The sequence below is a fragment of the Biomphalaria glabrata genome, chromosome 3, assembly GCF_947242115.1.
Source record: "Biomphalaria glabrata chromosome 3, xgBioGlab47.1, whole genome shotgun sequence".
NCBI lineage: Eukaryota > Metazoa > Mollusca > Gastropoda > Planorbidae > Biomphalaria > Biomphalaria glabrata.
The window spans coordinates 42578596-42847711 of NC_074713.1; the positions used below are offsets into that span (position 1 = coordinate 42578596).

At 35.9% G+C, this 269116-nt stretch overlaps 8 protein-coding genes and 2 long non-coding RNA genes across 23 annotated transcripts; 5 read left to right on the forward strand and 5 right to left on the reverse strand.

Moving 5' to 3' along the window:
• Positions 1–2016: 2016 nt before the first annotated feature.
• LOC106063747 (glutamate receptor 2-like) lies at positions 2017–40630 on the forward strand. Its single transcript, XM_056025187.1, has 11 exons — positions 2017–2337; positions 14609–14638; positions 19370–19573; positions 25901–26073; positions 28864–29045; positions 29847–30004; positions 34071–34157; positions 34644–34833; positions 37073–37263; positions 37680–37787; positions 37960–40630. The coding sequence occupies exons 1-11, from the start codon at positions 2269–2271 to the stop codon at positions 38050–38052; spliced, it is 1485 nt and encodes a 494-aa protein (XP_055881162.1). The 5' UTR covers positions 2017–2268; the 3' UTR covers positions 38053–40630.
• An 850-nt stretch (positions 40631–41480) lies between these two features.
• Positions 41481–64216, reverse strand: LOC106063746 (solute carrier family 46 member 3-like). Of its 6 annotated transcripts, XR_008776771.1 has the most exons (8): positions 61647–64211; positions 58789–58944; positions 57694–58580; positions 56274–56513; positions 55984–56067; positions 55361–55517; positions 52686–52886; positions 41481–51582 (listed from the first exon to the last, which is right to left on the reverse strand). XR_008776771.1 is itself a non-coding variant. In XM_056022169.1 (7 exons), exons 3-7 carry the CDS (start codon positions 58556–58558, stop codon positions 52787–52789), a joined length of 1446 nt encoding a protein of 481 aa, XP_055878144.1. In that variant the 5' UTR covers positions 58559–58580; positions 58789–58944; positions 61647–64216; the 3' UTR covers positions 41481–52786. The 6 variants fall into 6 exon arrangements, 5 of the variants coding, with proteins under 5 accessions (XP_055878144.1, XP_055878145.1, XP_055878146.1 ...); XM_056022169.1 differs by having other exon boundaries at positions 41481–52886; positions 61647–64216; XM_056022170.1 differs by having other exon boundaries at positions 41481–52886; positions 64108–64211.
• A 9119-nt stretch (positions 64217–73335) lies between these two features.
• On the forward strand, positions 73336–104137 carry LOC106063744 (phosphofurin acidic cluster sorting protein 2-like). Of its 5 annotated transcripts, XM_013222198.2 has the most exons (22): positions 73337–73487; positions 82482–82569; positions 83540–83629; positions 83777–83902; positions 84033–84186; positions 84787–84947; positions 85122–85181; positions 85627–85775; positions 86026–86089; positions 87513–87572; positions 93908–94111; positions 96039–96059; positions 97342–97553; positions 97743–97897; positions 99014–99124; positions 99352–99454; positions 99629–99671; positions 99899–99938; positions 100785–100932; positions 101328–101578; positions 102740–102847; positions 103780–104137. In XM_013222198.2, exons 1-22 carry the CDS (start codon positions 73363–73365, stop codon positions 103890–103892), a joined length of 2586 nt encoding a protein of 861 aa, XP_013077652.1. In that variant the 5' UTR covers positions 73337–73362; the 3' UTR covers positions 103893–104137. The 5 variants fall into 5 exon arrangements, with proteins under 5 accessions (XP_013077654.1, XP_013077652.1, XP_013077655.2 ...); XM_013222200.2 differs by lacking the exon at positions 96039–96059 and having other exon boundaries at positions 73336–73487; XM_013222201.2 differs by lacking the exons at positions 93908–94111; positions 96039–96059 and adding an exon at positions 92398–92424.
• A 9810-nt stretch (positions 104138–113947) lies between these two features.
• Positions 113948–122591, reverse strand: LOC106063743 (protein FAM50A-A-like). Of its 4 annotated transcripts, none has more exons than XM_013222196.2 (7): positions 122422–122591; positions 119266–119467; positions 118257–118396; positions 117177–117354; positions 115127–115196; positions 114881–114983; positions 113948–114485 (listed from the first exon to the last, which is right to left on the reverse strand). In XM_013222196.2, exons 2-7 carry the CDS (start codon positions 119456–119458, stop codon positions 114078–114080), a joined length of 1092 nt encoding a protein of 363 aa, XP_013077650.2. In that variant the 5' UTR covers positions 119459–119467; positions 122422–122591; the 3' UTR covers positions 113948–114077. The 4 variants fall into 4 exon arrangements, with proteins under 4 accessions (XP_013077650.2, XP_013077651.2, XP_013077649.2 ...); XM_013222197.2 differs by having other exon boundaries at positions 122414–122591; XM_013222195.2 differs by having other exon boundaries at positions 122418–122590.
• A 144-nt stretch (positions 122592–122735) lies between these two features.
• On the forward strand, positions 122736–127643 carry LOC106063757 (NADP-dependent oxidoreductase domain-containing protein 1-like). Its single transcript, XM_013222215.2, has 5 exons — positions 122736–122969; positions 123514–123707; positions 124275–124616; positions 125321–125531; positions 125633–127643. The coding sequence occupies exons 1-5, from the start codon at positions 122767–122769 to the stop codon at positions 125790–125792; spliced, it is 1110 nt and encodes a 369-aa protein (XP_013077669.2). The 5' UTR covers positions 122736–122766; the 3' UTR covers positions 125793–127643.
• A 3275-nt stretch (positions 127644–130918) lies between these two features.
• LOC106063740 (fermitin family homolog 2-like) lies at positions 130919–153917 on the reverse strand. The gene is made up of 13 exons (XM_056022178.1): positions 153798–153917; positions 152672–153137; positions 144458–144691; positions 142549–142766; positions 138874–139097; positions 138284–138386; positions 136192–136299; positions 135724–135911; positions 135405–135532; positions 134898–135004; positions 134357–134590; positions 133852–133998; positions 130919–132401 (listed from the first exon to the last, which is right to left on the reverse strand). The coding sequence occupies exons 2-13, from the start codon at positions 152820–152822 to the stop codon at positions 132108–132110; spliced, it is 2136 nt and encodes a 711-aa protein (XP_055878153.1). The 5' UTR covers positions 152823–153137; positions 153798–153917; the 3' UTR covers positions 130919–132107.
• Positions 153918–158221: 4304 nt separating this feature from the next.
• On the forward strand, positions 158222–161349 carry LOC129924893 (uncharacterized). The gene is made up of 3 exons (XR_008776772.1): positions 158222–159275; positions 159753–159862; positions 160709–161349. It is a non-coding gene; the product is annotated as an uncharacterized LOC129924893 (long non-coding RNA).
• LOC129924894 (uncharacterized) lies at positions 161144–163116 on the reverse strand. Its single transcript, XR_008776773.1, has 3 exons — positions 163063–163116; positions 161944–162011; positions 161144–161615 (listed from the first exon to the last, which is right to left on the reverse strand). It is a non-coding gene; the product is annotated as an uncharacterized LOC129924894 (long non-coding RNA).
• A 7650-nt stretch (positions 163117–170766) lies between these two features.
• LOC106063739 (tetratricopeptide repeat protein 8-like) lies at positions 170767–216270 on the reverse strand. Of its 2 annotated transcripts, none has more exons than XM_013222193.2 (11): positions 216093–216270; positions 214944–215128; positions 208275–208434; positions 207176–207310; positions 206303–206388; positions 205689–205887; positions 205368–205507; positions 202873–203047; positions 202141–202263; positions 181674–181757; positions 170767–171966 (listed from the first exon to the last, which is right to left on the reverse strand). In XM_013222193.2, exons 1-11 carry the CDS (start codon positions 216192–216194, stop codon positions 171850–171852), a joined length of 1506 nt encoding a protein of 501 aa, XP_013077647.2. In that variant the 5' UTR covers positions 216195–216270; the 3' UTR covers positions 170767–171849. The 2 variants fall into 2 exon arrangements, with proteins under 2 accessions (XP_013077647.2, XP_055878154.1); XM_056022179.1 differs by lacking the exon at positions 216093–216270 and adding an exon at positions 215784–215896.
• Positions 216271–231442: 15172 nt separating this feature from the next.
• LOC106063738 (cdc42 homolog) lies at positions 231443–240436 on the forward strand. The gene is made up of 3 exons (XM_013222191.2): positions 231443–231825; positions 237823–237881; positions 238598–240436. The coding sequence occupies exons 1-3, from the start codon at positions 231654–231656 to the stop codon at positions 238985–238987; spliced, it is 621 nt and encodes a 206-aa protein (XP_013077645.2). The 5' UTR covers positions 231443–231653; the 3' UTR covers positions 238988–240436.
• Positions 240437–269116: the final 28680 nt, after the last annotated feature.

The window sequence follows — 269116 nt, forward strand, 5'->3', positions numbered from 1 at the left end:
ACTCTTTAAGCCTGCACATCGCTAGCTTCAAGTTTACCGTGTGATTGTCTAAGAGCTGAGCCGAAGGCTCTTCGATCTCTAGATTTGGAAAACTGATTGAACAGGGGAAAAAAAACACAAAGCCTGTTTGAACAACCGTTCTGTCTGGAAGAGATCCGAGTCAATGTCTATGTAAAGCATTGCTAGTTCCGATATATCTGGCGCATGGGCTAGAATGCATGGCCGAAGGCCGAGGATACCCGGAACCTTCCATTTTCCTATGTTGTACCAAGCTAACCATGTAGGACACGCCATTAATGTAACGGTCACTTGAAGAAAGGTGCATGGATTATCGACAGGACCGAAGGAGCTCTCTTTCAACTCCGCTCCGTGCAATGGGTCCACTCTCGCGTACCCTTGGACACTCCCACGGGAGTTTTGTTTTGCTATTCATTTAGCCTAACCACTTCCTCTAGTGATCGTTTCCACACGAGCGCTATGTTGAGACAGAATAGCGTGCTCGCGTAAAAAAAAAAATATATTGCGGGAACTAGATCTAGCTATCAGTAGCAGCAAGGTAGACAACCTCGATCAATTCTATTAGCAGTGCCTGCGCTAACTAGTTATGTACCCTACATACCACAGAGTTGCCTGCGTCTAACACGCCTGCTCGTGGTACACTGGTACGCTAATGATATGATGCGGCGAAAGAAGAAATGGAACTTTAGCCATCACTGTCTTTGATGGATGCGGTGCTAAGACGCTGTAGGTCACACAATCCCCCACTTGATTTGATTAGCCACATCAGGAAGCAAGTCAAGGGACTAGATCTTGTCATTTATGTCATTAAATATGTTTAACCATGGAACTAGAAAAGTTCTATACTAGTTCCATGGTTTCCCAGTTATTTTCCTACCCGAGACCCTTTAATCGTCATCTTCAACTTATCTTGACTAGCTATCCGTTGTTATTCCTTTCATTGTCCTTTGTTTGCTTTGAGAATTCATCTAAAAGTTAGCATTAAAATAACTAGACAACTTTGCTGTCTAGATATCAAGTTTGATAAATATTAAGGAACTATTGATATGATACAAATAAACAGATCAGAAACATGGCCGGATTAATGTGAGAGCAAGCGGGGCTACGGTTACGAGGCCTCCACAAAAAAAAAGGCCTCCACAATTTTTCTGAATTTTGACAGGTCAGAAACATTTTTTTTTCTAAAAACATTTTTCTCGTGTTTACGACAGGCAATTAAAAAAAATGTCCTGATTAAGAAGTGTACGCTTGTAGCATGCTCGGAATAAGACTAAGTAATTACGTAAATAAGTAAATATTTCAGCGCGTTTACCAAGGGCCTTACCCTCCAGAAACTTAAAAACAATATTCACTTTTTAAAGTAAAATATGCAAATGAAATATTTTTATAAAAGGAAAGTGAGATTAAATGTACAAGAATTCTATTTCTTTCATCTAAAATATAACATGGTTTTAGATAGAAGTATTTGCATTGATAAGTGGATCTTTATTAAAGCATTGGAAAAAACTATAGGGGCCTCCACAGGCTTAAATCCGGCCCTGCACAGAACACTGAGTATCTTATTTAACAAACATACTAACAGACTCAAAAGTCAACATTCAGCACATTACAAACTAAAATTTTAGATATTGCAGACAGTAATGTTACTGTAATAGTGAACATTTATACATGTCTAGACGATTAGAACAAAAAGCACACAATTATAGTTATAGAAAGATTTAGCCAATGTTCATTCTAACAAACATAGTCAAAGTAAGGAATAGTCTTCCCACACGCTCTAATGACATTTCAATAACTCTAACTTTAATCCTGCCTGGTTTCGGCAAGAGAGCTCAATTTTGACTGGAGTGCCATCCAGGAACACTTCCCATAATTCCACTCACACATCGACTCCCCCTGGTGGTTTTACTCACCGCCAGGCATACTACCTGTCTTTACCTGTGCCTACTCCCTCTAGTACTCTCCCCATCTCTCTCTCTCTTTCTCTCTATTCCATTAAAAAAAAATTACAGAATATCCCTTGTGTACATGTTTCTACCCCAGTTCTTCATCTCGGAGAGCTCAGTGTCAGCGATGGATGTGTTGCCGCATGGCTGTGTATGTGTGTAAATGTGTACCTGTGATGTGCTTCCACTACGGACATCAGATCTGAAACATAAACACTATATTTAAAAAAGAGTTTCTACCAATCAAATAGAGTTATCTTAGATCTCGTACATCTGGGATTGTATTTATTTCCATTGCGCTATCATGTGGAGTCTACTCACACTGAGCTTAATCCTGCCAGGTCTGCTCGTGAGCCATGTCCCTCCGATACAGGTAAGTATGTCATTCAAGTAAAGTGTTCGTTAGGTGTGTGAGTCTTGTATTTTAATATGAATGCCAACTATTTGACAGGACGTAAGTGTCATCAGTTCCTACAGTCAGGGTCGATAATCAAGTTTCTGTTGTGTATGTATCTTAAATTATTTTTTTAGATGTACTATATTCTAAACACAAGTATGTAAAAAAACAACAACCTCAAAGCCTCCCTCCCTCTCTCTCTCTCTCTCTCTCTCTCTTTCTCCATTTGCTGTCTTATTTGTAAGTGTAGCTGAGCGAAACAAGTATTTGACACCCTCCGCTTAAATGGGCTGCGTTTATACAAAACTACATTTGTAAGGCATTAAGAATCTATATCATAAGTCCATAATTCTAACTATTAACTCTTTCTCCCCTGATTTAAAAGTTGATAAAGTTTCTGAAAGTCCGAACACCAACGGAATAAAACTCCCCTTTCCCCCCCCCCCCCCCCCCAGTGTTCACTGTAACCAATAAACTCAAAATTGATTTCAAACAAAAAACGTGTGGCCCTATCTCACTCATACACTATTGGAGATTTTCATGCATGGCGGACAATGTATACATAGATGTTTGGTGTATCCGGTGGTAAAGGAAGTGTTGGAGTTTTCTACAAGAAATCTGATCGTTTCTGTGCACTGTTAGCCGAATGTGTAACTGTCTACGTTTATAAGACAACAACATTTCACTAGGACATAAACATTACATCATAGACATACTATTATATCTAGACTGGAAACCGGAAACTAATTCTTATCCGCGATTGATCGATTCATGTACCTATATATAGAGATTTTTATGTACGTAACTCTTTTTTCAAGCTGTAAGGGAAGTCGCACCAAATCTTGGAAAATCAATCTTTTCTGTCTTAGAAAAGTCATGATTTTGTTTTTGGAATCTGCTATTAATCACAGAGCTATATATTCACGCAAATATATGAAACAAAGCCATTTCCTGTTAGTTTCCATTGAGATTCAAAATCCTAGATCGAAATAATTCATGTCTATTGATTTTAATGATCTTATATACATTTAAATAGATTGATTACATAGATCTTTCTAGATTATGTATCTAAAAATTATCTAGATCTACAAATTATGAGACGAGAGTACTCTTATTGTTTATGTTCAATTACTAGATCTAGATGCATTAGACTTTCACTCTAGGACTTCAAACTTTTTAAAAGCAAATCAACAACTAAGCAGAGTTAATAAAAGAAAGATGTCAGACAGTTTACAAAGCACAAAACACAAAAGATGTGCACCTGTACATTTCTGTGTCCACTCCTCTCCTACAGTTTCAAACAGGGGCGGACTGGGTATCAAAATCGGCCCGGGCATTACCATATAGACCGGCCCACAAATGGCATGTTATATATTTTCGGTTTGGGGTGTGTGTCTGATTTGAATTTTTTTTCTTTGGTCGCGACCAGACCGGCCCATTTGGTACCGGCCCACCGGGCATTTGCACGTTTGCCCATATAGCCAGTCCGCCCCTGGTTTCAAACCACTTTAGTGTTATAGCAGGTTCTAGCTAACATTCGTCCATGTCGACCATATGAATGGAATATGTTCAATTTGTGTGCGGTTCATAGTCCAGGTGACATCAACCGAACCAGTTCCTGTGGTCAGAACAGTAAAAGAGTAAAATTTGGCCAGCGAAATCGTTCACTCTCCCTTCTACCCCCAGTGTCTGAGAATCAAAAGCCACTTCGGACATTTCTGAAATTCCAGTGTAGGCCTCTAGCTCTCCTGAGTTTTAAAGCTGTGTTTTATACAGTTTTATTCATACATTTGTTTTAAGTTTTTCTAGCTCTGGGTCTATTCCTCTTAACCTTATTTTATGGTTTCACAGTACGCTCATGTACCGCTATCCGTAGAAGCTAATGAATGTGATATATCATGTACATTAATCTGCATTGATAAAAGGGAGACTATAGGCAAGGGAGATAATTGCGCTTTAATCTTCGGACAAAATAATGGGCAAATGTTGTATTTATTTCTTTACCTCAAGAGAAACATTCAGGTGTCATTCTGTAGTGATCGGAATATCGTTTCCACTTCCCAAACAAGTTCTTTCACCATTACAAATGAATGTCTACTGTAAAATGTCTGTATAATTTGTTACAAGCAGATGAGAGTCTTTTTAACCATACACCAAAACAGAGCGTCCCTGAGTCTAATGTCCACCTGACATTTCAAAGGGAATTAAAGGAACTTAGTGTCCCTGCTGGCCACATGAGTGACATGACACCCTCAATAACAGTCGGTCACAGAAACTGATGAGCTTTATTTTTCTGCTTCATAGAAGACCTTTACGTCTCAACATTGTTGACAGATTTCCAAATGATGGTGTCCTTTATCAAATCTCAACATTCATTGATGAATGTTGTGTGTGTGTTAAGAATACAACATCATTCCGAATGTGTTTCACTCCTTGCACCAGTAGAACTTCAGAGGAAGACAGACTGCTCTGTGCCAACCGCTTCTCAAAATAACTTGTAACATCCTCTGACAGAGATGGGAAATGAGGAGAGGGGAAATAACTCTCTAAAAGGTGGCAGGGATTAAACAAGAGTTATCAGATTGTTACTGATGAAATTAGTTAACAAGAGTGAGCTGGGTACAAATGAAAGGGATCTACTGTGTTGACAGTGAGAGAAGCGTTGTCTTCTGTATATTTGTATTTGATGATAGAAGTTATGCATGAAAACAGAAGGCTTTAACAGAGTAATTAGGACAAGAAATTATGTGAAGCATATCCTAAAACTTTGTTGTTGACTAATGCCGAAAGAGCGGAACTGCCAGTGAGTCCAGTGAACACATAATGGCAGGATGTTCAACCTTATCAGAATCTGCCTACCTAGGTCGCCATAACCAAGTTGCAAAATTAATACACCAACACCTGGCTTTGACACATAATTAATAAAGTATACTTCCGCCACACCAAAAAGCTAAACTCCTCCCACCTACGCCGTCTAAGGAGTATCCATAAGGTGCGTTGGTCCGACCACATACCAGACACAGAAATCTTAAAGCTGTCCAACCTGTATAATATCAATGCGACAGTAAAAAGGTCCCAACTTCGATGGGCGGGACATGTAGTCCGCATGCTAGACAATCGCCTTCCCAAACGACTTCTGTACGGGTAGTTGTGTGCAGGAAAGCGCTCCCAGGGAGGTCAATATAAGCGCTACAAAGACACTCTCAAGAGCTCCTTCAAGGAATGCGATATCGACATTCACGGCTGGGAAGCACTAGCTCTCGATCGCTCCTCGTGGCGTGAAGCTGTGAGTCTCGGAGTCTCAAGATTTGAAGCAAGAAGAGTGGCCAGGACGAAAGAGCGCCGAACCAACAAAAATCTGAGAGAAGAAGCAGGCCTATCTAACCCACACATGCCACATATGCGGCCGGCTTTTTAAAGCGAGGATTGGACTTAACAGTCATCCTCGAGTCCATAGGAAATGAGCTCATCTTGGACCGCGAAGGAGGAGCTATAATAAAGTAAGATACGCCACCTTACTACAAATTATAATGCATTCTAGTGGTCGGTATGAATACGTTATAGACTAGTTTACAGTTTGGTGGGTGTAATGGAAAAGACTTATTCCAGAGTTATCGTTTTCAGGCATCTATACCACTTACTATGAATGGTCCTTGCATGTTACTTTGGGTTAGGGTTAGGATTAGACACCACTTATGACACTTGCCTACTGCTTAGATCACCTCTGAGTAACTCCCAACAGAAAATGTCCATCCGAAGGCAATTTCTATTTCCTCGGCCATGCACTGGTGAAATCTGACTGAAGAGGACGCTACTCTTCCTGTTAATTAACAGAATGAAAGGCCCGCTGTCTTCATAAACTTTTTGAGTACGTCAGAGTTGCTTCCCGTTGGTGTGTTCAACTTGTGTTCATTAACATGAAAAGAAAGTCAGTAGATAATAGAATTATCTGTACAGACTCTGCTAGCAATGTCTAACCAGCCATCAGCCTTGTTTGTAACGCTGGTTTTTGTAGCTTGTAGCCTTCGAACTTTCAAGTCAGATTGTTTGAAAAACATTTTTTTTTTACTTTATTGTCTTTTTTTGTTTGAAGTTGACAAGCGAGCTGGTTCAGCCAGGTTCAATTTTTTAAAATAGTGTCTATTTCACACATCGGAGTTTTATTTTGATAGTTTTCAAGAGCAATTTCTACTCTAAAATGTATTTTATGTGTGTGTGTACGTGTATCTGTGTGTGTGTGTGTGTGTGTGTGTGGTAAGAGAGATTGAGATAGAGAGAGAAAGTGGGAGAGAGGGATCGAGAAGAGAGGGAGAGAGAATTGAAGAGAGTTAGATCAAAAGAAAGAATACAAAAAGGACAAAGCAGGACTATCCGGACAAACAATTTTAATGAACTTTTGCTGGTCAGTTCAAAATTAATTTCGAGGAACGAAGCAAAAAAAATAATAATTTCCCACTAAATCATTTCTAGTACACTCTTAAGTAGGCGAGTTGGCTGAGTGGTAACGCGCTTAGCTTCCGAGCCGGAGTGTCGCTGGTTCGAATCCTGGTGAAGACTGGCATTTTAATTTCTTTAGGGCGCCTCTGAGTTCACCCAGCTCTAATAAGTAGCTGACATTAGTTGGGGAATAGTAAAGGCGGTTGGTCGTTGTGTTGGCTACATGACACCCTCGTTAGCCGTGGGCCACAGAAAGCGTGATCTTTACACCGTCTGCCCTTTAGACTGCATGGTCTGAAAGTGGAACTTCATTACAAATTTAGTGCATACTGAGCCGTTGTTAGTTTACTTCAATAGTAACAGATAGGTCAAGCTAGTATTTAATAGATTGAACTTTAATACATTCTTTTGATATGGCGTGTAGGATTCAATAGAGTACATTGAAGAGCTGTTTCCCATGGATATCAGGACTAGAGTTTAGTCTTAGTGACAAGTCATTGAATTAATTTTTTTTAAAGTTGCCCCCCCCCCTTTTTTTTCAGACCTTGCGATCTATAGGGCAGATGATATAAAGGTCATCTGGATCTGTGGGCCACAGTTAAAGAAGGTGCCATATGGCCAGTATAATGACCAACCACCTTTACTTTTCCCAAACTAATGTCAGGTACCCATTAGAGCTTGCTGGACTCATTACGCCCAAGGATACCGAAATTTATAGTTACAGTATTCACCAGGAATCGAAACCGGAACCTTGAGTGTGGTAGCTGGGCGCTTTAACGCTCGGCCACATCGCCTTAAATTGAACATTGAGTTAATTTTAGACATATCTGTAATGTAAAAATACAAAACTTGGACTGGAACAAAAAAAATCTTTTTTAAAAGGATATTCATTAAGAAACATTTTCAAAGACTCGAAAAATTCGTTTTCAAAGTCTGGCGGTAACTTTGTTATTTAAAAGGTTTTTGTTGTGGATTATCTCTCTTGCAGTCGGTCAATTTATACGGTTATAGAACTTAGTAACTTTGAAATTGGGGAGGGGTAGCGCCACCACCAGGATGGAACAGTGGGCATCATGGGAAGAGTATCTAATTAGTTACTTTACTAAAACGAGACACTTGACTAGATTGACCTAAGAACACGCATAGGACGTAACCATCTTCGTTTTTGAAGTAACGTCTGCATTTTATAAGATAAGATAGAGAAGATAGAAATAACTAGCATCTGTAATATCAACATATATAGGCAAGTTCTTCCCCTTAGACGAGCCTTGTCTTTCTTTAAATGATCGCTATAGTTTGCTTGTATACATTTGCCTCCTAAAATAAAGTTCAATCAAAGAAGATTGCTTTCTAGAAAACCGAGACAAATAGACTTAGGTCAGGGCTGGTCAGGGATGGTCAAGGCTGGTCAAGGCTGGTATGGCAATACTTCAATGGTACAAAGACATCATTAAAAAGACTAATGTAAAAAAGCATCGTATATCGCTCAAACACAGCTCCCATTTCTTAAAGAACTTTTTCATGACAGAAGCCTTTCCAAAACACGTCAAACCTTTAAAGATAATCTGTGTCCATTTAGCTTCCCTTACATTCAGTCGGGGGGGGGGGGGATACAAGTTCTTTCGTCACCACCGAGCAGTAAATAAAATCCAAACTCATCGAGCGCTGGTTTTGTGTGTGTGGGGGGGGGTATGTGTGTGTGTGTGGTTATGGTATGTTTTTTTTGTATTTGCATCTATATCATTCTTGTTATAGTAGTGATTATTGCTATAGCAGTGATTATTGTTATAGTAGTGATTATTGCTATAGTAGTGATTATTGTTATAGTAGTGATTATTGTTATAGTAGTGATTATTGCTATAGTAGTGATTATTGTTATAGTAGTGATTATTGCTATAGTAGGGATTATTGCTATAGTAGTGATTATTGTTATAGTAGTGATTCTTGTTATAGTAGTGATTATTGCTATAGTAGTGATTATTGTTATAGTAGTGATTATTGCTATAGTAGTGATTATTGTTAGAGTAGTGATTATTGCTATAGTAGTGATTATTGTTATAGTAGTGATTATTGTTATAGTAGTGATTATTGCTATAGTAGTGATTATTGTTATAGTAGGGATGCGAAGGTCGACAATTGAAGTCGAACTGAATTTCCAGATGTTTCGATCAATAAAATTATCTTATCTTATATTTAATCAATTGCAAATTCTCTTCACTTCGGAACTGGAGTTTTAAAAAATTTGGTTTATAAGAAGTAGGTATGTGCGTATAGCGTGATGTAACAGAGCTAAATTAACAGAAAACATCAGTGTCTTGATAATATAGATTTTGTATAAATCGTAAACTGTATCTTACTTTTAGATTTACACGATGCCTAATTTTTCCATTTATTTGTTGTTGTTGTTGTTTAACGCTCTAGACTCTACATCTACCTGTGCAAGTCACATTTCAACTCTCTAATTACTCTAGAAGTAGATTTCCACATCCAGCGAGCCCCCCATAATGATGTTTAAAAAAAACTAAAAAAAAAAACAACATTCTTTTTTTTAATATATTTTGATTTAGACTAAAATTATATTTCTTTCTTTAAATTATAGCGAAGGGAAAGAAGGTTCAAGGAAATAGGAAGGGATTTCACTCTGCTGAAAAAGTAAAAAAAAACAATAAACATTCTAATTTTTTTTTTTTTTTATTAAAGCTTCATCTGTCTTCCAAGTTCGTTCTACTGATATAGTTTAACCATGGTTTAACAAACCCAACCTTTATTATTGAATTCTTTTAATTCACTGCCATTGTACTACAATACTACATTATTGTAAGCAAATTTAAATAATTTCCATATATAAAACGTTGAACAGTAGTAATCAAAACAACTAATACATTGCCAAAGATAGGGTAGGGATGTATAAATGTTTGTGAGACAAATAAATTATTAAAACCATTTTCTTAATCTAGTTCTTTATGAATTATGTAGAGTCTAGGTTTAAAGATTAGAGTTTACAATAATTTGATTACCAGACGTCCGTCAAACTGAGGACATATCCTCCTTTTAGGGGTCGCGTCTTCCGCTCTGCAGACATTGCCATAAAGTTGGAAAATGTCAGGCCGTCACTCAATTGCCTAAACCCACTAGCTCACTCGCCGAGTTTGTATTATTCTGTATACAATACCTAAAAGGCCAAGATATTGACATGAATGATGTTCACTTGGTTGATCAGCGATGCAGCATGAAATCATTGGCAAGAAACGACAGAACACAACACAGAAACACGACAGAACACAACACAGAAACATGACAGAACACAACACAGAAACACGACAGAACACAACACAGAAACACGACAGAACACAACACAGAAACATGACAGAACACAACACAGAAACACGACAGAACACAACACAGAAACACGACAGAACACAACACAGAAAGACGACAGAACACAACACAGAAACACGACAGAACACAACACAGAAACACGACAGAACACAACACAGAAACATGACAGAACACAACACAGAAACACGACAGAACACAACACAGAAACATGACAGAACACAACACAGAAACACGACAGAACACAACACAGAAACATGACAGAACACAACACAGAAACACGACAGAACACAACACAGAAACATGACAGAACACAACACAGAAACACGACAGAACACAACACAGAAACACGACAGAACACAACACAGAAACACGACAGAACACAACACAGAAACACGACAGAACACAACACAGAAAGACGACAGAACGCAACTCAGAAACACGACAGAACACAACACAGAAAGACGAACACAACACCGAAACTCGACAGAAAGACGACAGAACGCAACACAGAAACACGACAGAACACAACACAGAAACACGACAGGACACAACACAGAAAGACGACAGAACACAACACAGAAACACGACAGAACACAACACAGAAAGACGACAGAACGCAACTCAGAAACACGACAGAACACAACACAGAAAGACGACAGAACGCAACTCAGAAACACGACAGAACACAACACAGAAAGACGAACACAACACCGAAACTCGACAGAACGCAACACAGAAACACGACAGAAACTCAATAATTTTTTGACAACCTCCATCACCCATTTTTTTAAAGTGAATCTAAAGCTACTCAGAGCTCCTGATGTTCTGTACTTTGTACAAAGCTTATATCAATTAACTCTTTCTGTCTGGTACAAAAGTTTGAGCATGTTATTTCTCCCTCACCAATTCTCGAATCAAATTGAAACTTTGCACAATTATTCATTGGCGTAGACAAGACATGAATCAATTAATTAAAAACTTTACCAATTAGTCATTTAATGACTATTTAATATCAGCAATAGAAGAGTTTTATGATCAATTACAGGAAGTGGTCAATAAGGTCCCGAAAAAGGACATCCTTGTTGTACAAGGAGACTGGAATGCCAAAGTAGGAAGTGACTCCTATCAAACCTGGAAAGGCACTTGTGGAAAATACAGTAACCTCTCAACCAATGAACGAGGTCAAAGACTATTAGAATTTGCGAAATACAACAATCTCTTACTGGCTAACACACTAAGATGCCACAAAAATTCGCGTATAACCACATGGCACAGTCCGAACGGAGAGCACCACAACCAGATCGACTATATCATGGTGCAACAGCGTTTTAAGACAAGCATCCATACGGCTAAAACAAGAAGTTTTCCTGGAGCTGACATTGGAAGCGACCATGACCTAGTTATGATGACCCTTAAAGTACACCTAAAAAAGGTAACAAAACAAGGACCTACCAGGATAAAATTTGACTTGGACAAGCTGAAAGACCCCCAAGTAGCTGCCATATTCGAGGCACAAGTAGGAGGACGCTTTGCAGCCCTCAATATCTTGGACTCCAATGACCAAGATATCGATACGCAAGTCAATATGCTAAACACAGCAGTCACAGATACAGCCCTGGAAACATTAGGGAAGCTCCGCCCGCCCAAAAAAACCTGGGTAACAGAGGATATACTCCAACTCTGTGACAAGCGACGGGAGCTTAAAGGGAAAAAGCTGTCCGACCCAAAATATGTCCACGAATACAAAAGCGCCAACAAACGGATTAGAAAGGGAATGAAAGAAGCGAAGAAAAAGTGGATAGAGAATAAGTGTTAAGAAATTGAACAGGGACTTAACAGGAATGACAGTAAAAAAGCGTACCAATTAGTGAAGGACCTCACTACCTCAAAGTATTGAAGAACTAACACAGTACAAGACAAAAACAACAAATGCTTAGCCGAGGACAAAGATGTGTTGAAAAGATGGACGGAATACTGTTCAGAGTTGTATAACTTTGAAATCTCAGGAGATACAGAGATACTTAATGTCCCGGCAGTTTCCAACATCGACGACTATCCGATTCTTCGCTCAGAAGTAGCAGCAGCAATAAAAGCCCTGAAAAAGGGAAAATCGGCCGGAGTTGACAACATTCCTGGCGAACTTCTTCAGGCAGGAGGAGAAACTATGATAAACGCACTCTATATGATTTGCAACAAGATCTGGCAATCAGGAGATTGGCCCAAACCCTGGACCCAATCACTCATAATAACCCTTCCAAAGAAAGGCAACTTACAACTCTGTCAAAACTATCGCACCATCAGCCTCATAAGTCATCCCAGCAAAGTTCTGTTAAAAATTGTATTAAACCGGCTAAAACCGATAGCAGACAACACCATATCAGAAGAACAAGCAGGTTTTAGACAAGGTCGCAGCACAACAGAACAAATCCTAAACCTCAGAATACTCTGTGAGAAATATCTCCAACACCAAGAGAATCTTTTCCATGTCTTTATTGATTTCAAGAAAGCTTTTGATCGAGTATGGCACGGAGCACTCTGGGCGACAATGGAAAAGTACAACATCAATAAAAAACATAATCAAAGTTATCCAGAACCTCTACAAGGATGCCACCAGTACGGTGTACTTCAACAATAATATTGGGGACTAGTTCAAAACCACAGTTGGAGTAAGACAAGGCTGCCTACTGTCACCAACACTCTTCAATATCTTCCTTGAAAGGATAATGGAAGATGCCCTCGACGGCTATGAAGGTACTGTTAGCATTGGAGGAAGAAGAATTACTAACTTGCGCTTCGCAGATGACATTGATGGCCTAGCAGGGACAGAAGAAGAACTAGCTGACCTGGTGATGCGCATTGACAAGACTTCCGCAGCATATGGCATGCAAATAAATGCCGAAAAAACTCAAATTATGACCAATAGCCATCAGGGCTTTAAAAGAGGCTTCAGCATTGGAGGTGAAAAGCTATCTAGTGTTAACAGCTTCAAATACCTCGGAGCTATTGTCTCAGATGAGGGAACAAAACCTGAATTATTGACCCGAATAGCACAGTCCACAGCTGCCCTTTCAAAACTTAAAATAATATGGAAAGATAAGGGCTTAGCCCTCGGCACCAAAATCAGACTGATGCGCTCTCAGGTCATGGCCACATTTTTATATGCTTGCGAGTCGTGGACGTTAAATGCAGAGCTTGAGAGGAGGATCCTAGCAATGGAATTGAGATGCTACAGAAGGATCCTAGGCATCACATTCAAAGACCGCATCACAAACCAAGAATTCAGAGACAGGGTTACTGTTGCGATCGGAGCCCATGACGACATGCTAACTATTGTGAAAAGACGAAAGCTTAAAACCTTTGGCCACATTACAAGATCTACGGGGCTCGCAAAGACCTTCCTTCAGGGAACAGTGCCAGGAAAAGAAGAAGAGGCAGACAGAAAAAGCGATGGGAGGACAACATTAAAGAATGGACAGGCCTGCCATTGAGAGAGGCTCTAAATAAGGCCAAAAAAAAGGAGGAATGGAGAAAGACGGTCGACAAATCTTGCCTGGTGCGCCAACGGTCCAACAGACTAAGGGATAGGGAAAGGTAAAAGTAAGTAATATCAGCAAGGTAAATGAATCCCTCAGTATTTACAGATATGTTTAAAGATGTCGTGTCTGTCCTCTTGTTACCTACGTCACTATAAAAGGGAGGGGGTTGTCTTCATACACTTGGTCATTCTTGGCGTTTAAGAAAGTGACGTAGGCCCTATAATCGTATAATTGTGCAGCTCTATGACCAAAGCACGGCATAAATTGCTTTATAAATTTTTAGTGTAGTTTTTTTTTAAATTAATGTTTTTATGAGGCGAACAGGTGTCTGGAAGCTCTATCTATTTAAATATGTATATTGTATGGGTGCAAGTGTATTAACTCATTGGCAGCTTATGTTTAGAAGAATCTGAGGCTCAACTTTAACGTTTCGTCTAGAACTAAAGATTCAAGAACACAGTGAACACGCTGATAGGGTTGATATGTCTGACATTCTTTTTTTTTTTTTTTTTTTTGTTATCTCACATGTCATTCTGTAACAAACATTATGTGTGAGCTGGTTAAGAAAAGACGGGGGAGGGGGGGGGGGAATGCAGCATGTGTGTTTGGAATAGAAGTCAAGGGGAGGAACTGCTATCAAGACAAACATCATCACGTGGTTCAAAATGGTGTGTGATGTTGTTTTTTTAAAGAACACTTTTGTTTTTTGCCTTTATTGAAACAAAAAAAAATAATAAATATATTCCGTGTTTTTAACGTTTTGGTAACTTAGTGCATAATCCAACTGTTCAAATAGACATTTTATACATTCTATCTTACTCGCTTGACTTGCATGCCTTGAAAATTAATTATTTAAGACTCACTGACATAGATATTCCGTTGAAAGTTTTTGTCTTACTTTTTTTTCACCACCTTTATGCATTTTCTTCTTTCAGGGGAAGGAACTCGTGGTGTCGACACTTTTGGTGAGCATATTTTCTACCTGTTACATAGGCCAGTGAATAAACATGTCACGCCTCTATCCACTCTATCCCATTTAATTTGAGCATTTTTTTTACCTGTTACATAGGCCAGTGAGTAAACATGTCATGCTTTCATCACTTAACTCCCATCTATTGTGAGAATAGACAGTAGAAAATTAATGCTATTCTGAAGAAAGTTGTCAGCATCTCTTTATCCTTTGAAACTTTAGGATATTACCAGTGGCGTAGCAAGGTATCCGTGGGCCCGGGTTCAAGAATATCTTGTTGGGCCCCCTCCTCCAAATAAAACGAATGTAGTGTTTGACAGAACAATTGAATAATCTGAATGTATGGGTTATTAAACAAAAGACATTCCAATACTTTCTGCTCTATTTAACGTAAACTTGACTGCGCTGACAATTTTGTACTCAACAATAAGCAGAACAATTGTATCGAATGTTTCTAATTTCCCTCAAAGTGCTGCAGCTTCCAGGCGTTCTTTTCTTTTGAAGAACACAAAGTCATTTGAGTGATCAACTTTAGTAAATCAAAATATATGAATCTCATTTTCTTAGAGCATTCCTTGATGACCAGCTTGTGGGCAAAAGTATTTGAGTGTACTATAAGCTATGCTCTTCGTATTGGATTTAAAACGCGACCATCTTGAGATGCTGTGAGCAAAAATAAACATACCAAGTCCTAGAAATTTGCAACGTCTTGAACACAGCTGACGGAATCATTTAGGGCCAAGTTTAAGCCGTGCTTAGCACAGTGAAAATGAAAGAGAACAATGGTGTTGATTGGACCTCGGTATTTTGTCCAGAACTTCATTTGTGCGGCTTTGTTTTCCTGTCAAAATTCAATATTCATAACAATTTCAAATAAAGCCTGGTCAGCGGATTTTGTATAAATATAACGGTGTTAACTTTCTTTAAGAACTATGAACCAGATACTAAGCATTTGTCAGAGAAAGACGCTATTCCTGATTAATTTGGACATCTCTCTATCTTCTAGATCTTTGTTATAAAGCTGCACCCCAATTTGGTTTCGCCATCCGTTGTAGCAGAACAAACATATTCAACTTATACGAGACATATGAAACATAGGCCTACTATGGTGTTTAGTTTGCTTGCTAAATATTTAATGTTATTTTTTATATATTTTCTTTTTTGGATTTCATCTCCTTTTTTTTATTCTTTTCTAATGATTACATCACATTTTTTTACACAATACAAAGACAACAAAACAATTTGATGAAGACTTCCGAGTTTGACACTATTTCAAAGTATCTACTTTTTTGGCGAGGATACAAACGTTTTTGAATCACAACTGTTAAAATAGTTTGCTACTTATTTAACTAGGTTGAAAGTCACTTAACATTTCCAATATACCTTTTAGGATAATTAAAACGTTGATGTAACACATTTTAAATACAAAAAAATAAAGAAACTAATTGAGCTTTGAAAAAATTGAATAATTAGTAGCTGTGTCGAAATTTTTTATTCTGAGCATTAGGACTTAGTGTCATCCGTAAGTTCTCACGTGGGCCCCAACTAGTCAAGAGTCATGGGCCCAAGTGCAACGTACCCCTTTGCGTCATTGTTGCTACTGTGGGCCCCTCATGGTCGTGGTCCCGGGTTCATTGAACCCCTTCGCGCCATGGATGCTACGCCACTGGATATTACGTAACTGCTTAACGTGGGAAGGGGGTATACATTTTTTTAAATCATTTTTTTACGAGAGAGAGGGAGGGGTCCTGAAGATTTCTTACGTAACAAAAAATATTAAAATAAAATTTGAAAAAAAAAATTAGATCTATATTTTTTCGTTTTAACTCTCGTGTTCGTGTTTGTAACAGCGCCATCAGCCTCATGGGCGTAGCCAGGATTTTTTTCGGGGGGGGGGGGGAGGGGCGGAGTTGGGGGGGATTTTTTCTACCCCCCCCTCCCCCACTACGCCACCCCCCACCCTGAATATATATATATATATATATATATATATATATATATATATATATATATATATATATATATATATATATATATATATATATATATATATATATATATATATATATATGTGTGTTTGTATGGATGGATGTGTGTGTGTGTACGTAATTAATCTCTATTACATTCTGATCCTTCATTCTTTTGGAAGACGTTTATAGGTTCTTCCTGGAGTTAGTGAAAAATTTGCAGATTCCTCACCATTGCCAGTAAGGGGTCTGGGAGAGCGCTAAGAGCTCCCAGTGCATTATTCTGCTATCAAAAAGTTTTATTTCAAAAACCTAATGTGCTATTCTTACTGACTTAGACCCTCAAGCGCCGTTCGTTGGCAAGCTGTTTCCATAAAAATCTGTCACTGGCAACGTCTGAAGCCTCTTCCCACCTGCTCTGAGGACTTCTATGAAAGTGTGGCGCCAAGTTGTACGAGGATGTCATCGCAACTTTTATTATGCGTATTTCATTTTGTCGGAGAACATGTCCCGCAAACCTCATGCGACGCTCTGTCACAACCTTACTAAGGGGTCGACTCCCACTTCGGCATAGGATTTCCTTGATTAAGACCCGATCTCTATAACTGGCTCCTAAAATCCGTCTTAGCCATCTTTGTAGAGCCACATTTAGTGCTTTTCAATTTCGGCAGATGACTATACATTGCACTTTATTAATGGAACCCAGCCACTGGTAGACATGTGGTACAGTGGTAGACATGTGTAACTTCTCTTGACTACGATCTTGAAATTAGGTGACTAGTTTGCTTTACATGTTATATCGAAAAGGGAAGTTTTATCGTCAAAATCATCTGTTGGGGGGTTTTAAACTAAAATATATCTGGAGGTTTTTTTTTTATTCAAAACCACATTTAGTTACGGTCATAGAATTTGGTGACTGTTGTTTGCTTTAGAAATTATATTGAAGAAAGAGGCTTTCAACCTTAAAACGCTCTGTAGGGGTATTTTAAACTCAAAACTATCTTGAGGGGTTTTAAAGCCATCTGGAGAAGAGGGGTTAAACCTCAAAACCCCCATAGGCTTATCTACACTCAAAGAATTTTAGTGTGTAATTTGCTTTATTTTATATTGAAAAGTTTGTTTTTTTTACATCAAACCCTACTGAAGGGAAATTTAAACTCAAAACACCCAATAGGCTTGGCTACGCTCATAGCATTTTGATTGCGAATTTTTTTATATTTTTTTTATTTTGAAGATTTATTTTTTAACTTCAAACCCCGCTGGCGGGGGGTTTAAACTAAAAACCCATTTGGCTATGCTCATAGTATTTTGAGTGCGTAATTTGCATTTTTTTATATTGAAAAGGTATTTTTAGCTTCAAACCCAGCTGAAGAGGAATTTAAACTCAAAACCCCTTTGGCTACGCTTATACAATTTTTAGTGTGTAATTTGCTTTTTTATATTGAAGAGGGGTTTATCGTAAATTTTGGAAAGGGGTACAAAATCTTCCTTAGATGTGCTCTTGGAATTTGGGGATTGTCGTTTGCATTTTTTTTTTTGTTTTATAGAAGAAGGGGATTTAAATGCAAAACCCTCTGGTATGGGGTTTTAAACTCAAAACCCCTTGGTAATGGGTTTCAAATCCAGAATCCCCCTGGTAGGGAGTTTTAACTTAAAAACCTCCTGGTAGTGAGTTTTAAACTCAAAACCCTGGTAAGGGGTTTTAAACTTGAAACTCTCTGGTAGGGGTTTTCAAACTCAAAACCCCCTGATAGGGGGTTTTAAACTCAAAACCCCCATTAGCTGTGCTAGGGCAAGTGATGGTTTAGTATTAAAACTTCACCTTAAATAAACAAAATTAAAGCAAAAGATCAGTCACTTAACTTCGACCCCCCCCCTGGCTACGCCCATGATAATCAGCCTACATTATGTTTGGTAACACGCTTTATAAATTTAAAGTATCATTATTAACAGATACAGTGGTCCCTTGACTTTCGCGGGTCCGACTTTTACTGACCACTGTGTTGTGAAAGGATTTGCGTGGAGTATGAGTGTCCCCCTTAAGCTACGCCACTGCTCTGTACCTGTCCAGGGGTTGAATGGTTTAGCCTAGCGGGGATAACGTCAGGAATGCAGAACCACAACTGAACGTCTAGGCCTGTCGGTGTAGGTTGTGAGATAGAAACTTAGTAGTGAACAAAAATACTGCAGATTAATATTAAATAGAGCTCTATTAATATGTTACTTTGATTGAATGTTTGTTGTTCAATAACAATTTCATTGGTTGTCAAAAAAATATTAATGAAAAAAATATAACCCACGTTTATTTGTTTTTTTACACCACGGGTTTTCCAACGGTTTATTTACACTCAATGCTTGCAAGTCAACTTAAAACAAATGCATGACTGCCTTGACCCCTATTAGTGATTGAGTCGTGCGCAATGATCCGTTCTGCGCCCCGTTTGCTACGCCAATGGTACATTCACTAGTTTGGCTAATATCAGCTAACATCACTCCAAATAGTTCAAAGACCTTTTCACAACCTTTAAAATTAAAATGAAATTCCCATTTGAAACCTTGAATCCCGCAGAGCTAGTTGCACACTTAATGAATAAATGTTAGCCCTGCCAGGATCTAAAAGAAGTTGTGCTGGACACACTGACACACTAGTCAACAATGGACGTTAAAAACGTGTAAACTGCCAATCATCGGACACGACTAATTGACTTGACATAATTCTTTTCTAAATTATAATAAATGATAATGAAAAACATTGACAGATTTCACCATTCCTGAAGAAGATTGAGACAACGGAGAAAGGGAAGACTGTAGTTCGCTATGAGGGCTTCATCCATGACTTGTTGCAGAAAATCTTCAACATCACAGGCACACAGTTTATCTACGCTGTCCGACAAGACAAGCGCTATGGTCAGCAGCTGGAAAACGGCTCATGGGATGGATTAATCGGAGATGTCTTAAATAAGGTGACATAGTTTCTAGGAGATGTCTTAAATAAGGTGACATAGTTTCTAGAAGATGTCTTAAATAAGGTGACATAGTTTCTAAGAGATGTCTTAAATAAGGTGACGTAGTTTCTAAGAGATGTCTTAAATAAGGTGACGTAGTTTCTTGGAGATGTCTTAAATAAGGTGACGTAGTTTCTTGGAGATGTCTTAAATAAGGTGACGTAGTTTCTAAGAGATGTCTTAAATAAGGTGACGTAGTTTCTAAGAGATGTCTTAAATAAGGTGACGTAGTTTCTAAGAGATGTCTTAAATAAGGTGACGTAGTTTCTTGGAGATGTCTAAATAAGGTGACGTAGTTTTTAAGAGATGTCTAAATAAGGTGACATAGTTTCTAAGAGATGTCTTAAATAAGGTGACGTAGTTTCTAGAAGATGTCTTAAATAAGTTGACATAGTTTCTAGGAGATGTCTTAAATAAGGTGACGTAGTTTCTAAGAGATGTCTAAATAAGGTGACGTAGTTTTTAAGAGATGTCTAAATAAGGTGACATAGTTTCTAGAAGATGTCTAAATAAGGTGACGTAGTTTCTAAGAGATGTCTAAATAAGGTGACATAGTTTCTAGAAGATGTCTAAATAAGGTGACATAGTTTCTTGGAGATGTCTTAAATAAGGTGACATAGTTTCTTGGAGATGTCTTAAATAAGGTGACGTAGTTTCTTGGAGATGTCTTAAATAAGGTGACATAGTTTCTAGGAGATGTCTTAAATAAGTTGACGTAGTTTTTAAGAGATGTCTAAATAAGGTGACATAGTTTCTTGGAGATGTCTTAAATAAGGTGACATAGTTTCTTGGAGATGTCTTAAATAAGGTGGCGTAGTTTCTTGGAGCTGTCTAAATAAGGTGACGTAGTTTCTAGAAGATGTCTTAAATAAAGTGACGTAGTTTCTAGGAGATGTCTTACATAAAGTGACGTAGTTTCTTGGAGATGTCTTACATAAAGTGACGTAGTTTCTTGGACATGTCTTACATAAAGTGACGTAGTTTCTTGGACATGTCTTACATAACGTGACGTAGTTTCTTGGACATGTCTTACATAAAGTGACGTAGTTTCTTGGACATGTCTTACATAACGTGACGTAGTTTCTTGGACATGTCTTACATAAAGTGACGTAGTTTCTTGGACATGTCTTACATAACGTGACGTAGTTTCTTGGACATGTCTTACATAAAGTGACGTAGTTTCTAGGACATGTCTTACATAACGTGACGTAGTTTCTAGGAGATGTCTTACATAAAGTGACGTAGTTTCTAGGACATGTCTTACATAAAGTGACGTAGTTTCTTGGACATGTCTTACATAACGTGACGTAGTTTCTAGGACATGTCTTACATAAAGTGACGTAGTTTCTAGGAGATGTCTTACATAAAGTGACGTAGTTTCTTGGACATGTCTTACATAACGTGACGTAGTTTCTTGGAGATGTCTTACATAAAGTGACGTAGTTTCTAGGAGATGTCTTACATAACGTGACGTAGTTTCTTGGACATGTCTTACATAAAGTGCCGTAGTTTCTAGGAGATGTCTTACATAAAGTGACGTAGTTTCTTGGACATGTCTTACATAAAGTGACGTAGTTTCTAGGAGATGTCTTACATAAAGTGACGTAGTTTCTAGGAGATGTCTTACATAAAGTGACGTAGTTTCTAGGAGATGTCTTACATAAAGTGACGTAGTTTCTAGGAGATGTCTTACATAAAGTGACGTAGTTTCTAGGAGATGTCTTACATAAAGTGACGTAGTTTCTAGGAGATGTCTTACATAAAGTGACGTAGTTTCTAGGAGATGTCTTACATAAAGTGACGTAGTTTCTAGGAGATGTCTTACATAAAGTGACGTAGTTTCTAGGACATGTCTTACATAAAGTGACGTAGTTTCTTGGACATGTCTTACATAAAGTGACGTAGTTTCTAGGAGAGGTCTTACATAAAGTGACGTAGTTTCTTGGACATGTCTTACATAAAGTGACGTAGTTTCTAGGAGATGTCTTACATAAAGTGACGTAGTTTCTTGGAGATGTCTTACATAAAGTGACGTAGTTTCTAGGAGATGTCTTACATAACGTGACGTAGTTTCTTGGACATGTCTTACATAACGTGACGTAGTTTCTAAGAGATGTCTTACATAAAGTGACGTAGTTTCTTGGACATGTCTTAAATAAAGTGACGTAGTTTCTAGGACATGTCTTACATAAAGTGACGTAGTTTCTTGGACATGTCTTACATAAAGTCACGTATGGTAACTTCCTGGTTCTGATCCAAGTTTTAAAAGTTGTCATTATTTAAGTTTTGAAATTATGGTTTGGATTAAGATTTCATTCTCACATTTAATATGGATCTTTTTGTAAACAAAGTGTACCTGGCTCTTAATGTGTCGGCTATTCTTCATTTCATTTACAAAGCACTTCGTTTCTTTCTAAAAAAAAAAAAAAAAAAAAGAAAGATCTACAACTAACCTCATCACATCTAAAATACATTTCTTTCATTCTTTCATTCGTTTTATCATCATTGGAAAACCCAGACGAGTGCACCTCGGTAAAAACCCTACTTTAGCTTTATGACCTAGTCTAACTTTGCTATTCTTAATCTCGGGTTTTCCAATGTGATAAGCGGGTCTTCGTGTGTATATTGTTTTCTTTATTTCTGCATTATGTCATCTTTCTCGACCCCTTCAATCCAAAAATAAAACAAAATAACAAAGAGGTATTTATACTTTTTTGTTTCTACAACTGAAGTCCCTTGCGGACCTCATGATACTCTAAGGCAGTGGTCTTCAATCTTTTTTTGGTCTACCGCCCCCTTTTCGAATTTTTTCTTTAAAAAAATCCGCCAGCGCCCCCCTCTCAGAAAAAACAGTTATAAAGAAGCTTGAGAAGGCAAATTTGAACAAAATATCATCTATTTATTAATTTGTAGGCTGTCAATAACACTTATCCCGCTTGGGAGACGACCGCATGCCAAAGGCGATTGCTGTGAACCCCTTGGCCTATGACTGACGAGCTTTGAGGAGGACTGAGTTACAGAGGTGCCACCCTCCCCCTTGAGTGCTATAAAGTTTTATTCAGGCGCCATTTCGCTCTGGAAAGTACCTGGCAGCATTCTCTGGCAGCAGATAGCCTCTGAGAGAAACAGTTCGAGAGCTCTCACAAAAACTGCGGGACAAACATTTGAGACTCAAAGAAAAGCCATTATTGAAGACAGGCGCAAAAGACGGAAAGAAAACTTATATAGAACACCAGCATACAACGGCTTTGTCTGCATAAAATTTCGGGAAAATATGTAGGTCGCAGTTGTTTGCGTAGTTATGTGAAACACTGGACTCAGCCGTAATCTTCGAAATTGAAGGCAAAAAAGCTAATATTATCATTATACAAAAATTATGACAAATAATTTGCAGTTATTACACAAAAAAATTAATTGTAAAGACTTTCTTTCAAATCCTAAGAATAGTCTCCGTTTAAATTTTTAAATATTAGGACCTACTGTTTTTAGGTTTAATTGTAAATTTAGTTTTATTTTTTAATATAATTATTATTATTGATGAATTCACTACAAAAAGAAATTAAGCTAATGGGAACCTTGTGCCTCCTGCAGTCTGACAATATTAGAAATTTCAAGCTTTAAGTTAGCCAAGGCAAGGCGAAGGTCTCCTCTACTGGCTACACCCAGTCTATTCCTTGGCTTATTCATTAAGTTTGTTACGCACTAAATCTAGGTTAGCCATGTATGTTTACTGAAAAGCTAAAACATAATTCCAATTTCGACCAAAGTTTTGGAATTTTACTGAAACATTTAAATGCAGCCACATCTCTGTTGTGCCTCCAGTGGCGTAGCTAGGAATTTCCATCGTTTGGGGGCCAGGGGGCTTGATATGTTGCGTAATATTTGATTTAATTAATTTAAAAAGTACTAATCTGGGTCCCCGCTTTAAATGGGGGCCCGGGGGATTTTTAAATTTCCCCCCTCCCCCACACTAGCTACGCCACTGTGTGCCTCCTATGTTTACATTCTTTTTACTGAAGACATAGTTTTGTAAATCTATTTTTTCATGCAACTCAATTTGAACATCAGTAATAGATGTTTCATAATTGTCATTTATTTTTATTTGTTTAATTTTAGAAGCGAATCTTAATTTCTTCATAGAGCATTGTTATGTGAATTGCATAGATATCAGTGTCCTTGGGCAGTAATTCATTTGTCAACAAACAAGTTATGTGAGATTGTAAAACTCTTTAAAATAGATTTAATATCTCGATAAAAGAGAAAATGATATTATCAATAAAAGTCTATCTCTTTCCTATCAGTCGGAGGTTCGTTTCATTCATTTGCGTTAGATGCCTACCATGTAAAACATTTTTTTTAGCCTGCTTTAAGTCATCGCCAACCGTTGAATCTTCCCGTTTCTCAAAAAAAAAATGTATTTAAGAGCTTAAAAAAACGAGCCATAACAATTAACAAACCCCTTTCGAAATCCAGCGAACTTCAGTTTACAACAAGAGTCTAACTCCTTTTTCATCATTTGTTTCATAAAACTGTTGAAAGATGCGCTTATTTTCGGCATGGGTTTGTATTTTATTTACAGTTTTATAATTAGATTCAAGTAGAAATGAAATTGCGGGCTAAACTTTTCTTGTGTATCATAACTCACAATGTGAATAGTGAAAAGATTTGTTCTTTATTCTATATTACCTATGAACTATGAAGTCATTGTAGCGTCCAACCACTGATGGTTTCCTATATGTCCTCATAAGCTACATAACTAGACAATTTTGAAATAATATTTCATCTCTAACAGAAAAAAAGTCTTTTATGTTTTAAAATAAATTTAGTTTTAATCAATTTTTCAAAAATATCATAAAAAATTTTAAAAAGCTATGCATTTTTCTAAGCCGTTTTTTTGTTTTTAATATTGTTTTAATTGTAGATTTTTATAATTGTTCATGAATATTCTTAAATTATTTATGGATATCGCTATATGTTCGTGAAGCAGACTTGGTTTCATAACCTCATCTGAAAAGGCCATCAAAGTATAACTTACTTTTTTTCTAGTGGCAATTCACTAAATCTCAAGGAAATATTACATGACATACCAGTGAGTTTTCGTAACAACATTTTATGAATATTTTTTGTTTTTAAAAAGTTAAATTATTCTATTAAATGTTACCTTTAATGTTTTTTGCAATTAACATTTACATATGAATATATTAACCTATGTAGATAAAATAAACTCTAATCTAAAAGGCGTATTACCTACTTTGTTTTATCAAATCTTAAAAGTTTATACGCGCAAGGTCAAAGGACAATAAATACTCTCCAATCATAGCAAAAGAGTAAGAAATTAAAAATAGAAAATGGGATTCCCGAACTCAATTTCTAACGCTGTTTCTGTTCTTAAATTAGAAGCAAGTTAACTTTAATTTGTCTATATTTAGTTTCCCAGCTTTAATGTTGAAGAATTTTTAAATTTGTTTTGTTTCAGAGCACCTTTAGTTTCTTCTTTCCGCCTTTATGCCCAGCGCCCCCTTACCGCCCCATTTTGCGCCCAGCGCCCCCCTAACGCCCCTTTGGCTCTCAGCACCCGCCAAAATCTCGAAAACGCCCCCTAGGGAGCGATATCGCCCCAGTTGAAGACCACTGCTCTAAGGCAACTGAGAATGAGTTCATATAGCAGATTTATCTACTTGGTTGATGCCTTGGTTACGTGCGCACCGTAGTGTAAATGTGGAATGGTGTGAACGCGTGTTGAAAGGAGGGTAGAACCAAAATGGTGGAATCATAGACTTTAAATATAATATATAAGTCTATGGGAGGAATAAAAACAATATGAGTGTTTTCAGTGCTAATTAAAATTAAATTATTTATAAACTATGATTTTGTCGTTTTAGTTTTGTTAGTGAATAGTCTCATTATAGAATAAGACGTAACAGCATTAAACAATGAACATATAGGTCGAGCTGCGTCACTATTGGTCTAGCTGCGTCACTATTGGTTGAGGTGCGTCACTATTGGTCAAGCTGCGTCACTATTGGTCTAAATCATTTCTACATTTGCTTTTTGCCTTTTACTATTCTATTGTAGATTTTTGCTATTGGTTCTATTTACAGGCTGAAAATGTACTGTGACAATTATACAGCTGCTAAAATAATATTTTACTTTTGAAAATGCACTCCCTAATGTTTTAGTCCGTTTAATTGTTCTGTTTAAATGTTATTTTTTATTTTCTAACACATTCAGTGGAGAATTAACTAGCCCATGTTCAAAAATCGTTGTTCATGCCTGTCATTTCAGAAAGCAGACATAGCAGCAGCGCCCCTAACGGAGACATCCAAGCGTAGATCTGTGGTGGATTTCTCAACACCATTCATGTCATTTGGTCCAGTTATCATAATGAAGAGACCGACCAAGAAAGTCATGACCTTAGAGGAGAGACTTCAGAGATTATTTCAACCTTTATCAGACAGGTACTGAGCACATTGCGAATACACTAACCACATTGCGAATACACTAGCCATATTGCGAATACACTAGCTATATTGCGAATAGACTAACCATATTGCGAATACACTAACCATATTGCGAATACACTAGCCATATTGCGAATACACTAACCATATTGCGATGTGAGATTTGCCAAAATACAAAATGACCACACTTTAAAACGTTACTCGTAAATTTACTATTTTAATCAACTTTTTGTTTTTACAGAAGTCTCACTGGCTATGATATGTCTCGTTAATTTAGTCTCGTGAAGTTTGCCCACCCCACCACTGGGGAGGACTGGCTATGATATGTCTCGTTAATTTAGTCTCGTGAAGTTTGCCCACCCCACCCCTGGGGAGGACTGGCTATGATATGTCTCGTTAATTTAGTCTCGTGAAGTTTGCCCACCCCACCCCTGGGGAGGACTGGCTATGTGGGCAAACGGGCAAATGCCCGGTGGGCCGGTCTGGTCGCGACCAAAGAAAAAAAACTTCAATGCAGACAACTTTTAAAAAAAAAAGTGACAGCAGCAAGACACAAAGACACGTTTTCTTGTTGTTGTTGTTTTTTTGTTGTTTTTTTGTAATCCTTATTACAGTTAGTTTTGTTTGAAATTCAACAAGAGTATAAAAAAAAAACAAGGTTACAAAAGACAGTTTGTGTGGAAACACAAACTCAAAATCGGCCACCGAAGAGGTCCACCCAGGCAGGCTTCAATATTTTCAGAAAGAACATCCAAATGAAATTATATCAAAGACAAATGAGAGATAAGAATGGAGAAAGAAGGTTAACAGATCTTGTGTAGTGCCCCAACGGTCCCGCAGATCAAAGGATAGGTGTAAGTGAATGTAAAGTTAGATGTGAACCTGGCCTAACTAGTTCCCCTTTTAGACCTTGTGGTCTACAGGGCAGATGATGTAAAGTTAATCTGTTTTTGTAGCCTAGGGAAATCTTTTGAAAGAGGAGAACGATTAGAATACTTATGACCATGCCACTGATAACTCCTGACGACCATCTTTTATTTTATTTTTTAATCGCTCTTTCTTGACAATAGGCGCGTCATTTGTAGCCTTGAAGTAAGGTTTTATGTGTTTTCTAAGAAAGTCTGACTTCACCCATCCTCAGGATATCATGTCGGCTTTATACATTTTGCTTTAATTCTCTTTAAACATTAATGTCGCAAATTGTGTTATAGGACTTTATCGGTATTTATTTTGATATTTCTATCGATATTTCATTTCTACATGTATATGTAAATTTGTTTATTGATATTCACTTTAGATATCAACACTGGTATATTTATGTGAGCAAATTCACCTGTTTATACCATACTTCCGTCATGATGAGGTTTCTAGAGCCTTTAAAATTGACGGAGTGCTTGTTTGAAATAATCTTGTATGTAGGGTGTGACTCTCTCTCTCTCTCTCTCTCTCTCTCTCTCTCTCTCTCTGCCATTAGGCGTCGATCTGATCTAAATTTTCCCACCCCACTCTATATCACTGGCGTAGATAAACACAAAAACATTTTTTTACATGACCTCTATATTTATACATGTTACATTTTTATTGTTTTTGATGGCTTTTAATTTAATTCTTATGTAATGCGTTACACTTTTTGTCATGTAAATAAAAATGAATATATTAAATATTGCTTATTTCACGATTTTTACAATTACTATTTGTTAGATAAAATGATCAGATGATGAAATGCCAGGGGATGAATTTACCGGGGATGAAATGAGCAGGGGATAAAATGACCAGTGGATGAAGAAACCGGGATGAAGTGACCGGGTTGAAGTGACCGGGAACCATTGTAATATACCCTAGGGAAGTCGGCTTTTCCTGCATTCTGAGCTATAGAAATGCCTTCAGCTCTCACATTAATCATAGTAAAAAAAAGAAAGAGCTAGTAAAATTTATTTAAATAAGGATGGGAGCAATTAAGATCCTTGAAAAAAAACACCTTGGCAGCCTCCCTCCTTGTTGTCATGGTGAGTCCCACAGGTGGAGAAGCGCTGCATTAAGCCATTACAGCACATTAGAGTTTAGAGACATGTCATAACATAAAGGAAATGATTGCTGAATTAAGTCTTTCCGTCCCAAAGAGCAATCCAATGTCTAGTGGTATAAATCAATATGTTTGATAACTGTTCTTTAGTAAAGTACGGATGAACAATGCCAGTAGCAACATTACCAAAGTACTTTTCGGGAAAAGTTTTTGTTTTTTACAAAGCTTATATCAACTCACTCTGGTTAAAAGTGTGTACACGTTATTTCTCCCATAACCATTCTCGAATCAAGTTGAAACTTCGCACAATTATTCATGAACATAGACAACACATGAATCAATTTTAAAAATTATATAATTAATTACTGGTAATTGCTTTTTTTTTTGTTAAATAGCAACAAGGAAAACTAATACTTCAGTATTCACAGATATGGCTAACTTTGTTGGGTTTAGTCCCCTTCAATAATTAGTAACGCTATTTCTCCGTTATGCATTCACTGATCAAGTTGATACTTTAAACAATTATTTATTGTACCGGTAACTAACAAAACATGATTTGTGGTAATTAATTATTTTGCTTGATATCAAATAAGGGAAAATCTTGTACATTATTGGTAGCTATAGTTTTAAAGATTCAGTTCTTTCCCTTTAGATAAGCTTTATTGTTGTTGCTTTTTTTTTTAAGATTTTTTTTCTGGTCATAACATAAAATAAACTCACTAGAAATAAACCATAAACTATAGATCTATGTTTGTACTCCCCAGTGTCTGGCTGATGTCCGGCCTCGCCTGGCTAGTGACCAGCGTTGTCCTTTACGTCATCTGTCACTTCAACCCTTACGACTGGAGGCGACTGGCCAAAGATAGACAGGCGTCGCTTAGGGAGGGCGAATCCTTCACATGTCTCAATAGTTTCTTTTTCACAATGAGCACAGTCTTGTGGCAAGGTAAATTTCATGTAGTACTATGGAAAGGTAAAGTTCAAAGAGTCATAAAATTACTCAGAAAGACACAAAGATAAAGGCAATTTGTTTTCTTCCATACGCTAGGACAAATTCGTACACATTCTTGTTCTTCCCTAGTACCAATATTAGAGCATGGAATGGGTTGCCTGAATTAGTTGAGAACCAATGACTGATTACCATGTTCTATCACATTGACCCATGGATACGCGTAGGATGTAATTATCTTCTATTTTAAGTAACGAATGTAATGGTATAAGATCAGGCCCGGCCTTAGGCCTCTGCAGCCTATGCGGTCGCAGTGGGCCCCGCGCTTTCGTAGGCCCAGCGCTAATTCTAAGTATTAAATTAAATCATTATAACGTAAATAAATTAACAGGGTTTTCGCGACCTCCTGATTTTCCAGGGCCTCCAGGAAATCTCATGAAAAGGCAAAATATACGATAAAGTCCTGAATTTTTTTTAATTTATTCAAATTTCCTGAAGAATATACCAAATTGACATTTTGGGGTGCCAATAAATAAAAAGTGGCATTGCGAGCTTTCATTTGATAAGAATCTATTGCAAGGACGAAAGTAGGCCTATTTTCTAATTTAAAAAAAAAAAAATTTGCTTATCCCTACCCAGACTAGGCCCCGCGCGATCCGTTTCGCATAGGGCCCCGCAAATGCTAGGGCCAGCTCTGTATAAGATAAGATAGTCTTGTAGGCTAATTTGATGTCAATAAACATTTGTATTCAGTTTACTTGCATCGTACTCTAGTCATCCCTTCTCACCGTCTCCTAGGGTACACCAGGTCACCGAGGTCAGTGGGCGCCCGAGTTGTGGTCTGCTTCTGGTGGTTCTATGTCCTTATTTTCCTAGTAATGTACATCGCCAGTATGACCAACTACCTGAGAGTTGGACCAACGCCCGCAATCACAGAGACATACGCGCACATCCAGGTCAGACTTTTGATACGACTTATGTAAATAATACTTTCTCTTCAACTGTTCAAGTCAATAAGTAACCTACTTAATGATGAGTTCAATTGTTTAAATCAATAAGTAACCTATGTAATGATGAGTTCAATTGTTTAAATCAATAAGTAACCTACATAATGATGAGTTCAATTGTTTAAATCAATAAGTAACCTATGTAATGATAAGTTCAATTGTTTAAATCAATAAGTAACCTATGTAATGATGAGTTCAATTGTTTAAATCAATTAGTAACATATGTAATGATGAGTTCAATTGTTTAAATCAATTAGTAACCTATGTTATGATGAGTTCAATTGTTTAAATCAATAAGTAACCTATGTAATGATGAGTTCAAGTGTTTAAGTCAATTAGTAACCTACTTAATGATGAGTTCAATTGTTTAAATCAATAAGTAACCTATGTAATGATAAGTTCAAGTGTTTAAATCAATTAGTAACCTATGTAATGATAATTAGTAACCTATGTAATGATGAGTTCAATTGTTTAAATCAATAAGTAACCTATGTAATGATAAGTTCAAGTGTTTAAATCAATTAGTAACCTATGTAATGATGAGTTCAATTGTTTAAGTCAATTAGTAACCTATGTAATGATGAGTTCAATTGTTCAAATCAATAAGTAACCTATGTAATGATAAGTTCAATTGTTTAAATCAATAAGTAACCTATGTAATGATGAGTTCAATTGTTTAAATCAATTAGTAACCTATGTAATGATGAGTTCAATTGTTTAAGTCAATTAGTAACCTATGTAATGATGAGTTCAATTGTTCAAATCAATAAGTAACCTATGTAATGATGAGTTCAATTGTTTAAATCAATTAGTAACCTATGTAATGATGAGTTCAATTGTTTAAATCAATAAGTAACCTATGTAATGATAAGTTCAAGTGTTTAAATCAATTAGTAACCTATGTAATGATAATAAGTAACCTATGTAATGATGAGTTCAATTGTTTAAATCAATAAGTAACCTATGTAATGATAAGTTCAAGTGTTTAAATCAATTAGTAACCTATGTAATGATGAGTTCAATTGTTTAAGTCAATTAGTAACCTATGTAATGATGAGTTCAATTGTTCAAATCAATAAGTAACCTATGTAATGATGAGTTCAATTGTTTAAATCAATAAGTAACCTACTTAATGATGAGTTCAATTGTTTAAATCAATAAGTAACCTATGTAATGATGAGTTCAATTGTTTAAATCAATAAGTAACCTACTTAATGATGAGTTCAATTGTTTAAATCAATAAGTAACCTATGTAATGATGAGTTCAATTGTTCAAATCAATAAGTAACCTATGTAATGATGAGTTCCATTGTTCAAATCAATAAGTAACCTATGTAATGATGAGTTTAATTGTTTAAATCAATAAGTAACCTATGAAATGATAAGTTCAAGTGTTTAAATCAATTAGTAACCTATGTAATGATGAGTTCAATTGTTTAAATCAATTAGTAACCTATGTAATGATGAGTTCAATTGTTCAAATCAATAAGTAACCTATGCAATGATGAGTTCAATTGTTTAAATCAATAAGTAACCTATGTAATGATGAGTTCAATTGTTTAAATCAATTAGTAACCTATGTAATGATGAGTTCAAGTGTTTAAATCAATAAGTAACCTACATAATGATGAGTTCAATTGTTTAAATCAATAAGTAACCTATGTAATGATAAGTTCAATTGTTTAAATCAATAAGTAACCTATGTAATGATGAGTTTAATTGTTTAAATCAATTAGTAACCTATGTAATGATGAGTTCAATTTTTTAAATCAATTAGTAACCTATGTTATGATGAGTTCAATTGTTTAAATCAATAAGTAACCTATGTAATGATGAGTTCAAGTGTTTAAGTCAATTAGTAACCTAATTAATGATGAGTTCAATTGTTTAAATCAATAAGTAACCTATGTAATGATAAGTTCAAGTGTTTAAATCAATTAGTAACCTATGTAATGATAATTAGTAACCTATGTAATGATGAGTTCAATTGTTTAAATCAATAAGTAACCTATGTAATGATAAGTTCAAGTGTTTAAATCAATTAGTAACCTATGTAATGATGAGTTCAATTGTTTAAGTCAATTAGTAACCTATGTAATGATGAGTTCAATTGTTCAAATCAATAAGTAACCTATGTAATGATAAGTTTAATTGTTTAAATCAATAAGTAACCTATGTAATGATGAGTTCAATTGTTCAAATCAATTAGTAACCTATGTAATGATGAGTTCAATTGTTTAAATCAATTAGTAACCTATGTTATGATGAGTTCAATTGTTTAAATCAATAAGTAACCTATGTAATGATGAGTTCAAGTGTTTAAGTCAATTAGTAACCTACTTAATGATGAGTTCAATTGTTTAAATCAATAAGTAACCTATGTAATGATAAGTTCAAGTGTTTAAATCAATTAGTAACCTATGTAATGATAATTAGTAACCTATGTAATGATGAGTTCAATTGTTTAAATCAATAAGTAACCTATGTAATGATAAGTTCAAGTGTTTAAATCAATTAGTAACCTATGTAATGATGAGTTCAATTGTTTAAGTCAATTAGTAACCTATGTAATGATGAGTTCAATTGTTCAAATCAATAAGTAACCTATGTAATGATGAGTTCAAGTGTTTAAATCAATTAGTAACCTATGTAATGATGAGTTCAATTGTTCAAATCAATAAGTAACCTATGTAATGATGAGTTCAAGTGTTTAAATCAATAAGTAACCTACGTAATGATGAGTTCAACTGTTCAAATCAATAAGTAACCTATGTAATGATGAGTTCAACTGTTCAAATCAATAAGTAACCTATGTAATGATGAGTTCAATTGTTTAAGATAAGATCTATACTCTCTAGTATTCCATATGTCATTTGGTCTTTCAGCATTTAGCTTCAGATTTGTATTTGCGTTTACAGCTGAACTGCTACTTACTCTCTGAAGTTTCTCTGTGTAGTGAATCTATCACGTTGTTCTATTGACATATTTACAATTAACATAGAGCCATCCATGTCTAGTATAAGTTATTCTAGACTGTATAAGCCTAATGGCTATATGTGTTGGCTCTGTTAAGGTTTTTGGTCAAAGAGGGTTTTGTAATTTGGGTGAGTCGTGTATCCTTTGACCTCGGAGGCGAAGTACGAAAGAGGTTGGAACACTACCGATCTTTTGTGTGTGTGTGTGTGTAAATTCTGGATAATCTCCCCCAGTGGTTTGTTCGCGTGGTCCCTTTTTACTGCTTTACTGGTGCTGGTGGGTTCATGGTTTATGTCCTGATCAGGACTGTCTTTTTTTGTTGTTGTTATTCACAATTTTCTCTCATTGCTTAAAGCTGCATATAGGCCTATACGTATGTCAATTGTAAGCATCATTCATTGTTTTAGCAGTTAGCTTCTCATTGTTTTATTCAATTTTTAAAAAATGCGTGATGCTAATTAATTGATTAAATATGTTATTTTATTTCTCACGATCAAATATCAAAACTGTACAAATTTAGAGTTAGAGTTGGCCTCCTTCAGTCGTAGAGCGACTATAGGTCATCTTGAACACTTATTCATATGACTGTGGAGCCTTATTTTGGAGAGATACTCCCGTCCACAAATATTGCAGGTTAAAGTGGCTTGCGCTTTGGTGGTAGAGGAGCTGGCTACTTTTTCGCATGACACGCTTTTCTTCCAGAGCTTTGGCCCATGTTTTTTCGCTGTCCATAGCTTTCTTGGTCACTGTCTCTCTCCATCTAGTGCGGTCTAGGGCTATGTCTTCCCAATGGTCAATATCAATGTTCACTGATTTGAGGTCCCGTTTTATTACATTTATGTAACGGATGTGGGAGCGAGCAGTTTTTCTCGAGCCAGACGCGAGTTGCCGTAGAGAATGACTTTCGGGATGCAATTGTCCTCAATCCGGCGAACATGTCCAAGCCAACGCAGGCGGCGTTGTACAAATTCAATAGCAATAAAAATGTTGAGTTTGTTGTACATCTATACATGTATAAGTCTAATTTGTTTTTCACCAGACCATTGAAGATTTGGTGAATCAAGATGAGATGAACTACGGAGTCATCAGCAGCGGAGCTACCAGAGTTTTTTTCGCGGAATCTGAGGTAATAAACATTTATTTGCCTTTAAGCCAACATACAATAGCAATAGTAATAATAATAATAATTGGAGGTCTGGAGGCCATGAGCCAATGAAGGAGTGGAGGTCCGTAATAATATTTTCTAATTTAAAAAAAATCCATACATTTTCTCAATAATTTATTGACAACAAAGAAAATTATTGAATCAAAGTGTTGTATTTTATTGTTGTATTTCAAATAGAATCGATATTAAAATAAAACTAAATTATTGCGTTAACGAATTAAACGTTTGCAAACCTTTTCGACGAAAAGTCGAATCATGATTTACCTGAAATCTAGCTTACGGAGTAAAAAAATAAATTTGATATTTTTAAATGTCAATTTTGGGGGCCCTCAATTTCTTGTGGATTCCCAGGAGTAGTAGCTCTGCCTGCCCTTCCCCAAATCCGGCCCTGATAGTAATGATGACCTTTATATTGTTTTAACTTTCATTTTTTTTAAACTATTTTAGCTTGAGGTTTTCAAGAAGGCCAACGATAAAATGACAAAAAGTAACACTTTTGTGAACAGCTTGGAGTCTGGGATTGAGAGAGTTCGCAAATTAAAGAATTTCGCACTCATAGCAGAATCGGCGATGGCCAAGTATTATACGAAACAAAAGCCTTGTGACATCTATATGGTTGGAGACTTTACAACACTCGGTAACATGTTCTTGAAATGTCAGACTAAGTTAACTAGAAGCTAGATATAGAGATCAGTTGGTCCAACTAGCTCAGTCTTCAACAACCGTGTGCCCCCCCCCTTGAATCTCCTAAAAGTGTATTTTAAAATTTAAACCAATTATGCTGAGGAACAGTGACCAGTAAAATTACAAAAAGTACAATGTACGCAAAGTTAACAAACATGGCGACAGGATAGTCCATATACATTAAATGTTTAGATATCACTTTTGGCGCTCCCTACGCTTCGACGCCCAGGGGCTATCATCACGCCCTCTCCCCCCTCCTCAGTAGGCCACCGTCTCCCCAACACTATTTGCTTTAACCTCCGAAAATTGCTTATTGTTATCCAGCCCCCTCGAAACTAGTCCCGTGGCTCAATGTTATCCATGTGCAGCCACCTCGTAACTAGTCCCGTGGCTCAATGTTATCCAGCCACCTCGTAACTAGTCCCGTGGCTCAATGTTTTCCAGATTCCAGCCACCTCGTAACTAGCCCCGTGGCTCAATGTTATCCAGATTCCAGCCCCCTCGAAACTAGTTCCGTGGCTCAATGTTATCCAGCCACCTCGTAACTAGTCCCGTGGCTCAATGTTATCCAACCGCCTCGAAACTAGTCCCGTAGCTCAATGTTATCCATGTGCAGCCACCTCGTAACTAGCCCCGTGGCTCAATGTTATCCATGTGCAGCCACCTCGAAACTAGTCCCGTGGCTCAATGTTATCCATGTGCAGCCACCTCGAAACTAGTCCCGTGGCTCAATGTTATCCATGTGCAGCCACCTCGAAACTAGTCCCGTGGCTCAATGTTATCCATGTGCAGCCATCTCGAAACTAGTCCCGTGGCTCAATGTTATCCATGTGCAGCCATCTCGAAACTAGTCCCGTGGCTCAATGTTATCCATGTGCAGCCACCTCGAAACTAGTCCCGTGGCTCAATGTTATCCATGTGCAGCCACCTCGTAACTAGTCCCGTGGCTCAATGTTATCCATGTGCAGCCACCTCGTAACTAGTCCCGTGGCTCAATGTTATCCAGCCACCTTGTAACTAGTGCCCACAGTGCATATGAAGCCGCAGAGTTTCGATTCCATTGAACTCGATGATTTCTTGAGGTAATGTGGCCCTCAACGACCTTTTGTAATGTTATATCACCCCTAGGAACAAAAGGTTGGATACCACTGCATACATCTAGTACAGCTTAGGAAATGTACGGTTTTACTGGTTGAACTATACTGTAAAAACATGGCTAAAGTATTATTAACTGAAATATTTATATAGGCCATTATAGGCCTATATATATATATATGTGTGTGTGTGTGTGTGTATATATATATATATATGCGTGTATTTATGTGTATGTGTGTATATATATATGCGTGTATTTATGTGTGTGTGTGTGTATATATATATGCGTGTATTTATGTGTGTGTGTGTATATATATATGCGTGTATTTATGTGTATGTGTGTGTATATATATATGCGTGTATTTATGTGTGTGTGTGTATATATATATGCGTGTATTTATGTGTGTGTGTGTATATATATATGCGTGTATTTATGTGTATGTGTGTATATATATATGCGTGTATTTATGTGTGTGTGTGTGTATATATATATATGCGTGTATTTATGTGTGTGTGTGTGTGTGTATATATATGCGTGTATTTATGTATGTGTGTGTGTGTATATATATATGCGTGTATTTATGTGTGTGTGTGTGTATATATATATGCGTGTATTTATGTGTGTGTGTGTGTGTATATATATATATGCGTGTATTTATGTGTGTGTGTGTGTATATATATATATGCGTGTATTTATGTGTGTGTGTGTATATATATATATATGCGTGTATTTATGTGTGTGTGTGTGTATATATATATGCGTGTATTTATGTGTGTGTGTGTGTGTATATATATATATGCGTGTATTTATGTGTGTGTGTGTATATATATATGCGTGTATTTATGTGTGTGTGTGTGTGTGTATATATATATATATATATGCGTGTATTTATGTGTGTGTGTGTGTGTATATATATATGCGTGTATTTATGTGTGTGTGTGTATATATATATATATGCGTGTATTTATGTGTGTGTGTGTGTGTATATATATATATGCGTGTATTTATGTGTGTGTGTGTGTATATATATATGCGTGTATTTATGTGTGTGTGTATATATATATATATATATGCGTGTATTTATGTGTGCTCTAAGGTGTTTACTCCTTGGCCTTTCCGCTGAACTTCAATCAAACTCTGGTCAGAGAAATCAACATGGCCATTGTCAGAATGCGAGAGTCTGGTGGGCTGAAAGCACTTGAAGACAAATGGTTCTCCGGACAGTGCAAGGGCTTCCTTCTAGAGCAAGAGAGTAGTAGCAAGCTTCAGATCCCGCCATTTTACGAAGTGAGTTCTTTATTAGGTCATTATTCTTGTGAAGACTGTTAAAGGTTGGGGTTTTTTTTTTTTTCATTATCTCCCTTTAGCCTAAATTTAACAAATTTTTAATTTAAAAAAAAAAAAAGAAAGGGAAATAAAAAAAAAGTAGGCATTTGCTTTTTTTTTGGCCCATATGGATTTTCTCCCATTCTTCACATAAGTTATTTCTATGCAAAACAAATCACACCCACTTTTATACCTTTAATGGCTAGTGACTGGACTTCATTTTTTAATGTTACACACAGACAAAAAGAAATCGCACTCTATTCTCTTCATTAATCTTTGTTATAGGACATTGTTATTTAGTTTTTCAATGTTATGTATACTGTTATATATTTATATGATACTCAAAAATAAGATCTACAGAACAACTTTCTTTTTAGGTTGACCTTGGATCCTTTTCTGGAGCTCTGATTTTATTGGGACTTGGTCTGATATTAGGCAGCATAGTGACAGCTCTAGAGATTTGTTTATTCAAATTAGCTGAATCTGTAAGTTCACTCGTTATCAAATAAATATAAATTCATGAGTACAGAAAGTGTACTGGGGAGACCAGCAGGAAAAAGAAACTATACTTTAATACTTATTAAATTTATAAGAAAATGAACATGTTTCACTTATGTTATTGTCAAATTTGTTTATTTTTGTTTTTGAATTCTTTAGTCTGAGAAAGAGGAAGAAGAAAATCAAGAAAAACTGAACGAGCCAAAACATATTCCCCTGGCAGCTGACATGGAACCAATTACTGATGTCTGATTAGTTTCTTGCCTTAGAATTCTAGAGTATCTTTAAAGTATTTTTTTTTATGTTTAGAAGTCTTTACACTTAGCCTAACTATTTCATTTTGAATTAATTAATTTAATTAATTATTTTAAAAAGTGTTTTATTCTTTTTTTTCATTTCAATCACCAAAATAAATTCACTAAATGTTCTTTACTAAAATTATAAGCTATTACTTGTGACCAACACTAAAACAATCATTTATATGAGCTGCAATACATTTGTCAATTGTGTTTAGTGTACGTTATATTACAGAAAAAGAAAATTAAAGCTAATAATAGTTCTGGGTCTAAGTTTAATTTTTTTTTCTTTGTCATTGGTGTATGTATTAGTTGTCTGTGTGTGCATGTCCTTTTTTTTTGTCTTCCCTGCCATGATTTTCAAATCAAAGAAGTTCTATTTATTTTTTCACCTACTGTGTTTTAAGCACTCATTTATTTTTCTAAATACACATTGTACATTTGCCTGCTATTTCTGAATACTTCAAACTAAATGTCCAGTTTGTGTGAAATATTAACTATTGTGAAAAAAATATTTATCAAGTAATTTTTTTGGTTTAGAAATGGCAAATTTAAAATTAACAATCTTTTGTTCTTGTTTTTTTTTTCATCTTATCTAAAATGTAATTTTGAGAAGCTAATTGTTTACACTTAGAAAGTAGTGTGAGTGTTTTAAATTATTCTTGTACATAATTGTATGAGTATTTTAAGGTGTATATTACAATAGTCTAAGCCATTTGCCAGTGTGTCTGTGTGTGTGCGTGTATGTTAACCAGTGTGTTAATGAGGCTATTGAAATTTAAAAAAAAAATGGTTTGATTTTGTTTTTATTTTTTACACATTTTTGTATGTTGTGCCCTTCATGCTAAATACTGTCAAAACAACTGAATCACAAACTCTAAGGCCATATCACAAGGTCATCAGGGCTCGGGAAAACCTTCCAACAAGGAACAGTACCAGGAAAAGAAGAGGAAACATAAAAGAAATCAAAGATAAAAAACAGAGAGGAGTGGAAAAAGAGTGTCAACAGATCTTGTGTGGCGCCCCAACATGATATGTGAAGGAGAAGGTGAAAAATGCAGTAGGATGTCTGAAAGCTTTTCTAGAAGTTATAAATAGATCATAGTTTGTTTCCTATCTCTAAATTACAAATTCAATCTCAGATCAATACATTCAAAAGACCTGTAAAAGTTAAGACCAATGTTTGGACATACTTTCATGCATGTGATAAAAGAATAAAATTGATTTTAATACAATTAAGAATGGCTAAATTTTTTAAAGTTTCTAATAATTAAAAGTTTTTTTAATTTATTTTTTTCATTGCACATTCATTTTGATTCTTATAGTTGGTTTATATAGATTGTCTAATTGTATTTGTTTGAAATTTTTTCTTTTAATGTTATACTTGATTTTTATTTTACCTTTTAAAATGTATAGATTCTCTATAAAAAAAAATTGTCTAAATATTGCCAATTTTTATTTTATTATTTTTTAAGTGATGTGATTACCTAGTTGTCATTCTCCTTTATCTTATCTTATGAAATACAGACGTTACTTCACAAAAGACGATGATTACATCCTACACGTGTTTCCTAGGTCAATCTAGTCATTTCTATTAATCAATGACTTAAATTCTGCCAAGTCACTGGTTTTCCTGGCTGACTCAGCCAACCCATTCCATGCTCTAATAGCATTAGGGAAGAAGGAGCATTTATACAAAATGTGCCTTTATTTTTGTGTCTCTCTAAATATTTTATAGGTTTTGTATTTTCCTTTAAAGTCTTCTATCCTAAATGGTTTCTAAATAAAGTGATTTGACTAAAGGTGTTATTCTAAATAGTGATATAGATTGGAACCTATTTTAAAATTAGAAGTCTTTTCATGTAACCTCAAACAGTTTTTAATTCACTTGACTTCAAATCTAATACAGAGTTCAATTTACAAATAAAAAATCATCTTGGAAAGATAATGCAAGTGTCAGGTGAACATACTTGCAGATTACTTTTTTCCAATTTGATGCACATATATGTGTCTGTTTCTTTGTCTCATAGTGTCTCTGAACTACAACACTGATAGTCAAGAAGTGAGTGTCTTCTGAGTGGTAGAGCTATAAGTCTGGGGTGACTTGCATTTAGAGCAAAATTATCTAATTCTTTGAAAAAATGTTTGTAGTCTATAAGATAGGACTAGAATATCAGCAGGACTTTAAATCTAAAACCACTAACATTTAATAAGTACTTATCTTTTTGCAAATAAAGTTTTTTTCTGTTGCCAAAATTGTTCATTAACTCAGAGATAACAAAAAATGAATTTTTCCTTGCAAGCTTTCAACCTCAAGATTGGGTAAAAACAAAAAAAAATTAAATTGTATCAATCTGTGTATTTTATGAATAGATTTCATGTCTTCCATCAAGTTTCATTTCCTTGTATTAGATTTGAAATTTGTACAATTTAATACATTCTGAAAGTTATTAAAAAGAAAAATGTATTAATTAGCTGTTTTATTAAAGGTTTACATTGATTCACAAACATAAAATAAAAAGTCACTGGTTTGATATACTGAATTTCATTGTCAATTTTTATCAAGTGATCTTTTTTTCTTTAACTTAGGGATCTCTATACAGAATAGCACAAAATAGACTATTAAAAATCTCATAAGGCAAAGATTGAAAAATATATTTGCAAATAAACTATTGCCAGAGAAACAAAACACAAAAGAAGAAGAAAGAGGGTTAGATATTTTACTGCTTTTATTATATAAAATTTTATAAAGTAATCTTGTCTCCTAAGTTATGTAATCCAGAGACTGTAAAAACATGCAAAATGATTATACATAGAAAAAGTTCTACACAAAAAAATGTTCAGGCTGTCATTATAAGAAAATAATTTGATAACAAATTTTTAAAATGTCTTCAATTGTCAAAAAAGCTTTATCTTACAAGAAATATAGCAAAACATAGTTGAAAGATTACTGAACAGTGCAGTATATCACCTGGATATGAGACCCAGCTTTGACCTAGATAATTTATCACATTTAATGCACACAAAGCCCTTTACTACTTGAGGCTTATATAAATTTCAAATTGGCTGCAACAAGTTAAAGCTGCGTCTGACCCTCTAGAATTGCACATTTTCCTTTTAAGTAAACTAATTTATGTTTGTATCATTACTGTCTAGCTGTATCAAGTTATTTTTTCAAGAAAATGAGGATTGATTTTTAATAAGAATAATATTTTTTCATCAGTTATGCTCAAATAAAATCAAATTGGATCTGGTCAAGTTTGATTGGATCTGATCTAAGAATCAACAACAGATATTATTTGTACAGATATAAAGAAATGTTTCAGAACTTGTGCCTTTCTTTGGACTGCAACATCTGATGGAACAATGAATACATCTTGACTCTTTTCTAGCAGATCAAAGTCTGTAGTGAAAGAAACATTTGGTATTCACAGCCTTCTACAATGTTATTGTTTTGTTTTATAAATCTTGATGTTGATAAAACATAAATTCTACAAAGTAAGACAAATGTAATTAACATTTCTAAATTACTCATTACCATCCCAACATCTGAGCTTAGACCAAAGCATGACTGCATGTAAACTTGCAGTTACAATCAGTATATTAAGCCTAGAACCATTAATGGGAGTGAAAAAGGCTACAAGAATTATCAAGCAAGCAAAACCTGTAAACATCATAAATTTCAGAACTGGAAAATGTAGAATAGTACTTAACAGTTGGCAGTCTGAGTTTTGTCAACAAAAATCATATTGCATTTTTATCTGATAGTTATAGCTTGGCCAGGCAGTGGATATTAGACAGATATCTGATAGTTATAGCTTGGCCATGCAGTGAACATTAGACATATATCTGATAGTTATAGCTTGGCCAGGCAGTGGATATTAGACAGATATCTGATAGTTATAGCTTGGCCATGCAGTGAACATTAGACAGATATCTGATAGTTATAGCTTGGCCATGCAGTGAACATTAGACATATATCTGATAGTTATAGCTTGGCCAGGCAGTGAACATTAGACATATATCTGATAGTTATAGCTTGGCCAGGCAGTGAACATTAGACATATATCTGATAGTTATAGCTTGGCCAGGCAGTGAACATAAGACAGATATCTGATAGTTATAGCTTGGCCAGGCAGTGAACATTAGACAGATATCTGATAGTTATAGCTTGGCCAGACAGTGAACATTAGACAGATATCTGATAGTTATAGCTTGGCCATGCAGTGAACATTAGACATATATCTGATAGTTATAGCTTGGCCAGGCAGTGAACATTAGACAGATATCTGATAGTTATAGCTTGGCCAGGCAGTGAACATTAGACAGATATCTGATAGTTATAGCTTGGCCAGGCAGTGAACATTAGACAGATATCTGATAGTTATAGGTTGGCCATGCAGTGAACATTAGACAGATATCTGATAGTTATAGCTTGGCCATGCAGTGAACATTAGACAGATATCTGATAGTTATAGCTTGGCCATGCAGTGAACATTAGACATATATCTGATAGTTATAGCTTGGCCAGGCAGTGAACATTAGACAGATATCTGATAGTTATAGCTTGGCCATGCAGTGAACATTAGACAGATATCTGATAGTTATAGCTTGGCCAGGCAGTGGACATTAGACAGATATCTGATAGTTATAGCTTGGCCAGGCAGTGGATATTAGACAGATATCTGATAGTTCTACTGCATGTCAAGACAACACGCCAAACAATTGAAAGAAAAGGTTTTGATCTCAGGCTAAAGGAAAAAGTCCTTATGAAAAGATGGAAATTCAAGGTGGAACATACCTTATCACAGTGGACTATTTTCCCACTATCTGAAACTTTCACTTATGTTTCCATCAATCAATTCAAGTCCATCAGAAGTCTAGAGCATACTCTCTGATTAGGTCAGCAGAGACAACATTCTCTTCATATCTCTATTAGATGCTTGTCTCCCTTTTTTTATCAATGTTAGAGCATCTACAAAGAGATACATGAAGCAATAGTTCCTACTTTTCTAATGCCACTTAAACACTATTGCCAATAACAATGACATTTGGTTCACCCTCCACTACTGCCATGTTAATTTGGCTATAAAATAAGACACAAAAACTCTTTGATTGGATTGAGTAACTTCTAGCATTAATAACCTGTTTATTGTTCACCCTGCGAGAACTGGAACATAAACACAAGGGCCAGTACTCTTATAGCATGCCTGAAAATGCCCGAATACAAAATAAAATATCATACAATACAATAAAATAAATGCATAGTAAAAATTATGATAAAAAGAATGCCAACAATTTCAAAAGACATAGAAATAAATAATATCAAGAAAGTTTGAAGTTAACCTCCAAAATGGGAAAGTTAGTCAAGACAAAAGTTTTAAAGACATTGTCAATTATGGGGAAGGCACACAGTTTTAACATATTGTTGTAAGTAAGCTGTACCCCCCTGAATGGTAAAGTGCTTGGCTTCTGAACTGAAGGGTCTTGGGTTGGAATCCCACTGAAGACTGGGATTTTAAATTTGGGGATCCAACTCTGAGTACCTAACATATGCTGTACCCCCTGAAAATAGTATTAGTTTAGAACACATTACCTAGGCTTTAGTTTACCAGCCTTGTGCAGGCTGTTGACTTTTTTTAAAACCAACTTGTCATTTCAACCAACTAAAAACAGCTGCTGACCAGAAAAAATGGAGGGATTTGCTTAATTAAGCTGTCACAGCACCCCTACGACGAAAGTAAAGGAACAGATGAATGAATGAATGAATTTCACACTGAGATGGGGTGCACATTGGTGTGAAGAAGACTATTAAGGTGACAACCCCTTATGCTTATGATAGAATTCTCATAAAAATGTGCATGTGATTGTTACATAAGATGATTTTATTAGTTTCAATTCATTATTTTATTGGTTCTTTCATCCAATTATTACTGCATCTGCTTGGAAAAGAATAATGGATGGAATGGACTGTGAATGCAGTTCCATATCAATAGCTTGTAAAAACAGCAACTCAAAAATTGGTGAGTTTTTGGGAACCCCAATATGTATCAGTTTGAAGAAATGAAACTGCATTGATGCCCTTGTTAAGGGAACCTTCAAATCTCAGAAAAAAAATAGGATTATGATAGATTTTTTGTTTAAAGGCATCAATCCCCAAACAAAACTGAAAGCGAATCTAAATCTAAACAATCACATTGCACTCTTACAGTGACCACAAGATCTAGTCTCAACACGCCTTTTTTTTTTACATTTTAAATTGACTGTCAGGACTGAGTTCTCGTCAGCCTGGGTCTCCTGTTAACTGTAGAGAAGAAGGTTGTTGACTTCAAAACTGTTAATGTTTTGGATTGTTTTACTTTGTGTAATGCTTTTTGAATGGAATGTAATTCATAATAAGGTAGTGTGGTTTTGTTCCTAGTCAAGGACAGTTGGACTTCTGGTTAAGGATAGAGTTGAAGTGTAGACTCTAATTATTTTCTGTACTTTCATTATTCAGTCTATGGGATATTGAGCTGTTATATTTCAATTGATACTGGACATTTCATTTGTCAGAACTGAGACTGTATTATATTACAGCCTATGTAATAAACATGTTATATGTCTGTGAATTGGCATTCTGAATCTTTATTCTGTTGTTGTATGTGTTGTTGCAGTATTGCCCAGGACTTGGGTACATTTAGTAATCAGCATTGAAGTACACATACGTAGGATTAGAGAAGAAAAAGAGCCTTGACATTGACAGACTCTAATTTTTAGATCTAGATACTGTTAAATTTTAGCAATAGCAAGATTAGAGTCTAGGTTTAGATAGTCACTAAGTCCCTTGGCCTTTTTAACCCTTAGAAATATTCCTTTATAAGCATTGTATTTTCAAAGTTTTTTGTTATCTACCAGATCTACTACTGTATGTGCAAGAAGTGATTACACTGGTGCTGTATTACTTGCTTCAGGATAAATGTACGCTTTCTATGAATTATATTGCTGGATGCGCCAGAAGGGGGGTGCAAGGTGGTGCACTTGCACCCCCCCCCTGGATTCTGAGTAGCCCAATTCTAGCCACTTTGTATCACCTTCCACTGAAGTGTCCAGTTGTAAAGATAAGTTAATGTTGTAGTAGACTAGCCTAGGCAGTAACCAAGTTTCTACACATTCAAATCAACTGAACAAGTAGTGCTTCCAGGGATGTACAATTGTAAAGATATGATATTATTGTAAGAAAACTAGAATAGGCTAATCTGTAGTTCATGTTCGACCATGTACGGTCTATAGCACGTTAGTTATGGCGATTTGTTTTCATTTGCACATAATTATAGTTACTATTATATTTAGTTAAGGACTAGAATATGATAAATGTTTTTTGTTCTTGTTGTTTTTTTGCCTTGGAGGAGAAATCCTTGCCCGTTATCTTTTGATGTGATAAATGTTCTAGTTTCTTTGAACAAAAGTAAAGAGTGTAAATGCATTAACGTCTTGTGGATTTGCATTTGGTGTCAGCGCTCGATAAAATAACAAGTTAAACACATCCACCAGTTTATGATTGAAGCGATACAAGAAAGTTTTTCACATGCCATCGTCCGAGTCAAAATAATTTGGATCACCGGAGCATTGGCAGCAGCAAGAAACAAAAAAAATACAAGCTGCAGAATCATGAATTAACTGCATTAGCTGGGTATTTAGGTGATGAAATTGTAGATATCTCAGACACTAAGCAGATGTCTTAGAGCGTTCGGTTTGTTGATTGTGATTGTAGTCAACTTTATTGGTTTAGTTCCTGTTGTTCAGAGAGACTCACTGCATCTGGCTAACGTCATTATCAGTAAATACATTATGTGTAGTTTAGACATGGATAAACTACTCGGCCAATGCTGCCCCACGATGGCTAGCATTCTTCTTCCATAACAGCCCTTAGCGATAGTGTTGGTGCTAAATTTACCTCTTTTGTGTGAGATACAAAAGGACTGAGAAATACTAATCCATTCATGTTTTAAGTCTTAACTTTGACATCTTTGACTGTTTGGCGGAACTTAAAATAATCACTGCAAGTGAAATCAGAAATTATTAATTAGAAAAGCTATTGACAGTTTCGGCAGCCACAGTCAACGTTAGCAGTTTTTGTTTGATGGAACGTAGGGAAGCACGGACCTGAGGGATAAAGTTAGCAATGTATACAGTAAATACTTTGTCTACGTGTTTAGTTTCTTATTTGTTTATTTCACAAAATAGAAGTATTTACTGTGCATTTAATATCGATAGGTATGGGGGGGGGGGCCAAATAAGGGGCAACTCTTCTCTTTAATATTCTCCGTAACATGAAACTTGAGGCTACGACTTTGAGCCATAAGTAGCAGCTTGCACCCCCCCCCCTGCAAAAAATCCTGCAGGCGCCTATGCTAATTAAATATGTTTTCTTTTGTGAAAATCCTTTACATCTACAACCAACTGGTGCTGCTACTAGTAACATGTGCCAAAAGTGGATCAACTGTTACTGGTAATATCACAAAAACTGCTATATGCTGACGATATTGTCCTCTGGTCTACCGGGAAGAAAGCCGACCAAATTCAGGCGGCACTTCAAGCAGACCTCCATACCATCTCCTCGTATTGCAACAAATGGCAGATTCAGATAAACGTTGCCAAAACAACCTGGTCCCTGTTCAGCCTAGGGATCGACATTCTTTAGGCTCCATTCGAGCTTCAACTCGGTGGGCTGCGACACCAGCGTGAAAATACGCCAAAATATCTAGGGGTGACCCTGGATAGAAAACTGTCAATGCTCCAGCACGTCCAGGATGTTGAACGAAAAACCTCGGAGAAGTTAGCGTTACTAAGAAAGCTGGCCAGCACAAAGTGGGGTGCCAAAGCTGACATGCTACGCACATTGTACTTTGGGGCAGTCAGATCACAAATTGAATACAGCTATACAGTTCAAATATACGCTAGTAAAACTGCCCTCGAATCACTCGACCGGGTACAAGCACAGGCTCTACGGCTCATTTGTGGCACCTTTAGGACAAGCCCAACAAACGCTGCTGAAATCTTAACTAACGTGGCACCCTTACATCTTAGGAGGGAGAGGGCAGTACTTACGGCCTACGAGCGCTACAAAAGGGGCGACTCTAGGCTACCCACCTCAATCTTAGTGCGACAGTGGAGAGAGAGGAACCACATTAAAATGCCATCGTTCCTCCATATTGCGCCAATTTGTCTAACTCAGCTGGACTCTCCACTGATAGAATCCCTATTAGGAGAATTAGTACGTGCCCTCCGTGGAGGAGATTGCCGGCCCCACAAATAAACCTGTCCCTGTTAGGGCAAGAGGGAGCCACCAAGAGGCGATTAACACCTGCCATTCTTCAAAATTTGGCATCCATAACCATAAAATCCTACCCATCAGATGCCATTTTCTGTTATACCGATGGGTCGGTAATGAGGGACCCCGACAGATCGGGGTATGGGGCCCTTATCGTCTACTCCGACCGGACTGAACCAGATAGGCTCTCTGGTCCATACGCCGCATGCTCCATGGATGCCAAACTCACAGGGATAACTAGGGCGTTCAAGGCCATTAGGGCCCGAATGCTCCAACGCGAGACTAGCGCCACTACGGTGGTGTTGGTCACTGACTCTCGCTCCAGTCTCCAAGTTATGGGTGGCGGCGGGGGAGGGTCGCCCGTAATAGATAACATCCGCCGAGCTATTGGAGCTGTCATTTTTATGCAGTGGGCGCCTTCACATTGCGGCGTAAGGGGCAATGAAACGGCAGACGCCCTCGTAAGGGAGGGTGCAATGGCAGCCACACACCTCGAAGCACCAAGCACGTACTTACAAGCAACGGCACAAATCCGAGCACTCATTCATGAGAAGTGGTTAAAGTCCTGGGAGGAATCCGACAGAGCACGTGGTGTCTGGCAGCGCATGCGTCACCCAGATCGCGACGATCCATGGTGGCGACTGAGGAGGTCAGAGCAGTCAATAGTTGCGCAGTGCAGGACGGAACATTGTCCTATTGGAGCATACTTTGCCCGGTTCCGCACTAACTTTGACTCCCGATGCCGTCACTGTGGAGAGAGCGTCGAAACAATGTCGCATGTCTTGTACGAGTGTCCCCAGCTCCGTGGGTGGGGGGGATGGGAGAATTTGAATATCCCCCTGGGCCTCCACTTGAGGGGGGCCCCCAAAAGAGTGTCCAAAATTTGTTTGTAAATACATAAATTAATATATTTGATTGACAAACAGTGTCAAGGAGAGTCTTTTTTCAACATTTATGGATTAAATTTATAACCGAGACTAGACCTAGATCTAGGTCTATCAGTAAGTTGACTTTGTTGACATTTTAAAAATATTTTTATCACACTGAGATCAAAGGTTTTTTAAGTTACTTTTAAATTTTAAAACGAAAATCTTTAATAGATTTGTTGCCGATTTATTTTCGTTTCAAAAGAGATCAAACATGTGCTTGCAGCAAGAACTAAAAATATTCTTTCTCTCTTTGTTAATAATACTAGATTTAAATGGCGAGTATTTTACGGTTACGCTAATTAACCTTGAAGAAAAATGTTCAGAATCGGGTATAACAGATCCAATAGTTATTCATAATAATGCTAGAATTGTCCATTATTTGGGTTTGGTTTCTATAATTTCAGAATTAAACTTCACACTCGAGTTATTACCCCTCTATTCATCTTTCCTCAATCCAATGGACACTTGCTTTTCTAAATTTAAAAAAAAAACCTGTTCCTATAGAGTGATAAATGAGTGAATTGAAAGGGTGGGAAAATGAATAAAAAAAAAACTAAATGTATGTCTCTTCGTCAGAGGAAATTTCACAATCATGGCATATTTTTTATTTGTGAAATTAAAAAAATGTCATTCTTTCAATCGGAAATTCCCCCATGCCGAGTTGACCAGAGTGGGGCTGCAAAACAGCTTGCTGCAGAGTGACCGTCTGTCTGGCCTGCAGATACATCTGTTGGACATAAATTCAAAGGTAACATTTCTGAACTGTGATAATCACTCTCTCAACCTGGCAGCTTTTCATTCTATTGAAATAGATCCAAGAATTGTCACCTTTTTTGGAACTGTACATGAATTGTTCAACTTTTTTTTCAAATTAACTTCAGAGATGGACCAAACTGAAAGAAGATGAAGCCGGGAGTTTAAAAAAAAGAGTAATACAAGAGAAGAAGCTATGTCGGCAGTTTCCTTGCATCTCGACAAAATCATCAAGCTGTGGGAGAAACTTTCTGAATCAACAACTGAAAGAATGGACACTAGAAGCAGTGCACAGAATCTTCTTCATGCAGTGGAAAATTAAGAATTTTTTGCCTATCTGGAATTTAGGTCAAAGCTCCTGCGCCCAAATATTATAGTTCAGAAGAATCTACAAAAGAGTCTGGACTGCACATACGGGAAGCTGCTGAAGAAATTAGTACCCTTTCATGCTTTCTGCAAAATGATGAGAAACTAACAAAAATCCAAACCTTCGAAAAAGCAAAAGAAGGTAGTGAATGCTATTGATTCACTGTAATCAAAACAACCAGAAGAAAGAAAAGACTTGATGGGGAGTTGAGTTCTAATGTAGGACTGTCAATAGAACTGCTATTCAAACGTGTTGCGACAGAAGTGCTGGACAGACTTCATATGGAGATGAAGGGCAGATTCCAAAGGCTGGAAAGAAAATGGACACCTTTAGGTTTCTTCTTGAACCAAGAAACCTGATGGATGATGACAAACTACTGTGATGCTTTTTCCTGTTTGAATGATAAAATAAAGGCTAATTGCTTGTTCAATGATGTCATTGATGCACAAGCACTTTTCACCAACAAAATAAAAATAAAGTACAAAGATGAACAATACCAAAGTGTGAAGCTCTCACTACTAGATTGACTAGTATCTGATCTACTATCTAGCCTAGGTTGAGTGTTGCTGAGAAGAGAGAACCGATCTTCGAAGTATAATCCTCTCACGGAAGAAGTTGAATTACTGATGTGTAACCCCCAATATGCCCAGCGGTAAAGAGGAGACGGTTTCTCTAAGACACTTGGCTTCCTCCCCCTCCCCAACAACAAGTGAACCTTCATTCTTCGCTCAGGGTGAGGATAAAGAATGTCCTCCAGAAGCTCAAAACACGGAAGTAACAGTCAACACCCCCTAAGCTGATACAAGAAAGGAAAGAACCCCTGGAAGCCTCTGAGGATCTCCGAGCGCTTCCTCTTGAAAATACACAGAACCATCATACCCCACTTGACGCTCAGGAACTCACTCGTGACTCAGTAACTGTAGAACAGGATAGTCAACCCCATTACAACTTAAGAGAGTGAGAAGAACCAGACCGAACTATAGGGTCTAGAGTTGTTTATCTATTGCACTACTTATACTGACTACATAAACTGGTACTGTTTATCTTGTGCTACTGATACTAGAGTTTACTTGTTACTTACTTATTTACATGTTTACTTGCTACACTATTTGTTATTGCTAAAAACAGAAACAAGCAATTGTTTATCAATCATACTACTGATACTGGGTTTATGTTTACTTGTATCAATATTTATTATTGTTTACAAGAGAAACTAATATTTGTTGACACTATTTATTGATCTATGGAATTACAGGTACTGGTATTCTTATTTATTTATGCTACGGCCTATTATACTACTATACTTGCTATTTTAATTCTAGGCGGGGTGAATGTGGTGAAATAGTTACTATTTGTTTATATTTGTGTAACATTGTGAGAATGTGTTCACAACATTGATTTAGTGTGCTACTGTCCAAGTCTCTTTCGTTCTAGTTTCTTTATTTCTTATTACACCATGATCAGAATTTACTGAGATTTTGCCACTATGAAATATGGTATCACTTTCAATAATAACAAAAGTGCAATAGCCTCCTAGGCTATAAAATGTCTAAAGGATAAATAAAACCAGACCTTGAAAGATTTCAGGCATTAAGAAATCTATCTCCACCACAAGATATGAAATCACAAAAGTCCATAGACTTTCATCATGGGGATGCTGTGACAGTTAATGTAACCAAATCCCTGCACTTTTCCCAGTCAACAGCTGTTCATAGAAGACTATCAAGAGAGAGGCCAATCCATTCTTTTCAAATTGTCCATTTACTAATGAAGAACAAATCCTTTGCTCCCTCCAAACAAGGAAGCTTTTAAACAATAAAAAGAACACCCTGCACTAGACCTTCAGTTAGAACAGATGTGTCAAACATTGCATTACCACAACTCTATATGACTGTCAAGCCACCGTTACCCAAAGAATTCTCATGAAAAGTGAACACAGATACTCTATAGTTTGAAAACTAAGCCTGTGCCATTTTTAGAAAAAAAAAAAATGACATCAATACCAGATAAGAAGACATTTCACACTGGTTACTGACCAATGCTCTGTGCCTTTTATTGTTTGACAATCAAAGCAAGGGCAAGATCCAGAGCTAAAAGATGGAAACTGGAACTCAGTACAAAGTGCTGATGATAAAAAGAATGAGTATTATAATGTCTTTAAATAGAACAAGATGGTAGTGATATTGTTTGTAATAAATGAAATTTGTTGCAATCAATCTGACCAAAGGAATAAGGTAACTAACAGAGCTACTTGTCTTTAGAGTATGTTTGACATAGATGCAGTGATACTACAATACTGTAGATTCCCTCAGTTCTGGTGTTCACAAGCTGCCTTCTAATGTATTGAAGGGACACAGACCTTTCATCCCAAGTCCAAGTCAATCAACCAACTTGGAAGACACCATACACCCTAAGCCTAAGTGCATGAAGAAAAATCAATTCCAGCAGTATATTGCTACAAGACATCTTGAGTTACAGTAATCCTCCCCCCCCCCAAGTTATTACATATACTAATATAGAGAAATATTCTATTATATCCAAAGCTGTAAAAATTTACAGTAATATAAATCTTTTATTTGTGTATTTTTACCAATCCAGTTTAATCTATTTACATACTTTCCCACTAGAATTCAAGTTGTCTGATTTGTTAAAAGCGTCTTCCATATTAGCATGATAGATACTAAAATATTATATGGAATGGTAGTATAAAATGTTCATAAAATCAACTTTGTAAAAATAATGCTTCTTTTATAAATGCAAAGACCAGGAGGATTAATATAAAAATATACATTAAATGTATGTACATTTAAAAAAAAACTCATGACAATTAAAATAATGAAAGCATTAAGGGTTTTTTAACAAAAATTAATACTAGTACAATTAATTTTTTTTAGTTTTCTGTTTTTTTAAGCTACAGATTTTTAAAAAAAACCACAGATATGGTACAACAATTATATTTTAAAACAAGTGCATTAACTTGTTTTAATCTGGGTTTGTTAACAAAACTAAATGGCAGAGTTGTAAACTACTTTCATTTGACTCTTTGCCATTTCTATAACAAGAAAGTAAGCACTTGTAAAAAATGTGAGGATGAAAAGTGTGAGTCTTCATTTGATAAACAAAGATCTAAAAATAGTTACAAATAACATTTTGAAAAGCCTTCATAGTTGAACACAAATTCAATCTGAGTAAAAAAAAAACAACATGTTTTGAAACCTGAAACTTACCACCACATGATTTAACTTTTGATAACATATAAGTAATGCCAGTTATCAAGATTAAGATATGTTGCTATCAATATTTGAGATTTAAACAATAGAGTAATACATCAGCCATCAGTGGCGTTTTCTTCTTCATCATTACTTGAAGGACATTCCATTGGACGATAATTAGAAGAAATGTCTTGTAAGATAAAACAGTGTAAAGATCTGAGGAGAATACAAGACAATGTGAATACCATAAGAAATGTAGGACAACACAAGACAATGTGAATAACATAAGAGAGGTAGGACAACACAAGACAATGTGAATAACATAAGAAATGTAGGACAACACAATACAATGTGAATAACCTAAGAAATGTAGGACAACACATGACAATGTGAATAACATAAGAAATGTAGGACAACACAATACAATGTGAATAACCTAAGAAATGTAGGACAACACAAGACAATGTGAATACCATAAGAAATGTAGGACAACACAAGACAATGTGAATACCATAAGAAATGTATTCATATATTACAACTAGTTTTTAAACTGCATGCACAATCAAGAATGAATATTTATGTCCTGCTGCCAGGCAATACAACAAAGCTTATACTTGATCATTGAAACAATAAATACTTCATCAAAGTTTTACAATGCTGAAATAGATGAACATACAAGTTTTTAAATTATATTCTTATGTGTATATGCATGCTGACCCCTCTCTCTTGCTCCAGAGTTTACATCTCAGACACACCCTACAATAGTTAAAGTTGGGATGCTAAATATGTGTTAATACGTGGATGCATAATAAATGAGTAGATTGTTTGTCTTACTTGGGTAAATTTAGCTGAAGGAAATGTGGCATTACTTTGTTGGGTTTTTTTATGTTCATTTACTCTAGTGGATAAATACTCTAAAACATTATTTTAATTTGATTTTAAAATCTTTGTTCAAATTAATATATATATATATATATATTTAAAATTTCTTTTTTTTTTTATTTTGTAAATATGTAGACAATACCCTTGCAGCATAACCAAAAGATCTGTAATTTAGATAAGTATTTTGTTTCATTTGTGAAATATACAGACTACAAACTTTGAACTGCAGAGTATCAAAAAATGTACTTTAGATTCTACTTGTATTTACTGGTGTTTGTATGCATTAAATCTTTCTATCCATAATTATTGTCCATGGAACGACAGAATTACTCATTTTGTTCATGTGTAGCTCACTTTCCTGTTAAACTTCTAGAACTTTGTGATCAGGAAATATTGTACTTGGTGTAGAATTGAAGGGGAATACATGCTCTTTTTATATAACACAAATTAATGTTAATAAAAAAAATTAATTTAATGGTATCAAATCAACGATATCATCAAATAGGAGAGAAAGAGTTTTTAAAAAATGACACAATCTGGCAGAAAAGGTAAGTTGGTTAATTAATTGATATTAATTACTAGTTTGGCTTAACAATCATAATTATGCAACTCTATATTGTGTATTTGATTTTTGGAGTCATTTACATTGGATTAATAAATTAAAGTACAGTATTCAGAATTTCTTAGTACTTATTTGTTCTGAGATTTATTCATTTCCAAGTTTTGTTTTGTTTTAAATGGGAAAACTAAGGATCAGCCACAAAAAATTATAACAATAGGAGATAATCAACTAAAGACACAATGTAACATTTCAATCAATCTAAAGACACAATGTAACATCTCAATCAATCTAAAGACACAATGTAACATCTCAATCAATCTAAAGGCACAATGTAACATCTCAATCAATCTAAAGACACAATGTAACATCTAAATCAATCTAAAGATACAATGTAACATCTTAATCAATCTAAAGACACAATGTAACATCTCAATCAATCTAAAGATACAATGTAACATCTCAATCTACTAAAGACACAATGTAAAATCTCAATCAATCTAAAGTCACAATGTAACATCTCAATCAACTAAATGCACAATGTAACATCTCAATCAACTAAAGACACAATGTAACATCTCAATCAATCTAAAGGCACAATGTAACATCTCAATCAATCTAAAGACACAATGTAACATCTTAATCAATCTAAAGACACAATGTAAAACCTCAATCAATCTAAAGACACAACATAAAATCTCAATCTAAAGGCACAATGAAACATCTCAATCAACTAAAGACACAATGTAGCATCTCAGTCTACTAAAGACATAATGTAAAATCTCAATCAATCTAAAGACACAATGTAACATCTCAATTAATCTAAAGACACAATGTACTATCTCAGTCTACTAAAGACACAATGTAACATCTTAATTAACTAAAGACACAATGTAACATCTCAATCAATCTAAAGGCACAATGTAACATCTCAATCAATCTAAAGACACAATGTAACATTTTAATCAATCTAAAGACACAATGTAAAATCTCAATCAATCTAAAGACACAATGTAAAATCTCAATCAACTAAAGACACAATGTAGCATCTCAGTCTACTAAAGACACAATGTAAAATCTCAATCAATCTAAAGACACAATGTAACATCTCAATCAATCTAAAGACACAATGTAACATTTCAATCAATCTAAAGACACAATGTACTATCTCAGTCTACTAAAGACACAATGTAACATCTCAATCAATTTAAAGACACAATGTAACATTAAAATATAAGTTTTTACTTACAAAACAATGAAGAATGCAATGACCAGAATACCAGCCGCTAACATGTAGCAGAAGCCAGGGTAAAGATCATAAGTAGCAGGATACAATTCATTAAACAATAAGGTTGACAAAAGTGATGTGATGCTTTCTGAGGCAGCAATGATACCAAACAGTCGGCCTGATCAAATTTAGATAAATAATAATAAACCTAAGACAATGTCTGGTGAAATTATTTCTAAAATTTAAAACAAGCAAGTTGACTAATTAGTTAATTTTTTTATTGATTCAAGTTTTGATTTGAATCCCCATGGTGATATTAAGATATTTCTTCGCACTGAAGGCCTTAGCTGAGAAAAGTAAAAGTGTGTGGTCATTGTATTGAACAAGTAAAACTCTTCAAAATACTTTTCCATAATTAACTTAAAATCCCCTGCCTTAAAGAACAAAATGGTCTGAAAAGAGAAAAGTATACCTTAAACAGCTTAAGTGCAAGCACCTGAACTTCTAAAGTGTAACAATACCTCGAAACATATCAACATATTATCCAAATATTAGTACTTAAAGTGGACTGACTAAGCACATTGAAGAATTAAAGTGTGGTTTAAAAGATCAATATAAAAAAAAAACGTCTGATCACTAATCACCTTGTTCATTCTTTGTGATTAGGGAAGACATAGTTGCCCGAAGTCCAGCTGAAGGAATTCCTTTAAACATACCTATCACCACACCTGCATGGAATATTTTGATATAAATTATTATTTATTCAACTAATTCCACAATATAATTGAATTTTTTTATTACTCAGCAAAATTAATTCATCATTTCTCAAATAATTAACAATAGCATTCATATAAAACAAAAAAATTAGAATTAAGGCATAAGAAATATATGGCATGGCAATAACAAAAAAAAAATAAAAAGATAAGCTGGTTACCGAGGAAAACTAGCCACTGTGTGCGGGCTGCTCCTGTGATGACAAATTCAGCAGCATAAGAAAACAATCCCAACAAGACCAGGATCATTTCCTTCAGCTTGACTTTGTGTCTCATGAGTGGCACAAAAGTGAGCATAATTAAGCCTCTGAGAAAATAGTCCAGACCTTTCATGAAGCCAAAAGTTGTGGGAGAAAAATTTAATGTTTTTCTCATGTACAACATGGCAATGTCCATATCACCTGAGAAATATCATTTAGAAATGATTAGAATACTACTACATTTCTATGTAACCAGTAAGAACAGGCTGGCCAATAGTTTATCTACCACTTACCAATAAAACTTGCAGAAAGATTGAGTTTTTTGTAAATTTTTTGATCTGATAAATTTAAATTCTATTGTTTTTAGGGAGAGAGGCATGAGAGGGTAGCATAGACAAAGAGCATTATTATGGTTTAAATCCTAGTGGACACAATGCTAATTAGAAATAGAGGTTTGGATATACAAGTTTCTTGGTTAATACAGCCCAAACTGAGTATAAGGTAGCCTCAGGATAAATACTGTTGTAACCCTGTTCCTCCCTGACTAACCATTTTTTTGTTTCCACGTGCAAAGTAGGGTGATTTTTGTTTATGCTGTTGGGCATAAATGACCTTGACTAAGAAAAAATGTGTGAAGAGACTTTAGTTATGACCGAGGATTTGTTTTGAACGGAGGATTATTTTTCTTGAATCGGTTTTTGTGAATAGTTGTATGGACATTTGATTAGGTGAACTGTGAAATTATTTCGATTACTTGGATTATTGACTGTTCATAGTGGATTGTGCATCTGCAACCAGAAGGATATCGGCGACTTGACAATCGGTGAGTTAACTTTCTTTAGTCTACTCCAAAGTCGTAACAATACAGAAAATCAGATCCAGTTCTTGTAAGATGGACAGACCTATTTTAAAACAATGTTCTGTTCATATTAAAAAAAAAAAAAATTATAAGGATATAAGGGGCACTAGAATAGGTATTATAAGGAAAACCCTCAAAAGGTAATTCTATAGAATAATTAAGAATATTTTGGGAAATATAGGTGTCTTTACCTCCAGTTTCATTATACCTAAATACAGGAAAGGAAACTTAGTGGCTAAGTATCATTAACTAGACTGCAGGTATGTTCAAATCCTGATGGAGACTAAACATCTTTAATTTGAGATTGAACTCAAGTTTAGTAAGATGTGTGCCTAGTGTAAGCATGGAGATCTTCACTACATCCCACAAAACAGATTGGACCAGACTAAAGTAAAGTGGATATGCACCATACAATTATGATAACAATAATAAAAAATATAATGATAATAATAATAAACAAATATAATAATAAACCAATACAATAATAATAATAAACAAATATAATAATAATTCCAATGATACCTGTGGTACAGAGCATCAATAAGTTTAAAGCCAATATCATCAGCACAAGTGCTGCACCAACTCGTCTACTTCGAGGCATCACAACACACTGGAAAGATTCTCTCAAGAACCGAAACAACATGCTACAGAAGCCTGGTCTCTCCTGGATGTCATTATAGGAGTGCACATTGTCCAGCCACAAAGCAGAGTATATGACAGCGAGTCCAATAGTAACACACATGACTGAGAATGTGAATACATAGCCTTGGTTATCAATCATGAGCCCAGATGTAAAGACACCTATAGTTCCTGCTATGAAAATCATAGCTTCAACAATTCCCATCCTTGTCAGCTTAGTATCAGGGGTTGTTATATGACCTACGTAACTGTACACTGACATTAGGCATGCAATGTAGCCTCCACTAAATCCATTTAACAGTGGGCCAATCAGAATATAGTACAATGAGGCTGATTCATACTTAGCATTTAGTAGTCCAGAAAGATATGCAGCAAAGGCACCAAGACAAGGCAAAATCACTGGAATTTTCCTGCCAATCACATCTCCGAGGGACCCAAGAAAAAATATGACCATGAAAAAAGAAGGCAAGGTCAAGGCCAAAGTTATTTTTAATATCCAATAAGAAGTTTCTGATGTGACAAAGTCATTTTCTTTTTGGTGATCATGTTTGAATGTTGTGTTATATTCCAAAACTTCACAGAATGTAGTGTTGAAGCTGTGTAGGCAAACTTTATGAAATATCAAGGCTTGAATGGTTGGAAAGTACAAAAAACTGGCAAACATATAGAGGAACAAAACTGGTTCAACAGTAATGTTGGCTAAATCAAAGTGGTAATGTCTAAAGCCAATAATTATATGCGTGGCCATTTTATTTGTTCACAAGGATTTCCTGCAATGAAATTTAATAAACAAAAATGAAATACAGGTAGGGAAGAGAGAGCAATACATACATTTCCTAGGTGTACCTTATAGTAATAACAAATCAAACAAGTGTCTTAAGTATGCCTATTAAAGAATCAAACAATCAATCAAACAAATCTAAATCTTTTTTTTGTAGTGTGTGTGTTCACTTATAGAAATGTGTGAATTGTTCTAACCAAAGTCCATGTGATCTCATATATTACAGACGCTCCTTCTTAACAAGAGATAATCACTTCCTATGCTGAGTCATTGGTTTTTCAGGCTGTTTCAGGCACCTATTTGTTGCTCTAATGGCATTAGAAGAAGAAGCACTTGTACAAACTGGTCCCAGCCTATGGAATAAGAAATATGCCCTTATGTTAGTGTCTTTCTGGATATTTATTAGGTTGTGTGTTTAGTTTAGTTTAGGGTTTAGTGTTTTAGGTATTATGAAATAAGAAATATGCCCTTATGTTAGTGTCTTTCTGGATATTTATTAGGTTGTGTGTTTAGTTTAGTTTAGGGTTTAGTGTTTTAGGTATTATGGAATAAGAAATATGCCCTTATGTTAGTGTCTTTCTGGATATTTATTAGGTTGTGTGTTTAGTTTAGTTTAGGGTTTAGTGTTTTAGGTATTATTGCTACTTTACTCTTTGGTTTTCTGTCATGAAGTTGAGTGATTTTACTAATGATGATACTCAGATATGAATATTTATTTGTTAAAAATTTCATTTTTTTTTGGCTGTTCTAGTTTCTTTATGCAAATATATACACAATTTCTAATTTTGGTCTAACCAAGGATAAATAGCATTTTAGATTTATGTTCATGTTTGATTTGTAAACATTTCTTTTAATAAATCCCAAATTCTTTGTTTTATTTTTTTATTTCAATATGGGTATTTTTTGATAACTTTTGATTTGTCATAACACCTTGGTGTTTTGAGTTTTTAGTTGACTTGAATTTTTTCATAAAATATATCCATAGTAGCCAGGGCTCTAAAATGAACATCAGTATTAGTATTGGAGGTGAAAAGCTGGCAAATGTCAGTAGTTTAGTATCAATTCCAAAGTAGAAATAAAACCTGAGCTACTGGCTAGAATTGCACAGTCTTTAGCAGCACTTTCAAAGCTCAAAACAATTTGGAAAGACAAAGGCATTGCCCTTGACACTAAAGTCAATATGATGAGCTCCATGGTCACTGCCTCATTCTCCTGTGCTTGTCAATCTTGGATACTAACTGCAAAACTAGAGGAGAGGTCCTAGCAATAGAGTTGAAATGCTATAGAAGTATATATCACCTACAAAGACCGCATCACAAATGAGGAGATTCTGAACCGGATCACAATGGCAATTGGACCCCACGAGGACTTACTGACCACTGTCGAAAAATGTAAATTTTATGCCCAATCAGGTCCTCAGGGCTTGCAAAGATCTTCTTTCAGGGAACAGAGCGAGGAAAAAGAAGAGAAAGCAGACAAAGAAAGCGAAAGAAATAAAATATCAAAGGTTGGAAAGGCCTGTCACTGAAAGAGATTCTACTTAAGGCAAAAGACAGAGAGGAATGGAGGAAGATGGTCGACAGATCCTGAGAGGTGCCGCAATGGCTCACCAGACAAAGGGATAGGTGAATTAGAGGTGAAGATAGTGGTCATAGGATAACAAACAGCAATTTTTATTACAGAAAAGGTGGAGATTTCAGATATTTTCATTTTAAAAATGATTTTTTTCTCCTTGGTCTAGAAAATCCAACCATTATTATCAAATAAAATCGTGCAAATCTGTCCACAAAACATTCAAAAGGGGTCAAATAAACAATTGCCATTAACAAGAGCAAAATGATATTTCTCGTTATTTAGAGAGAACAAAATAGCAAGAGAAATGTAGAAAGGGGTACAAAGGACTAACTTTTTGTTAGCGAGTGGGGAAGGAGCAAATAACTAAAAGTGCTACTAAAATTAACGGGCCCAAAATATGAGGGATGCTTTATGAAGCGAGTCTTTCACCATCAGTCAACATAGTGCCAGAAGAAAAAAGTAGCGGGAGGGACAATTATTGATTGATCATGTACAAAATTAGGTTACAATCACTGAGTGGAGTGATCAGGCTAGACACGCGAGGTCACGTAGTTGTTTTTTTTTTTTTTTTTTTTGGGTCAACTAGATCTAGGTAGGCCGCAATATATGGCCTTTGTGAAGTTTGTGGCGTTAGGGTTTAGCAGAAATGGGACCAATTAGGAGTGGGAAAAGTAACACTCATCTGTTGGTCTTGAGTTATTGTAAAAAGAAATTGATATTAAAAAAAATAAAATTGAAGATAATATTATTTTAAATACAATAGCATGAAGTGTTCCTTAGTGTACAGAGAGTGTTCGCTAAGTAATCACAAAGCAGGGAATGGTGTTCGTTAATGTTAGCCCTGGACACCATTGACCTGACCCTCTTCAACATCATATTTTATTGTAACTATATAGCATAACAAAACAATTAACTAATTCTAATTTTATTGACAAATGAATGATAGATGTTTTCAGTTTTTTCCTAGGACTAACCATTATGGAGCTATAAACATTCAAATGTAAAAATTGCGGCGGCAGTGCTTAACTTGTTTGGAAGATGAAAACTACCATAGATCTATAATAAATAATGTATCTTTAATATCTTTATATTAATATTATTAATTAATAATTATATTTAAAAAATATAGATCTAGATCTAGATAATAATAATAATTAGATTCTAGATAGTAGATTTGTATTTACAAGAAATTAGTATGAATATTATTACTAGTATTAATTAATATTAGTGTTAATTATTAATATTATAATAATTAGTTAGTCCATTATATTAAAAATTACTTATTTAGTTACTACTACTAGATCTACTGATTGATACTGTAAGTTGTGTCAGTAATGACACCTGACATGTGCCAGTGTGACCTGAGTCCAGGCTGAGTGTCAGTTGTCAGTGCAGTGTGAGTGTAACTAACAGTTAACAGTACTTAGCAGTAACAAATTAAACAAATCTAGATTCTATACTATTACTAGACGTCTACTACTATTATTATTTGATTCAGTCTTGGAGTCTCAACAGCTAGCAGATCTAGTCATAGTCTCGATCTAGACTCTATAGAATTTGATGACAATAGATCTAGCTAGATCAGATCTATCTAGATTAATCTAAATCTAGTGTAGCTATATATATAGTAGAGTCACAATTGCGGAACAGTTTGCAGCTACTTTTAGTTTTCAATTTTTAGCTCCGTAATGGTTAGACCTATGGAAAAACTAAAATTATCTAGGCATTGCTATGGCTCGGAAAAGGGCATACCTAAAGGTCCAAAAGAACCCAAACAATCCAACACTCAGGCAGAAATATAACAGACTCAGCCTACTAGTCAAAACGTCTATTAACAGGGAAAAACGAGAACGTGGACCAACACCTATGCAAGGTTAGACCTAAGGGATAGCTCTAAGGCTGGGCGTACGAAAACAGCAACCCCATTATCTTCACCCAGTGGGGTAACCATTTCATCAAAGAAGAAAATTGCCACCTTGTTGAACAAATATTTTGCTAAGATCAACAAGGCTGCCAAGAAGTCTCCAATGTCCAAAGCCATTGATAAAGCTCGCAAAGCTGATGAAAAAAAAACAGAAAGGAAGCACAGACCGAAAGTGCTAAGGGAACGATGAACTCCCTCTTCTCAATAGGCGAGCTTAATGCTGCCATAAGGAAATGCCAGCTTAAAAAGGCTCCCGGGACAGATGGTATCACCCCCGAAATGCTCAAGCATGTAGGGGGGAAAGGAAGGGCCGTGCTCTTGGCCTTTGTAAATAGAACCTGGGCTGATGGTCATCTGCCCAGGGCCTGGAAACGTGCCACCATTATTCCTATACAAAAAAAGGGAAAAGATGCTTCTACTGCTGAGGGTTACAGGCCCATTTCACATCTTGTGTGGGAAAGATGGCTGATAAAATGGTAAATGAGCATCTGGTTTGATACCTTGAGAGTGCCCATCTAAGAGCTCCAGAACAGACTGGTTTCAGTCCGCTTTAGACCAAGTCAACATCTTTGTGCAGAGCGTAGCAGATGGATTCCAAAGGACCGAAAGCACATATGCAGTCTTCATTGACTTAAAACAGGCATAATCATGCAGTTGATGGGTCATTATCATTTTTAAAAAACCTTAAGCCCTGGCTTATGCGGTTCTCCTGGTAAGTGAAAAATAATGGACGATTCCACACCTGTCAACTTTAACTTTAACCTGGAGTCAAAATTAATTTTCTTATCTTATATAATACAGACGTTACTTCAAAAAAGATGATTACATCCTACGCGTCATGCATTCAGTCATGCATATTAACCAAAGACTTAAATTCTGCCAAGTCACTGGTTTTCCTGGCTAGCTCAGGCAACCCATTCCATGCTCTACTAATAGCATAGGGAAGAAGGAGTATTTGTACAAATATGTCCTAGCATTTTATATGGGATGAGGAATGTGCCTTTATTTTTGTGTCTTTCTGAGTATTTGATTAAATTTTGTTTTTGTATTTGGATATTATCGTTCAGTGTTTTATGTATAATTGCTACCGGTACTTTACTTTTGCGTTTTCTGTCCTGAAGGCTTTCTAAATTTAGTGATTTAACTAAAGGTGTTACTATAGTCAAATGTGAATATTCGTTTGTTATGAATCTCACTGCTCTTAATGTTTTCTTGAGTTGAGGGGTCCCAAACAGAGGATGCATATTCTATTATTGGCCTAACCTAGGTTAAATAACATTTTAGTTTTATGTTCTTATTTGATTTATAAAAATTTCTTTTAATAAACCCTAATGCTTAGAAGTTTGATTTTTTGATAGTTTCATCAATATGGGTATTCCATGACAGTTTTTTATTTATTATAACACCTAGGTATTTTGCGTTTTTAGTTTGTGTTACTGGTTTACCATGAATAATAAGATAAGTGGAATGTATTAGTTTTAGCTTTTTTGTTACTCTTAATAACTGACATTTTTCTGGGTGGAAAGACATGCTCCAATTTGATTCCCATTTCTGTAATTCATGTAATTCTCTTTGTAAAATTTCTGTATCTTGTGTTGTTTTTATTGTTCTATATTAGTATATATCATCATATTATTATTATGCAATCGTCTGCGAATAATCTGACTTTTGTTTCTGAACTAAAACGCAATTTGGTAAATCGTTTAAATGTAAATTAAAAATAGTAGTGGACCTAAGACTGTTCCTTGAGGTACGCCTGAGTAAACTGTTATTGGTGTTGATTTAGAGTGAGACATTTATTATTACAGTTTGTTCTCTCCTATCAGAAAATTTTTAATCAACTGATCATGACTGCTAATCATGATGCAATGCCCCCCAACTCCAACCAATGCCCAATGATTTTGAATGATGGACTATCAATGATCACAATGCCAAAGTATTTAAATAACTATGGTGGTGAAAGGAGAACCCTTATTTAGACGGCTTAGATCTATATTGGAAATGAAGAGAAATGGACCATGCGCAGTTCCGTTTAGCAGAAAATTTCAAAATAAAGTTGATTTTAACTAATTTCGACGAGCTGTTACGCAAACATGCCTGCTCCGTAATAGTGACTCTACTCTAAATATTATTGAGACCAGAAAGTAATTAGAGTTATGTACCCTTTCCATTGTTTAATGAAAAAAAATCAAGAAAATGTGTAAATACAAAACCCAGCCGTTTTTATTTATAGCGCGTAGGATTGGCGTTTTCCATATTGAATGACACCCCAAAATGACAATTTTTGTCTATAGGAAAGGCCCATCAGCGAAATGGCATATTAAGCGAACACCTCCCCGTAATTTTTATCCATTCTTATTTATTTCAAAAGTAACTGCAGAACTAATAAAATGATATTACAAAGACTCAGGGGCGGACTGGCTATATGGGCAAACGGGCAAATGCCCGGTGGGCCGGAACCAAATGGGCCGGTCTGGTCGCGACCAAAGAAAAAAAAATGTAACACAACAACTTTTTAAAAAAGTGACAGCAGCAAGACACAAAGGCCCGAACACGTTTTCTTGTTGTTTTTTTTAAATTCTTATTACAATTAATTTTCTTTGAAATTCATCAAGAATATCAACAAAAAAAAAAAATACACTATACACTGTATGTGTTATCATTTGCAAAATGTTAAACCGTATTCTCTGCAATGCACGAGCGGCATGGACTGTTTAGATGTCTTCGAGGCTATGTTTGGCCTCACCATTTTGCTGGTCGGCATGGGCCTTTGATGGCAATCCCATTTTGTTTTGCTCCTTCCCTCCCCCGTTTTTTAATGGTTTCAATGAAATTTAACCAAAAAGAGGGATTAGAGAAAACATTGCTATGACGCAGAAAAAAAAAAGATAGGCGCGACAATTAGAAATTAACTTCAACACATACACACAGCCGCGAAATTGCAAACCACCCAACTTATTCACAGCTAAATATGGGTATAAAGCTCTTCTTTCTGCGATTTGATAAGAAAAAGCAAGTTTCTTTTTGTTTATTTTTAATAACATAGATCTAAAAATACTACACTTAATTAAAATATTGAATTAAAAAATAAATCTAGATCTAAATCAATTTTTATACTACTATAATTAATCGCAATCTTATGCTTAGTAATAATAATAAGGCTAGTCTTCGAGTCCGAAGATTAGTGAGGAATGCAGTATTTCCCTTGGCTGCGCAGCCCCAGCTCAGACCAACATATTTTGACACATCCAGGTCTGGCCCGCGGGCCGTATTTTGGGCATCACTGCCGTAAACGGACAGCCCCTTAATGTGGTAGACCACTTCACATATCTGGGTAGTATAGTGTCAAATGACACCTTACTTTCAAGGGATGTTGAATAACCGTCTGGCCAGGGCTAGTAGCGCTTTTGGACGCCTTCACTTTTTCGACGACGGCTTGGTATCATGGTTTAACATTGTGAGTTTATGAAATTGGACTCTGAATGTAGAATCTACCAGGAAAGTGAACATATCTTTACTTTTTTGTTGAACATGTTAATAAGCCAACATATTTATTTTATATAGAAAATGTGGATGTATAATAAGACAACAACATGGCATTCTTGGTTTGAGTCGCGAATGAAAGTTTGTTAAACTAGAGGTTGGAGGATCCATGGGAATATGGTTTATACATAGACCGAAAGAGGCGGCAGCGTATGCAAATTCGTTTACCGCGTTCTGGAGGTCATATTCATTGTGAGCTAGCAGGGCGCAATCATCGGCATAGAGAAGCTCCGTTATGACCATCTCTTTTGTTTTTGTATGGGATAGTAGACGTCGAAGATTGAACACATTACCGTCAGAACGAAACCGGATATAGTTGCCTTCGTGCAATCGCTGCCTCATTTGACCCAGCATTGCGTCAAAGAAGATAGCGAATGGAGTAGGAGCCCTACTTCACACCATTTTCTATTGGGAAGTGATAAGAAAGGGCACCATTGTGTCCGATCTGGCCTCTTTATCCCACGTGAAGCTGCTTGAGAATGGAAAGGAACGGTGGGCATCCCAGCCTAGCTAAAATCCTCCACAAACCATCGCGACTGACTGTGTCGAAAGCCTTGGTGAGGTCCACAAAGGCAGCGTAAGTTCTTCTCTTTGCATTTTTCTTGTAATTGTCGCAGAACAAATATCATGTCAGATGTACCTCTACCGGCTCTGAAACCACATTGGCTTTCAGTTAAGATATCGTCCACTAAAGAGTGGGTTAGTCGGTCGAGCAACTTAGTATGAAGTCATTAATGATGAAAATTATTACAATAATTACAATAATTTATATAGCGCTGTCACATCCGATATTTAATGAAAGGAGTTTTATATTTTCAATAATGGGTCTTGATATATTCCTATACAAATGGCGTTTTTGAGAATGGACTAGGAGGAAGCAAGATCTTTTCACATTAAGTAAGTGCCTCTCTAACCGTTCTACTTTCTCTTGTCTTTAATGGAATGAGTTGCCTGAGTCAGCCAGGAAAACCAATGATTTAGCATATTTTAAGTCACAGATCAACATACATGACTAGATTGACACATGAAATGCGTAAGACGTAACAATTTTATTTTTTGAAGAAATGTCTGTAATCTGTAAGTAATACCAAAAAGCTTCAAACTCATTAGGCTGCTATTGTATTGTTTATAGTTTTCAGACTACATGCATGTATAAATAGAATATGTAATCCTACGAATGCATACATCCAGTTTTCCATGCGTTATCAAACTTTATATATTTTGTAGAGAATTAGGCTTACACCTATAAAATAACAGATGGGCGTAGCCGGGAGGGGAGGGTCTTCAAACCATCACTTGCCTCAGACCTCATTGTCTGAAAGGGAAATTTTACTTACTGCCCAGTGCAGCCAACTTAAGCAAACTACAGTCACCAAATTTCATGAGCGTAGCCAAAGGGGTTTTGTGGTTTCCCTTCCCCCTCCAGTACAAAAACTAAAGCATTTTACCATTTTCTACCCGTCGCTGGACTCCATTGAATAGCAGATTTGGTTTTTGATTTTTTTTAGCGAAAGAGTAGCAGGCTAATTGCAGTGTAGATGCATTTTTAGAGCTTAAAATAACGGAAATAATTCTTTGTTCCAGGGCTTCGCCCCGGACCCCACTAGGAGGAGCTCACAGCGCTCCCCCGGACTTCCTAGCTGCCCTTTGGCGGTGTGTACTGTCTTTCCACTAATTATAGGAAGAGAGTATTCTAGGCTAGAAAAAAAAAACGTTTGAAAGAATGAAAGATCCGAATGTAATGAAGATTAATTACATATACACGCACATTAATATATATATATATATATATATAAATTGCGGAGTGGGGTAAAAATACCGCCCCCCCCGAAAATATATGACATGCTATTTGTGGGCCGGTTTATATGGTAATGCCCGGGCCGATTTTGATACCCAGTCCGCCCCTGCAAAGACTCCATTTTTCTACATTTCCCACATATTCACTTTCGTTTTCCCTCATACAATAAAGCATAGCTGAAGGTCAAAGTTGACATGTATGGAAATTTCATTGTCAAAACGTTTCCTGATAAACGAGAATAGGTCCGAACTTAAGGCGATTTTAAACCACCAATGGACATCGGCCGAAAAAAATTCGCATATTATGCTTCTAAATAGATGAGGAAATAGCTAGAATAGCTAATTAAGGCTATTCATTCCGTTAAAAAAAAATATAATAAGCTTAAAAAGCCATTAATGATAATTTAGTCACTGATTTAATCTGTTTTTCTTTTTGTCTTATCTATTGTTATTGTTTGTAAACTGAAATATTAAAATAATAGGCCTAGTTTTAACCTTAACCCAATGTCTTCGATTTCGAAGATTAAGGATGAGTGCATTACGTGTTTCACATGAGTACGCCCAGTTACGACCAGCATATTTTCCCGCATTTTCTTTCCGTCTAAAATGTTTGACTCGCAGCTCTCCAACAGTCTCTCAGAGGTCATATGCTGGCAGTTACTTTCCTCTATGCCAGTGAGGGTGAAATGACGCTTCAGTTTATGTTAACAGCGCTTATTCGGGGGGGGGGGGGCTCTGTTTTGCCGTCCTCATTTTTTTTAACTGGCTGGTTAACCTCTTTATTATTACTAATTAATGATATTAATATGTGTACAAATGTTTAAAAGAAGTGCAGAATTCATTTTCACAGGGTTCTCCCCCACACCATTCTGAGATTAGGATTTCAGGAGATTTCCAAGAGTTTTCCAGGAGAAAATATTCGATTTCACGAGCGGAAAAAACGCGAACTATATATTTAGTAATAAATATAAGAATTACCATATAATATACATGTATAAAATTACAAGATCTCTCCTGAGCCTTTCGTCTCCATGCCCGAAACCCAAGCTTTTGTAGATCTGCCTCCATACATCATCAATACATCGAATTTGGGATCTGCCGTTTTTTTTATCGCGCGTAAGATTGTCATTTTCTATATTGAATGACACGGTATGACACCCCAAAATGACAATTTTTACCTATTTATTTCAGGAGATTTGTATGAGTTTTCTAAAGATTTTAATAATTTCTGGATATTTCCAGGACTTTTTCGTATATTTTGCAATTTCAGGAGATTTCCAGGAGCTCCTGGTAAATTAACAGGAGGCCGCGGGAAATCTGTTATAAGTTATAAAATGGTTTAAATTATTAATTTTACACCTAGAATTAGCACGGGTCCTATGAAAGTGCGGGTTCTATGAAAGTGCGGGGTCCACTTCGGTCGCATAGGTTGCAGTGGCCTAAGGCCGGCCCTGCAAAATAGCGGCGTATGCAACGCAGTGGCAACCCCTTGCCCTAGACCTGCGGTCGCAGACTGCGGCTCGCGAAATTATGCGAATCTTTGACTCATTAACAGCGTGTCGTTATGTTCACAATAACACAACTTGAACTTCTACTTCTACGGGGTTATACAAAATATTTGTCTTTAGTTGTAATCCCTTAGTTTATATTTCAGACCTTGTGATAGGGCAGATGATGTAACGGCCATCTGTTTCTGTGGTCCACGGTTAACGAGGACGAGGGTGTCATGTGGCCAGCACAACGACCAACCGCCTTTACTTTTTCCCAACTAATGTCAGGTACCCATTAGAGCTGGGTGGATTCAGAGGCGCCAAAAAGATCTCCTCCAAGATTCGAACCCGGTACCTCCGGTTCGGAATCCACCGTGCCTCCTATATAGAGTATGGAGTATAGAGGATTGTAAATCTCCAGTAGCATGGTATATTATAATTTATTTTTATGGTGATCATTTTTTAAGCACTTCCATAAAGCTGTCCTCATTTTAACGATACCCATAACAAAAATCTTTATAGCCCGTGAATTCAAGTAGTCTATCTGTATTGGGGATCAGACGTCCCGACTTAGGAGTGACAGTTCCGCTTTGGACCGTCTGTCATGCTTTTCATAAAACGCCAGAGCGGGACGGCCAATGTCCCGTTTCCATTTTTTTAAAAAGGCGATCAATGTCTCGCTTCTATTTTAATTTCTTCTTCTTCTTCGCTCTCATTTTAGGCATAGGGCCTACATGTTGGAGCAATCCTATATCTGAGATGAACCGTTTAGTGGTTTTCAGATCATAAAGATCCATATAGTTTTTCTTCTATAAGAGGGTTTTGGGGCCAGAGTCTTGTTCGGGCCTCTTGATATTAGCATACAATACAGCAAAGATCTAGCGAAGCCGCTGAACCAAAAATTTATCAGCGACACGCATTCCAATAGCTTGAGCCTATGCTGCTTTTTCTTTACAAAATATCTTACAGTGTAACAATGTTACAAAAAAAAAAAAAACAGTGACAGAACTCCAACAACAAGAGTCTTATCCCAAAGAAGAAGTAGGCCTACTCGAAAGTAATGAGTGAAGTGTTCACAAGATTCAAGGAAAACAAACTCAAGACTTCAGGGAAACTTCTTTGAACTCGTGCACAAGAAACAAAACCGTGTGAGTCTCATCGCACTAAGGCACCGAGTTGAGAAATCTATTCTCTGATAACACGGACATGGAAAGCATCAGTCTCCGTACAGGGCCAACTCACCATGCATACCAGTTTCTTTTTCACTCAAATGGCCGTTTTTTTGGGGGGTGAAGTATCGCGCACTAGTAAAGCAGATGGTTAACCGTTTCGTCTTCTTGCTGGCAGTGTCTACAACGCGAATCAAAGTTGGGTTTAAATTTAGCAAAATAGGCTCCGATTGAACAATGTCCCCTTCTGTACCTAAGAAACAAAACCTAACAATGGAATAAGACATTTCCGTGCACTCTACGTCACAAGGACACAGCTAGCGCGAGATAGCAGCGGGAATATCCTAGAATTAAAAATAACTCAAGCATACAAGAATGTGACCTTGACCAAAGAGCGTAAAAGTCTGATTTTTGTGTCAATCGCTATGCCTTTTTCTTTCCAGAGTGTTTTGAGTTTTGCAAGTGCTGCTGTGGACTGTGCAATTCTGGCAGGTAGATTAGGTTCCTTCGTCCAAAACGAAAGCTCCGAGCCCCGATGTAATTAAAACTTGTGACACTTGACAGCTTTTTTGTCTCTAATACTAATGTCCGTTTAAAACTATGTTAGCTATTGATTATAATATGTGTGTTTTACTTTCGGCATTGATTTGCATACCTTAAGTCAGCTAGCTTTTCCCCTGTCCCTACTCTCCCTACCATATCATTATCTATGTCATCCGCAAAGCGCAAGTTAGTAATTCTGTTTCCGCTAATGATTACCATACCTTCATAATCTTCAGGAGCATCCTTTCAAGGAAGATATTGGAAAGTGTTGGTGACAGTAGGCAGACTTAACTCACTCTAACTGTGGAATTAAGCTAGTCCACAATATTATTGTTGAAGTACACTGCACAAGTGACATGCTTTCGGTTTATCCATAAAACGCTGGAATAAACACAAGTTATGTTCCAGAAGTCACCCGTGACCCAATAAAACCTACTCAGCCCCTAAGATCACCGTAAATGGACCCTCCCTTAGCGTTGAAGACCACTTCACGTATCTAGGACGCATAGTGTTAAATGATGCATCGCTTTCAATGGAAGTTGATAACCGTCTGTCCAGGGCCACTAGTGCTTTTGGACGCTCCCAGGCGAGAGTTTTGCGGAATAAATCGCTACGCCTGCCTACAAAAATCATTGTCTAACAAGCAGTGGTTTTCTAACCCTTCTATGTGGATATGAGACATGGATACAGAATGCAACTAAGACTTCTTGAACGCTTTCACCAAAGATGCCTGCGCTCCATCATGGTAATACGGTGGCAAGAGCGTAATATAAAGTGCGATGTCCTTGCGAACGCCGGTGTATGGAGAGTATAGAAGGACTTCTTTATGGTCCTACAATTACTCTGGGAAAGTATCACGTATGGGTGACGAACGTAGGGTAAATCAAAAGCAGTCCTTTTCGATGAGCTGAAAGGTGGTCGACGTAATAGTGGTGCCTCACGGAAAGGCTCTAAAAACCAGCTTAGGGGCCAACTTGCTTAGCTGAGATAGAAGAAAGCACCTAACTTCAGCACGAGGCAGCTGGAGATCACTCACAAAGGCCACGGGACACACATTTGAGGCCAGAAGAAAAAGCCACTGCCGAGAACAGACGAAGACGGCGAAAAGAAAATCGAAATCGGCCACCTGCGGAAAATGGTTATGTCTGCGTTGGATGTGTCAAATTATGTAGGTCGCATGTGAGGCTGCGTATCCACGGTAAATAGGGACTACTACATTCCTCATTAATCTTCTGACTCGAAGACACGCCTTATTGGTGGCATGCTTGTAAACATTCTGGATTACTTCAATACTTGATTTTTTAAAAATTTATTTATGTTGAGCTTTTCCATTGTCTCACAGAATGCGCGTGCCCCTATTAAGCCAGACTCTGTTGAAAGCCTTCTTGAAATCAACAAAGACATTAAAGAGACTCTGTTGGTGTTGAATGTCAATGTCGGTTTGGACGACGTAGGGCATGAGATTCGCCAATGGGAAGAAAAAACACTCCACGGAAAATTTCCGGCTTTATTACATGGGGACAACATCGACAAGGCTGCTTCCTTAACATGGCTCAAAGCAGGTCATCTCTACCCTGAAACAGAAGGCTTTGTTACAGCAATACAGGACAGAGTAATCAGGACAAAAATTACGAGAAGCATATCCTGAAACTCAATGTTGTCGACAAATGCCGAAAATGTGGAAATGTGGGCGAGTCGATTGAACACATTATGGCAGGATGTCCAGCCCTATCAGAATCAGCCTACCTAAGTCGCCATGCATAACCAAGTTGCTAAGTTATTACACCAACACCTGGCTTTGACGTACAATTTGATCGGTAAGGACACTCCTCCTTATTATAAATACTCTCCACAAGAGGTTCTTGAGTCTACTGAACATCTGCTGTACTGGGATAGGCCTATTTTGACCGACAAAACGGTAGATTTCAATCGCCCGGACTGCTGTTCATCGATAAAAAAGAAAAAACCGCTACCATTATCGATATCGCCGTACCACTGTCTCATAATTTAAGAAAAACTGAGTTAGAAAAACAAAGAAAATATGGGAACCTAGGCTTGGAGATTAAGCGTCTATGGAAATTGTCCAAAATAACAATATACCCCATTGTTATATCAACTGAGGGGATAATAACAACTGATCTCACAGACACCTTCAAGGCCCTTAACATTCCTAGGAACATCCTCGTTGCCTGTCAGAGGGCGGTACGTACTGCTGCAGACCTGCCACATCACCAGAAAATTCCTCAGTGGAAACTGTTAAAGGGACTACGATGAATTTTGTTTCTCTTTAGCGAAACTCGACCCTGGCAGCGCAGAGAATGTCTACTCGTTCATTTGTAACATAATAATAATAATAATCTTTATTGTCCGTATGGAAATTTGTCTTACAATTTGTGCATTACACCAAACAAAAAACATTATAACTATAAGAAACCAAATTAGGATTTGTTCCTTTATGCTGCGATAGTGTCTAAAACCCGCTTGTTCCTCTGATATACTTTGTCCGTTATCTGTTTAGACGGTTTAGTATAATAACAAGACGCTGCGGTGGTTATGAGGCTGATAGTGCGGTAGTTTTGCCACAGTTGCAAATTGCCTTTCTTCGGTGCCGCAGGGTCCATAGTTTGAAGTTGTTGTATGGACGGACGCCGTAACTGTAGACTTGTTGTTAGCTCCTCCTACTTTATTGTTTGTCAGCTCCGACTTCCTCTTGAATCATTTTAATGTTTTATGAATAAAGTTGTAAACATGGCGGACAAGGCAGTCCGTAGTATTGGGTCGGGAGATCAACCCGTACCTATGAAATTATTTGCAACATGGGAAGTAGAGAAATCATCGCCAAACTGTATTCCAAGGTAATATATTCTAGTATTCTAGATATAGATCTAGTTCTAGTCTATCTAGATAGTAGTGTAGCGCCGTAGTGTAGTCGTAGACGCAATCACTATCACAGCATTCACTCACTCAGAGTCAGACCGACTCAGTCAGTGGCAGTGAAGTGACAGTATCTAGAGTCTAGATCTATAATCTAGCACTATAAGTATAAGTATTGTCACTAGTGTAGATCTAGAATACTAAACTAGATCTACTTAGACTAAGTCTTAGAATCTATAATACTAAAATGTCTAGATCTAGATTCTTCTAGATCTAGAATCTACATGATATGACAATGATATTATTGATATGATCATAATATGATCAATTATGATCATTTATGATGATACTACAAATCATCCAAATGCTCAATACTAGATAATACTAATAATAGATCTATCATTAGTCATTAGTATCATGGTAGATCTTAGTCACTAGACTAGACTCTAAGATCTATTCTAAGAATCTAATAAGTAAATCTAGTGACAGTAATGACCAGTAGAGTCTTTAGTGACTACACTCACACTGTAGTTACACACAGTGTAGTCATAGTCATAGTGTAGTGATGTAGTGTCATAAGTAAAAATCTCAATAGTGACAATTGTCTCACTGCTCCACTCACTCTGTCATACTCATACTCACACAGAGTCACACAATCATAGTCTGAGTAGATTTGACTAGATCTACTAGTGACATAAGATCTAGAATCTAGTCATTATCTCAAGCCTCAGACTCAGTCTAGCTAGAAAAATGATCTCTTAGAGAGTATAGAGTGTAGATCTTATCTATCAGGGGTGGGCAATCCTTTTCTGTTGATGGCCGCAAACAAAATTGTTATATTATATTATGCCATTTAATTTACATTAACCCTCCCAATGAGGAATTACAACATAAAGAGTTAGCAATTTCTAAAGCTAATTTTACTTATAATTTTTACATTACATTTTAATTTTATGTTTGTCTTTTACATCACAAAAATTAACCACAAATGTACAGTTGTACTTAATGTGAAGTATTTAATCGCTTGCACTCATGGATAATGTTCTGAGACTGTGTAACTAGCTTACCTAGTTGTTGTCCTTGTGACTGCTTTGAAATAATTGTCAGTTGACGTCGACCTGTTCTTACACTTGTTTATTTTCAAACAAGAAAATAGATCTACTTGTTCACAGATGTATTTGTACCCAAATAATGTGAACATTTAGCAGCAAAGTTTTTGAAGTGTGAAAATGCAGCTTCTAACACCCATATAAAACTTAAGGTGAAGAACTTTTGTTTCAGGTTATTATTTGCTTGGAGGTGTGGCCTCTGGAGGATGAATCAGCTTTTGTACTAAATGGTGAACTGAGTTTATTAAAAACTGGTTCCAAGTTCTTGACGTCTTAAAATTTGTTTTAAAATTCCACAATCAAGGAATCCAAATAAGACTTCTCTACTTTTCAACCATTTCACTAGAAATAGTTTCACCTTTTAGCAAGGGACAATGACATAAGCCTGTTTTCAATTGCTTGCCCTGAGAAATGGGATAGCTTTGTTTGAAAATATTTAGCAGCACATACATTTCATGTGCAAACAACCCATTACAATAATGGCCTTGGCAAACATGAAGTATGTCTTCCACTCTTTATCAGGACTATTAGTAACAAAGTCACAGTCCCTCCCTCCCTCCCTCTCTGTGTGTGTGTGTGTGAAGGCTGGAAAGTAAAGTATGGACAGGGGTGGGTGAGTACGCCTACTGGGTGTCAAAATTGTCTCCCTTGGAGAGAAAAAAAAAATCTAGGTCTTTTTGATGCTATTATTGTATATTGAGTATATTATATATATAGAGACTATGTTTGGGAAAATACAGAAAATAAAATACACGTTTAACAGAAAGCTTGCCGTCAAAACTCCATCTTAGCAAGCGCCTTAGGAAACCTGTGTTTGAAATTACATGTGAATCATTTTGCTAGTTTAAGAGATCTCTTGGTGTCTATAAATAAGTCAGTTTGTTGGTGGTATTTTACAAACATACAGATTATAAAAAAAAACACTCTGTAAATGGATTTGTAAATTAGCATTGTCTTAATGACCCTTTTAATAAATCATTTTCCTTCTACAAAACTACATAGAATTACACTCATCAGTGGGCATTTGGTGTGAATTTCACTTTAACTCATACTAAACACTCAACAACACTTTAAAAGAATATTTTTACTTTTTTTTTAGTTTTTATTTAAGCGTTGTTTTTTTTTTTGTTTGTTTTTTTTAAACTTTATAAGCTAGAAAAGCATTATATTTGATCAGTTTAGTAATAATAATTAATAATAATTTTATTTATAAAGCGCTGTTAACAAACAAAATGTAGGCTCAAGGCGCTGTAACAACATTACAAACATAAACACAACTGCCGAAATAACAGTTAATCTAAAAAAGTTTTAAACAAGTAGGTCTTAATGTTCTTCTTAAAAGTGGTATAGCATGTTGTCTGTCTGAGATCAATGGGGAGTGAGTTCCAAACCTTTGGTCCGTGAACTGAAAAAGCACGCAGACCGTAGCTTTTGAGGGAGAAACGTGGCACTACTAAAAGCGTTGAGTCCATTGAGCGCAGGGTTCTCTGGGGGACATATGGAGTAATCAGTTCGCTAAGGTACAAGGGCATCTCATTGTTATATATACACTGATGACAAAGTGTGGCGACCTTGTAATCGATTCTCGCTTTCACGGGAAGCCAATGGAGCGTGCGCAAGAGCGTAGTAGCAGAATCTTGTCTAGTTTTTTTAAGGACTATTCGAGCGGCGTTGTTCTGTATACGTTGCAGCTTGGCTATTTTGTCATCAGGTATACCTGCTAGCACGGTGTTGCAGTAGTCAAGGCGGGAGAGTATGAATGCCACAGCTAGCGTTTTTGTTGACTCCGTTGTTAAATATGGTCGGATCTGGCCTAATCTGCGCAGCTGCAGATAAAGACCTTTGCAGAGCTGATTTATGTGTGGGTCGAAAGATAGTGTTGAGTCAAAGAAAACTCCAAGATTCCGCACTACATGGACAAAAGGAACATGGCAGTTCGTGATAAAGAGAGAATCTGTGCTTTCAACTTTTGAGACATTGTTCCTAGTGCCAATCTTAATTATTTCTGTCTTGTCTTCGTTCATCTTGAGTTTATTTTCAACCATCCAATCGCTCACCCTTGCAACGGTACCACTGATATTCTCTGCCAGATGGGACACCTCTGAGGGTACTGATGAATCGTATAACTGTGAGTCATCGGCAAAGAAATGGTATAAGATGCCGGTTGGCCGTATGACACCGCTGAGTGGATATGTGTACATAGTGAACAGTACTGGGCCTAGAACTGATCCTTGGGGTACTCCGTACTTCAAAAGTAAGCTTGTTGATTCCGTCCCGCTAACAACGACACTTTGGGTGCGTTCCGTCAGGTAGGATCCAAGCCACTTTAGGACGACTCCTGCTAAACCAAAAGTTGCAGAGAATCTGGCCATCATAATTTCATGGTCTAGCGTATCAAAGGCTGCGGACAAGTCCAGCATAGAAAGAATTGATATGTGGCCTTTGTCGGAATTGTGAAGTAAGTCGTTTAGTACCCTGACCACTGCTGTCTCTGTGCTACGGCATTTCCTATATGCAGATTGAAATTCTTCCAAGAGACAGTACTGTTCAAGATGAGAAAGAATTTGCACTAACACGATGCGCTCCAGAAGCTTTGACAGGAAGGGAAGATTTGAAACCGGGCGATAGTTTTTTAGACATTCCGGGTCAAGACTGGATTTCTTTAATAAGGGCCTGACAAGTGCATGCTTAAATTGCTGTGGTACAATGCCTGAAGTCAGTGAAGAGTTCACAATGTTGGTAATTGTAGGTACAAGCTCATCTAAACATTCAAGGAGCAAGGAGGTTGGAATGGGATCAAGGTCACATGACTTATTTGGCATCTTCAAAATAGTACTTTTGACATAATCTTCAGATACACGCTGAAACTCGCAAAAAGGAGTATTTTGAAAAATTGGAGAGTGGTCAAGCTGTGATGAGAGGGATGGCATGTCATTTCTAATCTGCTCAATCTTCCCAATGAAGAATCTATTGAAGGAATCAGGAAGTTCAGATAATGGGATAGATGACGGCAAACGTTCGTTATTTGCTCCCCCTAACATTTCAGCGGTGATCCTGAATAGCTCCTTTGAAGAATCAGAATTTTCGATTTTTTGTCGAATATGACTAGCTTTTGCGTCTCTAATCATACGGTTAACCTTGTTTTTTTCTCGTATGTATATTTGTCGATGTATCGTCAGACCTGTCTTTTGAAATGTACGTTCGGCACGTCGGCGAATAAGTTTGGCAGTCTTTATGTCTTCCGTCAACCAGGGTGCAGATGGCCTAACTGAGACTGTACGAGTGACAAGAGGTGCATGGCTGTCCAGCAACTTTTTCAAGCAAGAATTGTAATTGCTGAGAACGTCTGTGTTGATCTGTTGCAACAGCAAAGAGGTCACATCCATTTTGAAGGAGGCAATATCTATGGCTTTAAGTTTACGGGAAGTCACGTTTTTCTTTGGCCTTTTTGCTTTTGATAGGCGCATTTCAAAGTTTACGAGAAAATGATCTGACAAGCCGCGGTCTGAGACATTGAGTTTGGCTACAAGCTCACTTGCATTTGTAACAATCCAGTCAAGAGTATGGCCTTTGACGTGTGTCGGAACATTTATCAGTTGGTCTAAGTTGCGATCCTTTAGCGCATTTTTCAGCGACATCGCGTATGTCTCATTTTCACTGTCAAAATGCAAGTTCACATCGCCTATGACAAATAGATCTTTTGTTGATATGTGACTGTCAAGGAGGTCTTGAAATTCTTCGATGAAAACTTTTGTTGTCAGTTTATTTCTCTTGCTTGGTGGTGGGCGGTACAGGAAAATAAAAGTCAGTGTTCTACTGTGGTGGGAAAGGCGAAACTTGCACATCTCAAAGGTCGTGTACGTTGAGCTTTCAGGTCTTATTGTTACATACTTGGCTAGACTATCTCTGTACAGTATTGCTAAGCCCCCTCCGCTGCCTGTTTTTCGAGGTAGACTCTTTAAAATAAAGCCTGGGGGCGTTAGCTCAATGGTTCTTGGCTCATCACCAACTTCTTTAAACCATGTCTCACTAAGGAAAACGATGTCGTAGCTATCATCAGTGATGGTGTCTGCAAGCTCAAGGGTTTTGTTACTGCATGACTGGGCGTTGAGGTGCATTATTTTAAGCAGACTGGAGGATATAGTCACCAGAGGCGTAGCACATTTTGAAGACACCGGAGGAGTAATATCCCGAATTATAGGTTTTTGATGGGGACATCTGACCTCTGTTGTGTGAGGAGCAATAGGGGTGGGGTGGTTAATAAAACAGTTTAGTAGGGAACTGCTGAACTCTGTCGTAGAAGAAATGACAGGGGTAGGGGTGGGGTTAACAACACAGTTAAGAGTCCTGGAAACTGTGCGACATGTATCTGTTGAGTTGAATTGCGGTAGGTTATACCATAGGCGAATAAGACGCCCAGCCCTAGACCCACGAACTGTCGGCAGTTTACGCCCGATGCCAAGTCGACGAATATTTCGGAAAACCTCGCTGTCTAGTCGTGATTTGAGTAACACACATGTGCGTCCTATGCGACGTAATAGATTAGCGTCCATGACTCCAGTACGGTGATTTGACACACTAGGACTGATGACACACAGGTTTGCGCTCCGACTGCTATGTAGTGGCCACGGTACACGGTTTTACCAAGCACATCAATCCCTCGGGCTATGAGTATCACTCTGTTACTGTTTATATAGATGCTTGTTAAACTAAAGGATAGTAAATGAATACAAAAACTAATTAAATTTAATTAACGTGACTTAAATCTATCAAACTAAATACACCAATCTATAGACGAAATCAACACAAATCTAATGGTATAAGAAAGATCACTTAGCTCTAGAAAATAGTAACATATCAAATTATTTTCAAAGTAAATGTCTTTAAAATAAAAAGTTATCAATGATCAGCAAATAATCTTAATTTTGTCTCAGGACCAATGCATGATTGGTCATTTAGGTTATTTTAGAAACATGGCTGTGACAAAAAAATTTTTTTTATAAAACCATTTATATATATATATATATATATATAAATTATATATATATATATATATATATATGTTTTTCTGTTTACAATGTAGGCTTTAATTTTTTAGTCGTTTTGAAATTTATTTGTCACTTTAATAAGGATTTTCCTTTTGTTATGTCATTTTGATAGATTTAGGACCAAACATTCATTAATATAATATACATTTAAATTTATTGATATAAGATGAAACATTCATTGATATAGGATCAATACATTCATTGGTGTAAGAGTATACATCCGTTGATTGAAGACCATACATTCTATATTTTAAGTGACTATATTACTAACATATTCAAGTTTTAGCTGATTTTTTTGGTGAATTTTTTTTTTTATGTATTTCACTTTCAATTGAAAAAATGTAAAAATATTTTTAGTGATTTTAATTTTTTAGTATTTTTTTTTTTTTTGACAGGCAAAAAATAATAGCCTTTAAGTTAAAACTAAAAATCACAATAAACCAATGATTGAATTTAAAAATATGTATCATGCGTCATCTAGATATATTAATATAGCAATAGAGCATCTAGATATCTAATAAATGTGATAGTTAAATTGAGTCTCATCTGGCCCTGCTGGACAATTGACGCAATGCCTAGCCAGTCCAGTGTTTGGACAATGTGCAAAAGTTTGCAGAGCAGTGACAAGTAATGTGATCACTTGCTAATGCTTTCTCATGGGCAAGCAGATTTAAGCACAAACAGAGCCATTGAGAAAACAGAAAAAAATATTGTGTGACTTTCATTATTAAGTTTAGAGGATTGCTAAGCAACTAATGTGGCAAGTCAGCATTATTTAAATGTTAGAAGATCCTTCTGTTTGACTTCAATAGAATAACTCAATCTATTTTCTTCACTATAAAGAGTAATCAGAATATAAATATTAATAAATAAAAATTGACAATGATTAAAACAAGAGATGGTTTACTTACAGAACAGGCAGAGACTCAGTTGCAATTGTTAGTTTTTTTTTGTTTGGCATTTCTTTTAAAACTTATTCACAAGATTCCCTACAACATTCAAAATAATTATATATATACATATCTATGACCTTAACATCATCTTCCCCATAGATTGCAAGATCACAAAGGAGTGCTTTTCTTATTTCTTTACTACATTTATATTTAAAAGATAAGGGCAATGTATTTATGGATGGCTGCCTTGGTTATACAGTATGCGCGCTTGACTGTCATTTGGTCATCTCTGTGGTCCAGGGTTCATATCCTGCCTGCTTCAATCCCCCTTTGTTCTGCAGCAGTTTGGACTAGAAAATTTATTATTTTCAAGTTTGAAGGAACACATTTTACAAACAAACATCTAGACTTGAATACATTTTTTTCTTACAAATTTTGGAATAATTAAACTATATAAAATATGTGCTCTGTGCCTTGGCATCAGTGGCATCTATGTTAACACAATTGTGAAGTCCACATCTCGTAGCCCGTATATAACATGTATTTAGTTTCAGCTTTGCATGATCAGTGAAGATAAAATTTTCTTTTTTAGAAATTTGAAATAGCAAAATCCATTTATTAAGAAAGAAAGTGTGGCCTATTCAAGACACAAAATGAATTCTTCTTACAAGACTGATCTAATATAGAAGTATATTTGCTTTAGAAAATATTCACCAAAGCCTAAAATGTTAATTAAACATTATGCTAACAAATGTTTATTTTTTTAGCTCTTAATTTAATTAATACTATTGTCTTTATCTTGCTCAAAATGTATTATTTTCTTTTAAAATTAAGTATACATTATTTTGTGGAGCTGCACATAAAACAATTTTTTTTTAAACAATGGCATTGACACGCATTTGCTTAAATCTTGTTGTGTATGTCATATGAGATAGAAAATGTGTTTTCATTATTTGCTGTTTTAAATCATGGTGTAATATCCTATTTTTAGTCTTCTAACTATATATCCCTTTTTAGATTAAATATACATGTATATATATTGTATGAATACATAAATATAATATAAAAAAGAAAAAGACTTAATGTTAATAGATTGTTGTCTCAATTCATTTTTAAGGTCAATTGTAAAAGTGATTAAGGAATGAGTAGATGTGTAACAAAAATGAATTAACAATCAGTAACATCATGGTGTGGTTAGGAATGATCCTCAAGATAGCATTTACTCACATTGTTAACTTTTTTTTTTTTTTTTTTTAATTTCTAAATTAAATTCTGGTCTTAGTGAGATGTGTCATAGAGAAATGTGGCTGATGGTCTGTTGTTAGGTGTGAGGGCTGATGATTTGAGTTGTGTTGAGTCCACAAATATTTGTGTTCTTACCCTTTCTCTTACCCCTGGCAATCAAATTGTTAAATAGAAACAATCTGATATAAACTTTGTCACATGTAAATTATGAGTGAGTCTGGTGTGAATGTACACTTTGGTTTCTTATAGTTATAATGTTTTTTGTTTTGTGTAATGCACAAATTGTAAGACAAATTTCCATACGGACAAAGAAGATTATTATTATTATTATATTCAGAGTATTGGTGATGTATGCTTTTTAGATTGGTTGCTTGGTTCTCAGTGATGGCTACAGTTTATTCTTTGTTGGGCTACAAATTCGCTATTAGAATGGCAACAACCATTCTTCCAATGTCGCAGTTCCTGAAGTTACCTTGTCAACTTTCACCATGCTGCATCCTTTTTCTCGAAGGGTTATTTTGTGTTCTTATAACTCTGTGTTCAGTCTGATATCTGTTTGTTTATGAAGGACAAAAGGCATAGTCTGACCTTATGAGAATAACAAAATAAAAGAGAAATTTAATTTGGCTGTATTGTTACATCATTTGTATTTATTGAAAATCAATTTCTTTTCTGTTTAGATTATGTAGTCTCACATTAACACGTCTCATTGTACTTAAACCATTGGAAACAGAGCTAACATCACTTTTAATTGCTGTCAAAATGCAGGTAAATAGTGGGATACATTGAACTTATTTTAATTGAAAAAAAAAAACAGCTATTGGAGATTTTCATACATGACAGAAAAACTGCAAATTTGTAGTGTATTTGGTGTACACAATGAAGTGTTGACAAACTAGATGTTTTCTGAAAGGTCTTTGATAGCACAAAATCATTTCAATATGGAATAAACATTAAACTTTCATTCTATGACTTATTTAAAAAGAAATGGATAACTTACTAGCAGTTTTAAAGAAGATTTGATAGGAAGATCAACTGTCTTACATTGAGATACTTTTTAAAAGGATAAATCAATGCTTTTTTTCTTTTTTATTTAGTTGACAACATAGAAGATCGAGTGTTTTTGACATTGTTTGGTTTATTGTGAAAATCTCCAATAAAATGTGCTTATTTTGAATGTTTGTGTTTATCAGTAATAAACAGGCTGTAAGTTTTCATCATGTTTATGGCTATAATTAAAAAAAAACGAAATGGAAAAGTGGTTTGAGTGCTGGGACAAGTCCCAAAAAGCCAGTGGAGTCTGGGAGCGCATGAGGCGCCCTGACCGCACTTCCCCATGGTGGAGGCTGTCCAGGCCTGAGAAAGCTATTATAGCACACTGCTGGACAGGCCACTGTCCTGTTGGCTCATATTTCTCACGGCTATGGCTAAATTTCGATTCACTGTGCCCCGCTGCAGGGAAAAAGAGGAAACCATGCCTCATATTCTGTTTGACTGCCCCAGACTTGCTCTCCATTTTGACAAGTCTGGGAAACCAAAAATTCTCGACCTGTATGGTGACATGTATGCACTAGGCAAGACAACAGGGTTTCTGTCCAGGGCTTTTGCAAGAAGAGGATTTAAGCCTCTCAAGCCCTCACTCAAATGGAGTTTGATGATGATGATGATGATCAGTAATGCTCACTAGTATTAAAAAGAAAGAATGTACTAGTCCATAATTTTTTATATGTTTCTTTAGAACTCTAAAAGAATTCTCAGATCCAATGAAATAAGAGTGCCACCTGGAGGATTGTTAGATACAGACCTGGATCTATCATTTTCATTACAGGTTAGATTGGCGGAATATTTTATGAATATTTAAATGTTAAAAAAGTATAATATGTGTGATTTAAAAAAAAACAGACATTAAATATTTTAGATCCTGTAGAAGTTTAAAATAGTATTTGGTTTATCAATAGTTTGTTTTTTGTGCTAGTACCCACACTTCCTGAAGCGTGATGGTAACAAGCTACATGTTATGCTACAGCGGAGGAAGAAGTACAAGAACAGAACATTTTTAGGGTTTAAAACACTGGCTGTAGGCCAGGTGAACATGTCTCAAGTAAGTCTTGTCCTCAGCCTTAATCTGCAGTCACTATTCCATGTTGTCTAGTTAATTGAGACTCAGACTGTATATTTAACTTCCTGTTTAGTGAAGTTCTCTCATCTGGCAATTGTCTTTCTTCTCCTAGGTACTTCAGTGTTCCATGGACAGAGAACTCAACTTATATAGTGATGTGAAAGACCAGACAAACCCTGTGGCTAAATTGGTTTTATTAGGTCTAACCAGCCAACCTGTTGACCATGAAATAAATGGACACAGAAAAAATGCTTCCTCTGATGTTGGTAAGTGTAATTTAACTTAAAAATGTTCTTTTTTTTTTTCCATTAAATTCCTTCAAAAGTTTTATAGAACCTATTTTCATGTCAGGCTACTTAACTTTCCCTGTTGTTGTAACCATTTTAAGTACAATTTCATCTCAGGTTGTTTCAATGTACTTACTAATACAAGAAACTTTTATAGTTCAGTGTACTATCCCCAGAAATGAGGTCTGGCTTAGTTAACTAGAATGCTTCTCTTGAACTAAGAGAATGCTTTACAGACTGAACAGGCCTTCTTTTGTCCTCTCATTGAAAACACTTCTCTTGTTGGACATCCAATGCTTTAGCTTACAGTAGCTTTAGATTAGAAGATTAGGGTTAGGATTAGGTACTAACATCTTTGTTTGTGAAGATAAATGTGGTTGGTCATTGTATAGGCAATGTCACAATGATTAAATGGTTGGCCACAGAAGGAAGTAATTCTTCAGAACCTGATATTCCTTTGAGGGAAATGAAATGGTCTGCAATTATTTCCAAGGCAACAGCAAGGGAGTTAAATGTCTGTTATCTAATAATCATAAGTTTAGGTGAGTTTCAATTGTACTTGAGTATGTTTATTCACAGATCGTTCTCCTGATATTGATAATGACAGTGATGATGATGATGTCCCAGAATATAATGACGACTCTTCCAATGAGGATCTAAGTGATAGCGAGCCAACAATGACAGAGCCAAGAGCTAGACAGAGAAAACATAGTAGATCTAAGGCTCGGCCAGCAGTTACAGTAAATAAAGTCTTGCTCTTTCATTTTTTTCAATAAGACTTTATATTTATCAACTTAAAATGAAATAAAGAGAAGTTCCTTTTGTTTCTCTTGTAAATAATAGTTTGTTTTTTCTAGTAAGCCCAATGATTGCCTTATTTTTACTTGAACATGACTTTTCATATTTTTTTTTAGCAACGGAATATCAAGCAGAAATTCAGGGCACTATTAAGAAGATTTAAAATCTCTGAGGATGTAAGTGTTATATTGTTTAGTGTTGATTGTCTTTCATTTTCTCACCAACACCCTTAGAAGACTTACAATGTCCAATTACAATGCAATCACACACAAAGGCACAGTTTGCCACTTTTAAAAGAAGCATTATCCTTGATTTCTTTAAAATATGAAAATAATCTCAACTAGTCATATGTGTATCCCCATGAGACTGGTCGTCTGTGTATCCCCATGAGACTGGTCATCTGTTTATCCCCGTCAGACTGGTCATCTGTTTATCCCCATCAGGCTGGTCATCTGTTTATCCCCATGAGATAAGATGAGACTAGTCAGTCTAAGCAATACTGATGTTTGTAGTGTTTATAATTTGTATATCAGTTATAGCCCTTTCAAGACCTATTCTTGTGTGTTAGTTGAACCTTACTCTTAGCCTAACAAAAGCTTGTTTTCTATTTGTTCCCACTAGGTTCTTACAACATTAGACTCAGAGGCTGATCATGACCAAATTCCAAACACCCAAGAGCTTGATGATCTTTTTGATGAGCTTGAAGACTCGGACAGTGGTCCAGAGCTGGATACTATGAGTGTTATGTCCACCCCTAAGCCCAAGTTGAAGTAGGTTGCAAATATTTTCTTCATTGTGTAAATATTTTATTTCTTCTTGGTTTGAAATACATTTTTTCTTTTCGTTATGACAAGCTTATTAAGGTTGTTGTTTTTAATTTTTGGCATCTTTCTTTTTCTTTTTTTTTTCTTTTTTTTTATTTAAAGAATAGAACTGCGTTTGACTGTTTTATTTAAAAAAAACTTGACTTGTTTGAAAGCCAATGAAATCTTTGAATGACGATTACAAAACTTATTTCAGACCTTTCTTTGCTGGCAGAGGTTCTACCCCTGAATCCAATGAACAACCTAAGTCTTCCTCACAGGTAGTGTGTACCATTATATCCATCAGTTTTTATGTCCTCCTTTGATATTGTGTAGCACTTTATGTAACTACAAATATTGTAAGTAGAGTCTAATTTATAATTATATATTGCCCTGCTCTCAGCGCAGACATAAATCATTATTTAAGCATTTTAAAGAAATAAAGTTTATTGAAAATTCTCTAATGACAATTTTTTAATATTGAATGTCAAAAAAATGTAAGAAATGATTATCGACTTAAGAAAAAAAAAAGAAAGAAAATGATATTGTTTCAGTAGCAGGGGAGAGCATAGAAATAGTTCAGATCTTCAAGTACCTTGGAACTGTGTTAGACAATAAATTCAATTTGATTGAAAACAGATTACAACAGATTTGTATTAAATTAATACATTTTTACTACCTGAACTGTGAATGGACCTTGTTTTTAATTACTTAACACATATAAAATTTAGCATTTGAGATATGAAGCTGGAAGGGGAATAACTCTTGAGGGATTATGGCCATGACATGGCCTAAATTATGCAGATGTGCCAACAACTAAAAATATCAAATATCATATCACAGATTACATCACCAAAATAGGGCAACAAAGATTAAGGCTACTAAGAAAACTAATCCTTTAATGTTAGCGAAAAGCATTGTCAATGTTTTACGGTTTTACTATGCTTTTATCTGCAGTATTTAAGTTTCAACATTACTACCTGGTATGGCAATCTGAACATAAAAAATAAAAATAGTTTATAAAATTGTAAATGCTGCTAGTAAGATCATAGGCAATTGAACACCTATTTGAGAACAACATTGCTAAGAAAGCTATTAAGATTTTTAAGCATAAAAAATCACCCTCTTCTTCATCATTTAAACATTTGACCATCACAAAGAATATATAAGACACCGATCACAAAAACAAATAGACACACTAATTCTTTTGTTCCTTTGACAATTAAATTGTTGAACAATATATGTAAATTTCACATGTTATGTTAAAGAGAGACTGGGGTATGAACATATATCTTGTGTGCTAACGTACAAATGTGTCCCCTAATCATGTATTGTTTTTTTTGTAATGTACAATTGTAAAACAAATTTCCTCACTGGTAATAAAGATTATTATTATTATTAAGATTAGGCATCCTTCATAGATATTTGTTTGATTTGTTGAAAAATGGGAAAGAACTTTTGTATTGAAAAAATAATTGTTTATCTTTATGTCTTCAGAAATAATTTTTTTGGCCGATGTCAATGAAAATGTTAATTTGGCAGATCATTGAACTTGCTCATAAGAAACAAAGAAATCTAGCTTTGTTTTTGTTGATTAATTCAATTGTTACTTTGTATTGATTTTTATTACATCAGTTTTACATACAATACTGGCGGCTATAATACTGTTAATGTCTTATGCAATGAATGAATATCTATCCCTAGGAAGTGTTCCGTATACCAGAAGAAACTCCAGTGAAACGTAGTGACTCTGATCTTCACACAGTAAGTCTTAATTTTGCTTAGCACCCTGATCATTGTCTTAGAAACAAAACATATTTTTCAGATTACTAGAGATTCTACTGCTCCCATAGTTACATAGAGAAATGAATACAAAGTCTAGGTGTACTGCCAACTGCATTTAGTTGTTCTCCCCGTGTAGCAGTAGTGAGAAAACATTCTCAGGTGAAACCTTTTTCCAAATTGTTTAGAGAAAAAAAATTTGGGGAGGATTTTAATCATTTAGTTTGCGATCTGTCAGGATATACTTAATTAATACATTCAAGATTGTGATTACACATTAGAAGCCAAAATTAATTTTTTTTATAAATTGTGAAGATTTCTCTTAGAAGCAGTTGGCTTGGTTTCATGTACAAGTAAAAAAGCTGGCAACTATGTTTCATTTTTATTATTATTTATTATTAGAGACTTTAGCTAATAAGAAATTGATGAGGATTCTGACTCTCTGTGTGTGAACATTTGATTTAGTCAGCACACTATTAGACTAGTGACTGTACTAGCTTAGAAAAAACATTTTGTTTCTGAGTACAAATGTGCATAGCTTGTGTCAGGTCTTCACTTTAGAATCATTAACATTTTTTTTTTATATTTATTTAGTTGGTGTGCACATGTAACTTAAACAGCATGGTTCTTTAGAGGGCACACCTCACTTAAGCATGGACTATTTTAGCTCTGCATCAAGACTACCTTAATATTGATCATGAAAATTAACATGTCGTAACACTCAGACCGCTAATATTAGTTTCTTTATTTGGCTTTGTATCTGTTATTAAGCAGGTTTAGTAAATACTATTACTTATGGCTAAATATCGTAATGAAAGAACTTTATTCAGGCAAAGTTTGAGCTGTTTTCTTCAATACTTAAATCATTTAATGCAGGCTCCTTTATTTCTGTTTTTTTTTTCAAATGAGTTGAAATTAGTGTTACTTATTACAAATGTATTATTCTTATCTATGAACTTTCTGTTTTGTTTGTCTAGCACATTCAGTCTTTTAATAATAAAGATTTTAAAATGTAAAACAAATGTATGCCATAAATTGAACAGTTTCAACTCTTTGCCTTTTAGCATTTTTCTTTCTCAACAGTTCTGTTAGCTCTGCCACCATGGGCTCTTTCTGTTAGCTCTGCTACCATGGGCTCTTTCTGTTAGCTCTGCCACCATGGACTCTTTCTGTTAGCTCTGCTACCATGGACTCTTTCTGTTAGCTCTGCTACCATGGACTCTTTCTGTTAGCTCTGCCACCATGGGCTCTTTCTGTTAGCTCTGCTACCATGGGCTCTTTCTGTTAGCTCTGCTACCATGGACTCTTTCTGTTAGCTCTGCTACCATGGACTCTTTCTGTTAGCTCTGCCACCATGGGCTCTTTCTGTTAGCTCTGCTACCATGGACTCTTTCTGTTAGCTCTGCCACCATGGGCTCTTTCTGTTAGCTCTGCTACCATGGACTCTTTCTGTTAGCTCTGCTACCATGGGCTCTTTCTGTTAGCTCTGCTACCATGGACTCTTTCTGTTAGCTCTGCCACCATGGACTCTTTCTGTTAGCTCTGCTACCATGGACTCTTTCTGTTAGCTCTGCCACCATGGACTCTTCCTGTTAGCTCTGCTACCATGGACTCTTTCTGTTAGCTCTGCTACCATGGACTCTTTCTGTTAGCTCTGCTACCATGGGCGCTTTCTGTTAGCTCTGCAACCATGGACTCTTTCTGTTAGCTCTGCTACCATGGGCGCTTTTTGTTAGCTCTGCTACCATGGACTCTTTCTGTTAGCTCTGCCACCATGGGCGCTTTCTGTTAGCTCTGCTACCATGGACTCTTTCTGTTAGCTCTGCTACCATGGACTCTTTCTGTTAGCTCTGCTACCATGGGCTCTTTCTGTTAGCTCTGCTACCATGGACTCTTTCTGTTAGCTCTGCTACCATGGACTCTTTCTGTTAGCTCTGCCACCATGGACTCTTTCTGTTAGCTCTGCTACCATGGACTCTTTCTGTTAGCTCTGCTACCATGGGCGCTTTCTGTTAGCTCTGCTACCATGGACTCTTTCTGTTAGCTCTGCCACCATGGACTCTTTCTGTTAGCTCTGCTACCATGGACTCTTTCTGTTAGCTCTGCCACCATGGGCGCTTTCTGTTAGCTCTGCCACCATGGGCTCTTTCTGTTAGCTCTGCTACCATGGACTCTTTCTGTTAGCTCTGCTACCATGGACTCTTTCTGTTAGCTCTGCTACCATGGACTCTTTCTGTTAGCTCTGCTACCATGGGCGCTTTCTGTTAGCTCTGCCACCATGGGCTCTTTCTGTTAGCTCTGCTACCATGGACTCTTTCTGTTAGCTCTGCTACCATGGACTCTTTCTGTTAGCTCTGCTACCATGGGCGCTTTCTGTTAGCTCTGCCACCATGGGCTCTTTCTGTTAGCTCTGCTACCATGGGCTCTTTCTGTTAGCTCTGCTACCATGGACTCTTTCTGTTAGCTCTGCTACCATGGGCGCTTTCTGTTAGCTCTGCCACCATGGACTCTTCCTGTTAGCTCTGCTACCATGGACTTTTTCTGTTAGCTCTGCTACCATGGACTCTTTCTGTTAGCTCTGCTACCATGGGCGCTTTCTGTTAGCTCTGCTACCATGGACTCTTTCTGTTAGCTCTGCTACCATGGGCGCTTTCTGTTAGCTCTGCTACCATGGACTCTTTCTGTTAGCTCTGCTACCATGGGCGCTTTCTGTTAGCTCTGCTACCATGGACTCTTTCTGTTAGCTCTGCCACCATGGGCGCTTTCTGTTAGCTCTGCTACCATGGACTCTTTCTGTTAGCTCTGCTACCATGGGCTCTTTCTGTTAGCTCTGCTACCATGGACTCTTTCTGTTAGCTCTGCCACCATGGACTCTTTCTGTTAGCTCTGCCACCATGGACTCTTTCTGTTAGCTCTGCTACCATGGGCGCTTTCTGTTAGCTCTGCTACCATGGGCTCTTTCTGTTAGCTCTGCTACCATGGGCTCTTTCTGTTAGCTCTGCTACCATGGACTCTTTCTGTTAGCTCTGCCACCATGGGCTCTTTCTGTTAGCTCTGCTACCATGGACTCTTTCTGTTAGCTCTGCTACCATGGACTCTTTCTGTTAGCTCTGCTACCATGGACTCTTTCTGTTAGCTCTGCCACCATGGGCTCTTTCTGTTAGCTCTGCTACCATGGACTCTTTCTGTTAGCTCTGCTACCATGGACTCTTTCTGTTAGCTCTGCTACCATGGACTCTTTCTGTTAGCTCTGCCACCATGGGCTCTTTCTGTTAGCTCTGCTACCATGGACTCTTTCTGTTAGCTCTGCCACCATGGGCTCTTTCTGTTAGCTCTGCTACCATGGACTCTTTCTGTTAGCTCTGCTACCATGGGCTCTTTCTGTTAGCTCTGCTACCATGGACTCTTTCTGTTAGCTCTGCTACCATGGACTCTTTCTGTTAGCTCTGCCACCATGGGCTCTTTCTGTTAGCTCTGCCACCATGGACTCTTTCTGTTAGCTCTGCTACCATGGACTCTTTCTGTTAGCTCTACTACCATGGGCGCTTTCTGTTAGCTCTGCTACCATGGACTCTTTCTGTTAGCTCTGCCACCATGGACTCTTTCTGTTAGCTCTGCTACCATGGACTCTTTCTGTTAGCTCTGCCACCATGGGCGCTTTCTGTTAGCTCTGCTACCATGGGCGCTTTCTGTTAGCTCTGCTACCATGGACTCTTTCTGTTAGCTCCGCTACCATGGGCGCTTTCTGTTAGCTCTGCCACCATGGACTCTTCCTGTTAGCTCTGCTACCATGGACTCTTTCTGTTAGCTCTGCTACCATGGGCGCTTTCTGTTAGCTCTGCTACCATGGACTCTTTCTGTTAGCTCTGCTACCATGGGCGCTTTCTGTTAGCTCTGCTACCATGGACTCTTTCTGTTAGCTCTGCTACCATGGGCGCTTTTTGTTAGCTCTGCTACCATGGACTCTTTCTGTTAGCTCTGCCACCATGGGCGCTTTCTGTTAGCTCTGCTACCATGGACTCTTTCTGTTAGCTCTGCCACCATGGACTCTTTCTGTTAGCTATGCTACCATGGGCGCTTTCTGTTAGCTCTGCTACCATGGGCTCTTTCTGTTAGCTCTGCTACCATGGGCTCTTTCTGTTAGCTCTGCTACCATGGACTCTTTCTGTTAGCTCTGCTACCATGGACTCTTTCTGTTAGCTCTGCTACCATGGACTCTTTCTGTTAGCTCTGCCACCATGGACTCTTTCTGTTAGCTCTGCTACCATGGACTCTTTCTGTTAGCTCTGCTACCATGGACTCTTTCTGTTAGCTCTGCTACCATGGACTCTTTCTGTTAGCTCTGCTACCATGGACTCTTTCTGTTAGCTCTGCTACCATGGGCTCTTTCTGTTAGCTCTGCTACCATGGACTCTTTCTGTTAGCTCTGCTACCATGGACTCTTTCTGTTAGCTCTGCTACCATGGACTCTTTCTGTTAGCTCTGCCACCATGGACTCTTTCTGTTAGCTCTGCTACCATGGACTCTTTCTGTTAGCTCTGCCACCATGGACTCTTTCTGTTAGCTCTGCCACCATGGGCTCTGTATTTTATTGCTAACATTTTAAAAATTTAAACACACACACACACAGATCTTTGAAGATTATTCAAACTTTGAGCCTCTTCTTATTCCTAAAATGAAATGGGGTGCAGTGTTCTTTCTTTTGGATTATTTTTCTCTACTTGAAATTCACATTATTTTGTAAGATTCAGTTTTGTATATTTTATATTACTAATTATGTTTGTGCTCTCTATATGATCTTGTCCAGATTCTTGTTTCTCAGTTATGCCATGAAGTATGTACTATTTTTATTTTGGTTACTTTTTAGATTGACACTAGATTTTGAGAAACTATAAATTTACTACTCTATACTTTAGTTTAAAACAGCCTTTTGTTTTTCAAAAAGTTGGGATATACTTGGTTCTGTAGTTCTTACCTTTCAGGGTTATGTTTTTCCTCTCCTAAGCAGTGAAATAGCATCTAGCATTTAGTGATAACATGTTTTTTTTTAAAGATTTCCAACATAAAAAAGGTTCTGATATTTTGTTTGTTATTAAAGTTTATAAAAGATTTGTTTGTGTCTAAAAAAAAGTAACTTCCATGATAAGTCTAAGGTTTGTTGCCATTTCACTGTATTCTTCTTTTCAAGTGGGATAACAATATGTCTTCAAATTCAGAGTTTAGAAATACTTACATCTATTTGTGCTAAATTTTGAAAGTGTAGAGTCCTTTGCCCCATATCATTTAGCAGCATGACTCATTTACTTAGAGAAAAAGGATTTTAGAAAAAAAGTCAATTTATTTTAAAGTAATTAAATAAATTAGTAATACATAGGTGTTATAATATTTCATAAAAATTATTTTTTTTTTAATGAAGTACATTTTTTTAAATTTAATTCAAACAAAAGGCACACTGGTACAAAGTTTGCTTAAATTTGATATGGAAAAAAAAATTGTTAATGAGATTTAGTCAAACATTTGTATTTAGTATTAACAATAAATCATTAAATATTTTTATTATTATTATTATTGAGGTATTTTAGTAACTATTTCTTATAAAAAGTATTTTCCAAAAATAAATTTACTTTGAAATTAAAATTTTCAAAAGATTTTTACTGATTCTAACCAAGACACACCTAGTCTTAATTCAACATCTAAAATTGATCAATATGATGTTATTCCTTCTAAGATGCAGCTTTTTTTTATCCACATGTGGTAAATGAGTGTAGAGTTGAGTTGATTTAAAAAATAATTTTAATATGTATTTTTAGTATCATTAAAAATAATTCTCATGTACAGATACAACTGTGCATTTCAATGTTGAAGAAATTCACTGCTCATATTTTTTGCCATATTTATCGTTCTAGAGAAAACCAAATCATGGTTGGCTCATTACAAAATTGACTTTAAGAAATATTCTTTGAACATTCCTTGTCATATTTTTTTGGGGGCTGATTTGAAATCTATTTCTTACATAATTATTTATAGACACACTTTTTGTTCATTTCCTACCATGTTGTTTTATATGTCAGGGTCATTGACTGGTCATTTGTTTCCATATTGTCTTTTGAAGTAATGTGCTGGTCAGTATTAGCAGGAGAAATGTACTGGCCATATATTGCCATGTTTGCTGTAGGCTGATGCAGTGCTTATTCCTTACAACAAAGAATAAGTTTACTCAGTGATTCAATGGGAGCTAGGAACTACATAGTTAACACTGTACAGTAACTTAATTGAGTGTGAAAACATTTAGTCATATTCTTGTCCAACTTGCTCAGTTTCGGCAGTCAGACCTCGAGTACGAAGCTTCAGACTCCCAGAATGCCAGCACCAACGAGTCATCGCCGCGGCAGCACTCTCCCCGCCCCAAAAAGAAGGAGCTCATTAAGGACCGCATACGGAGCACATCTTATAGGGAGAAGAAAAGCAGGAAAGAGTTTAAACAACATCGTAGGAATAGTGTCGGGGAAGTGGGGTCACTGGTTAGTGGACTTGCTAGCAATTACTCTCTTGTCTCATTCTTTGATGACCACTGTAATCTTCTTCTGCTCCTCCACGGCTTCTTCTTTATTATGTGAATTGTTTTGTTCAAGCAATTTGTGACTATATCTCCACCTATATTACACACATATGTATAAAGCAAAGGTTAAAGCTTAAATCTGAACAAACATTATGCTACAATTTTGATTCATAGATAGAATTACAACTTTAACATAATTATCCCTTTTTTTTTTTGGTCCCAGCAGTGGGAAGATAAAAAGAACAATCAATATTTTTTTCCCTTTTTTTTTTTTTTTTTTAATGTAAATTTTTTTCAGCATAAAATGGTGTTTGAATTCATTCTTTCTCTCCGGAATTAGTTTTTTTTTACGGAATTATTCACTTTGCCTAATTATAGTGCAATACTTTTAAGGTAGAAAACAAAACAAAAATGTTGTAAAGCATCAACAATGGGAGTGTTGATCCACTGGAAATGACCATTTCACAATGACAAGTAGGGCAACATTCCAGGGAGAGAGAAATAAAACTTTAACCTATTGCTAAAGAAACAAACAAAATGAGAACTGACCATTTTTTTTTTTTTTGTTTTTTGTTTTTTTTTCATTCTCATGTCATTCTCATCTATCAGGTTCAAAGAAACCTCAGTTTGCCTAATAATCTCAAATCAACACTTGCCTACTACACACCATATTTAGACATATATGAATATACTCTTGACATTTACAGACTAATATCTTTCTGTTTACCACACTCTTTAGTTTGCTTTTTTCCGTACACCCTTGCTGATGTCACTATATTTGCATCAAGATGTCTCTTAAAATATACACTACTGAATTATTCACATTTTCCCAACTGATGTCTCCATACAATAGCTATTTTCTAATGAATTCTTTATATTCTTCCCTACTGATGTCTGTATATTCTTGCCTACTAAATTCTTCATATTCTTGCATACTGGTGTCAGTATAAGTCTGTATAGTCTAGCCTATTGATGTCAGTAATTTCTAGTCAGCTGATGTCTGCAGTCTTGCGTACTGATGTCGATATATTCTTGCCTGTTGGTATCAGTATATTCTTGCCTGCTGATGTCTGTTTACTCTTGCCAACTAATGCCTGTATAGTCTTGCCTACTGATGGTGGTATATTCTTGCCTACTGAAATCAGTATATTCTTGCCTGCGGATGTCTGTTTACTGTTGCCAACTGATGTCTGTATATTATTGCCAACTGATGTCTGCATATTCTTGCCTACTGATACTGATGTCTGGATATTCTTGCCTACTGATACTGATGTCTGTATTTTCTTACCTAATGATGTCTGTATATTATTGCCTACTGATCCACACAGTTGTCTATCGCTGTTACCACAACTATTTATTGATGTCTTTGTCTCTGCATTTTCTCTGCATTACACCACCTAGTATTATATTCAATTGAACTGAATATGTTTCAAGCTTACACCTGTGAACACTTACATCTTGCTTACACATGTGAACACTGTCACACCTTGCTTACACCTGTGAACACTGTCACACCTTGCTTACACCTGTGAACACTGTCACATTTTGCTTACACCTGTGAACACTTACATCTTGCTTACACCTGTGAACACTGTCACACCTTGCTTACACCTGTGAACACTGTCACATCTTGCTTACACCTGTGAACACTGTCACATCTTGCTTACACTTCTAGAACTACAACATGCTTGCTCCTACATCTACTTAGCTTCTGTTGTGTGTTTGCTTTGTACATAATAATTTATATTGGTGAAATGTTGAATATTTACTTATCAATTACTGTTTCTATATGGGAGACCTGTAATATATTAATTGTTTACAAATTAAAACAGTTTTACAAGAGCCCTTTTATTTGACTCTTTTATTTGTATTTTATATACCCTCTAAAGTACCCTCCAGTGTCAGTAGTGGTATGTATTGTTATCAGTTTGCTAGAGTTTCTTTTTTTTTTCTCATTATTTTCTAATTAACAGCAGTTGTTGCGATTTCATTAATGCTGGATAACATGACTTGCAGTTAAATTGTAGACTTTTTGTTATAATACATTTGTTTATATTAAAGTCTTAATCTAGATAGACTTTTATTTCAAGTGAATGTTAGCCATAAAGTAGTAAAAGAGTGAAAAAAACTTTTACAAAATGTCAACATCTCAAACTATAGCCATATAGAAATCATAGAATTTAAACTTCTTAAGGGTTTTCTCTTAACATTCCATGCTATCACTCTATGTCATAGAATTAAATCCCTCACAAGAGTGTCTGTATACAACTTGACTTATCTGTCTTTATATTCACATGCTACAGTAATGTCTATAATGTATTTGAAAGGCACTGACATGTATCTAACACTTTGCTATGAATGTACATAACTTGGGAATAGTCTTATTATCTAACATTTAAACCATTAGTGTATCTCTTGGCTGTTGTGGAAGTCACTGGGCTTAATGGAAAAATATATATTTTATACAGATTATATATCTAATATATTTTACTTGTGTTTTAGTTGTTACTCATCTGCTTTTTAATTGATAAAATATATATGTGCTCACGTTAAATATTTATTATGCCAGGCTTGATGGAATCAGTGTGTTAAAGGAGCACTATCTGACACATTTGAAAATGTCGCTATTTGAAAATGTTTAAATTATTTTTTTTAAATATTACATTACAATTTCATTGACCTAGTACATAATGCAAATTAATGCAGGATAAAAAATATATGTTGTGACTTCAATAACATTTTTGTAACCAATAGTTACATTGCTAGTTAAAGCTTATAGTTTTGTATTTATTTCTGCAATAGATTTCAATCAAAGAACCTACAGCACATGTAATAGTTTGTGTAGATGGCTTTAATAATACACATTAACAACAGATAATATTTAATCATTAATGCACTTTTAGTATGCTAGCACATTGAGAAATTTGTAAGTGCAAGAACATTTAGCAACTTTCATTATTTTTGTTCTAAATTTTTGTTCAAATAATTTGCAAATGTTCAATTTTTTGTTTGAACATTTCTTGACTTGAATAGTTCTTTTCTTGACTTGAATAGTTCTAGAACATTTCTTCTCTTAAAAGTCTAACAAGAAAAAACTAACAGGAAATACTCAGTCATTCTTTTTTTTTTATTGGTCTATATTCTACGTTTTAAAAATGTTTTCATGCATTTTAATTTCTGTGTTATTAACAGCCTCGCAAAGCTCTGCTGGATCAACTGAGCTCAGTGTTTGATAGTGTTGATGACCACCTACCAGAATCCATCTTCATGATCAACACATCTGAATGGCAGGGTCAGATGTTACAGCAGAAACTACAGGACAGGCAACTTCGTTTAATTTGTACATGCACTGAAGCAGACGTGAAAGCAGCCATATGTTACTTAGTGACCAAGATTCAAAAATTGTAAGCTATTTAAAGCATAGTTTTTAAATTTTAGTAATTGATTTATTTCAAATATCAAATATTTTAAGGAAAATAAACACTAAACTTGACATCATTGTCCATGACATAGTAATTTAATATACATTTTTGGCAAAATTATTGTTTCAACTGTTGTGTAACGTCAACTGCATTTTTTGTGTGTGGTGGCAGCTGTAACAGCAATGCTCGGACTATTGCACCAATCAAAGTAGGTATTGTTGGAGCAGATGCTTACATCAACTCTGTACTGAGACCATACGTTGAACACTTCTCCAATAAATCTCCTGACTGGCAGAACTTTGCCAGGTTTCTTGTTATTCCATTTGGTGAGTAACTAGTGAAATAGCTAGTACGTGTGTAAATAATAACTTAAGCTATCATTCTTGTCTGTTGACTACTTGATAACAATTTACAGTTTCATCTTCAAGACACAGGTATACACGGGACAGTTTGGTATTTTCTTTTGGACCATAGCTGATGTGGTTGTTACGTGGCCAACACAACAGCCAACTGATTTTACTTTTCTTATCTAAGGGCATTGGAGCTGGGTAAACTCTGTGAACTCAATTAAAACCCACATTTCAATGTAAATACCCAGAAGATCCACCAGAACTTGAATTCAAAGACATATCTCACGAGTATTAACCAGCTGTCCTCTTCATTGATTATGAGATCTGCTATGTTTTCCCAAGTTTAACTATTCCAGCTTTTTAATATATCTTATAAATTTTGTATTTGAAAACTTGCAGCAGTGTCTTATCATCAAAAATTTTGTGTCCCAGGTATTAGGTAATCAATGTGTATAGTTATTAATGGCTCTCTACCTGTCATTAGTTTGTCCCCAAAAACAAGACTTGAGAAGTCTTAGTTGTGATGGAAAGATTGATTCTGAATTTAAATAAGTTCTAACATTTCTTGTAAGACAAAACAGTAAAGCTCTTATTCTTGACTCTTTTATTTCATTGTCCCACATCAATCAAAACCCTTATTGAACTATCCCCAACAAATGTCAGATGCCCATAAAGCTCAGACTTGGAGATGTTAAACAATCTTGCATTATACATTTTGGCCTGACTGCCACACAAACTTGAGAACCTCCGTTTTTAGTTAAGCTGAGTCCACTTGACACCACACTCTTTAAATTGAATATGATATAATTATTGTTGTGTCTTTTAATGTTATTTCAATATTTCACAGGCCACAGTCTATGGCTATATCTCTATGATAATAAATTTCAATAATTATAATCTTTATTATCCATGATGAAATTACAATTTGTGAATTAAAATAAGACATAATAACCATAGAAACACAATATATGTTCACTTTAGTTTCACTCAAATGTAACATATATATCTCACTGGCATTGTCTACAATGCTATTGAATGATGTATATTAATGTGCTCTCAGACTAAAGTCTTTAGTTATTAACAATCTGACAGGCCACAGTTCTGTTGGTAAATATATTGCCAGTGTAGACAGCACTTATGGTTCCCTGTTTCTGGACCAGCAGTGGAAAGATACCTTTGAGAAACCAGAGTCTCCTAAACTAGGTTGGTTTAGCTTAAATGCAATTAATAATTGTCTTTTAGTGATTGCATTAAACTTGACATTGGTCTAATTAACCAGTTAAGCTTTTTAAGCTTTGTACAGAACTAAATTTAAATGTGTATTTAATGAACTAGACCAATCTGCTTCCAAGGTATTGGGGTGTACATTTAATGCTTTTTAGCTGTTTCAACCTATTCAAGTAATGATGTTATTTATATTTGTTGTCTAGACTGCCAAGACATTATGAACAGGATATCAAAATATTTGAATGGGGCAACAGGCACACACCAAATGCCAATTGCTGAAGCTCTGATCATGTGCAAGGGAAGAAGGTAGTCAATAGTTCTACTTTATGCACTCAAAACTATAAAAAGCTAAGATATGCACTCAGACTATAAACACAAAACTTTTGTGTATTTAAGGCTAGAAAATGTTAGATCTAAAACTTTGATGCATAAAGTAAAATATCATTTGTAACTGAGCTTTTGTTGCTTGTCTCTTCACAGTTCTGATGAAGTGTCCTCACAAATGTTTATCCCATTCCTAAGTGTAAGTAATGTTTCCATTTTACTTGTAGGAAATACTATTCAAGCTAATATTAACATTGAAATATTGAATATAAATGAATAAATTAATACTTGAGCAGCCAAAATTTGTCTAAATATTGCTTTGTATGTCAACCTTCTTTTGTCACTGTCTCTGAAGTTTATTGAACAGTTGAAACATGTATGTGTATTTTTGTTTGTAATTCTAATTCTGTAAATATTTGTAACCAGGAGGTGAGGATTGGAACATTGGACACCTTCAATTCATCAGGTACATTTAAACAAAAAAATTGATACATATTTTTCTTGGTGCAACATTTTCATTTGGTTTATTAATCAAGTTTTTTTTTTCTGTTTTTTTTTTAACTTTATTTTATCATTATATTTCCTAGCTTTTCTGTATCCAATTCTGATCCAAGTTACACCTTTTTTTTTGGTGTAGACTGAACAGTTTGATTTTTTAGCATTTTAAAAATGATCATTTCATTAGCCTGTTTGCACCTATTTTCAGTTTTGAAATTCACCAAAATCATAAGATAAGGGAGCTAAGCATGTCAGAAATAGTTGTAAAAGGGTTAAAAAATAGAACATAAATTTAAACTATAATATTACTTATTACTTTTAACTATAGAACATACCAAGCCCTTGCCAATATTCTGTTTTTAATGATTGGCCTTTTACACTAAAGTAGGGATACACTTTATGTATAACAAAAAAAAAAATAAAAGTAAAATAGTAGCTTCAAACTTCAGGTTTTAAGTTTTTGCTTTAAAAAATAAAATAGCAAAATGTTTCATTATTATTTACTTAATGTCCTCAAAGAATTCTTTTTATAGAAAGTAGATTCTAAGACTTTTATTTGCAGCTAGTGGGTTAAATCAAATGTTGACATTGCCAACATTCCTTGTAGATCAAATCTTTACATTTTGAGTAGATGAAATCAAATGTTAACATTTTTATTAGATCATTCCAAGAGATAAAATGTTAACAGTTCGATTATATCATTCCATGAAATCAAATGTTAACATTTCTATTAGATCCTACCATGAGATCTAATGTCAACATTCCCAGTAGATCTTTCCATCAGCTGACATAGCCTGTATATTCTTTCTTCCAGTTGAATATGATGACAGCCTTCCACCTGTCGGGTTGTCAAGCTCCCCTCCTGCTTCCACTCCTGTCTTGGAGAAAACTAAAGATGGACACACACCTCCCAGTTCTCCAAATATTGGTGCCGCTACTTCAGTCATGTCACCACCTGCCAGGTGAGAATTGAAGCACACCTAGAGCCTTGAAAATTTATAAACAACACTTTTTTTTTAAATAACACCATTTTTAGCTTTTAGTACTAATTTATACAAACACATATAGTCTTTGACTGTATTTGTAGCTATCAAAACTGCCATTATAAATATCAAATGCTTTACAATCAGCTAGTATTTTTCATCATCTGTTTGTCAATTGTACTAATGTCATTTCTAAATTGGTAAAGAAAAACATAAGCACAAGAAAAGTACATGAAAAAAAAAACAACAACACAGAAATCTAAATATCTTCAGAATAGTATTTTGTTAACGTTTTGCTGTTTATGGGGGACCTTCTTTTTTTCCCCACTCAAATAATGAAAATGTAAACAATTTTCCTCCCTATCTATTGACAGCAATTCTGGAACAGCGATTACCACATTGTCTTCCCCTGCAGAGTTTATGGACCTGCAGGTTGATTACTGGGTCGTCTCCCCTCCTAAATCCGATGCCCTAGACAAAGATAAGAAGGATAAGAAAGATGTGAACAAGTGTTCCCTTAAAACAGCCTTCAGAGCTCTGTATGCCAACCGTCTCCCTCACAGCGGTGGGATACAGTCTGCCACTTTTTCATTGATGGTTGTCACCAAGGAGAAGAAACAAAAGAGTAAGTTACTAACAGACACACAAGTAGCCCTGTAGTTACTGGGAAGGTTTTGATCTTCTGTTCAACACAAACTACCACAAGCATCTTTGATCTCAAATAGATCAGTTCATCAAATAGCCATCAATGAATCATTTCTGTACATTTTATATTCTCCAAACTTACTGTCTTATCCTCTTATCATCTTATGTTCATTCTTAACGTATCCACAACTGAGTTTTTATTGTGAACTATTTTACTTAAAAACAAAATTACCTTCAACATGGCTTAAGAAATTAAGATAAGTATCAGAAATATATTTGATATCAAGTTAAAGAATGTAAGATACACATTACAATGCCTTTTTTTGTAAATATCACCATCAAGCTACACCAGTACAAGTTGAGGTAGACACACATTAAGTTGTTTAGAACCTAAGTATATAACTGAACAAGCTTTATAATTCTAGAATTTATCAAAAATGAATAATGATAAAGAAGTATTAGGTTTAAATCCAGAGTCTAAGTTATTCTAGATATCTAGTTAAATTGATTCTTTTGTCCTAAACTAGATTTTTTCTGTCTTGCACTGGTGGTATATCCAAGACTAATGCACATACTAATATTGTTTCAACTCTAGATGAGATTGAGTACTTTTGACGGAGAAATCTACTATTACTGTTTGCCTACTATGAGATATTACTACCCTAATTAATGAGTGATCAACAGTTCTTAATTATTTTTAACTATTCTTTAATGATTAAAGTTGAAAATATTCTAATAGTCTGTATCAATGGTTATGTAGAGATGAAAAATCTAGGTCTTAATATGAGTCTACAAAAAACTTGTAGCTTGATGGTGATATTTACAAAAAAGGCATTGGACACATGGGATCATTCTAAGGGTTTATCTTTTAACTTGAACCTTTTGAAAAAGTGTCCAAAAAGAGATAAAAATGTCCATTTAAAGTTGCTTCATGTTTTTGAGAATGTCTGACTCTCGCTTTAGATGTTATGCAGTGGAGGATTTCATTCTTGATGTTATGCAGTAGTTTAAATTAAAAATTGGATAACTTTATTTTGAAATAAACTATTAAAATATTGTTTTAATAACCTTAAATTATTGATGATCATTGATGATCTTTCAACACATTCACATACTAATGTCGACACACACTGTTCTCCAGTCATGCGTATTGGCAAGAAAGGTAAAGAATTGGAGTCTAAAAGTCAAGCCATAGAGGGAGTCAGCAGGATGGTCTGTACTTCCAAGAGTCAAAATGTTAAGCTTAGAGGTAATATTGAATTATCCACCTTGTTTTTACAAAGCTTATATCAACTCACTGTGTCTGTCTTTGTTCACATTATTTCTCCCAAACCCGATCTCAGATCTAGCTGAAATTTTTCATAATTATTTCTTTTACCTGACAAAGCAAGAATCAGCCAAAAAAGTAACCAATTAATTAATTAAATATTGGTAATTAATTATTTTGTTTGGTATTTCCAACAATGGGAAGACATGTACTTGACTGATAAGGTGGTATAAGTTGAATTAGTTCCCTTTATACTTTGTAGAGAGAGAAGTTTGAAACTAACAATAGTAACTATAAAATCTTATTTTCATAAGCACTTCCCTGGCACAGTGGTTAGTGTATTGACTTGAGGAGGCTGAGGAGTCTTTAGCCCTTGAGTTTGAAATCAGATCATTCACCTTTTTTTATAAATGTACTTAAAAAGCCATCACCTGGATCTAATCCCAGAGCTTGTTTTAGTATTGTTGATCTTGATCTAGTACACATTTAATTGCATGACTGATTCAAACTAATTGATACAACTAGGCTTAGTATAAGCTTTGTCTTTTTTTTTTTTAATATTTTTTTCTTATTTATTAGTATATATATATATATAGCTTTTGAAGGAGTGGGATTTGAGTTGCTAATTATATAAAAAAAAAATATGTTCTTAAATTTATCATTGGCTAGTTCTACTATAGTTACTTTGATTATATTTGTAAATATAAAAAGAGGCATAGACAACATTATGGTTTTTCTGAATTAAATTTGACTGGTGGGGGTGATTGCAATGAAGGAATGAATATAGATTTCTAAGCTAAGCATCATTCAGTCAATCTTATTGATGCTTTTATTGACTAAAGGAAACAAATGTTTTTCTGAAGTGAACCTTGTATGACATAAAACAGCTTCAAATGTGTGTGCTCTCTCTCCAGTTCTTGTTGATGGTGTGGAATGGAATGGAGTCAAGTTTTTCCAGTTGTCCTCTCAGTGGCAGACGCACATCAAGTATTTTCCTGTGGCAGTTTTCACAACTCTGGATTTGTGAACATCCCAAAAGAAACTGTGAACTTAAAAAAACAAAATGTTTCCAAGCTGCAACCAGAGAAGACCACATGTGTTCATTGGATCAAAGGATTGTTTGAACTTTTCATCCATGCTAAGAAAGAGTGATGTTAGCAACGACCCCTCGGCAGAGGGTTTAACCTACACCTTACACCTGGAACTGATCTAGTCTGTGATGTACACATTGTATTGGGGAAAGATATCCTAAAGCAAGTATTGTGTCCCCCCCCCCAAAAAAAAATTTGTTGCATTTTTTTAAATTTTGATCATGAAATAAACCATTATTAGTAAATCTATTAAATTGGGCTTGCCAACTATGACTGTGTTCATCCAACATGTATTTGAAACATTTGTACATGCTAAAACTATGGACAATGTATTCCTGTTCTGGGACTTTGTGTATATTGTACTACAGTTGAAGTTATCCTTATGTTTATGATATGTGACAATATTAAAAAGTTGACAAGTGTTCCAGTCACTGCTACAGTTGCTGAGCACTCAAATCACTGCTAGTTGCTGGGTGCTCAGTCATTGCTTCATTTACTTAAAACAAAAATGTACCAGTCAATGGCCTTATGTTTTTCATCATTTTTTGTTACATTTGTTTTTTATTTGCATTATTTTTAATGCAGTTTTTTTAATTCAATGTTGATTTGATTCATTCAAATTTCAAATGAGTTTTACTTTCAAAATTGACTTTCATAATGAGAGACTATAAAACTATGAAATGTTTCACTAATGGGCCATATGAACAAAATACTATTCATTTCAATTCTATATAGTAACCTAAACAAAATTAGCATGACATCTAGTCACCGGTAAATAAACTAAACAGTTTACTTTTTGACACAGAGAATTGTTTTACTGAGAACTTAATAATGAAAGTCTGTTCTATCTACAACACTTCTTTTAACACATAGAGCTAGATAGGGAACTAAGTCGTCACGTCTGCAGTCAATATGTTTAAACCATAGACGTATATATACTATATATATACTGGACATGGAGATTTTTTAACACTACAAAAAATGTCCTGAAATTTTTTTAGAAAGTTGGATCAAGGCGTTGTTTTGTAAAGTAGTTAAAAGAAGTAAAGTTTTTGTTTTTTAAACCCTAACCTACGTAACATATAATTTAATTTTTAGATCTAGGTCTAGTACTTGAACATCAAAAAAAAAAGAGTCTCATAATTATTATTTTGCAATTTTTAGATACATAATCAAGAAAGTTCTAGGTAATCAATCTATTTAAATGTACATAAGATGATTTAAATCAACATGAATTATTTCCATCTAGTGCATAAAATCTATATATGTATAGGTCTGTGAATCGATCAGTCACAGATAAGAATTTATTTCCGGTTTCCAGTCTAGATATAATATATAAGTCTATGGTTTAAACCTACTTTTCAAATGTTGCTTGAGTAAATATTTCCTTTTCAAGAAGAGTTCTGCTCTTGTATGTCACTGACATACACAAAACTATTTCTATTGCAAATGATTGAATTAAGAATTTGTTTACTGTGACTTTTTTTTTGTTTTTAGCTCTTTTCTATTCCAAATACTCAAAGATGATGAATCAATCCTGTGAATTCTTTCATGGTGCACTAAGGTGGTTATTTAGTTTTAAATATTGTTTTGTTGTTAAGTTTGAAGGCTTCCAGACTGAAAAATGTGTGCATAGCTCAGTATTTGATTCAACGATGCTAATGTAATTTATCTCTCCTGAGTCAATTAGGAAAATAAATCAAATCAAGGAATCAGACTGATAGATAGATGACATGAACTTGATTAAACCACATAATAAGGTTCTCTTGCAAAGACAACAACATCCACTGTTGAAAGTGCTAAGAGATTGGAGGAAATTTTCAGTATAGCATTAGATCGTTTTGCACATATAGTGAGAATCCTCTGTAATTTCTTCAGTCACTTTCCAGTCTGTCCTAGTTCATTAGCTAAACACTTGTTCTTTAGAATACAAAAGTTATGAAGTGTCCAGACCTGACACTATTCTTTCATGAAATCTCTTGGAATAAAGTTAAGGAAGTTCAGATATGAAAATCTGGTCACATGATTAAATTAGCATTTTAAATCAACTTACATTCTTTTAAGATTTTTAAGATAGCCTTAGTGTCAGTTAAAATACTTTGATATGACCATAGATATTGCTCTGGACCTTTTTGGTAGTAGATATCCAGTATATCTGATGGATATATAGATTTAGAAAGGCAGTCATATTCTGTCTGGCTTCTTCCATTCAGTCTGTTTAGGTAATTAAAGTCCTGAGATGGCAGATTGGCTTAGAACTAAATTCGAGCCCTGTTTAGCACCTGTCTTGCTTAGCTTCCTTGACATACATTAGAAAAATCTAGCATCAAAGCAACACATTTTAAAAAGTCAACAGTAAGTGTAAGTCTAATTGTATTACCATTATAATCTGATCTCAAGGTAGAACTAAGTTGATAAATCCAACCAAAGCTGCCTCACAGTATTGCTTACCTAAAATCAGTAGTGTTTTTCAATACCAGTAAATATTCAATATAGTAATTTTAACATTGAAGATGTATCACAATTGTTTATTTATTTATTTTCTCAGATTTCTTTGTCTTTTATTTTAGCTTTTTGTTTACTATTTTTTTAGCTCCGATTTTTTGTTCATTTCACTTTTCAACTCACTATGAACTTTAATTCAGTTGCATTTTTTTAAATATGTTTTTAATATTCTCTTTTAATTGAAATCAAAATTTATTCATCAATTTTTTGACTTTTTTCTTCTATAATAACAATACATTTTTGTATACACATTGAATTCAAGCTTTCTTTAGTTTGACATTTTGATTCTTACAATTATTCTGTGTATCAAGCAACATTTTTTAGAGTCATTATGAAACCTAACATTTACAAATTTAGTGGATTATTTCCCTTCAAGTTTTTTGAGTGTTCATGGATTGGACTAATCAGGGTTTACCTTTTTCTGATAGAGAGTTTAGTCAATGTACTGGCCACATAAACAGGTTTACTTTTGAGATGATGTGCCATTCAATCACACATTTGTTGTTTTTAAAGATAGAAAATATTATAAAACAAGAGCATTATTAATATTTCAGTTTATTCTTTACTTTCTTGTAGTTAATAACAAAAATGTTGTTATCAAAGAGGTGTCAACATTCAACACTGCTAGAATGAACTTGTTCTATTTACTTCAAAACAATGATTTCTGACCAGGTATTAACACCTGTCAGGCTGTAACTTTTGTGTATACTGTTTAAGTTATTCTTTGCTTTTCAAATAATCTTGTCAAATGTATTGGCAGTCAAATGTCTTGTTTTGGTTTTGTAAGCTCTTTCAGCTGAAGCTGTGAACAAGAAATAGTTGTTGGTTATTTGGCGCCAGATTTTGTTACTATCAATTTGTTGTTCTTTAAGAGCTAATAGAATTTTGTTTCCCCACTTGTCCATATGACAAAAATGAAAGAAAACTTTTGGACTGGAAGTCTGTATATTTCTTGGCTTACCTTATGACAAAAATGAAAGAAAACTTTTGGACTGGAAGTCTGTATATTTCTTGGCTTACCTTCTGTAACTTGATTTCAGTTGATGAAAGACAAATTTAATTTGTAGTTACAAGATGGTGGTGAGATGTCATGTGCAATATGACGGCTGGTCTGTAGACTTCACAGAGTGCCTGCTTGCTTTTAACTAGTCTTGATTTCAATTTGAAACATATTGTGCTTTGGCCAGATTGGCATTTTTTTTCCTGTATTTTATATGTTACATGTTAGCCTAGTGACTAGTTGGCTTTAATGTTTTGTAAATATACATGTTTAAGCCTTTTGTCTGACTGGTTTTAACATGGATTCATGATGTATATTTTTAAGGCTGTTACCAGAATGACTTTGACTTGACTAATATATGTAAAGATGTTAGCTTGATAGTCAGTTATTGGCTACATATTAGGGGTGCACCGGATAGTACTTTTTGATATCCGGCCGGAGCCGGATATAACCGGATAGTACAATTAGATATTCGGCCGGAGCCGGATACCTACATGACTCAAACAGCTCGTTTTACTAAAGTTTTTGCAAATCTTCTATATAACATACCTATATTCATATTATTTTGTTATTTACTTTCTTACTTTAAACTCTATCACTGATTGATAAATTAAAATGAACAGCATTTTTTTTTACAGATATGCTTATCATAAACTAATCTTTGTAACATGAGATGGTGTGTGCGTATGTTTTGTAAAGTAGAATGTAGTAAACAAACTCAGTTCCCTCATAAGATGTGACCTCTAGAAAGTGTCAACACGTTGACATCTGGCTTAATGTGGTCAGCTGCCTATCCGTGAACTCAATGTTATGGACTAAACAAACAAAAGGAGGTGGGGGTGCTCATCTCTACCTCTGGATATATACTCGCACATCTAGACAGATTATCAGCGTGATGTAGCGTGATGTAGTTAAGGAATATTTTTAAGTTAAGGAATATGTTTACAAGACCACTCAAAGGTCAAGACAAGCTTTTAAAATGTGCCAGACATCGCTGCTACGTATGTAATACGAATTTATAATGTAAAGTCTAGTCCACCCCCCCCCCCCCCCCAATAACAAACCTAGTTCCCTCGTGTGACCTCTAGAGAGTGCTTACGTCCATCGTATCTGACTTGGGGTCACCTGTCAATCAATGAACTCAATGTGATGGGCTAAACAAATAAAATGGGAAGGGAGTTGTTCATCTAGAAATATACCTGGTTACATTAGAGGTGTGGCTCTTGTAGTCCAGCCCCCCCCCCCCCTAATAAAGATTAACTACTAAGTAAACAAACTCAGTTCCCTCGAAAGGTGTGACCACTAGAGAGTGTCAATACGCTGACATTAAACTTACGTCCATCGTATTTAACTTGTGGTTACCCACCCATAAAAAACTCAATGTGATGGACTAAACAAATAAAAGGGGGTGGGAGTTGTTCATCTCTACCTCTGGAGATATACCCGCTCAGCTAGACAGACGTCTGGTCAGCATGACGTAGTCAAGGAATGTAGCATTTTAACATGTTAACTCACTTACTCAAAGGTCAAGACAAATTGAAAAAAGTGCCAGCCATTGCTGCTCTGTATGTAAAGCGCATTTATGATGTAAAGTTTCATCTCTATTTATATTAAGTTATTAACACGCCTTGTCTTTATAATAAACGAAGTTTGGTGCATATTCATAATGGCTCTATTTTTAAGCACATTATTTTGTTTTCATATAAGCATTAATACATTCTATAACAGACAGTAATGGAACGAGGTCCACTTTATGCATATTAAATAGGTGTATTTTTTACTATCCGGTTTACTATCCGGTAGTGATATCCGACCGGAGCCGAATAGCACCGGATAGTAAAAAATGCCGGATATTCGGCAGAAGCCGGAGCCGGAGGGACTATCCGGTGCACCCCTACTACATATACACATATATGTCTGCCTGATTGACTTTTACCAGGCTTGCATACACTTCAATCATGTGCAATGATTATTATAAGTGTGTTTTAAGATTCAGTTTAAATATGATGAACATTTCTTTCTAATGACTCTTTTTGTTTGTTGATCAAACAGTATTGAGTCTGTGCCATGCCAAGAGTGTATGTATATATATATCCAAATGTATGGAGTCTATCTTCTTTTGACGCTCAAACATTTGTGCATGAACTACAGCCTTAACACTTGAACTAACTTATGTATCTTTGTCTGTTTAGTGTTTACCATTAGATTCTCCCCATCCACTTGACAATGGTGTTCATGTACATGGCCAGTTCCTAACTAGGAAACAATTTTTGTGTGTAGATGTGTGTATTCTTATATGTCTGGCTCTTCACTGTGTACACAACATACAGATCTTCTTTCATTTATTAAGAATCTTGAGAGTTCAATTGTAATTTCTGCTCTCAAGTTCTATTGAAGTATACTAGTGACAAGCGGGTGAGCTTAGCAGTAGAGAAATATATTCAGTCCTTGATTCTAATTTATTTTGCCTCCCATATTTTTCAACTGTGTGGTACCACTGCCTTCAATAATTATATTGTCCATTTTGGACAGAAATTTCAAAGTGAAAATATTATGTATAAGTTGGTAATAGAATACATTTTATACATTTGTTTCTCTACACAAATGTCATCAGGTAGCCTTGGATAGTACCCGGTACAGTTTTCTCTTTCCAAACATTTGTTGATAGTAGAAGAATTCTGTACTACAAGCTAGTCATTGAACACTGTCTTACTTTGTATAAATGTGTGTGACTCCTCTCATAGCTAGTGGAAGATGAGATGATGCTATCACCTTAGTTTCATGCCAGACTTTGACCATAGCTTATTGTAATGTACTGCAAACTTTTATTGGTGTTAGTCATTTGGGTTGGGTCCAATTTTAGTTCAAACTTAAATGTGGCGTTACATTGTTGTAACATTGCCTTTAGGCCTTTAGTACACTAATGCTGGTTCATTATGGTTGTATACATACCATCAAGCCACTAACTAACCCAGTTACTTGGTTTTAAAGCTAAGTCTTTAAATCCACACATTAACATATTGGCGGATAAAGCTTTTAACCTGGTATTCATACATAGAGTTGCAGATAAGCTAGGGAGAGCAGTGGGAGCATCATGACAGCAACTGAAAGCACTTTCAACCTGACCAGGCCAGGGTTTAGCTGTAGTGTTGGTTATAAAACTCATTTTGTCTTCTTTCAATCCTTGCCTGCATTATTTTCACAGAAATTGTTAGGGAAAGAATTTGTCCAAAGCAAAATTGTTTTTAAGCTCTTCTTGTGACATTTAGTCTTTAGTACTTCTTCCATGCTTAGTAGCCATTGGATTACATTCATATTGTCTTTGTTTACATGATTTGAAGGACCACAAAATCATGAAGTTGTATAACTTTTGTCTAGCACCAACTTAATCTGCTTTGTAGTCATTCAGAATGTGTAAACAGTTAACTTATGTTTACTTCATGATTGCTAAAGAAAATCATCCTCATTTTCATCAGTCAAGACTTAACAAGTACCATTTTTTTTCTTTATAAATATCTTTCTTATATCTCTATTCTTTTTCTAAGAATTTTGTTTCCACTCATCAAATGATAAAATTAGGAATAGGGACAAGAGGCAGAGTTCATTCTGCTGGATTGTGTGACTAAATTCCTCAAGTTGATTCACTCTAAATTATGTTCCTAGTGTCATGATACATCAGTGTTACTGACTTAATCAGAATTAGGATCAATATCTTTTCATTTGTGAATTCACAAAATATAATTCTAAGCAACAGAGTAAAAAGATTTCAGATTTTGAAAAGTTGTATGCATGTATTGAAATGAACTTTTGGTAGATCTTGAATGAAAACTGATTTTGACTGCATAGTTTTGTGTATAAATTGATTAGGCTTTGAGTGTCTGAATGATGATCTTATTGTTTGCTGCAATGCCTTAGTGATATTACACTTAAACAAGTCTCCAACAACAACTTGCAATGTATGAGATTCTGTCAAATGTTTGACACATTTAGAAATGACTTGACATCAAATTGTTCTGAAAATATTTCTCAACATTAATATCCAAAACTTGTGCATTAGGAATTTTTTTCATGAGTCTCAAATTAGATTCATTCAGTTAAGAAAACAACACAAGTGGAAATAAATAACAGCCTAACAAGTGACCACTAGTTTGATGTTTTCATGTCACACATAGTTCCTCTACTTTCACTCTTTCTCTAATTATTATTGTTCTGGCTGCTGAATTGAATTTGCTACATGAAAATTTATTTGCTGGCGCATTTGATTGTACTTGTACAATGAATATATTGATATTCTTTCCTTTTTTTACATATACCTTAATAGAATTATCACTGGGGAAATATTTTATAGTTTAAAAAAAAAAAAGCACTGACACACAAATGTGTTCTACTATGATCAGCATTTTGTTCTTGACCATTGAACCCTTTAATATAGTCATTGAATATAGTCAATTAAAGAAAAACATTCAAAGTTGAATCCTAACTGCTTAGAACTTATTCACAATTTCACTTTTTTTTTTTAATTTCTGTTTCTCTTGTCCAAATGCCTTTTTTTTTTTTAAACAAAAATTTTTTTTTTAAAATGTTGAATTTCTTTCAAAAAGTGAATGTCTAATAAAGAGCTACTAATTGCCTGAATGAGGCGGGGGGGGGGGGGGGGTAGAAGTTCATAATTAATGATTATTTATTGTTCTGTTGTCAGACAAACAACACACAGTTGTGAAATGTGAAAATACATTTGTTCCTTAGCTTTTTTTTTTTATATCAGAAAACAAATGGATTATTTTAAACAGCCATGCTGTGCAAACCTACAGCTCCGGCCTTAAGGCATACACCACTGAGAGAAGCAGCAGTCGGCCAACACTTACCTCATGGTTCATTGAATACACTTGGTGTTCTGTAATACAACTAAGTACCACAAAATATTCATTATTGGCCAGCCTTGTGAGTTTCCCTTGCTTTTAATTTATGAAATATATTTTTAACTTGTGATAAGACTTGTATGAATATGTTTATTATCAAATTCAATGACTTGTCATGTATTTTGTCCCAAAATATTTTTGTGTTATTCATTTATGTGACATTTACTGTCACCTATTTAGTTGACATGTCACCTATGTGTTAAGTTTGGTGTTCAATTTTGTACATGTGGATGGCGTCAAGAAATGTGGCAGCCTAATGACTTGGTAGAGATGTGTTGTTCATTTGAACTTACCTTTAAGTCAATAAATGAAGTTGAAGTAACTGTTGCACTGGCACTGTTTTAAAAACTGTGGCAGAATGTTCAAATATGGTGACTGGTATTTCAAGTTGTTTCTCACTGCAGCAGTGAAACAAGATGTAACTTCTACAGTCCGAACCAGAGCAAACTAAAAAAAACAACTAATGTTAGAATTGTGATTTGTGCCATCCCATTGCCCTTATCAATCAATGTTGCTAGCAGAAACCTATTTCTGGAATCAGTAATGTTTATAACTTGATCATTGAAACATGCCATGTTTGTTTCATTTCTACAATAGTTGTGAGAGTGATAGCATCCCTAGTTTCTACACAAGTGTTGCTTGGTACTCTGTTAGGGAAGTTAGCAAGTCATTTTAGTTAAGTGTTAAATGGTGATGTATTACTTATCACTATATATATTTATCTATTTGCTTCATATCTGTTACAGCCTGCAATCATTTCATTGTAAACTAGTTTCAGATTAATGAATTAGTGTTGGTTATATTCAATTTACACTAGACACACTGTTGGTGATGGAAATACATTTGTAATTGTACTCTTCACCGTTTCCAAGCTTTGATGCTTTCTGTTGTCATCATGGGTTAGCTTGAATAAACAAATCATGGTTGAGGATGCTAGGTAAAAAAAAACAACTATTTAAGACCACTAAGATTGCTATCACCATGTACAGTCGTTATGTTTCAGTTGTTTTGTCTATTTGTACTTACTACTGCTTGTTCAATCCTTGCTGTTTGATGTTTGGCTACTAGATACTGCTCCATGGTTTGATATTTGCTGGTCTGTAACACAAAACTTTGTGTTCTTAGTTGAATATTGTTGAGTCATTTAGTTGTTTTGTTTAGCTCATTGCAGACTACAAGGAGTTGAAATCCAACTTTGTCAAAAGCTTGCCCAAATAAAACAAAGTGTACAAACTTGTGTGTCTCTTGAGCTATAATCTAGTGTTAGCATTTATCAATTTTTTGTTTGCAACAAACAAGCTCTTTAAAATAAATTACATTTAAACAAATTAACAGATAACTTTGATGAGAGGATCAAGTTTCTTAATATTTTTGTAATAAACTTGTTCAAAATTTAATTGCATCACTAAATGCAGAAATTTTTATGAACAAAAAAAGTATTCATTTTAGTCTTCTAAAAGTCTATTATGAAAAAAGAAATGATTTCATTTGTAACAGTACTACAATTTCAATCAGATAGTCTAACAATCACTAGCAACAGCTGCCACAGAATAAACTAACACTTAGATTTGTTGGAGGACTTTAATATTGTATTGAAATACCCATAAGGAGTTCAGAATTATGATTTTTAGTTGAAAGTCATTGAAGATTTTGTCATAAAATTCAAACAAACAAAACTCCAGAGATGATGACCGAGTCTATTTGACTGTAATTCTAACAGCATTTCTATCAGATATTGTATAATTGTCCCAACTTTTCTCTGGGTCATATGGCTCCCATCTACTAGCAGGGAAAATGTGTTTATTACGCTCATACCAGCTCCTTAGGCAGACTTTCCCTGCGTGAGATTCACTTTTCTCCACTTTGGCATCATTGACAATACGAATGTCATCATGGGCGTCAAAATCAAACAGGGGTCCACTTTTCCCCCTAGCCTTGGTCACGATGAAGTCATAGAAAGAGTAGTGATGAGGAATGATGAGGTCTTCCTTGACATACATTAACTGATCAACAGAGACAGGCATCAAGTCGTTGAATTCCTTACGCAAACTTTCCAGACATTTCTGTAAAAACTGTTGAACAGTGTTTCCTTTCTTCATTTTAGCCTGAAGAAGAAGAAAAAAAACATTAAATCTACATAGACTCTACCAAGATGACAGGAAATGAATTTGTTTTGGTCTTAAAGCGTGGAACTTAAATCAAATCAACGTCAGTGGTGTAAAAAAAAAAAAAAGCAATGTGCAATTTTTCTAATTACAAAATGATCTTCATAACCCTATAAAAATATTAAACTGCAAATAAAGAAACACGTTTTTTTTTACAGTTTTGTTTTTATTGTGCAATTACACATATGCTGGATTTCACCTATGGGTCATTGTAACTAGCTACCTAGGTAAACAATGTTTAAAAAGTTTCCAAAAAATGTCACACAAATAATAGTAATCTATCTGTTTTAAAAAATGCCTAAAAAAAAGTATATAAAAACTTGTTTTATATTGACCTGTCTCCTGTGTCCTGAGCCGTCCCAGTAACTGTAAGTGATTGTGATTTCCTCGTTCTTGATTCTTTCTTGTGTAGCCACCCATTCCTGGCGCAATAATTCTCTACAAACACATTTGTAACAAAACATTAATACAATTTGGTGAGATTTGTATGTTTAATAATTAAGAATAATTCAAATGAAATATGAGTTCTATCACTTTGTACAATCATATTCAACACCCAGAATTTTAAAATATCAACAAACCTGAGTTGGTTCTCTTCTTCATCTCTATCTCTATCTGGCAAAAAACTTGTGTCCACCTCTGGGTTCATGCCTGTTACACATACATTAAACAGATGAATTGTTTTATATTAGAAGAATCTGTTTAAGCAACTTCTTACTACAAGCCAAAAACATAAATGCATGCTATCAATATATACACAAGACAGAGACTAGCTAAGACTACATGGAAACCTGGAAGATATGGCAATGCTGGAAAGAAATGTATATGACTTGGTGACGCTACTAAGATGTTAAGCATTGCCTTACAAAGACCAGACGGGAACAGGTCCCAAAAGAAATCAGACCACAGTGTAATGAGAGTATGCTATCTCATATTAGACCACAGTGGTATATGGTATCTCTTGAAAAATGTGTTATACAAAGGTAATTTTATAAATGATCAAACAATTCTACTTTACATAATACAACCAGATAATAAAATCTGCAAGATTTACACCAACACAGAATCAGAGATAGAAAGCAGGTCAAAGAAAAACTGAGAAGAATAGTTCAAGTTGGACAAGAAAAGTTCAAGTTGGACAAGAAAAGTTCAAGTTGGACAAGAAAAGTTCAAGTTGGACAAGAAAAGAGACAGACATCATCACCAAGAACTAGTCCACACCCCACATGTATCACAGCGATAGTCAAACATCTAAAGTTCACACCCCACATGTATCACAGCGATAGTCAAACATCTAAAGTTCACACCCCACTTGTATCACAGCCATAGTCAAACATCTAAAGTTCACACCCCACTTGTATCACAGTGATAGTCAAACATCTAAAGTTCACACCCCACTTGTATCACAGTGATAGTCTAACATCTAAAGTTCACACCCCACTTGTATCACAGTGATAGTCAAACATCTAAAGTTCACACCCCACTTGTATCACAGTGATAGTCAAACATCTAAAGTTCACACCCCACATGTATCACAGCGATAGTCAAACATCTAAAGTTCACACCCCACTTGTATCACAGTGATAGTCAAACATCTAAAGTTCACACCCCACTTGTATCACAGTGATAGTCTAACATCTAAAGTTCACACCCCACTTGTATCACAGTGATAGTCAAACATCTAAAGTTCACACCCCACTTGTATCACAGTGATAGTCAAACATCTAAAGTTCACACCCCACATGTATCACAGTGATAGTCTAACATCTAAAGTTCACACCCCACTTGTATCACAGTGATAGTCAAACATCTAAAGTTCACACCCCACATGTATCACAGCGATAGTCAAACATCTAAAGTTCACACCCCACTTGTATCACAGTGATAGTCTAACATCTAAAGTTCACACCCCACATGTATCACAGTGATAGTCTAACATCTAAAGTTCACACCCCACTTGTATCACAGTGATAGTCAAACATCTAAAGTTCACACCCCACATGTATCACAGCGATAGTCAAACATCTAAAATTCACACCCCACTTGTATCAAAGTGATAGTCTAGCATCTAAAATCCACACCCAACTTGTATCAAAGTGATAGTCTAGCATCTAAAATCCACACCTCATTTGTATCACAGTGATAGTCTAGCATCTAAATTTCACACCCCACTTGTATCAAAGTGATAGTCTAGCATCTAAAATCCACACCCCACTTGTATCACAGTGATAGTCTAGCATCTAAAATCCACACCCCACTTGTATCACAGTGATAGTCTAACATCAAAGTTCACACCCCACTTGTATCACAGTGATAGTCTATCATCTGAAATCCACATCCCACTTGTATCACACTGATAGTCTAACATCTAAAATTCACACCCCACTTGTATCAAAGTAATAGTCTAGCATCTAAAATCCACACCCCACTTGTATCAAAGTGATAGTCTAGCATCTAAAATCCACACCCCACTTGTATCACACTGATAGTCTAGCATCTAAAATCCACACCCCATGTCTAACATCTAAAGTTCATGTGCCACTTGTAAAACAAGCAAAATACAAAAAAAATACTTAAAAAAAAAAACAAAGCTTATATTACATGTATCAATTAATTTGAATGTGTACACACCCAATCTTTTCTTTCTTTTTCTTTCTTTTCTCTCTTCTGCAGTTTCTTCTCTTTTTACCTCCTCTCTAAAGTCTTCGGCATCATATGAATTGTCCGAGGCTTCTTTGTCTGGCTCTTTATCCACACTGGCCTCTGCCTCCTCCTCTTCTTCATCCATGTCAAAAGAAAGCATTGTTATCTGTGAATACATGAAAATATATCAGTGTGTGATATGCGAGTGCACTAAAAAAAATCTCCCACCTCATTCTCTAAAGTGGTTCTTAACCTATGGTACACATACTTTGAAGGGAACAATCCTGGTAAAGATTGGCAGTCATTATGACAAAGGAAAATGAGTTTTTAAGTTTCTAGGCAAGTCAATGATACTTGATATTAGCCTGATAATATGCATTAATGTTTACATAAGTAGCAACTTCTTACTGTAAGCCAACAACAAAAAGGTTGCCTGAATAAGCAAGGAAAACCAATGATTTAGCAGAGTTTAAAGTTATCACACTTCAGTGTATAGGCTACAAAAGAGTGAGAGCTAGTGTGCAAGCTGAGAGAAAAGGGCTGACCATGTCATTTTGTCACTTCTATATTGGTAGCCTGAACAATCTGGATGACCTTGATGTAAATACAACTAATTAAGAAATATCAGTATTTAGAATTAGAAAAGAAGGTCAAGGTAAATGTTTAAGAAACTTGAAGAAAATACTAACAATGACGTAAACAATGCAGAAAAGTCTTTATACGAGATTGTATAAAGAACTAGAGTTAGCTATCAAGTCATTGTTCCAGAATTGTTCAGTATTCTCTGATACATATTTATTAATTGTCAGAATGTTTGCTGTGCTTTATGATAATAAGCTAAAACTTTATGCAATAGGAACTAAAGAAAAAAAAAATTAAGAGACTTCTATAGACACTCACAAAATACTTCATACACTCACTGGAATAAATACTGTACTTAAATATTCAGAAGTAATTTCCATGTATTACATCCCCTAAAACTGAACATCGGTTTGCATGTACAAGTAAAATGAAAAAAAAAAGTATTATTTATAAATTGAGCTCTTTGATGATAAAAACTTAGCTAACCTTCTGTTGATCTTTTTTCTTTTTGTCTTCTTTTGCTTTCTCTATAAGCCGAGCTTCTGCATTTTTCTTTGCCAGCTGCTGTTCTCTTTCTTTGATCACATTTTCTTGACGAGCTTTCATCTCATTTAAAGTAACCAAACCTGATATAAACAAACAAAAGAGATAAGTTAACAAGCAAAAATATAAAAAATCCTTTTCTTTTTTTTTTTTTTTTTTTAAACTTAACCAAAGTGGAAGAACTTCATCCTTAAAACTATATCTACCAATAATGTACAAGTTATTTCCCTTATTGGATCTTAAACAAAATACTTAATTACCAATAATTAATAGACTAATTGAGTATTTTTGTTTATTGATTCATGTTTTGTACAATAAATAATTATTTAAAGCATCTACTTGATCTGAGAATGCATAAGGGAGAAATAGCATTAACAATTATTTCAGGGGACTAGACTCAACAAATTTAGCCATATCTGTGAATACAGAAGTTTTAGTTTCCCTTTTTGTCATTAAACAAAATAATGAATTAATTGCCTCATTGGTTACTTTTATTGATTCATGCCTTGTCTATGTCAATGAATAATTGTGTGAAGTTTCAGCTTAATCCGAGAATGGGTGTGAGAGAAATAATGTGTACACACTTTTTACCAGACAGACAGAGTGAGTTGATATAAGCTTTGTAAAAATATCTTTTGAAATAAATCAAAGCATTTTTCAAAATAATAAACTCAATCAAGATCAGCGTAAATAAATTTATATCTATAAGTTGCATACATTTTAAAAAGTCTCATTTCAAGATATTAAATGTAATCCATTCAATCATAAATAGAATTTTTAAAAATCTTATTTGAAAAATAAAATAACAGATCATTTAATTTCATTTAAATTTTTTTGTAATCTATGACCATAAAAACTTTTAATTCATTTATCACAATTTAAACAATTTTATGTCTCGAGAGACGATCTTTTCCCTTTGCAATTTATCAACTGATATATCATTTTTATTTACCAATAGTGCTGGACTTGAGAGATTGTTCAATGGCGTCATAGTGAGTAGCAAACTTATTGTGAATATTTCCAATGGCAAGTTCTTCTTCAATTTTTTTTTTCTTTGCCTCTGCCTCTTCCTGCTCCTTGGCTCTTTTCTTCAAAAGTGTTGCGGCCCTTCCAGCCTCTTTAGCAGCTCCTTTATAGTGTGCCATAATTCTTAACTGAAAATATATTTAAAAAATGGGAACTACTGATTAATAAGAATGAACTAATAAATATATAAAAAAAAAAAAAAAAAAAGATTTAGATCTAGATTAAATGGATTTGTAATGTTTCTGTCTGTTTTTCTTTGTGCTTATTTTAATAACTGATCTTTGGGCGTTAGGGAAGGGGTGATTATTTAGTACCTTGCAGTCTAATCTCTCACAGGAGTCTGTCCACTGCATATACTGTTAAGTACCTAGATTAGTAATGCACCACAGAAGATGGACATTGAACGCAACATGTTAGTGACACCATGTAAATAAGGGTATTGTAGACTTTGATTATTTACAAATAAACAGACAGTTGGCGATTGCCTCTTATGGTGACTACACTGTTTTAGTGACAGAAACTTGGCTGTGGCTTTTTATGTAAATAACTAGTCATTTCATATCTATTTGTGGACTTTTTTTTTCTCCAAAAAAAAAATTAATTTCTAGTTGCTTTGAGAAGAAGGGACCTGAATTATCTTGTATCTAATACAACTGCACAGTATATGCAAATACCTAGGATATAAGTCATTGCAACACAAATAAACGGTCCAAGGTTCTTTATAGCCTAAATATCAAGTAGATATAACCTCCTTCTTTACATTCTGACAATAATCTTGATCTAGTTACTAGTTCTATAGTTTTCTAGAATATAGTCCACATGTTCAGGGTTAGATATATAGATTATGCTATTCAAATATCTAAAGGCCAAAATGTGAAAGTCTGACTTTGACAGCGCATTATTTGACAGAGGTTTGACATAGAAAAGAAAATGAAGTATCAAAATCTTCTTTAGTTTAAGGAGAATAAGGATGACTACTTATATTTGTACCCCTAACCTATATTTGTTATTATATTTAAGGTCAAAGAGGCTATGTGTTTTCATTTAATTAAAACAAATTTTACACACATTATTTGATTCCAGACAACATAAAATTTATTTCAAACAGTCTCTATATTTTGGCATCAATAAACTCAGATTTTAATTCTATATTAATATTATTAACTAAATTTTAAGATACCCAGACATAGCCCCTCACATGAAATCATTATGTTTTCAAATTATGCATTAATATGAACACAAAAAATAAAAATTTGAACTCACTTATTCTACCCAAAATTAGGTCACTGGGATAGTGACTTCTACATCGACTTTTAGACATATTTTATGATTGCATGATTTGATGTGTGTTGAATGTTTGTGTTTTTGTTTATTTTATTCATTTAATAAATTTCTAATACAGATGATTTTTTGTAGTCTAGTACAGGCTAGGATAGCCATTCTTGCCTAAATAGCTGAATCCTCTATATTCTCTCTTTATAAATCTCTATGTAGTAAATTTTGGTAAGAAAATCGTAATTTAATACAAACACCCTATTAATTTTTTTTTTATAGAATCAAACAACTTGGCTTATGAATCAAATAAATCAGCTCCAAAAACAGAATAAATATTGCCGGGCTCATTAGCATAGACTAAGCCAACCAAAAAATATAGTCTTAACCCTAGGAAGAGGTAAAGTCATCCTGGTAACATTTGAAATTCTTTTTTCTAACTGGTCTTACATAAAAAAAAGCTAAATGGAATAAAATTGGGTCAGAATCATTGAAAAAAAGGACAAAAACATTATAGTAATACAGCAATACAGCACGCTAGTTTCATATTAAATATCAAAATAAAGATTTAATGACCACAAAAACAGCAAGTGTTTGAATTCACTAGGTACTTCAACATCGCTATTTTTGTACGCCGGAAGTGTGTTTAAAAGCTGGTCCTCATGGTTTCGGTCGCGTCCCCGGTTACCGTCGGAAAAGTGCGTAAAGCGTCATTATTTTTTAACCGATCTTCTAGATTAGAGTATTATTTTGTCGGGGAGAAAATGGCGATTCTTTTGATACCTAATTTGACAAGATTGGTTTACTAGATATTTTTTATTTAAGTTTCCAAAATTAGGGTGTGTTCCAGATATGATTACTTTTTTATTTTTGTTTTGTAATTATTTATATTGGTTAGTAATTTGTAGTATCCATATCTACATAAGAATCACGTGTGATTATAAAGCTATTTTGGATGGGGCTCTTGGTATATGAATGCCAAAATGACCACCAAATTGAAAGTAGCCATTTTGCTATCAATTCTACCGGAAGTAGTAATAAAATACTTATAAAATATAATAAAAATGAAGTTTTCTTGTTTATTAATATAGATAATGAAGCAAAAAAACTCGTATTAATGTAGATCTAGATTTAGTTAGTAATAGATCTAGAGAAGCAACAGATAATGTAGAAAAATCAAATTATTGTTTTAATCATACACTAGAGTGTAGATCTAGGTCTAATACTTAAGATTTAGGCTTAGACTTAGTAACTTCACTTAGATCTATTTTCTAGAATAGGAACAGAGATGCATAGAATGAAATCTAGAATTAGATTATAGATAGATCTTTAATTGATTTGAATTTGATATATACTAGTCTAGTCTATACTTAATTGTCTTAATAAACTAATACTAGTTTCTAGATCTAGAATGTTGAGGACTAAATTTAGATCTATTTTTTTATGTGAAATTTAATGGGATAAAATCTGAGAAATAGCCTAAAAACTAAAATACTATTCATGTAATGTCCAGATTAAATTAACCACTCTAGATAATATATATAATATTTATATTATATAATATAGCTTTTACTGACTAGAGCTAGATAGTAGATGATACTAGATCCAGTAGATCTAGCAGTGGTAGTAGCAGTAATTAAGTTAGTACTAAGTAGCACTAGCAGTAGCATCATGATCATGAATGTCATGATGATCAGTCAGATCAGATCATCATAATCATATTTTCAAAACAAAATTTCATTTCATACGACTATGATACGACATGTCAATAATTTGAGTTTTTTTTTGAAGAAGAAACTCACTCACTCACTGAGTCTGGGTGACACTAGAGTAGATGTCTACTAGATCTATACCCTAACCTGTTTATATGATTAAAAAGAATCAGAAATCTTAATGATTCTAACGTCCTAAGAATATTATCAAACAAAATGTTGATAAATTTACTAGACCTAGAAAGTTCACGAACTAGGAAGCAGTTTATTTTTAACTCTACAAGTAATACTCTTTATCACAGACCTATATAAATTATAATATTTTGACATAGATCTAAGTAGTAGTATGCACAGACCTATGTCTATGGTCTGTGCTCTAAATTGTACAAATCACTCTTTTCGTTTCCATCTAAGAAACTGAAGAGTGCGTTCATAGTAACAATATGGCGCTTGTCAGTCGCACACAAGATCCAGTTTTGTCGAATAGCTTATTTATTACGAAAAATCTTCCATCATTAGAATTTGAGAATGCTTTATCAGAAGATGAAAAGCAATTATTACATTTGCGGAACAACAGTCATGCTATTTTAGTAACGCAATGCGCATTGGCTACTGCCATTGTAAATATACTCAATGCTGCTAAAAGGTTCCGATAGATTATTATTTATAAATATGATTATAAAGTTTAAACATCTATCCTAGTTGTCTATCTTTAAAATTGCTTTAAGACTTAGATCGAATACAGTGTAGCCAAAATTATGTTGTATTCTACACAGCACCATTATTTTAAATATCTGATATATTATAATATATATAATATAAATCTACTTTAATTAATGCTGTGCCTAATCTTAAGAAATACAGACTTTACTTTAAAAAAAAAATGTCCTATGCGTGTTCATAGGTCAATTCTGTCAAGTCATTGTTTTCCTGGCTGACTCAGGCACCCCATTCCATGCTTCAATAGCACTAGGAAAGAAGGAGCATTTGTAAACATTTGCCTTGCTTGTATAATAATAATTTATTTTATGATGCCTGAATATAATCTACTTGCTAGTCCAAACCTCCTGCAGGACAACGCAGGATAGCAAAGGACAAGGTATGAACCCGGGACCATTGAAACAACAGTTCAGGGTGCATACTGCATGATAAGGCAGCCATCCATACTATTTAAACTTTCTCTATTTCAGATACATATCAGAACATTTGATGTCACAAAAAGATTTAGAGACAGACAAAAGAAACAGTATAACTGGAAATGGTCCTAATGTTGGTATAATTGGATGTGGTCAACTGGGAAGTCAGATATCTAACTGTCTACTAACCATTGGTCAAGTAGAGGCAAAAAACTTACATATTTCCACAAGAAGGCCTGAATCATTAGGTATATAAATATGTCACTGCTTCAAGGACAGACAATATTTTGATAATCTTAACATTTTGTAGTTTAACTTTTTTTCACTGTGAAATTTTCAAAAGAAATATAAATGTTTTCAGAGTTAAGTTGTGATTTTTTAAATAGATTTTTTTTGCATTTCAACTATATGTTGATAACATTTACATTTTATATTAGCATGTTTGTGACCATTTTATCATTTACACACATATATATATTGCTAAGGAAAATACTTTTTCAGTTATGTTAAAATGTCTTTTTTTTAAGATAAATTTTTATATAGTTTAGGTTGGAGATTAAGAATGTTGCTCTTTGTGTTTCTTTGTTATTTCTATACTAAATAAGTGTTAAATAGGCAGTGTACTAGATGAAGCTGAGAGGGCAGGAAAGACCAAGTAAGCAATTAAAAAACTCAGGCGAGGAACATAAACAACATGAATGATGATGATCTAAGTCATAACTAACTGTATAGAGAAGACATGTACTCTTCAGTTTTTATTGGATAAATCTTTCTTTTGTGTTGAAACACCTTTTTCTTGGTCTCATCTATTCCAGATCATTTGTCTCAAAAAGGTGTTCAGTGTTACTATGACAACAAAAGACTAATATCCTCAGTGGATGTTGTCATCCTGTGTGTTCTGCCTTCCCAGGTCTCGGTAGTGGCACAGGAAATTAAAGATGCCATCTCTCCATCGCTGGTTATTTTGTGTCCGTTCAGCAGTTTCTCACTTCACAGGCTTCACAAGATATTAGGGTCAGACAATTTAATTCCATTTGGCATCCAACGTTCAGATGTGGCAGTGAATTCAAATTACAATTACAATGTTGGCGTGGTTAAAGCTTTAGAGAGTAGAAATATTGTTCTAGGGACATGTCCTATAGGCGTTGTCAAAGAAGGTAAGACATTTAAATATATTTAAAAAATAAATTTGTGCCTATTCATAATATAATAATAGTGGCTTGTGTATATTGTTAAAGTAAGTAAAGTTACTATCAGTTTATGTCCTGCGTGTATAATTCTAAGTTACACAACACAGGGAGGATGGGTTAGGAAATAACAAACTATCATTTTGTACAGACTTGTAAGCAAACTTTTTGCGGCCACAAAACTATGAAGTTTACCATCCAAAATGTGCATAAGTTTGGTACATTTTTTTTAAAATAATTAGCTTTGTACATGGCCTTTGTCATAAAATTATTCTTTGAAAATATATTATGTAAGAACTCTTTTGTTTAATATTATTTTTGGCATTATTCTCTCTATTACATATTATTAAACTGAGTCTTATCTTAAAAAAAATACAGACATTACCTCAAAAAAAGATGATTATGTCCTCTTCTCTCTCTCTCCTAATTCTTGATTTTTAATCATATTATTCTATTGGTACCAGTACTTCTTCTTCTGCCTGTGACTTTTAACAAAAAGCTCTTAGTTAACCCACCAAGCTAACACATTTCTAAGCAAAGAAAAAAAATATTTTCTTTTACTGATTGGATGGGGATATTTTTTTATATGTTTGCTATTATTCAATAGTTTTAGTTTAAATACAAGTGTTACCTCATTGTGAAAGCGTTATTGTTGTTTCTCTTATTACAATTAGGGTCAATGGTGCACACTGATGAACGAGTGGCTGAGAGTTTAATTTTAGCTGTAGCCAATGTATGCACTGTCCATGGCTGCTCCATTGACCAAACATTAGATATTATTTCAAAATCTGTGTTTGGCGAAAATGAAAAGAACAAGGCACAAAACACAAATCTTTTGACCAGTAAAGAGTTTGGATTTAACCCTACAATGGGTTCACACTCAAGGCAAGGTTATGTATACAAATTCAACTGTTCTTGAAAATAAGCTAACTTGTGGTTCATGCTTTATTTGAAATAATTTTACTTAATTTTTTTTTAATTCTCAGGGCCTTCCCACATTTTAATTTGGTGGACAGTTACAGTAAAGGGACACTGCTACAGAAACATTTGCAAACCAATCAGGCCATACAGAAGAGTTTTGCCACAAGATACTGTCACATTTTTGATGATTATATTTACAAACGTACTTTTGGACATTTGCAGTAAGAAAACAAGTTTCATGTGAACTTTGTACTGGGTTAGAGCAAGTTTCACTACAGAAGATTATTTATGTATTACTTTCTGTTACTGTACTGAGAGTTTCACTACAGAAGATGATTTATTTATTACTTTCTGTTTTTGTTGGATTTTCAGTTGTATGTATGTAACTACTCTCAATAACTCTTATTTCACTGGGATTTTGACTGGCACATTTTAGAAGGAAACATTTTTTTTTTAAGTCATACTTAACAAGACTAGAATTGAAAAAAAAAATTATAAATTTAAGACTAAGACTAAGACTGCTTTATTGATCCTTACGGAAATTGTGATTACAAGGACTCGTTTCTCATATAAAGACAACACAATAGAAAAATACACATAAATACAACAGACAACATAAAGAGTTCATTCAGCAACTACACACAGGTATCTTGGTGCATTTCATGTTCCCTGATCAATGAGTGGTGGTGATAGAGTCTGACCGAGTGAGGTACGAACAAGTTTTGTACCGCTCCGTTCTTATTTTGATTGACAGCAGTCGCCCACTTCGCGACGACCTGGCGTAGTTCTGATGGAGCGGGTGGCCGTTGTCTTCCAAGATTTTTTTGATTTTTCTTAGGCACGTTTGTTCAAAAAGTTCCTTTAAATGTGGTAATGTTGTGAGTGTAATTTTTGATGCTTTTTTAATGATGTTTTCTAGACGTCGCAATAGTTTAGATGAGGCGTTGCCTTGCCAACAACTTATTCCGTATGTTAGCAGATTTTGTACAATCGTGCCGTAAAATGTCTCAAGGATCTTCTTGTTTAGTTTAAAACTATTGAGTTTGTATAGAAAAAAAGAGTCGCTGGGCTGTTTTCTTTGTCAGAGTTCCAAGGTGGTCTTCCCATGAAAGCTTGTTGTTGATGATAACGCCTAGATGCCTTTACTTGTTCTATAGATGTGTTTTTTCTTACTAAAATCTATTATAAGTTCTTTAGTTTTTGTTACATTCAGTTCTAGAAAGTTGTCGGTGCACCAGCTTGTAAACTCTTCTATCAAGCTTGGATACTGAGTTTCGTCTCCTAAAATAAGACCGACTATTGCAGTATCATCAGCGTATTTAATGAGTTTAACTGAGTCATAGATGCTTCTTATGTCATTAGTGTAAAGAGTGTATAGTACAGGAGAAAGTACACAACCTTGTGGAGCACCCATACATAGTACTCGAGTTGACGATTTGGTGTTGTTGACTTTAACTTACTGGGGCCGTTGGGTTAAAAAGTTTAGAACCCATGCTTGTAAGTAAGAGCTTACATTTAAGTTACTCAGTTTGTTTATCATTAGATGTGGCTGTATGGTATTGAAAGCCGAGGAGAAATCTACGAAGAGGACTTGTGCATATGTTTTGGGTATATCGAGATGCTTATAAAGCTGGTCCAAAAGCAATAGAATGGCATCCTCAGTTCTTCTAGCTGCTTTGTATGCAAATTGGTGAGGGTCTAGGCTGACTTTTGCTACAAGTTGTTTAAGCATATATTTTTCAAAACATTTCATAACAATAGGTGTTAGTGCTACTGGACAGAAATCATTTAAGCAATCTATTTTTGTGTTTTTTTGTGTCTCAATTTATGTCTCAATAAGTACAAATAAATTATTGAATTTTATTGTCAACTAGAAAGGAAAAAAAACAAGTCAAATTCATGTACATTTTTATTTGTAGTTTTACTTGTATTGATGTTATTAGTTTTAATTTCCTTTGGACTTACCTTATAATGTAATATGTGCCAGAGCAATATGAGTATAAGATTCTAGTATTTTGCACAGTAAGTACTAAATTAAGAGTTGCAGTGTGAAAAATAAACTGTGTTCTATTTTTATCACTTTTGTTATTTCTCATATGAAATTTTGTTCTTAATAATTGCAGGAACTTTATTCCTAGTGTATTCTGTGCACTATCAGAATTTATTCCTTCTGTATTCTGTGCTAGAAAATGTGTACTAGATATATAGCTACAGAAGTAAACAATGTTATAGAAATACATTCAATGTAAACAATGTTATAGAAATACATTCAATATAGAGGGAATCCTGCAGGAATAAAATGTCAAGACTTTAATCAGCTACATAAGTAGCCTATTTGTTCAATGCTCTTGGCTTTTGAGACAGAAAAAAAACAAGTCAGCTTAAACAAAACAATAAATCAGAAAGAGCAGACAGGGTACGTTAAGGGTTAAAGTGATAGTGTCACATGAGAGCTGGGCTAGATTGCTTATTAGTCGCATGTGGATAGATGGTACCTAATAGAAATAAACTTTGTCTGCTGATGGGTGTTTTTGTCATTGTTTTGATGAGAGATGGGATTTCCTTATTCCTTTGCTGAATTGAAATAAATAGTGCCTCTTTGTTGTGTAGGACTGGAAACTATTGTACCTAAACTCCTTAACTAACAAGATATCCAAAACAAAATTACCCACAATTCAATTTTCTATATTTTTTTTTATTGTAAAACAGACATGTGACAATCAGCACCTTTAGAAGAAAAAAAGTCTGTCTGCTAAACATAGCCTCCAGGAGTCCAACCATGCTCATTAGAATAAAAATAAGCTATGTACACATTAGAACTGAAGTCCACAAGTAAATGAGTTATTTGGCTATGGTCATACTAGAGTAGTATCAATAAATAAAGTCAACAAGACACTATAGACATGAATGTACATACACGCGCGCACACAAGTCAACAATAAATAGCAATAAGTAAGATGCTTGAAGCTAATAGTTTTGTTGTCATGCATGTACAACTACTCAGCTAAGACTTCTGCAGTAGGCTAGTTACAGTTGAAAAAACAACAAAATTGGAAAGATTTTCTCACACTTTACAGTTAAATCTGATAAAAGCACTGCCTAAGACAAAATATTTTGAAATTATAAATAAATGTCAACAATGAAGGCAACATTAAAAAAAAATATGAAACAATGTTAAAAAGTATCCAATGAGTACAATTAAAACATTTATTTCAATCCTTGTCTTGAATGATTTCATTTTTGGTACAGAGATTTTGTGATAGAAATAAAATGCATACAAAACTCCAGCTGTGGGAATACACAGAAACAGTTGTTCTATGATTTAGATGACATATTGCTAAACACTCAACAGGAAGTCATCTTGATGGGATGGCTACTAAATGTAACATAACAGTAGTGATGTATACAAATCCTACATTTTTATTTCAATGTGTAATCATGGCACCTCCCCTAGCTTAAGTTTGAAGTAATGTCTTTCTGCAGGTATTAAGTAAGGAACTAACAGATACATTGTGTTCAAGTCTCATTTTCCCCAGAAAAAACAAAACTCAATCAAAGCATTTAGTTCACCAAATTAAAAGAAGACACTTCATATTTCATGATTTACTTGGTCAGCTTGTGGACCCTTTCAAGGACTAACATCATGTTGTTGTTTTTTTTTTACTATATTTTAAATTCTTCTGTCCTATTTAAAAATCTTAAACTTGGGGGAAAAAAAGAAAAAAAAAGATTAAGTGTTAAATAAACACAGAGACATTGAGAAAGCTATTAGTTTAAAACTGAAGATAATAAAGTGAATTATTTTCATATAATACATGCAACAAATGTCTGTGTCCATACTATTTTATTTTGTTAGCTTAAGATTCAAATAATGTGTAAAATGTATGTTAAATCATTCAGAGCTTCTCTGGAAAAACAAAACAATTCCATAACAAAGTGTTACTGACTAAATACATAATGGTTTCTTCATAGAATGTTACAGACATTTGAATCAAATTTAGATGCAACTAGTTTCTACTGAGTAGAACATACAAGTGTTTATGAAAGTCAAATAACTATGTTCAAATATTATGTAAGTTTAAAAAGGGATGAGCTTCCATAGGGCAGTGAACATACAATTTATACCTTGTAATGGTACTTAAGTGCCCAGAAGACAGTCTGGTCATAATAATGCCTTGGAGAAACATGAGGACAAAATGAGAATAAAATGCTCCAGAAAAACTGAATTGATCATTTGACTTGTCTATACTTTTGTGCGGGAGAAACATAAAAAAATAATAAGCTATTAGTACTCAAGAGAACACACTCAACACTTGTCACCTTGATGGGAAATGTCATTCATGGGACAGAATTACAACAGCAAGAATTACAAGAGACACAACTTTAAATAAGTCCATATCCAGTTTATACAACTTTGTTATTAAAGAAGAAAAATGAACTCTTCATAACAACTGACTAAAACTAATTTGAGACACAACATTCAGAAAATAAGCTCAGAACAAAATGTTTTTATTTATTACAATGGGAGTCAAGTGAAACTTAGTTTAAGGCTATCAAATATGCACTATTATTGAATCTTGAATACAATATCTTAGACTTCCCAATCAGACCCTAAACAGGAGAACAAAACTTAAGGCTATAATTACCATTAGAGTTTTAGACACCACATGAATGAATAAACCATCTTTTTTTTTAAATCTATATTATTTTTCAGTAGAGCTAAATCTTGAAAAGACATTACAGCAAGACACAGTTTAATTATACTGTCAAGTATAATAACTGTTAGTGGAACACCCCCCTGGTATAAATATTGAATAGTAGCTACCCTGAGCATTCAAATAAAAAGTTGCCAATTTTAAAAATATTGACATCCACTTAAAATAACACACACACTTCAATGTTTACTCCCACATAAAGTTGCCAATTTTAAAAATATTGACATCCACTTAAAATAACACACACACTTCAATGTTTACTCCCACATTTACACTGGGACTAAAAAACAAAATGAACTAAAGGCACAGCTACCAGCACACCTTAAGGCAGTCAAATGAATAAGTTGGGAGGGAATAACCTCTCAACATCAGGCTAGGTGACATCAGAAACACCCATAAAAAAAAAATGTCCTAACCAAAACACAAAAAAGTGAATGGTCTTGTAGTTCATTAATACTGTTGTCTCCCATGAACACTAGAACAGTTCTTTTGCAAGTTTAAACTCAACTAGTCCAAGAAAAAAAACTTGTATCACAGAAAGTGAGATATAATCCATTAAATATCATTCACTCGGTGCACGTGTTATAGAGTATGATTATCTTTATATATATATTTATGTATGTATATATATATATATAAATGTGTATACATTGGTATGTATAGTAAGTAAATATAAATATGAATCATAATGGGTCGAACAAAACAAATTAGACTTACATGGGAAACACTTATAGACTATAAGCAGATTATGATCTGATCAAACCAAGAGTTCTCTCACTCTGAAGTGAGAAGGGAAGGGGGAATTGCTTGCATCACACACATTGCTCAGAAAGATTGTGTAAAACTGAAAAACTTATTAAGGCAATACTTGCATAACGCATGTAAATAAAAGACAAAAAACAGGATTTATATCTTACAATAAAAAGAAAAACAAAATTGCATACAGTATGATAGAGAACAACAATAAAAAGAAACTTGTAGATCAGATTCTAGGTGTATCTAGTCTTACTTCTAACACATTGTTTTTACTTATCCATCTCTAACATTGCAATGCCTTAGCACTTCACTCTATACACACGGGAGAACAAAGAAAAGTGTTGCCAACTTACATCAATTTTTTCTCCACATTTCAAATAAATTTACATTCAATATTTTTCAGCTTAGCAATAGATCTTCAGTACAGGACACAAATCTATATTGGGGTGCTTTTGTGATATCATTTAAAGCTAACATATATTATGGTTGCAACTTGTAAATGATTATGTTTTAATATTATACATATATAACAAGAACGCACACCAAAAAAAAAAAAGGTCTTAACAATAATGTTCTCAGCAGCTCAGGTCACCAGTTTGTACAGCCTTGTTGTGTAGGTATCAAAGTAGAAACAATGTAGACAAGAAATACAAGAATGATTTCATTTCAAAAACAAAACTGAAAATTTCAAAACACAACAAACATCTAACTTAACAAACATCTAACTTTACTATTAGTTTAAAAATATTTGACTTTGCACAATTTCTACTGGCTTAAAAAGAAAAAAAGAATGGTCTAATCTTAACAATCATACCATATGAAACAAACGCACACAACTCCAGAATGACTTGATCAAGCATCCAGACAATCATGCTGGCTAAAATAAACAGACGCCACCAGAACGACTGGCCCTGGCATGCGCACAATCCTATACTGGCTAAAAATAATGTAACTATGTATATAACTTTATACACATTTCTACAAATAAAAACACTGTCATGATCGCATTTAAAACAACACACTAACCAACTGTATACTAAAACATATTCTAGATTCAAGACTCAACAAATCACTCATGCCATCCACCTGTCAACTTGTGAAACATCTCCTCATTCAGGGATTGGTTTTTATCTGTGGACCTCATAGACAGGAAAATGTATCCACCAATGAACTCGTGGATTGTTTTACAGGAACACTCCATTGATGCAAATGTCACTTTTTCTGTGTCGAAGTCCAGGATGACATTCTCCACCTCCCAGTTGACATGCCAGGACTGCAGAGTATTGTACCTCCATGTTTTCAAGGAGTCTCCAGTGTTCAGATCCATGCGGATAATTCTGTTAGATGCTACACCCATCAGCTCCTGAACATAGCAAGTACAAATGATACCATCAGTGAATAGCACAACAACATTTTAGACAATGTTTTTATTGATTTAAAAAAATTTAAACCCAAAAAAAAAAGCCTTTCTTTCATCTATTTGTTCTACTAATTAGTTTTATAACTATCTTTTAATTAAATGACAGTTCAATCTATACATATAATTCTCTTCATGGCTTAAGAGTTTGTACAAGAAGTATTGGAAGGATCACTCTTTTATTTCTGCAAGTTGGACTAGAGTTACCCTACGAAAAAAAAAAAAGACGGGGGGGAAGGGGAAGAACAAGTAGTATTCACCCATCACAAAATAGCAGGGCTGGACTTAACCGTTGTGACCAAGAAGTCATGGAAAGATCACTCTTTTTTATTTCTACCCCACATAGTTTTAGCTGTAAAAAATAGAGAGGGGGGGGGGGAGGAGAACAAGTAATCTATTCTGTATTTACCTGTCACTAAATAGCAGGGCTGGATTTAACCATTGTGGGGCCCTATGCGAAACGGAAGGCACAGGGCCCAGTTTGGGTAGGGACATGAATTATAAGTGAAAATAAAGAGTTTATATTAGAAAATACATTCGTCTTTGCATTTTATTCATTCTTACTAGCCTTGCGTGTAAGGAAGTCATACAGTATATCATAAAAATTCCATTTCCTACATAGATCACACTCAATAGCAAGAATTACCAAATGTTTCAATCTATCTATGAGAATTGTTGACCTCAAGTAATTCTTCATTAGTTTGAGGTGCGAGAAGCTTCTTTCACTAGATTCCAAAATTACGGTATAATGCCTTTTTTTTTTTATCGCATGTAGGATTGTCATTTTCCATATTGAACGACACCCCAAAATGACAATTTTTTATTTGCATGTTTTCAAAAGATTTAAATAATTTCCAGATATTTCCAGGACTTTTTCGTATATTTTGCCATTTCAGGAGATTTCCAGGAGCTCCTGGTAAATTGACAGGAGGCCGCAGGAAATCAATTATAAGTTATAAAATGGTTTAATTTAATAATTTATACACCTAGAATTAACCCGGGTCCTATGAAAGTGCGGGGCCCACTGCGGTCGCATAGGTTGCAGTGGCCTACGCCGCCGGTCGACTAGTTGTTAATATTTTGGAATGTGGTGGTCTAATAGTAGTACATGCTATTAAACACAAGGTATTTGTAGGCATTTATGACATATTGTACTTCCAAGAGTTGATGTGAATCAAAAGCAGTTGTTTGGAATGCTGGTTACATCGTACACTTATAAACCTATGAAAACAGTAAAAGAATAACTCTTGACTTGCCCTATGAACTTTCAATGGGAATTTTAGAAGTATAAAACATCAAAGTGACAATACTTCAGATTAGCATTATGAAGACTAGAACTAGCTTTAGGGAAGAAAACAGATAAACTGTGAATAGAAATACTTGAAATACACCACACCTCTTTCCTACTATTTGCCATTTTAATACGAAAGTAGGTGATGCCAAACTCTGGCAAGGACTGCCAGGCCTTGATGAATGCAAGTTTGGCTTCCATCAAAGACATCTCTTGAACACTGGCATGGGCTTCCATAATTTTGCTGACCAGCTGAGGAAAAACATAAGTCAACATTAGCAACTGATTTGTTTGAGTTTTATTATGTTATTTTTCTTTCCAAAAAAAAAAGCAATAGTTTTAATTTGAAATAAATATCGTACTTATTGGTTTTTTTTTTTTTAATATGTTTTTATTTTGATGAGTTTTTCAACTTTTTAAAAATAATCTAGGTTTTCCAAGGTTTACAGTAGAATGAGCAGTAAGAATATGTTTCCAGGATTGTGATGAGATGGGTAGACAACTCAAGCTTTTGAATTTTATTTTTGCATTTTAAGGTTATAAATAATGAAAATAATTGAACAAAATGAAGTATTTTATTTGTTAAAAGTGTTGTCTTAGGAAAACTTACAGATCTGGCTTTCACTTTTTTGAAAAATCTGGCAGCTATATAGTCATCTGAGTTGACTTCAGTGATAACATTGCTAGAACTGGTAGGTGAATTGTGGCTGGGAGACACCACTGGATGCTGCAGGCCAAGGAAAGACTGAATGGCCTGCACTTCTGCTTCATAAGAACTGTCAGCCATGGTTTTACCTTTACTTGCAAGTTTACATGCAGCCATCCAACGGCAATATTGCTCTTCCTGAAAAGAAATTTAAATAAATGTATTAATTTTGTGCATAATAATTATGATTTTCATACTTGCCCTAATTGTATTTTGGCACCCTGCAAACTAAAACACAAAACAAAAGCAAATAAAATAGCTCCCCCAAAACATTTGAGAGATATTAATAAGTATTACTAAGCATGCAATACAAATATCCATAATATTTGAACTTTAATACTTTTCAGAGATGGGTGTAAGACTAGGAAAAAACAAAAAAATTCTAGCAACTTAATATGGTACCAATTTAAAAACAAACAAGAAGTATGTAAAAAATGTGACTAACCAGGTCAAAACGTAAACAGATTTCTGACATTCCCTCAGGTTCCGGAACAAATAACTTGATGCCATACTTGTGGGCAGATAGGTTTACATCAGGCTGGGCTTCACAGCCTAGAAACAAAGCAAACACATAAATAGCAGAAAAGTGTGTGGCTAGACTTTTCTAACCCATTATTATTGTGCTTGTGTCATTTTAATTACTATGGCATCAAAAATATACAAAAAAAAAGCCAGGCGATAGAAGAAAAAGGAAGTTACACATCTTTAATGTTTTAGCTTTTTTTTCTATCTTGTATCTTACTCTAGTTTTTAAAGAGAAGCAGTGACAGATAGTGTGAAGTGATGATGTAGTTAGTAGTAGAACACCATTCAATGAGAGAGTTTGATATCTGAATACATAAAAGACACACATTATTCAAGACAGGCACTCTCATTAACACCAAGCAAGTACAACAGTGACTTTAGTCGAATGCTCATTGTTATTAGCCAAGGACATCATGTATACACTAACCTCTGACATCTATTCTCTGCATGATTGGAGGTCCATGAGATTCTTCTTTAGTTCTATAGAATGCTATGAACGTATCCTTAAATGTAGCAAAATATTTTTTGTAGCTCTTTAAAGTCAGTTTCTTGGGCCTAGAAAATAAAATCATATAATGCATAGTAGAAACTTGCCTATTCTTTACAATATTAGATGGTAGACAAAATTGCAAACAATGCTTTAGTACAAACTCTATCTTTACTTGACAATGTTAAATGGTAGATTAAAAAAAATGTCTTTAGACCAAACTCTACTTTACAAAGGTAGATGGTAGACATCAACTCACTTGAAGAACTTGACATAGTCTGACAATTCTGGGATGTGTGTGATGTCACCATGTGGAGATACAGCAGAACCCTCCAGAGATTCTTGCAGGTCTTTTAGTGCTGCATCTATTTCATCATCCTCTGACTGGGCATTTTGGGACTGGTCAAACTCTGGCTGAGGTAACCCAGATTGGATTCGAACTTGGTGCTATAATTTTAAAAAAAAGGCTAACATTTATTGTAGGTGTAAATGAACAGTTATTCAATATCATCATTTAATTTGAAATATGCAAAGCTAAATCTATGAACTTTGATAACACACCAATCCATAGCAAGATGTGTAATTACTGTATATGTTATGTTATAAAGAAAGACTTTTGGAAAGAAGATATTATGCAGGGATCACGTCATTATTTGTGCCAAAAAAAAAAATGCATTTGGACTGAGATTGTAAGAAGAGAAATAAATAGAACTGCAGGAAGACCAACCTGTAAGGCAGCAAATACCATCATTTCTTCTTCAGTGCAGTCAATTTCTTCAGAGATAAGAGCCCATTTAGCTTGTTCATAGATCTGATTGATCCTGATGGCGTCATACTGTTCAGAGAATAGAGTCAAATGAATCAGCAAAGTAAGTTATGGTCAATGTCATTCAACACAGTGAGTCTAATTGAATCACCAAGACGATGTACTTTAAGGAAATGAATACAAATTGAATCTATGTGTATAAGCTTACACCAGCATTATAAGCAAGCAATAGAGAAAATTATGCCAATGAATACACTTACGTTTAACTATTTATTGATTGCTAAAATGCAATCATATTATAAAAATTTGTAAATCCTATTTTATCAGGAAAAAAAATTCAAATCAATATTTGCATTCATAATTCATTCATGGACATAATTAATTTGTATTAGTTCTTGATCCTAAGTTGCATTATGTCAGTCAATCTTTTGATAGTCACTTATGGTTCAAACATGTCAAGTGGAGACACGTGTGTGTGTGTGTGACATAACAGTCAAGCACCATTACTATGTTCCTCTTCCTGGTACTCAGCTACAATATTGACTTTGACTTTTAACTGGATTGTACTTGACTATAAATATTCACTAGAAAGGAAATGCTATGATTCAATCTTTTCAAACAAGAATGACAAGGAAAAGGACAAGGCCTACACAAAAATAGGTTTAAATATGCTGGCCATCAACAAAGTTTTCAAGCCCTAGTAGACCATTAGGATGCAGTGTTTTAGAATTTATCTATGACAAAGTTATTGAACTAATCAAATGTAACTATATTAATATATGCCAATGTTTTGCTTGATAAAGACAGTGTCATTATTGTGAAAGCCAGCCATAACATATTTAGCAATATTAATTGTGACTTAATCGACTGAATCAATATATTGTATACAGCCCATTTGACTGTTTCACAGTTTTTCTTACTTCTTAAGACTATCAAACCGTTTTAACCTTAAATACATAAACAGATTAATCTTTTCATCAGAAAGACTTAGACTACTAGCAGTGTCTTTCATATATTTGACAATCTCATGAGGACTAAAGTAAAAAATTACACTAGGTAAAGGATGTGGCCACTTTAAAGGAGATTCAAATTATTTCTATGCTATAAGAAGATTCTGTTGACTAGCTCCAAGTCCATCAAGAAAAGCAAGCACAAATACATTCAATTCTGCTCAATAAATACAATTCTATCAGACTTTCCCAAAAAATTTTTGGCTGTTATTGCTACATGAAACACTGTTTTTATCAACCTCACCAGGTCAGATTCTAGGACACTAGCCACAACACTTGACCTGTCTTGCCACAAAAAAAAAAAAGTACACCCATTTAAAACTGCACTATCGTTTCTAGTTTTCACTTGGCTCGTATGCCTCCTCTAACAGCGTAACAGTAAACAAACTTGATCTAAACAATGTCTACACAATAACATGTACTTGGGGTGATAAGTGGCAGGCAGGGGAGAGAAACCAGGGTTTTGGGCAAGCAGCCAAAGTACTTTTAATTAGACCTACTTAAAAGTATATATTGTCTCCAAGATAAACTGGCAGTAACTAAGATAGCTAACAGCAGACTAAATGGCTTCATTTAAACAACAGGAGTGTATCTGCTAACCAAACCCTTTAAACAGCCAAATGTTATAAAATAAACTCACACTATATCAGTGATAAAGCATCAATTTGTTGTTAGAATGAAAACAAACATCAATTTGGTTGTTTGTACCCTTCCCCTTTACAAAAAAAAAAAAAAAAAAAAGTGCTTCATAACTTAAAAGTAGTCATAGACAAAAGGCTTCGGAAGAATATTCTGAGTTTTCATTCTACATATGGCAGTCTTTACATCCATGTGTGTTATTCAATGATATGTCTATCAAAAACAAATAAATGGAGAGGAGACCCTGACCTCACAGCATTCACTATTGAGCTTCATAGAGATTCTTTTCTCATCATATTATAATCAGTGTGATGGAATTCGGCTTGAGATAATGAGGTGTAAGAAGTAATTCATTAGCTAACACAAGCAAGTTAATGTGAGCAGCTAGAGAACATGGTGCCAACCTTTGGATTGAGGTCATAGAAATTGTAGAACTTAAATTTGAGCATGATGAAGTCATTTTCTTTGATGCCTTGTTCCAATAGTGAGATGGAGGAGTCTAACCAACTGTAGGAAACACAAACATCAAGCAATGAACACAAAATTGGAAGTCACTGATAAAATCATAGTTTCAATAGAGATGCCTACTGTTAGGAGCTAAATGTGACAGACAATAGGTCACTTGAAAACTACTGGTACTAAAATGTTTCTGATAACATTTATTGTTAGGGTAATGTGGATTGAGTGTATGCCTGATAATCTGTTCTTTCAAAAGACAATGAAAAGATAAAGACTCAGGGTTTAAGGGCAAGGACTTCACACAGCTCCAGCTATTAATACCAGGCCTCTTCTAGGTAAATTCAATTTTATAGCTACATAACATACTAGGAAATAGATGCCAACAGCTCCCCCCCCCCCCCCCCCCCACCACTGTGTGTGGACTTACTACTATCATTAGACAATATTATTATAGTAAAGTAGATATTTTAAATAAAACACTTTCCTGCCTTATACTCTGATCATCACAAAAATTGCATTCTGGGGAAATACTTACGCACAGTTAATTCTGGCTTTCTCTGCAAAGTTTTTTGGCCTATACAAATACTGGAAGGCATCTTTGGCTGGCACAAATGGTGAATTAGCCAAGGTGGACTCCATGGTGCCTTCAAAGGAAAGGCTGTGCATGGAGCCTGGTGACATTGTCCCATTGAATGTACTGTAGCCAGACACAGAAGTGGACAAGTTGTAAGGGCTGTTTGCTGACCGCACTAATGTACTCTGCAAAAAAACAAAAACATTAAAAATATTTTAGTGACTACATTATTTTGACAAAAATATATTTCTATGGAAGATAGAAAAATGACATGCATCTAATAATCAAGACAGAAGAATTTTAGAAAGACATAATAAAGATAAACTAGCCTATAATATATATTATATATATAATAAAAAGATTACTATTTTTCTAAAAGAGCTACATGAAAATCATTTTAAGCATGTTGCTCAAATTTATATGACTAATCAGGGCTAAGCATTCTAAATATCTATATATATATAAAGCTATTATTGTAATGCAGATTTCGATATAGGGAAGCCTTGTTTTGAACTTTGGACACAAGATAAGTAGATACTGCAGGTGAAAATGTACAAAATGGTAGTCATCCCACCCCAGTTAAGCTAATAGGTCATGATGATCTTAACATTTGGGATTTCCAGATGAAAAGAATGAGCAAGTATACACACTACTTCTTAGATACCAGATCTGTTACCATTAAATGCTAACACCTTGCCTACCAGATATAGACAAACCAAAAGACTGCATTTTGTGACTTGCACATGTGACTCAGAGAAATGGTTCAAATTCAGTTGAAGGTTGGTAAAACAATTGTGTGTAAACATTGAGAAATACATGGCCATCCAAACAACTGGTCAGTGATTAACATTTTCATAATACAATTGTTTATTTTAAGAATTATTTTAAAAACAAAAAAATGCAGGTTATACTTTGTACTCATTTTCAAATCAACATCACCAATGACCAACCTAAACCCATGTATACTCCGCAGTTGGCATTTGTCACCCCCTCAAAGTCGGCGCCATAAAGTAGAATAACCTATTTTCATACTTTAATTCACAACAACCATGATTTAGAGTGAATACAACCATGATGTTGAGCGAATTCCTTTAACCTTCATCTAGCCAGTCACTCTATAAATTGTCACTTGATAAGCAAGTCCTAAGTTAGTTGTTAAACTTCACAGTCACTAAGTAGTCACTCCATAGCTTAAAGTAAGAGCCAGTTGTTTTATAAGTTAGAAGTCTAATATTCTGGTTACTTTATATTGTTAAATATGTTTCTATTAAGGACTGTTACCGCACTGAAGAGAGAGGAGCCCCCACTTTGTGAGTATTGTGACTCTCGTCTCACCATGGAACATATCCTCATTGATTGCCCCAGATACCAGGATATTAGGGGAAAATATTTTAGAATGCACAACTTAAAAACTATTCCATAGTGTCGACCCTGGGAAGGTACTGGGCTTTGTCTGGGAGGTGGGGTTGTCTACGAAGATTTGATTTGTGAAATTGTGAACATATAATATTTACAAAAGATTTTTACTAAATTTTCACTAACTTTGCTATTTTAACTATGAATAGACCTTGTTTTTAATAACTTAACTAAATAAAATTTAGCTCTTGTGGTATGAAGGGAGAGTAACCTTTTATGGGCACGACATTGCCTAAGGTGTGCCAAAGGACTCAAAAAACTCAAACTTGTTACAGGAATGTTATTCTTGGAGTATTATATGTATACCATTCATCATGTGGTGTTATGTTAATAAACAGGGATATTTTATGTAATAAACCTTGAATTATTTGTGTCTTCCACAAGAAGAGTTCACTAGTCATTTAACAGTAGATGTCTGAAAGTATATATCTATTAATTCATCCTGTGTATAGATTACTCCTACAGTATAACAATATATATATAAATAATGAGCCTAATGTCACCCATGGTCATATGACAGAGACAACATTCTTCAACTATTATATCTTAGTTTCTGACATTCTCTCTTCTTCCTACTCTCACTGTCTGGGTCCAGCTGATATTACTTCCCCTTGTGTTCAGTCCATACTGATATATCAGCTGACCACTAAATGATCTGCCCACCACATCCTCATTCTCCCCTGGCCATCATGTTAGATCAACAGTGACTTGAATTCTACAACAGGTGCACCTCCTGCAGTGGGTAATCAAATCTTACCTTCACCACCCCCTCTCTTAAACTATTCAGTGCCACAAAATTCTGTCACTTCAATTCACTCTGTATATCTCACTTTTATACATACAAAATATACTGTTTTATTTTTCTCTCTTTCTCTGCCAGAAGCTGCTAATCATGAAATAGTTTTGTGGTGACATCATACTGTTTAATCATATGAAATAATGCACTATTTAGTATATTATTATGATTAAGAAGAAAAAAAAAAAGATGCCTAGATCTATCATGCTTCTCTCTTATAACCAGCTCATATATGCTCAATACTGATGCAATAAACATTTGTATACAATTTTATTGACTGTTTGCTCATGCCTTTTTTTTTAAATGGATAGTTTTGAAAGTACATTTATAGAGTTCTGTCAGAAAATCTTTTTTGCTGTTGTTTTCAATTATATTTCAGTTCAACTCACTTGACTTGCCTATATCTCACCAAATACCTTCTAAGGCAAACAGTAATACCATGCCCCCACCATAAGTCCATTTGTCTATGACAGGGGTCAGGCTGAAATAATGCAAACATTACAACTGTATGCCATGATGAGGACTGGAAGATCATGGGAGACATACATAGAAGAAAAAAATGTCTATAGAGTGTTTAAAAATTCAAGTCCTGTCTACACATTGTATAATAAATGATTTGTATTGTGTACATAAATAAGGCTTTTTATTTCACTCATTGATATTTATGTCTACTCATTATCCAGCAAGTTTTACATAAAGAAGATAGAACACAGACTTGTTCAAGCAAATACTTCTTTTTTTTGTGTGCACACATTAAAAAAAAAAATGTCAGTGTGGATGTTATCCAGAGCTGACACCTTCACTACTTTCTATAGAACCTAGGGGGAAAGGAGGAAAAGGTTTATAACTACAGGCTGAATCAACCTTCTCCTGCACACACACACATCTGCTCTATTCTAAATCCTGTTACCATGACATCACATGACAGTTGTCTGTGACTGGGAAGCCCACCCACAGTTAACATGTAAAGGAACCCACCAGCCTCTCACATTGTAAACTGGTCAGAAAGATACACTATCATGTTAAGCATGGGTAGCTTATGTCTGGTATATGACAGCAGCTGGCATAACTAAACAATGACTATAATGTCCTAAGCATATTTTTTGTTTCTTTTTTATGAATACACACTCATAAGCTCATATCATAACAAGCATTTTTAAAGCACATGAAATCCTGATTCTTGAAGTGGTATGAACTCTTCATTCTGTATTGTTTTCCAAGGCATTGTAAACAGAATGCTATAAATTCTCATGTCCGCCCATAGACAAAAATTCAATTCTCCAAAGATCAAACTGTTGAGTTACTTCAAGATTTACAGTACCATGTTTTCAAAAAATCCATAAAGTTTGAAGTCATCTGTTTGAAACATAAAACTATAGTTGATCTAAAAGGGAACAGCTCTAGATGCCAATCAATAAACTTACTGTAGGGGAAGGTCCAACTGGACTCCTGCTTGGGTAGGGGCTCAATTTTCCTCCATCTAAGCTACCAGAAGAATTGTGATGTGTACCATTAGCACTTAATGGACCATTCTGATCTGGGTCACCCCTTTTTTTACGTTTATGAACCTCCTTGGCAACTTTTTTCAAGTCTTCCTTGTCCCATTTACGTAGAAATGATAGCTCCTCTGGGTGTCTAATACCTACAAATAAACATAGACAACCATGTATTGATCAATTCAAGCAAGAGTTAGATGTGAACAGAAGATGATTAGCATTTTCACTAAGCTTAGTAGTGAATAAAGAAATATTTCCAAATTATCAATGATTTAAGTTAACATTAACAATAACTAATATGTATGTTACTCAAGGATATCTAATTACAAAATCAGAAAGTAGATTTAATTCCAAACAGTGCCCTGTGGTTTGTGAGGCTGCTAATAATGGGAGTCATGTAGCAAGCACAAAAATCACAACTTCATGTTTCCAAACTTATTTTTTTAACTTAAGGTATATATCAGAACTGGGTGGACCGCCTCAAGTCCCTTCATTTTAACAAATTCAATCTTTCATGAGGATTTCAAATCCCTCAATTTGGTAGCATTGAGTTTTACAATCTGGCCAAAAATACTATATATGGAGAGATGCTATGAAATAGTTGAAAGAAAAAAAAATACTTAGTGGTCCAAAATAATTTAAAGACATAAAAATTGTACTTTATTCTTTAATGTGTTGGGCAATAGTTTGTTTCATTGATTGAAAAGAATAAGAAAAGTGAATAGTAGAAGGCGCAACACAGTTAGAATGTTTCAACTAAGAATATCACAGTAAAACTGGCCAACATGATATCCAGCAACATGATATCCAGTTACCACCTAGTGTAGTAGTTACTGCAAGTTTGGTCTTTAAAACTACACCATTAAGCTTCTGTCGTGCATTTTTATCACTGCTGTCTCTTCTTGTTACAGTCGTATATAAATATATATGAATATATATTCTGGGAATAATACATTATTATGCTAAGCGTTGATAACATATTATTTAAATAACAGTAATGGTGTTTGATAAGGGGCACGGTAGCTGAGTGGTTAAGCGCTTGGATTCTGAACCTGGGGTCCTGGGTTCGAATCTTGGTGAAGACTGGGATTTTCAATTTCTGGATTTTTAGGGCGCCCCTGAGTCCACTCAACTCTAGTGGGTACCTGACTTTAGTTGAGGAAGTAAAGGCAGTTGGTCGTTGTGCTGGCCACATGACACCTAGCTCGTTAACCGATGGCCAAAGAAACTGATAACCTTAACATCATCTGCCCTATTGATCGCAAGGTCTGAAAGGGCAACTTTACTTGTTTACTTAATGGTTTTTGATGGAAAACACAATGAACCACAATGGAAAATTTGTAATAGTTATCCCTGTCATACACCCCTAGCCCTCTCAAGCAAATAGGGATTCACACATTATAGAAAACATTTTTGTTTCTAAGGCCAAGATTTTTGTTATTTGTAAAAACAATTATTAGTATCAGCTATATAATGATTTATTTATGGAGTGGCTGGTCAATACTTTTAACACAACTTAATAAAAACAAACAAGTGGTGTATACATATTAACAAATTTTTAACAAAGTAAACTGTAATCACCATGAAATACTTGCACAATATAAATATGTTGTAGTTTTTTTGCCAACTTAAATTACATTTACAAGAAACGTATTGTGTGTGTGTTTTGTCTTTATTCTTTTCTGTTTTTCCAATAGGGTGTTAATTCACTAAACTATCTAGCTAATTATTAATCTTCAGAAGGATACATAACAGATGGACGGAAGCACAAATGTACATAATAGACACACACAAAGTTGTTTTTTTTAACCAATGTAAACAGGTGATTGAGACTTACCTAGCTCTTTACATGTCTGCACTACTGTTGCAAAACATTTGATTGAAAAATCTACACTTAATTCTAGAACCTGGAGGTCTGGTAGCTGGACCTTCAGGTTTTTGTGCATGGGAGTGAAATGTAGTTTAGCATCTGCTTGGACATTGTACTGGTCAAGTGTTGACCGCGCTCGAAGTAGCCACTTGTTTTTGTCTGGCCACCAAAGGGCATGATCTGACCAATCCAGAGCTATGTCTGTAAAGAGTTAAAACATTGTAAACAATTCATGCAGATCCCAATTTGAAGTATGATTAAATAGCTACCACCATGAACAAGACCTTCTTAAATTTTGACCCACTTTGTTTGCCCATGTCAGGAAATTACACAATATTTTGAAAAGTATTTGTGGACTATAAAAAAAAAATGTTCCCCCACTTTTTAATGAATATTTTAAAATTAAACTTGTTAGTTATAAGCCAGTTTTAATGTAATCTAGGTTTTGTTTACAGTGACATCAGGTTTGGAACAGCAGATCATTAGTCTAATGTCTTTCTACCATCACATAAAAGATTTTGGATGAAAATATTAAATGCCATTGAATAGAACTAGAATAACTAGATCTATAGATGTTCTGACAAGTTCTATCAGCTGTAGATTAGAGATGACAGCTTCAATAGTTAAACTCTACAAAGGTGACATGTGATTAGCATAGTTTTCACCAGTTTACCCATCAAGCTATTAAGCCTACAGGGGAGATGTCACTGTCACATACCAAGGTCAAAGTCTGTACTTCACAGACTTGTGTAGAGAAACACAACTGTCACAACTGACAAGACTAGACTTTGAATGTCAGTTAAACACATGCAAATACAGGTAACAATGTGTACAATGATTGATGTGCAGGAGGAATGAAGTCGCATGTATATTAACTTTTGAGCTATGTCAGCTGATAAAACTGGATTTTTTGTTTGTTTTGAGTTTGTTTTTATTAAATCAGGAAAACTAACAATTTTGAATACTTAAAGACTAAATTTTTCAAAACCTTCTAAGTAAAATCTTTTTTAAAACTTAAGTTTAGAAAGCTTTAAAATAATTTATTATTAGTGGTAAAATTTAAAGATGTAACATCATCAACTAAACCAATCTTGTTTAATGTCAACTCTTATGAAAGTTAATTAATTTTTAAATGAACAAATTGATAAATTTGATATTGTAACTAAATTAAGGAAGATTTTACAAAAATAGAAACTGCTATCACTTCATTGAGCATCTCTAAGTGGGGGACATTTATCTATTTTATCTATTTTAAGGAAGAAAAAAAAAATACTGAATGATAGAACAACTGTTCCTTCACTACAGCACAGCTCTTTGACCAAAGAAAATGAACAGGATCAAAAAGATTCCTGTGTGCTGTAGTAGACACCACTCAATGATTAGTCAGTGTGCATGTATTTTGTCTGTTCTTTTGTTAAAAGACTCCATTGGAGTGTTTTTCAGTAAACTGCTTTAATCTGATTCAAAAGAGCCTACACAGATGTAATCATAGCACATTTACAAAATTTGGATCAATAAAGTTGTCTTAGTCATAGCAGCTTTGAAAACTATATTTATATATTATATGTGGTGTGTAGGTGTTCATATAAATACATATTTGTGCATGTATACTTTTGTAGTATTCTTATATTTATATTTTAATTAAGAAAGCATTGAGGGAAGAGTATTTGACAGAAATAGTAATGTCAACAGAATGACTAAGAGTAAGAAAATGTCATCATAAGCATAGGCAAGGACTTAATTTTAGTGTTGTATTCTTGAATATGGGGAATAGTTTCTTAAGAGATTTTACCAGTCAAGATAATCCTTTAAAAGGCTTTATCTTTGTAAAAAAAAAAAAAAAAAGTGATATCTCTGTCTCTAAATATATATATATCACATATGTTACGAGCAGATGCGACTCTTAATGTGACTGCTCATAACAAGTGGCGCCCTACGTGGGGCCACTTGTTACGAGCAGATGCGACTCTTAATTACACACCAATAGACTCATATATATAGTAGATTTTGAAGACTTTAATCTTGAGTAATAATTAATAATAACTTTGTTTACAATACTCCATTTTGAATTCCTCTCTATCTAACCCTTTCAACATGCATTCGCACCATTCCACATTCGTGCTATGTAGTTTCTCTTGTTTATTTGTGATTTAAATTATACTTATAAATGTTAAGGTTTTCTTGGTTTCATCAAGTGTCCATTTTCATGCCTCAACAACACTTGGAAAAAAAAAAGTTTTAATCTGTTTGTAATGGCGGCTTATATATGGAACAAAAAATGTGTTTCTTTTTTGTCCATTGTCAGTATCTTCATACTTATTTTTATTATATTTGTTAATAGTGACTTTGATGACTCCTATTGACCTCTGTTGTGAATGACTCCTCAGTGTTTTAATTTGCAAGAATGACCAGTATGTAATGTGTATATGGAAGGAAGTAGCCCTTTAACTTGTAAGAGGAGGCCATGTTATTGACTGTTTGGTCCAATATCAGACATTGTTAAAAACCCTTGTCATCTATCCACTTTTAGCGGGTAAGTTCATTGTATTTTGTTTTCTCAAGATCTTAGATTGCTGTAATTGTAGAGGATAGTGTTGAATTGTCAGAATATGACTATATCGATTGTTACAATATTGTTTTAGGGCCAGTGTCAGTGTGGCTTGAAACCCTGTATATTAACTATGACTATATCGTCAAGAATATAGAGAGTTGGTATGACTCAAGACGTGAGGAACTAAAGATGGTAGCGTGAGAAGCATTCGAGGAGTTTATATATGTGCAGCTGTGTATTTTCAGAAGAGAATGAGTTACTACATCGATGATGACAAATTTGGATGTTAAGTAGAATACATATTTTATTTTATGTTTTATTCTGTTCTCTATAGTCAAGTATATAGTATACATTTTTTTTTTGATTTTGCGTAACTGTTAAACTAATTCATATTGCTATTTATATAGTACATTTAAATTTCTTTATATTTTAATTTCATGTAAATAAACTTATGCTACAATCATAGAAACACCACTGTTTTACAACAATAATTTGTTTTTATATTACTGACACTCCATTTTAGGGAGAGGTTTATGTGCTTGTGCATATGAAAATTATGGGTTAGTGTTTAAAGCTTTATAGATGTATACCTTACTTTTAATATTTTCACTTTTTATAAATTGAATGACATTACTATTGATTAGCAATAGTGATTTATTACAAATGATTATTGTTGCTATATTGTTGTAATCAGTTTGGAGACTTTTTATCAGAGTTACTATAAAGGTAAAAAAAAAAAACAAGATTCTGGATCAGCACATCCTCAAGTATTAAGTGACTAGATGAACTGTTCAATGAAAAGAGTAGCAGTTCCCAAAGTTTTAGTAGCACCATCACAAAACAAAAACTTAACTTTTTCTCTCCGTATTTATTTTTCCACGCTTTAGAAGGAATTCTTCATTTGACTCATTACTATTTCACTACCCTGTTATGATTGGGCTTCAATAACTTTGTTGTTTGTTATCAGAAAATGTATTTTGGTATAGAATTAAAGGGAAATGCATGCTCTTTCTACACAATTCAAAGTCAAGTTTAAAAAAGTAAACATTAATTTAATTTAATGAGGTCAAAAGCAACGATGTTATCGTCGATTAGGAGAGAAAGAGTTAAGAAATAGTGACTTTGGATATTAGACGTAGTCTAGAATCAAGATTTATAACAAAAAAAAATGTAATTAAATAACAGCTAAATAAAACATTTTGGTCATACATGCTTAAAACCTAAATACACACATTCAAAGTGTCTCTTATAAAGAAAGTTGATCAGAGTTCAAGGAAAGTGTTATTGAAAAAATGAGTGAGTGTAAGAAACTAATTAAAAAAAAACAATACATCTGTATATTATTTAGACCAATAAGTGTTAAGTTCAAGATCTAATTTAAACAATGTACCTAGCATATATATATATATATATATATATATATATATATATATATATATATATATATATATATATATATGAGACAACTCCATTTTACTAAGATAATAGTTTTCTCTAGGTCTCACAAATTTTATAATTTTCACTCATGATTATTTTTTTATTTTTTTACTCTTGTAAATAAATTACAAAATTGGAAGTAGGGTAGTCTGATCATATTCTACACTGGAAGAATACTTGAATAGATAGGGTAAAGGGGGAGGTGAGGGAGAATGGACCAAGAAGTAACCTGAGCATACCACAAGAACGCCATATATAACATACAAAGTTACTAATACATGAGTGTTTCTCTAGTACTGGTATCAAAAAGTGTCACATTAGGTCAAAAATTAAAATGGAAGTTTTTGGTTTCATTTTAAGTGTATTCATTTCTTCACCCATTGTACTTTAAGAATTTTTCAATAGAAAATGAATTGGAATACATACATTTCCTCAGCAGTGCTGGCAAAAGGGGTACCCACTATTGCATTTCAGGTGCATCACAGGGACACCATTGATGATTTAAGTACAACTAACTGTTAATTTGTTTGCTTTCTTAGCATAATTTGAATGTTTCTATTGTATTAAGCAGCTAGATAGAGAAATTGAAGTTTTCGAGCACTTACGTTATGTTTGCCCTCAATTTAAAAAATGGGACACCGTAGCACCTGTAACACTACTGGTAAAAGTTTTTTAAATAAGATTTTTTATAAGAAAATAGATGTTATGCAATACTTGCATTGTAGCTAAATATATGGGCTATTATTTGCTGCAATATCTCAACAATAATTCAAGCATTTATTATAACATAACTATTATATCACAAGATGTTGCAGGTGCTACAACGGGACACCAATATGAAATATTTAGTTTTTTTTGTTAATACATGCTGAAATACAATTTTTTTAAAGTCTGTAAATACATTACCAATTATTCTTTTATCAATGATTCACAAAATAGTTTTCTATAACCACAAATGAATGTACTAGACCTTTGTGTGTGTGTGTTCAATAATCATTAAAAAATATATTAGACATAACTGCCTCAAACATGACCTAATCATAGACTAAAGCAGCTTTATAACTATCAATGCACCAAGAGAAAAAATCCAAAACTAGATTTACATATAAATTGAAATATAGAGTTGATTTAAATCTACACAAGACCTTTATCTAGATCAAGACTTGTTTAGTGTCCTGTGAAGCACCACAGACAATGATAAAACAATAAGGTTTACATTAACTTAAATTAAAAAATAGTATTCTATGTATTTTAGATCAAACTTGAGAATAATAAGCTTAATTATTATTATAATTCAAAACTTTGGTGAGAAAACTACTTATATCTAGATCTCTGAGATTTTCTGGTATCATTCAACATGAGGTGTTTCGGGTGCTACAATGAAAAAATGTGGGACACCATGTCTATTAATGTCTCCTGTTATTTACTATGTAGCCTTTTCCAAAGAAAATGGAGCTTATTGTGTACTAAGCAGTATCAGAGATACCATTTAAAAGTAATTCCCATTTACTTTGTTTACAATTGATAAAAGTTTAAAAATTTCAAGTTAAGTGGGACATCATGTGACACATTTTTTACGGCGACATCTAAGTAATACCAAAGTAAGTATAAAATAAAAAGATATAGATAATGCTATAACATTATACTGTTAAGCTATTTCAACAAAAATGTCGAATAATCTTTGCTTTTAGTAGAACATTACTTCAACCTAAGCCTGGTATTCAATGTTACATCAAAAGATGCCATTTTGTGCACTATTTCACACGTTTTCTACAATTTTAAAATTCCACAATGCACCTTTCAAGCTCAAAATATCACAATTTATAGACAAACCATTTCTAAGTGAAATGAAAAGAAAATTGTGACATTTTAATAAGAAGTTTTTGAGTTATAGACTTTTTAGTGAGCCAATACCTATTTGTTACCAGTACTGGAGAAACACTTACATGTATTTCTTAATTTGGTTTGCAATGAAAAAACAAAAAACTGACAGTGCAATGTAGTTGATGTCACAATTACTAGAACTAAGACTCCTTATCCCTCAAAATCATTGTGTGACCATACAGTGGTTATGTTTCATTTTACAGTATTTTTTATTTGTATAGCATTATCTACAAATACAATAGTATATTCCATCTTCTTGTATTGAAACACAAAAGAGGGATACACTGGTCTGGTAAAGAGGTATGAGTGGTTAATTGATCTATCAGCCACATATGGTTGCATGTTTATTTATTTTCAAACTTAGCTTATTATATATAGCATCTATACATGTACTATTTGAGTATAAGCACATTATCTATAGTATTTATTTATGACAAAGGAAAGAGTTATGGTCCTTCATTATGCTTTTAAATCTATATTATTTAATAACATTATATATTGTTGTGTGTACCTGTACCACCTGTTGTTTCAGATGGTACACATGATGAATCCAGCACATCTCTAGGCAGTAACCAGGCTGTGCTTCACATGTTTGTTGTCTCTACTGGTGTTGGATTATCTTTACAGTAATTATTTACATTAGAGACCAACCTCTCTCCCCAAAGTCTTGTTTGGAAATGAAGCAGAATATTTGCCCATCCAGGAAACCCAACCTTATCTTCCATGCCTGTACTTCCATACACACCTTCATAAATCAAGGGATGTAATGCTACTTTAAATGACACATTTTGTACCATACAACTCAATTAAGATATCTGAAAATAGATGACCTAGATTTGTTTTATACCTTACAATTGGTGTAGTGATATGAGAACACAGTAGTTAGCAATGGTCTCTATCAATTGTACATTTATTAAAATCCTACAATTAAATGAGAACCACTGGGCTAGATCTTGATATAGATTCTTTCTAATGATAATTACAGAATCTAGATCTAGAGCAAAATACTCTTTTTTTTAAATAATTATAATTTATCTTATTAATTACAGACATGCCTTTAAAAGAGAAGATAATTAGGCCCAAGATGCATATCCATACATGATGTGTTAATGTGGTCATTCATATTAATTAGAGACTTAAACTCGTTGGTTTTCCTGACTGATTTAGACATCCCATTTCATACTAATAAATGCACTTGGGAAGAAAGAGTATTTGTAAAAATTTGTCCTAGCATCTAAGAAATATGTCTTTATCTTTTGTTTCTTTCTCAGTATTTTATTGGGTTGTGTTTTGGTGTGTGTGTGTGCCAGATCAGCACAACAAAATGTTTGCACAAAGTGTAGAAACCCTCCCCCACCCCAAAAGGTTGAAAAATGTATCTTTACCTACCCAAACGTTTTCTCTAACTGGATTAGTACCATGGCCTTTGACAGTGCGTTTATGAAATGGGAGAGCCAAAGAAACTACAAGTGGACTCTAAATGTAGAAACTTCCAGGAAAAGTGGATGGATCTTTACATTCTTGTGGAACACGATAATATGTCAACATATTTGTTTTATAAAGAAAGTGTGGTTGTTTAAAAAAACAACATAAAAACAGCATCATAAGTTAAGTAAAACAAATATGATGGCATTCTTGGTTAAAGCGGTGAATAAGACTCGCTGTCTTAGACTATAGTAATTCTGGTTGTAAGCATCTCTGCTACCTTCCTCAAAAAGTCAAAGACTGACACTTCACTAGGCACTTGAATCTAGTAAATATGACATGGATATTCTAGACTAGATCTAGATGATCTAGTCTAGACCTAGATTATTCTAGATTCTAGATCTAGATCCATTGAGATAGGACAATAGATTCTAACCTGCCGCAGGCCGGGCGCAGGACAGCAGCCGTGGGGATTAGTGAATAGTGGCGAGAAGGGTTTTTCGGACCCGGGAGCATTTGGATCATTAATTTGGCTCAGTAGTGAGTGAGTCTAAGTCTACAGTCTAGATCTACAGAATCAGAATGTATTCATGATATGAGACGATAGTCCAGACAGAGTGCATACCACAGAACCAGACACTATGAGTATGAGACAGTAGGCAGTACTCAGTACTACCTAGTCTAGTAATTTATTATAATTATTTAGTAGATCTAGATCTATATTATTATATTAGAGATCTAGATCTAGATCTATATAGAGAGTCTAGATAGATCTACTTAATACTAAGTTTTCTAATATAGAGTCTAATAATATTATAATAATTATAAATAGATCATCATGATCTAGTCTAGATCTATATAGATCTAGATTCTAGTTAACTTACCAAGGGCTTGGACGAGTTTTACCATTACCCCTCCAATATGGAGGTCGCCCATCACACGTAATGTCTTTTCTACTTGAAGATCTGTCACTAAAATGTTCAACTCCCATGATCCGTCCACAACTTCACCATCGGCTACAAAAGTGTACGCCATTTTTGCACCACACAAAAGCAATCAAAACGAATAAAAAGGCTCTAAAAAAAAACAGTACTATTTCGAACTGTAAAGTAATCCAGGCATCAAAATAAATGCACAGAATTTAGAAATCTACATTTTAAAATTAATGAAACCACTTTTCCTTCGAATATTCACACAATGTAGAAGGCATCCAGTCATATCAAATATTCTCTATAACTAGATCTATAGTAATCTATAGAGCAGTGTATTAATTTATTGAACTTGAAAAGGCGCTGTAGTCAGTCTCCAAATCGTAACTTCGTAATCCGAGAATATAGAAATAACTTTGGCCTACAGATGAAATAAACAACACATTAATTCACGTCCAACACACTAAGCCTCCGTTGCTAGTTCTATTTGCGGCATATGGGACATTCGCTAGAAACGAAGCTAAGCTAAAGACTAAAACAGAATGAACCTTTTGACAACAACGTACGCCTAGAGAAGGGAAGGTGGAGGTGTAGAGTTGTAGTTCGCTATAGGCTTGCCGCGCTACACGCCATACACACACACACACAATTTGAAAATTAGGTCAAACAAGCGAGTAAGGCTGAATAATATAGTCTACATCTCTAAACCTCCTAGATCTATATAGTATAACGTCACTGAACGCCGGAGAATGCGCTGGTTACTCATCTCTCAAATGAGCTAATTTTAGATATCACAAAATAGTCTCACTAAAATAGATCTAATTCACAATTAAATGTTTAGATTGTAATGTAGACTTTTAAATTATATTTCTATATGTAAATACATGGGTAATCCGATTTGGTTTTCCACCCAACGAACATGCCCCTATTTGGAAAGGTGTGATCTAAATATTTTCTTAAACATTTTGCAACGAATCATTTCATTGGTCTGAAATAATTATACGGTTAAAAGTACACCGAGAGCTACACACTTCAAACGCGTAAATAAACGCACTCTGTGAGAAAACAAATATAATTATACTTCAACAAACACAACGAAATGATGATACACAACAACTGTAGATATACAAGAACGCAGATTTATGCGAGGATATACATCGTCTGCATTTTAAAAAAAACTGACCAATGAAAACATCTTTTACTTGAGGAAGAATGTACATTTAATTTGGTTCCCCCACAGCTGACGTCACTTGAAAGGATAGGATGAAGGAGAAAAAAATTCCGGCGATCCCGCCCGCCTCTCACTTGCATGATCCAGGCATGGGCAAACGCACGCACGTTCAGACACTCGCTCACTCTTTCCCCTCCTCTCCCACATCCTTCCTTCTTCCTCTTAGCCTCATAGGCGGATGACTCGACTCTATAGTTTCAGCTAAGGCTGCATGCGAGAAAAAAAAAAGTTAACTCTTTAACTACGCCCTCCTTTTTTTTTCTTTAGTAGAAGCGTTATGATGTGCTAAGGTGAAACATTTATCCCAGCGCTTGAGTCTGTCTTGTATGTTCAGCCTTTAGGATGAGCCTAGTGACGAAACAAGAGGTGGATCCTACACGCCTCAGGTGGAATGAAAGCTGCCTAGCCTGGATAAAATTAGCAAAGTTGGCAATCGAAGTTTTTCTTGACACCCAAAAAGCTCATTACAGAAATTATTACTCACCCCCAAGTTAGCAGGAGTCGTTGACCTCTTCTTCATGCTTACTATCTAGATCTATTATCACAAGGCATGTGTAGGCTACACCTTGTCCTCAGTTTACTAACATGTCATCGCGAAATTCCACTTGGGAATTTTCCATTAGCTGACCAAACAATCCCAAACATGCATACGCAATTGAGCATTTGCGTATGACTATTTGATAATGTATTTACAATATTACTATATTGATGTTACATTCACTTACCCTATGGCGGGTCAACACTACTCCTCTATTTAGGTAGGGCTATCAGATGTCCACCAAAAGGAGAACGTTTTGTCGTTTTTGTGTGGTGGCAACTTTCGTCTGGCAGCCATTGAGGCCTTCACTCTGGTGTTTACTGTAATGGCTTAGTGTCTTAGTCAATCCTGAATCATTTCTGGTTTAATGATACAAACAATACCTAGTTGAATGGGGTGTTGATATGAAAATGTTCCATTGCTTGACCAGAACTGCAACTTGAAATAATGGCAGGACAGAAATATGTAGGTTTCGGACCAGGAACGGAAGCCCAAGCACCAACCTGCTGCAGGGGTGGGTTCAAACTATGGAATATCGCTACGACAGTCCGAAGCACATACCACACAACCAGTCTTGACTACCTCCTTCATTAGTCTTTTCGGGAAGTTATCGTTGATTAAATGCAATAAATTCGACGAAACAATGGAATCTTCAGTTGACAAGGCGAATGTCTTGGTGTGTGTGTTTGTCACCGTTCATCAAGAAAAATTTTATGGCGGACACCCGCACGGATGATATGGTAAAGAAAGAATATGGGGTCGTTTTCCCGGTGTGCTCGGCCTTCGGCCTCACCTCTTACCCGCGCGTCTTAAGATACGAACCATCGGTAATGGGGCTTTAACAAATTTACATCTGCTTGGATCCCTTCAGTAATTCAGACAGGCCGATGGAGGAGAGTTTGATGCCAGTTATAAGCCGAACTAGAAGTGTATGTGATTGTGTGGGTGTTTAGCTTTGGGACATGGATCCTGATTTACATTTAAGCAAGAGAGCCTATATAGAGACGTCCTGATTGGAGTATGTAAATTAAGAAAAGATGTTTAGAATACCTGTTGTCTCTAGCTAATGTTTTAACCGTTGCCACGCCACTTCCGTTATATTATTCAAAATCAGACATAGATCTATAGGCCTAAGCTCATTGGATTTTTTTCCTTTGATTATTATGATTATGAAGAAAAAAAAAACAAAGCTAATATAAGGGAAAGAACTGCCGTATATCTCAACACTGTACAATTTATTTCCCTTTCTATATTAAAATGAATTACCGTTACTTAATTAATTAATTGGTTTATTTTTTTATAAATGTTTGTTTCGCTATTAACTATGGATAATTGTGGCAACGTTTCAACTTGATCCGAGAATGAAAACTAGGAGAAATGAAATGTGTACCTGACAGACAGACAGACGGAGTGAGCTTCGATTTCAAAGATTAAGGATGAGTACAGCGTTTCAAACCCAGCAGCGACCTGCATGTCTCCACAACTGATGCAGACATGGGTCTATTTAAGTTTTCGTTTGTGCTTTACTTTGGGCCATAGACTATATATTACATGGACTGCCAACACTAAGGAAACTAAGCATAAGTTCCATTCACCGAGGCGTCCTTGGTTGCGTGGTAAATTGACTTCCGGTAGAATTTGTTACTATATAAAGAAACTATTCCCGAAGATTTTTACCATCACTTTTACAGCAAATCATAAATGGAAACTTAATTGTCATATACGATGTTACAGAGGTAAGTGTGCACAAATCAATTTGTGACTTAGATCTATGACTATAAAGCTTTGTAACTGATTTTCTTAGCCAATATAGATAATTAGCCAAGCCTGTAGGCCCTATTTCGTGTATTCTTGTTTACGACATTAATTGTCTGCTAATTGGTGCTGCCAGTTTGGATTATTTGTTTTTCTTTTTTTTTTTCATCACATTTGATAATTATTATCATTATTTTTACAATGTATATTTTAAATGTGATAAGCGATTTACTGAAAGAGTCAATACATTTCTGAGAGTGTCATTTATTAATTTTGTATGTAATGGGTGATATAGGCCTAAGTTAAGTCTGTGAATGAGTCAGTCTAAATAAAATAACAATATAGTGAGTCAATAAGCCTACAATCTTACATCTTTACCAACTTTTGTTCAGATCTACAAATATTTTTTTTATTCAATTTGATTTTAATTTCAAGATAATGTGCATTTTTATCTATAGTAATGGAAAATCAACCATAAAAAAAAAATCAACGATGTATGTATGACTAACTGAAAAATCTGCATAAAAATTTCGGCCTTCTTATCTTATCTTATATAATACAGACGTTACTTCAAAAAAGAAGATGATTACGTCCTACGCGTCATGCATTTAGTCATGCATATTAACCAATGACTTAAATTCTGCCAAGTCACTGGTTTTCCTGGCTAGCTCAGGCAACCCATTCCATGCTCTAATAGCACTAGGGAAGAAGGAGTATTTGTACAAATTTGTCCTAGCATATGGGACGAGGAATGTGCCTTTATCTTTGTGTCTTTCAGAGTATTTTATTAAATTTTGTTTTTGTATTTGAAGATTATGGTTCAGTGTTTTATGTATTATTGCTACTTTACTTTTGAGCCTTCTGTCCTGAAGGCTTTCTAAATTTAGTGATTTTACTAAAGGTGTTACTCTAGTCAAATGTGAATATTCGTTTGTTATGAATCGCACTGCTCTATTTTGTGTCTGTTCTAGTTTCTTAATGTTTTCTTGAGTTGAGGGGTCCCAAACAGAGGATGCATATTCTATTATTGGCCTAACCAAGGTTAAATAACATTTTAGTTTTATGTTCTTATTTGATTTATAGAAATTTCTTTTAATAAATCCTAATGCTTTGTTTGATTTTTTTGTAGTTTCATCAATATGTGGATTCCATGACAGTTTTTCATTTATTATAACACCTAGGTATTTTGCGTTTTTAGTCTGTGTTACTGGTTTGCCATGAATAAGATAAGTGGAATTAATTTGTTTTAGTTTTTTTGTTACTCTTAACAACTGACATTTTTCTGGGTGGAAAGACATGCTCCAATTTGATTCCCATTTCTGTAATTCATCTAATTCTCTTTGTAAAATATCTGTGTCTTGTGTTGTTTTTATTGTTCTATATATTATGCAATCGTCTGCAAATAATCTGACTTTTGTTCCTGAAGTAATGCAATTTGGTAAATCATTTATGTAAATTAAAAATAGTAGTGGACCCAAGACTGTTCCTTGAGGTACACCTGAGTTTACTGTTATCGGTGTTGATTTAGAGCCATTTATTATTACAGTTTGTTCTCTCCCTATCAGAAAGTCTTTAATCCACTGATGCAGTGGACCATTAATGCCGAAATATTTTAATTTTTTAAGCAAACTATGGTGGTGAACTTTGTCAAAAGCCTTAGAAAAATCTAGTAAGATAGCATCTATTTGTTCACTATTATCTAAACCTTTTGAAAAATCATCAATTTGTCCTTCAAGTTTTTAGTGTTTTTTTTTTTTTAACTAACTAGAATCCCAAATAACATCCAATTCTTCTAAAAGCTATAAAAAGATCTGATATTGTTTGGAATATATTCGCCCAATAAAATTTTAGAATCATCAGGCTCTACTTCACTAGAAAGTGATTGTACACATAAACATGTAGACTTTCACCCAGATGTAGTGACCTATGGCTATAAACTTTATCTACAAATACGAACTTACACTCAACACACTACTACACTACTATATATATATAATAGAACACTAAACACTATTTATGTAAATGCCCATTTTTAAGTTTGTAAAATAATAATTTGTTTTTATAAAAAATCTGGCTATGCCTATAGTACTCTTAACAAAATTATGACTAAAAATATTATGAACGTCGAGTCTCTAGATTCATCATCTTTGTGTGTCTGATAAATCCAGAGAATGAAGATATAGAATCTATATAGGCCCCCTATTATATAGAATCTAGCTCTAGTTGACTCTAGACTAGATCTAGGATAATTTCAAGTCTAGATGTTCAGCTTCATCTTACCTTGATCTTGATGATTAATTTTAATCTGACTTCCTGACTTGTTAACTTAAACTTCGTCTTACTTAGCCCTTAGGCGCCTTAGCCTTAGCTTCTTCATATGTGAATCATGAATGGAAGTGCTTGGCTCACAGTGTCACAGATCGTTCTTTAAACTATTTGAAGATCTACTTTATCTTTACTAACGACTCTAATCTATATCTAGTTTATATCTATATTTTATATGATAATAATAGACCTAGACTCTTATACTTATAATAAAGACAAAGTTATAAGATCTAGAATCTGTATCTAGATCTATTCCCATTTGTGATTTATACACTGATTATACACTACAGATTTAATGTTTCTGATGAGCAATACTACTATCTACAGCCATGCCCATTAACATAGACCCTACTCATGTACTAGATCTAGCTCTTTTGATCACAACTCATATCTTGCCTAGATATAAACAACTGTACTAGATTGGACTAGACATTCTAATCGGTTCTATTTTCGTTTTTCATTATTCTCACATATTCTAGTAGGCAATAGGTACCAAATTGTGCTATTTATTCACTGTAGATCTAGATCTTAACTTTTCTCTTAACTACCAAAGAAGTACACAAAGAATGTTGAAAGGTACCCAAAGGGCTCTAATTGCTACCATTCAATGTGTGGATTCAAGTATTTACCCAGATACTGCCACAATATGCTGTTATTGTTTTCAAAGGAGTTTTCACACAGTGCCAGAAGCTGTATAAATACATTTAACAGTAAGTTTTTAAGTAATTAATCATTTATTTTTAAACGTTATGTAAGTCTATTTTAATTGTAAGAATCCATGTGCTATTTTATTTAAAGCTAACTTATAGGTGAATATTTACACAATATTGTTGTTATGTTGTAAATAAAACATATTATATTCCCTCCAGCCTGTGCAGGGTATTTCTAAAGTGATAATTTTCTCATGCAGGCCAATACCACTCTTTTGTTATCTAAGGTGTTTTCCTTCAAATTATACTTTCTTGCATAAGAATTAAATATATTATGCAACAATTCTCAATTAGAAGTACAGATTAACCAGTTATCTTGGTGGAAAAGGATGTCAGATGAGTTGAGAAAATGCTTAAAGAAAGTCTTTACTTAATTCTTTGAACTAAGTCACTATAAATATTTTGGAGATTTTTTAAATTTAATTAGAATTTTATTATTGCTCACATTAAAAGCAATTGTTCTTTTCTTTTCCGCAGATGTATATTTCAAGAAGAAATGATGCTTTCTTATTTCTAAGAGTTTATCAATAGGATGAATGCCACAAAACTCACTTGTTATGCCAGAAACTCTTCCTACGAAACTTCCAGTAAGTAAAAAAAAAAGTAGAGTTTCCCTTTCAGACCTTGTGATTGATAGGGCAGATGATGTAAAGATCATCTGTTTCTGACCATTCTGTTGCCTACGGTTAACGAGGGTGTCATGTGGCCAGCACAGTGACCAACCGCCATTACTTTCCCCAACTAATGTCAGGTACCCATTAGAGCTGAGTGGACTCAGACTCAAATTAAAAATTCCAGTCTTCACCAGGATTTGAACCCCGGTCCCCGGTTCAGAAGCCAAGCGCTTTACCGCTAAGCCACCAGACGTCCTTCCAGTAAGTAGGGCAGCTTAAAATTTAATACTTTTATCTTAGTGCAAAAAGAATAAAAGCTGTCTTCAAATTCTCCCTTTAAATTTGCAAAGATATGTTTATAATTTAATGTATGCAGTAAAAAATTATGTTTCAAACACTCAGTACAATATTCAATGACTCTTTATTTGGGTTACCTCAGCATGCTTGTGCAGAAAATTTCCTGAATTTTTTTTTAAATCTGTTCCCTTCACTTTCAAGTGCATTTAATCATTCATTAAATTTTCATAATATTACTGAATATAATGTCAAAGATTAAATATTGTTATTATTATACTATTCCTTTTTTTTGTAATATTTTAGTTTCATAATATGTTCCCATAGCATTTTTTGTGTAAAACCTCTAATATACTTTACTATACTCCTAATATACTTTTTAAGGAACTGTTTTGTTAGATGTTTTCAGAATTGATTTTATCCGTAAAGGACTTGAACATATGGAAGTTTGGTACTATATGAAACTAAGATTGAATTGGTGACTTGTTATGAATTTAATGTATGTTGTTTCTATTCCATCAACAGTACTAGAATTTGTCCAGTGCCTGTGATCCTCTGAGTTGAAGGAGAATGTGCTCCATAATACCTACTAGGAGCTTGCTGATAGCTGGAAGTTCATGAATACTATGTTGTCCTTGATTTGATGATTCTGAAAACTACCATTTCTGAAGACTTGAGCATTATTTCTATAATTTAAAAAAATCTTTTCAGGAAATATTGTGTTTATAATATTAAGAAAGTGAAGATAATATTGTTCTTACTAATATTATTGACTTATTAAAATAGAAAGCACATCATTACCAATATTCACTTGTCAATAAATGTTAGCATTATTCAATTTTTAGTTACATGTTCAAACTATTAAATTTTATTATTTAAATTATAGCAACTTTCTCTTTCAGTACAGCTTAAGATACATTCCTGTAAAAAGTCTACAATAATAAGTTAATGTCGATGTAGTATTGTTCAGACACTTACAAGTTTAATCATCTATACTTCACAAAAAAAAAGTGTTTGAATGGTTTTCATTTGTTTGTACATCAAATATGTATTAATATAATTATCATTTTTAGATGAAACATTAAATACTGAAGATGACCATTTCAATTTCTGATGTAGGCCTATTCTCATTTCATGAAATAAACAGAATATTATCTGAAATTTCATCCCTTCATGGTAACTGTAACTGGCTTCATAAAAAAATGGAGTGATGACTGGGTTGACTATACATTTTTGTATAAATAATGCATCAATGAATGTAGCTTATACTGTTCTTTTCCTCATCTTGAAATGTGTGTACTGATAATTAGCTGTTGCATGATACAAATATCTTCTACTCATTACAATAGCATATTTCCATGCTGTTTGGCTAAGTGGAAGCAGATAAAATTTGTTCCTCTATTAGCTGTAAAATCTCGAAATTCATGAGCAGCTGAGAAAAAAAGAAAAGAAATTCAAACTAGTTTAGACATGTTATAAATATATATATTTGCTAATTAAAAAATGTAAGACTACTTTATGTTACAACAATGGACAGCATCTTTAAAGTTGATTTCAATGCAATCACAAGAAATAATTTTTTCTCTACAATTAGGCCTGCTTTAATGATTTTTTTTATGTAAATAAATTTTATGCATAGGATTAAATATAACATGTACTTAAGGAGATTTTTTACCTATTATTTCACAATTACAAGTAATTTAAAGTGATACATGTATTGATAACACAATGTTATTGGAGAAAGTAAAAGAAAATCTCACTTGTAGTAGATCCCTTTCAATTTGAAAGTTAGTGACAATCAAATCAGGTTTGTGGAAGTAGTATGCTCCTTAAGTAAAAAAAAACAATGAAAAATGCATTATAAAAAGTTTTCGCTTTAAATAAAATTTCTCTTGGGTGACTTGAGTAGAAAGTAATAGAAATATGAACTTCATTTAGCAATATGCTCACACTAAGCAGAAGTGGTTTTTACTAGTGAAAATTGTCTGTCCAAATAAGCTATTGAAACTACTGTTAGCTTCACATGATATGAACTGTAAAGTTTGACAGTTCTTCCTCTAAGACTTTTAGGTACCGGTATTATCTATCAAGAGCAGGGTAAAACAAGGATGGGTTTTGGCCATGAACACTATTCGGAATTGTTTCGTCTGTACTCTCATAGCGCCTTGGAAGATGGAGTAGGCCCTATATATCCACAGTAGATCGGATGGAAGGCTTCTTAAACTGGCTTGACCAAAACGAGGAAACTACATAACCTGATTAGGGAACTGATGTTTGACGACGATGCTGCTCTCACTACCTTTCGCAGTAATTATTACAAAGGCTAGTCAATACTTCAGTCTTACAATAACTCTCACCAAGACAGAAAAAAGGGCATAAAAAGTCACCATCATCAAACTCCATTTGAGTGAGGGCTTGAGAGGCTCAAATCTTCTCTTGCAAAAGACCTGGACAGAAACCCTGCTGTATTGCGTAGTGCATACATGTCACCATACAGATCGAGAATTTTTGGTTCTGACCTGTTGAGACTGAGATCAGCAAGTCTGGGGCAGTCAAACAGAAAATGAGGCACGGGGGCACCAGGATTCGAAATTTGGCCATAGCCGTGAGAAACATGAGGCAACAGGACAGTGGCCTGTCCTGCACTGTGTTATAATAACTTGCCATAAAACATCACAGAATGTACTTTTTCTATTTTATCAACGACAGCATCTAAATGCCAAACATACTTTTCTTACATTTTTCAACTCGGAGAAAACTTTACATCTAGACTTATTACTTTTACTTTAGGCCTACACATAATATAGGACTTTTTTACAACTTATAAACGAAAGGTCATTTTAGCCTATTATAGTAAGAGCATATAGATCTAATTTTACCGGGTTATCCTTCTGAATAAGTCTTACTATTTGGTTTATATATATATATATATATATATAGGCTATGCTCTCACAAGAACCTCAATTCAATCAATGTCGTAAACAAGAAAATACACGAAATACAGGCTTGGCTAATTAGTCTATATTGGCTAAGAAAATCAGCTATAAAGCTTTACAGTTATAGATCTAAGTCAGAAATTGATTTGTGCACACTTACCTCTGTAACATCTTCTTTAACAATTCAGTTTCCATTCATGATTTGCTGTAAAAGTGGTGGTGAAAATCTTCGAGAATGGTTTCTTTATACGTAAAAAAAAATCTACCGGAAGTCAATTTACCACGCAACCAAGGACGCCTCCGTGAACGGGACTTGTTTATTGAAAAATATAGGCTTAGTGCGTAGAGTTGGCAGTCCATGTAATATATAGTCTATGCTTTGGGCGAATTAATTTACTATTTAAACAAAAAATGTTTAAATATCTAGAGGCTAAATGGAAATTTAGTTTGGATCTTCTCTGATAAGCTTTGTCTGAGCATATTTCATGTGTGTTGTTATTAAATATATATATATATATATATATATATATAAACAAGAGAAACATAAAAACATACTTAAAAAAAATGATATAAAGTATAACTGTATCAATCAGTTTGAATCAGTCATGTAATTAAATTTGTAATGGATCAAGGCCTACCATAATAAATCTGTTCGATTAGAAATAGTTTTACCAAGTGTTTTTGTTTATCGCAATGTCATGCTTCTAGCTATCTCAATGCGCAATGATCTTATCAATTTGTCTGGACCAGTTTGGGAAACGGGGAGGGGAGATCGAAGTAAATCTGTGTGAATCTTACCGTGATCGCTTTTGAAATGCATTGTCGAAGAAAAAATTGTAAGACTTGAACTCAAATTCAGGGCTCAAGTCTCCTCAACTTATACCACCACATCTGTCAAGTACTATTTTTACCCTTTTTCGATACCAAATAAAACGGTTAATTGCCAATAGTTCATTACCGAATTTGTTTTTTCTTTAATTTATTGTTGTTTTGTCAGGTACAAGAAATAGTTGTGCAAAATTTCAACTTCATTCGAGAATTGGTCTGGGAGAAATAACGTGTACAAACTTTTTACCACCAGACAGACAGACAAGTTACCCTGGACAAGCTTTGTAAAAAGACACTTTCTTTTGAAGACGTTTTGGTCGTATTATTTAGCTTGCGCTCCAACATTTTGCAAGTTAATGCCCCTGCCTCTATTGTTGTAGGCTATATCAAGTAGAGCACTTTGTGTTGATCTAGCGAAGCTTGTTATTGCATCTGATTAATTTCTGTTGACGTCAAGGTGGCCTAACGAGCTGGGTATGCTATGAAATCTAGCAGACGAAAAAGAACGAGAATGCTTTAAATTATCTCCCATTTATCCTGGCTGCATTTGCTTTAAAAAAAAAGATTTGACGTTGGGGTATACTTTCTATACCAGCGGCTCTCGACATTTATACTTCATACAAATCTGGCCCCGGTGTTTGTTAACGCGCTTTATATAGTTTAATTATTATTACTAACAGATACAGTGGTCCCTTTGTCTTTCGCGGGTCCGACTTTCACTTACCACGGTGTTGTGAAAAGATTTCGGTGTGCGTGTGTTTGTCGCAGAGTAGAGTGTCATCCTTAAGTTACACCCCTGTCCTGTACCTGCCCCCCCCCCCGGCATGCTACCCTGCCTCATCGTGGCGCCCGGGTGGAAACGGTCGTGAAAGGACTAGGCCAAAGAGTAGCACAACAAGGTTCCCGCGGAAGTGTCTAAGAGGGTGCGAGAGCATCCTCATTGAATTGTGCGGGGATTAAAAGAACTCCAGCAGCGATCTGTCAACGTCCAGGCGCCGTCCCTCAAGGGGCCGTTACATAAATGGCGTGTCCCGCACGGTTAGCCTGTGGCAAAGAACACATACACTTACTATCACAATACAATAAAGGAAAATGACGGGGGTCCCGGTGGTGCGGCCTTCGGCCGAGTCTCTAGTCCGCGAGTCCAGAGTGTCCGTGTCCACCGGAAGTGAACGCAATATCAAACCCCGAGTCTCATCCCCCGTCAGACAGGGTGGTGTGAAGGAGGAACACACCGCCCACTTCAGGCCGGTAGAAGGGAGCTCTTGTTCGCTTTCGCTGGCCTTAGAGTTCCAAGTGCGATGCACAGCTCTACGTGACAATTTCAGATGTGACTGCCCAGTGGTTGAACGGGTCAGCCTAGCAGGGGTAACGTCAGGAATGCAGAACAACAGTTGAACTTCTAGACCTGTTGGTGTAGTTCTGAGATACAAACTTAGTAGTGAATTAAGCGCCTCAGATAGATATTTAAGAAAGATCTACGAGTTTGTTACTTTCAATACCAGTTTGTTATTATTACATGAAAATAGAAAGTCATCACTCGCGGGCTTTCAACAAAAAAAAAATTATTAAAGGGACAAATACCGACGTGTTATTCGGCGGCCACCTGATGTATACGTACACTATTGGAAAAATGAATAGGTCATCGAAGCGCCAATAGAAGTCGAGACTTTTCCCATTATGTTTATAGATAGCAGGATGAACAAAAAATGTAAAAGAATTTTAAAAAAGTAAAGTTCCCCTTTCAGACCTTGTGGTCTATAGGGCAGATTATGTTTCTGTTTCTGTGGCCTACGGTTAACAAAGGTGTCATGCGGCCAGCACAACAACCAACCGCCTTTACTTTTCCCTAACTAATGTCAGATTAGAGCTGGGTGGACTCAGAGGCGCCTAAAGATCCCGAAATTAAAAATCCCAGTCCTCACCAGGATTCGAACCAAGCGCTTTACCGCTCAGCCACCGCGCCTCCTAACAAAAAATGTAATTTGGGAAAATTATAATCAACAAATAAGTCTTTTGTAAAATTCAAATTTTCTTGTCATGTTACTCTACCGGCGGAGGGGGGGGGGGGTGAGTTTTGTTACTATTTGTTATAAGGAGTGGAGTGTATTTTTTTCTCCACACACACACATGTCCTCGACAACAAAAAATGAAAATATCAATGTGATTTTATTAATTAACTTTTAAAGTATTTAAAGTAATCTATCAAAATCGGTTCTTAAAGAGCAGCTAACAATCATTTTTCGTTCTTAGTAATGAGTTGAATCAAGTTTACTCGACTCCGGAACTTTATCTGTGAATGGACTTATGGCAAGTGTGATTTCACTTGGATGGCTGCCTGGTCGTGAGGTTTGCGCGCTGGACTGTCGTTTAGATTTATCGATTGTCGAGGGTTCAAATCCTGTCCGCTCCCATCTTCAACTCTGAAGGAGCATCCGAAACATGTAAAACATTTTACAAACAAACAATTGCAAACGGGATGTCATGTAGATGTTTTAAAGTACGATGCATTTCGTCAGCACGCATGCGCAAATGTTCATTAAATCACGTTTGTCAAGTTCAATGCCATTCCCAGAAAGCAGTAGTGTTGGATACATGTACATTTTAGTTTCCTCCAATTTTGTTGGCCAAAGCCAAAGTTTCATTTAGAAAGATCAAATTTGTTTTAGTCAAATCGAGGCATTCAGCATTACAGCCTCGCTTTCACAAGGAATAATATCCAAATTTATGTTCAATTAAAATCTGATCTGATCGTCATTGGAAAAAAAAAAGGCCAGTACGAGTTCAAACCCAGGACATTGGCGTAATAAGAATGATGCTCTATCAAATTCGCTGCCAGTTTCAGGAATCTCCCAATGTATACCTTTCTCATTCCACCCACTAGATAATTAGTAAGCATCAAATTAAAAAAAAAGAGAAAGGGCGGGCTTGAATGTAACTGAGTGACTTCCCTTAGAGGGAGTACATACTTGTTTTTGGCATGGATGAACCGAGTATCGACCAACTGTTAGGGCTTAGGGCCTACCACTACATTAAGTGAAGATCTTGTCTACAGAGAAGACTAATGAACATTGCCGATGTTTACGTGGCTGTGCTGTCATTTTAAACTTACGTGGTCTATCGCTGACTGTTTTTTTCAAACTCATACTGTCGTGGGTGACCGGTCATTTCATCCTCTGGTCATTTCATCCCCCGGTCATTTAATCCCCAATTAAATATTTTTCGTTTTTCATTGTTTAATTGTGCTGTTAAGGCTTTGACTTTAAGCCCTCATTTCATCTAATACCGGTATATAAAAATGTTTATGTAGAATACTTTTTGATATTTTTTGACATGTTACTAATGTGTTTATAGTGTTTCCTCTTCCACTTTGCATTCTTGATGAGAAATCGTATAATATATTGTAAATCTGGGTGTGTACTTAGCTATAGCGCTTCTATTGGATGTGGGGGGTGCAATATTATAATATTATCCTGCGCATGACGTAATGATCAAAGGCCAAGGTTTGGTGGAAGTAGTGGAAATCATTTGAGAGATAGAAGTGCCATTAGAATAATTATGACCGTGCCGCTGATAACTTATCATCAAAGGCCAAGGTGTGGTGAAAGTACGACCATGTTTCACTTTATTTTATTTTTCAATCGCTCTTTCTTGGAATTGGGCGCGTCATTTTTAGCCTTGAAATAAGGTTTTATTTTTTGTTTTCTACTAAAGGCTGACCACTCATATCAGGATAACACTTTTTTACATAACCTGTATATTTATAAATGTTAAATTTTTTAAATTTATAATGGCATTTAATTTTAATTTTATTCCAACGTGTTAAACTTTTTGTCATTTAAATAAAAATGAATATATTGCTAATTTCATGATTTTTGTAATTACTATTTTTGAGATAAAATGATCAGATGATGAAAATAACAGGGGATGAAATGACCAGGGGATGAAATGACCGGGGGATGAAGTGACCAGGGGATGAAATGACCGGGAACAACTTTCGTGCTAGTCCAAATGTGAATCATTTTTAATTCTCCTATCGAGCTGCTACTTCACCCATAAACTCACGCAGCGTGACAAAAAAATTCAATAATATTTCAAAAAGATCACTCCATTAATTATTCAATTAAATTTTTAAAAAATATCCGTTAAAGCCCAGTGTTCCACCTATAGGACTCAAGAAGAACTTGCAATTACATTTTTCTTATTATTGAGTATCAGTACGCTCACTATTACACATAAGACATTGGGCTGTTCTGATATTTATAGGGATTAGAATTGTTACAAAAATATGACCCATAAAATGTGAATGTTTCGTTGACTATATTATTGGAAGATAGAGTTCGAATTGATATTAGCTTGTTACAGTTTACATCCGGTTTCAGATGCACTGTAGTGTACGTTATTTTACAATCATTACCAATACGAGGAATTGATCAATAGGACACAGGTCAACATGTGGCATTACATAAATGGGCTAGAATGCTATAACAGAGGGGAGGGGGAATAAGAGGGGGCCCGTGATACCCCCCCCCCCGTAAAACAAGCGAAATAAAAAAATACTTTAAAAAAAGCAACAACAAAGCTTATATTAAGTGTATCAATTAGTCTGGATCAGTCATGTTATTAAATTTGTAATAGATCTATCATGGGCGTAGCCAGGATTTTTTTTCGGGGAGGGTTTTGGGGGGGGGGATTCACCCCGACCCCCCCCCCCCCTTGCGGAAAAAAAATTATATATATATATGTGTGTGTGTGTGTGTGTACATAATTAATCTTTATTACATTCTGACCCTTTCGGAAGACGTTTATTATTTATTGTAGACTCCCCGCCCTTGCTAGCAAGGGGGTCTGGGGGAGTTCGCAGCGCTCCCCCAGCGCGGGGCGAAGCCCCGCCGCCGAGCACTATTTCTGGTTTTGAAAGCCAACAAAATGCATATTCCGAGGTATCTACAGTGCATTATCTTGCTATTAAAAAGTTTTATTTCAAAAACCTAATGTGCTATTCTTACTGACTTAGACCATCTCGCGCCGTTCGGCGCATTTTCCGGCAAGCTGTTTCCGCAACTCTTATTTTGCGCAATTCATTTTGTGTGAGAACACGTCCCGCAAAACCTCATGCGACGCTCTGTCACAACCTTACTAAGGATTCGACTCCCAGTTCGGCATATGATTTTTTTTGATTTAGACCCGATCTCTATGACTGACTCCTAAAATCTGTCTTAGCCATTTTAGTTGAGACACATTTAATGATTTTCAATTTCGGCAGAAGACTATTCACACTTTATTAATGGAGCCCAAGCCACTGGTAGAAATTTGTAACCTTTCTTGACTACGCGCTTGGAATTACATGCCTGTATTTCGCTTTAGATTTTATATCGAAAAGGAAAGTTTTTTCGTCAAATCATCTGTTGAGGGGTTTTAAACTAAGAAATCTCGAGTTTTTTTGTTTTGTTTTTCATTCAAAACCCCATTTAGCTACGATCATAGAATTTGGTGACTGTAGTTTGCTTTAAAATTATATTGAAGAGAGAGGTTTTCAACTCTAAACGCTCTGTAGGGGAATTTTAAACTCAAAACCATCTGGAGGGGTTTTAAACTTTAAAGAAAAAGCCATCTGGAGGAAGGGGATTTAAACTCAAAACCCCTTTGGCTACGCTCATAGATTTTATAGTGTGTAATTTGCTTTTTTTTTATATTGAAGAGGTACTTTTTAGCTTCAAACCCCAACTGGAGGGAGGGGAGGGGTTTAAACTCAAAACCCCTTTGGCTACGCTCATAGAATTTTGAGTGTGTAATTTGCTTTTTTTATAATGAAGATGGGGTTTATCGTAAATTTTGGAGGGGGTTTTAAAATCAAAATTTTCCTTAACTGTGCTGTTGGAATTTGGGGATTGTTGTTTGCATTTTTTTTTGTTTTGTTTTATAGAAGAGGGGGATTTAACTGCAAAAACCTCTGGTAGGGGGTTTAAAATTCAAAACCCCCTGCAGGGGGTTTTAAACTCAAAGCCCCCTGGTAGAGAGATTTGTATCTCAAAACCCCCTGATAGGGGTTTTTTAAATCTCAAAACCCCCTGGTAGAGGGTTTTTAACTCAAAACTGCCTCGGATGTGCTGTGGTAAGTGATGATTTAGTATTAAAATCTCACCTAAAATAAACAAAATGAAAGCAAAAATCAGTCACTTAATTCCGTCCCCCCCCCCCTGCGGGGGGGGGGGGATTTCATTTCGGGGGGGGGGGGGTTTTGAACACAAGAACCCCCCCCCCCTGGCTACGCCCATGGATCTAAACTAACAATAATAAATCTGTGTGATTAGAAATATTTTTACCTATTGTTTTTTGTTTAGCGCAATTTCATGATTTTAGCTTTCTCAATACACTATGATTCTATCACATGTCTGGACCAGTTGGAAAGGGGAATCTGGGTAATCACTTTTTTAAATGTATTTTTTTTTAAAGGGGAAGAACCTGAATTCGGATCTGTGGGTCTAGCGAAGAGTCTATGAACATGGAGGATTGTATAGTTATCTTTAATATTTCATATTTATGTTCACTAAGCCTCAGACGCCTGACTAATATAAAGGGGACTAATTCAGCTTATACCATCATTTCAGTCAAGTACTAATAACATGTACAAACGTTTGGCCAGACAGACACACAGACAGACAGTCAGAGTGAGTTGATAAAAGCTTAGTTACAAAAAATCTAATATCGGGAGTTGCAGATGGATACAAGCAAGCTAGGGGAAAGAAAAAAAAAAAGACATTTTTAAATTAAAATGTGTATTCAACATTTTTATTACATTATTATATTATTACAAAATATTCTGGACGTAAATGAATAAGATCACAGTTTTGACATACTGACTGCATGTAGGGAGCTCATGGGAACATTCACCATTGTCACTACTCTAAATCAACATTTTTTAAAGTCCTGAAAGCGAGCTGAAAGTAGACTTACATTGTAAGTCCTGATACTTTGTTAAACAACATAACAAAACACAGACACACTTTGTATTCAGAGACTTCAGTTGTCTGCTTCATTTCCATTTAGATTGTACACACATGTCAATACAAAATCAATACAATCATTTTCTTCTTTCTAGATGAGTACAATCAAGAAGCTCACAAAATGTTCCGAGTCTAGATTCAAAACTAAACTGATAACTTAGAGTTTAAAGAAACTAACTTTTTTTTCTTGATCATACTGACCCTACCCTCCGCCTCAAATTCTTTTACAAACGCCCCCTCCCCAACAGTGGTTCAGATGCATTTTTGTTTTAACACAAGGTTTTGAGGGGGACGGAGGGAGTGTTGCAACAAGTGGCAAAACGAGGTTTTTGAGGCAGGAGGGGTGGGAGATTTCTGACATTTGCACCCCTCTGCCAGCTAAGCCAATACCATTCCCTTTTTTTTTAAATTCTGATGTCCACCTCCTCCTTACCCCCAACCCACCTTCACTAAAACACATATGCACTGCTCTTTTCCGGGGCGGTCCAACAATGTCAAGGATTTGGTACTGAGAGAAATATGATATTAGCATGATAAGAGATCAACTTTGATCTCTGTTTTCACTGACAAAAGTGGGATCACGAGAGAAAGGCATGCTGGGATTAGTACTCTAATGTTCTACTCTAACAGAAGAGCTGTGCTCCTTGCACGTAGAGCATGGTAGAACAACAAGATAGAGGAAGCCAACACTGAGACAAAAAGACATTTTTAAAAAAGTATATAACTAGATGTACAAGAAAGATCATTATTGTTACTGAAGAGGTCTTCAACTGGAATGTCTAGAACGCTGGTGTTTAGGCACAAGTTAGGCCAAATGTGTGAAGTTAAGCCAAATGTTTGAAGTTAGGCCAAATGTTTGAAGTTGTACATAACTGCTTGTAAGACTAGAGTAAAGTTACAATAAAGAAAAATGTTCTTTTAGCTGCTTCAACAGTTCCTTGGAGTCCACATGGTCAGGGAAGGTCTCCACGGCTCTCTTGGCCGACAGGTAACTGCTTTGGAAGTCCCCCAGCTGGAGAAGAAAATAAGCATTGATAAGTTCATTCAATAATCATCGTGTTTACACCCAAGAAAAAAAATACAATCAAATAATTGCAATGATTTCACTACATTAACATAAAAAGAGAAACAGTCAAATACTTGCACTGAATTCACAAGAAGTTTATACATAGAAAAACATAGTCAACTGCTTGCACTAATATCCACTATATTTCCCCATCTCTTTCGTGCGCAAAGTAAAAAAAAAAGTTTATTTATTTGCAACTATAGATAAAGTATTGTCTGAGCCATATGTCGTAACTATGGCCTTCAAGATACCCACACCGGTGACACGATACGTTTGAGACAGATTGTCACGATGTCATAGTTGAGATTGTGTTGAACAGGCAATGCGTTTCTGGTGCTCTAATTGTGTATGATTCTTTCTACTAAATCATTTCAGACTTCTCAAACAATAGCGTGATGCCGGAGATACTACTTCAAAGTATAAACTCAAAAACTGAAATCTTCTTTCAAATAAATACAAAGCTTTTATTCTGGAGCTTGAAATCACTTTAATAATATACACACTACACAATTCAATTTAAATTCATTTACTCTAGTCGCAGATCTCTCTGGAAACTGAATATGCAAGTCTTTAAATACTACCTCTGGTACAAACTGGTATCATCTAAACTATTTTTAAAGCTTATAGAAAAACCGTCACCGTTTTAAATAAACTTGTCATTACTTGTCAACAACATACAACCATGACCTTGCACTGCAAATATTCAATCTAAAAATAAACTTAGTGCAATAGCTGCTGTATGTTACGTGACAATAGGTCTCTCGTTATTACGATGGAAAATCATACAAAACTCGGACGTTTAGAATGGTTTATTTTTTAATACCCCCTCCCACACCAAAAAAAAAAAAAAACACGGGGAATTTGGTGAACTAACGGCATCCTTTTAATGTTTCGTACCTCCCCTTGAGGGTACATCCTGAAGTCCACCCTGTAAGACCGACAATAATGTAATAATGTATTCCATCCAATGGCGCCAGATTCCCATGTTGATTGTAGTACATTGTCTAGGTTCCATTAAAGTAGATGAAAATAAGGTCCGAAATAGAAGGTGGGCACGGAAGACAGTGTCGGAGACACGGCGCCACAATCAGCATCAATGGTAACAAAATCCTTTCATTTTTCCTTCCTTGACTGAGCACCCGTCGTCGTGGCGCATCTCTCTCGCGCCTCTGGTGAATGGCAAACTAATCTGCTGATAGCGAGGGTGGAGATAGACGAAACAGGAACAGGGGAGTTGTTTTTACACAGAAACTCGTCGAAGTGTGCCTGTGTGTGTGTGAGAGAGAGCGAGGGGTGTATATCCTGTTTTAGCAATACTAATAATACTAATGATAATACAAGATAACATTATTATTTTCCGCTTCTACTTTTTCCCAAATGAAATTCAGTTCAGTAAATGACACTGTGACAAAACTCCTGAATAAGGCACTGGATACACTTTTTGAGTGTACACCAGAAGTGCTAGTAGCACAAAGTCTAAGGAAGTGTCTGTGACGTGTACCAAGATGTGCCAATAACTCACACAGAGGTTTACTGAACATTAGGGAAGCAATTACACTTGTTTCACACAAGCAGCTGAGGAGAGGGGGTGGGAAAGGGTTGAACCTTTATAGATTTTCATCAAATGGAGGCAAATCTATAAATAGCTAGCTTTTAGGTGTATCCGGTGGTCATAAAACGGAAGTACTGCTAAGTAACGTACTTTCAAACTATTTCTTTTGATTCCCTTTCAGACCTTGCGATCTATGGAGCAGATGATGTTAAGGTCATCTGTTTCTATGGCCAACGGTTAACGAGCAGGGTGTCATGTGGCCAGCACAACGAACAACCGCTTTTACTTTCCACAACTTAAGTCAGGTACCCATTAGAGTTGGGTGGACTCAGGAGCGCCCTAGAAAGTCCCGAAATTGATAATACCAGTCTTCCCCGAGATTCGAACCCAGGATCCCAGGTTCGGAAACCAAGCACTTAATTACTCAGCTACCACGCCCCCACACCCAACTTATAAGATATTATAATATTTGTGCACATTTTGGGACTATCAAATAAAATTTCGAAGCTCATTCGGTAGTAGAACAAAGCAATTTTTAGCAACAGTGATCTTTCAATATGGCGTCCTTGACATTGTTAATTTTGACTCATCATCATCTGTCCCCTGACTTTGGTCGTAGGGGGTGCTCTGACAGATCGCGAAGCCAAATCCCTGCTCTTTTCCCGGTCAGCAGCTCTTCTTAGCAGAATATACCAAGCAGTATATCAAGAGATAGGTGTAACACTATGGTTTGATTATCAGCACGAGATATATGAAATATGTTGTTTGAACGTGAAATAGAGGACTTCACATTGGCAATCACGTGGTACCATTTTTGTTGATCACATGATGAGAAGAAACCGCATGCTCAGTAAGAGTCTGCGCCATGTTCGAAGAAGAGACAGACGTGTTAGGTCTGTGGTTTAGACTGTCTCATATTGTGTATTCATAGTGGAATTGTAAATGTTTGTGAAATATATGAACTTATTCATGTTATTCATGGCTGAGATTGCCTACTTGCAAAATATTATTTTATTCAATAAATGTAAGTCTGCAACATTGGAGTTAGTGCTATTTTATGTGTCTTGTGGTTAAAGTACACAGCAAGCTTAATAAGAATACACTACAAAGTCATGAAGATATAAGTGTTTAATTAATAAGACAAGAACTATACATCAATACCAGAATAGGTATTAACAACACACTAATCCAGTAACACCAATAGAATTTGGATGTTACATTCTGGTGGCCTGTTTGGTATGAGATTCACGACATTCGCAACAAAGAAATATCAAGCGGCGGAATATTTAGACCTAGAAAAATTTCAAGATGGTGTCATATTGACATAACGTGTGCTTGGAAGGCTGAGAAATCAACATTTTCTTTAATGAAGTCTATTCTTTGACACATTACAACCAAATTTTCTTTACTGAAGTCCATTCTTTGACACAGTCCAACCAAATTTTCTTTAGTGAAGTCTATTCTTTGACCCAGTCCAACCAAATGTTCTTTGGACGACCCTTTCTTCCTGCTCCCTCCACTGTACTTTGAAGGAAGACATTTGTTTGACAGTCATGTCTTATAATAAGACCAACAATTAGTTCATAATCTCTCCAAATCCTTTCCTTACGTTAATCTTCAGGACCCATTATATCGCCACCACATTTCTTCACATTGCTTTTTCTTCTCTCTTATTGGAGTTTATTGCTTAAAAAAAAAAGTAAACAAAATCGAACAGTAAACAAAGAGGAGATAACTGTGATAAAATGTTTACTCTAAAAATTCTCTCTAGAGGAATGTGCCACAGTCAAAGGTCAAGAACGATGAGAAAGAAAAAAATCAAACGAGACTAAAGAGCACTTGCAGACGAAGCAGGACGTTTTGGCGCCCAGGTCGTCTTGGCGCTAAATGTTTTAGATTCATTATGTTATGAACATTTAGAATGTGTCTAAAACATTCAGCGCCAAGATGACCAAGTCGCCAAAACGATGTCGCCAAAACGTCGCGAACCGTTCGCGAAAATGATAAAAAGGCAACGTACAGATACAATTGTCCCAAATTTGTAGCAAAATGTGTTCACATCGTTGTAGCCATAAACATTTTGTAAATATCTTTGTAGATTCAAACAAATTGTGTAAATATCTTTGAAAATATCAGTCAATTGTGCCAGCATCATTGTGGCCATAAACAGATTGTGTTAATATCTTAGCAAATACAAAAAAAGGGTGTCTGTATAGCCGCAAACAAATTGTGACAATATCTTTGCAGATGCAACAAATTGTGGCAGTAGCTCAGAACTTCCGAACAAAATAGTGTCAACATCTTTGATGGGACTTTCAAGAGTCGTCTAAAAGAGTGAGGTGTTCGGACCCCATTTGTAACACAGTCTCACGCTGTTTGTATTAAACGTCGGGGCCGTTTGTCTGTGCCATGTAGAACACTTCTCCCCTGTACCGTGTCTGTCATGCCAGTGACATGTGACATTCATTAAAGCCAGCTCCGTCACGGGGTGGGGTGTAGTACAGAAAGTGTAATGGAATAATTACACGTAGAAACGTCAGTGTTTTTGTATTGTGTCACTCGCACGAGACCTGCTAGTTTTTGTCTGGGTTTTTATGTTCGTTTGTCTGTGTTTTCTTTTTGTAAGGGACGATTAATGTAATGCCGTACAATGTGGGTTAAGTGAGTAGAATAAACCAACAAGAAAAAATTTTTAAAAGCTCAAATTTTTTTTTTTAAAGTTTATATGAAGCGTAGTTGCATCAATTAGTTTGGACCAGACATGTAATTACATTAGTAATAAATCTTACTAACAATAATAAATCTTTGTGATTAGAAATATTTTTACCAATTGCTTTTGTTTAGCGCAATTTCATGATTTTGGCTTTCTCAGTTACGCTATGATCCTATCATTTGTCTAGACCAGTTGGAAAAAAAAAAGGGGGGGGGGGAAGAAGGAAATATCTGTGTAAAGGTTATCGTGAACGCTTTTTAAATGCATTTATATGTATAAAAAAAAGGTTAGATCGACCTGAATTCGAGCTCAAGGCCTAAGCCTATTTAAGCTTCCTCAAGCCAACACATTGACCACTGTGCCAGCTAGGTGCTTATGAAAATAGGTTTTAAAGCTATCTATTGTTAGTCTCCATCTTTAAGGCGGCCACATATTTCTTTCTACATAGTTTAAAGTGGACTAATTCAATTATATCACCACGTCAGTCTAGTACAATTTCTTTCCAATAGTTAATTAATTAACATGTTTTTTTTTTATTTGATTCTTGTGTTGTCAGGTAAAAGAAATAAATGTTCAAATTTTCAGCTTGATCCGAGATTGGATGTGGGAGAAATAACGTGCACAAACTTTTTACCAGACAGACAAAGTTGATATAAGCTTTCTAAAAAAACTGGAAATGTAAATATATCAGACGAAAGACTAACGTAGAATGTAAAACAAATCACAAATGTTGACTATCCAATTGTGAGACAGTTGCTTGGTAATGCAAGTCCTTTCATCTTGTCAGACGATAGATTGGTTGGTTTTTCAGCGCATTAATTTCTCTTTTCACGTCTGCTGCCTTACATTCAAAGCACATTTATTTTGTTTTGCTCCCTTTGATGCTTGAAATAAATTGATACTACAGTTGTTGTGTTTTTTAATGATCACTCGTCTGCTAGGTGTGGTTGAGGATCACGCCCGGCACTTAGGGACGTACTAGAGGACCTTCCATACCAACTTATAATGAATTCATAGATTTACATTTGTAGTAATAGGTTTATTAAAAGGTTTATTAAAAGGTTTATTAAAATGTTTCTTAATAGGTTTATTAAAAGGTTGATTAATAGGTTTATTAAAAGGTTGATTAAAAGGTTTATTAAAAGGTTGATTAAAAGGTTTATTAAAATGTTTCTTAATAGGTTTATTAAAAGGTTGATTAAAAGGTTTATTAAAAGGTTTATTAAAATGTTTCTTAATAGGTTAATTAAAAGGTTGATTAAAAGGTTTATATTCTTTTCACGTGCTCGACCAACCTTTTTTTTTAACTGGACTGTATTTTTTTTAACCATGACAACTTTGTTTCGTTGCGTGCAACTTGTATCCTTCTCCAAGTTTTGTAAAGTTCACAGCTTCTGTTCTAGTTTACTTTCTAAATAGACTTCTTCTTTCTTATTTTCTATGTCGGAGAGTTCAGATGATGGTGGCGGCGGGGAGGGTCGCCCGTAATAGAAGAGGCAATCGGCGCCGCAGATAACATCCGCCGAGCTATTGGAGCTGTCGTTTTTATGCAGTGGGCGCCTTCACATTGCGGCGTGAAGGGCAATGAAACGGCAGACGCCCTCGCAAGGGAGGGTGCAATGGCAGCCACACACCTCGAAGCACCAAGCACGTACTTACAAGCAACGGCACAAATCCGAGCACTCATTCAAGAGAAGTGGTTAAAGTCCTGGGAGGAATCCGACAGAGCACGTGGTGTCTGGCAGCGCATGCGTCACCCAGATCGCGACGATCCATGGTGGCGACTGAGGAGGTCAGAGCAGTCAATAGTTGCGCAGTGCAGGACGGAACACTGTCCTATTGGGGCATACTTTGCCCGGTTCCGCACTAACTTTGACTCCCGATGCCGTCACTGTGGAGAGAGCGTCGAAACAGTGTCGCATGTCTTGTACGAGTGTCCCCAGCTCCGCGAGCTAAGGGGGGACTTGCCTGTGCAGTCACTCGACTTGTATGGTAGCTATGAGGCACTACGCCGGACGGCTAAGTTTCTTGCCAGAGCACTACGGGAGGACTAGTCCTTCCTGCTCTGATTTTTCAATAGGAGTTCATCTCAGGATGATGGTTACTATATCTGAGATGAACTGCGGAGTTGTTTCCAGATCGGGCAGTTCTCAGTATAGTTTTTCTTCTTTAGGAGGGTTTCGGGTCCAGAGTATTGTTAGGGCCTCTTGACAAAGTATGCAGCTTTGAAGGACATGGTCAGCATTCTCTGGTGATGCTCCACAAGGGCAGGTTTCGCTTGTCCCAACTTTTAGCTTCCGGAACATATGTTGTCTCATTCTGTTGTTTCCGGTTCTGAGTCGAAAAATTATTTGCTGGTCATGTCGAGATAACTTATAATAGGCGTCATTTTTCTTGTAATTGTGATGTGAGCTGGTCCAATTCTCATTTATTATGCTCTCTATCATTTTCTTGATTTCTTCTGGGTAGAGAGGAATTTTCATTTGTTTGTTCTTTCTTCCATCTTTGGCCAGTATGTCTGCTGTTTCATTGTCTTCTAATTCAATGTGTGCTGGAATTCATTGAAGAACAGTTTCCTTGCTGTTGATGTTAAGATTTACAAGAACTGTCCTGAGTTGCTTTGTATAGGAAGTACCCGCGTTTTTCCAGGCTTTGATGGACTGTTTTGGCATCGGTCAGTAAGACCATTTGGCTGTTTGGTGTACATGAGTAGTTTATTAGTGTAGTAGCTGCTACTTCAAGTGCTCACCTCTCTGTTCTGTAGCTGTCCGAGAGATCGCCTGCTGCAATAGTTTCTGGTCTCTCAATTGGGCCATTCAATTAGTATACCAGCTCCTCCGTTTGTGTTGGATTTTTGGGAGGACCCAACTGTGTAGACGCTGACCCATTGCTTGTTGGGGTAATGGGTTTTTAGGAAAGTGTTCACTAAGTCATTGAGCTCTGTTTGGTTGTGGTCACATTTTTGGTCACGTTTTCAATGCTGTCTTTTATAGAAGGGAGGGAACTTTAGTTCAAAGGAGAAGAAGCATGATGCTGAATTGTTGATTTGATAGTTATATTTTCTAATTGGTATTTCTCTTTAGGGTTCAGTGATTCATGAATAAAATGAGTTTTTTTTAGCCGGTTTTGGGTGCCAGACTTGTGGATTTTGGATTTCAGTGGGTACCTCTCTAAGGATTCCATTTTAATACGTTGGGACAGGGGGGTCAAACATTTGATGGTCTCTCTGTCCAAAGTTTTTCAAAGAAAGGAATAGAGCGTCACATACTTTCCAAAGTAAAAATTATAAAATGGAGGTATTTCTAAATGCTAGAGGCGCGGTGGCTGATCGATAAAGCGCTTGACTTCCGCACCGGTGGTCCCGGGTTCAAATCCTGGTGAAGACTGGGATTTTTTATTTTGGGATCTTTTGGTGCCTCTGAGTCCACCCAGCTCTAATGGGTACCTGGCATTAGATGGGGAAAAGTAAAGGCGGTTGATCGTTGAGCTGGCCACATGACACCTTCGTTAACCGTGGGCCACAGAAACAGATGACCTTTACATCATCTGCCCTATAGACCACAAGGTCTGAAAGAGGAACTTTATTTTTTTTTACTTTTATTTCTAAATGTTATTGATGTCATAGGAGCTATTATTTAAAAAAGGGGGGGGGGGGGATGGTCTGGTAATAAAAAATAATGTCAGTCCTCTTGAATTATGTGACAATTAGATGATGACAAAGTCAAAGACTATGTGACTTTTTAACAAAATACCTGACTTTCACACAGGAAACAGGACTCCTGTCCTTGGTACGTACTAAACTCACCAACCCCTCCCACCCGCTGATGTTACTGTGATCTTCGCTCTGATAGATGATTGTTACTTAGTTTTCTTTTGAAGCCACCCAATTGTACCCCCCCCCCTCTGGTATGCCGGTCGTGAGCGGCAATTATCTGAACATGTGGGACACTCGATGACAACGATGAGAGGAGAGAGAATGAAGAGACAGTAGATCTAGTATACCAGGGGCAGAGAGCATCAAGTACAGAGGCATTAACACAGAGAGAGAGGGAGAGTCAACTTAAGTATGACACAACCATTTGCTTTTTTCTCTTCTCTCTTACGCCCTTTTCTCTCTCTCTCTCTCTCTCTCTCTCTCTGTCTTTGTCTCTCTCTCTCTGTCGTACTAGGTAGCATGACTTGTAGCGGGCATGTTTTTGGTCATCTTTTCATTTATTTAGATTAATTTAGACTAATAATCAAGAATAAAAAATGTGATTTTAATTAGAGATTTTCATGCATGGTGGAAAAACTGTTTCTAGCTAGATGTTTGGTGTCTCCGGTGTACAGAAATAAAAGAAAGTGTTCATAAGGTTGTTGTTTTCTCAAGGTCTAGGTTAATGTAAGTGCACTTTTATCTCTGCCAAATCAAATTGTCTAAGCACTTCTGTTTGTATTTAGTTGGTAACATGGACATTCAATCTCACGACCTTGACATTGTTTCGTTGACTGTGAGAAATGCTCCACTCGTGACTCTATGTAGATCTATGTAGGTAACTCATGACATGGAAACGTTTCCACTAAGTAAGGTACGTTGATACTGTTCTAGTCAACATTGACTGGAGTCTACTCGTCTTTCGTTTTTGTCTTTGGTTGTCAGGCTTTGTCCTCCCGGGAGTGTAGGAGTCGAGTAACTTTAGCCATGTGTGTCTTGTGATGTAGCAGATTCTCTAGGCACAATCGTTTCCACACTGTTAGGCCACCAAAGCGCACCAGTGCACATATTGAATTGAGTAACTCTATCTTATGTACAATAATGTACATGATGAGTCGAGCAACTCTTATCTTGTACACATGTTGAGTGGAGTATCTTGTACACATGTTGAGTGGAGTATCTTGTACACATGTTGAGTCGAGTATCCTGTACACATGTTGAGTCGAGTATCTTGTACACAGGTTGAGTCGAGTATCCTGTATACATGTTTAGTCGAGTATCCTGTACACATGTTGAGTAGAGTATCCTGTACACATGTTGAGTAGAGTATCCTGTACACATGTTGAGTCGAGTATCTCTTATGTGCCCTACAATGCTTCAAGAACACATTCCTGTCACGATGGCAGCCACTTTAGGATCTCCGGAACTGCGTGCATTTTATTGGCTCTGATTCTAACTCAAAGCTCTGATCTCCGGCTCAGATACATAACAAATATAGAGACTAGCGCATGAATAAATCATTACTTGTGTTTCAATATTGATCAGCTACAGACTCAATGCACTATCATAAAGCTCTATATGGACCAACGCTATTTTGCCAGTGCGTTAGTACAGAAACCATTGTGGTCGTAGATCAAATTACACTTAACTTATTTCACTATCAACACAGACACAAGTACACAATGGTCACTTACCTGGTCAGCAAGAATGGCGAAGTTGTAATGTGGTTCATACAAATGGGGTGCCATGACAAACGAAGCTTGGAAAAAGGAACGAGCCTGTGAACAGAACAATTGAAAGATATTACTCTCTCTCATGTTTTATATGTTTCGGACGTTTCTTTAAGATAACATCCTAGCCCAGACATCCTGCAGGAAGCGGGGGAAGATGGCGGGCAAGATTCGAACCCCAGACCATGGAAACGACAGTCCAGAGCGCATAACACACAACCAGGCAACCATCCAGGTTAAGTATATTGATTAATTCGAAATCTTGTTATTTCATTTGAATTTTCATATTGTTATGTACTGAAATTGAAAGGTGGGGATGCATAATAAATAAAGTCAGGTCTAATTCTTTTTTTTATAAAGAAGTTTTCTGGCTTTATTCAGAATTGTGTAAAACTAAACATATATATATATATATACCCACACACAAGGGTAAGTTGGACTAGCTGCCCTTGGCTTCAACCTACATCACAACCTTATCAATAATTACTTTGACATTGTTTCATGCAGTTGGCCCAAGGAATGATGTGCAAATAGGCTCTTAGATAACTGAATGGACGGATGGATTGATGGAAGGTTACATGAAAGGAAACACAATGAGAAGATATGACTGACATACATAACAGTAATTCTTGTATATACATACTTACAACTATGCAAATATACATACATATACGTAAAGACAGGAGTCAAGATACCAGCTGACACAAGTACAAGCAGAGATAAAGAATACATACTACGTTAAAGAAATATACAGACATAAGGACAGCCATACAGATAGGTTACCTAAACAGAAAGTAGTGAAGTCTAACTAAACAGAAAGTAGTGAAGTCTATCTAAACAGAAAGTAGTGAAGTCTACCTAAACAGAAAGTAGTGAAGTCTACCTAAACAGAAAGTAGTGAAGTCTACCTAAACAGAAAGTAGTGAAGTCTATCTAAACAGAAAGTAGTGAAGTCTACCTAAACAGAAAGTAGTGAAGTCTACCTAAACAGAAAGTAGTGAAGTCTACCTAAACAGAAAGTAGTGAAGTCTACCTAAACAGGAAGTAGTGAAGTCTACCTAAACAGGAAGTAGTGAAGTCTACCTAAAAAGAAAGTAGTGAAGTCTAACTAAACAGAAAGTAGTGAAGTCTACCTAAACAGAAAGTAGTGAAGTCTACCTAAACAGAAAGTAGTGAAGTCTATCTAAACAGAAAGTAGTGAAGTCTATCTAAACAGAAAGTAGTGAAGTCTACCTAAACAGGAAGTAGTGAAGTCTACCTAAACAGGAAGTAGTGAAGTCTACCTAAACAGAAAGTAGTGAAGTCTACCTAAACAGAAAGTAGTGAAGTCTAACTAAACAGAAAGTAGTGAAGTCTAACTAAACAGAAAGTAGTGAAGTCTACCTAAACAGGAAGTAGTGAAGTCTACCTAAACAGAAAGTAGTGAAGTCTACCTAAACAGAAAGTAGTGAAGTCTACCTAAACAGAAAGTAGTGAAGTCTACCTAAACAGGAAGTAGTGAAGTCTACCTAAACAGAAAGTAGTGAAGTCTATCTAAACAGAAAGTAGTGAAGTCTACCTAAACAGAAAGTAGTGAAGTCTACCTAAACAGAAAGTAGTGAAGTCTACCTAAACAGGAAGTAGTGAAGTCTACCTAAACAGAAAGTAGTGAAGTCTACCTAAACAGGAAGTAGTGAAGTCTACCTAAACAGAAAGTAGTGAAGTCTAACTAAACAGAAAGTAGTGAAGTCTACCTAAACAGAAAGTAGTGAAGTCTATCTAAACAGAAAGTAGTGAAGTCTACCTAAACAGAAAGTAGTGAAGTCTACCTAAACAGAAAGTAGTGAAGTCTACCTAAACAGAAAGTAGTGAAGTCTACCTAAACAGAAAGTAGTGAAGTCTACCTAAACAGAAAGTAATGAAGTCTACCTAAACAGAAAGTAGTGAAGTCTACCTAAACAGAAAGTAGTGAAGTCTACCTAAACAGGAAGTAGTGAAGTCTACCTAAACAGAAAGTAGTGAAGTCTACCTAAACAGAAAGTAGTGAAGTCTACCTAAACAGAAAGTAGTGAAGTCTACCTAAACAGAAAGTAGTGAAGTCTACCTAAACAGAAAGTAGTGAAGTCTATCTAAACAGAAAGTAGTGAAGTCTACCTAAACAGGAAGTAGTGAAGTCTACCTAAACAGAAAGTAGTGAAGTCTACCTAAACAGAAAGTAGTGAAGTCTACCTAAACAGAAAGTAGTGAAGTCTACCTAAACAGAAAGTAGTGAAGTTTACCTAAACAGAAAGTAGTGAAGTCTATCTAAACAGGAAGTAGTGAAGTCTATCTAAACAGGAAGTAGTGAAGTCTAACTAAACAGAAAGTAGTGAAGTCTAACTAAACAGAAAGTAGTGAAGTCTACCTAAACAGAAAGTAGTGAAGTCTACCTAAACAGAAAGTAGTGAAGTCTACCTAAACAGAAAGTAGTGAAGTCTATCTAAACAAAAAGTAGTGAAGTCTAACTAAACAGAAAGTAGTGAAGTCTAACTAAACAGAAAGTAGTGAAGTCTATCTAAACAGGAAGTAGTGAAGTCTACCTAAACAGAAAGTAGTGAAGTCTACCTAAACAGAAAGTAGTGAAGTCTACCTAAACAGGAAGTAGTGAGGTCTACCTAAACAGGAAGTAGTGAAGTCTACCTAAACAGAAAGTAGTGAAGTCTACCTAAACAGGAAGTAGTGAAGTCTAACTAAACAGAAAGTAGTGAAGTCTAACTAAACAGAAAGTAGTGAAGTCTACCTAAACAGGAAGTAGTGAAGTCTACCTAAACAGAAAGTAGTGAAGTCTACCTAAACAGGAAGTAGTGAAGTCTACCTAAACAGGAAGTAGTGAAGTCTATCTAAACAGGAAGTAGTGAAGTCTACCTAAACAGAAAGTAGTGAAGTCTATCTAAACAGAAAGTAGTGAAGTCTACCTAAACAGGAAGTAGTGAAGTCTACCTAAACAGGAAGTAGTGAAGTCTATCTAAACAGGAAGTAGTGAAGTCTAACTAAACAGGAAGTAGTGAAGTCTACCTAAACAGGAAGTAGTGAAGTCTACCTAAACAGAAAGTAGTGAAGTCTACCTAAACAGGAAGTAGTGAAGTCTACCTAAACAGGAAGTAGTGAAGTCTACCTAAACAGAAAGTAGTGAAGTCTACCTAAACAGAAAGTAGTGAAGTCTACCTAAACAGGAAGTAGTGAAGTCTACCTAAACAGAAAGTAGTGAAGTCTACCTAAACAGAAAGTAGTGAAGTCTAACTAAACAGGAAGTAGTGAAGTCTACCTAAACAGGAAGTAGTGAAGTCTACCTAAACAGGAAGTAGTGAAGTCTACCTAAACAGAAAGTAGTGAAGTCTACCTAAACAGGAAGTAGTGAAGTCTACCTAAACAGAAAGTAGTGAAGTCTACCTAAACAGGAAGTAGTGAAGTCTACCTAAACAGAAAGTAGTGAAGTCTACCTAAACAGAAAGTAGTGAAGTCTACCTAAACAGGAAGTAGTGAAGTCTACCTAAACAGAAAGTAGTGAAGTCTACCTAAACAGAAAGTAGTGAAGTCTACCTAAACAGAAAGTAGTGAAGTCTACCTAAACAGGAAGTAGTGAAGTCTACCTAAACAGGAAGTAGTGAAGTCTACCTAAACAGAAAGTAGTGAAGTCTACCTAAACAGAAAGTAGTGAAGTCTACCTAAACAGAAAGTAGTGAAGTCTACCTAAACAGAAAGTAGTGAAGTCTACCTAAACAGGAAGTAGTGAAGTCTATCTAAACAGGAAGTAGTGAAGTCTACCTAAACAGGAAGTAGTGAAGTCTACCTAAACAGAAAGTAGTGAAGTCTACCTAAACAGAAAGTAGTGAAGTCTACCTAAACAGAAAGTAGTGAAGTCTACCTAAACAGAAAGTAGTGAAGTCTACCTAAACAGAAAGTAGTGAAGTCTACCTAAACAGAAAGTAGTGAAGTCTACCTAAACAGAAAGTAGTGAAGTCTACCTAAACAGGAAGTAGTGAAGTCTACCTAAACAGGAAGTAGTGAAGTCTACCTAAACAGAAAGTAGTGAAGTCTACCTAAACAGGAAGTAGTGAGGTCTACCTAAACAGGAAGTAGTGAAGTCTATCTAAACAGAAAGTAGTGAAGTCTACCTAAACAGAAAGTAGTGAAGTCTACCTAAACAGAAAGTAGTGAAGTCTACCTAAACAGAAAGTAGTGAAGTCTACCTAAACAGAAAGTAGTGAAGTCTACCTAAACAGGAAGTAGTGAAGTCTACCTAAACAGAAAGTAGTGAAGTCTAACTAAACAGAAAGTAGTGAAGTCTACCTAAACAGAAAGTAGTGAAGTCTAACTAAACAGAAAGTAGTGAAGTCTACCTAAACAGGAAGTAGTGAAGTCTACCTAAACAGAAAGTAGTGAAGTCTACCTAAACAGGAAGTAGTGAAGTCTACCTAAACAGGAAGTAGTGAAGTCTACCTAAACAGAAAGTAGTGAAGTCTACCTAAACAGAAAGTAGTGAAGTCTACCTAAACAGGAAGTAGTGAAGTCTAACTAAACAGGAAGTAGTGAAGTCAGATTACATTGTGAACTAACCCTATTATGTTATTTGTGTGTGAAAATAAAAGGAAACCAGATCAAAATAATGTTCTGTTGATTTACTGTTGTTTTATTTTTTTAAATCTATTAGACCGCTGGGGCACCACACACGATGTGTCCACCTTCTCTCTCCATTACATTCTGTCTTTTGCCCTTATTAGTCTCTTTCAATGAAAGGCATGTCCATCCCTTGATGTTTGTCTTCCCATCAATTTTTTGTTCTTCTTTTTCCTGGTATTGTTCCCTTCAGAAATGTCTTAAGGATCCAGGAGGATCTCGTGATATGACTGGCTATGATACAGCGTGTCACAATGTCATAGTGTAAATGCTTCCTATTAATGACATATGGTTTACATTTATTAGAATGAATGCAAATCTCAGATCTGATTGCAAGAGTTTTAGATCGGCCCGTCCTACCACTTTTTACTTTAACAGTTGTTGTTTTTTTTACATGCTCTCTTCTTACTACGAGTAAAAATCGTTGCAGACGCCAGGAGAAAGAATTTCTGAACGCAAGAAAACGCTTGGCGCATGGGCTCCGTCTCGGACCCATGCTGGGTAGAGCTTACTGCGCTCCCACAGACTGGGTGAGGGGAATCTGCTGTTTCTCCAATACTATCTCCAGAATTGACCTTTTCTATTATACAAAGCGTAATTTAAAAAATAACCTAAAGAGACACGCTTTGATGAGCATTCATTACGTAAATTTGGATGACGGATTGTGTTAGATGTTGTACAGTTTCTTTTCCTTTGCATTACATTCTTAAAATTCTCCAGGACCCAAATGTGGGAGCCCACCTACAGTGCGATAGTTCTTTTTTGTTTTTGTTTAGAGGGTCGCCATATGTAAAAGTTTGAGAAACACTGTCTTACAGTTTGTGACGCCAAATAATGCTATGCTCATTATATCTGCCATGTTAAAATTCTGGGTAGTGCAGGTTGGATCCCGTATCGTGAGATTGCTGTGTCACAACCGGAATTATAAAAAGTCAGTTCTATAGTCAGTATAATATTGTATGTTCCTGTAAAGTAAACTAGTAATAAATCTAAAGGAAGCTGTGGACCACTCCAGCATTCAATATGCTTTTAATGGTGAGTGTATTTAATGTCACAACGATAGAGCAGACTAATCAATATTTGAAATAAAGCCTGAGGGGAATCATGTTGATTTTTTTTTCTTGTTTCGTTCACAAAAGGCCCAAAAAAAAAAAAAAGAACAAGAACTGAGTAAAATCAGGATCAGTTTCTGCGTATTGGACGCTCTTACATTACGAACAACACCGCCCTTCTCGACCTTTTTATTACCCAGTGCCACGCCCCTCCCTCCCCTGTCATCCGGTAGAAATAATTAATGCAGCAGACGATCCGGTTTTCAACATTTACAAATCAAGCTCAGAGAATTCTGGGAAATGAACAAGGCTGCCAGTAAAAATCTATTGTGAATTTAAGTTTGGAAAAAAAAAGGGCGGGTGACTTTTTAAAACGAACCTGCATAACAGTAAAAATACTTTTTTAGACAAGATAAAAGCAGCTATTGTTTTTGTTTTGTCTGTCCGTCGTCTGTCACATTTAGATCTTACAAAGCTAAAAAAAAAAAAATAATATCACCTGCATCGAGCTCTTTTGGTCTAATGAAAGATAACTCTGTTGTTTATAAAAGTAAGTAATTAAATTTTTAAAACGATGTCTACATACATTGGGGAGGGGGGGGGGGAGCACCGTTTGTTGCCATATCTCTCACCATTGCAACGCTTATCTCCCATTAGCTTAGTACTATTTCCATGTAAAACACAATTAATGAATTACGAATAATTATTTAAATAATTGATACAAAATTTTATTGATTAAAATGTTGTCATCGACAATGAATAATTGTGGAAAGTTGAATTGATCCAAGAATGAAAAGTGGGACAATAAACAATTGCTTAAACTCGATTTCCAAAACAAACAAACAAACAAATACAAAAAGACAAAATGAATTATTTCCAATTAAAATAAATACATAATTTGTAGTGTAGTAATAGATCCACACTTACAACACTGACAGACAATGTAAACGTACAACTAACACACACACACTCTTTCTCCACACTTAGAACACTGACAGACAATGTAAACGTACAACTAACACACACACACTCTTTCTCCACACTTAGAACACTGACAGACAATGTAAACATACAACTAACACACACACACTCTTTCTCCACACTTAGAACACTGACAATGTAAACGTACAACTAACTCCAGACACACAAACACACACACACTCTTTCTCCACACTTAGAACACTGACAGACAATGTAAACGTACAACTAACACACACACACACTCTTTCTCCACACTTAGAACACTGACAGACAATGTAAACGTACAACTCCAGACACACAAACACACACACTCTTTCTCCACACTTAGAAAACTGACAGACAATGTAAACGTACAACTAACACACACACACTCTTTCTCCACACTTAGAACACTGACAGACAATGTAAACGTACAACTAACACACACACACTCTTTCTCCACACTTAGAACACTGACAGACAATGTAAACATACAACTAACACACACACACTCTTTCTCCACACTTAGAACACTGACAGACAATGTAAACGTACAACTAACACACACACACTCTTTCTCCACACTTAGAACACTGACAGACAATGTAAACATACAACTAACACACACACACTCTTTCTCCACACTTAGAACATTGACAGACAATGTAAACATACAACTAACTCCAGACACACAAACACACACACACTCTTTCTCCACACTTAGAACACTGACAGACAATGTAAACATACAACTAACACACACACACTATTTCTCCACACTTAGAACACTGACAGACAATGTAAACGTACAACTAACACAAACACACTCTTTCTCCACACTTAGAACACTGACAGACAATGTAAACGTACAACTAACACACACACACTCTTTCTCCACACTTAGAACACTGACAGACAATGTAAACGTACAACTAACACACACACACTCTTTCTCCACACTTAGAACACTGACAGACAATGTAAACATACAACTAACACACACACACACTATTTCTCCACACTTAGAACACTGACAGACAATGTAAACGTACAACTAACACAAACACACTCTTTCTCCACACTTAGAACACTGACAGACAATGTAAACGTACAACTAACACACACACACTCTTTCTCCACACTTAGAACACTGACAGACAATGTAAACGTACAACTAACTCCATAGACACACAAACACACACACTCTTTCTCTTAGACCTGTGACGTGGCAACGGGCTATTGGTCTAAACCGCCCACAGGCTGTGACGTGGCAGGTCAGTGTTGAGGCCTTCTATAACCAATGGTCTCGGACAGAGTCAGTTGTAAAAATCCACACAACAAAGCAGAAAATGTCGGACCAGAAACGCATTGTCCCAACTGACTTCTATTACGATTAGGCCTCTTCCGCCATACCACCAACCCTTCCCTCTTCCTCTGGGTGGTGATGTGTCTCTTGTCGTCTGCACGCGACCTTATGGGGCTTATGTTACTGTTTGTTACACTCCAAATTTTTATTCCTTGAAATGCATTTTTTGTTTGTTTGCCCCGTCTGATAGGTCATAAACTGCAGACGACTTTCAACACCAAGGCTCAACGTTGTGTATCCGGTTGACTTCAATTGTTGACGTGGTCTCGTGTATCTGGCATGATACGACCTCCGCTTCGAGTTGTTTGCCAGTTGGTACGAGAGTTGAAACGGAAGCGGACGACGAGACGCTGTCCCGAAGTTCTCATTTCTCCTCGCAACATTGTCTTAGTGATTTCATCAAGACATTGGCGGAATGCTCCATTAAGTTTGGGGGTAGTAACAATGTCATACTCTATTCTATATGAAAGGGAGGGGGGGGGCACACTTAAAACAAAGCTTTTACGTCGGTGTTCATCGTGAATGCAACCAACAGTCTGCCACGTGCTCTGAAGGGTCTCGTCCCGGTAAAAATATGAAGATCTATATCTAGTTTCCCCAGAGAAAGAACAGTAAGACTTATAGGCCTATCAGATAAATGTAGATCTCTATCTCGAGCTATTTAAGATGGACTCAAATTACCAAATGGTAGATGTGACGTTCATACATCCAATCCAACTTTGTTGTTGGTTTTGAACCACTACGCCAGGATGTTTTTTTTTAAAAGAAATTAGACCTAGATATTTGAAATATAGATCCCAAAATGGGAGTTATTTGAGTTAGTGACAAGGGGGGACAGGGTGAAAGTGTCAGAATTTGCCCACGGAGAGGAGGGACATGGTTTAATTGTAAGACTACGCCCATCTTACAGACACTTGAGACAAAGAAGATACAGTCTAAACTTTTGAAGAGCAGTGGCATGAGTCGAAGTTGGGCGACATTCAAACCCAGGACAATCGTGACCACAGTCTAAGGCGTAAACCACACGACTGCACTCTAGAAATGGCTTCTCAATGCATTTTACAATTAGTATTACCATAGTATTGTTACGAATCTCACTATCCAGGCTCTCTGCAAACTGCACCATACACCACCAACTTAAAGAACTTGACAAGTCAGGGCTCCAAAATAACGTAAAGGTTTAATGTCCATAAATAACAGCCAATACTGTACAATTGGCAGCAAGTAACACAAGACTGTACAAATATCTCTCCGCCGTATCAACTCTTGCACTGGCCTCTCCGTCTCGTTCTGGGCTTGCACTGGGTTCAACAGTTCAGGACTGACTTCACACACTAGGCTCGTTGTGTCGGACTCGATCGCAGACCAAGATCAAGACGCCAGCCGTCTCAACTGTACTTGACAGTACTCCGCACTGAACCGTCGTAATGCTCCGTACAGAACCACACCGCTGAACTGTGCTGTAGTCGACCGGACTGTAGTGAACCGGGCTCTGAACCCCTGCCGTGAACCCGCTTTCTCAGCCGTCTTGACTGCGTCGCCTCCGCTCTTTATATAGGGTCCCTACTAGCCTTCTCGAACCGGACAGAACGCCGCTCGACGTTTCTAGGTGGTCAGATGACTACAACTCTCGTGACGCTCCTGAGCTCTTGTTCACGACGGCGATCCTTCCCGAACTGTCCTGTTGACACTCGACTCGGCTGACAGTCGTAACTCGTCACGGTTGACCGCTCGTCTAGCGCTGGCCTGGGGCGATTTGCGTCGTCTGACTACACACACACACCACTACCCCTCTCTGTGCCACCACCAAGTTTATAACACTGCCCCCTCCTTAGATCTGTCCGTCCCGGACAGAATCAACATCATGACATTGGCTGTAAAGTTTCATCGCTGCAGGCGGGGGTCAATCAGTGGCAGTTGGCTTGCCTCTTGAGCTTGATGGAGCCATCCATGTTGCAGTCAGCAATGGTCGCTTCCTTCTCTTCCTCCAGTTGGCCTTAACCTGGTTGTTTCGCCGTCGTGCTTTCATCGCCATCCACGTTGAATTCAGAAAACGTTTTCTTCTTCTCCTCCAGTTAGCCTTCATCTGGTTGCATCGATGTCGTTGTCGCATCGTCATCCATGTTGCACTCAACAAAAGTAGCCTTCTTCTTCTTCTCCGCCAGTTGGTCTTCATGTGGCTGCAGTTATTTCTTGGTAGAATCACCATGCACGTTGGACTACGCAAACGCCGCCTTCTTCTTTTCCTCCGGTTGATCGTCCTCTTGTTGCAGTGACGTTTTGGTTGCATCGCTCTCTTGTCTGTCAGTACTGAGGACAGCCACTTGAAACATGGAGAGGTATAGGATGTAAGGGCAGGGATTACCAAGATTGTTGACCAAAGAGGTGGCTTCATAGGGCTTTGCGAAGAAGGACTGGGATGGGCTTCAAATCCACAGGACAGGGAATTGTGGGACAGGTCATCATCTTCAGCCTTGTCTGGAGGGCATGCTTGTGGGGCAGGTTGGTAACACTCCTCGTGCAAAGGTCCCTCGTCTTCGGCTTCAGGCTCCATTTGGCTTTCTTCACCACCATCAGGACCTCTCTCTCTCGTCTCAGTATCGGGCCAATCGCCTGTTGGTTTCAGACCTGGTCGATGACTTTCATCGTGCGAATGTCCATCAACTTCAACGTCAAGCTTCCTTGGATTCTTTTCACCACCATCAGGACTTTCATCTCCAGTCTTGGCAGCTGTACCAACGTCTGCTAGGTTCGGACCTGGCTGGTATCTCTCGACTTGCATATGTCTCTCAACGGCTTCGTCAGGTTTCAATGGGTCCTCATGATCACCACCAAGGCTCCTCTCTCTGGTTTTAGCATCTGAACGAACGTCTGAGTTGATGATTCTCTCCTCCACAGCAGGTATGGGTTGGTTCATGGCGGCTATCTTGGTGTTCATGGCATCTATCTTGGAATTGGTGTTTTCCAGCCCCGAGTTCATAGCTGCCATCTGCTCCTGTTTGCTACTGGCGATCTGTCCCTGCATAGCTGCAATCTGCTCCTGTTTGCTACTGGCGATCTGTCCCTGCATAGCTGCCATCTGTTCCTGCATGATACTGGTGAGCTGTTCCAGCAAGTTAGGTTCGACTTCAAAAAGATATGTGTCCGGATCTTTTTCTTCCAACATGTCTTCTCGGAGGCGTGCTTGTAAAGTTTCCTTGTTACCATATACCTTCAGCCTTCGTCCACGGAGTTCTTCCTTCAGTTCTCTAAATTCAAGTTCGTACAGCAGTTTCAGACGAGCCATAGTAGATCCGATCCAATCCGATTCCGATCCTATCCCACTTCTGACACCAGTTGTTACGAATCTCACTACCCAGGCTCTCTGCAAACTGCACCATACACCACCAACTTAAAGAACTTGACAAGTCAGGGCTCCAAAATAACGTAAAGGTTTAATGTCCATAAATAACAGCCAATACTGTACAATTGGCAGCAAGTAACACAAGACTGTACAAATATCTCTCCGCCGTATCAACTCTTGCACTGGCCTCTCCGTTTCGTTCTGGGCTTGCACTGGGTTCAACAGTTCAGGACTGATTTCACACACAAGGCTCGTTGTGTCGGACTCGATCGCAGACCAAGATCAAGACGCCAGCCGTCTCAACTGTACTTGACAGTACTCCGCACTGAACCGTCGTAATGCTCCGTACAGAACCACACCGCTGAACTGTGCTGTAGTCGACCGGACTGTAGTGAACCGGGCTCTGAACCCCTGCCGTGAACCCGCTTTCTGAACCGTCTTGACTGCGTCGCCTCCGCTCTTTATATAGGGTCCCTACTAGCCTTCTCGAACCGGACAGAACGCCGCTCGACGTTTCTAGGTGGTCAGATGACTACAACTCTCGTGACGCTCCTGAGCTCTTGTTCACGACGGCGATCCTTCCCGAACTGTCCTGTTGACACTCGACTCGGCTGACAGTCGTAACTCGTCACGGTTGACCGCTCGTCTAGCGCTGGCCTGGGTCGATTTGCGTCGTCAGTATTTTATTTGTGCATGGTCATTTTTGCCTGTTAAGCAAGTCATTTCATCTTTCTGGTCAAAATCTTTGATTACGTTATTTCTCCCACTTCCCATTTCTCGGATTACGTTGAAATTGTGCACACTTATTTATTGTTCATGACAAGACACGAATCAGCAAAATAAATTGACCAATTAGTTCATCAATTAGCCATAATTAATTAATTTGGTTTGATACGGAAAATGTACTATATCGGCAACGGGCGACCCGTGAGAATGTAAAGAAGTACGGCGTTCGTAACATTTGAACTAACAAGAATAAACTAAAAAGCTCTTTTTGTCAAAAAGGCTGCACGGAAATCTCACAGATACTACCCCCCCCCTCCCCATCACCAAAGTGATTGAACTATTGCACATTGAGAATGTTCTAAGCATGAGAGTGACGCAAAACAACAACGATTAATTTTTAAAAAATCCGATTGCACACATTTATTATTGTTAATCTCGATCTATTTAAAATTTATTACATGTTAGATTTAAAATAATTGATGAGCAATATAAGCGAGTTTTTTTTTTTTTTTATAAAGTATTTTTAGCGGCATCAGAAAGGGGAAAAGACGCTAATAGAGTTTTGTGTGGCCTGTCTGTCCGTCCGTCCCGTTTAGATCTCAGAAACTAGAAGAGAAAATGGAAATCGGACATCATGATATTTTAGATCATTCAAAGTTCTGATGCAACGGCTACTTTTTTCTTTTCCGAAAATGAACCATCTAATTTTTTAAATTATCTATGCAAGCAGATTTTTCAAGAAAATACACCACTTTTCAATGAAAAACTTCAGGGGAGGTAAAGTCACAGACTTCTCCATTAATAAATCAAGCTTCATTCATAGATTCGCGCAAAAACAAAATTGCATCTAAGGTCACAATGGAAAAAGTATCAATGGATCATTATAAAATATATTTTCCATTTATTAACTAACTCATGGAATAGAATACTGATTCAAATGTTATTTTTAAAAAAGAATTTTGATACGAACTTCATTTTAGTTATAAGTTTAAAAAATAACGAACTACTTTTATAGCGAGCAGTTTTGACATATCCTCAAAATAGGGGCCTACACTTGACAGTCTAAATAAGACTAAATTCATACGAGTTCTTGTCTAGATATAGACTAGTAGATTCTATATCAAGATTCTATATCTATTTCAGATCTATACTTGGATTTAGACTTAGATCTAATTCTAGATCTAGACTTAGATTGTTAGATCTATAGGCCCTATTTAGATCTAGAACTAGGTCTAGTTAGTATGACAAATGACAATGGGGATATTAATTTTTATTTGCGAGGGGAAAGTCTTGTCAAGTCATTTGAACACAAATGTAGCTAGCTAACTATCTAAAGTAATCTAGGTCAAGAATTATTATTTTTGTGTTGCCAATTTATCTAATTTTGTTAGAAGAATAAATCTTTTTTTAGTTTCTCTTTATTATTGTAACATGTTATTAATTTTGAATGTATGGATAAGGTTAATAATTATTATTTTAAAAAATATAAGTGTACGCTAAAAATATATATATATATGGAGATGCTGTGGCTGAAAGGTAAAGCACTTGGAACCGGAAGTCCCGTGTTCGAATCCTGGTGAAGACTCTAGGTGGACCACTTCGGGGGCCGATTTTTGAGTTTGTGTGTTCTTTGTAACCTTGTTTATATTGAACTTGTGTATACCTATCATCTGTTGGTAAAGATATCCGATAGGTGGTTTTCATTCAGACTTTGGGCGCTCGAGATTAAATCTTAACATGAACAAATCTGGATTTAAACTCTCATCTCGGCAACCAAGAGATTTATAACATAAGTTTGAATTAGCGTCGAATATATTAGATGAAATTTAAAGACCAATAATGATAGTTGTTTTTTTTTCTTGACCTTCTATGACGCGACAGCAACGCCAGAAAACCTTGCAGATAATGCTTGCTCCACAAAAGGTTACTTTTAATAGTGTTTCTAGATTTAACCACTTTCAATGCCGCCATCTTGTGAGTATCAACACAAGTCAACAATGCGCACAAGTGCAGATCATGTGACTATGACATAGAAGCCTAGATGACCAAACTAAATTTAGTCTTCAAGAAGCTCAGTCAAGGTTGAGGCCAAGCTAAAAACAAAAAAAAAAGGGGGGGGGGGAACCAAGAACATCTGTATCGTAACATGTTTGTCAAATGTTTGACATGTTTCGGATGTTCCTTCAGATTTGAAGATAATTACATCTTATCCCAAACCTCCCGCAGGATGACGGGGGAAGGCAGCGGGATATCGAGACCACCGAACGACAATCCAGAGCGCATACCACAAGACCAGGCAACCATCTATATCTATAGCAGTGTTTCCCAAAGTGAGTACGCGTACCCCAAAGGAGTACAGGACCGGGAAAACTTTGGAGGGGGTACGCCTTGCACCTCATTAACTATGCTGATTTTTTAAAAACCCATTTATTATGTTCTGTTAATGAATTCAAATGAGGTGGGAGGAGCGAGGGGTACTCAGCATTACAAAAAATTATACAAGGGGTACACTAGGTCAAAAGTTTGGGAAACACTGATCTATGAACTCACTGGGAAGGATAAAAGAAGCAATAAATACGAAGGGAAGCAAAATCCTCTATTCTACATTCACGTTAATGACCTGATGTAAGGTGACGCAATGAAAACAGTGTGCATAGGGATAGACATTCTAGCACAGAAAAAAAGTAGTTTGTACATAGTGATAGACATTCTAGCAGGAGGTATCTAGGTCAGGATGTGAGGACAGAAACTTGTGCATCAAGATTCAAGTTGTTTGAAGTTGTCATTGTTCGTTTGTTTTAGTAGGCAGGTAGATCAAGACACCAGAGACTGAGCGTTGTTAGCTGGACATCAGAGCATTGAAAAATCTAGACACTCTCTACTGTCTACGTGCACTTCTTTTAAATAATCCACCTACCACTCTATAGTGGCTACGTGTAGGCTACTTCTTAATATTGAAATAATCCACCTACCACTCTATAGTGGCTACGTGTAGGCTACTTCTTAATATCACCAGAAATAAATTAAAATGCCTCTAAGTTGATTTACTAACAGAAATGACAGGACAGATGTGAGACTTCTTTAAAACAACATAGACGCTCCACTGTATCTATGAATGAACTTTTCTATTGAAATGTATTGTCGTCTGTTGTCTTTGTTGGGATTACATAATAATCACTAGGAAGTATAAGGATTATCCGTGTAGTACGTATTTTATTAGATCTGTGATAAGTTTAAAAGATAAGTCACTGCAAGTCCCCATAGAGTGGCGTCAATGGCGTGTCTCCCCATCCCTGCACGCCCTAAATAGATGATCACATCCTTCTGTTCCATTGAAGTACTAAATTACTGTTCAATGTTTAAACTATTTGCTTGATTTCTAAATCTATAACAATTTGTCACCCATACCCTCGACTAGTTTAAAAGCCCTGGCAATATTGAAACTGTCTCCCCTGAGCTCACTAAGTATAAATGACGCGTCTCGGACACTTTCTCTACTGCCTTCCTACGATAATATAATGCTGTCACCCCCACCCCTTTCGCAAGATATGGTAGACACTGTCTCGCTGGATGCTAACACCCCTGCTAACATGGGTACTGTCTCTTCTGCTAATACAATGGTCGTCTCCCTTACAGTGCTTTTACCGCCTATATTTTTATGTGTTTTTTTTCCCCTTAGAAACAGTTTTGCATTCTTATAGACTTTAGGTTTTACATTAAGATATGGGAAAAAGCACAAACCCAAAGTAATGGTTGTTGTTTTTTAGGGAAAAAAAAATAAAAATAATGGGGGTTTATTAAACTATAATTAAATGAAATTAATTAACGAATCAGTAAGTAAAAGTCGAATCAAATATAAGATCGTACTGCAGCCTCCTTGATCACAGGCATGTTAAATGTGATTGTGCGTGTGTGTGTGTTTGTATAAAAAAATGGTTGCAGATGTAGGCGGCCCCGCAAGAAGACTCGTTATCTGTACCCCGCCCATAAAGTACACACATAGGCCTGTAATCACGCGCTCGTTTTCTGGCGCACATACACAGACACGCACACACATGGCGTTTTTTTTTTGTTTGTTTTTTTTGTGCATCATCCCCATTTCCCCACCCAAGTTTTAAGCATACAATGGCCATGGCATTATCTCACACAGTGACTCTGAGCAAGTGAACACTCTGTGGCGTTATCTTCACAAGTCTAGGCTCCCATATCACACACACACACGCTTTTCTACTCAAATTAATTCCAGATTCTGAGCCGCCATCCGTGGTCATCAAAGTCATAGTTTTGTCCGCGGTCACCGAAGCGCCCTAAATTTGTCCGCGGTCACAGAAGCGTCCTAGTTTTGTCCTATTTCTTGACGCTCTCAGCCGCCGAACGGCATACGTGTAAATGGCACCCAGTTTGAAACCAGACCACTATTGTAGAATTCTGAAGCAACTTTATACAATTGGGAGAACTTTGCATAAGCTTTACATCTTAGCTCCAACACAAAGAAATAGAAAAGTTCTGAATGCGTTCAAAGCAATAATTATAATGCTAAAGGTTGTACCGGCCAGGTCAGACGGAGACCGTGGACTGCAGAGTCTATAATTGTGCAAGCGGCTTTTTTTTTTCTAAATAAGAAACGTCACGTTTCTGGCAATGAAATGCGAACCTTTTCAGACTAGGGGACGTAAAAAACAACAACAACATATCATTAGTTTAAACCAGAACTGATTGTTTGAAGTTAAGAATTTAGTGTTAGGCTTCACGTATAATGAATAATAGTGAAATGCCCAATCCAGTTCCGTCTAGACATTACGGTATCTTCTCCACAATGTGCTGGTGTGTGTGCCATTAGCTTAGAGTGATTGACCCATCACTAATCAAGGTTTAAATAGAATAATAGATCATAAGGTTTTGGTTTTAAATATTTTGTAAAAAAACAACTGCTTTCAATCAGAGCATACGATATAGAATATTCCGAAGCCATGCTATTAGCAAAACAATAATAATAATAAGAAGAAGAATCAAAACGTCAACTTTGAACGAATTTGGCGTTAAAGAAAGAAAAAAAAAAGAAAAGAGAATAACAACAAAATGCATAGTAGCAACTCTCCAGACAAAGTTCAAGCAATATTCCAAACCATTTCAATCAAATCTATTTGGTAATCATTAAGGCCAACGTATATTTTTATTTAAATTCAAGACTTCCTAATTCACAAATCCTGAAGATTTCGGTGCTTTTATTTTGCTTAACTGTCGCGCTAAAACAAAAAATATCAACCTGCCTTTTGACCATAGTGGCTTGAAAAAAACAAAGCGGGCTCAAAGGGGCCTAATACGAGTTTGTGTGAACACGAACTTATTTCGCAATGTTTTAACCTAGGTTTAGGTTAAATATATTGGAAAAGGCGCCAAAGTTCACATACATACACACACACACACGTGAGTTTCAATAAAGTGTATACAACCGAAACTGACTTCTAAACAAAAGACTTAATGAAACGAGAAGAGCTTGCTTTAAAAATAGACCCAGACAGATCTCTCTCTTGTAGAGACGTATGCAAATTCTTTTGTCTGCCAAGTGTCCAAGTATCAATGACAAGGCTAGGTCTAGTGAATGAACGAATAACAGCTGCGTTTTGTCCTTCACGGACTTGGTAAACACACACACACATGCACGAAGCCACGTGGTCACACACTAGACTTAGTTATTTTTGTTGTGTTGTTTATGTTCATACATACTTTTGTGGGCTGAAATATCTCAGAGTTGGCAACTGTGGAGCAATCACTCGGGCATGACAACTCAGCGTGGTATCGAGTGACAAACCCCAACCCCCCACCCCACGCGGCTATTGACTAGATAGAGATTCCACACTTAACAAAAACACATTCAAGTGACAGTGACATGGGGTCTGGGGATTGGGAAGACGGGAGGGGCGGCTCGTGGGAGCCGGGGAGGGGGTGCTAAGAAAGCGGAACGTAGGCCTACGTTACGAACAAAATATGAAAACTAAATAGAGACCATTTCTAAACTTCATACTCTATATTTCAATACATGGATGTGGAAGAACGGTATCCCCAACTCCCATTTTTCTATATCATTCCACAACAATAATCAATGATTATTGCCTGCAGGCAAATACAGTTTAAAGGGAAAACGGCCAGATTTCATTACGATACCTCGGATGGGTGTCACCCCCAGTGTGAGTAGTGGTATGTACTTTAGAGAGACTAGTGTCAAACACAACCAGAGGGCAGCACATGTTTCTAGGTTTAGATAACAAACAACAATGTAGTCACTATGTACTTTGTAATTTTTTTTGAAAGGAAGGGGGGGAAGAAACTAGCCTACATAAAAATCTACTTGCAATAAAAAGGAAGCTTATCTAAGCAGAAGAGCTCCACATTTACAAGTATATCTCTCGATAATATAGAATGTATTTCCCTTTTTCGATATCAAACAACATAATAAATTACCAATGCCAGAATGACTATGATACATCTCGTAGAACACTTTTTCATGTGAGTGTGGAGTCTTATTTTGGAGAGACACCCACGTCAACATATATCGCAGGTTAAGGTGGCTTTCGCTTTGGAGGTAGAGGAGCCAGCCATTTTTTGTATGGCAACTTTTCTTCCAGAGCTGAGGCCCATGTTTTTTTTTTCGCTGTCCATAGCTTTCTTGGTCACTGTTGGAGTGAAACTGGGGTGTGAATGTATAGTTCAATCGCTATCATTATAAGGTTTTATTCTGCGGATTTCAGTAATGCACAAATTGAAAGACTATATTATTATTATTATTGAAATGAATAAAATTTCTTTCACTGGCACTGCCAGGGTTGAGAAAACAAAATTCATTGTAGTTCCCTGTAGTTCAGTTGTAGGTCCACAGAGAAATGTTTTGATGATGTGGCAAGTCTGCAGCAGTTCTGCCTTTGACAGGTAATGAGGGTCCTCTCAGGAATGTTTAGGGCTTTAGGGCTTTAAATGTGTCTGCAAGGTCAGTTGTCATTGTCCACTTGGTTGATATAATGACAGGGTGTATTGATAGTTAATTATTATTATTCCATCCAAGACTCAAAATAATATTGGAGCTGCATTGGAGCATATAGGCCTTACAGTACTATAGGAGTATAAAGTCCTTTCATCCACAATTAACATGGGAATCCTATATAAAAAAATAATAATTTAATTAAACAAGCTTTGTGTTGACTTCGAAGACCCAGAATACAACAGGGGCCTCATTAACAATGAAGACTAAAACGTTGTATACCAACTACCAAAACTAGCCACTGAAAACAAGTTATGCTAATTTCCAGAAGTCATAAAACATTCATCTAGCATACAGTTATGATGAATGTCACTAGAGGAAGTAGGACAGGAATGGGTAGAAGTGTCAGGAAAGGGAGGGAGTAACTTGAAGATTTTCACTACTTTTTTTTTCCCTTTGTCTCCTTTTTACACTTCTTTGGAGGTTGCTAAGGGGAAGGGGGGAGACAGTGCTGAAGTGAAGAACATGCTGCTAAAACTGGACACTTTCATCCGGTAAAATACAACCCTGTCCAGTTTTAGAGTTGAGTTTTTCAACATCAAAGCTTTAGTTCAAAATAACAATATACTTATTGGGTGTTTTCAGGAGTCTTTAAACTCACTAATTTATACTTTCTAAATATTTGTTCATTATTTCTCTCCATTTTTTAACTTTTCCATTTTTTTCTCTGAACCCTTAAACATTGATAAAAGTAGACCCTATCCATGTATGGCCCAGTCAGATGTTTGAGCTACAACATTGTTTTGTTTCACTATGCCCTTCCTAAGAACATTTCAAAAGCATATGCACAGAAAGAATTTTCCTTATTCATTACAAACAGAAGTCACAAACTTCTTTTTAAAAATATACCAAAGCAAAAACAAGACCTTAGAAGAAAAAAAAAAAAGATATCTGCATGTAAGAAGCAACCAAGATAATGTCAGGCCATTAAAGGAAAGTTACTCAAAATTAAGTCTGGAGGAGAGGAAAGAGGGTTGGGGACAAAACAAATCTCTCAAAATATGATGAAAGTCTACAAACAGACTAAGTGGCATAAACCTCTTAGCTGCCTAACAAGAGGGCTCGAGTTCGAATCAACCAAGAATTTGTAACTGGAATAGGTCTTGAGCTGAATTGTGTTTACTGAGAGCATAAAGACAGTAAGGAAACCTCCCAGATACTCCTCCCCCAAATGTCCACAAAAGTGATTGGACCTAAGCACGACAGAGAAGCTATCCAAGTGCCATTTAAGAAAAATGAACCAGAGGCTATTTGTTTTCTAAACTAGAGACAAGGACATAATACAACACTAAAGACAAGAAAAACTGACTCACAGCTTCTACGTGGTTCTTTTTCATCTCCAAGACTCCCAGATTGTTATAGGCTTCCGCATGGTCATTGTTGTGTGATAGAGCAAGACGGAAACATTGATAGGCCAACTTGATGTCACAGATACCCTGAAAGTTGAAAATAGAATGAAACAAATTTTCATAAACTTTAATAGGAAATTTGTATCTTTAAAATGTACTCAATGACAAAAGTCTAAGATTTTAATATAAATACTAAGGGAAGTAATTTCAAAAATCTTATGTTTATACTAACTGCAAAAGTTGGTGTTCCTGTTAATGTATCATGTTATGATAGCAAAGGAAAATTGCATAATTTAGATGTCCAGGGTCCAGGATGAGAAATAAAAATAAGAAAATATTAAATAATCTAATAAAAATACATAATTTATAGCCAGAAAAAGAAAATATCAAAGCCTTTGAACAAGCCCACAATGTTTTTTAAGAGAAAAAAAAAATAAATCGAAGTTTGAAAATGAAAATGCAATGTAACATATATATTTTACACAACCATATTTTAGGGTGTATCATTTAAACCTTGATAATTTATTCTTAAAAAAATTATCTTGATTTTTACATTAAATCAAGATTGATCTCAATAGCAACCAAGAATCAACTAATACACACTAACAGAAGACAGCTTAACCAAATCTGCTAATGCTGAGTAGGCAATATTCATGAATCACATAAAAAAAAATATGTTAAACATCTTAGACTCACGAGAGCTACATGTCCAATGTTAAACCATACATCACCAATAACTACATCATCTTCTGCTAAAGACAGGGCTCGCATAAAACAGGTCAAGGTCATGTCATACTGCTGAGCATAGAAACAACATAAACCAAGGTTGTTAAACAGCTCAGCATTATAAACACCCATCTGAAGCAGACGTCTGTAAAAGATAAAAAAATTTTAACATAACAAGCCAAGAGTAGCAATAGCACACAAAACACTGAACCTTAACTTGCAAAATAAAACAAACAAAAAAATAACCTAATAAAATACACAGAGACAAAGATTAAAGCATGTTTCTTATTCCATATATTGCTACCAAGACAAATTTATACTAGTGACCCTTTATCCCTAGGCCCACAAGAGCATGGAACAGGATGGTTGAATCAGGCAGGAAAACCAATGACTAAATAGAATTTAAGTCTCTTTTGAGCATGCTGGACTAAATGAACACATGGATATGGGTAGGAAGGAACATCTTTACTTTATAAGATAAGAACAGAAAATCTATGCTTTAACAAAAAAATGTAAATCTTGAAAAAATTGGATGAACAGAGTTCATAAGTATGAAACAGTTGTCTGCCTACACATTAATATTTGTCAATAAAACAATTAAATAGAGAATGTGAATATTGGCTGAAGTAATTTTTAAAAGGATTGACAGCATGGAAGTGTAAAAGAGAAGGGACAGCAGATGAAAAATGACAGATATGGAACCACAAGTGAATACTGAACAGCGAGAACAGTAGATTTTAAGTGAGTTGAGATATATTGTTTCATTCATTTGACATCTTGTAATTTAACTTTTTTCAATATATTTCTAAATTGAGATTGAAAGCTGTAAATATTTCTTATACAACTTTGCTGTCTGGAGCTACATGAAAACACAGGAACAAAAAGTAATAAACTTTTAAATATATGTGACAATCTTTGACAGAACCCATCATTTGTAGCAGTGATTACAATTGAGAATGAATATTTTCTAAATACATTAAATAGTCTGTGGCATTTTATGTCTCGAGAGACGATCTTTTCCCTTTGCAACTTCTTGTGTGACTAAAGAGGCCAATCCTTGATACACAGCTGCGATCGCAGGTTGGGCATATATAATCACCAGGCGCTGTTGCATTTTCACCCTTCTTTCTGCTTCTGTTGTGTATGACATCTGCAATCCGTGACCCTTCCTTTATGCTCTCTCTCCGTGTGGATCTATCCAGTGCCACCTCTTCCCAGTTGCCAGTGTCAATTTTGAAGAGCTTCATGTTGCGTTTGCATACATCCGTATAAAGTAAAAGTGGGCGACCAGCGGCTCTCCTGCCTTCTATTAGATCGCCATACAGGATGTCCTGTGGAAGTCGACCTACTGGCATTCTACGAACGTGGCCAAGCCAGCCAAGGCGTCTGCTGCTGATAACAGAGCAGATGTCCTGGCACCCTGCTCTTTGTAGCACTTCCTCATTGGTTATCTTATCTTGCCACCTTATTTTAAAGATCCGCCTTAGGCATCGGAGTTGGAAGACATTCAGCTTTTTTTCCTGCCATTAGTAGGTTGACCATGTTTCACTTCTGTACAGCAAGGTGCTCAACACACAGGTCTGGTAGACTAGGGCTTTAGTACTGCTAGTCAGCAATATGTTGTCCCAGACTTTTTTCTGCAACCCTGACATGGTGGCAATTGCCTTGGCTATCCTGTTGTTTATGTCTTTATTCAGTAGAGTGTTGATGGATATGATGGAGCCAAGGTAACAAAGTGATTAACAATTTCTAGTGGTTGGCCATTAATGCTTAGTTGAGGTGCAGTGTTTGGGTTTTGGACAAGTATCTTAGTCTTGCTTTGACTGATGGCAAGCAGCAGATAGTTTGTCAACCAGGGACTGTAGCTGAATATCAGAATCAGACACAATAGCTGCATCATCAGCATACAGGAGTTCCCTGATGAGTAGCTTCCTAACCTTGGTTTTTGCCCACAGCCTTGATACATTAAATAGTTTTCCAGAGGATCTTGTATGGAGAAACACACCTTCGTTTATGTCGTTGTACGCATAATGCAGTAGACAGGAGAAGAATATGCCAAACAGAGTAGGTGCTTGCACACATCCCTGCTTGACACCACTGCAAACCTCAAAAGGTGCTGATTAGGCTCCATTGAATTTGACAGTATATTTAGTTTCCTCGTTAAAGCATTCAATGAACTTCAGTAGTTTCATTAAACAGTAGCATTTTAGAAACTAGATCAGTTGAGAATGTTAAAATGATCAGAATCAGTCATTTACCAACATAAAACCTTTTGTACACATTATTTGGCTTAAAGCTCAAAATCATGTTAATTCATATCAGTGAGAATAATGTAAGATTAGCAAGAAAATAGTTGTTTCCTGACCTATTGGCAAGACACTATATAATTTGTGGTCAATACGTTATATACAACCTCTGGTCAAGACTCCATATAACCTGTGATCAAGACTTAATCTGAAACAAACCTGTAAAATTTCAGAGCCATCTCTGGCTGATCTGTGTAGAAATGATTGGTAGCTATACAGGCGATAGCCTCCACGTTCATGTTATCTGACTTTAACACATCCTTGTAATATTTCACACCTTCTTCCATTTTACCCAAGCCCTGTGAATTAAAAACAAGAATTTAAAGCTAAATAATCTTTTTATTTAGTTCATCTTTTTAATAAACAGTAGGACATCTTATAATGGAAAATGAACATCCCACAAGTAACACTGTCTATATTGAACCTTAAAACTATACTTAATAATGTTCCACATTATCATAAGTTCACTAGTAATATGACCTCGTATATCCTCGCTATCCCAGTTAATAATGTAGTTTCTCCAGGGAACTGCTTCAACCCCTGTGTGTAGACTTCAATGGCTGCCAGAGGTTGATCCAGTCGACAGTACACTTTGGCTAAATGAAGATAGGCATCAATAACTTCATCTGATTTTAGCGCAGACCTCAGTTGTTTCTCTGCATCTCTGTACATACCCAACCTGATTGAAAATTAAGATTATTATAATTCACTACTCATCTAAAATAAACATTATAATATCAGAGTTTCTAACAAGAAAATAAGATAACCAGAGATAACAAAACAAACAAAAAGAAAAAAAAATGAAAATGAGTATAAAAATGATTAATAGTGCTTGAAAGTTTCTTGTGTCTGGTTTAAAATGTTTTTGTAATTTCATCCATTTCAATGGTGTGCTAATAAAATGCAAATTGAGATAGTTGAAATTTTAATGATTTTTTAATGAATGAATGAATATTATACCATGAGGGTCAGAGGCGCTTTCTTTTAAGTTTGTGTAACTAATGTATATTTTTGAGTAGACAAATCTCCATTTTTTTAAAATAAAGTTTGACAAAACCTATGATCTTAAGTCACAAACTGACAGTAGGGCCTACCTGAAATAACATTTGGCAAGAGCAACCTTCCACCACCAGTCACTGTACTGACAAGCCTCTGTTGCTAAAGCTGCCAACTCTAGCGCCTTTTTAGATAAATGAATTATAAAAGAGCGTTTTTAAGTCAGCTTGAATGCTAATGTAATTAACATGTTTAACATGTATTCGACAAAAAAGTTGATTACAATGAAAGAAACAGGACAACAAAATACAAATCTAGAAATAACATTTGTTCATCAAAATCAAAAGGTTTCTACTTCAAACAAAAACTATTTACATGGCTTCTAGTCTTGAAAGACAAGGCTTGGGCCCAGACAAATGAATGACCCAGCTGCACTGCAATAGCACCAGAGATTCTTCAGTGGGAGATATTCCTGGGCCTAGATAAAGTGATTTAATGTTGTCCTTGTGTCATAGTTCTTCTCTACTTTCCGGTGTGATCCAAAGTAATATTTTAAATTACATCTGGCAGCAACTCAATAGTAAAAACTGTCGATAGTCACGACCAATAGAAGCTAGAAATCAAAGTACCCTCTTAAATGAAAAGCCTGATAAGCTCCATCTACCCCAAGTTTTTAGAGAGGCCGGGTATTCAACTTCATCCCTTAACCTGTCAGTAAGAACAGTTTTGCTGGGCTTAATTGACAGTCCAAAACTATGACATTTTATAAAAAAAATTATAAAAAATACATATTTATGAGCTAGAATATTTATTGATTCAACTTTTTAAAATGTAGGAAAAAAGTTTTTATGTAGCAAAAACATGTAATAAAACAAAACTCAAATCTGCGTTAATGCTTTGAAAATTGTAGAAATATTTTTTATTTTTATTTCATTTTTGCTACTAATAGTTTAATTTCTATTGATACTTACATTACGAACATCATTTTCATGATGAAAGATATATTCAAAGAGTCCTTTGGCTAAAGTTGGCCGTGAAGCATACTTGGAAAAGTTGATTCTAGCTATATTAATGAATGGACCATCAGGTGTTGACAACATGGATGCCTTCATTGACAGAACAGATAAAACTAAGGTTATTCTTTTACGATTGATTTAACGTTTTACTGGTGGATTAATAATTAACTATAGTTCTATAAGACAAAGATATACCTGAAGTGATTGAAATTGAAGTAGGATTATCTAATTGGACAAGGCAGAACATTTCTTAAGCACACTTTACTTTCCCAAACTGATGTCAAGTACTCAGAGATGAGCAAAATGAAGGACGAATAGGAATATTATATTTCGCCCACTTGTAGTGCAAACTACAAAGAGCAGGGTGCCAGGACATCCACTCTGTTATCAGCAGCAGACACCTTGGCTGGCTTGGTCACGTTCATAGAATGGCACCATGTCAACTTCCACAAGACACTCTGTATGGTGATTAACAGAAGGCAGGAGAGCCGCTGGTCATCCACTTTTAAGGTATACTGATGTATGCAAAACGCGACATGAAGCTCTTCAAAATTGGCACTAACAGCTGGGAAAACATGGCACTGGATAGATCCACATGAAGAGCGACCATAAAGGAAGGGTTCCCAATTGCAGATGCCAAAAACAACAGTAGTAGAAAGAAGGGTGAAAGCACAATGGCACCTAGTGATTACAGATGCCCAACCTGTGACCACAGGATTGGCCTCTTTAGTCACACAAGAAGTTGCAAAGGGAAAAGATTGTCTGTAGAGACATAAAATGCCACAGAGTCCAGACTGATTATAAAAGATATAAAATAGGAAAATCAGTGCTTTACTGCTCAGCTCACATGTCCCTTATGATAAGGGCAAGAAGTATATGACTTTACTCTCAAATAACAAAAATTCATCATCATAAGCTAAAAATAAAACAATTATAGCAATAAAAAATATAAAAAATTAGAATGCTTTAATTATTACACTTCTGCTATAGAGGTGTTGTAAGGAAGATTAAACATAATTTTTTTTATTTACTTAGGCTAAAAAAAAAAACTCACTGTGCCCAAACGAACAAATCTTCCTGATGCACTAGTCACTGGTCTAGCAGTATGAGCAGTGCGAGGTGTTCTTATAGCCTGCTCCATGGTGCCTGGCCTTCCAGACTGTGTACCTGGCCTGACATAGCCAGAGAGAGGTCTCCCACCTTGACTTGTGGGCCTAAAAGTAAAGGTGCATGCTGATGTCAAAGAAATTAAATATTAACATTTATAATTTTTGTAAACTTGTATTTTATATAAAATAAAATAAACATTGGTGTTAGACTGAATATATATTGGAATTGTAAAAATTCAATACATTAAATGTATGAAAATTGCTGACATTTTTTATTAAGTATTTTTTGGCTCTAAAAAGTGATACTTCTGTTCTGAATCAACAATCATTACTTCACTAAAAACATATTGTACTGTTTACAATATAAGTATAATCTGCTAAAGATGTCTGCATTTGAAACATTTGGAGAGTTTTATAGCTTGAAATCACAAATTCACACAACTATTGTTAAAGGAGAGCTTTAATAATAGACTAAAGAAGCTTTGTAAACAGAAGGAAAACCTATATAGAAAATTTAAAGAAACTAATGCAGAAAGAGTTTACAAAAAGTATATAAAAATTAAACACTTAACCCAAAAAGTAAGCAGACAGCTGCAGAGTGAATACATAAACAATGTAATATCTAAAGATAACAACAAAAACCTATGGTCATACATTAAGTCTAAGAAAATGGAAACAACAGGCATAGCGCCATTAAAAGATGAACATAACATAATACATAATGATAATGAAACTAAAACAAACATCCTAAACAAATACTTTGCATCAGCATTCTCAGCCCCAGGAGACAAAGACATATTACTGAATTTGAACCAAGTAGACAACATAGAAGATATAGTAGTACAAGAAAATGGAATTCAAAAACTATTAGCCAACACCAAACCAAATAAAGCTTCTGGACCTGATGGTATTCCAGCTAGATTACTCAAAGAACTAAGTAATGAGCTAGCCCCAGTGTTCAAAATACTCTTTCAGGCTTCACTTAACCAGGGCAGAGTACCAAAGGACTGGAAAGAAGCTAATGTCACCCCCCTATTTAAAAAAGGAGAAAAATCTGACCCAGGAAACTACAGACCAGTATCACTTACCAGCATCACATGTAAAATCCTAGAACACATAATATGTAGCAACATCATAAACCACTTAGACAAACATAATGTCCTCACACCATACCAACATGGCTTTAGGAAATATAGATCATGTGAAACACTTGTCAACTAATAGGACTAATTGATGATTTTTCAAAAGGTTTAGATAATAGTGAACAAATAGATGCTATCTTACTAGATTTTTCTAAGGCTTTTGACAAAGTTCACCATAGTTTGCTTAAAAAATTAAAATATTTCGGCATTAATGGTCCACTGCATCAGTGGATTAAAGATTTTCTGATAGGGAGAGAACAAACTGTAATAATAAATGGCTCTAAATCAACACCGATAACAGTAAACTCAGGTGTACCTCAAGGAACAGTCTTGGGTCCACTACTATTTTTAATTTGCATAAATGATTTACCAAATTGCATTACTTCAGGAACAAAAGTCAGATTATTTGCAGACGATTGCATAATATATAGAACAATAAAAACAACACAAGACACAGATATTTTACAAAGAGAATTAGATGAATTACAGAAATGGGAATCAAATTGGAGCATGTCTTTCCACCCAGAAAAATGTCAGTTGTTAAGAGTAACAAAAAAACTAAAACAAATTAATTCCACTTATCTTATTCATGGCAAACCAGTAACACAGACTAAAAATGCAAAATACCTAGGTGTTATAATAAATGAAAAACTGTCATGGAATCCACATATCAAACAAAGCATTAGGATTTATTAAAAGAAATTTTTATAAATCAAATAAGAACATAAAACTAAAATGTTATTTAACCTTGGTTAGGCCAATAATAGAATATGCATCCTCCGTTTGGGACCCCTCAACTCAAGATAACATTAAGAAACTAGAACAGACACAAAATAGACCAGTGAGATTCATAACAAACGAATATTCACATTTGACTAGAGTAACACCTTTAGTAAAATCACTAAATTTAGAAAGCCTTCAGGACAGAAGGCTCAAAAGTAAAGTAGCAATCATACATAAAACACTGAACCATAATCTTCAAATACAAAAACAAAATTTAATAAAATACTCTGAAAGACACAAAGATAAAGGCACATTCCTCGTCCCATATGCTAGGACAAATTTGTACAAATACTCCTTCTTCCCTAGTGCTATTAGAGCATGGAATGGGTTGCCTGAGCTAGCCAGGAAAACCAGTGACTTGGCAGAATTTAAGTCATTGGTTAATATGCATGACTAAATGCATGACGCGTAGGACGTAATCATCGTCTTTTTTGAAGTAACGTCTGTATTATATAAGATAAGAAGAAGAGAGCTAGAGTCTGACACAACTATTGTTAAAGGAGAGCTAGAGTCTGACACAACTATTGTTAAAGGAGAGCTAGAGTCTGACACAACTATTGTTAAAAGAGAGCTAGAGTCTGACACAACTATTGTTAAAAGAGAGCTTGAGTCTGACACAACTATTGTTAAAGGAGAGCTAGAGTCTGACACAACTATTGTTAAAGGAGAGCTAGAGTCTGACACAACTATTATATATTACTACCTATACAAGATACAAAGGGAGAGAAACTAAAAAACAACAATGAGACTTTCCTAAAATTAAATTAATCACATTCATTTGCTCTTGCTAGACTTTTTTTGGCCTGGAAACTTCTGGACTTTTTTTTTAGAAGATAAAAGAAAATAGAAAGCCATAAAATGATCTAAAGAAATGTAGGCATGACATAGAAGGAAAATAATGTCATTAAAGAATTTAAAAAAAAAAAAAAAGCATAAAGATAAGTGCAATGGACAATTCATCCAGATCAAATCTCTTTCTATTATGGTTAATCATATTTCTCAAACTACAGATCCTGGGAATGAGTGAAGTTCGATGGAACACATTCGGTGAAACAAGACTGCAATCAGGAGAAACCCTTCTCTTCTCTGGAAAGGAAAAAGAAGATGACTTACATGAAAATGGTGTAGCACTACTACTAAACAAGGAAGCTTTCAAAAGTCTTTTAGAATGGGAACCAGTTTCAGAACGAATAATTAGAGCCAAATTTTTGTCTAAGTTCAAAAATGTTCACATCATTATGTGCTATGCTCCCACCAACCTTGCAAGTGATACTGACAAAAATACATTCTATGACCAACTGCAAAGTATAGTTGACAAAATACCTACAAGAGATGTTTTGATCGTCATGGGAGACTTGAATGCCAAAGTGGGAAGTGACAACAGAGAGAGAGAGAAAAGTATGGGCACCCATGGACTTGGCACCATAAACGAAAATGGAGAAATGTTTGCAGACTTCTGCACATTTAATGAATTAGTGATAGGAGGCAGCATTTTCCCCCACAAAAAATGCCACAAAGTGACATGGGTTTCACCAGACAATAAAACAGAGAATCAAATCGACCACATTACCATACGGCGGAACTGGAGAAGCACATTACTAGATGTACGAAACAGAAGAGGAGCAGATATTGGCTCAGACCACCACCTAGTTGTTGCCAAACTAAAAATGAAGCTGGCCAGCAATAAAACAGAAAGAAACAAAAGGAAAAGATTTGACCTAGACAAGCTCAACAACACACAGATTAAAAAAGAATTCCAACTATCCCTTCAAAATAGATTTGCTGTGCTACAACTAGATGAGGCCAAACAAAGCGTCGATAAATCTTGGCAAAATTTCAAAGAAATTATTACTGAAACAAGCAATGAAGTACTAAGCCTTAACCCTAAGAAGAAAAAACAGTGGATTAGTGACGAGACATGGAAATTAATCGAAGAAAGGAAATGCGCTAAACAGGCAGTTAACCTAGCAAAAACAAGAAACCACAAGCAACAATCAAAACAAGACTACCAAGCAGTTTCACAGAAAGTCACCAAAATGCTTAGACAAGACAAACGATCATTTTACAATAATCTGGCAGAACAGGCAGAAGAAGCAGCAGGTAAAGGAGATATAAAACAACTATACAAAATCACCAAACTTCTCAGTACCAAAAAGGCTAATTGCAATGTTCCAGTCCGAAACAAATACGGAAAACTACTTTCTTCAATAAATGAACAACTTGAAAGATGGAAAGAATATTTTCAAGAAGTGCTCAATAGACCTAAACCACGAAATCCACCAGATCTAAATGCAGGACCAACACTAGACATAAACATGGAAGAAATAACGAAAGAAGAAATAAGGAATGCACTCAAACAAATGAAGACAGGTAAAGCAGCTGGAATTGACAACATACCACCCGAAGTCCTAAAAGAAGGAGGAAGTGAAATAGTTGACCAAATGCACAAACTATTCAACAAAATTTGGTTAACAGAAACACCTCCGGGTGAGTGGAAAAAGGGCTTGCTAATTAAAATACCAAAGAGTGGAGATCTATCACAATGTGAGAAATGGCGAGGCATCACTTTGCTGTCAGTACCAAGCAAGATTTTTAGCAGAATCCTACTAAACAGAATAAAGGGAGCATGTGATGAACACCTAAGGGAAGAACAGGCCGGATTCAGAAAAGGGAGATCTTGTGCTGACCAAATAGCTACACTCAAGATAATTGTAGAACAATGTGTCGAATGGCAATCTCCTCTCTATGCAACTTTTGTTGACTTTGAAAAAGCTTTTGATAGTGTCGACAGAGAATCTATCTGGACTGTAATGAGACATTATGGGATCCCCAATAAAATAATAACCATAATCAAGAACCTTTATGATGGTTTCACCTGCCAAGTAACCCACTGTGGCAAGCTGTCAGAGGAATTTCCAGTCACAACAGGAGTCAAACAGGGATGTCTTCTTTCACCACTCCTGTTCCTTCTAGTACTGGATTGGGTCACAAAAGAAGCCTACTCTAACGCAGGGAAAGGAATCCAATGGACTCTCACACAAAAGCTGGAAGATCTGGAATTCGCTGATGACATAGCCCTATTATCACACAGACTACAGGATATGCAAGAAAAGGTCACAGCTTTAAGCGAAGTAGGAAAAAGAGTAGGCCTCAAAATAAACCACCAAAAAACTAAAGTACTTAAAGTAAACAATAAACAAAGTGGAGACATAGTATTGGATTCTCAGACAATAGACCAAGTAGAAAATTTTATATACCTTGGGAGTGTAGTCAGTATATCAGGTGGAACAGATGAAGACATTAAACGCCGTATAAATCTAGCACGTCAGACATTTACACAGCTAAAACCAACCTGGAAATCTCCTTACATCTCAAACAAGAATAAACTAAGAATCTTTAATTCTAATGTCAAGGCTGTCCTACTGTATGGTTCTGAAACATGGAAAACAACTGAAGCCACAACAAAAAAAATACAGACCTTCATCAACAGATGCCTGAGAAATATCCTAAAAATACACTGGTATGACAAAGTAGAAAACACCAAACTGTGGGAGATGAGTGGACAGAAAAATATAGAAGTGCAGATCTTAGAGAGGAAGTGGAGATGGATTGGTCACACCCTTAGAAAAGATACCAGCAACAGAGCTAGGCAGGCCATAGAGTGGAACCCCCAGGGAACAAGACGCAGAGGAAGACCAAAAAGAACATGGCGACGCAGTGTACTTGAAGAAGCAGAGAAGACCGGGAAGAGCTGGGACACCATCAAAAAGATAGCAAGAGACCGTGGAGAGTGGCGTGTTTATGTCGAGGCCCTATGTTCCATGAGGAACTCAAAGGAATGATGATGATATTTCTCAAGATATTTATGTTCACATCAATTTAGTTAATGTTGAAAATATGCAGATATTGGGCGTTTGTTGAATCATTCTTTTCATTAAAGCCTATCGTTTTTTATTTTTATATTTTGTAAGTCTATAATTCTCATCATTAACTAGTAAAAAGCAAAGTTTGTAAAAGGTTGGTTTCTATTGTAACCATAATCCAGAGCCAAAATATTATGTAAGTGTCCTGACATTCCCAAACACTAATTTGCAAGCCACAAATAGGGTTCTATTCTCTATAAATTTGACCTGATTTTTTTTTACATTTACTTATTAGATAAGATTTGTACTCAATCAGTTAATTATATTGTATTTCTTTAAAATAAGTTAGAGGTGAAGGGGGGACTATTCCTCTGGATACAAGGTTGTTTTTTTTCTCGTTACTGGAGAGCAGGACTAAACTTCTTAAGGCCATACAATTCTTAAAGAACTTTTTAGCCCGAGGTGGAATAATGAGGATGACATAATGTTATAAATCACTAAGGCTTTAATTATGGTCTTGAGATCTACCAGATATGACCATTCGACACCGACTCGGGCAGAGTTGCGTTTACTGACCACCTAAAGGCAGCACGTAAAACCAACTCCTAGATACCTCCTTCCCTCCCACTGGTCCACAAATGAGATTGGACCAAAGCGCTCTGAGCATGCTATAAGCACGAAAGTAGCACTATATAAAAGCTGCAATAATAATTGTTCATAACAACAGATAAGTGTCAACATAAAGATTAAAAAAAGAACACATACTGGCAGCAAAACATAAAGACAAGAGGCTGAAAAATGTTAATATATTTTTTTACCCTCTTACCTCACACCTTGCGTTGGTCCACTAGTTTCTTTGACAGCTGGACCTCTAAGGGACGTCCCAGGGCGTGAGACATTGGCTATAACATTGTCATCCATCAGTATTTCGGCTAACCCTTCTTCATCCACCTCAACTTCATCCACGTACACCTGGTTTGTAAGTGCTCTTGTTTTTAAATGCCATGCAGCCTTAGAAATATAAAAGTTGACAATTCTTTTTGTAAGCTATTGGAATTTGTAAAATGTAGAACCTGATTTAATCATCAATGAATTTCAGATAATAAGCTATATATTATAAACACAATAGAAACTATTATAAAGTAGATGTTATGATGCTGTATCTTATTATAGATTACAGACATTACTTTAAACAAAAAAAAAATTACATCCTATGCTTTTCATGTGTAAATCTAGTCATGCAGTCATGTATGTAGTGTATCCCCCTCGTTTTGAACAAAGATTTGATGTAACCACTTTGAAATATTTCAGATCTAGCTCTAGCCGGGTCTTATCCCATATATATATCTGAACCTCTTACAAAATAGCAGGGAGTAGTTAACCAAGAAAGAGAACAATCTAGTTTTAGATCTTGATTATCATTAGCCTAGGACCTAGATCAAGTAGCTTTAGCTTAATATTTTGAAAGACTTGATTCCAGCTCTTTCTTATACTAAATATGAATATTATTGAAATTAAAACAGATAGACTCCATCTCACATTCATTTTCATTAATAAGAACCTAGATGATCTATCAATATAATAATGTCCAATAATGATAATTATGATAATACAAAAAAACAAATGAATAATATTAATAATTTTAAATTTAACGAGACTATTTTACCCTCCTTTGGCTTTTCGCATGGTCCCATGAGATTAAAAAACAACAACGTAGGCCTATATCTAGATAGCAGTCTTATATTTATAAATATAGATCTATATTAAATAATGAAGTTATAGATTACTGTATATAGACTATTGAGTCTATTGTCAGCATCTTAATTGTTTTGCTGAATCAGTGCACCATTTAAATGGCTGTAGGCGTGTAGCATTGGCGTCGTTGGCAACAAAAATGATAATAATATTTTATAAAATAATAATAATTAATAGATCTAGATTCTAACTAATTCATCTAGTTCTAGATATTTAATACCTGATCATATGGATTTCTCTCTAAAATTTGTGTGCAAACGTCCACTGCTTCTTTATATTTTCTTCGTCGAAAATAACTGTATGCCATAAAAAGTGGATCCATTTTTTTTTCTCACTTAGGAATTCTGAATTCGTATAAAAAGTTGGACTTGTTGCCAAATCTTAGACTGAGATCTAGAAATATAAATCTAGATTAGATCTAGGGCTATTTTATAAAAAAAAAGAGATTCTGTATAGTTTTTTTTTAAATATATAGATCTAGATATGTGTTTATTTATTTATGCATTTTTATATTAGTTGTTTAATATGTTCATATTTAAAAAGCTACGTCATAATCATCATATCTATCAAATATGTATGTAAATGTAAAATTTGACACTACTTTGTCAGGAAGTCCAGTTCCAAGGGAAGTAATGCAAAAGAAGCTTGTAATTCAGTAAAGAAAGAGTTCACTCCTCTTCCAAGACATCTGATAGTTCAGTTCGTGGTCTTCAACCTTTTTTTTTCCCTACCGCCACCCTTTCCTATTTTTTCTTTCAAAATATCCGCCAGCGCCCCCCCCCCCCCACCTCAAAGAAAAATACTAATAAAGAAGCGCCTGAATGCCAAATTTGAATAACACTTTATTTATTAATTTCCACGATGTCAAAAGAAGATAGTTAATTTAATAACAGTATGTGTCCATTGTATCAAATAAGCTGCAGTCATAGTACATACAAATTAATCTCATTGTCATGACTTTCATATCCTTCGAATAGTCCCTTTTCAAGTTAATGAATATTAGGGCAAAGTAGGCTTACTATTTTTAGGGTTAATTGTAAATTAATTTTTATATAAATATTATTATTGCTGAATTTACTAAAAATGAAATTAATCTTATGGGAACCTTGTGACGCCTCCAGTCTGACAGTATCAGAAATGTCTGGCTTTAAATTAACCAAAGTAAGGAGAAGGTCTTTTCTAGGCTACATCCAATCTATTTCTTTGCTTTATACTCATTATAATTTTGTTACGCACGAAATCCAGTTTAACCATGTCTGTTGATAGAAAAGCTAAACATAATTCCACTTTCCACCACAGTTTTGGAATTTTACAGGGACATTTAAGTCCAGCCATATCTCTGTTGTGCCTCTAATGTTAACATTCTTTTTATTGAAGACATGATTTTGTAAATCTTTTTTTTTTCTTCATGGAACTCATTTAGAACATCAGTAACAGATGTTTAAAAATTATAATTTATATTAAATTATTTTTAAATTTATTACACCCTAGAAGCAAATAGTCATTTCTTTATAAAGAATTGTTAGGTGAATTGCATAGACGTCGGTGTCCTTAGGCAGTAATTCATTTATTAACAAACAAGTTTTGTGAGATGGTAGATATCTTTCAAATAGATTGAATATCTCAATACAAGAGAAAAAATGAAAGTCAATTTCTTTCCTTGAATCGGAGGTTGGTTTCATTCATTTGTGTTAGATTACAACCAAGGCAATTACACTTACACAGACAACGAATCGAAAACTTAAGTAGAAACCCCCGCCCCCGCGGACAACTACTTTTTCAGCATTGGTTAAGGCAAAATATGCAAATCGCAACTGGGTTTGCGTGGTCATCCATAATTATCAGACTTGAGCACTGGCCTAGATAGAAAGAGAGATGAACCAGCCATTTTTCATTTGGCTCGCTCTTCTGCCAGAGCTGATGTCGTTACCCATTGCTCTGCCCATTGCTGTCTTATTTCCCCATCACTCTCCACACAGTGCAGTCTAGAGCTAGGATTTCCCAGTTTATAAAGTCGATGTCCACTTCTATGAGGTCTCGTTTGATATCATTTACATATCGGGGGTGTGGACGATCAGTTTTCCCCGTGCAGATCATCCAACAGAGATTGATCGATAAATAAGGGTGGGGGCGTTGTGTAGGTTGCCCCATCAGCGTTCGAAGGGGGAGAGCACATGCACCGCCCTTGGATTCTGAGAAGCCAATTTGTAGCTTTTTTTTTTTGCCCCATCATCATTAGTCGCAGTTTTTATTATATTTAGTTAAGGCCCAAAATATGATAAATGTCTATTTATTGTTGTTATTTGCTTTGGAGGAGAAATCCTTGTCAGTTATCTTTTGATGTGATAAATTTGGAAATTTCGTTGAACAAGATTGAAGAGTGCGGTCATCTTGGTAAATGTGTTTACATGTTGCGGAGTTGCAGTCAGTGATAATGCTCGATAAAAATAAAATTAAAATAGCAGGTGGAAATAAGGAAGTTCTTCACATGCTATCGTCTGAGTCAAAACGTTGATTTAAATCAAACGAAGCACTAGCAACAAAAGGAAACTAAAAAAAATATACGAGCAGCAGCATTATGACTGCATTTGCTGGGTATTTTGGTGATGAAACTCAGGCACTGAGCGATTTGGGGCGTTCGATTTGTTGATGGCGATTGTATTCGAGAAAGCTTCTTTGATTTTCTCCCTGTTGTTAAGAGAGACGCACTGTCTGTCTAACGCCATTGTCAGCAAATGCATTAAGTACAGTCTAGACATGGATAGACTACTCGGCTAAAGTTAGCATTCAGAACTGTATTGAGGCAAGGATTAGTGAATACATATATCCAAAAGCAGTCTTTGTCCCTTTTGTGTCTTACAGACTTGACCTTGTTGTCAATGACATGAATGACGTTTAGATATACGTAATGGTGTTGGAATAGAATAGCACATCAGCAATCTCATTGACATAATCACAAACCAATTTGACCATGCCGAGGAATACTTCAAGGATGGCATCCCTAGTAAGGCGAGACAGCTGGCAAACAAACTTGGTATTGAGTTGATGCTGCCAAGAGTTTGTAGTCGACAGACATACCGAGATAAAACCACATTTTTGGATTTATTTATTACAGACCACGGGTTAGCATTCCCTATCTTGATAGGTTAGTTTCTTCAGTAACGTCTCGCTTTTCGAGCAATACCAATGCTCAGTTCAACCTGTTTTGTCTTCATCGTAAAACGATTCAAAAATATCAGTACTGTGAACGATAAGCGTTCTTTGCTGGCTTGTCTATCGCGACGAGAAGCTTTAATAAAGCTATTGACAGTTTTGGCAGTGCCACAGTCTCGGTGGACATTCCCTGTTAAATGTTCATTCTTGGGTTAAGATGGTAATAAGACACGCGAAACTCCAGATATAGAAACAGGAAGTAGATTGACTAAACTTGACTTTGAGTTCAGTCAGTCAGTCAAGTGGTATCCTTTGGACAAGGCAGTCAAGTAGTATCTTTTGGTCCAGTACGGACAGTAGTGACTTATAGAGTCAAGTAGTAATTTGGAGTTAAGAAGTATCTTTTGGGCAGTTGAAGCCAGTGGTCACTTGAGACATGTATTTCTAGTAGTTATTATTCTGTTCTATTATTATTATTATTAAGTATTTGTTACCCGCTGTTATGCGGACGTTACTTGAATTCTATTTTGGAGAATTTGACATGTTGGATATATTTGATACCACTGTTATGCGGATGTTACTTTGTTTCTTATTGGATTGTATAACCGACAAGGAGTGCAGTATTATTATTGTTATCAAATAAACTTTATATTTTGTCTGCTGAAACGGACTTAAGTCAATCTGTAGTATCTATGTTTGTCACGTGTCAAGTGTGACTCCAGGAAGCACGAACCCAGCATTCTTCAACATTACAATTTAAACTATCTTTTACAGGCAGCCACATTCGACATTTGCAGTTTTTGTTTGATTGATCGCAGGGAGTCACGGATAACCTTAACAACGTGTGCAGTAAATAGTTTTGCATGTGAAGGATTTTTTTTAAATTTCATGAAACAATTATTTAAAGTGCACTTCATGTTTTTAATATTCTCCGTAACAAGAAAGATGAAGCTGCGACTTTGAACCATAGGTGGCAACTTGCAGCACCCTGCAAAACGTCCTTCGGGCGTCCCTAGTTGTTCCGTTTATTTCTTTTATAAAAAGGTCACGTGGTGTCCAAAGGTTGAATGAAAAAGTAAATATTAAAAATATTGATTGAAAAAAAATCATTCGCATTGAACATTGACGATGTTATCTCAAGTTTGGCACATGATTCCTACGATTAAACAATAGCTGATTATTTTCCAAGAACTGAGAAAATGATAATAGTGTAACTATAAATAGAACTCGTGTTATCTTTAAAGATAAAGTAGCATCATTGTTTATTGTTTATGATTTTTTTTTAGAAAGATAAAAGATATAACTTTATTTAATTAACTTTTAGAAAAAAATCTTGACTTCAAAATGTAGTAGTTGTCAGCTGTAGACTTATGTAGATCTACTTAGCTTTCTATTAGGGATTTTTACCATAAACTAATTGAACTATATTTAATTATGAACAGAAGTGACCTATAATTTTAACCAAATCTCAATACGCGGCATCTCATCTTGGTATCAAATATCCTAGGTAGTTGCCAATATGATTTTCAATAACTAAGTCATAGAGTTGAAGTCTCTAATATTTAAATTATTTTGTGCTACAGAACATTTCATTCTGCAGTGCTAAAAAAAAAAAGGGTGCAAGAAAATGAACCTATACCTGTAATACAATAGATCTGAACAACAGTTCCTTTATTTTTGTACACCGGATACACCAAACAACAACTAGCTATTTTCCGCCATATATAATACTCTCAAATATTATAGGTCCTTCTGTGACTGTTCTGTCGTATCCGCCTGTTCAAAGCGCATTTTTTAGTCCCTAGATAAAAGGGACCATGTGTTGCTGAAGTATTATGGTTTCTTTCTCAACCTTTACGAGGTCCAAAGAAAAGCCCAGATACTAAACTCAGTTGCATAATCTAATGGCAGAGCAACACATTAGTTGGTTATCCTAAAGTCTGGCGGGCTCCACTCTTGAAGTCTTTGCAACGCAAGACAATGCTAGACAACGCTAGACAGCGGTCGTTTGGAATTAGTATGGCTCCTCCCCTAGATATAGTTCCCTTTCAGACCTAGAGATCTATAAGGCAGAAGATACAAAGGTCATCTGTTTCTGTGGCCCAGTACAACGACCAACCGACTTTACTTTTACCCAACTAATGCCATCTACCCGTTAAAGCTGGGTGGACTCAAAGGCACACTGAAGATCGAGAAAGTATAAATCCCAGGATTCGAATACAGGACCCCCGGTTCGGAAGTCAAGTGCTTTACCACTCATCCAGCGCGCCTTCCTTCTGTATATAAAAAAAATAAAATAAATGTTCCCCCCTAGCAAACTACAATCACCAAGCGTAAGTACGTGGGACGGTTTAAGTTTAAAACCCGCCTCCATTTGGTTATACGTTTAAACACACCCTCCAGGAAGTTTGGAGCTTAAAACCCCTCTCTTCAATATAAAACTGAAGAAAACTACAGTTTTTACAAGTTCAACCCTACCCCAAAATAAAATAAATTTACACATTGATTTGTTTTTCTACCAGTCGCAGGCTCCATTAATAAATGGCCACAATTTTTTACTACAAAAGTAGCAGTGCTTTTGTTCTGTAGACTCCTCTGAGTACGCATTTTTAAAATTTCAAATACAAGAAATAATACTTGGCGCAGCGGCTGTGATCTCCTAGCTGGGCTGTCGTTACACTAACTCCAGAGAGAGACTATTTTAGGGTACAAAAGACGTCCGATAAAAATGAATGAACTGGATGAAAAGAAGGTTGAAACTGGCTATAACAATCTTCACATTTGAAATGGAACAGCACTGTTCAAAAACAATTTTTAAAAAAGGGGAGGGGGTAAAAAAAAAGATTTTCAAAGAAGAACTATTGAACTGTTTAGGATGTGAGGGACAGGGGGGGGGGGTGACACTGTGCATAAAATATAACAAAGCGATATCCGTCAGTCTAATAAAAATACTAACACTAGGTAGTCTCTGAAAACCTGACAAGTAAACAGTCATATACAGGGGGAACCTAGAGAGACAAAAAAAGCCAAAGTACATCCAACTTCACGTCTAAGGAAGTCATCAACACACTGGAGTTGGTCCCGAACTGTGGGCTGAATCTGTTACATAACTTTATTCTCCGTCCAATGAGTCTTGTACATTTTATGGCTTCTAACTGTAATATTTCTAGCTCGCGTTTTTTTCTTTTTAATTTCCTCAGCCAATGAGATGGCTGGATGCGAGGGCGTGTTGTTGTTTATTTCGGAGTACAGTTAGAGGCCTACGTTCAAAATGTATTGGGTCATTCTTATTGGGCATTTGTTAACTCTTTCTCTCCGTAATTATTTTTCCACGTTTTGAAGGAATTGTTCATTTGGCTCATTACTATTTCACTACCCTGTTATGATTGGGCTTCAATATCTTTGTTGTTTGTTATCAGAAAATGTTGTATTTGGTATAGAATTAAATGGGAATGCATGCTCTTTTGTATATAATTCAAAGTCAAGTTTAAAAAGTTAATCATTAATTTAATTTAATGATGTCAAAATTAACGATGGTATCGTCGATTAGGAGAGAAAGAGTTAAAGCACAACTGCATAGTGAGAGTCACGGGCATTTAAAAGAAAGAAATATTCTCCCGTTGTTACAGCACAAAACAAATAATTTAGTTCTTTCTACTTTATAAACTTTTTTGTTTTACAAAGCTTGTATCAGCTGACTGTGTCTGGTAACAAGCTTATAAACTTTATTTCTCCCACACCCCTTCTCGTAGCAAGTTGAAAATTTGAACAATTATTGACATAGACATGAATCAATATAGTAGTCATTTGGTAATTAATTATTTTGTTTGATACCAACTCATTTTAACCACGATGTGTGTTGCCAACTGTAAGATTTAAACTATTGTTGGTACAAATGCGAAAAAATGTTCTAAAAAAACTGACCAGTCAAAATATGGATTTTTTTCTCTATTGTGTGGATTTACATAGCATTCACAATACTATTAAGGTTATGGTTGGGGGGGGGGGTGAATGGAACAGAAAAAAAAGGGGGGGGGGTGACTTTCAAATTAGCTAGACTTTGTAAAGCAACCTCCCCTCGATCCGTGTTTACCATTCAGTGCTAATCATTCGGTGCTCACCATTCAGTGCTTACCATTCAGTGCTTAACATTCGGTACTTACCATTCAGTATTTACCATTCGGTGCTTACCATTCAGTATTTACCATTCGGTACTTACCTTTCAGTGTTTATCATTCAGTGCTCACCATTTGGTGTTTACAATTCAGTGTTTACCATTCATGTTTACCATCCGGTGCTTACCATTCTGTGCTTACAATTCGGTGTTTACCATTCTGTGTTTACCACTCAGTATTTACAATTCAGTATTTACCATTTGGTACTTACCTTTCAGTACTTACCGTTCAGTGTTTACCATTCAGTGCTTATCATTCAGTGTTTAACATTCAGTGCTTACCATTCTCCTCACTTTCGTCCACCATGAAGCACGTTTCAAGAATTCACTGCAGCCTCAAACAATCTGTTAGTGAAATGAATTTAAACCAGCACCACGAACGGGGGTGGGGTGTAAATTAACATTTCTGTCCTAGTTACCATGAACAATGAGCGCCGAAGTTTCGCAAATTTGTGAAAACGTTTCGCCTTTATAGTTCCGTTCCTTGAATCATGTCGAAAGAAAATTATTTGGTCTAATTCTGTTCTGTAATCAGGGATGGATTTAGACACGGGCTATATCCCTGCTTTACCTTAGTCTGTTGGACCGTTGGGTCACCACACAAGATCTGTTGATCGTCTTTCTCCATTCCTCTCTGTCTTTTGTCATTGATATAATCTCTTTTAATAGCATCCCCGTCCATTCGTCTTTCCAAATTGTTTTGAGTTGTGCAAGCGCTGCTGTGGACTGGGCAACTCTGGTCAGTAGTTCAGGGTTTGGTATCTTCATCTGACACGATAGCTCCTTTACTGATGTCTCCTTTATGGCTCCTTTACTGTTGTCTCTTGTATGGCTCCTTTACTGTTGTCTCTTGTATGGCTCCTTTACTGATGTCTCTTTCATGGCTCCTTTACTGTTGTCTCTTGTATGGCTCCATTACTGATGTCTCTTTCATGGCTCCTTTACTGTTGTCTCTTGTATGGCTCCTTTACTGATGTCTCTTTCATGGCTCCTTTACTGTTGTCTCTTGTATGGCTCCTTTACTGATGTCTCTTGTCATTGATATAATCTCTTTTAATAGCATCCCCGTCCATTCGTCTTTCCAAATTGTTTTGAGTTGTGCAAGCGCTGCTGTGGACTGGGCAACTCTGGTCAGTAGTTCAGGGTTTGGTATCTTCATCTGACACGATAGCTCCTTTACTGATGTCTCCTTTATGGCTCCTTTACTGTTGTCTCTTGTATGGCTCCTTTACTGTTGTCTCTTGTATGGCTCCTTTACTGATGTCTCTTTCATGGCTCCTTTACTGTTGTCTCTTGTATGGCTCCATTACTGATGTCTCTTTCATGGCTCCTTTACTGTTGTCTCTTGTATGGCTCCTTTACTGATGTCTCTTTCATGGCTCCTTTACTGTTGTCTCTTGTATGGCTCCTTTACTGATGTCTCTTTCATGGCTCCTTTACTGTTGTCTCTTGTATGGTTCCATTACTGATGTCTCTTGTATGGCTCCATTACTGATGTCTCTTGTATGACTCCATTACTGATGTCTCCTTTATGGCTCCATTACTGATGTCTCTTTCATGGCTCCTTTACTGTTGTCTCTTGTATGGCTCCTTTACTGATGTCTGTTGTATGGCTCCATTACTGATGTCTCTTGTATGGCTCCATTACTGATGTCTCTAGTATGACTCCATTACTGATGTCTCTTGTATGGCTCCATTACTGATGTCTCTTGTATGGCTCCATTACTGATGTCTCTAGTATGGCTCCATTACTGATGTCTCTAGTATGGCTCCATTACTGATGTCTCTAGTATGGCTCCATTACTGATGTCTCTTGTATGGCTCCATTACTGATGTCTCTTGTATGGCTCCATTACTGATGAATCTTGTATGACTCCATTACTGATGTCTCTTGTATGACTCCATTACTGATGTCTCTTGTATGACTCCATTACTGATGTCTCTTGTATGGCTCCTTTACTGATGTCTCTTGTATGACTCCATTACTGATGTCTCTTGTATGGCTCCATTACTGATGTCTCTAGTATGGCTCCATTACTGATGTCTCTTGTATGACTCCATTACTGATGTCTCTTGTATGGCTCCATTACTGATGTCTCTTGTATGACTCCATTACTGATGTCTCTAGTATGGCTCCATTACTGATGTCTCTTGTATGACTCCATTACTGATGTCTCTTGTATGACTCCATTACTGATGTCTCTTGTATGGCTCCATTACTGATGTCTCTAGTATGGCTCCATTACTGATGTCTCTTGTATGACTCCATTACTGATGTCTCTTGTATGGCTCCATTACTGATGTCTCTTGTATGACTCCATTACTGATGTCTCTTGTATGGCTCCATTACTGATGTCTCTTGTATGGCTCCATTACTGATGTCTCTTGTATGGCTCCATTACTGATGTCTCTTGTATGGCCCTGTTGGATATTGGTCGCGAACTGTGTTTCTTTTCAGCATTGATTTGTTGCGGAAATCTTGTCTATTCGCAGCCCTATTATCAATGCATAAGCATTATCTGCATAGTTTGACAGACAATATAAATATATAAAATTGTGATCTAAGGGTATGAATATAAAAAATGGACATGGTCAATTTAATTAGAAAAAGTCTAATGCAATGATGGTATTGACAGAAGGATGACTGCCAAAAGTTTGCTAGTCAAAACTATATATCAGGAGAGATGCACATGATTCCATTGCATTGAAACGAAAACTTTTGGCAAGTGCAGTTGCTCATAGTTTAACTAAACAATAAAAACAGATCGAATCCAACAAGTCATGGGTTAAGACAAACACCATATTTTACGTTGAAGTCTGTCAGGACCGGATTTAGTCTTGCTATGTCCCTAGGCTATTTCAGGCTCATTATTTTGTTTTCTTACTATTTGCCAGCCATAACAATTGGAGACCTAGAGGGTTAAAATGATACTAAAATTTTTGAGACGTGTTTAGACAGTACAATAATGAATCTTCAAATCAAAAAAATATTATTCATAACCAGGTTAGAAAAGCTTTGGTGGGCTCCAAGGAAAGTGGGAGCCCTTAGTTATAGCTTGTGTTTCCTATAAGAAACTCCTGCACTGCATGTGGTTCAAGACTTTTATAAAAGAAGAGCTACCACCAGTGGGCGTTTAAAGATTTCCTCCCTTGATTACTTGTATTGCAGATTTTCACGTATATCAGAGTAACCTACTCTTTGCTTTACACATTCATTTTTAGCGGCCCCCGAAAGGGGAAAAGACGCTATTAGTTTTGTGCGAAATGTCTGTCTGTCTGTCCGTCCGTCCCGTTTAGATCTCGTAAACTAGAAGAGATATTGAAAATCCGACTTCACAATATTTTAGACCATTCAAAGTTCTGATGCAACGGCTACTTTTTTTTTTCCTGAAAGCGAAAATTCTAATTTTTAAAATCAATTATGCAAGCAGTTTTTTATAAGAAAAAGCTAATTAGTATGCATTATATGTTAGACCTAATTTAAGACGAATAGTAATCTTATAAACATCATTCATGTGCACATTTTTTGCGGAATTTTTTTTTTTTTTTTTTTTTTTTTTTTAGGATTCGAAAATGAGATTGAGCCTTTTCAAAACAATTAACTTATTTAGTTCGAACCGAGGGTCCCGGGTTCGAATCCTGGTGAAGACTGGGATTTTCAACTTCTGAGTCTACCCAGCTCTAATGGGTACCTGACATTAGTTGGGGAAAAGCAAAGGCGGTTGGTCGTTGTGCTGGCTACATGACACCCTCGTTAACCGTAGGCCACAAAAACAGATGAACTTTACATCATCTGCCCTATAGACCACAAACTAGTTAGGCCAGGTTCACATCTAACTTTACATTCACTTTCACGTATCCTTTGATCTGCGGGACGGTTGGGGCACTACACAAGATCTGTTAACCTTCTTTCTCCATTCTTATCTCTCATTTGTCTTTGATATAATTTCATTCGGATGTTCTTTCTGAAAATATTGAAGCCTACCTGGGTGGACCACTGGTCGTGCGGTTTGCGCGCTGGACTGTCGTTTGGATTTATCAACGATCGAAGGTTCAAATCCTGCCTGCTCCCATCCCCCGTCGTCCTGCGGGAGGTTTGGACTAGGAAGTAAACCATCTTCAACTCTGAAGGATTATCCGAATTATGTAAAACATTTTACTTCGGGGGCCGATTTTGAGTTTGAGTTTCCACACAAACTGTCTTTTGTAACCTTGTTTTAAGATTCTCTTTTCATTATTTAAACAATAACATAAATTATACAGTGAGCGAAATAAAAAAGAGAGAAAGCTATTTGAAGAAATGTGGAGGCGATATAATGGACCGTAAAGGAAAACCCAAGAAATTGATAACAGGAAGACAGAGAGAGATTTTTAAAGAAAATCGACAATGTCAAGGACGTCTTATTGAGTTATCATTAGTGCCAACTAAACAATACACATTTGTTGTGGTACAAAAAAAAAAACAAGTTCGAAATTGGATTCTATAACGCTGAATAGTGCTGATTAATTATTGCATGTAATGATTTAGTAAAATGTTTCGCTTCTATTTTCTGTATACCGGTCACCTGATGCACCAAAAACCTTGCTATTTATAGATTTACCGCCAACTATGAAAATCTTCATTATGAGGTTCTGTGAAACGTAATTTTTGTATAAAATTATCAATGCCAATAAAGAAAATAATATTAAAACCAAGACTAACAATATTTAAAACAAAACAAACAAGACACTGAATAATTTAAGTCACTATTTAAATAGTTCGTCTTCCATTTTAATTTCCAAGAAAAGCCCCCCTCCCCCCTTTTTCTTTCATTGTCACTATCCCCAGTAATATAGCTACTACTCTCGCCTACCTGAAATAATTATCAATCAATTTGACAAATTACTATACAAGTAGACCTTGAGATAGGTGAAATTGAATAACAGTTTTATACGTATATATCTGTTGTATACAATGCTTAGGCCTACATTATCCGTACAAAGAAAAAACAAATTCCGAAGTGTATCACATAGATCCCGGTAAGGAGGCTACATGTAATATAAATAGAACTTTATTTTATTTATTTAAAGATAAAACGTCTGGGCTCTATATGCATAAAATATATAATCATCCTTGTTGAAGTGATAGATCTAGATAAAGAACTTTATCTTTGGTCGACTGCGTGGGTTGCGAACGCTGCTGAAATCAATTCAGTTGAAGAGAATATGTAGGCAAGTTAATAACTTACAGTTTTGACTTTTTAGTCATGAGATACAAGACAGTTTCAAATGACTGATTTGTGTAAGATGTCTGTCTGTGGCATTTAAGTCTTGAGAGAGGATCTTTTCCCTTTACAACTTCGTGTGTGATTAAAGAGGCCAATCCTTGATACACTGCTACGGTCACAGGCTGGACATCTGTAATCGCCAGGTTCCGTTGCATTTTCGCCCTTCTTTCTACTACTGTTGTGTATGGCATCTGCAATCCGGGACCCTCCATGTGGATCTATCCAGTGCCACTTTTTCCAAACTGTTAGTTTTGAATTTTTTGTAAGACAAACTTTAACAATTCGAATTTTCTCAGAATTCACAATTCCTGTTCAACAATTCCATACACTGTCACATCTGCCCCAGAACAAACATTAGTTGCCGCGTTAAATGGGTAGGGGTGAGGGGTGAAGGGGTAAAAGATTGCTGCCATGACTACACTATACCCTCGCTGGCAGGAGAAAACAGAAACCTGAAAGCTTCTAAGCCTATAGTAGCTCAGCTTATGAACTTTCGGTCTTGAAAGGAAACTTTAATCATGATGCTGGAACAGCAGAGGAGTTTCATTATTTTATTTCTAGGAAATGTGGAATAATGGCTGCATAAATTATATAGGATCGTCAACGAGATCCAATATCTGAAAACTAAACTAGATCTATATAGATCTATAGAAGTATTCAGATACATAACCTGAGTGTTGAAGAACTGAACTATATAAATATTAAGATCTAACATCCGATTGTTGTTTGGTTAGTTAAAAAAAAAAAAAGCTATCATATATCGCTAGTTGGTGGAGGGGTGCGGACCTCAGCGGAGGACATCCGTCAAGCAATGACACTGAAATTGAAATGCTTGACTTTTTTTTACAATACTTCTATTCAAGTCACAACTTCTTGGAGGGTGGAGTGTGGAGCCCGGATCCAGAATATGGATATAAAAAAAAACGTCTCTAATGATTTTCCTATAAAATTGAACAGTTGATGTATATCGCTGAGAAAAGAATTACTGGCTCGCTGCCCACGCGGGAAACTCTACTTTGATTGTAATTATTTTTGAAAGTAAAAAAAAAAGAAAGAAATTTAAATTTAGATGGAGAACTAGATCTAGATCCAACATCAGTTTTGAAAGAATTATCGCCTTCTTGAAATGTCTATCGAGTTCGGGAATTTCATAATGTAAGGCGTCTTTGATTTAAGGAGTTTAAATGGTGCGCATCGTCTTCTAATCTAAAGGTCTATCATTGGGACTATTATAAAGTGTCTATGACAAGGATTTTTTCCCGGGGGGAGAAGGGGTGATGGCATTGTGGGGGGGGGGGTCTGTATTGTTTCATTGTCATCTAACATTCATTAGTTATTAAAAGAAAAACAATCGTTCTATAAGTTGTATTTTTATTGTCTTTTTATTTCACTAAAGCTACAGTAGTCATCATTTTTAACTGAAGTTTCATTTCTCTGTCTCTGTCTCTCTCTCTCTCTCTCTATATATATATATATATCTCCTGTCTCCTTCGCCCTCTTTCTCTATTTCCTATGTCACTATCTTTCCATTTATCTCCCTTCTCTGCTTTCTCTGTCTTTCTCTCTCTCTCTCTCTCTCTCTCTCATGACCAAACAAAAATTCATGTCCAATTGCACGCTTACTGCACACTAACAGATCTAGGTGTCGTCTGCCCATGATAACGTGCCAACCGGAATAAAATATTTCTACCATGTCTTCCAAGAAACAGATATTGCATGTGTGTTTATGTGTAAGTCTGTGTGTGTGTGTATGTGTGTGTGTTTGGTACATCCTATAACAAGGAACACTTAAAAAGCCAAAACCTGCACATACACACACACGCACACACACAATTATACAATAGAGTCCGCTTAACCAGACCATCAGATAATCGAGCCAGCCCTTATTTGCCCTAAAAGTATCGAAACTATATTATGGGAGTGCTTGTGTAATCGGACTAGCCGGTTATAAGCACTAAATGATCGCGTCCTGATCTGTTATGGATAGCGAGAATCGGCTATTCCACAGCGACACAAAGCGACATGTCCCCAAATATAAGTGCTGCATCAGTTTTTTGACTTTGTGTTTTTTTTGTAAAAATAAATCTATGAAAGATTTTAAAGTAAATAAGGAAGCTGCGCACCACCAGATAATTTTCTAACTAACCTTCAGTTAATAGCAGATTTTTTTTCAGAATAATCCCACCATATATCTTTAGAATAATCCCACCATATATCTTTAGAATAATCCCACCATATATCTTTAGAATAATCCCACCATATATTTTTCAGAATAATCCCACCATATATCTTCAGAATAATCCTACCATATATCTTCAGAATAATCCCACCATATATTTTCAGAATAATCCCACCATATATTTCTAAAAATAATCCCACCATATATCTTCAGAATAATCCTACCATATATTTTCAGAATAATCCCACCATATATTTCTAAAAATAATCCCACTATATATTCTTAAAAATAATCCCACCATATATCTATTTCCCGTCACGTATCTACCCAATAATCCATTTATTCCTTTCTATTTGTATCCCACAATGTATTTATCCAAGTGTGCAGGACGCTTTCAAGGTTTAGTCTTTCTAAGAAAACATAACTCTCGATTATTGAAAAGATTCAAACAGAAGTCAAAAACAAATTAAGACGGAAGCAGACGAGAGAGAGAGAAAAAAAAAGCTTACAAAGCACATCAAGACAATAGCCGGGCCAAACAAATTGTTATGATAGCTAGAGATAACTTTACCGCACGTGGCTATAATTAGTAATAAACCCCGTGACTGATAACACAAACTAGAAAAGCAGCAGTTATTGTAGTCACACTTCAGCAGCCTCCACCCGACCTGCAGGTCACATTCCATACCTAGCGTTATCAAGACCTGTACAATCCTACCCAGTCACATGACAGAAACAAGACCCGGAACACGAAAATAAAAATGAACAACCCAAATCCAAGAAATGCGATTGGCTGAAATCGAAACTGTATAATTAGCAGACGATATAAAGGGTTTATATTTATCTCCCGGTGATATATGTATAATGTGTAGTTGACTAGACAAGTTTGTGTAACAATTGTTTGGTCTTCATGAATGCTATAAGGCAGATCAACACGTTTGTTAGATTTTGGTTTTGATTTGTGAACTAATTCTTGTGGCGGACTTTTGTTTTTACATTGTGTTCACGATGAAGGCGAAGCAGACGACGATCCAGGGAGACGCTCTTGAAAACGAGAACGATCCGGTGCACTGCGCCATCCTGGGGGACGGGATGACCGGCAAAACCTGCATGACCTTGAGCTACTCAACGCGCCAGTTCGTGGATGAGTACACGGCCACCATTTGTGATCAACGTGAAGGTGAGTGTCACGCGTCGCCCTTGGCATCGACCCACTACTGTTAGCACTCCCCCCCCCCCATCCCCACTCACACGCGAAATAATAAATGGTATGAATCTTAAGGGAGGTAATCGAAGTGCTATCTTGGGGCAATATTGACTATCTTTGAACTCTGTGGTAAGCGGAGGATATTATATATTTTGCAATACATTCTTATTATAGCCGTATCGTATTTAAAATGACTAGACGCCACGGAGATTGAAAATGGCATTCTGTAATTGTTTTGTTTTGCTTGAAAGAAAAAACTATTTATAAAAACAGTGATACTATATCTCCAAGATGGTATTGGATAGTCGATTAATAATTTTCACATATGAGCTTGTCATTGTCGAAGTCAACAATCCCTTCTGCCATCTTCTCGTCTGCTATTCCATTACAGTTCTTATTTTACATTCTCTCAAGGCGAATCATCTCATGTTTCTAGGAAGGAAAAGAAGATTCATTTACTATAGTTGACAGTGTTCTCCTTACGCATAACATTACATTGCGCATACACTGAAAAGTATTTTATTATTATTAGATTGTGACTGTAGTGATTTAAAAAAAAACAACTCTCTACTAAATGTCTAAACGAAAAAGTCACTAAAGGTGGAAATAAACATTAAGAAACCGGAATAGACACAAAATAGAGCTGTGAGATTCATAATAAACGAATATTCACATTTGACTAGAGTAACACCTTTAGTAAAATCACTAAATTTAGAAAGCCTTCAGGACAGAAGACTCAAAAGTAAAGTAGCAGTTATACATACATAAAACATAAAATACTCAGAAAGATGAAAAGATAAAGGCATATTCCTTGTTCAGTATGCTAGGACAAATTTGTACAAATGCTCCTTCTTCCCTAGTGCTATTAGAGCATGGAATGGGTTGCCAGAACCAGCCAGGAAAACCAGTGACTTGGCAGAATTTAAGACTAGATACATCTTCTTTTTTGAAGTAACGTCTGTATTATATAAGATATAACATAATGGAATGCTTATATAAATATATGTAATATGACAAGTAGGAGCTAAGTGTTTTGGGGATACGAAATTTCCAGAACCAGATAACCAGAAATATTGCAATTATCTCCCTTATTATACTCCTCAATTTTAACAACATCTGAATTATCCCCAAAGAGAAAAATCATGTCTGTGTGTGGATAAGACTTATAAGCAAATAGACTTCGTGGCCGAAGATGTGCACAATCTCATTTCTTAGGAGCTTTTAGACGGCAGTAAAGTCCCATCTTCGCTTTCTAAAGCCGATTTCATTCATGCCACGAGTAGAGGGACGTAACTGTTCGCTTGTTACTTCGCGGGGAAAAAAACAAGTAATTCAAGGGAAACAACCGCATAAAAGAACATTAAATATTTTGCTAAGTCTGTAATGGTGAGTAATAAAAAAATTCCCTCGGCTTATGTTGGGAAAAGAATCTATAGATGGTCAATAATAATATAAAAAAAAAAGGCAAAGCTGTATTGATTGTCCAAGACACCCATGCAATTTTTTCCCCTCTCTGTCTCCTGGTAAGCTCATTAGAAATGCAGAGATGTCACAACATTCACCATCATTTAGGGGAGGGGAGACAGAGGGTATTGAGATACGGGGGTCTGAAGGGCAAGGTGAGCACGACTGAGTTTGGTGCTCACGAGACTATGGCGTGACAGATAAGGAGGAGCTGTGCTATTATAAATCAATGCTAGACTGTCAAAGATGTCTTCAAAAGAATATTGGCAAGTCTTGTCTCCAAATAGCAATACTTGGCATTACAGGGGAGATAACCACGTCTGATTTGGATCTCTTCCTCAGACTAGAGCTGTCCTGATGCTCTCGGAAACATGTGACTTTTTGGCACATGTTATTTTCTTTTTATCAATACTAGTCACAAGTCATTTCATTGTCACTGCCAGTCACACGTACCTTATTCGCTCTGTCAAGTCACGTCACATTTTTTTTTATCACAGTCAGTCACGAGTCACTTTTTTTTTGGACACTGCCAGTCAATATCTTTATCATAGTATATAAATTTTGACGCTGTCAGATTATAATAATATAATAATAATTATAGCTTTTATATAGCGCTACTTTCATGCTTATAGCATGCTCAGAGCGCTTTGGTCCAATCTCTTTTGTGGACCAGTGGGGGGAGGGGGTATCTAGGAGTTGGTTTTCCGTGCTGCCTTTAGGCGCTCAGTAAACGCAACTCTGCCCGAGTCGGGTGTCGAACCTCGAGCCCCCTTCTAGGTAGCCAAGAGTACATCAGATAGTACATATTTTCTGCTGAAAACTCTAAAAAGTCTAAATCATTTCTTGAATCAGTTTGACCTATTTTTATAATTAATAACATTTTAAAAAATATAAAGATTAATTTCGCCTTTATAAAATAGAAGAAAAACGTATACAAGCATGTCAGCTTTTTTTATGAAATGTGCTCTGATTGGGTTACCGTACTTCTTTGACATGTTTCGGATGTTCCTATCAGTATAAAATCTATCAGTATATTAAGTACCTCTGGGTTATTTCAAATGCGTTTTAAGTCATAGAATGAAAGTCTAATACTTCCTCCATACTGATTTTATTTTGAGCTGCTAACGTAAAGCTAAGATATAGGATTCAGCAGCGCTAAAAAGTGGCTACAAATCATCCTATTCCTTGTAAACTACAACAACACTTCCTATCGTTATGAGGCTAAGGAACTTCACTGTTTCACATACAAGATAAAGTGAACACTGCCGTTACAAAACTAAATTTATGGCAAAAGAGAGTTGGTAATGGTAAAGTTCGGCTGCTAAAATTAATGCTGATAGTCTGAAATGCAAACCACGACAGTTTTCAAATGGACTTGAGAAAAAACTATTTCTCTGATTAAAACAAAAAAGAATGGATAGGAAATTCTATTAACTTGAACCCAACATCCATGTCCGATGTAAGTAATCCATGTCAGATGTAACTATTTGTTGGCAGTGGCTTCTGAGGGATTCTCAAAAATATATAAGGAGTGCACTTATCATCATTCTGGCTACAAATGCAACATGTGTATTTAGAAAAAAAGTTCCACTTTCAGACCTTGCGATCTATAAGGCAGATGATGTAATGGTCATCTCTTTCTGTTGCCTACGGTTAACAAGTGTGATCAGCACAACTACCAACCGCTTTTAAATTTCCCCATCTAATGACAGGTACCCATTAGAGTGGACTCAGAGGCCCCCAAAGATCCCGAAATTAAAAATCCCAGTATTCACCAGGATTTGAACCCCGTACCCCACCTACCGTGTCTTCACATGCGTATCAACAAGTTTTAAATTACATCTTGCCTTATGCAGCATCCTATTTATGGGAAGTTATTTTTTTCAGCATTTGTAGACATTGTCAAAAAAAAACAAAAGAAGGAACGGACGTGGAACCGCATCTAAGATTAAAGTTAAAAACAAGGGAACCACATTATATCGCATCTAAGATTAAAGTAAACAACCAGGGAACCACATTATGTCGCATCTAAGATTTAAGTTAACAACCAGGGAACCACATTATGTCGCATCTAAGATTTAAGTAAACAACCAGGGAACCACATTATGTCGCATCTAAGATTAAAGTAAACAACCAGGGAACCACATTATGTCGCATCTAAGATTTAAGTAAACAACCAGGGAACCACATTATGTCGCATCTAAGATTTAAGTTAACAACCAGGGAACCACATTATGTCGCATCTAAGATTTAAGTTAACAACCAGGGAACCACATTATGTCGCATCTAAGATTTAAGTTAACAACCAGGGAACCACATTATGTCGCATCTAAGATTTAAGTTAACAACCAGGGAACCACATTATGTCGCATCTAAGATTAAAGTAAACAACCAGGGAACCACATTATGTCGCATCTAAGATTTAAGTTAACAACCAGGGAACCACATTATGTCGCATCTAAGATTTAAGTAAACAACCAGGGAACCACATTATGTCGCATCTAAGATTAAAGTAAACAACCAGGGAACCACATTATGTCGCATCTAAGATTTAAGTAAACAACCAGGGAACCACATTATGTCGCATCTAAGATTTAAGTTAACAACCAGGGAACCACATTATGTCGCATCTAAGATTTAAGTTAACAACCAGGGAACCACATTATGTCGCATCTAAGATTAAAGTAAACAACCAGGGAACCACATTATGTCGCATCTAAGATTTAAGTTAACAACCAGGGAACCACATTATGTCGCATCTAAGATTTAAGTTAACAACCAGGGAACCACATTATGTCGCATCTAAGATTTAAGTTAACAACCAGGGAACCACATTATGTCGCATCTAAGATTTAAGTTAACAACCAGGGAACCACATTATGTCGCATCTAAGATTTAAGTTAACAACCAGGGAACCACATTATGTCGCATCTAAGATTTAAGTTAACAACCAGGGAACCACATTATGTCGCATCTAAGATTAAAGTAAACAACCAGGGAACCACATTATGTCGCATCTAAGATTTAAGTTAACAACCAGGGAACCACATTATGTCGCATCTAAGATTTAAGTTAACAACCAGGGAACCACATTATGTCGCATCTAAGATTTAAGTTAACAACCAGGGAACCACATTATGTCGCATCTAAGATTTAAGTTAACAACCAGGGAACCACATTATGTCGCATCTAAGATTTAAGTTAACAACCAGGGAACCACATTATGTCGCATCTAAGATTTAAGTTAACAACCAGGGAACCACATTATGTCGCATCTAAGATTTAAGTTAACAACCAGGGAACCACATTATGTCGCATCTAAGATTTAAGTTAACAACCAGGGAACCACATTATGATGTCATCTCATTATGCCCTACATACAATGTCATCCTTCTTATTGATTCAAATTAATGTTAGTTATAATGGGACTTTTATTGATATTTTATTTTTCGTTTATTTCTATTTAGTGTATGTACACACATACATACACATACACACACATATACATACACACATACATATACATAAATTATAAAAGGGGTACACTTCAGTCAAAAGTTTTGGAGACACTGTCCCATTGGATAAAACAATATACCTGGCAATGCCGTGTGTTCCCGCCATAATGTAGTCTGATTTACATCCAAGATTAACTTCATCTTTCAGAGCAGAATTAAATTGAACTGCGAATAGCCAGAGTCGTATGTCTTTGAACCCTGAACAAAAACAAAGCATGGAAATAAGATGTACAAGAAAAATAATATGAGTACATTCCCTTGTCGAGCTACACTTCACACGGCTCACTAAATGCTTGTATAATAAAATAAAGCAAATTGAACCCAACTACGGAAAAAGGGCAAATTAAATTGAATTTCAACCTTGCTAGATCTATATCCTATTTAGGCCCTACCACATAAGTCTATGACTTTAAGTTTAAACCAATTGATCTTAAATTTAGACGGGTTTTAGAACTTGATTTGAATCTGTGTTCGGTATTTACATTGATGAAAACGTTTTTGTTAAACTTTTCTCCTGCTAACTCAAGTAGTGATCATTTAACCTTCACCAGTGCCGGTTTTAAGTATGTGGACGCCTTTAACCTCTTTCGAAGACTTTAATTAAATGACACATTAGAATATTTGTCCATTTAATATCCTTTTCTTTTCTTTTTAAATATTTAGTAAGTATAGTAAATCCGGCCCTGAACTTCACACATTTTCTCCACCACCCACCCACCCCCCTTAGTTTCGAGCCATGTTGATTATAATAATTAAAAACAACTTCTGGTACTAGTGAACTTGATTCAGTTGATAAAATAAGCGATAGAAGTCTTACAAGACAAATGTCTTGACCTTAAAAACCGAAAGACTAAGACTGACGTCTGCTGAAAAAAAAAAAAACGAAAGGGGGAAATAACCCGATGTGGAGGAAATGATTAGCTCTGGAACTATCTATAAGTCAATCTATGTCAACATGTTATTGACTTTTGTTTTTGTTTGTTCTATCCAGTGGTGGTACACACTCAAGGGAGACACTACAACATGTGTGTGGTGGACACAGCAGGACAGGTAGGACATAGGACATACAATATTTAGAATTCACTTTTTTAGAACCTGACATTTGAAATCTAGACTATTTCGATGGGAATGTAGACTATTTCGATGGGTATCTATTAATCTAGACTATTTCGATGGTAATCTATTAATCTAGACTATTTCGATGGGAATCTATTAATCTAGACTATTTCGATGGGAATCTAGACTATTTCGATGGGAATCTAGACTATTTCTTTAATTGTCAAAAAAAGCCATTTTATAAGTCTCCGATTTTTATTTTAAAATGTTTTTAAACTCATGGAACACCTGGTGAGGTGAACGAAAGTAGATTACATTTATAATTCAATCAATCAATCACTATAGACTTCTGTTCAATGTTATAGAATAAAAACACGATACTTGTATTTTGAAACACAATGTAACGATCTGGTAAAGTAATGTATCTATCTAATATCGTCGCCTTGTTCCAGCTTGAGATAGTCAAGAGAAAGCAATAGAAATAGAGTTATGTTTATTAATTATTTCTCTTTACCCTTATAAGTACTTACAACGTGACAAAAATAATAGATAGACAGACAGACAGACAGACAGACAAATAGATAGATAGATAGATAGATAGATAGATAGATAGATAGATAGATAGATAGATAGATAGATAGATAGATAGATAGATAGATAGATAATTACGTTGATAATGTTGAGATCCCATTGAACTCATTCCTCTACAGAGTGACTATGAATACCTTCGATGTTTCGCCTACAAAGAGAGCGACGTTCTCCTGCTGTGTTTCTCCGTGTGCGACAGAGAGTCCTTCTACAACGTCTGCAACTCCTGGGTGCCAGAAGTCAAAAAGCACATCAAAGGGAAGCGACCCATCATCCTGGTCGGCACGCAAACCGATCTGCGTCACGGGAACCAGGAGACGGAAGTGACGTACGAGGAAGGTGTGTCCATGGCCAAAGATATTGGCGCTGTGACCTACATGGAGTGCTCCGCCAAAAATGGCTCCGGTCTTGACGAAGTGTTCGGCGAGGTTCTGGACAAAGCTTTGAAAAGGAAAAAAAGAAGTAGCAGCTTCATGAGGATGTTGTCCAGGATGGCCAACGGACTGAGATAAGCCTTTCTGCTGTCCAAGATTACCAACGGACTGAGATAAACCTTTCTGTTGTCCAAGAAGGCCAACGGACTGAGATAAGCCTTTCTGTTGTCCAAGATTACCAACGGACTGAGATAAACCTTTCTGTTGTCCAAGAAGGCCAACGGACTGAGATAAGCCTTTCTGCTGTCCAAGATTACCAACTGACTGAGATAAACCTTTCTGTTGTCCATGATGGCCAACGGACTGAGATAAGCCTTTCTGCTGTCCTGGATGGCCAACGGACTGAGATAAGTCTTTCTGCTGTACAAGTGCCAACAAAATCTTCCCACTGACAGACAATCCTTTCTACCTGGGCTTACAATACTTTCCTGATTTCAACCTTTGTTAAGCCACACGAGTAAAAGGATAGAAATAATCTGTACAGACGTTCAGATGTGCTAGCCACCCGAAAAACTCACTGGACAATTCATTGTCCAAACATTGGAAAATCTCCAGTCAAGACAAGAGCTGTCGACTAAACGTTTAGGGAACTATCAGAGTCCTAATAAGTGTACAATTTCATGACGACATTCCCAGAGACCAAATTTCACTGTTTCACTAGTGAAATAGCCTAACGACTCACTTTATATAATACATCAAAAATTTTTGCCATCAAATGTTTTTATATACAAATGACTCACCAGCGTTCCAAACTTGCAGTGATCAAATGAACCTGTCACCAAATGTCCTGCTTCCACATTGTTCCAACGAAGAAGTGTCTCCGAGTTCTATTTCCATATGAACACAACCAGAAGCAAACCTCAAGTTTCAAGTTTCACTTTAATGCTGTACAATTCAACAAAAAACACTATAAAAAAACCCAACTTTTTTTCAAGATTCTCAATGATAATGAGAAGAAAGCAACAACAGAAAACATTGAGTAATACATGAACTTTGTGCAAATGGATAAAAGATTCAGAAAGAAGTGAGAGAGAAGAAGAGAATGATAAAAAGAGAGAGGAGAAGAGAAAAAGAGAAAGAGAGAGAAGAAAAGTCTGAGAACTCGAGATGTGTAAACCAGAATAATTTTCTGTGTATGGTGAAAGTAATTCAATACGAATTAGTGTGTGTTTGGTTTGACACACTAAGATTTATGTGAGATTATAAGTTCTACAGATCTGTTTTTACTATGCCGGGCAGCAGTTTATATTAAACTGTGTTCTATGTCTTTCACGTATATCCTTAATACTCAAGCTGCATTGAATGTTGAATTCCACTTTGTGATCCATTCACTCATGTTCCGTACTGTGAAATACTTACAACTCATGATTACATTTCATTTTTTTTTTTTTTTGCACGTTCATTTTTCTTTGTAAATGAAGTTTGTAACTAACAGAAGGAAAGATGATAATTGCATTTAAAATGATATGTTTATTTCCTTCTTTGCCAGATTTCTCTGACAACGTGATTTAAAACAGTTTTACTCTATGCAACTTTGTTGTTTTCATTCCTTTGGTTTTTTTTTTTTTTTTTGTCGTATGTTGTTAATATGTTGTTATTCTTTGTTGTTCGTTTTTTTTTTGTTTGTTAGTGGGGAAGTTTGTGTGTGTTGGTTGAGGGGGAGGGTGATTCAGACTCCTATGAGTCCTTGACATTAGTTGGGGAAAGTAAAAACGGTTGAGAGAATCTGTTGACGCCCTGGTTTACTGCGGCTATGGATCGAAAGGTCTGTATAATGATGTGTTCTTGTTAAAGAGCGCCAGTCACGCCCCTGTATCATCGACATTTAAAATGTAATTGTCAGCCCAGCTGAGAGTCACTGCGAGATTGCGACATATTGACAATGTCTTAAAACTCACCCAGACAAACGAATGGAAGGAAGTGAGGTTATGGACTTTGTTTTCCAATAAGTAGATGTATTTACTATCTCAACATACGATCTCGAAACGACGATGGACCATCTCATGGAGCCTAGAAAATGCCTGGGCATTAACTCTGATTGGAACGATGTCTCCCACACCGCAGTTCGCCCCCCCCCTCTCCACACAGCTGACGTGTTCAAAAGAACAGAAAGGGCCGTACGCTAATAATAATGGGTAATGTTCAGATCCAATAATTTTGTTTCAATGATTAATATTAAAATAAAGAGATATAAAAAAATTGGCGATCCCTGGACATTCATGTCCACTGTCTCCACTAACCTGTTTGCACGTTTGGTTTCAAAGAAAAAAAAAAGCTGATGTTTCTTGACTTTATTTATTTATTTATTAATGGCTTTATATAGCTTTCATGCTTATAGCATGCTCAGAGCGCTTTGGTCCAATCTCATTTGTGGACCGGTTTGGGGGGGGGGGTTTGATAGGGTATCTAGGAGTTGGTTTTCCGTGCTGCCTTTAGGCGCTCAGTAAACACAACTCTGCCCTGGTCGGGTGTCGAACCTCTAGCCCCCTTCTAGGTAGCCAAGCCAAGTTCAAGCGCACTTGGCCTCTCGACCACTTGGCCTCTCGACCACGCTTCCCACTTTTTGAGATGCGTCTTCTTACCAACTTCCAGCCTTCTACCATCTTCCTTAGACCATGAGTGTCAGCTAATAGCAGGAGTTGAAAAGAAAATGTAAAACGCTGTTGTTCTACCGTCTTTAATGTTTGTCTCCCCTGGCCGGAGTACATTAGAGCAAGCTACGTACTTTTATTTTATTCGGCAGTCCAATATATATCCAAGATATACTACAATAGTTGTGCACCTTTAAGCAACGCAGAGCATGCGCAGATCTAAATGTAAGAAGAGTGACCTTTTAACACTGTTCTTGTTTGTTTTATAATATTCTGATTTTGTGTCTCAGCAAGAACAATGTTAAAGAATAAACGTGATGGGCCAGAGGTCCATCCTCTGTTTTGGGACCCCTCAACTCAAGAAAAAATTAAGAAATTGGAACAGACACAAAATAGAGAAGTGAGATTCATAACAAACGAATATTCACATTTGATTAGAGTAAGACCTTTAAGATAAGATAAGATAAAATAATTTTTATTGATCCAATCAAATGGAAATTCAGTTTGACTACACTTGACAACTTCAGCGTGACTGCTGTAACAATAGCATTATAGAGGCAAATACCAACAACATTCACACATGAAACACATACACACTCATAACCAGCGCTTTATGAATTAGGCTTCTATGAACTTCTCGATGATGACAGATGATCTTGTAACACATTTTTACCAACAGTGGGATGAAGGAGTTTTTTAATCTTTCTGTTTTAGTTCTAATGTAAAAATCATTAAATTTAGAAAGCCTTCAGGATAGAAGACTTAAATGTAAAGTAGCAATCATACATAAAACACTTAACCATAATCTTCAAATACAAAACAAAACTTAATAAAATACTTAGAAAGACACAAAGATAAAGGCGCACTCCTTTTTTCATATGCTAGGACAAATTTGTACAAATACTCCTTCTTCCCTATTGCTATTAGAGCCTGGAATGGGTTGCCTGAGTCAGCCAGGAAAACCAGTGACTTGGCAGAATTTGACACTGATTAACATGCATAACAAGATTAACCTAGGAACATGCGTAGAACCTCATCATCTTCTTTTTTTTTTTTTTGGAAATAACGTGTGTATTTTATAAGATAAGATAAGAACCAATTGGGTGTCCGAGTTCACATCCAAGTGAGAGGACTTCAGGGCGCTCCTGAAGCCAATCTGCTTTAATGTGTGCCCTGACATCAGTTTGGGGGATATAACGTCGGCTACTAGTTGTGCTGACTACATGATGTCCTCGTTTACATTTGGTCACATGACACTCACATCAGTAGATAAGTCATTTATTATCTAATCCATAGGCAGGCTAATCTGTGAGAGTAAAGTTTACTTTACTCTTTATGAGAGATTTTCATCTATGACGTAAAAAAAGTATAAATAGAAATCTTTTTGGTGTTTCCGGTGTAAATAAGAAAGGACGTGTTGATAAGCTAGGTTTTATTTTCAAGATATACTACAATAGTTGTGCACCTTTAAGCAACGCAGAGCATGCGCAGAGTCACAATTTCTAAGGTCTTCCGGTTGTAGTTTTTTTTTTTAGTTGGCAACATTGAAGTTCAATCATGGTTTAATTTAGCGCCCCCTCACGGAACTTTTTCGGGAAAATCCCCAACATTAGAGGAAAAGTACTTTCATTATACCGTACTTTCATTTGTTTGAATCAAACAATCATATGTTGATATCATAATCATATGTTGAAATATAATAATAATAATAAATACATATAAACATTTGAAAACAATTTTTTTTCTGTTCTTGTGGTGTACTCTTTATTTCAGTGCACCGTGTAGATGTATCAGTTGATTCCATGACCAAGAGACTTCTGCTTCCCATTCATAAAACTAAAGTTCACTTTTCATTGGCTAAAGCTCACGGAAGTCCTACCGCAATGCACTTTAGCGCCTTTCTACAGATTCGCCTGTCATCAGGGGCGGATATGGTGGAAAACGGATGAAGCTTGTGGTCCGGCGTGCCTAATCCCTCTAAGACCTCCCCGGGGAGGGGCACATTTGTGGGTCATCTTGTTCTTGACCTTCTTAAGACAAAGGTTAATTTTTCAAAGTGCTGCATTAGCAAAAAAAAAAAAAAAAAAAAATTGTGTAGCCTTGATAAGTGGGCCTTTGTATTTTTGTAAAAGTGTATGTGTTTATACCAATGTGTGCTTGTGTTTTGCTCGTGGTGTAAACTTCTGTTGTCAATATATGCCCAAGTTAAGAAGCTTATGGAGCCAAGAGTTGACCTTTGACGTAGGGAGCTGGAGTCAAATCCGATTACTGGGCGCGCTTTCAGCAGAGGAAGTTTAAGGCGAAGATGTTTAGAGGATTTTCTCTTTGTCTTACCCCCCCACACACACACACACTTTTTTACACATTTCTTTTACGCCTCCTCTTTCCTTCCATCTCTCTCTCACTCTCTCTCTTTCCGTAACTCCTTTTCAATTTCTCCATCTCTCTCTCACTCTCTCTCTTTCCGTAACTCCTTTTCAATTTCTCCATCTCTCTCTCACTCTCTCTCTTTCCGTAACTCCTTTTCAATTTCTCCATCTCTCTCTCACTCTCTCTCTTTCCGTAACTCCTTTTCAATTTCTCCATCTCTCTCTCACTCTCTCTCTTTCCGTAACTCCTTTTCAATTTCTCCATCTCTCTCTCCCTCTCTCTTTCCCTGACTCCTTCTAAATTTCTCTCTTTCCCTGACTTCTTCTCAATTTCTCTCTCTCTCCCTCTCTCTTTCCCTGACTCCTTCTCAAGTTCTCTCTCTCTCCCTCTCTCTATCCCTAACTCCTTCTCAATTTCTCTCTCTCTCTCTTTCCCTGACTCCTTCTCAATTTCTCTCTCTCTCTCTTTCCCTGACTCCTTCTCAATTTCTCTCTCTCTCTCACTCTCTCTTTCCCTGACTCCTTCTCAATTTCTCTCTCTCTCTCTTTCCCTGACTCCTTCTCAATTTCTCTCTCTCTCTCTTTCCCTGACTCCTTCTCAATTTCTCTCTCTCTCTCTTTCCCTGACTCCTTCTCAATTTCTCTCTCTCTCCCTCTCTCTTTCCCTAACTCCTTCTCAATTTCTCTCTCTCTCTCTTTCCCTGACTCCTTCTCAATTTCTCTCTCTCTCTCTTTCCCTGACTCCTTCTCAATTTCTCTCTCTCTCTCTTTCCCTGACTCCTTATCAGTTTCTCTCTACTCCCTCTCTCTCTAACAAAATTAGTAACTACATGATACACAAGTGCTCTACATTGACATTATACTTACAAAGTAAAGTGTGTGTGTGTGTATATACTCAAGTGAAAGTAAAAGTATAGGTACCCTCTTTTAGGCCTTACGGTCTTTGGAGATGGTCCATTACAACCAAACTGTCAGCGCCACCTGCCAGTCCCATGTAACTACATATAACAACTTCCTGTTTGTCGATATTACTGGTGGATGTTTTACGTTTGCTTCTAGAAGAACTCAAGGGAAAGATGTCGGGAACAGTATAATCACAGCCTCCCGAGTTCGTTCGAGTCACTGCTTTGAACATTGGCGATGGGCACTCGGCAGACATTATATTCCTCTTAGCTGTCAGTGACATTATATTCCTCTTAGCTGTCAGTGACCAACAATTAACCAAGTCTCTTAATGATAGGCTGTGGAGAAAATGCTGTCAGTGACCAACAATTAAGGAAGTCTCTAAATGCTGGGCTGTGGGGAAAGATGCTTGAGACACCGAGTAGGCGTCAAATAATGAGAAGCTTCGTCCTCCAGTGCATGGACCATAAACCATTGTGTTTACCCACTTCGGTCAGCACTCATTGCACCAGGATGACCAGTGTCCGAAGGTGAACGCCATTAGCCAGAAGGGATTCGAATCTTTATTTTTTTTTACCATCTAGATTTCGCGTGTCCAAGACACGGCTTGATGACATTTTTTTAAACTTGATTTACTTTATACAATTCCATTCTAAACTTGTGAATCAAAGTTGAAGTTGTCTTCACTGAAAAAATGTCCACACCCCTTTTAAATGTTCTAGATACGCCCTTGCAAATAATATGTTGTTGTTTTTTTTAAAGAAACGTTCCCCTTTCGACCTTGCGACCTATAGGGCAGATGGTGTAAAGGCCATCTGTTTCTATCGCCAACGGTTAACGAAGGTGTCATGTGGCCAGCACAACGACCAACCGCCTTTACTTTCCCCAACTAACGTCAGGTACCCATTAAAGCTGGCTGAACCTAGCGGCGCCCAAAGATCCCAAAATTAAAAATCCCAATCATCACTAGGATTCGAAACTGGGACCGCGGTTCGGAAGCCAAGCATTTTACCGCTCGACCTGTATGGTGACATGTATGCACTACGCAAGACAGCAGGGTTTCTGTCCAGGGCTTTTGCAAGAGAGGATTTGAGCCTCTCAAGCCCTCACTCAAATGGAGTTTGATGATGATGATGATGATGATGATGATGATTATGACCTCTCTGCCCGCGCCTCATATGGTCTTTTGCTTTGTTTCGATCCACTCACCATTATGATGGAGTAATTGAAGCTTTGCGCACGCGTACTGAAACACAAAAGCCAATAAATTCTAGAGACTGTCATCATTCCAATGTCGTAAAATTAGAAACGTTTCTTGTTGTCAAGTTATAGAACGCAACTTCCTACTTGGTGGCTGGGGACCAGTGCTGGATTTGCATACAGACAACACAATATATAGCTTAGGGCCCTAACTTGTTCGGAGGCAAGTCAAAAATAGTTCCAGGGATATTTTGAAGAAAGAGCAATAAAACAAATTGTCTTATGTTGATTGCAGTGGTTCTCAAATCTCAAATTGATTACAATGGGTTCCAGATCTCCTATTGATTTCAATGGGTCCCAGATCTCAAATTGATTTCAATGGGTCCCAGATCTCAAATTGATTTCAATGGGTCCCAGATCTCAAATTGATTTCAATGGGTCCCAGATCTCAAATTGATTTCAATGGGTCCCAGATCTCAAATTGATCTCAATGGGTCCCAGAGCTCCTATTGATTTCAATGGGTCCCAGATCTCAAATTAATTTCAATGGGTCCCAGATCTCAAATAGTCTTATCAAGTCTAAATCCAGTTATGGATAATATTTATGGTATCATGATACAGCCTATAGGATAGTATTTATGGTATCATGGTACAGCTCAGTGCAATCAAGAGACACCCCAGATAGCCAACAGTCGGAATGTTGGAAGAACATTTAACGTTCATCCAAATTTTGTTGACTGCGTCTGAGCGACTTTAAAACCAACAGACGCATCAAATTTAAATCATAACAAGGTTACAAAGACAGTTTGTGTGGCAACACAAACGCAAAATTAGCCCCCGAAGTGGTCCACTTTGAGTCTTCACCAGGATTCGAAAACGGGACTTCCGGTTCCAAGTGCTTTACCCCTCAGCCACAGCATAACCATATATATATTTATATTTTTTAAAATAATAATTTTTAACCTTATCCTTTATATTGAAGAAGTATTTTTTAGCTTCAAACTCCACTGGAGGGGAGTTTAAACTCAAAAACCCTTTGAATACACTCATAACTTGTTGAGTGTATAATTTGCTTTGTTTTTAATATTAAAGAGTCAAAACCCATAAGCTCATAACATTTTGAGTGCATAATTTGCTTTTTTTTCATATTGAAGAGGTATTTTTAGCTTCAAACCCCGCTGAAAGGGGGTTTAAATTCTAAACTGAGCTAAAGCCCATTTAGCTACGCTCATAACATTTTGAGTGCATAATTTGCTTTTTTTTTCATATTGAAGAGGTATTTTTAGCTTCAAACCCCGCTGAAAGGGGGTTTAAATTCTAAACTGAGCTAAAGCCCATTTAGCTACGCTCATAACATTTTGAGTGCATAATTTGCTTTTTTTTTTCATATTGAAGAGGTATCTTTACCTTCAAAACCTACTGAAGAGGGGGTGAGGGTTAACTCAAAACCCCTTTGGCTACGCTCATAGAATTTTGAGTGTGTAATTTTCTTTTTTTATATTGAAGAGGGGGTTTATCGTAAATTTTGGAGGGGGGTTAAAAATCAAAATCTTCCTTAACTGTGCTCGTGAAATTTGTCGTTTGCATTTTGTTTTGTTTTGTTTTATAGAAGAGGGGAATTTAACTGCAAAAACCCCTGGTAGGAGGGGTTAAACTCAAACCCTCCTGGTAGGGGGTTTTCAACTCAAAACCACCTGGTATGGGGGTTTTAAACTCAAAACCTCCTTTGCTGTTCTGGGACAAGTGATGGTTTAGTATTAAAATCTCACCTAAAATAAACAAAATCAAAGCAAAAAATCAGTCACTAAATTCGGATATATATATACAGAGAAAAAGAGAGAGATCTGGGCTCTATTTAGTCTTATATAGACTGTCAAGTGTAGGCCCTTATAATGAGGATATGCGAAAGTTGAGCGCTATTTAAGTAGTTCGTTATTTTTTAAACTTATAACTAAAATGTATCAAAATTCTGCTTTTAAAACATCTGAATCAGTTTTCTATTCAATTAGTTATTTAATAAATGGAAAATATATTTTATAATGATCCATTGACACTTTTACCATTGTGACCTTTGATGCCAATTTTTTCTACCAATGCGCGAATCTATGAATGAAGCTTGATTTATTAATGAAGAAGTCCATGACCTTTTTCAAAGAAAAGTTACCTCCCCTGAAGTTTTTTATTTAAAAGTGGTGTAATTTTTTGAAAAATCTGCTTGCATAGATAATTTAAAAATTTAAAGGGTTCACTTTCGGAAAGGAAAAAAATAGCCGTTGCATCAGAACTTTGAATGATCTAAAATATCATGATGTCTGATTTTCATTTTCTCTTCTTGTTTCTGAGATCTAAACGGGACGGACGGACAGGCCACACAAAACTAATAGCGTCTTTTCCCCTTACGGGAGCCGCTAAAAATTACATTAAAATAACTGTTACGTTTCACCTCGTAATTTAAGCTTAAATTTTTACATTATGATGGAAAATATTATTTTTTATCATTTTTACAAACATGTGGCGGATTAATCGTTTCTATGTGCTGGGGTTGGCCCGCGGGCCGTAGTTTGCCATCACTAAGCTTAGGAAACAAAAGAGTTCTTGTGTCTGTTTTTGTGATCGATATATTGTATCTTCTCTGTGATTACAACATGTTAAAAAAACGTGGGAGTCTTTTAACGTTTCAAATTTCTAGAGCTTTTTAAAGAGTGTTTTTCTCCAATAGTTGACCAAGTGTGTACTGTTTGTTGTCAATGATTTTGTTAGATCTAGATGTAGTTACATTTTTATTTAAAATCTGTTCTGAAAAGAAAAAAAAACTAGGTTATAGTTGAGCTTTTGCTGAACTAGATCTTATGGCCAACTTCACTTAATAGATGTAGAGCAAACTCTCCAGTGTGCCAGACCTTGAAATAAACAGAGGTCACGCTGAAATTAGACTATGGTTTCTTTTTAGTTTGGCGAAGCTAATAAACTGACTGAGAATTTGTAGAGACTATACTGGCCAAATACTGACCAAATATTAAATGCTGACCAAATACTGACAAAAAAATCAAATACTGACCAAATATTAAATGCTGACCAAAAAAACTTGTGAAAAATCAAATACCAAATACTGATCAAATATTAATTACTGACCAACAACTGACAAAACATCAAATACTGACAAAATCATAATTATCAATTAACTACTGACCAGATATTAAATGTTGACCAAATTCTGACAAAAAAAATTATACTGACCAGATGCTGGCCAAATATTAATTACTGACCAAATATTAAATACTGACCAAATATTAGATACTGACAAAATACTGACAACAAGCAAAAGAAAAATAAATATCTAAGTTTATCTAAGGGTAAGAGCCGCTAATTATTGTCATTTATCTGAAAACAGAATGGTTTAGCTCTCTCTGCTATATAAAACACAATAAATTAAGTAGTACTCATTGATTAACTAATTGTTGTTTTTTAAATTCCTGTCGGGGTTGTAATTTAGCCGTGGCTCGTCTGCCTGGGCACCCCCTAACAATCTAGCTATGAACTGAGTATCAAAAGAACAAATAATGCAAATAGTGACATACACTAGTCAATAACGAGATTACATATAACAAAGCCTATGTTTAATGGAGTAACGGCATGATGTGGGGTAAATGATGAATACATATTAATAGTATGTACAAGGCCAATTCAAGTTAAACACATTACTCAAAATAAAATAACACACCTTAATCTCGGTGTCACAATCCGATCAGGGCCCGCGAAGCCCACAACCTAAAACCATGGAGGCCAGGACCAAACCATACACTCTAGCAGAGTCCCAAACCTGCGTCCCTAAACAAGAAAAATAAGCATCTCCATTCACAAGATCACAGGACCAACGACTTTAGAGCTACACCACTAAGAATCAAGTAAAATAAACTAACTTACCCACTACTGGGGAAGAAAACACCAAAGAAAACAACTCCAACCAAAGATCTGCCATCAGTACAACCTCAACAGAAGCAAGGAAGCCAAGGTCATCAACAAAAGCAAGGAAGCAAAGGTCATCAACAAAAGCAAGGAGGCAAAGGTCATCAACAAAAGCAAGGAAGCAAAGGTCATCAACAAAAGCAAGGAGGCAAAGGTCATCAACAAAAGCGCGTCCTTAGAAACTAAAGTCAATTATTGTGCATAAAAGAAAACATCCCGCAATATGCGCACGACAGATACTGGCCAAATATTAATTACTGACCAAATACTGACCAAATTTTAAACACTGACCAAACACTGACCAAATATTAAATACTGACCAAGTAGGCTACTGACAAAAAAAAACACCAAATACTGATGTAAATATAGTCCTTCATACCAAATACTGATCAAATATCAAATACTGACTCATAACTCCAGACTTAATTTAAACTCAGAATGAAACAAAGAAAAAATTTTTTTTTTTAAATTGATGACAAGATTAAACCAAACAAACAAAAAATATATATATTATTTCTATTATTACTTAGTCTATCTCCTGACGAAGTTCAAGGTCTACCAAGCAAAGCCGGATCAACGCTAAGGCTAAAGAGGTCACGGCATCTAATACGATTGTTTCACCACCACCACCACCCGCACCCCATTTTCCTCTCCCTAATGAAAAAAAAAAAATCTGAAACAATAAATAAATAAGACTTGTCTTAACACTAAGAGAAAAAAAAGATAAATGATCGAATAAAATAGTGTAGGCGTGTATTTTATTTCATTGTTTTAAACCAATTATAGATCTAATTTTTTAGTTTGAAAACATATTTTTTGTTTAGCTGTGTGAGTCGGTAGCACGGGTACAACGCGCGCGTTCGTGTGTGTGTGTGTGTGAACAGGCGTCTAGGGAAAAACAACAGTCAAGGTGAATACATTGTGTACTTAACAATTTAAGTTTCGAAACAATGTAAGAATTTTGAGTTGTAATTTGTATCTCATTAAATTCAGAAATAATTTTAGCCAATGGAAGTGTTGGTCCTATCATTGGCTAGACGAGGGTCTAGAATTAAATCCTTTTAAGAGCTTAACAATAGGCCTACAAAAAACAAGCAAAATATTTAAAAAAACAAAAACAAAGCTTATCTAAGAAGTAGAACTCCGCACTTACAACTATATCTCTCTATAATGTAGAAGTTATTTCCTTTAATCGATATAATTAAATAATTAGTTTCCAATAATTAATTGGCTATCTGATTAATTTTTTAATTGATACACGTTTTGTTAGGTACAATCAATTATTGTTTAAACTTTCAACTTTATCCGAGAATGGATGTGGAAGAAATAAATTGTACAATCATCTAATGGGACCGAACCATACATATTTAGCCATATCTCTAAATACTTAAGGATTAAACAAAATAATTAATTATCAGAAATTAATTGACTAATTGGTTAATTTTTTTTTTTTGGGGGGGGGGGGGGTTGATTAAAATCTTGTCTATGCAAATGAATAATTGTGCAAAGTTTCAAATTGATCCGAGAATGAGTGTGGGAGAAATAACGTGTACAAACTTTTTACCAGACAGACAGACCGACAGACATAGTGAGTTGATATTTGCTTTGAACAAAAAAAAAACAACTTTCAAGACTACATGGCGCTAGGAGGTGCTATTGTAAGATAACGTATGTAACTTAAAACAATGAATGAAAGTGCAACTATGTCATAGTCATAACTAAAATCTTTAAATGTCTTTCTATCAGGTCTGCACTCCGTAATCAATTCAAAGACTTCAACAGAATATTTTTTCCCTCGCTATCTTATCGTTATTGTTTTATTAACACTGTGACTGCTGAACTCAAAGCCATCCAAGGTATCAACAATGGGGGACTATTTCTGCATGGACATCCTCTAGACAAGGTCAGACGCTATCAGTGCACTGGACACCCCCCAAACAAAGTCTGCAATAATATCTCGTTTGGAAAGAAGACAACGTGGGGAAGAGAGAGGGGGGGGGGGAATAGCGTCTTGTTTTGACATAGCAGTACTCTCTTGCTTCCCTTGATAAAAAAAAAAGATTAAAAAAACAGACTTACATAGGAAACGAAAGAATTGATGAAAAAAATAAATACATCACATAGACTTCTATGTCAAAGAGAAAAAAAAATGTTCTTCTTTATTCGCACTTCACCAAAATAGGTTTCGCAATTTAATGTATTTTGTAGGGAAGACTTATAGAGCACCTGTTCCCACTGGCTCTGGCAACCTAGATCAGGGTTTCTCAAACTGAGGTACCCACTTTCCAGAAATTACACTTTTTTTTTATAGGATTATTGAAAAAAAAAAAAAGATTCACTAATAGGTGACAGCACTTACTAAGGTGATAAATAAGATTGTGTGCATTTCTTGGTAAAAAAAAAAAATGTGTGGATTATCTAACTTGGAAAGTATTCTCTTCTCCTACTGAGAGGATTACGGTTTGAGAATCGCTCATCTAGACACTCTCTCGACAAGGAGCGTAGACAACTGACACGCTGAGCACAATCTAGAGCTTCTATTTTTAAAGCATTTGATTTCAAGACAGAACAAAACAAAAGTTGTCAAATAATTGTTAGTCATTCGATTGAACGTTAAGAAAGCTTATTGATTTTACAACAATTTGTTTTTTGTTTTTTTTTTTTGTTTGTTTGTTTTTTTAAGGGCGTCCATTTTCTGCTTGCCTCGTGAGACGCCTGCACGTGAATATGCCAGCCAATCAGATTTATTGGTGACGGAGGTGGCATAGCGTGTTACTTGATCGCATTCCGAAACAAAATCCTTGCATTTTTTTTTTGTCTCCCCTGATCGTCTGCTGATTTCCGTACATATGACATTGGTCATGGGACTTAATAGTCAGTCTGCACCGAGAGAATAGACTCGTCATACTCAAGTGAGAAGTCAGGGGCATTACTCGCGTCAATCATTCGATGCTATTAGTGAGGAAACTTAAGGTTATCGACTTTTTCAATGTCTGCTAAGAGTTACAGACCTTTTAAAAACACATTTAAATAGTGTTACAATTGAACCTAGTGGTTCAAACGTCCTGGTATTTTCCAAAGTTCAATCAGGTCACGTCTGGTGACCCAATATTCCAATCTGAGAACCTTGTCTAGGCATATGCTTGAATTCTCTTTACGAAATAAAGTAGTTAAACATTCAAGTAGAAAAGATTGAACAGGCACAACTATAAACAAGGTTACAAAAGACAGTTTGTGTGGAGACACAAACTCAAAATCGGCCCCCGATGTGGTCCACCCAGGCAGGTAAAAATATTTTCAGAAAGAAAATCAGAATGAAATTCTATCAAAGACAAATGACAGAAAAAAATGGAGAAAAGAAGGTTAACGGATCCTGTGTGGTGCCCCAGCGGTCCACAGACCAAAGGATAGGTGTAGGTGAATATGAAGTTAGATGTGAACCTGGCCTAATTAATGTCTTATAATGAATATATAATTGCTCTAATTGTTTTGTAAAGGGACTATCTCTTATTCCTCAACAAAAAAACCTTTCCTTAAAAAAATATTTTAAAAATCCTTTAGTTCAGTGTTCTATTGCAATCTAAAATATTATGATGTCTGATTTGCACTTTTCTAGTTTACGAGATCTAAACGGGACGGACAGACATTCCGCACAAAACTAATGGCGTCTTTTCCCCTTTCGGGGGCCGCTAAAAATGCACATTATGATCCAAATTCAATAACATACCACATAAAAGACTGAACGCGTGGCTCTGCTTATACTAAGATACAGTGACCTTTAATAAACGAATGATATAGTAATTATCATTAACTAACTTCGTAGATGACAAATGAGGATATTTGTCGAATTTTTTCTTTCTATAATATAATACTGTATTTAAATTGATAATTGGCTCGTGCAGGCCAATACCAATATTTGGACCCTGATATAAGTTCTTCTCTCTTGTATCTACAGGTTCTAAACCCAGAGATCGAAAGTTCTCTCATTTTCTGGTATCGGAAACCAATTATCTCCCCTTACGTTACCTCCTCTTTTTTTGTTTTTGTACAAACTCGATGCTACTAGAAGGCAAAGTGTTTTGTCTTTTTTTTTTTTAACTTTCTGTTTACATTTCTGTAGCAACCTTGACGCGTACATCACGTGACAAAGCCGCTTTGGGATGTAGAACACCAGCCAATGTGTAAACTAGCACTGGAGGTAATGCTTTCTATCATTTTTTTTTTTATTTATTTTTTTGTTCAGTGATAATTAGGACCAGTCAATCTTAACGACACTATCAACAACGTCGACTTTAAAATATCCAGCGGTGAATTATCTCTAGGCAACATACGCTATAGCTAAGGGACTCCACTTTCTTGGGGTCTCACTCTCACCGAAAATGGTTTTAGAAATATGTTCATTCAGTTCTAGGAAAGAGCGAAGGAAAAAAAAACATTTATGTTGATTACAAGGGGCCCTATTGCTCAAATAGCTTAAGGCAGTGGTTTTCTAACTGTGGTCCGCGGACCTCAGGGGTCCCCGAGACGACTGTGGGTAACCTCAGAAAGATGAAAACTGTATACAATTCAAATAACTTCTTGTTTAAAGTCCAGTTTATCCGATTGGATAACTTGAATCCTAATGAGCTCGCCTCTCACTACTGTTTAATATGTCTATTACGTAAGGTTAAAGCTATTCTTCACTTGGATATTCCATTTTGCACGTTGACAAGCTCAGATCCCAAGCGCAGCTGAATCTATACGAATACAGGAGCAGCTTATTGAAAGATCTACAAACGAGAAACTTAATCCAATGTTTCAACAAGGAGACCACAAAATGTGGTTACAAAACTGATTACAATTTTATATCCTCCATTATGGTTCATTGTACATGAGTTGTTGTTGTCTTCCTATTGGGTAGAACGTAACATTTATTTCCCTGATGAATAATCACAAATAAAATACACTTACTAGAAATGTTTGTTCCTTGAGATTTTCGATTGCTACTCATTAATATTTAGCTGGACATAAATATACACACTATCATCAACCTCGTCCAAGACATTTTTATTTGAAAGTAAAATTATAATTTCAACAAACACTCCTATGAAAAATAAACGTTGGATTTGTAATTTATAAAGCATGCATGTGTGTAGCTTTTTCACTTAGGGGTCAGTGGGCTAGTGTGGACTATATAAAGGGTTCAAAATGTTTGAGAACCACTGGCTTAAGGCCTTATCAAGGCTAAATCCGGTCCTAAATATATCCAGGTAAAGTCTTAGGCTATAGGTCAATGAGCTATTTAAAGATTCTCTTTAATCGTGTCAATGTAAATTTGTTAGTTTAAGGTTATGTTAAAAGATATTCGGGAGCTCTTTATTGATTATATGTAAAGTATTCAAGAGTAAAATTCATAACTGTCCTATTTGTTTTTTAAATCCTAATATTCTGTCTAGAACTAAGAGCACTAAAGACCTCTTTTATTTCTATCAGCTTAAATCAAGTTCATATTTCAATATACCCGTCATTAACAAAAATATTTTTAAATTTTGAGGTCAAGGCTATTCACCTTGTAATCATTCAGCATTTACACGACGTTAAAAAACAACAACCATAAGCCTCAATCATTTGAAATCATACCATTTTATCATTTTGCATTATGACATGTGACACTAGAATGAAATACTTTCTTCTGTATATTTTTTAAAAGTCTTTTGAACGAATGGAAAGGAGGCTACACTCACCGGCATCTATAGGTCTGTGGCTACACGGTTTAACAAATAAAGACGTTTGACTATAAAGAAAGGGAGGTAAGAATAGTCGAGTTTGTTGAAACGATAATGATAAAATTCATAAAATGAAAGAATTAACTGACAATGCAAATAAAGAAGAAAATAAAATAGAACTATACAGTAATATGCTGGAACTAAATAAACAGTTTGTATAAGTGTTAGACCTATGTAAACAGGAGGGAAAACTTATAACATATTCATCTAAGTAGCAACTAACATCTGATTCGCCAATAAAAGATGAAAACACTATTGGAATGCCGAAATGCAACCGTGCCACCCAACTAGAGGAGACGAACTTGTTCCTTTGCAACTTCTTGTGTGACTAAGAAGCCAATCCTTGATAAACAGCTGCGGTCACTGGTTGGTCATCTGTAATCACCAGGCGCCATTGCATTTTCACCCTTCCTTCTACTACTGTTGTGTATGGCATCTGCAATCCGGGACCTTTCCTTTATGCTCTCTCTCCATGTGGATCCATCCAGTGCCACTTTTTCCTGTTGCTAGTGTCGATTTTGAAGAGCTTCATGTCGCGTTTGCTTACATCCGTATACCGTAAACGTAGACGACCAGCGGCTCACCTGCCTTCTGTTCGATCAACATATAGAAAATCTTGTGGAATAGTATACGCCAGTGATGCCCAACCTTATTTGGTCTGCGGGCCATTTTAATTTTCGGCATTCGTGTCGCGGGCCATATCACGAAAAAGAAAAAAAAAACAATAAGCTATTTTTAATAGTTTTATTTGTTGACCTACGTACATAAAGTAATGTGATGCTTGACGTTTCTCCAAAAAGATCTTATGAATATCTGCCTGCATAGATGAAACACCTAGAAAAAGTTTGTCAACACAAAAAAGTGCTTGTAAACATTGTGATCATCCTTAGCGCTTGTTTTCGGAGATTTGCAAAATTTTCTGCAGGTAAAACGAGTAGAAGTCAATAGTTTGCATCACTTGAAATTTGTCAAGCAGAGATGTCTGGCGTTGTAAGTCAATCAGTTCCAGTTGCATGTCTGTCGTGGCACTTGACACATCGGCAGCAAACGGATTTTTTTAAATTATGAAAATCCACAAATCTTTCACTGCAACTATCCATTAAGAGCCTCAGAAGTTGGGTCATTCCTTCTTTTGGGAACGTGGACAAGATGCACCCTTTCCGCCTGTTGAATGTTGAATTTTGTTTGGAAAGCGCTTATGTCTGTATACACATGCGAAATCAATGTGTGTTTCCCTTGTACTTTGGTGTTGAGTTCATTTAGATGTGATGTCACATAAAAAAAAATCAAATCCCACAACCATGAGGTGCCGTCCAGTTGTGGTTTTGATTTGTCCGTCATAAATATTTCAATTTCGTGTCTCAAATTAAAAAAAAAAAGTTTGTACACCTTTCCTCGACTTAAACAGCCCCCCCCCCTCCCTTCTCACTGGAAATAGAACGTCTTCATATTCGGATTCTATTTCTGTCATTCAACGTTCTTGTGATTTGATGAAATTTACAGTGTTGAGCACAAGGATCATCACATGGTCCAGATTCAAAACCTTTCCACAGAAATTTTGTTGGTGAATGATGCGGTGAAGCCGCAGGGGTTCAGTTCCATTTGACTCAACCACTTTTTAAATAACTCTTACTGTCAGTCCGCTGTAACATCCAACCATATTTCTATCGCCATCAGAAGTCACTCCAACTAATTTATTTCAAGGAAGAGCAAGGTCCTCTATGATGGTTGACACTTCTTTGAACAGGTCTTCTCCAGTTGTAGTCCCATGAATGCTCTGCATAGCTGCTAACTCCTCTGTTATATCAAACTTGCTGTTTGTACCGCAAATAAATAGCAAGAGTTGCGCGGTATCAGTTATGTCAGTGGACTCGTCAGCGCAATAGAAAACTTTTGGAATTCTGCTGCTCTGTCTTTTAATTGTGAATGGAGATTTTCCACTCGCATTGTAATTATCATGCGAAAAAGGCTGCCAGCTTCTACTGCATTCTTTTTTTAGGGACACGTTTCTTCCATCACTGCTAGCAAGGACTTTTTTTTTACACATTTGCCATGTGTTGCCATGCTTCATTGTTCTACCTAAAATGTGAGCAACTCTGTAGCTGGCCCTTTTCGTTGATTCATTTTCTTGTCTCTTTTAGTTAAATCTTGTCTATCCCCCAATCTCTAGTCGAAACTTGGCAATCTTGTCTTCGCGGCTCAAACCAAGAATGCCACCATATGTGTTTATGTGTTTGATTTCAGAATGCCTTTTAATGTTATGTTCTGTAAAACAGCCACATTTTCTTTACAAATCAAACATGTTGGCTTTCTATCATATTCAACAAAAAAAGGAAAGATCTGTCCTCTTTTTCTGAAAGTTTCTACATTCAGAGTCTACTTTTCGTATCTTTGGCTCTCCCACTTTATTAAATCACAAACTTTAAACAGTACGGTACCAATGGCTTTGACATCAAAAGAACACAACCCAAAATGATGCTCTAAAGATGCTCTGTGTTGCACACACAAGGTGTCAAGGACACGACTAGCTCAAGACAGTAGTGGAATTGTCCAAGAATTAAAAATGGCTGTCAAGTTTTATCGCCATTGAAAAAAAACAACACAACACTTGTGTTCTTACACTAAAACAAGTATTGACTACAAATGTTAGAATAACACACCTAAAGGAGGAAATCATCCAAGAAAGGGTTAGAACCCTAACTTCAAGAGAGTTTTTTTTTCAACATTCTAATTTTTTGCATTTTTCTTTTTACATTTTGTTCCAATGCTTTGGCGGGCCGGATAGAAGCACGTCGCGGGCCGGATCTGGCCCGCGGGCCGTAGTTTGGGCATCGCTGGTATACGCTATAGAATAAAAGAGTTGTAAAATTTGGGAGGTTAATGATTACTGGTGTAGCGAAGGATGGTCATCGAATATTCTTAACTTTTTTTGAGTTTTGAGTTTTGATTGCTTTATTTAATATTCTGAGGGTAAAGTCTCCCACTGTTTCTTATATTGAATTATTATAAGGTCTTATTCTATATTTACCAAAAAAAAAAAAGGACTCTTCTATTAAGTTTGATATAAATTGGAGCAAGGTTTAGAACTGAAGGGCTACAGTTTGGTTGCCCTCTGCCAGCCCCGACGCACTCACCTCTCCCTTGCCAGTGACCTTGTGCGACAATGACAATGAAAAATAAATTATCCATTAGCCGAGATGTCTAGGTCAATTAAGGTCAAGACAGTCATCATGTCTCGTCTGATGTAAAAAAAAAATTAACACCGCTGAAGTCTGGGCACTATAGCCATATGTTTATATTTGTTTTCTAATAGGTATTGTACATTATATACATAAGACTATCGTAGTCGATATGGTAACTATTGAAGGGTGAGGGACATTGGTACAATTGTATTTAAATCTTAGCGTAAAGTATTTCTAATGGTGTGTACGTTGATATGACAGTCTCTCTAATACACAAACATTCTTTAGGAGAGGACTATTTCGGATGTCTTTTTTTAGATGGGGTCCACCGGTCCAATGATAATTCTAGTCATTGGGTCAGTTTTAGTGTTGGTGTGAACGAGTGAAATAGATCGCTTGGCTGCCTAGCTGAGAGGGCTCGAGTTCCAATCCAGATAGACTGGATGTTAATCATAAAACTTCATTTCTGTTAAGTGATGGTTTATCTTATTTAGTTCCCGATATAAAAAAAAACGTTTGAAAAAAATAAGCTTATGTAGGGGGAAGGGGGTGCGTTGGTCGAGTGGTTAAGCGCTTGGCTTCCGAACCTGATGACCTGGGTTCGAATCCCGATGAAGACTGAGATTTTGAATTTCGGGATTTTTAGGCCGCCCCTGAGTCCACCCAATTCTAATGGGTACCCGACTTTAGTTGGGGAATGTAAAGACGGTTGGTCGTTGTGCTGGCCACATAAACACCCTGCTCCATTAACCGTTTGCCAAAGAAACAGATGACCTTAACATCATCTGCCCTATAGATCGAAATGTCTGAAAGGGGAAACTTTACTTTTTTTTTTTACTATCTAGAGGGAAAAACTTCACATTTATAACCATACCCTTCAATAATGTAGAATTAATTTTCCTCGTTTGTATCAAACAAATAAATTATCAGTAATCAATTGACTTATTGATTAGTTTTTATTGATTCATGTTTTGTTAGGTACAATAAATAATTGTGTAAAGTTTCAACTTGATCCGAGAATGAATGTTAGAGAAATAACATGTTCAACAGTTTTACCAGACAGACAGACAGACTGAGTTGATATAAGCAATTGTTAGCGTCTATGAAATAGAAATTCGCCTTTTCGAGTGTATGTTTAGGACAAATTTTTCTGCCTAATAAAATAAGGTGAAGGAGCAATTTTTTTTATTTGAATTTTGAAATGAATATCTAAAAAAATATGTCAAGAACGATACAAGCGGAAGAGGTTAGAAATTTGATTTTGCAGTGCAAAGAGATTATTATCTTTTAAAAAAACATAACTTTGAAATTTCATTGTGATTCGTACAACGGATACACCATTTATAGGCATCCCTCATTTCTGTGTACGGTCTTGTAATTAGGGCGACTATATTATAGCTCTCAGCGCAAATTGGTTAGCAGTGAATAGATTCTTGATATTTGAAACTAAATGTGTTCAATACAATTGATTACTTGTCTCAAGATGTCGGTGAATGAGCCATTTAGTGGTGCAGCCATGTCGGTGAATGCACCATAAAGCTCTCACGTGCGCCATCATAGAGAAACCGAAACACGCCGTTCGTGCTTCGGGCGTATTCGGTTTCCGATCTGTTGAAGAATCGTGATGAGGCTATTGATTTCGGACACAAGTCGTGCAGTCCACTATTGCTCACGCGTGCACACACACACTCAAATAGAGAGCTCACATCCAGCACACACAACCACACAGTATCAACACACACAGCAACTGTGTCTCTAACCTAAGATTCGTGATCCTAGTTTGTACAACGTCTTGAATAATTTACTATTTGTTTTAATTTACATTCAACATTGACTGTCCATTATCGCCTAGCTCAAACAGGAGTATTGCTTAGATTGATGCTATTCTTAATTATAATAACAACCTTTTTTTCTGATATTATACTGAGTGGTGCCTAAGCCTGTGACTTACACTAAGACAGTGCTGCCTAAACATGTGACTTATACTAAGACAGTGCTGCCTAAACTTGAGACTTATACTAAGACAGTGCTGCCTAAACCTGTGACTTATACTAAGACAGTGCTGCCTAAACTTGTGACTTATACTAAGACAGTGCTGCCCAAACTTGTGACTTATACTAAGACAGTGCTGCCAAAACTTGTGACTTATACTAAGGCAGTGCTGCCAAAACTTGTGACTTATACTAAGGCAGTGCTGCCTAAACTTGTCACTTATACTAAGACGGTGCTGCCTAAACTTGTGACGTATACTAAGACAGTGCTGCCTAAACTTGTGACTTATACTAAGACAGTGCTGCCTAAGCCTGTGACTTACACTAAGACAGTGCTGCCTAAACATGTGACTTATACTAAGACAGTGCTGCCTAAACTTGAGACTTATACTAAGACAGTGCTGCCTAAACCTGTGACTTATACTAAGACAGTGCTGCCTAAACTTGTGACTTATACTAAGACAGTGCTGCCTAAACTTGTGACTTATACTAAGACAGTGCTGCCTAAACTTGTGACTTATACTAAGACAGTGCTGCCAAAACTTGTGACTTATACTAAGGCAGTGCTGCCAAAACTTGTGACTTATACTAAGGCAGTGCTGCCTAAACTTGTCACTTATACTAAGACGGTGCTGCCTAAACTTGTGACGTATACTAAGGCAGTGTTACAGCTTCATTATGCACTGTTCAGATGTTTAGAGAGGTCGGGCAGCACCATGTCAAGGGGACAGATTTTGCCCGCATGCCGTAGATAGAACATCACTGATGGATACGTTTGTCTATATTCTGTGATTAAATATGATATATCAATAGACTTACGATGACATTAGCAACCTTTTTAAATTTCAAAAAGTGAAAGTGCATATCCTTTCTCTCTTGTTTCTTCTCTTTCTTTCTCCATTTCCCTCCTCCTCCTCCTCCTCTCTCTCTCTCTCTTTCTCATCTCTATTTTCTTTTTTTTTCTCTTTCTATTACCATCTCTTTTTATACTTCTTTCTCTTCCATTATCATCTCTTTTTTTACTTCTTTCTCTTCCATTACCATTTCTTTTTTCTACTTCTTTCTCTTCCATTACCATCTCTTTTTTTACTTCTTTCTCTTCCATTACCATCTCTTTTTCTATTTCCTTCTCATCCATTACCATCTCTTTTTTTACTTCTTTCTCTTCCATTACCATCTCTTTTTTCTACTTCTTTCTCTTCCATTACCCTCTCTTTTTTCTACTTCTTTCTCTTCCATTGCCATCTCTTTTTTCTACTTCTTTCTCTTCCATTGCCATCTCTTTTTTTACTTCTTTCTCTTCCATTGCCATCTCTTTTTTCTACTTCTTTCTCTTCCATTACCATCTCTTTTTTCTACTTCTTTCTCTTCCATTGCCATCTCTTTTTTCTACTTCTTTCTCTTCCATTGCCATCTCTTTTTTCTACTTCTTTCTCTTCCATTGCCATCTCTTTTTTCTACTTCTTTCTCTTCCATTACCATCTCTATTTTCTACTTCTTTCTCTTCCATTGCCATCTCTTTTTTCTACTTCTTTCTCTTCCATTGCCATCTCTTTTTTCTACTTCTTTCTCTTCCATTGCCATCTCTTTTTTCTACTTCTTTCTCTTCCATTACCATCTCTTTTTTCAATTTCCTTCTCTAGCATTACCATCTCTTTTTTCTACTTCTTTCTCTTCCATTACCATCTCTTTTTTCTACTTCTTTCTCTTCCATTGCCATCTCTTTTTTTACTTCTTTCTCTTCCATTACCATTTCTTTTTTCTACTTCTTTCTCTTCCATTACCATCTCTTTTTTCTACTTCCTTCTCTTCCATTACCATCTCTTTTTTACTTCTTTCTCTTCCATTACCATCTCTTTTTTCTACTTCTTTCTCTTCAATTACCATCTCTTTTTTTACTTCTTTCTCTTCCATTACCATCTCTTTTTTTTACTTCTTTCTCTTCCATTACCATCTCTTTTTTCTACTTCTTTCTCTTCCATTACCATCTCCTTTTTCTACTTCCTTCTCTTCCATTACCATCTCTTTTTTTACTTCTTTCTCTTCTATTACCATCTCTTTTTTCTACTTCTTTCTCTTCCATTACCATCTCTTTTTTCTACTTCTTTCTCTTCCATTACCATCTCTTTTTTCTACTTCTTTCTCTTCCATTGCCATCTCTTTTTTTACTTCTTTCTCTTCCATTACCATCTCTTTTTTCTACTTCTTTCTCTTCCATTACCATCTCTTTTTTCTACTTCTTTCTCTTCAATTACCATCTCTTTTTTTACTTCTTTCTCTTCTATTACCATCTCTTTTTTCTACTTCTTTCTCTTCCATTACCATCTCTTTTTTCTACTTCTTTCTCTTCCATTGCCATCTCTTTTTTTACTTCTTTCTCTTCCATTACCATCTCTTTTTTCTACTTCTTTCTCTTCCATTACCATCTCTTTTTTCTACTTCCTTCTCTTCCATTACCATCTCTTTTTTTACTTCTTTCTCTTCCATTACCATCTCTTTTTTTTTACTTCTTTCTCTTCCATTACCATCTCTTTTTTCTACTTCTTTCTCTTCCATTACCATCTCTTTTTTCTACTTCTTTCTCTTCCATTGCCATCTCTTTTTTTACTTCTTTCTCTTCCATTACCATCTCTTTTTTCTACTTCTTTCTCTTCCATTACCATCTCTTTTTTCTACTTCCTTCTCTTCCATTACCATCTCTTTTTTTACTTCTTTCTCTTCCATTACCATCTCTTTTTTCTACTTCTTTCTCTTCCATTACCATCTCTTTTTTCTACTTCTTTCTCTTCCATTACCATCTCTTTTTTTACTTCTTTCTCTTCCATTACCATCTCTTTTTTCTACTTCTTTCTCTTCCATTACCATCTCCTTTTTCTACTTCCTTCTCTTCCATTACCATCTCTTTTTTTACTTCTTTCTCTTCCATTACCATCTCTTTTTTCTACTTCTTTCTCTTCCATTACCATCTCTTTTTTCTACTTCTTTCTCTTCCATTGCCATCTCTTTTTTTACTTCTTTCTCTTCCATTACCATCTCTTTTTTCTACTTCTTTCTCTTCCATTACCATCTCTTTTTTCTACTTCCTTCTCTTCCATTACCATCTCTTTTTTTTACTTCTTTCTCTTCCATTACCATCTCTTTTTTTACTTCTTTCTCTTCCATTACCATCTCTTTTTTCTACTTCTTTCTCTTCCATTACCATCTTTTTTTTCTACTTCTTTCTCTTCCATTACCATCTCTTTTTTCTACTTCTTTCTCTTCCATTGCCATCTCTTTTTTTACTTCTTTCTCTTCCATTGCCATCTCTTTTTTTTACTTCTTTCTCTTCCATTGCCATCTCTTTTTTCTACTTCTTTCTCTTCCATTGCCATCTCATTTTTTACTTCTTTCTCTTCCATTACCATCTCTTTTTTTACTTCTTTCTCTTCCTTTTACCATCTCTTTTTCTATTTCTTTCTCTTCCATTACCATCTCTTTTTCTATTTCTTTCTCTTCCATTACCATCTCTTTTTTTACTTCTTTCTCTTCCATTACCATCTCTTTTTTTACTTCTTTCTCTTCCATTGCCATCTCTTTTTTTACTTCTTTCTCTTCCATTGCCATCTCTTTTTTCTACTTCTTTCTCTTCCATTGCCATCTCATTTTTTACTTCTTTCTCTTCCATTACCATCTCTTTTTTTACTTCTTTCTCTTCCATTGCCATCTCTTTTTTTACTTCTTTCTCTTCCATTGCCATCTCTTTTTTCTACTTCTTTCTCTTCCATTGCCATCTCATTTTTTACTTCTTTCTCTTCCATTACCATCTCTTTTTTTACTTCTTTCTCTTCCATTACCACTCTTTTTTTACTTCTTTCTCTTCCTTTTACCATCTCTTTTTTCTACTTCTTTCTCTTCCATTACCATCTCTTTTTCTATTTCTTTCTCTTCCATTACCATCTCTTTTTTTACTTCTTTCTCTTCCTTTTACCATCTCTTTTTCTATTTCTTTCTCTTCCATTACCATCTCTTTTTCTATTTCCTTCTCTTCCATTACCACTCTTTTTTTACTTCTTTCTCTTCTATTACCATCTCTTTTTCTAATTCTATTACCTTCTCTTCTTTTCTATTTCTTTCTATTACCTATTCTATTACCTTTTCTTTCTTTATCCTTTTTGTCCATATTTTTCCTTCTCTTTGAATCTCCTTTGATTTCTCTTCCCCTCACTTCTTTCAAGCACCTCATTCTCTCCCTTCTGTCACTGACTCTGTCTATGTGTGTGTGTGTATATGTGTGTGTGCATCTTTTGTATCTAATTGTTTCAACTTTAAAATTCGATCTCGCCAGATTGTGGGCAGACGATATATTGCCAGAAGTCTTGGCACGCGGTGTCCAATATTATCATTATAGAAAATAATGCCATACAATTTGTGTATCCGTTGTCAGCTGATCGAAGTGCTGGGTAGGAAATACGAGAAGTAGGCCTTGCGTAAGTTTTCTTCCAAGGGCTAGAGCTCCAAACGCCTCCGTAACCCACGTTAACTCTATCTCTTCTGAACATAAACAATAATTTTTGCAAATTTAAGCCAACCGCAGGCTCAGTTAGGACGAAATGGGTTACATTGTAAGTGCGCAAAATGCTTAGCTTAGTGCACTGGTTCACTACCTTAATGCACTGGTTCACTACCTTAATGCACTTGTCAACAGTCCTTGAGAACTGAGACGGGTCATTGTTACTTCTAACTTCACTAAAACTAGAGTTAAGTGTATAGATGTTAACCTAAGTACGAGTGAGGCCGACTTGAACATTGTTTTGATGTAATGAGTTTACAAAAATAAAACCTAGGGCTTCCCGCTAGCCGAGGACGTGGTGTGTTAGTGGTAAACCACTTTGCTTCCAAACCGAGGGGTCTCGCGGGTTTGAATCCCCGTAAAGACTTGGATTTTGAATTTCGGGATTTTAAGGGCGTCCCTGAGTCCACCCAACTCTAATGGGTACCATTAGTTAAGGAAAAGTAAAGGCAGTTGGTCGTTGTGCTGGCCACGTGAGACCCTCGTGTGTACCAAAGAAACAGGTGACCTTTACATCATCTGCTTCATAGATCACAAGGTCTGAAAGGGGAACTCTTTTTTTGTTTACTTTCCCAGTTACGATATATTCACTTACACGTGGTGGACGAATACATGGTGGACGAATACTTGTAGCAGTTGGTGAATACATGGAGTATTATTGAGTACATACTGGATGTAATGGACGAATACATGGTGGGCGAATACTGGATACAGTGGACAAATACACGGTAGGTATTCTGGATGAAGTGGACAAATACACGGTAGGTTTTCTGGATGAAGTGGACAAATACACGGTAGGTATTCTGGATGAAGTGGACGAATACACGGTAGGTATTCTGGATGAAGTGGACTAATACACGGTAGGTACTCTGGATGAAGTGGACGAATACACGGTAGGTATTCTGGATGAAGTGGACAAATACACGGTAGGTATTCTGGATGAAGTGGACAAATACACGGTAGGTATTCTGGATGTAATGGACAAATACACGGTAGATATTCTGGATGTAATGGACAAATACACGGTAGGTATTCTGGATGTAATGGACAAATACATGATGGGCATAATGGATGAATACATGATGGGAAAACTAGATGGAGTGGACCAACACTTTGTGGTCAAATACTGGACGGATACATGATGGAAGAATTCATGGTGGACAAAAACTGAGGGCAAAGGAGGAGTATATTATAATCTACTATATATTTCTAAGTTATCACTGAGTCACTGATTGATCAAGAAATCTCTTAAACTGTCGTACGGAACCGCATGAAATTTCGTACACAGGTTTCCTTTTACCTCCTAGGCGCTCACTAAGAACCGGATCTAAGTTTCTATCAAACATATGTATTTTATTTTCGGTATTTCCCCCAAAAGGCTACAGTCTATATAATTGTTTTTAAAAATCTCACAAATCCATATTTTCAAAGCAATTTTTTTTCCTTAGTCTACTTATTTTTAATATGCATTACGTCATTTCCACTTCCTTTTAGACGCGGTCTTTTTTTCGCGGGAGAGAAAGAGAGAGAGAGAGAGAGAGAGAGAGCGAGCAAGGAATGGTACTTTGGAACACTGTCAAAAACAAAACAACAACTAATCCTAATATCATTAGAAAGATAAATATAGATCTATTGTCATTTCGATTAATTCAAAAAGGGGCCAAATAAGATAAGATACGATAATTTTTATTGATCCAATCAAATGGAAATTCAGTTTGACTACAAATGACAACCTCAGCGTAACTACTGTACAATAACAATATAGATGCAAATACGAACAACATTCACACATGAAACACATACACACTCACAACCAGCGCTTTATAAATTAGACTTCTATGTACTTCTCGATGACGACAGCTGATCTTGTAACACTCTGACCGAAAGTGGGATAAAGGAGTTTTCAAATCTTTCTGTTTTAGTCCTTATGGAAAGAAGACGACCACTTCGTTCAGATCTTATGTAACAGTGGTTTAATGGGTTTATGTTATCTTTAAGAATAGTGAGTGTTTTGGAAAGGCATCTTTCATTAAAAAGGTCTTCAATGAATTAAACCAAACTGATATTTAGAGAACCAAATTCCAAGATAAAAGAAGATAGGGTCACGGGGGTGTGGCATTTACTATGGGAGCTTCGGAAAAAAAGTGTTGTTTTTTTTCTCTTTCCCTGGAACTGATGGTATGGGGAAAAGTACTAATACCGTACATTGCTTGCTTTGAAATTCAAGATCACTAAAAAGTAAAGTAAAGGTCAAAGTATAAAATAGATTGAATGGAGAAGCCGAAGAAAACGTCATAGGACGAAAAGGGGGGGGGGGGGTATATGTAAAAGTGATACTACATTAACGGGCCCAAAGTATCAGTGCATGTCTGAGTCGGGGGGGGGGGCAGTGTCGGAGAAATTACGATGCGCATGTTAAAAAAATGGGGGTTCCAGAGAGCGAAAGAGAGAGAGAGAGAAAGAGAGAATGGGCCATGGCATTTTATTGTAACAGATACCCTAATTCACGCACTAAAAAAAAGTGTGTTAGGTTGATGGTTTAAATGTGTCTCGTCTATTAAAAATACAAAAAAAAGGATGTTCCAGCCATAATAAACAGTAGAAAGCCTTGGAAAAAAAATCAACGGGCGTTGCCTGTGTGTACTGCTAGTAGTGTCTAGAGAATATAGAGCAAACAGTTTGGCTACTACAGGAGGAAATAGGGAAAACATACAGAGTTAGACAAAAGTAGGATTAACAAATACAGAGGGACCAAACAATATAAAAACAACTTGTACACTGAACTAAATCTAATTCAGTTGACCCGTACAATTAATTTTCAGCTGAATAATCCACCTTCACAAGCAAAATGTATACACTTCCTGTATTCTTGTTATTTCAGTCAGGGACAAATGGGACAAATGCTGAAAAGCGTATTGCTTGCTATGTTACATAGAACAAACTGATTAAGAAGCACAGACATATAGCTCAGTATTATAGAGTTCTGATGACATTCTGGCAGATGTGTTAATTGACCCGTTAACCTTGATCACAACAGGAAGTAACCCAATATCCCAGCATGCTCTAATGAGAATTGCGGATAATAATCCCAATTTATTACAGAATCCATAAATATGCCTTCCTTTTAGACTCGTTGGTGTTTACCATAGGGATTTCCCGATTGTTTGCAAACATTCAACATCCAATCAAAACCGCTCTTTCCTCGTTTGGACGCAGAGTTCAACCAATGGGTAGCTAGATTCTTGACGTCACATCCAATCTGGAAACCAAATCCTTAAATTTGATGCTTCATGAAGTTAAGTTTTTTTTGTGTGTTTTTTTTTGTTTGTTTTTTGTTTTGTTTTGTTTTTACAGCTTTTCACTTGAAATTTTCAGCGACACCAGAAGTCAGACCAAAAAAAAAAACTACAGGCGTATAAACAAGATTTGTTTTTAATGTTTTAAGCCACCTGATCCTTATTTATGAATGTATGGGTTAAAAGTGCTTATCTGAAATCTTACTGGTCAGAAGAGTGCAGCTGTCAGACGTTCACGGTGAAAACATTTCTTTTTTTTTTTTTTTTTTTAATTTTCACTAAAAGTACGTAGATCTAATATTTACATCTCTCCGCAAAGACACGCGCTAAGAAATGACACTTATGTTGTGTTTTTGTTTCTTGTCTTTTTAATTCTTTATTTGGTTGAAAGTTTG

Coding starts and splice junctions, on each gene's coding strand:
- LOC106063739 (XM_013222193.2), bottom strand. CDS start 216,194: ATGGATCCACTTTTTATGGCATACAGTTATTTTCGACGAAGAAAATAT. Junction 206,389..207,175: donor ATGAAAATGATGTTCGTAAT/GTAAGTATCAAT, acceptor TTATCTAAAAAG/GCGCTAGAGTTGGCAGCTTT. Junction 181,758..202,140: donor AAAAGAACCACGTAGAAGCT/GTGAGTCAGTTT, acceptor TTCTGTTCACAG/GCTCGTTCCTTTTTCCAAGC.
- LOC106063740 (XM_056022178.1), bottom strand. CDS start 152,822: ATGGCGTACACTTTTGTAGCCGATGGTGAAGTTGTGGACGGATCATGG. Junction 136,300..138,283: donor TCTATGACCTCAATCCAAAG/GTTGGCACCATG, acceptor TTCTCTGAACAG/TATGACGCCATCAGGATCAA. Junction 135,533..135,723: donor GACTATGTCAAGTTCTTCAA/GTGAGTTGATGT, acceptor TTTATTTTCTAG/GCCCAAGAAACTGACTTTAA.
- LOC106063738 (XM_013222191.2), top strand. CDS start 231,654: ATGAAGGCGAAGCAGACGACGATCCAGGGAGACGCTCTTGAAAACGAG. Junction 231,826..237,822: donor CATTTGTGATCAACGTGAAG/GTGAGTGTCACG, acceptor TGTTCTATCCAG/TGGTGGTACACACTCAAGGG. Junction 237,882..238,597: donor TGGTGGACACAGCAGGACAG/GTAGGACATAGG, acceptor ATTCCTCTACAG/AGTGACTATGAATACCTTCG.
- LOC106063744 (XM_013222198.2), top strand. CDS start 73,363: ATGAATAAAGTTGTAAACATGGCGGACAAGGCAGTCCGTAGTATTGGG. Junction 73,488..82,481: donor TCGCCAAACTGTATTCCAAG/GTAATATATTCT, acceptor TTTTCTGTTTAG/ATTATGTAGTCTCACATTAA. Junction 99,672..99,898: donor TGTTTATCCCATTCCTAAGT/GTAAGTAATGTT, acceptor ATTTGTAACCAG/GAGGTGAGGATTGGAACATT.
- LOC106063747 (XM_056025187.1), top strand. CDS start 2,269: ATGTGGAGTCTACTCACACTGAGCTTAATCCTGCCAGGTCTGCTCGTG. Junction 19,574..25,900: donor TCGGAGATGTCTTAAATAAG/GTGACATAGTTT, acceptor CTGTCATTTCAG/AAAGCAGACATAGCAGCAGC. Junction 37,264..37,679: donor AGATCCCGCCATTTTACGAA/GTGAGTTCTTTA, acceptor CTTTCTTTTTAG/GTTGACCTTGGATCCTTTTC.
- LOC106063743 (XM_013222196.2), bottom strand. CDS start 119,458: ATGGCACACTATAAAGGAGCTGCTAAAGAGGCTGGAAGGGCCGCAACA. Junction 117,355..118,256: donor AGAAAAAAGATCAACAGAAG/GTTAGCTAAGTT, acceptor ATGTATTCACAG/ATAACAATGCTTTCTTTTGA. Junction 114,486..114,880: donor GCTCAGGACACAGGAGACAG/GTCAATATAAAA, acceptor CTTCTTCTTCAG/GCTAAAATGAAGAAAGGAAA.
- LOC106063757 (XM_013222215.2), top strand. CDS start 122,767: ATGGCGCTTGTCAGTCGCACACAAGATCCAGTTTTGTCGAATAGCTTA. Junction 123,708..124,274: donor AAGAAGGCCTGAATCATTAG/GTATATAAATAT, acceptor CATCTATTCCAG/ATCATTTGTCTCAAAAAGGT. Junction 124,617..125,320: donor TATAGGCGTTGTCAAAGAAG/GTAAGACATTTA, acceptor TATTACAATTAG/GGTCAATGGTGCACACTGAT.
- LOC106063746 (XM_056022169.1), bottom strand. CDS start 58,558: ATGGCCACGCATATAATTATTGGCTTTAGACATTACCACTTTGATTTA. Junction 56,514..57,693: donor ATTGATGCTCTGTACCACAG/GTATCATTGGAA, acceptor GATATTTCTCAG/GTGATATGGACATTGCCATG. Junction 56,068..56,273: donor ACAGTGGCTAGTTTTCCTCG/GTAACCAGCTTA, acceptor TATTCCATGCAG/GTGTGGTGATAGGTATGTTT.